Here is a 254,678-nt window from a genome sequence, read left to right on the forward strand (position 1 = left end):
TACACGATCCTCTGGGTCAGCTGCATTTCTCCTGCCAAGCTCTGGGACTAGTGGGAATCCCCAGGCCATGTCCCCAGGCCTCTAGGATCACAGGGTCCAGCTGCCTGGTACCCAGCTCTGGGCATGGGGAGCTATGGGCAGGCCTTATGGTCACAGTCTCAGGGCCACTGCACAGCCTCATTCCTGGTGCACAGCAGCCTCAGGATGGCCTGGGAGGACACACCTTCTCTCTTCTGCCTCTGTCTGTGGCCAGTGCTCAGGATGAGGGGGCAGCAGCCACCCTCAAGGGAGATGTGCTGCCGGGACGTGGGATCCATGTCACCTGCTATGTCAGCCTGTGTGACAGTCCTCCCTGCCTCTGTAGGTCCCTCAGGGCTTGGGCGTGGGGCAGGCAGGACATGGCCCTGCATGTGCCCTTGCTGGGGAGTGGCAGAGCCTGGCCAGGGGGCTCACCCGGCTTCAGTTCCCACCCCAACCGTATCACCGCCCACAGCCAGGAAGTCAGCCGCAGCTGGCCTCACGTGGCAGAGTCGATGGGGGATTACAGTCCGCCAAAGCCGACAGCTTCCTTAGCTCAGAAGGCAAAGGGCTTATTAGAACGCTGAAATTGGTTCCAAATGAGGTCAGCTGTCGTCGAAGCGCCTTGGAGGGAAGCCAGGCACCGATCCGTGGCAAGCAGGGTTCATCTCCTGAGATGGTGGCAGTGACACCGTGTGGCACCCCCAACTCACCCCCACTCTTGGAGGGCGGCACACACCTATCCTGCCCAGGCAGAGCAGCAGAGCTGGGCGAGGGCAGCTCCCCAAGAACCAGACCCCGCCCAGCACAGAGGCTGTGTCCGGCTGGCTCAGCACTGTGCGTGCCCAGCAGGTACTGGGGCGGGCGGTGTCACCTCTGACGAGGGCGTGGACAGGACAGCTGAGCACTGCTTCCTGCCCGGGGGTCAGATTGCTGCTTCTCAAGGTGCATTGGTGCCAGGAAGGGCGTGGTGTTTGGCCTCGTGGGGACCGCTCCCTCACCCCACCCCCCTTCCTGGAGGTTGCATTTCTGGCCTGCCCTTCCCCCCTCCTGACTCCAGTGGAATTTCTGTGACCTTGGCTGCCGGGTGTGTGGCCCCTCCAGCTGAGAGCACAGCCGAGCAAATCCAGGTGTAGGCAGACTCTCCTTTCTGCAGCTGCCCCTCCTGTGTGTCAGGCAGGGACAGCCACAGACCCTGCTCCCTCACCCAGCGAGGACAGAGCAGCAGGGAAACAGGGCTGTCGCCCCCATCACCTGCCAGTCGATGGGGCTCCGGTGGTTGTTACATCTGAGCTCAACCACATCCTTTCTCTCGACCTGGGAAGGCAGCTTGGGTTCCAGCCTGGCTCTGAAATGGAGAACAAGGGTGTCTTCTAAATCTTGTTAAAAATATGCGGTGTCTGCAGCACTCTGGTGTTCACTAGGGGACACACACGTCGCTTTCCTCCTTGGGGCGCCTAGCAATGCTGATCTTGCCCCAGATCCGGGTAAGGAATGGGACCTTCTGCCTTCCTGTCCCCTGGGCTCAGGACTCCCTGGGCCCCTGCTCCTGGCCTTGCTAGGCTGAGACGAGCTGGAGGAACCAGAGATCTCTGGCTGCTTGCTTCCAGAGACGGAGGCTCTGGGCCAGAAACTCTCCCTAAATGGGCTCAGTTGGGCTCACCCCGGGGCCAGGCTGCAGCCCAACAGCACCCCACCTTTGCACCAGCAGCTTCTGACCTGTTGTTGCGTGTGCAAGTGGCACCTGCCACCCTGGGAGGCTCTGTACCAGCCCGCTCTGGCCACCCCCACAGCTCCACATGACCCCAGCAAAGGATGCAGTGTCCCCTGAGGCACTGCACCAAGTTTCTATGCAGAAGGACCAAGAGCCACCTCCGACACAGCAGGCTCAGGTCATCCTCGGGCACTGCAGAGGACTTAGGGTTGGGGCCACCATACTTGCAGGTTCCTAACACTGGAGAGAGGAGAATGGGGGAGAGAGGGAGAGAGACAAGGAGGGAGCAGGAGAGATCTGTCACTCTGGCCAGGCAAGGGTAGGTTCGCAGCAGAGGCCAAGCAGGATTTGGTCGTGCCAGGGGTCACTGTCTTGAAGGGGCATAGATTCAGGAACCCCACTCTGACTGAGCGGAACCTGTGGGCACTGGGACTCAAAGGAGCAGGCCTGCACCTCCCTATCCTCTCCCTACCCTCTGTCCTCGGCCTGCAACCCCCGCCCATCTGCCTGAGCAGCCATGGCACCAGCTGGAACTGGTGGGGAAACAGAGGAGGCAAAGGCGGGAGCAGCAGGCTGCGGGGAGCGTCAAACACAGCCTGTCTGGGGACTATGCTGTATTTTTAGTTTGAAATCGATCCACACCCCCAGTACTATAGAAACCATGTAGTTGACTGGGCTAAATCCCTGGCTACCGAAAGCCACCACTGGTCACCCCAGGAAGCACCCCTGGGACTCTGGGTGACGATGGGCCCCAGCAGCCTGAGAGGTGGCCCAGGCTGCGGAAGGTGCTGCTGTCCAGATGGACCTTAGCCGGTCCACTTCGATTTCTCCTGATGATAGCCATGTGTCATTAGTGCAATTAGGGGAGGGGAGGGTAGAGAGCACTTGCCCCGGGGCTCAGGCTGGTGGGAGGGACACCAGGACAATTGAATTCCCCACCAGACTAATGCAATTACCAGGCAGACTGGCCCTGGCCCCTCCTGGGGGCCAGGGCATAAATGGCCCAGTGAGGCCATGGAGCTCAGCCCCACCATGCAAGACCCCAGTCACCAGCACCGAGGGCCCGGGCTCCCCAGTCCCAGTGTGCGTGAAGCAGCTTCCATGTACGGCACAGCAGTCGCCGTCTTCCTGGTCATCCTGGTGGCCGCGCTGCAGGGCTCGGTACCCCCTGAGAACCCCTTCCCCTACCGCATCCTTCTGGACCCCCAGGGCACCCTGGAGCTCTCCTGGAATGTCAGTTACGTCCAGCAGGCCATCCACTTCCAGCTGCTGGTGCGTGAGCTCAAGGCCGGGCTCCTATTCGGGATGTCGGACCGTGGCGAGCTGGAGAACGCCGACTTCATCATGCTCTGGACCAACGGCGACAGGGCCTACTTTGCTGTGAGTCTCCCCACCCAGGGCCCCACCTCGACCGTGGCACCCTGTCTGGCCCTGCTCCTAAGCTCTCCCTCTTCCATCCGGCCGAGGGCACTTCCCTGCCACCTCTCAGCCAGGATGCGTCCCCAGTATGGGCACCATGGGCCACGGAGGAGGAGCAGGACATAGTACCTCCTAGGGTCCTCAACCGGGTGCCCCAAATGACACGGTGCCCCCTCCATGTGAATGCAGCCACAATGATACCCCATGCCACAAGACCAGGGCCGGCATACCCAACACAGCCAGGAGGTGGCACACAGTAGCACCCAGTGTCAGGACGGTGCACTCCTCCACCTTCTGCACAGCATACATGTGCGTACACACACACACACACACACACACACACACACACACACAGCCTGACTCCAGGTAAGGACAAACCCACTGAGGTCAGGACCTTGGTTTCTTCCTCGAAAATGAACCCCTACCCGTGCCTTCGAGGGTGCAGGAGGCAGAGTCTCTTTTCAAACTGCTGTGTCCTTTGGGGTCCCCACAAGCAGCAGGGGTCACCAGAAGAGGGAGAGCCTGAGCCAGGGTCATGACTTTTCCTTCCCTAAGGCGGGGGGGGGGGGACCAGTCACCAACCCCTCTCTGCACACAAACCCCAACTCTCCCCATGACCACAGGCACACGAAGGCCAAAGATGGGCTTTCTCCTGCTCAGGCCTCAGTTTCCCCACTGAAAGTGAGGAGAATTATTTCCTCCGTCCCTGGGTCCCTTTTTTGGGATGAGGCACTGAGGCTGGGATGGTCAGATCCCTTGCTTGAGGACAGTAGGCAGGGTGGGGCAGAGCTGGGCTGTGCGGTGGCTCTGAGACCACAGCCAGATTCCTGGGCTCAGGTGTCTGGTGCTGAGGGCTTGGATCCCCGCTTGACCTGGGAGCCCCTCCCTCTCGGGGCTTTCCCAGGGCAAAGGAGGAAGCCAGGGTGACACCAACTTTCGGTATCCCTCGAGGTTAAATAGTGCACCAAGCTCCTAAGAATGCAAATGTCAGGCCTAGAGTCACTCTTCTGGCCACCTGCACTACCTGAGTCCTGGCGTTCCCCTTCCTGCTGAAGCACCCAGCCACAGTGCTGCCGCTGCCGAGATAAGCCTATTCCAGGTCAGCGCCTCCCACCCAGGCGTGCTGCCTCCCTCTGGGAGAACGGTGCACGGTCTTCTGCAAGGCTCTTTTTTCTCAAGGAAATGAAACATGTTGTAGCCTCAGATACAGGATTAAAAGCACTGCCTGAAATCTTCACAGCAGCCTGGGGCATTCCTGATCCCTGCTGGCTGGGGAGGCTCTGCCCATGGGATCTTCCTCCAGGACAGAAGCCTGCTAGAGGCACCCTGGTGTGGGGGTGGGGGGCATCCAGGTTCTGGGAACCCTCCTGGGAAAATGCAGCCAGCCTCTCACTCCCTCTGAGCCTCAGTTTACACTCTTCAGGCAAGGCTGGAGTGGGGTGAGGGGAAGGAAGGTCGGGGTGCGGCTTGCTGTCAGAGTGGACACCGGGAGGTGAGCACAGCCACCTCCAATGCTTGGCCTGGTTTCTCTCTTGCTGCCCCCACGCTCCTCCATCCCCCTCTCCCATCCTCATGGCTCCCTCACCTCTCCCCATCCTGTCTCTCCCTCCTTCTCCCTCTCCCTCCCACCGTTCCATTTCTCTTCTCCTGGAGGAAAGGTGGTGGCATTGGTGCATGACCCTAGTCCTATTGTGTTAGGGTTAGGGTCAGGCCGTTCCCTACCCATAGGGGTTCCTGGGTCTCACCCCAGGCCTGGATTCTCAGGTCCCAGCCCACCTGGAGTCTGACCACTCCTGGCTGCAGCAGATGTGAGCAGGATGGGGCTCAGCTCCCAGCAGAGACAGATGTAGAGAGTTGGGAGGACTGGGGGGGGGGGGGGCTTGCCTAGCACACACAGGTGCAGGGCTCCTTCCCAGCACTGCAAAACAGACAGACAGATGGGAGGAGGGATCCACTTCAGGGAATGAGGTACAGGCTACAGTGTGAGAGTTGCACCAGGAAAGGGCCCTGGGCACCGGCCACTTCCTGCCCCAACCTGAGCCTCTCTGCAGGATGCCTGGAGTGACCAGAAGGGGCAGATCCACCTGGACGAGCAGCAGGACTATCAGCTGCTGCAGGCACAGGACACCCCGGATGGCTTGTCCCTGGTCTTCAGGAGGCCCTTTGCCACCTGTGATCCCAAGGACTACTTCATTGAGGTAACAACCCAGCATGCTTTGCCGCCTTTCACCGAGGGCCTTCGGCTTGGCTGGTGGCCTGTGCCAGCCTTGCTTTGTGGAGGTGGATGGCCAGTGCCATCAAGAGACTTGTTACCCACAGTTCCCAAGGGCAGGGCTGCAACGCTATGGAGACTTTTCGGGCAGTTGGGGGCGGAAGTATGGGTGGAGCTGGGGCAGGGCCAGGGGTCTCTGGCTGCTCTTCCTGGGCCTGAGGGCCCTGGTGACTGAGGTGGGGTGTGGTACACCAGCCAGTGAGGCAATGCCGGGATGGGTTCCACCCAGATTGAGAGCCACACACATCAGGAAGGCTGGGTCAATGGTTTACTGGGGATTGAATTTAGGGCCTTTGCACTGAGCTCCATCTCCAGCCCTTTAAAATTTTTGTTTTACTTTTTCATGTTGAGACTGGGTCTTGCCAAGTCACTGAGCTGCTCAGGTTAGGGTGGAACTGTTGGTGACCCTCCTCCCTCAGCCTCCCAGAGAGCAGGAATGAGGTCGAGCACCACCCTGCCTGGCTCAGGGGTCAGGTTTTGGACTGGAGATGAACAAATGGGCACCAAGTCCATAAATATAAAACATTGGTGGTTTCCTAGGAGAGGAAACTGAGGCAGGGCACCAAGATCTCCTGGGTCCCCACTGGTGGGGCTGGTGGTGGATGGGACACTGCAGACAATGTGGTTAGATTCGCTGCTAGGGAGCTCCGGCCAGCTTTCCCTGGGCCCTGACTCCTCAGGCCGGGCTGGCCTGACCAGGGGACACAAACCAGCCTTTGCCAGGACCTCGGGCTGGGAAGAGGGAGCAGGCATCCTGGCTGACGGTGGTTGTCACCTGCTGACTGAACACTAGGTGTGTGGATTTAGAAAGGCCTGGGGCTCTCGGGCCCGGGGAGTCAGCCTGGGGTGCAGTCCCAGCCATCACGAGAACCCCCTTGCAGGCAGAGCCAAGAGCAGGCCACCAGGTGGCTGTGGTGGGCAGGGACACAGAGCCCCTCTGGTGACAAGGTACCCACCCTGGGGGAGCAGAGTAGCCGATGACCAACCCTGTCTGACTGCAGGATGACACTGTCCATTTGGTATACGGGATCCTGGAGCAGCCGTTCCCATCACTGGAGGCCATCAACACCTCAGGTCTGCAGACGGGGCTGCAGCGGGTGCAGCTGCTGAAGCCCGAGATCCCCGTGCCGAAGGTGCCCGCAGACACCCGCACCATGGAGATCCGGGCTCCTGATGTCCTGATCCCTGGCCAGGAGACCACATACTGGTGTTACATCTCCGAGCTGCCCCAGGGCTTCGCCCGGCACCACATCGTCATGGTGTGTGGGGTTGGGGTTGCACTGTTGTTCCCAAGGGTGCCAGTGTCCCTGACCCTGGACAGCTCCCATGGTCCTGTGGAAACAGGTGCCCGCCTGCTGCCTGAGACCCTGGCACCTTGCTCACACCCACTCCAGGGCCTCTGAGCTCTGGCTTCTTGGCCTGGACCGCAGTAGCCAGGATTGAGATCTGTGTCTGTCCCTGGCTTGGGCCACTGCTGTCTTCTGTCCATCCTATGGGGAAGCAGCTTAAGAATTTGTTGGCTGTAGAACAGAAACAGAAGCTTTCCCTGGTCACCTACTTACCTTGTGGGGGTGAAGGTGAGGCCATGAGGAACGCCATCACAGCAGTGCCCAATACTGGACACTGCACCTATTTCCTGAGGACATTGAACAGCCAGGGGCTCAGTGAGTGCCCAGCACCACACAGCAGGGAACGGTGTGGCCAGAGCTGCAGCCGCCCCGCCTCTGCCAGGTGTGGGTCCCAGTGCGTTTGCCCTGAAGTTGCCCCGCATAGGAGACACAGCTGCCTTCCTGCCCCCACCTGATCAGGAAGTGGCCCACTTCCTGTTTTTGTCCCTCCAGTGGACTCTGCCTGGTTCAGGACTGTTCATCCCTCTGCCCTCTGTGTTTCTGGAGGCCATGTCCTGACCCCTCTCCATCACAGTAGGGCAGGGAAGGCCAGCAGGGCAGGGCAGACGTCTGCTGGGCCGGGCTCCCCCCTCAGAGTGCTGTCCCTCTGCAGTATGAGCCCATCGTCACCAAGGGCAACGAGGCCCTGGTGCACCACATGGAAATCTTCCAGTGCGCCGGCGGCTTCGAGAGCTTCCCCCACTTCAGCGGGCCCTGCGACTCCAGAATGAAGCCGGAGCGCCTCAACTACTGCCGCCACGTGCTGGCTGCGTGGGCACTGGGTGCCAGGGTGCGTGTGTCCTGCCCCTTGCTGAGTGCCCAGGCGAGGATGAAGTTGTCCATCCCCATTTCCCTGATGCACGGGGCTGCCCAGTGCCTGCCTCACCTGTAGGGCGTCTGTATCCCCAAACCCAAGCGCCCCTATGCCCACATGCTTTGTGGGTACCAGTTTCATGTTCTGATGAGTCAGGGTTTGGTGCAAAGCCTGGGGGGGCTGGAGGTGGCTGGAGAAGTTGTCATGGCCTCACGGGCTCAGTCCCTCGGGGTTGCATCAGTGACAGCCCCTGTCCAGGGAAGCATGAAGGGAGGAGGGGCAAGGCTAGCAAGGCCTAGTGCCCCTCTCCACAACCTGACCCTAAGTCTAACAGGAAAGCAGATGGCAGGGTACCAGTGTGATCCACGTGCCCCACCAATGCCACCACCCCCAGCTCAGTCCCCAACAGGTGGGCGTGTTTGTCTCTACCTGCCCAGGACCCTTCCCCGAGCCTGTGTGATCTCTCTGCCCCCAACCCACAGGCATTCTACTACCCAGAGGAGGCCGGCCTTCCTTTTGGGGGCACGGGGTCCTCCCGGTTTCTCCGCCTAGAAGTCCACTACCACAACCCGCTGAAGATCCAAGGTGAGCGCAGTGGCTGGGGATGGGGAGCACCTGGTGTTGCTTGGCCTGAGTCCCTAAGGCTTCAGCCTCTTACCTCACAACCCATAGAACCACAGGCCACCTGTGTCCCTGCTCTGTGTCCCTGCTCCCTGTCCCCCTCCCGGGACAGAGCCTGCAAGCCGGCTCCTCACTCAGCCCCAGGCAATGGCCTGGCACACAGTAGGCTCAGCACTTCCTCTGGCCCCGAACTACCCACCGGAGGAAGGCAGAGGACATCCCCACATCCCACTTTTCCAACAGCAAGGCTGAAGCCCAGGGGCAGGGGACCTTGCCAGGGCAGCAGAGTGAGCAGAGATGAGTCCAGCAGGGGTGGCCGTCCCCCACGGCCTCAGTCACACAGCCTTGCAAAGGCTGAGCTGCACGGGGCCATGAGCCCAGCTGGTCCCAGGCTGCCTCTGTAGACAGCACACCATTTGTCACCCTCGAGGATACGCAGCCACCAGGGCAGCTGTGGCTCTGCTGGTGGAAGCCCCAGCGCTGTGGGCCGTGGGGAGAGTGCCCAGTATAAGAGTCCATCCCTGAGGGGCTGGGGATTTAGCTTAGCGGCATAAGCGCCTGCCTTGCAAGCAGGCAGTCGTGAGTTCGATCCCCGGTACCGATAAAAATGAAAAAGACAAAAAAAAAAAAAAAAAAAAAGGAAAAAAAAAAGAGTCCATCCCTGACCAACAGGGCAGTACTGGAATCAATTAGTGAGGTCTTCCCTGTGCAACTGAGGAGCCCTTGGTGCCCTCACACCCAGACTGTCCCCGAAGCCATCTAGAGGGTAGCAGGGTGGTGCTCTGGCCCCCATTCACAAGTCCAGGGCAAGGACCTGCTCATGGTCACCTGTTGCCACAGTGCTGAGTCCACTTCCTTCTCCAGGCTCGGTTCTGATTGTGTACTCGAGGTGGCTCACGTGGTCCAGCTGAGCTCGGGGCACCCAAGGCAAGGGGCACCGTCCACCACCTTGCTGCACGCTGTACGGCGCCCAGCCTGGGAAATGCAGGCAGTGTTCTAACCACGCCAGTGTTTGCTGTGGGTCTGTGTTAGTGCTGAGCAGGGACGGCAGGTGGGATGAGCAAGACACATGCATGCCCTCAGGGACCTTCTGGAAGCGAGTGAGACAAGGGAGGCGTGCAAGCAGGCACGTATGGGAGCAGCAAGGATGAAGTGCACATCGGTGGCATTTAGCCCGGGCTTAGGGGACAGGGAGTCCCACAAGGGAGCTGCAGAGGGACAGTCTGTGTGGAGCAAGGCTGGGCACAGAGCGGAGAGGCACAGAGACTCTGCCGGGCCTGGCTGCTACGTGGGAGGCTGCTGGAGCACCCCGAGCCTGAAGGCGAACCAGCCAGAGTCTCTTTAGGATGGGAATGCCAGCATGCACTAGCAGAAACTGAAAATATTTCCTTCTCTCTGTTGTACCAGCGTCTTCCACCATCCTCGGCCTCTCCCCACCCCCACTTTTGGAACCACACTGATTTTATTTGAGCAAGGGAGAAGCAGAAACAGGCTGACTGACAGACAGGAGGCTCAAGGAAGCTGGGGAGCCCCGTGCTCCCTGAGCCGCCATAGCCCCGAGGCCCCATACCTCCCAGGGCCCCCCTCCCACCCTGCCCCCTGCAGGACGCGGGTGCGGGCTGCACTCAGCTGATGGCACCTGACTTTCTTGCTGGCTGTGCAGCGATACTTTCTCCCCCCCGCTGGAATTATCCATGGCAGACTGGGAGAAGGCCGCGGGCGGCTGGGGCTTTAGCGGGCTGCGGGATTTATTGCTCATTTAAAACCTGAAAGCAAATGGATTTTCGAAAACTCCTTAAGCATCAGGCAGTCTGTCTCCTCCTGATGATCTGGCTGTATTTACGGATCCTTTGCCAAATATAAGAAGGCTCCTGTCACTTCACGAGTCTTCAAAGAGATGCTTCTCCTATAAATATCAAAACCCAAGATTATCTCATTATTTACCCGCATCTGAGTCCTCACCACCTGCTGCTGCTTTTTATTATTATCCTGTGATGTTATCAGCCTGGAGACATGGAAGCCATCGGAGCCTGGATGTTGGGGGGCTAGGAGGGGCAGAGCTGATGGCCCCCCAATAGCACCCCAGCCACTGCTTCCCTAGAGTCTCAGGCGGGGTCTTCTGCCCAGCCTCTGCCCTCGGTTTTCCCATCTGTAAGTAGGGACAAAGTTTCTTAATGCGGTCTGAGGTGACAGATCAGGTGATGAGCTCCTGGCTCCGAGCACAGCGAGGGCAACACTCATTCCTGGCTGATTCCATCCCAAGGACATCCAGGCCACTGCAGGGACATGGGCAGGTGGAAGCATCCCTGAGCCTCTGACCTCCTGTGGCCACAGAGCCCCATCCAGGAGGCTACCCCATCTGGGACCCACAGTCTCCACGCTGGCAGACGTGCCTGATTCTCCCGGAAGGGGCCTTGACTATGAACTGAGACGGGGACAGTGAGTTGCCTGGGCCCACCCCCGGTGACCAAGCAAGGCCTGGACCATGCAGGACCCTGTGCACGCCTGGTCAGGCTTTTCCTAGGCAGACAGAAGGGTCAGGGGTTGCCACAGGGGTACCATGGGGGCCTGCTCCTCAGGGGCTTCTCACACTGTGCTCAGCACTCTCCTGCCCCGCACTCTCCCAGGAGACAGCGGGGACAGGTTCCAGGCCCTGTCCTGAGGTATCCGAGACATACCCTGACACCCTCGTACGCCCTGAGGGCTGATTTCCTGCCAGGACCGCTGTGGATGTGGACAACAGAGCAGACATGGGTGACCTTCTGCTTCCCGGTCCAAGACTCTGGGTCTCTGGATGATCGACCCTCAGGGCCACCGAGCAGCCTCCACCCATCATTTCCACCCCATAGGCCGGCGTGACTCCTCTGGCATCCGCCTCTACTACACGGCCACGCTGCGGCGCTTCGACGCGGGCATCCTGGAGCTGGGGCTGGTGTACACGCCCATGATGGCCATCCCGCCACGGGAGCCTGCCTTCATCCTCACCGGCTACTGCACGGATAAGTGCACCGAGCTGGTGAGCAGCCTGGGGCGGCCAGGGTGGAGGTGACGGTTCAGCTGCCCTGACCCCGAGCTGAGTGCATCCGTGGGTGCCATGGAGGCTGACGTCCCCATGTCCCAAGGGGCAGTGCTCACAGGAAACAGACACTTATGTGTGACTCTGAGGAGGAGCCCGCAGTCCGGAGTGGACAGAGTACATGTGGTCCTTGTCACTGTGTTGTGCTCTCCTGGCACAGCCTAGGACAACAGGCCCCCGAGGGACCGAAGAACCATTCCAGACAGCAGATCCTTCTCTAGCCTGGGGCTGACTTTCTTTAGATAGAAAGTTTCCTAAAATTCGTCACCCACTCCTTGTGACTCAGCCACATCCCCACCCTCGCCACACTCTGCTGCTTGGAGGTGCCACACGTGACTGGCTCTCCGCCAGGCTCCCAGCCACTGTCCCTGCCCCCCTCGTGGTGACACCTCTGTGCCCTGCAGTGATTTGAGGGACAGGAGCCCTCATGACCACATCTGTGACAATCTCAGGATGGGCCTGGGCGTTCGGGTTCAGGGGCTCCTGTGCTATGCAGTGACTCGTTGGTCCCTCAGGTCAACCGCTGGCCGCAGCCATGTGGCAAGGACCTTTCCCAAATGAAGCAGGCCATGCTGCAGGCTGACCTGATGCCTGGCACACGGTGGCCCTGCCAAGCACGGCACGAGAATCCAAGTTGTCATCTCACAGACCCGGGGCTGTGGTCAGGGGCCATCCTACTCAGCTCGGTGGCCCCCTTGTGCCTTGCCCACAGGGTGCAGATGGTGGGTAACCTTGGGGCAGAGGACAGAAACGACCCCTGTGTGACAGGGCCAGGAAGGGTGAGGCAGCTCTCAGCCCTTCAGCCCTGCCTGGCCTGACGGGGAGCTGACCTGACCAGAGAGGAGACAAAGATGCCCAGACAGCAGAGGACTTGTCCCTGCTGCCAGTCCCCATGGCTCCCGGCTGGACCCTGATTGTGTCCTGCCCACCCACAGGCCCTGCCGCCCTCCGGGATCCACATCTTTGCTTCTCAGCTCCATACACACCTGACCGGGAGGAAAGTGGTCACTGTGCTGGCCCGGGACGGCCGGGAACTGGAGGTGGTGAACAGGGACAACCACTACAGTCCACACTTCCAGGTGGAGACCCTGCCCCCCCCCCGGGCCAGCCCCAGAAACTCCCCTCTGCTGTCCTGCCTGTGTCTAAAGGAGCAGGGCCTCCAACGGTACATTTGGGGTCTGGAACATCGTCTTCTTGTTCTAATCCCATCCCCTCCACCCAAAACCCACACTTGGAGTCCCTAGCTCTCCAGAGAGGCCAGGAAGTGCTGGTGGGCAGGGATGGAGGAGCAGGGTGGCTGGGAGCGGGACATCCCACTCTGTTCTTTCCCACGCAGGAGATCCGCATGCTGAAGAAGCCCGTGACTGTCTCCCGGGTGAGTGTGGGGCAGGGACGAGGTGGCCAGAGGAGGAGGAGGAGGAGGAGGGGTGGGGAGAGAAGGGGACTCAGGTGGGCAGTGTGGCCCATGTGGGACACAAGCAGGACTTCCAGGAGGTAATCGGTGGGCCTGTGTCAGACCCCAGCCTGATCAGCCAGACCACAAACCTCAAAAGCCTCAGGGAAAGACAGGATTTGGAGTGGGCACCCCTGTGTCCCAGGAGGGGAAGCCATGGCTGGGCAGGGAGGTGGACTATCATGTGGCCAGGTGTGATGTGTCCTGTCTCCGGCCCGGATCCCCTGGGAACATGGAGACTGTGGCCTCATGGGGAATGTGGCAGCACATGCTCCACGGCTCAAGCCCTTGTGAGCTGCACCCAGGAGCTCGTGAGAGGTACTGACCATCTGTCGACCTGCCCCAGGGGGACGTCCTCATCACTTCTTGCACGTACAACACGGAAGACAGAAAGCTGGTCACTGTGGTAAGTCACCAGCCCTCTCTGGTCCAGGTGTGGGGTGGAGGATTTCTGTGGCTCTCCTGAGACCTCACCCTAACTCCTCCACAGACTCAGGGCTGTCCAACCTCACTTCCCTATTAGCCAGCCACCCTAGGAGAGTAGCCTCCATGCATGGGCTCAGCGTCCCTGGCTCCAGTGTCCCCTGAGCATTCCGAGGAAAGGCAGTATCTCAGACACTGAGCTGGTCCTGCTGAAGCCCAAACATGGGCAGCGATGCCACTGATCTATGCTCAGGCCACACTGTCACCTGCTCCAGCCTGGCAGCCACTCCGGTGGACACTTATGGGCACAGTGTGCCTACCACTGGGCAGGGCTCCAAGCCCCCCAGAGGACAGAAATGCCTTCAAGAAAGCCAAGTGATGGTAAAACGTTGAAAAGCAGACCCAGGGGGCAGGGAGCCAGAGGTGGTCAGGAGAAGGTGGTGGAGGGAGCCGGGCGAGGGCCGTGGCAGGGCTGGAGGATGGCTGAGGGAGCGGTGTGCAGCCAGTAGAGGCTGGAGACGTGGCCGGGACCTGGCAGATGTGTGACCAACAGCCAGAGGGATGTGCCAGAGGCTAGCTTGGCTGGGCTGTGATGATCCAGGCTGCAGGGGCCGGGGAGGGACCATTCTCCTGGTAGCGTGGTGTCCATGCAGCCTTGAGAGACTGGCGGAGAAGGGGTCATCCTGCTGGGGTGTGGAGGGTCCCAGAACTTCTCCTTCACTGATGAAGGCACTTCCCAGTCTTCCCTCAGTGACTTGGGACACTGGGGGCACCAAACACGGGGCTGCATCTACCCCACACCCAGACGTCGTAGCTCCACCCTGCACTGGACACAGGTCTCTTGCGGACACCTGATGGGCCAGCAGCGCTACCCTGGTTATGGTTTTTGCCGGCTCTAGGGTGGAATTCTCACACCACAGCATGTACATGCTTCAAGTGCGCACCTTGGTGACTTAGTCTATTCCCAGATACTCCTGATTCCAAGGGGGTCTCATTCAGGGTCGCCCACTCACAACACCCATAGGACAGGCCAAAGCCAAGGAACATTTGCATTGTCTTCACCTCTCTGTTAGCTTTGCTCCAAGGTAGGAGCTGTCACTTGCTTTCTCCTCAGGTGAGCTCTGAGACCTCAGAGAGGGCAGACCCCTGTCCAGGGGCTCCGCAGATAAAGCACTGTTCCAGACAGTTCTGGGTACTGTGAGTGCCCGAGGACATCTTGCTACACCCTTCTGCTCTCCTGGGTCTGAGGTGGTGACTTCTCTAGATCATGGTCTTGGGGTTCAGGACAGACTGGTGGGCCTAGCATCCTTATTTTTCTAAAGAGGCTCAGTCTGTGACAACAGCAGATGGCCTGGGTGCTCCAGCTGCAGCCCAGTCCTGTCCTGCAGGCATGGCACTGGTGACCCAGGAGAAGGACTTGCAGGACCAGGAACTTGCAAGTGACAATGGGGCAGCCCCCAGGCCTCCTGTCCAGGGCAGACACTAGTCCCTGGCTTGTCAGCTCCGTGAGTGGTACACGCAGCCCTGGGCAGCAGATCACAGGCCCAGGGTCAGGGGCTTCTGCTGGTGTCAACCTGTGCCCTCCATCTTGAGGCCAGGAGTGGTCAGAGAGGGGGGAATCTTTCCACAGGCAGGGCCAGGAAGGGAAGCTTCCTCCCAGGAGAGGGGGGTGGAGGCACGGGCCACTATGGCCCTGGGGGATACGGGGCAGGGCAGAGAACTCAGGGAGCAAGGGGCACAGACGCTGGGGACAGGGACTTAGGACCAGAGGCCAGTGCAGGCCACTGCCAAGTCTAGTGGGGCTGTCGCAGGCCGGGCCGACCTGCTCACTGTGACTTTCGTGGCAGACAGTGCAGAGAAAATACCCGGGGCCATCTCCACAGAGAGCCCAGCTGAGCCCTGCACCTGCTTTTGTTCTGCCAGAGTGGTCAAGGCCTTTCTCGCCCCAGCCCCCATCACTGTCCAGACAGCTGGGGTGGGGTACTGTGCCACGCTGTCCAGTCCCGGCTCCACTGTGAGCTCCACGTCTCTGGCTCTGAGAGCTGTGACAAACGGTGCAGTGAACTCTAGGCCCTGGCCCCTCTGGAGCCCTGCTCCTCTCCACCAAGATCTGGAAGTGACCAGAAGTCCCTGTTCAGGAAGCTGCATGCACCCAGACAGGGCTGTCCTCATCCTCCTGAGACTCAGTTCTGCACCTGGAAACAGGGACAGCCACAGCCCTGACCCCAACGCAGACCTAACAGTCTCCAAAGCCTTGTCCCGAGCTGACCCGTCTCTCCTGCAGTATGGGGGGTGCAGCCCCCAGGAGGAGGGACCTTGTTCCCTGCTCCCTGCTGGCTTTGGACGGCTGCCTGGTCCTGCACCCGAGAGGATGACAGTGCCTCAGTTACGTCGCTGGGTGCCGGTGTCTAGGACGGAACCAGCACTGACAGGTGTTTCCGGCCCCCCAGGGCGGCTTTGGGATCCTGGAGGAGATGTGTGTCAACTATGCACACTACTATCCCCAGACGCAGCTGGAACTCTGCAAGAGCACTGTAGATGCCGGCTTCCTGCAGAAATATTTCCACCTGGTGAACAGGTGATGTCTGCCCACCCTCTGATTCCCAGGGATGGTGTTGGGAGGAGGGCGAATGGGAGGAATCCTGGCCAAGCTCCTGGACATGGCTGTGTCCCCGGCAGACATCACTAATCAATGCCCTAGTTCACCATCTGGCCCTGAGCAGAAGCCCAGCCCCACACAGAGGGGCCCACACATCCTCTCAGGAAGTGGCAGAGGGCACAGGGCCTGGAGGAGCAGTGCTGGTGCTCTGCTGTCCCCGACAGGCCCCTCCCTGTGTCCACACAGGTTCAACAGCGAGGAGGTGTGCACTTGCCCGCAGGCCTCCGTGCCCCAGCAGTTCGCCGCTGTGCCCTGGAACTCCTTCAGCCGCGACGTGCTGGCCGCACTCTATGGCTTTGCGCCTATCTCCGTGCACTGTAACAAGTCCTCAGCCGTCCGCTTCCAGGTGCACCCTTGTGTCCGGACATGGGGGTGCAGGGACCAGGCTAGTCTCCCTCAGCCCCAGCCCTGCTGTCACCCACTGTGCAGAAGGTGGAGGGCATCAACCAGGGGCGAAGGGTGAACCCCAAATGGTGGGCAACAGACACTCAGCCAGGATGACAGACGGGGACCCCAGTGTGCGGGGACAGATGTGTGACACTAATGCAGCCGCAGGTTGCGACAGGGCAGTCGCCTCTCTCAGGGACAACCCAACACTTAATCTGCTCCCTGACCAGAGGTGGGGGGTGAGCAGGGCACCCCAGAACTTAAAATAAAGTGCTGGGGGAAGAGAGCGTGAGAAACCTATGGTGCAGCCAGCAGGTCAGCCAATCTTCCTCCTCTCCTCCTCCTCCTCCTCCTCCTCCTCCTCCTCCTCCTCCTCCTCCTCCTCCTCCTCCTCCTCTTTGTCCTCTTCCTCTTTTTCCTCCTCATCCTCCTGCTCCTGCTCATCCTCCTCCTCTGCTCCTCCTCCTCATCCTCCTCCTCCTCTTCCTCCTCTTCCTCATCCTCCTCCTCCTCTTCCTCCTCTTCCTCCTCGTCTTCCTCCTTGTCCTCCTCCTCCTCTTCCTCCTCTTTGTCCTCTTCCTCCTTTTCCTCCTCCTGCTCCTGCTCATCCTCCTCCTCTGCTCCTCTTCCTCCTCCTCCTCCTTCTCCTCTTCCTCCTTGTCCTCCTCCTCCTCATCGTCCTTCTCCTCTTCAAGAGCCGGTAGGGCTCAAGGCTCCTATTTCTTCCCCTGCCGTGGGCTCGGGCCACGGGTCTGGGAGTTTTCTGGGCATGGAGGCTCTGCAGCCCAGCTATGGGAAGCAGCTCTTTCTGGGAGCTCTGGGGGAGCTGGTTCTCCCCAAACCAAATGCTCTGGCGCAGATGACAGCATGGAGTGGACAGCAGAGGCAGCTGGGAACCGGGCATTCCATGCCATGGTGTCAGTGCGTGGGGGCAGTCCCTGAGCATGGAGTGGAGGGTGTGTAAGGAAGAGGAAGAGGCCTGAATGGCTCCAGGGCTAAGTCACTGAGAAAGGCGGGGTCCATCTGGGTGGGACCTGAGGAGAAGCTTGGGGAGAGGAGCTCAGATCAGAAGAGGGGAGCTGAGGGCAAGAACCCAAGAGACTTTTGGGAAAAGTAGCCAGGGAGGTGCCATCCTTCCTACCTCCCAGCCTCAGTTTACCTCTTGTCCCTTTCTTGCAGGGTGAGTGGGATCTGCAGCCCCTGCCTGAGATCATCTCCACCCTGGAAGAGCCCACCCCTCGGTGCCCAGCCAGCCAGGCGCAGCGCCCTCCTGGCCCCACCGTGGTCAGCATTGGCCTCAGCAAAGGCTGAGCATGACCCTGCTCCTGCCCTCTGCTCTGTGCCGTCCTCCTGGCTCACGCACACTGAGGAACATCTGTGCAGCATGGTCTGCTCCAGCTCTCCACCCCCAGCCCCTACCCTGGGTCCCTGCATGGCTGAGCGGCTCCAGGTGACAGATGTGGCCTCTTCCACCCCTGTGGACTCTGTAAAGGACCAGGACTGAGGGGTCCTGGGACAGAGACTCCCCCCACGCCACGTGCGCCCCTTGTTTCTGGCGGTCCCCGTTGGTATGTATGGTGCCAGTGCTTCTTAAACTTCTGCAGTGCGGCTGTGTTTCCTGTGGGCGGCGTCCCTGCCCCAAGGCAGGACAGGTGTGCGGCTGGTCAGAGGCTTGCCCAAGAAACTGCTCCCACCCAGAGGGGAATCCTAACTCTCCCCACCCTGAAAACAAGCTGATCAAGAGCCAGCAGGATCCCGGGGAGATGCCAGGGTCCTGAGGCACCCTGGGAGATGTCAGGATGGGCGCCGTGGCTTTGGCAGTTGGGGAACCAGCAGGGAGTGGGCCAGGCTCGGGACTGAGGCTGCATTGTTGACCCCTGGCCACCACTCAGAGGCTGTGACAGGTGGGCTGCCAGGCGGGCTGCCTTGCTGCCTGGCCTCAGCTCTCTCGTCTGTTAGGTGGCTCACGTCAGGAGGGCTAGCCAGGGAACGCCCTGCTGAGCCTCCCTGCGGCCCCTGTGGCCCAACACCCTGCCCATGGCCAGGCACTGCCCTAAGCTGCAGGCCGCTCCAAGCGGACACCTAAGGCCGGCTCTGCTTGCTGTTGTGGATGCCGGAGGAGTGACGGATTTGGCTCCATTCAGCCAGGTCAGCAGAATGCTGCTCGTCCGGTGACAGGGCTGATTGATGGGCCCTGGGTCTCCCTCTACAGATGGCAGCTCAGTGGCCGCAGCCCCTCTAGCCAGCACTTCATTATGGCCTGGAGCACCCAGCCCCTCCGCTGCCACGCTGTAAATCATGCTCTAAGTCACAGGGCGAGACCACTTCGAAATGCCAGGCTGACACCACAGCCAGAGCCCTGGGCCATCTGTCATCCTTACAGCACCAGTGACGGGGAGCGGCCCCTCCCTGGCTGGCCAGTGACAAAGACCCTGCAGGCAGCACAGGCTCAGGGAAGGCTGTGAGGGGGACTCACTGGCCCCAGGGCAGCCAGACTTCCCAATGCCACTGTACCCCAAACTCCAAAGGGCCCTGGTGTGTGCCACATACAGATAGGAAGTACCTCACTGGGGTCTCAAGAGGACCCGGACTAGGACTCACTCCCATCCCCACAGTGCCATCTGCAGTGACACCTCAAACCCACAGTTTCCCTGCCCCACTCCCCCTCCCAGAGACCTCAGTGGCACAGTTCCCCACCCCCGCCCCTGCCAGGGTGATCAGTGCAGCCTTAGAGATGCCACCCTGCACACAGCTCCAGGCAGCCTAATGAACCTGCCAGACCCCACTGTCTTCCCTGGACAGATGAGGAAACTGAGGCCCGAGCTGGTGCCAGCATCCTCCAGAGCGAGCTATGGAGCCTGGGAGGGACCCGGCAAGATGTGGTGGCTCCAGGCTCTAGGCCCCCAACCTCTATGCCCTCAGTTATGAGGCAGGAAGCCAAGGGCGCAGGATTAACCAGCAGGACACGGGTACACTCATGGCCATCGGAGGGGCCCGCATGGCCAGCTCCCCCTATAAGCTCCAAGGGGTTCTCAGGCTCTGCCCTCCAGAAAGACTGGGGTGGTAGAAAGAGTCCAGGGTGAACCTTGCTGCATGGCCCTGAGGACTTCCCTCTCCTTGGGCCACGGTCTCCCCATGAAAGGCAGGGGTGACCTGTATGCCATTGCTTGAGGGGAAACTGAGGCAGGAGTTGAACAAGGGGGGATAGCAATCTGAGATCCTGTGCCATGGGCTGGTGGCTCTCAGAAGGCTTTCACGCTGCAGAAATGGGGGACAAGGCTTCCTAGTCCTCCCGCTGTCCTGGGTCTATGAGGCAGCCATCCTGAGGGACAGCCCAGCCCATCCATCTTCCTGAGCCCTTCCTGAGCCAGGGCAGGCATTGCTAATCGATCTCCATCACTCTGCCTGATTCCCAGCTCTCACCCAAGGGCTCCAGCTGCCCCATGCTGCCCAGCTGAGCTCCAGCCTCTACTCGGCTTACCAAGTTTTACTTTGAAGCTTCTAAGAAATTCACGGGGTTACAAAGTGAGGTCCTTGTGCCCCAAACCATACAGATGTGCTTCCGGGGAGGTTTCGGGTGAACTAGATACACACTCCAGTCAGTGGGCACTGGCCAGGCCACGGTGATCTCCGTCCTTTCCTGGTTTGGGGGGTGGCAGGCTAAGGACAGGGAAGGCCCCATGGGGGTGACAGGTATGCTCCCCCTGTGTGGCCACAGCCCTGCCTCAGGCCACTCAGTAGATTCCCTTCACCCTCTTGTTGTCAGGATCGAAGGGGGACTTCAGGTGAACCTGGGCAGCGTAAGAGACTCCCATCCTCTCCAGAGCATAGTCCCCACTCTTCACGAAGTCCAGCGAGACCTAAGGGTGGAGGGGACAAGGGTCACTCCCGTCCTCCGGTGGGCCTTGGACTCCTCTCACCTGGGGAGGCTGACCATGCCTGAGCCCAAGCCATCCCCCGACTCCATGCATGGGCACACAGTGGGAGATCAGGGTTCTCTGCCCTGCACTAGGGGGTCTCCCTACTTTCCAGAAGGTGTCAGGTGAGGGGGGCATCAGCAGGGCTCTGCAAGCCAGGTCTGGTGACTGCGGAGAAGGGGCTCCCCCAGGCTGCACCCTCCCACCCCAGGAATCCCAGATCCCAGGAAACAGGGACTGCAGGAGACCCCGGACCTAGGCCAAGACCACAGCTGTGCCGGCAGAACAGGAGGCCAGCAGCCAGTGCACAGTCCTCAGGGACAGGCAAGACGGAACAGCTCTGGACAGTGTGGCCTCCCCAGTCCACACGCTGGACCAGCCTTCCCAGCAGCCCTTGAGGGCCAAGGGTGGTGCTGTGCCCAGCTTGGCTCAGTTGAGGGTGCCACTCTCGCCATGCCATGGGACATCTGGGCCACCTGAGGGCCTGCTTCTCCTGGACGCAGCTGCGGGCGTAGCCGGGGCTCTGGCCTGGGACTTGGGAGCCTGCTCACATCCCTAGCATCTCACGATGAGGAGAGAAAGAAAAACTAACATGGCTTTCTGCACCTCAGAGCTTTAGGGGTGAGGGAGGAAGGAAGACGGTGTCCAGGCATGGGCAGGGCAGGCACAGTACCTGCTAACAAACACCCTCGTGGCCAGAATTCTGCCCCTGGCTGGCCTTTCCTCCTGAGATGGAGCAGGATTCTGTCTGGAAAGAAATCTGCACCTTCACTGCACCTCGGAACAACCTAACAACTCCCAGAGTAGGGTCCGGGTCTATAATCAGATAAATCACAGCAGCTCTGATCCCCAGCGCTTGGGTCCTGGCCGATGGTGCCAGGGTTTTGGCGTGGTGTCCTGGGCCACCTTCGAGACAAGGCACCCCCGCCAACCGGCAGGAAGGACAGGCAGGAGGCTCTGAGGGAGAAGGTGGAGCCAGTGCTCTCTCCTGGCCTGAAGGGGTGAGCCTCTCTGGGCTGGGACCCTACTTGGCTTCCCCCTCAGCACGGCCCTGTGCCCTGTGAGGAGGTCATGAGGGCTGGTCCCTATTTATAACTGAGAAAGTGGACCCAGAAAGTGGCCCCTTATCCAAGGCCACGGAGCAAGGAGAGGGCAGAGCCCCAAGGCCGATGATGTCCAGCTGTGTTCCAGCCTGGCCGCCGTGCGCAAGACCCCGCCTCCCCAGCTGCCACCCTTCCCAGGCACAGCACTGGTCAGTGTGGCCATGAGCCTCAGAGGGAAGGGCTGGAGCCGGGTCAGAGCCTTGGGGCCATGTGGAGCTGGCACAGAGGCCTCACCCAGGGCTACCCTGCCTGTTAGTCCCATGACCAGCTCTAGGTGGACTGGACTCGAGGAGGGAGGGGTGTGGCCCCAGGAAGCCTCTGGGAACCCGGGTTGCAGCCCCCAGCAAGAAGGCATGCAGTAGCTCCAGGTTACAGTGTCTAGTTTCAGGAGCCCAAGGGCATTGACCCCTGCCCAACCCCTCCTCCACCCAACAAAACTCCTGAGCGGCCAAAGTCAGGTTCCTTCAAAGAGCAAACAGAGAGAGGATTGTGCACTGGGCAGCTGAGCAGTCATCCCTGGGGGGCATAGACTGCCTCTCTCCTCCCTACCACCCAGCCCCTCAAGGCCCAGGCCATGGGGCTCACCGGCCTGCCGCTGGGGTCACAGATGTAGCCGTAAGCGATGGTCTTGTCCACAGTGAAGCCGAAGTCGGCCCTCCGCACATGGCCCACCACCTGGCCGTCCCTCCAGATGGCCTCCAGGCCGAACATGGGCACCTTTCTGGAAGAAGCAGTAGAGGGAGATGGGACCTCCACTCCAGGGCAGAGGCTTCCCGCTGTGGCCTAGGAGAGCCCCGCCAGCTCCATGGCAGGCTGCTGGTGAGCAGAAAATGCAGGACCATGGCTGCTCAAGGCCCACAGGAGCGAGCCTGCTGTGCAGAAAGCCCAAGGGAGGGGTCTAGACGTCCTTTACTGGTCCCACTTTGCTGCGGTCCAGTCACTTATCACAGTAGGACACAGTTTCTCCATGGCACGCACAGAGCATACTCAAAATAGGGGACAAAGAAACGAGCAATTAGAATCACAGAATGTGGCACCCAGGGGTGCACCCGAGGACGTCTGCACACTGTGGTCCTGAGGAGCCCACGCAGAGCCCAAAGGGCCCCGCGGATTCAGATGCCACCTGGGTCTGTGGCCCAGAGTGGGGCCACCCGGGTCCCCCCAGACAGATGGGGTATGGACCCCATCTCCTGTGGCCATGCTGGGACCAGGCAGAGTGGCACTGTGCTTTCTCAGGGTTCCCTGGTGCACCCAGAGCTTGGCACAAAGGACAGGGCTGTTCTCTGCCCCAGAGGTCCTGGTGGCAGCAGGGGCAGGAAGGGTCTGCAACAGAGCACAGAGAAGGTGCATCCCAGGCTGCCTCGGGGCAGTGACAGGTGCCAGCCCATCTCCTGGCCCACTTCTGCTTAGGAGTCTGGGAGAAGAGGCTGTGGGGGCTGGGCTGTCAGGACCTCTGGAGATGAGTGTCTCACCTCAGTGACAGCTGAAACTTCTCGGGGTCCAAGGGCTCCAGGAGCCCGAGAATTGCAGGGTCTCCCTCTGCCTCAGCCCTGTACCGGGTGTGACCCTGCCCTGCTGCTCACTGTCCCCATGTGGAAGTGGTATGGTGGCTCCTCTCACCCCATCTCAGGGCCATGAAAGAGTGGCTGGTAGTGATTGATGATTAGGCTCTGGGGGCCAGGTTGGGTCCCCCAGCCTTGGGCTCTGGCTCAGCGAGGCAGTGCCCCTTTCTCCTGGTCTCCATTTGCCGGGTGAGCCTTTCCTGCCTGCCTCCAGCTTCACAGGACCTGCCCAGCCCCAGGCATAGATCTGCCTGCACAGAAATGCAGGACCTCCAGCTCTAGTGCAGGACTGTGCCAGCTATGTGTCTCCTGGGCCTCAATCTCCCCATCTTGAGGGCTACAGTGTGCATTCTGGGGGAAGGGTCCCCTATGGTGGCCAGGATACCTACTCCTCCACAGTGAGGCACACGAGGCGGCGGCGCAGGCCCGAGGCCCGCTGCTGCTCCAGGGCCTCGCGGCCCAGGAAGGGCACGGCCGACTTGAGCTTGCACGTGAAGGCCAGGCCAGCCTCCAGGGGGCTGTCATCAGACCGCAGGTCCGCATGCCAGTGCCGATAGCCTGGGGACAGAGGGCCACAGGTCAGTGCCCAGCCAGGGGGACAGTCCCATCCCTCCCACCTCAAACCCCTCCTTCATGGCTGCACAGCCACCTGGGCTGCCGAGGGTGGGCTTGGGGAGCATCCTGGACCCCAAAATCTCCCCATGTGAGCCCCTGGAACAGGCTGGCCCTATCCTAGCCCATTAGGCTGGGGATAGTGGGGTGGACTTCAAGGAGTGCTGGGCAGCCTTAGTGGAGGGATGGGGTGTGACTAGGAACAGGCTGTGCCCTTAGCTTCCTTGAGGCCCTGGCTTCTGTCCCCAGCATGAAAACACCCCAAACCCTCAGAACGGCCCCAGTGCCAGTTCAAATCCCACCCTTGCCTTGTTCCCCATAGAGACTGGACGGACCTCACCCGAGTCCAGGTGTGTACAGGCATGGGGCCCCCATCACTATCTTGGGGGGCCTGCACAGGCCAGCTGGTATATGGCCATGGGAAGGCAGGAGCAAGTGGACAGAGCTCAGAGAATGAAAGTGCAGTGGGGAAGGAAGGAAGTGGTGACAGGCGGGACCTGGGCCTCCAGACCTGGCACCCACCTTTCTCAATGCTCAGGGAGTCGATGGCACGGTACCCAGCATTGACCAGGCCGTGCTTGGCTCCTGCGGTCATCAGGGCACGGTACACAGGCACGCAGGAGGCCCGGGGCACGTGCAGCTCCCAGCCCAGCTCCCCCACGAACGACAGCCTCAGGGCCCGGACCTGGGGAGAGGTAGGCACGGCCAGGCACACGTGAGGCCCAGGCCACAAGGGGCAGTGCCCGCCATCACCACTGCCCTTTGCCAGCCCTGGCCTGGGCCTTGTAAAGCGTGTTCCAGGGCTGCTCTGCATCTTCCCTGTGGAGGAAGGGTAGAAAGGGTTGCCACTTGGGAGTGGGGGTGCTGTGGTCACTGTCCCTGGATCATAAGGACTTAGTTTTTCTGTGGTCACACCAATGATCTGGGGCCTTGAGGCAATGGAAAGGGACTCTCTGGGAAGTTCCCCCAGAACTGAGGCTGGCAGGGCCCCAGTCCCGGACAGATTTCCAGGAGGGTCCTTTCCCTCTCTTTGGGGTGCTCTGACGCCTGGGCTGGGGCCACCTCACCCCAGCCTCACGCCCTGTCTTCACGTCGCCTCTGCCCTGTGTCTGCACCTCCTCTCCTGTCTCTTGGATTGCTTTGGTCACCGAATTTGGGGGCCAGGCTCACCCTAATTAATCTCTCCTTAGTTACATCGGAGGACCTTGCTTTCTAATATGGTCACACCACAGGCTCAGGACACAGACGGGCCTCAGGCCACAGGACAATCCACAACCTCATGGCTTCCATTTGACCTTGACTTCCCTGCTCTGTCCTCAGGAGCCCCTGGCCACAGTTAATGGACACGGGAGCATCAGAAGAGGATGAGTTGAGTCTGACACTTTAGAAGTCAGCTGTGCACTAGTGTGGCCAAGCTGGGCCAGGCATTGGGATCTGGGGACCAATGCAGTCTCTGCCTCCAGGGCTCAGGTCCCGGCAGGAGAGGACACTGCTGGGAGGGAAGGACCAGCCAGGGAGGACGGCCCTGACTGGAAGGCCAGGTCGGCAGACAGCTGAGCTTCTGCGTCCATTCCACCCCTTCACAGTCCAGCCCCTGCAGGGCTGGGGACCACTGTACATCATGTCCTCAGACTGATGCCAGGACAGAGGTGGCCAGAGGGGCCCCCAGCCCTGCCAGGAATGTCCCACACTCCCACACACCACAGAGGCCACGGCCAACACGGAGTTTGTAATACCCAGGGGGATGCGACCTTTCTGTTCACGTGGTTTGGACACAGGTCACCTGCACCCAGCAATCGACACCTGATCCTACCCCTCTGGGAGGCTCTGGACCACAGCGTCCCACGGGTAAGGCCTGACGCTCAGCTGGGGAAGCTACGAAGCACACAAATGGACACAGAGGTGCAGGGCAAGAGGCTCAGAGCTGCCCAGAGCTGCAGGCACAAGGCGGAAGGGCCCAAGGCTTTGTGTCTGTGCCCTCTGCCAGGCCCACTGGCTCCTCTCCAACCTGACACCTCAATTGCATCACTGCACGCGCCCCAGGGCTGGATTCCAAAAGCTTTTAAAGCATCATAAATTTGCTCCACACTGCCATTTTCCTGGGCCTTTCAAAAACCTCAAAACTGATGCAGAAAATGTACTGCTGACATTTCTCAGCTCGCCTGGCGCAAGGCGTAGGCCCCTGACGAAGACCGCCTTGTCACCGGGTTCTAATTTTAGCGGGGCTCAGAGCCAGCCTCACTCAGATACAGGAAGAAGACGCAAAGCATGTGCACAGCTGCCCCCAATGCTGACCCTGCTTGCACACTGGTCCTCACCTAGTCTGTGAGTGGACGGAGTGCCCAGGAGTGAGTGCTCTTCCTGACTCAGCTTCCAGGGGCTCAGAGTCCCGAGGGGCTGGGCCTGGGTCTCCCCTGTGTCCTCCCTGTGTCTCTGAACCTAGCCCAGCCCAACTGCCAGACAGCACAAGCAGAGGGAAGGCAAGGGCCAGGGAACTGTGCTGGCCTCTGGAGTTCACGGAATCACTGCTTCTCCAGAAACCGAAGCAGCAGGGTTGTAGGGGTCTCACTTCTCCTCATGAGGATACACAGGAAAGGTCAGGCTGGGATGCTGGCTCCAGAGGCTTTAGAAGTCCCATGTGGAGGCAGAACCCTTGCAAGATGGAGCCTCTAGCAATGGGGAAGGTCGACAGGAAGAGTCTTAAACTAGGTTTTGTGTGAGTCCTTCTCTCGCTCTAAAGATTACACACACATTCATGTGCATGTGCAAACACACACACACACACACACACACATGAATTCAGCAGTTTCAGGCTCCAAAGCCAATGCATAAAACACGGCTGATTCTATACAATAGCGATGAACAATCCAAAGAAAAATTAAGATAAATCCATTAACAATGTCACCAAGAAGAATAAACCTAACCCAGGGGGTGAGAGAGAGGAAGACGGCACAAATGGACTCAGGGAGTCTGTGCTCTTAGACTAGGAGACAACACCGCTCAGATCTCCTAGACTCAAACAGTCCAGGGCTCAGGCCAGTCCTTACCAATGTCCCAGTGTGTTCATTCTGCAGACAGGAGAAAAGCTCACCTAAAACTCGTGAATCCTGAAGGACCCCAAACGGTCAAATTGGCTTTTAAAGAGCACAAAGCAGGAAGAATCATCTTTCTGACCTCCGAAAGTATTGTGGGAGGACAGGGACCAAGAGAATGCACTGCTGACACAAGCCAGAGCCTGGAGCCTCAGGGTAAAGGAGATCACCCCGAAGCGAGCCTCCCTTCAGAGGACCCCGAGACCGTGTCCTGAGAGCTCCCGCTGGGGAAGGATCAGATCTGTCTCTCCATAAATGGTATCGAGAAAACCGATACCCACGTGTGGTAGAGAGAGGGGAGACCCTTACCTGACACCTCACAGAAAAGTGAACTCAGCTGGAATAAAGACTGAGTCACAGAGATGTAACTGGAAAGCTGCCAGGAGAAAATACAGTGGAGTCAGAAATGATAAGGAGAGGCCAAGGGTACAGCCCAGCAGCACAGCGCTTGTCTGGCAAGTGCAAGGTCCTGAGTTCAAATCCCACTACCCACACACACACAAAAGAAACAACAACAGTTTTTTGGCTGTGACATCAAAAGCACAGGAAGCAGAGCAAAAATATGAAGAAGGAACGGCATCAGTCACCAAGGCTTTGTGCACAGAAAGACAACAGGCAAAACTGTGGCCTGTGAGCTGCTCATCGGATAATGGGTCTATGTCCGCAGTGTACAAAAGACCCCTGCAGCTCAGCAAATGCCTGACCTGAACACTGGCCAAGGCTTTGGACGGACACTTCTCCAAAGGTGACCACTGGTGCACAGACAGCACCGAGAAGAGGCCTGGCATCATTGATGATTATTAGGAGCACACAGTGGTACGGTTGCCATGGCAACAGCAGGGATAACAGAAGGACCCATGCCCGGCAATCCCACTTCCCAGTGTGCACCCTGAAGCACCCGGGATAGTGCTCCAAGTTTGCAGAGTGCCTTCCTAGAATCACGACTGACATCAGCCTAACATCCTCCAGAGGTGATGGACAAACCCCGGGTGGCCCAGCTGCACAGCAGGACCTGGGAAATCCTGACACTATCTCCAACAGGCAGTACATGGAAGAGACACCCACACCCCAAGTCCATCACAACACAGCTCACAACGGCCAAGGTGTGCATCAGCCTCTGGACAGACTGAACGCTGTGTAGACACACATGTTGTAGAATACTATTAAGCCACAAAAAAGAACAAAACTGTCATTTTCCACAGTGTAGCTAGGTCAGGAAACCACTATGTTAAGTGAATAAGCCAGGCACAGAAAAACAAATACTGTGTGACTCACTCACAGGTAGAATCTAAAAAGAAAAAGAAGGTGAGGTCACCAGAGGGTGGGGAGAATCAGAGGGGGGGAGTGGGGGGACTGATGAGTGGGTACTAAATTCCAGTGAGGTGGGAGCAGGAGGTTTTGGGGTGACTGCTGACAGTGATGCAGAAAGCTGGGAAAGGGGATTTCAAAAGTTCCTTCGTAGGGGCTGGAGGTTTAGCTCAGCGGCATAAGCGCCTGCTTGCAAGTAGGCAGTCGTGAGTTCGACCCCTGGTACCGATAAAAAGGAAAAAAAAAAAAAAAAGTTCCGTTGTAAAGGGGTGAGTCCCAGGGAAAGGGACAGGTATGCAGAGCTGATCCGGGCAGCACACAGTGCACCCAGGTGTGACAGCAGGAATGGTGCCCGCTGATGTGACACAGGATAAAGAGAGATGGGAGAGGCGGGGGATGGGAGGAGGTGTTCCAGGCCACAGAACGGGGGCGATTCGTGGAACCAGAGATCAACATCTTCCGAGGCCAGGGCTGCGATGTGCCTGCCCCAGTGAGTGGCAGGGTGGCCCAATGCTCCCAGCCAAAGAGGAGCAAGAGATTCGCTGAGGGACCCTGTCAAGGACCCTGGAGGACCCTGAGGACCAGCTGGAGGGTCCGGCCAGGGCAGGCCTCAAGCAGGAGCTCATGATTGGGACAAGTGAGGCAGGGCCAGCAGGCTCCTTCCGCCCACTGGGGCAGACTCTGCCTCCCTGGGAATTCAAACCAAGAGTGGTGGGGAGCCCACTGCCCCCTGGAGCGTGCAGTCCTGTTACCGGCACTTGACTCTGCAGACAAGGAGGAGCCATGCAAAGCAGGCAGCCTTCGGTGGTCCCCGCTGGGCTCGTGGCTCTTCCGGTGTGTGCCAGCCCCAGGAGGCACGGGGTTGCTCTAAAGGCCACAGAGCTGCGGCCTGTGGTGCCTTCCCAGGGTCTCTGATTCCCTAACCATGGGATGCAGCTGCCAGGGGACCCTGCAGTCCCACCCACTTCCGCTTAGGTGAATGTAGGCCATTTAATGATCATGGCTCCGTGGGTGTCAGACCCTTCCTGGCCCTGCAGGTGATTCTGCAGGATGGCACTGGTCCCCAGATGTCACAGGACCCTTCCTCTGCCTGTCACCTGTTCAACTGGGGCCATGAGCATGGTGAGGTTGAGCAGGATGGCAAGTGTGGGGACTGCTCCTTCCCCTGGCACACAGCACCATCTCTGTTCCTAGCAGTACCTCCCGGAGCGGTCAGAGGTCGGCAGGCACGAGGGTTGCCAGCTGCTAGAACCCGGGCTAATGACTGGGGGCACAGAGTGGTGGCTGGTCACACAGTGTGCTTCTACATGAGGTCCCAGACTTGGGTTTAAACTGGGGACCCAGAGGTCTCACGTCTGGATGGTGGTGGTGGTGGGGTCACCGTGTATGCCCCACAGGGTACACCTGAGATCTCCACTGTGCGGTGCAGGCTGGACACCCAAGCTCGAAAGCAAAGGAAGTGGCTCTCCAGGCAGCCCCTGGGGGTGAGTGAGGACCAGCCTGAGGGCGGGGTTGCCCCATAGCATCCCCATTTCCACCCTGTGACTGCTCCCTGCGCGTGGACGTCAAGCCTTGATGGCTCAGTGAGCAGCCATGCGCTTCCCTCACTTGGACCTGTGGACTCCTCCGGCTTGAGAGCCCAGCCCTGGATGCCAGCTCCTCTGGCCTGCGCTCAGCTCCTGAATGGCGCTGGGTCCTGAGCCCCGAGAGCAGGTCCCCAGCTGGGAAGAAGTGTGCATGTGTTTGGGGCTGGGACCCTGCCATGACACGCTGAGCGTGAGGCACCCCTGAGTCGGCCAAGGGTATAAACGTGGCCTGGTGACTGAGCACATGTGCCACCCAGACACAGGCACCAGCACAACCTCCTCAGGGTGCATCAGCTCAACACCAGGTGCACCCTCCAGACCAGCAGGAATCAGGGCCAGGCAGGCAGAGACCAGACACGGCAGCCTGCTGCGGGGTGTGTGACCGGAGCCCTCCAAAACTGGCATGCGATGGGAGGAGTTTTTCTTTCACCCCTCTGGAGACTCCCATGAACCTCTGATTCTAAAAGCACCCCAAGGGGATTGCTTGGCTCACCCCCTGGTCTGGTTTGGAGGCTCACAAGGCAAGAGGTAAGGGTGGCAGCAGTTCTGGTGATGATAAGGCTGGATGGGGACGGTGATGCTCATGCTGAAGACCCTAGGGGTGATGACGGTGGTTGGCATAGTGATGGTAACGGTGGCAATGGAGGAAATGACAGTGATGCTGGCAACGGTGGTGCTGGTGATGTTGGTGATGATGGTTTGATGGTTTTGGTGGTGGTGCTGCTGCTGCTGCTGGTGCTGGTGATTTTGATAGTGATGGTGGTGATGAGGATAGCAGAGGTGACGATGGTGGTGATGGCTTTGATGGTGGTGGTGATGATTTGATGGTTTTGAGAATGGTGGTGGTGGTGATGGTGATGGTGGTGGTGATGGTGATGGTAGTGATGGTGATGGTGATGGCAATGGGGGTGGTGATGGTGGTGGTGGCGATGGTGGTGACAGTGACGGTGGTGGTTAGGATAGCAGGAACAATGCTGACAACAGTGATGATGGTAGGGATGGTGACTAGAATCCAGTTCCAAGAACAAGAATAAATAAAAACAATGCTGCTCAAACCGCCCTGCACACGTGTGAGGACCTGAGGTCTCTCCAGGAGCTGCCACCCTCCAATCTCTGTTCCCACTCTTGGGCAGGCTGGGGCTCCTCCTCAGGGGAAGGCCCTTGCCCTGCCAGCCAGAGCCTTAGAGTCCCAGGTTTCTGGCAGGGGCGGAAGACTCGGATCACCTCTGCGGACACCACCTGCACCTACAGACAACGGCAGGGCAGCAGGGTGGCACTGGAAGAGGAAGCTGGCATGGTTCCACCCAGCCCTGGTTCTTACACTTTCCTTGCAAGCATGTGTCACTGTCCCTAGCGGTGGCCGAGAGCATGTGCCCAGGCTGGGGCCACCACCATGGCCTTCTGTGGTGTCCCTGAAGCCTCTACATACACGCACGCATACCACAGAGAGCTTTAGGCAGTGGCTGCCACCCACCTGGTGGTGGTCCACTGAGTGACGCCTCCGGAGTCCCTGGCGGGCGGGTCAGATTTACCTAACATGCACGGGAAGCACCATGTGGCGCTAACTGAGTCCTGAGAGCACCGTGGCTAGGACCTCTCACCACAGGGAAGGAAATTCAATTTCCCTTTGACTTGAAATTAATTTTCAGAAGAAAGTTGCTTTATTGCTGTGCCGCAGGATGGCTTGCAGCCAGCTTCTGCTGCTTCGCGGAGAGGACCTGTCCTCAGCCAAGGGGTCCTGTCCTCGGCCGAGGAGCCGGGAACACTGTGTCTGGCCCAGGACCGGCCAAGCCGAGCTCCAGGAGACGTGGCCCGCCCCTGCCCCCGGGAATCTCGCTGGCCTCCAGGCAAATATTTGGGGAGCAAGGACAGCTGGTCTGCTGGCTGCCAAGCGGACAATCACCTCCCCCACTCCTTCCTCCTCCAGGATTCCAGGCACTGTGACACCAACACAGACCCCGGCGTCTCAGAGAAGTACTGCCGGGAACCAGCAGTGGCGGGTGGAAGCCGGGGCCACCAAGGACCAGCGACCTCTGCTGTGAGCCTGTCATAGCTGCCCTGGGGGCTGCAGATCTCGCCACCACCCAGCTCTACAGCTCAGCATTCCACGAGGCGCCGGGGCTCAGCACACATTCCTCTGCGCAGCTGGCTGGCCACGGGCCAGCTGATCACCGATAGATACTCGCCCCAGAACCCCTGCACAGCCAGGACAGCTCGTCAACACATTTCGAAGCCAGCACACAACATCATTTCGGAGAGAATGAAATTCCCCAGGATCCAGAGAGAATTCTGCGTCTGGACGGACTGATGGGATGGCCCAGAAAGGATTTCAGACATTGTCTGGACTTCGTGCCGCCGAACGGGAAACTGAGGTCTGGGGAGCTGTCCTACAAAAGGCTGACACAGGAAGGAAGCCAGGCATCCAGCTCCCCCAGCTCAGGCTCTCTGGCCAGCCTGCTTTTGCCTCCCACCCACCTTTGGGCCCCGCAAGGAGCCAGACAGTGCCCAGCTCTGTGTCCAGAGAGAGTCCTGACTCAGCCACATCAGCCCACTGCCACCAGGAATGGGGAGGGCCTGTGTTCAGGGGTTGGGCCCCATAGTAAGGCATGGCCTGGGCCACTGAGGGACAGCCTTCCTGGCCAGCTGAGGCCACCATGGACACCAAGGGACAGGACCTCATTCTGTTTGTTCATGTGCTCCTTGGGTTCCTAGGAGAAGACAGGGGGACTAGGGCTGGGTCCCCAGCTGGGCTCCGCCTTACCCACCCTCGGCCTCACGGCTGTCTCATGTGAGCGGGGCCACTGGCCTGTCCTCAGGAATAGGCCCTAAGGTCATCTGGGAGTCCCAGGCGGCCCCGCTGGGTGGGAGTCTGGCCTCTGTCACAGACGTCCCACGTGACTGAGAGGCTAAAGCGGCCTGGTATCCCCCCAGATCAGAAGGTGCCTCCCTGAGCATCGCCTGCTTAGAGGGCACCATCCTGCGCCCCCCAGAGCCTGGACAGCAGCACTGGCCCAGCCAGGACCCATCAGGGACGACAGATGGCTGACTGCAAGATCAGCGATCGGTGAGCCCTGCAAGGGTTGAGCCCTCAGACGCCCAGACGGTATCTGAATGCAGGTGAGAGGCTCAGTCCTCATGGCCCCAGAGTAACGGGCAGGGTGGTGAGGGGCAGTGGTGTCAGCAGACAGCAAAGCAGCGCAGACACACGAACTTGCTCAGGGTTTAGAAGCCTTCCCAGGGTCCTACGGTGACATATGGCAGCTACCGGGTCCCTGCCAGAAAGACCAGCCAGCCGTACCCCAGCTTCTTAAGGGAGATGGAGGAAGGCCTCAAAGCCAACATCATGCCCAAGGGCAGCTGGCCAGAATGAGGGCTCAGTGGCCCGTCCATCGCACACTTAGGGAACAGAATGAGACATATATGAGTTCTGGTTTTGAACCCAGCGCCTTTGCCCTGAGCCACTTCCACACCACCTCTGATGTTTTTATTTTGAGATAGGGTCTAGCTGAACTGCCTAGGCTGGGCTCAAACTTGGTATCTTCCTGCCTCAGCCTCCCAGAGTGCTGGGATTGCAGGCGTGTGCCACCACACCCAAATTATTTCATAGATCACCAGTGAACCAGTCCCAGGGGACACTGAGAAGCAGCCAGCACTGCTTCCTCTGCCAGTCAGCCCCACCTTGGGCTTGGTCCACACCAGCCCCAGCCTGGTTCCTGAGCCCCAGCTCCCGTGTCACCAAGCAGCCCAGCCAGACTCGGGAGGCTGCCGACCAGCACAGAGCCAGCCCAGCCAGAGAAGCAGATGAAGCCACCGGTCCCAGAGGCCTGAGCTTTGGACAGAAGGGCCACGTTCCCACCTGGTCCTCTCCCTCGCCCACCACACCACACACAGGCTGAGTTCGAGCCAAGCCTCAGGACTTCCAGTCCCTTCGCAGATCAGAACCGGCCAGACAGAACCCCGGGGCCTGGATACTGCCGCCCTCTCAGAGCCATCCTTTCTGGTCCCCACAGGAAGCAGTGAAACCAGAAGCTTGCAGGGGGGGCGCAGACTCCACGGGGGTGGGGGGCTCCCATCCTCTACTGCGCAGCTCCTCCCTGCAGCAACTGCCCAGATTATTCACTGTGAGGACCCAGACTGTCCCCGGACCCTACGGCACTGCAGGCCAGCACCTCTCCCACCAGGACCCTGGGAAGTAGAAATGCGAGCCATTGAGGTCCCTCAGGCTCCCCTCGCAGCAAGGCCCCATCTGTGTCACCGAGGATTGGTGTTTTTTGGGTTTGATAGCTGGGTGGCCTGGGCACCACTATCTACTGAGCTCGGCCAGCAGTGTCCTCTGGCCTATACTCAGGGCAGGGGTTCTGTAGCTGGGGTCAGGGCATGAGGCTCCCAGAGGCGATGGTGCCCCCCACCCCAGGGACATATGGCCTGGTCTGCACACACTGTTATTGTTGCAGCCGAGGGCACTGCCAGCACCACAGGTCAAGGGCAAGACGGTCTCACTGGAGTGACCACCAGGCTGGGGTACATAGGAGCTGAGCACAGCAGACATGGGGCCTTCAGTGATGACCAATGATCGGTCAGCTCCTGCCTCAGCCTTAGAAGCCAAATCAGGGCATTTACTTCCCAGCAAGGAAACTGAGGTTGGAATGAGAGGCACTGGGCAGAGTTGAGGTCCCTGAGGAAGCCTCTGTGCCAGAGCCAGGCCTGACCAAGTCCCTTTGGTAATGCACCCACAGTCTCCCCACAGAGACCTCTGGTGGCAGCTGCCCAGCTGTCCCCAGCCCCTCTAACCCAGGGAGGCACTGGAGGTGACAGTGCCCTGACCTAGGAGGACACACATAACAGCATTGTGGGTAGCGGGACATCTGGGCAGAGCCTGCTGTGCCTGGCACTGGGCAGAGGTCAGTGATGCTGATGGCCCACGGTCAGGGCCACTTGGTCCCCACTTCCTACAGTCCCAATTGGGACAGGAGTGGGGTTCTCAGATCCAGCTGCACACTGCTCCCACTCACACCTGGAGGCAGCAGCCTCCTATGCCTACCAGGTGCCCGGCGGCTTGCACCAGCTGGTGGCTGGAGAAGGGGAAGGCCGCGTCGCTCAGGTCTGTGTCCAGCACCTCCTGCAGGATGGCCCGGCTGGGAGAGGAACAAAGGAGGAGGTCAGCCTGCTGCTGGCACCCCTCCCTGGACCCCCCATTCCCCCCGCCTGTTCAGCACTCCTGGGGACCAGCTGGGAAGGCCTGGGGCTGCAGGGAGCAGGAGGGACATGGCCTGTCCCCATGGGGGCCATAAACAAGGTAGGCATCAAGACACCATGAGCAGCATGGACCACAAATGTATCGAGTGCAAAAGCTGCCTTCTTTCGGCTCATGCCACGCCCTAAACTCAGGTGACCTGGCTGGGACCAGTGGCCAGAGACAGGCCAGCTGTCCGTGAATCCCACAGGCTCCAGACTGTGCCTGGTCACCAGAGCTAGTCAGGAGACAAGTTGACTTTTGTGTTCAGACCAGATGGCCTGGTCCTGGTCACATCCTCAGCAGGGTGTCGTCCTACTTAGCCTACAGGGGCTCTGACAGGACAGCGCCCCAGGAGCTCTACACATGGGCAGCAGGTCTGAGAGGAGTCAAGAGCCCAAGCTACAGCCCAGCAGTGCCCAGCACCCACTTGGTACCTGCCACCTGTCTGAGGACTGGGGCCGCATCCACCGCCGCGGTCACACCCTGTGCTAAACTGTGGCCTGGGGGTGCCTGCTTGTGGCATCTGTCTTCTTGCAATGAGCTCCTCGGGGCTCCACTCCTTACCGCTGCAGCCCCCTCCCCATTTGACCTGGGCACTCAAGCTGTCTCTTCCTCCGGGCATCACCTGCCTCCCTGCATGTGGTTGGGGTACCCCCTTGCCTAGAGATACCTCATCTCCTGCCTGTGTCTCCCCGGGGTTGTACCCACTCCCCACCAAAACAGGGACCCCCCACAGCATCCCAACCCACCCAGCATGGAAAGGGCTGGGTGGGGGCAGCGCCTCGGCTGGCACAGCAGGGCAAGTTGACGCAGCCCCCTACTTCTGTGCCCTGGGGTCCCTGCAGGGCCAAGGCTGTGCTGTTCTGTTCTGGAAAGCACTGCCAACCCTGATCCCGCTGCAGAGCTGGGAGCCACCACCCACGCCCGCCAGAGGCTCGGCTCCCGCACTGCCTGCCAGGGTCCTTATGTAACACGGCACCCACGTGGCAGGCAGCCACTGTCTCTGCTGTCTGGAGCCAAGCAGCCCCATGGGGGCTTAGGGAGTAGGGGAGCAGAGCTGCCAGGGGGCCGGGGCTGGGGCTCTGACCTGGCCATGGCCTCAGTAGCACCCAGCACCCAAACTCCAGAGCCTCATCCAGTGGAGACCTCGTGCAAGACTCTGTCAGCCTCAGCCCCATCTGCTAAATGGGGACAGAGGTGTCCCTCGAAGCGAGGCCACCCAGAGCTGGCCAGGACAAGGGTCCAGTGTCTGCAGGCCTGACGGCTGGAACTGCCTTGCTCTGTATAGTGCCGGTGGGGCTTCCCGGAAGCTCAGATTAGAATTCAGCCACGCCCTCCCCAAAGCTCTGCCGGGACCCCCGCCACTCTCCACAGCCCAGGAGACACATTGAGAGCTGCCCTGCTGGCAACAGCAGCTTTCCCCTAGGAAACCTGGGCTTCTGTTGGAAAGGAGGGTGCCACAAACTGTCCTGGCAGTGACAGCTTCTGCCCACAGCTCGTAGCTCAAGGCAGCTGCCCTCCTTACCCACCCGGCTCCCCCAGGCTAAGGCAGCTGCTCCCCTCTGAAGCTGCTGTGACAACTCAGGCAGAGGCCCTGGGCACAGCAGGGTCCCCCATCACCCTGATAGGCGAGCACTGGGGCCCAGGAGAAGGAAAACCACCTGTAGTGTGGACGTACGGCAGGCCACACCGCGACCACCTCATCTGTGCCTCCCACCGAACCCTCTGCCCTCCTCGGGGTGCAGAGGACGGACAGCAGATGGCACCTGCATCTCACCTCCCTGCCTCATGGACACTTGCAGCCAGCTGCCCCCCAGAGCCACAGGAGCACCACACGGCCCTGGCTCCCAGTTCCTTGTCCTCTGGGGACCCTGGCTTCCCCTCCCCCCACCACAGTGTTAGAATTGAAGTCAAGCCGTGCCCCCCCCTCGACCCCCCTGAGGGACAGTCTCTGGACTGGTGCCTGGGAACCCACCCTCCCTCACCTGGCTGGGCCCTGGATGCTGATCAGGCCTAGGTCCTCGGAGCAGTCAATGAGCTGGCACTGGAACTGCTGGTCCTGCAGCACTGTGGTGATGTGGCACCAGTTGTGTTGGGCCACAGCCCCACCCACAGCCAGGTAGTAGCCGTCCCCTGCAAGAGCAGCGGGGAGCAGGCTCAGAATGGGACCTCAAGACGGGAGACATCAGGGCAGCCCAATCTACCTACACTGCTGCAGAAACAATGCCCACCTTGAGATCGGCCCCCAGGGACCCAGAGCCCCCCTTGTCCTCTCCAGCTCCAAGTCTGGTGTTCCCTGTCCTGGTCAGGCTACGTTCTGGCAGGGAAAGGTCTGGCGCCCCAGGACACCACCCACTACCATCCTGGCTTTCAGGGAAGGAGACTGAGGCTGAGAACTGACACACAGTAGAGTAGGGGCACCCCAGTTGTCTGGACACCTGTGGGGCTCCACTGCTGCCCACTGTGTCCTGCATCCTGGGAACTATATTGGGCTCTGTGGCCTCAGATGCTGGCAGGGATGCAAGTGGCTGGCAATAGGACAGCATGGACTCCAGCATGGCCATAGCCCAGACCCAACGGAGCAGCTGGGGCAGAGACAGGGCCCATATGGGCAACCCTGGGGCTTCAAGCTGGGGATCCTCCAGGCATAGTCACCCCAAATATTATGTCCTACTATGCTCCCTGTGGCTCCCTGCTGTCCTTGAAGACATAACCCATAGGCCTCCACCAACAGGAAGCCCTCCCTGACAACCAAAATGCACCCCCTGGTGCATGGCAGCCCTGGCCTAGACAGGGTTCTGCAACTTGATTCTCACATCTTGAACCTACATATTCTCATCTGTAAAATGGGTAGAACTTCAACACTGGGCTGCCAGGCTTCTCTGCTGTAGGGAACTTGTCTGGACTCCATCAAAGTGCTCCCTCTCTTTCTTCTGTAGCAACACAGGAGCCTTGGGGAGGACCAACCAGCCCTAGAAGGCTCCAGGAGCAGGCTTAGTCACCAGAGGATGCTGGGCACCCGCTGGGCCCATCCACCCCATGCCCCGCCTCCTCCTGAGGCTAACACTTGGTGCGCTCTGCAAACCCACCACTTCCCTGAGTTACAGATCCCATCAGGCTGCTGGACCCTCTGTATGTCAGGCACAGCAGGTTTGGGGAACGCAGAGGCCCAGTGGCTGACCATCATCCTCCTAGAGAGCATCACAGCGCCACCCCGCTGTGCCTGCAGAGCAGCCTCGAGGCAGTGGTGTGGCCGTTCCCAGAGAGGAGATGCCCAGCTCTCCTGGTGGGGTGCCCCTCAGGATGGGAGGTGGGTGGAAGGGATGAGAAGCAGACAGCTCATGAGATGCTGAGCTGCCCATCGCTGGGGCCATGAGAGCAGAAGGGAAGGACGTAGAAGGCTGCTCGGACATCGGCATGGACACTGACTGAGCTGAACATCTGAGGCCCTTCCAGGCCTGCAACTGAAAGTTACGGAAGCCAAGAAGGCAGGTGGCAGGCACTGATGGCAGGAGGCCACACTGGGGAAGGCTAAGAAGTAGCAGCGGGGACAGCTGCAGAGCCACAACTGCTGGGCTCTCTCATGGCGGCCTGCACAGAGCCTGTGCTGGCCGGAACTGGGGTCCTACTCACCCACCCTGTGCCCCTGCACCTCTTACCTTCAAAGGTGGGGGCCACCGGGCAGCCTTGGGTCCCGGGGGCCAGGCGGCTGACAGTCAGGTCACTCTCTGTGCCGCCCCTGTGGTTCAGCATGCAGGTGTACACTGTGGAGCCTGGGGACGGGGACCCGAGTCAGCACAGGCTGTCACCTGGGCCGCGACCTCTGCGGGTCTTGCTCAGGGACTCTGCTTCGACAGAGTGACCCAGAGCGGGCCAGAGACAGACAAGTCAACCATGTCCATCACCCTGAAAGGTGGGAGGTCTAGGGACACATCCCTAAAATGCCCACTGGTGAGAGGGCACCATGGGCAATGGGGCGGTGCACAGGTATGTGGGAAGTCCAGGATGGGCAGTACAGGTGGTGGAGGTGGCCAAGTGGTGGAGGACGGCTCGGGGAAGGACCCTGGACGAACACAGGGTTGTGTGGGTGCGGGGCAGGACACTGGTTACTCAGCACTGGATATGACCTTACTAGGAAGAGGTCTTATCCAAGCCATGAGATCAAACTGGTGGCATCACCAGCACTGCTGTTTCAACCTCCGGCCTCTGGGACAAGGAGGTGCTGGGTCTCTAGGTTGAAGCCACCCAGTTTGGGACTCTGAGACACAGCAGCCCCCAGGAATATACGGGTGGGCTTTTGGATTGGTAGATGGGTGAGTAACATAAAGACACAGCAAAGTCCCAGACATGGCATGGAGCACACGATGCTAAAAACCCAGTGTCACCAAGCACCTGAGATGCTTACTCTGGGAGCCCTGTGGGGTGCTGAGCCCCCTCAGTCAGGAGACCTGGCTGAGGGCCTGGCCATGGCAGAGGGTGCTGGGCAGGTGGAAGGTGGCCAGGCCCGGGCCTGTGCCCACAGGGTTTTCCGGGCTGACCAGGAGAGGGCAGCCCCTTACCCGGGGGTCGCCTGACGTCCGCGGAGAAGAGCCAGTCTGCAGCCTTTGCAGCATCGGGGCCCAGCAGGTAGAACTTCCCAAAGTAGGACATGTCAAACACGGCAGCCGCCCCTCGGCAGGCCAGACACTCCTCCTGGATCTGAAAGGTCCCAGAGGATGTGGGGACCAGGGCCTCCCAATACACCACTACGCCCACTCCCTTCCAGCCTCCTGCCCCAGTCCAGGGAGGTTCTTATTATGATTCCTATCTAGAGGCCCCCAAAACCCCATCTGCGATCTCATGCGGCTTTAGGGAAGCAGCTGCTGGATTGGGGGCTTTATAACTCACCGCTGCAGGAGGCAGGGCCTGGTTAGAGGAGGCTGGCACTGGGGGCGGGGCCTGGAAAGGGTCATCTCCTCCCTGGCTCCCCCCTTCTCCCTCTGCCTCCTGTCCCCCACGCCCTGAGCACTCTCTTCCGCCACACCCCTTGCCAATGGAGTCAGTCAACGATGGACTCAAACATGAGCCAAAACGAGTGTCAGGTATTTTGTCCCAGCAAGGAGGGAAGTGATACAGGACAGACCCAGGCTGAGCCAGCCAGCTAGGCTCCCCGAGACTGGAGTCACAGGGGTGGTAAGTTCAGAATCAGTAGCAGGAGAAAAACTGGGAAATCCTCATGTGAGCAGAAATTAAACAAGTCACCCCTAAGGAGCCCCTGGACCGCAGGGGAAGAACCTGATTTCAGAGGAATGGAAAGAATCACAGCACAGAGCTCAGGCCATAGCAGCCCGGAGCAGGTTTAGCCTCAAGTGGGCCCAGGTGATAAAAGGCTGCCACTCCGTAAACCAAGCAGAACTGACAAACCTTTAGCTAGGCCCAATCAGAGAGAAACTCCAAGTCCCAAATGGAGGGAAAGGCAGAGCGTCCCCACCTCGCTTCTGGAAAGCAGAGACAGGAAAGACCACAAACAACTGCACGCCAGCAGATTAGACAGGAGAAGGACAGAAACCCAGCAAGACAGGAGCCTCTAAACCCAGGTGCACGAGGATGGAAGATACTCAGAGAGCTGGAACAAAACGATCGAATTAGTCCTCAGAAAAACACCCACAAAGAAACGCCCCGGCCTATTGGGGCTCACTGGTGAATTTCTCCAAGCTTGCAAAGAAGTTAGCAGTACTTCAGGAACCTCCAAAAATGGGACAGGGGAAGGACAAGATGTCCTTCCAGGTCATTCTAAGAGGCCTACATTACCCTGATGGACACACAGGCCCTCAGCAAACACGGCGAACCGGCAGCAACTACGCCAACAGACCAGCGGGTGCCGCCAACCTCTGGCTATCCCGGAATTCAAGGTTGGTTTCGCTTCCAAATGGAGAAACGTGGGGGGCTAGGGATTTAGCTCAGAGGCTCAAGTGCCTGCCTGGTAAGCGAGGTCATGAGCTCAATGCCCAGTACAAAAACCCTGATGAATTGTGCATCGGAGTAAGAAAGGAAAAGACAAAAGCCCACCATCCCCCAGCAGGTGCAGCTGGACAATGTCCAGCTTCTTGAGATAAAAATCCCCAGCAGGCAGGCAGAGGGCCACCCGACCCAGCCTAGCCCACACCTCCTCCGCCCTGGCACCCTCGGCCCCTCAGATAAGAACCAGACCAGGTCTCTGCTTTCCTCACTTCTGCATGTAGGGCAATCAGGCAGGAAGAAGGAAAAGCTTCCCTAGCTGCCATCACAGACCGAGGGTGTCAGGAAGGAGACCAGGAAACGGCTCAAACAGCCGGAGGGGAATCAGCTCAAATACCTGGATCGACCAAACAGGGTAGATCGCTATCAGCAAGGATGTCACACTGATCAAAAGACCCAGTCACAGAGGGACACCCCCTGATCACCCACCGGTCTCAAATGTCCACCCTAGAGGAATCAGTAGGCACCGGAAGCAGATTGGTGGTTGCCTGGGCTGGGGTGGGGACAGGTGACTCCCAGGATGACCAAGTGACCTTTGCAGGGAGGTGCTGACTAACCACAGGGACTGGGCCTTCCTGCTGAACAGCTGGGGGCACCTGAGCTGCGCCCCCAGTCTTCCCCACTTCCCCTGGACACCTGTGGCTTACAAGCCCCTTGCCAGGTTTCTGAGGCCCAGCATGGCTGAGCTCTTCTCTCCCAGCCTCCCCTCTCTGTACCCGAGCTCAACACCCATCTGCTGAGCCACTTCATCCAGCAGTGGCCATGGCCCAGGCCATCACAGCGGGGAAGCCACAGAAGACACTCAGCCAGGCCTCGGGGACCACCCACCACTGGGCCACTCCCCCAGCCCTGGCCCGTGCTGGGGATGGCACCCTGAGGAGTGCAGGGAACCCCACCCTGGTGCGAGCTCACAGCAGTAAAATCAGCAGATGCCAGGGACCAACCCGCCCCCCACAGCTGGGTGCACTTATGCTCCCAGGCACTGGGGCTCAGTAGCTCCCATTCTCTGGCTCTTCCTTGGCCCCTTCCAGGCATTACCAGCCTTTACCTAGCACCCACCCTATGCCAGGTGCCAGGGGACCTGTGCCAGTGTGCTGGGGCTGCAGACCAAACCCCAAGACTGATGTTGCCACCTGTGGGCTGGGGACACTGCCAGCAAAGACAGCACGCGCGCTTTGTGCCGTGAGACTGGCTTGGGCACGTCTGCGGGGGCTGCGACACCCTTGTGCCAAGCTGGCGGCTCCCTCGAGCCTCCGCTTCCCGAGGGCTGGGAGCCCCACAGCTCTCAGAGCTGCGGAGCTGAGGTGCCAGACGCAGCCCGCACGGTCCCTGCAAGGCAGCAGGGATGAGACCTGGTCCCGCGCCTCCTGCTTCCGTCTCTCCTACCACCCTGCAGATCAGAGCCACAGGAACAAGTCTCCGGGACAGAGTGGGAATAGGTAGCTCCCTCCCTTCCCAAGGGGCCCCAACACAGCCAGTGCAAGATGGAAGCAAGGCCAGTGCTGGGGACACTAGGGCATTTCCAGGTGACACTGAGCCCTCAGCCACAAGCTCTGGGTGGCCCAGAGTCACCCTGCTCCAGGGCCAGGTCACCTCTCAGTGTCCCCAGGCCACCCTTGAGTGTCTCAGGTGTGGTGACTTGGGGCGCCTCTTGGGTGTGGGCACAATGTGGGGTGACCATAGTGTACCTAGGGCCAGGCAGGCACAGGGTGCCCGAGTGTGGGAGGGAGTCCTGGCCCCGGAACCGTCGCCTCCACACCAGGGGGAGGGGAGCCAGGCACAACGGTGAGGCTCCTTGAGCCCTCAGTGCCCTGATTGGCCAGCCTCACCTGCCCTCTGTGGGCCGCAGCCTCTGCATCCCCGGAGCCCCTCACTGGACTCTGCACAGCCTCAGGACCCAGAAGGGCTCAGAGTGGTGCAAACACTGGCCTGGGCCACACAGCCTTCCCCAGCCCTCTGCTGGGGAGCAGCAGTGCTCAGCCTCGGTCCCACCTGCCAGCTAGTCCTCGGTGCACTCAGAGGGGGAGGAGAGAAGGAGAGGGAAACCGAGTCAGCTGGCAAAGGGGCTGACCCTGGAGCCCAGGTCTTACCAGGTGGTGATGGGGCGGGAAGTCGAAGGTGTACTCGTCCCCCAGCAGCCGGCCGTAGGCGTAGTCCTGGTGAGGCCGCTTCCCATAGGCACCATAGTAGTCGTACTCAAGGACCTGGACATGGGCCATGGTCACCAGCTGCCCTCTTGCAACCCTCCTGCTGCCCTCCACCAGCACTGGGCTGCAGGATCGAGCAGATGCAGACCCCCTGGGCTGTGAGGGTCGAGGAAAAGTGGCCCCAGTGGGGTGGGTGAGGGGGTAGCAAGGGCCTGGGGCAATGCCAGGGCTTCCGCTGGACCCAGGGCAGTAGGACACGGCCGGAAGTGGCCAGCCGAGAAAGAGGGTAGGGTGTGGGGCACAGACGCCTCTGGATGCTGCTGCCATGGTGACCTGGAACCCAGTGCCCACCCGGGGAGCCCAGCAGGAGGTGCCCCACACTTCCAATGAGGGCAGTCCCTTCTGCAGATAGGAAATTGATCCCAAGAGAGGCACTGAGCCCAGTGTGCCCAGGAAGCTCAACCCTGGCAGCTGGAGGCCTTTCCCCAGCCAGGCCTGCCTCCCACGCAGGGAGACCCAGAGGGACAGCCAGTGTCTGGACCAGGCACACATCGTCACCAGTCTCCTGGGTCCAGCCTGGCTGGGGTCCAGGGACAAAGGGCACTCCTGGGGGGACCGAGGATGTCCTGTCCCCACCCTACCCCCTCTCCTTACCCAGGAACTCAGGGCACAGGGCTTGTGGCCAGGGCTGCCCAGGCGCTGACCCAAAGACTGTATTGACCCAGGAACCAAGTGCCCCTAAGAACAGCCAGTGATCCGGGGTTCTGAAGATGCCAACCCTGGGCTGCAGGCCTCATTTGCAAGCTTTGGTTCTGCTGCCCTGTAGCTGGCTGACTCTGTCCTGGACTCAGGTTACTCTGGTGATGGGTCGGGGCAGTGAGGGGTACAGCACATGACAATGAGCTGGGGTTAATTTGGGCAGATCTGGGTTACACAGCAGCCCTGGGCTGGCCTCAGGTACCCTGGTCTGTCCCCAGTGGGTGATGGGGAACCCTCTGGGGGTCCCCAGAGGCTGGGAAGTGGGAACCTCAGTGGGTAAACTGAGCTTGTAGAGGAATAAACCCTCCTCCCAAGCAGCCTCCTACTCACACCGGCTCGGAGTTGGAACTGCCAAAATCATCAGCAAGGCTCAGGGAGGATTCTGGGTTCTGCAGGGCCCGGAACCTTCATGCCACCCACCCTGGCCTGGGTGCTGGCCCCAGGCTGGGCAGGGCCAGACCGCATGCCCCCTGGGGCCAGGTGACTGACTGAGAGGCTCTGGGGAGTTGGAGTGTGGGGCCTAGCGCCTGTGCTGAGCTTTGGTTTCTGGTCATGGATGGGAGCTCTGACCGCTCTCGGCCAGTGGGTGGCTCACATGATGCTCCCCCAGCCTGCCCCAGGCCGGAATCCCCCTGCCGCAGGGGAGGGTGGGCGGGAGGACGTCCAGGTGTCCCCTGGCCAGCACTGATGCCAACTCACCGGAGCCGGGCCCTGGGGACTGAACCACCCTGGCCGCTCCCAGCCGTGTCGCTCTTGGAACACGCAGCCTCGTCCCAGAAGCTCCTGCAGGGGACACAAGCACCAGTCACATGCAGGCAGACACTGTGTGGGACACAGAGTGACCAGAGCGCAGAGGACACAGGTGCCTCCTCCCCCTGGGGCCTGAACCCAGCCTACTCTACTGCCCCTGCCCCAACTTGACCCTAGAGCTCCACCCTAGAGCCCACACCAAGCACCCACCAATGCCCATGGCACAGCCCTGCCCTGTAACCAGGTCAGGTCAGGACCTCCCTCCTCCAGCTGGTGCCCACCAACCCCATGAGGACACAGAGTGGGCATGGCACCACAGCCAGGAGGGCCACCTGGATTCCCCAAAGGTACCAAGAGAGAAAGAATCTGCTATTTGAGGCCCTATCTGTGGCACTGTGTTCCAGCAGCTGAGCCACTTGGGAATCCAGGTGTCGCACCCCTGTCAAGTCAAGTCCCAGTACTGCTCCATTGTCAGAAGCCACCTTCTGCTGACAGATAACACACATGCACGCTGGACAGTGCTGGAATATTACTCAGCCATGAAAAGGGTGGGGCTCTGGGAACACCAAGCTGTGGATGGAACTGAACCCACTGAGGGAGAGCAGCAGACACAGAAGGTGTCTCTCAGACCCTGACATGAAGGAGCCTGGTGAGGGAGGCCCCTGCTCCTGCTGGGATGCCAGCTGCTGCCCATGCTCATCCACCCACTCAATAGCCACTCCCTACGCCCCCCCCCCAGTGCTCAGGAATCAGGGTAACCAGGTCACCATCACCCAGTGTTCTCAGGAGAGGAGCCACAGGATGACCAGGGATGGAGATGACCGGGTAGGGACACTTGAGGCCTTGGGGGTTCAGGATTGTGCACAGGGACAGGCCTCAAGGAGGAGCATGGGGTAGCGGGTTTCACTGTATAAACAGAAGTTCACCAGAGGGCCAAGCAGCTTCTACAGTCAGAAACCTGTCTCTGTCCACTGCAAGCCTGGCTGTTTCTGTCTCGAATATGCAGCTGTGCCACCCAGACCCCAGGCCACACGGGGCCCAGCATCAGGACAGACTCCAGACTCACAGTGCCTGGTGACTCTGAGAGTCCCATCACCCCTACAGCACAGTACCTCGTGCAGGGGGCCCCTCCGCATGTTGCGCCCCGCCAGTGGCTCGTCGTGGGGGAAAACAACCGCGTAGTTCTTGGCGTAGGATTCATGACTGCGCTCTCGGATCCAGCGTGAGTGCTCGGTCAGGGAGTGGGGGAAGCGTCTACACAGACAGAGGCCCAGTCACTGCCACGCGGTGCCAGGGAGGGGAGGGACACCTGCAAAACCCTGGCCTGGAGCCTACAGCCCCCAGGCTTGGGCTTAGTCCCCTCTGGGCACCACCTGCCCAATCCCAGTCCCGAGCTCCTGGCTGCTGCAGCCCGGGCCCCAGAAAGGGACCAGCCCCTTACCTCCCCTCCTCTCAGGCCGGCACCTCCCAGCCAGGTCCCCCAAACCTGCCAGGCAGAGCCTGGAAGTTCTGGGAGGACCCCAGCTGGCCTGGACAGCAGCTTCAAGCCCAGCTAACTACCATCAGAAACAGTGACTGAGGAAGGGGCCTGTCCCTGGCAGCTGAGGACCCGGGGGTCCAGTTCCAGCTCCCTCCGGGTGCTAAACTTGGAGGCCCTGAGGTTGCACCTGCAGCCCCATCCCTCTCTCCCAGGGCCACCCCATCTATCTGCCCCCAGGGACAGCGGGGCCCAGTGCCTGCAGACTCCCGTTCTCTCCTCTCCCCACCTGCCAGGTCCCATGTGTGCCCTGAGGCCCACACCATGCCCTGCATGCCCCACAGGAGGCTCCTGTCCTGGGGACATCTGTCAGGGCCTCCAGGCTGAGTGATCCAGTCTGCACCTGACCCTACACCCGAGCGATGCACAACCCACAGGGAGGAAGAGGCCAGGAGGCCCCATGGCTGTTACTCCGTGGTCAGAGTCCTCCGGGGACCGGAAGCCAGGGGCACAGGACACACAGGCCTCCGGGTTGCTTGGATGGCAGCAACTTGGCAGTCTGTTTCCCTCCACGGCCCTGGGGGGCAGGACCACCCAGGGCAAGGGCAGAGGCAGGGACGGGCCCGCACCATCTGATAGCCTTGAGGGCAGCTGCTAGGGGCCTAGGGACAGTGAGACTCAGTGGGGTGAAGGGTTCCTGCCCCAACTGCACCTCGTGCCCACAGGGACCCGGCAGCCAAAGACCAGCCTGAGTATGGGCCAGGCACCCACAGCCACGGCTCAGGCGGCATTGGGTGAGAAACAGCCCCGCCCAGCCACCCCAACCTGATCACCTCCCCAAAAAGAGCAGCCCTGGCCCTGCAGAGGTCAGGACCTGAGGTGGGGAGCCTCAGCCAAGGTCACAGGGTTACAGGATCACAGGGTCACAGGGTGCGACCTGTGGGTCATGGCAGAACCAGCCTTGCTGGGTTTCCTGTGCCCACCCAAGGTGCTGCTCAGCCTCATCTGCGTGGTTGGCCAGGCAGGAGATCTTGGAAACCAACCCTGAGTGGAGGTGGGTCCCAGGCCCAGGCACCCCTCTGCGCACTGCCTGCCCCAGGCTTCTCCCCCTCCCTCTGCTGCCTCTTCCAGGAAGCCCCAGGGGACCGGAGGCCCCTGCCTTGTAGCACTGGCCGCCACCCAGCCCACGTGGGCCCGTCCACCTGCCTGATGTCGTAGCTGTACATGTCCTTCTCCGGACGCCCATAGACGACCCAGTGGGCCAGCTCCTGTCCACAGCCGCCGCCCAGCATCATCCCTGGAGGGGAGGGGAGCTGCAGTCCCCCACCTGATGGGCAGCCCACACCCTTCCGGACCTTGCACCCTGCTCGCCACACTCACCAGCGCTGTTGAAGCCGCAGCCCAGGAAGAAGCCCCGCAGCTCTGGCGCCTCCCCCATCAGGGGCTTGTGGTCCGGAGTGAAGGACTCTGAAAGGACAGCGAGGTCTCCTGAGGGGGCCCCACTAAGGGGCAGGGCTCTGCAGGCACCTCCACCTCGGCCCCCAGGGTCTGTGTCCAAGCTCCCATCCGTCCTGCTGCTTGTGCCTGTCCCATTCCCCTGCCCTGGCCTGTGCCTGGGGCCAGGCATGTCTCGGCCAGCTCCATCCTCCTGCCCACATGGTCTGGGCTGGCAGTACCATGCCAGGACTTGACACTCAGGCCCCCTGCTCCATGCAAGGGTGAGGGCCAAGCTTTGCACCCTTCCTTGTCCTAAGGCCTAGCACAGAACCCTGAGAGAACACAGGTGCTTGGCAGTGTTCACTGAGTAAATGAATGACCATCTTTGCAAGAGGGGACCAAGCCAGCCTCTCAGTTCTGTCTGCTGCAAGGGCTCAGAAACCAGAATTCGGTGAGGGAGTGGCTTACAGACCCTCGGCTGTTTTATACACATCGGTGCAGGGCAAAGGGATCTGGAGTCACGGAGGCCCCCACCAGTGCCTCCTGGGCCTGGGCTCTGACCCACCCCTCCCAATCCTGGCACTGTACACCCTACTGCCCAAGGTTTCCCAGCTCAGGCCTGGATGTCCTGTGCCTACTGTGGCTGCAGAAATGCTGCGTCCCCCTGCATACCACCCCCAGAACAGCGCAGTCCCCAGCTAATTAATCCCAGAGCACCCAGGGTGTTTATGCCCTGGGGACTCTTCCTGTTTCTCCCTGAGGGTCCCACGCAGGCCAGAGAGTCATGGGGACCATGAGTCCCACTGCTGCCCACCGCCTGCAGCTTGGTGGGCCTCCTTGGGGGCTGCCACCTGTAGCAAAGCCAGGCCCATCAAGAAGCAGCCAGCTGGTGGCAGTGGTATAGACACTGGTGTGCTAGGTGGACACAGAAGAATGGACACCCCATGGGCCCAGGCCCTTTGAAGGACCCTTCACCTCTCCTGGCCCTGCCATTCCCTTCTGGGGCCCTGAGCTCCTCCTGGGCACCCTCTCTCAGCATGCTCACCACAAGACTTGCTGGCACCTGTCACCCGTCACCCCAAGGTTTCTGTCACCCAGTTCACCAAGGGGAACACAGAGGGACCAAGGGGCTGGTGATCCATAGCCCAGAAATGGATGCTCACCCCCAGGCAGAAAGGGAGCACCCATGTGAGCCCCTGGGGACCTGAGGGGATGCTCGCCTCCTGGCTCCTGTGTTCCCACCTGCCAGCCCTCCCGTACTCCTAGTCCAAAGCCCTGCCCAGCACTGTATTCCTCCCTCCTCTCAGCCACCACCATGGGTCCCCATCGCAACCCTGACCAAGACTGGTGTCATGGAGTCCACCAGCAGCTGCCAGCCAGGAGACTCAGGAGCCAGAGCCCTGGGTGTCTGCGGGCCGCACCACACACCAGGGTCAGCTTGGGCCCTGCAGTTCCCAGGATCTCAGCCCCTGTACCCACCAGAGACGACACACATGTCCCAGGAGTGCCAGCCCCAGGGCAGAGACAGTGCGGCCCCCACGGTGGCCCAGCCTCTGCTCCCACCCCCTTAGGAACCTTTCCATTGCCACCCTGGTCTGTAGCTCTGCTAGCCTCTGAGACCAGAGGTCAGGTGTGAGACACGTGATGGGGGTCTTGTGGCCAGGGCAGTGCCTTGGGGAAGAAGGGACAGAGGCTAGGGACAGGGCTGGGGCTGGGCCACTGTGTAACTGCACAGGTTACAGGGATGGAGTCTCTCCTCCCCAGGTGCACATGAAGACACCAAGTTCCAGGTAGCAGAGGGTAGCATGGGCACCTTGGGTAAGACCATCACCTCTGACTCCGCCAGCCTGGGGGACACAAGGCCTCCCACTCACCGGGACCACAGACTGTGGACTTGATCCCTGTGGTCTCCAGGACAGGGACACGGTTGATGGCGCCTTCGATGTGCTGGGTGAACACGTCCCAGTCCAAGTCAAAGAGGCCAAAGGCGAACTTATCCGACACCTGCAGAGGTAGGATGGGGACATGGCATGTGTCCCAAGAAGGGCTCAAAGACCCTCAGGACAACAGCTGGAACCCTACAGGGGTAGTGGATGTGGCCTTGCTGGGTCAGGGGTCAATCAGAGGGTAGCACTGGGAGCCCCGCCCCCTCCCCATTCCCACCCCATCTAGCTCCACCAGTCATCTTGATTGCTTCAATGGCCACCAGGGGTCACCTGCTCCCACATCCACTGCTCCAGCCTGCCACCATCCCCCACAGATCTCCAGGGCCCCCAGAGCTCGCAGGAACCAGCCCTGACCACTCCACTATGGCCACCCCACTACGAGGGCCCCAGACCTCCTGATGGCCACTCTCAGTATGGTGCTCTGCTTGGTGTGCCCTGATTATTCGGGCTCCGCCCAATTTCAGTCTTCGGGAAGTCCTTACCCTCCTTCCCCGGCTGATCCTTAGAGGCCTTGCTTATCTGCCTGGTAATTGTTTGTCTTCCCATCAAATTACAGGCACCCCAGGCAGGGACTTTTACCTTAGCTGGGCTCCCCCTCCTGCAGACAGTCAGGCAGCACCAAGCCCCACTGTGTGTGCACTCTGGGAGGCCGGGGCCCTGCGTGCAGCCCAGAGGCTGGGAGGACCCAGCACTGCTGCCAGCCAGCCGAGCTCCAGCTGCTGGGCTCTGGCCCCACACCGGCTAGCCACATGCCCTCACCACCCCAGCACCCCAGGATGAGGTCTCACCTCCTCCCAGAAGATGGGATTGGTCTCGTAGCCGCCCACAGACAGGGCATCCCCTTGCAGGCGCAGGTAGACTGAGGTGTCGTGGTCTCGGACATTGGGCATGTTCTGGGGGCAGAGTGGAGGCCAAAGCGTTGGACAGGGCTCCAGGTGTCACCAGGCGGGGTGGGCCTCCCAGGCCTCCACATTGCTGGACCCCAGGAACTGGTGGACAAGGTCTCGGGCTACACACAGAGGGCGGAGGCCTCCCGCCCAGGTCTCTGCTTCCCCAAATCCCTTCAGACAGCAGCAGGCAGATGAGAAGGAAACCAGAGGCGCTGCCTGGCCCACGGGAGGAGGGACGTCAACTCCCCCACTATCCCTCAGAGCCCAGCTACCCACACCAGACGGCTGGTTCCAGCTAGGCAGTGACCTGGCAGCAAAGGAAAGGCCTAGCATCCGGTCAGGAGACAGAAGAGGCAGGGCGGCCCTGCCTGCAGGGAACAAGGTCTTCACATGGAGGCCCCAGGGTGGGCGGAAAGGTCTCTAACTTGTGCTCTGCTAAAGGACTTAGACCCTGAATCTATGAACAAGTCTGGCTACCAGGTAAGAAGACAAGCAATGCGATTTAAAAACGGGGGACAAACGAAGCTGCTGATTCTCCAAAGCCGATTTATAGGCGGGAAGAGGCTGAACACCAGCGGCCAGCTCAGAAGCACAAATCAAACTGCGACCAGAGTCCCTGGGATAAGGACAGGTGACAGCGAATGCTGGGTAGATGGGGAGACCAGGAGCCCCCACACTGCCAGTGGGGTACTGCAGCCTCACCTCTGGGGAACCTCACCACAGACCCCAGATTGTTACAGAGGCACACAAGACTCAGCCACCCCCCACCCACGTGTGTCCCCGGGGGAGGGGACTGTGTGGCACCACTCCTCACAGTGCCCCCACCTGGAAAAACCTCAGAAGGCACACGGATGGGTCACACGCTCAAGACAGGGTAAGAGAATGTCCACTGACCACCCACGGGAAGGGTGACACTGTACAGACCCTCACAACTAACACCGGAAACAGAGGCTGAGCCAGAGGCAGGAGACACCCAGCCTGGGAAAATCATGGAGACGGAGATCAGGTGGGCAGCTGCCTGCAGCCGGGGCTCAGGTGGGAAACAGGGGGGTCGTGGTGACCAGTTTGGTCACAGTGCGCACATGCAAGCCTCGGAGTCACATAAAACTGAGCAGCTGGGGAGAAAAGTGCTCCTAGAGCCAGGAAACACAGGCCGCTGGACGGCTCTGAGTTAAGAACACGTATACAGCCGTCACACTGCGAAGGCTGTCCACTGCGAGCCCAGTGAACCAGCCATTCTGAAGCTGGAGTAGGGGTGAACCAGGGCCCCAGCTCCTCGTGGGGCGTTGTCCTCCATGCTGTGCTCTCTGGAGATGATCGCCTGGCATTCAGGGACAGGCAGAGCAAACCGGTCACCTGGCCATTCTCACCCCATCTCCCAGTGGTCCTGGCCAACCTCGGGGCTGGACTAAGATGTCCCCTTGGGGGGTGGCCTGGAGGAGGGGCCAAGGCCTCAGGGATGGAGCCCTGCAGAAAACTAATGTGCCCACAGACTCCAAACACAAAACAAAGAAACCCCAGAGCACCATAGAACAGGACAGTGGGGCCACCTGGTGGCCATCGAAGCTCAGGATTCTGCCCCAGCAGGACTGGTGTCCCGGTCTCTGAGGCTGAGGGGCCAGCAAGCTCCAGCAACAGTGCTGCACCTTCTGTGCCCCCATGACCCCTCTGCAGGAGCCACCCACCCCAGCCACACTGCTGTGGCCCTGGCCCTCTGACATCCCTGCCTCCACCAGTGCTTCTAAGCCCATTGGCCATGCCAGGCCCAAGTCACCGCCTTGGGCCCAGCACCCCATCCAGCCCCTCCTCACTTCTCCGGGGCTGGAATAGGATAGCCCCTTGGGGTGGCACATCTGGGCGGTAGATCCAGCTCCCTCTCGAGCTGGGAAGGAGAAACTGAGGCTCAGAGTGGTATCGGGGGAGCAGGATTCAGAGCCCAGCTGGAGCACATTGGTTGCAGCGCCTGTGTCCACAGGAGCAGAGGGAGGGTGATGGGAAGGTGAGGCCGTTTGTGGGCACCTGCTCTGGTGCGCGGCGACCCCAGGCCCAGCCCCAGATTCGCTCAGCTCAGCAGAGTTTGCTCTGACCCAGCAGTGGGCATCAGTGTTGGGGTCCCATCCCCTCCCAGAGCCCCCAATGCACAGCTGTCGCTTGGAAGACCTCTGCTGCCACCCCAAGCTCCTGTCTCCTGCAGACTCGGAGCTCCTGCGGCCAGCGAGCCTGTCCTTGTGCCTGGTACCGAGGCACCAGGGGCCCCCAACTGGCTTTGTAAATAACCTCAACTTCCCTGCTGCTTTCCTCTGGAAACTTGGCCACCTCCTCCAGGGAGTCTGAGAAAGAGCCATGTGGTTCTCAGTCCCAGCTCAGGCTGTGGGTCAAGGGACAGACAAGGGACAGGCGCACACCTGTGAGCCCAGCACTCAGGAGGCTGAGGCAGGAGGATCACCATAAGTTCAAGGCAATTTGGGCTACATGGTGAGCTCAAAGCCAACCTGAACTTCATGGTGAGACCTTGTCTTAAAAAGAAGGGGGAGGGAGGAGCAGTGGAAGAGGAGGAGGAGGAAAGGTGAGAGTTGATGAGTGGGGGCGGGACTGGAGGAAGCGGCAAGGAAGGTGAGGTGGTGAACAGAAAGACAGACAGTGAGCCAGGCAGCAGGAAGGAGGAGTGAGAGCCACACACGGGGTGGTGGGTGGGGGGAATACAAGGATACAGGCTGGAGAGGAAAAGGAATTGGGGAGATGACAGGGAGGGGCTGGTCAGCCACAGGAGTTGAGGGGACAGGCGAGGCAGCTGGGGGAGGCCCGTGGCCCCAGCTGCCGCAGGTGTTGGAGATGCCAGATCCCTGGCAGAGGGAGGGCTCAGAGTGTGAGGGACGGGGCCTCCGGGGCAGACACTCAGGGCCACCTGGGACACACAAATATCCAGGGTTCCCAGAAACATTAATTTAATTTAATTATTTGATCTAATTGAATGTTGGCGGTGCTGGTGGTGGAACCCAGGGCCTTTACTTTTCCTCTCCACATCCCAGCCCCATTTCTTTGTTTACTTAGAACCAGGGTCTCTCTCTGTCACTGTGTTGCCCAAGCTGGATGTGAACCTGTAACCCTCCTGCATCAGCCTCCCAGAATGCTAGGGTTACAGGCGGCACCACCACACAGCCTTACAGCGTCCCCCAAAAAACTCTTAGTCACAGAATACAGCACCCCACTGGACTGGCTGCACCTCGCAGGATGGGCTCCGGGGTTGGTACCTCCAGGGTTGTTTAATTCCAGCACCCAGGGTTATAATCCCCATTTCACAGGGGAGGCGGCTGATGCCAGGCTGCGAGGGGGCCCAGAGGGATCGGATGTGCGAGAGCTGAGAGCTAAGGCCCTGCACCCCCTACTTCCAGACCCAGGCCTCCGGGGCCCCACCTACCTGGATCCCCTCGATGCGTTCTGTGACGACATACGCATGGTGCATGGCCACCAGGGGTACCTTGACTCCCGCCATCCGGCCCACTGCGCCTGCCCACACGCCTGTGGACACAGCACAGCAGCTCAGTTCTGTGGGCACCCTCGGGGCCACCACCCAAGTGACTTGGGGCCCTCTGCAGGCCTCTCTGCCCTGGTCAGGACTCAGGGCCCCAGAGGGAAGCCCCGTGGATGTGGGGCCAGGGCTGGGGATATCAAGAGTCAGCAGAAACACCACTGTCACCTGCACAGTTGACCACGCAGGGCGTCTGGATGGAGCCGTGCTCTGTTTCCACGGCTGTCACGCGCCGCACCCCAAAATCATCAGTCTGCACACGGATGCCGGTCACAGGGCACCTCTCGATGACCTGGAACAGGAAGAACTGCTTACAAGACCAGGAGCACCTCCCAGGGCACTGACCCTGGCTCTGGCCAGCTACTCTGGACCCAGGGAACTAGGGACACTACAGTGTACAGTAAGGGCAGCCCTGTGGGAACCGAAAACAAAAACCAGAGCCCCAGGGTATGGAGCCCCCATCCCTGGACTTGCAAATGGGGGTGGAGGTCGGTGTTGGTCACAAGAGGACGTCGGCTCTCTAAAGTGGAAGTGAGGCTCTGACGAGCAGAGGACGCCCGTGGTCAGTACAGCGCAGGTGTCCACTTGGCTTACAAGGGTTACAGACACCCTTCTGACACACAGACAGCTTCACAGAAAAACATTCGGGCGACCCTTCTGACACACAGACAGCTTCACAGAAAAACATTCGGGCGCAACACGATCAACCCTGGTTACTTGCGGGGCGACTGCTCTGTCTGCTTTTTTGCATCTTTGTCATTTTCAATCTTTCTACATCTCTGCTCGGGTTGGAGACATACAAAATAAAAAGCAGGAGGGAGGCTGGGAGGACCTGCTGGTGCAGCCTGGCAGGCCTTCTGGGGGAAGGGGGTCGGGATGGTCGCTAGCCCCTGCAGGTCCAGGGGAGGCTGAGTCTGCACAGGTGTGGACACGAAGCCTCAGCTGGCCCTGGCAGGCAGACAATGGCCTGCTCCTACCTCCACTCTCAGGGCTCTCAGGATAAGTGGGCTCAGAGCTGCGGCCATCAGGTACCTTGGCTCCTCGGGCTGTAGCCGCCCTGGCAAGGGCAGTGCAGGTGCCAGCAGGGTCCATGGTGCCGTCCTGTGGCACATACAGGGTCCCATAGAGGTCATCCACGTTCATCAGTGGGTACAGAGCCTTGGTCTCTGCAGGACTCAGCACATGGGACTCCACACCATAGGCCTTGCCCAGCTAGAGGGGCCAGAGGAGGCTGAGCGGTGGGAGCTGTTCTGGGAGCTCCCAGGCCACCAGCCAGATCCCCAGAGGCCTCCACATCCAGATCCCTAGACCACAAGATGGCTCCAGCCTCGGGTGGAGGTGCAGTGTGGGGACCCTGTCCCCCTAGCGCTGGCTAGCTCTGCCACTGGGGCCTGGAGTTCAATGGCCACCACATAAATCCTTTACGCAGGTGATAAAGAACTGGGCCAGTACGTGGTGCAAAGGGTTTATTACCTAAAATGCATAAAAGTCACCCCCACAGTCTTATATGTTGGGCCTGGGAACCCGGTTTCACAGGTCAAACTGGCTTCCCCAAGCAAGAGGAAACCATGCTGTACAGGAGACTAGGACAGAACATGGACACGCCCCCACCACATCTGATTGGCCCCAAGGCAGCCAATCAAGGGTCCCTAGGACTGAACTAGGGATGAGCCGAGCCAATCATTTCTCCATCTGGGAATTATGAATGAAGAGGGGCCAAAACGCTCCACCCAGGCAGCGCAGCCATCGGGGTCAGGTAGGGCAGGTTTTGAGTCCAGACCACTAAGGACTCCTTTCCTGTGACGGGCTGGGCCCCCAGGGAGCTCATCCACCCACCCACCCCAACCTCTCCTGGCATCGCCCCTCCCCGGTGCACCCACCGACATGAGCCTCTTGTACTCATCCAGGCGCTGCCGGCTGGAGGCGATGAAGAGGCCCCCGTTCTGGATCCAGCCCGTGTGCAGCCCCGTCTCCTCCTCCAGCTCGCGGCTCACCACGCGCCTCGTGTGGGCCAGCAGCTCCACCTCCACGTCGCTGGGCCGCAGCTGCCACAGCAGGCCTGGCGCAGAAGGAGGGCTCTTATCAGTCCCCGCCAGGCTGCTGACTCCCTGCTCCCGGTCAAACACCAGAGCGGTGGGGGGCGGGTGGGGTAGGCAGGAGAATTCACAGCTGGAGACCCCAGCAGTCCCCACGGTGCATCAAGTGCCAATTGTGTGCCAAGCCAGGGCTGAACCCGTCGGGATGACCCCACCCCCACCCTGACACCCGAGTGCCAGAGCAGCCTCCTAGGAGCACATGGCTAGTTCACAGATGAAACCACAGAGTTCAAGGTTGGAGAGCAGGCGAGTGGCAGGATCGGGACTCCTGCCAGGGCTGACGGGAAGGGGTCCCCACAACAGAGCTGCCTCTTGTGCAGCAGAGCCCTAGGAAGAGGGGACACGAGGACAAGGGTCTGGAGGGCCCATGAGCCCAAGTGACTCTGTGGGCTCTTGGGGCCTAGGGTGAACCCCTTGTCTGACCTCACCTTGCCAGTTTGGTTTTGGCCAAGCCAATATTTACCCACTAGGAATGCGCAAGCGTGTGCCTAGAGAGAACATTTTCCAGCACAGCCCTGGTCACAGAGCAGACATCAGCTGCTGGTGGACACACATGCTGGAGGTGCTTGACATATGCCCAGGGGGAGGTGGTAGTGTGCCCAGCAAGTGCCCCTTGCAGGGGTGGCTCTCTTGGGAAGGGGCCTCTCGAATGGGACAGAGAACAGGGGCTTCAGCCCTGGTGCTGCACTCGGGCAGTACCATCCCTCTTCCTGTCGCAGCTCTCCAGGGACTTGGGGGCCAGCCACGTCTCCACATCTGTCCATCTCCAGACTGGCCAGTGGTCTCTCCCTTCCAGCTCAGCTGCCTCTCCCAGGTTTGAGGCTGCCCCCCGACATGACCCGCCTGCATCCTGTGTGTGCCCCCATGCACCCTACCTGTGCCCATGTGCATGCCAGTCCTACCTGCCGTGTGCCACGTGGTCCCTGATGTCAGTCGCTCACGCTCCAGGAGCACAGCCCCGGTCACGCCCAGCTTGGCCAGGTGGTACAGGGTCTGGCAGCCCAAGCTGCCCCCGCCAATGACCACCACGCTAGCTGTGTTGGGCAGGGGCTGGCTAGGTCCCCGAGTTTCTGCCAAGGGCCCCACAGCCTCCTCCTTCAGGGTGCGCTGGTAGGGTACATTCTTCTCTGCCGGGGGATTCACAGTGCTGGCCAGGGCCTGCAGCCCCAGGCGCGGGGCCAGTCTCCATCGAGGGCAGGTGGCAGCCAGGTGCAGGGCTCGGCTCAGGGAGGCCATGGGGCTCCGGGCGTCAGGGAAAGTTGGGCTGGGCAGAGCTGAAGGCACACAGCGGGGGCCATGCTGTGTGCCAGGCCCTGCTGCCCATGCCCATCTCTGCCCAGGGCTCCTCCTGCTGCCTCTTGGGTATGAGTGCCTCCCTTCACTCGTTCTGGGTCCAGCAGGGTCCAGCTGGGCCAGGGGCACAGTCCCAGAGGGGTGGCGGAGAAGATGGACTGGAGCCACTGACAGAGCCCCACAGTGGGAGCCGGGAAACTCCAGGGCCATCCAGAAAGGGAGGACATCAAAGACAGGGAGGGTCCCAAGACTGAGGACACCCAGACAGGAGTACCTCACGGGTGGGCAGGGATGGTGCCTCAGTGCCCCTTTCCACTCCCAGAGGAGCTCGCCCAGAAGTCTCCAGTCACCTCCCGACCCCACAGCCACCTTGGGCTTAGGGGAAGTAGGGCCTTGTGTATCCCAGCATGAGGAGGTTACCCCCACAGTGGGAGCAGTGACCCCGGGGTGGGAGCCAAGCTCGCCCCCAGCCATCTCACCACAGAACCCAGCTGCCCTTGGGGCTGGCCCAGAACCTCAGCGGACCAGGTCTTGACCCAGGTAACTGCACAACCTTCTGTGCCATCCTGCTGAGCCTGACCTCAGCCCTGCGTCTTCTCGATCTCCTCCCTGACTGCTGAGTCCTTGTCCAGTGTCACTAGGTGGTGAGAGCCCTCGCTGACACACACAGCCACCTTCACTCAGCTTCTAAGACACCCCTTCTTTAACGACAGCTATGTCCAGGCACGACCAAGGTGCCTCGAAACGTCTTTTCTGTACCATTCTGTAGGTCTCATCTGTTTTTGTGTGTTTACAGATTCTCGGTGTCTTCTTTTTGCACAGAACACCTTGTTGATGGAACACTGTCCTTTCTGCCCATTGTACTGGACAGTACCAGTCACAGCCCAAAGGGTTATGCCAACAAAAGCAAAGTCAGCAAACCAAGTTTCCTCTGGCCGCCTCTCTGCTCTGAATATCGCAATGCACACACACGTAACACACAACCCCTCAGCTAGTGACCCTCCCTGAAGGACCTTCTGGCAGGAACCGTAACTCCGTCATTAAGCAAGAAATGTCTGCAGTTTACTAAGTCACTTCTTCTGTCACTCTCTTGCACACGCCACTGTCCTCCGTGTCACAGAGAAGAAACTGAGGCACAGAGAGGTTCCCAAAGGTGACAGAAGTCACAGGGCCACAAAGTCTGAGTGCTCTCCTGTCCCAGGCTAGACCTAGTGGGACCATAAAGACCTCGACAGCCCCTGTGCAGACTCCCAGGGTGGCTGGTGCAGTAGGGTGCTGGGGTCTGTGCCCTGAGCCTTGGGGCAGGAAGAGCTGCCGGCAGGAGCCCCGTGGCAGCTGTCTACCTTTTGCTGCCCACTGTGGGGCCCAGCATGGGATGCCCCCTCTCTATCCCTACCTTGGGTCCTCGAGGTGCTCAGCCGTCTAGGAGCTGCACGAGTGGTGTCCTGGGGCAGCGTTGGCACAAGGGCCCAGAGGGGACTCTCTCAGGCCGGGCACAGGACTCCTCCCCACACAGTGCCCGGTGCAGTGCCACTGGCCTTCATACCCGCCCGGCCAGTCCACTGTCCCCACCGCCTCCGCCCCCAGCAGCTGCTTCAACATTAACCCGATTCGCTCTAGCCGGGCCAGTGCTGGGCTGGGGGATCCTGTTGGGGGCTGGGTTAGTACCTCAGCTTTGCTGTGGGCCTGGGCACAGGGAAGTGAGGGGGTGAGTGTGGAAAGGACCTGGCCAGCTGTCTCCTGGGGAAGCCCAGGCCACCCACTCACCCCAAGTGCCTACAGCAGCCCAGCCCCCCTCCCCTGCTCCCAGGAAGCCTGGGCCCTGCCCTCCTGGGGGGCCAACCTCCTCCTGGGTGCCTGCACGGCGGGGGGGCACCGTCACCACCTTCCTTCCTGAGCTGTGGTCTAGCCCCGAACAGGCCCACACTCTCAACTCGCAGCCTGCTCACTGTCCCCGCCCCACATGTGGGTGGGACACACCGCCCGGCAGGGTGCTGGGCCAGCCAGCAGGGCAGCAGCCAAGTGGACAGCTGGGCTGGGGCCTAAGCCTGGAGCTGTCTCCGTGGTGATCTGGCAGTCCTCCTCCTCTCTGACACTCACTTCCTGTCCCCTACATGGTGGGGAGGGGTCTCGAGGCTCCTGTGGTGACCCCCAGAGTCCCTGCCTGCCCCAGGGGCCCTGAGCCCAGGCTGTGGGTGGGCCTGCTGGGGAAGCAGCAGTAGAGGCACCGCCCACCCCGGGCTGCCAGCAGCTCATCCTGACATATACAGGGCCTGATCCTCTTGCCTGGTCAGAACAGCCCTGCCCTCCCCCTCCCCCCCAAATCCTGCCCTGCAGAGTTCCCAACACAGCCTTCTGGAGAGACCAGCCCTACCACTGCACAGAGCCTGGGGCCCCAGGCTGGGATTCCTGCTTCCGTGACTGTCAGGCACACTGGTGTCCCAAGATGCCCCAGCAGGAAGCAGCCAGATCCTGGGTGGGTGAGATCCCGGCTATGACGGGGCCATGCCTGAGAACCTAGAGGTGGCCCGGCTCAAAGGCTGCCATGTATTCACATCACTCTTAGTCCCTGTGCAGAGGCCAGCCTTTTTCCACAATACCCCCACCTCAGGGTGGGCTTCCCTGGGACAGTGTGGGCCCCAGGGGAGGGAGAGACCAGTCTGTTCCATGGGTGACCCAGCTTGGCCACCTGAGAAGAGGCCAGGCCCCAAGCGGGGCAGCCCGGACTCTTGAGCCTGAATTCTCAGACAGCAGTGCTGTCCAAGCCAAGGGGCAGCGCTGTCACCTGGACTTTGGGCAAGGGGAGGAGGCTAGAGGCCGGGCATGTGATTGGGCATGGATTCAGGCCACGTGGCATCTGCTCCAGAAGGGACGAGAGGACGGGCTGCCTCCCAGGTGTGGGGGCACAGGCTCGGCCGAGATGCTAGCATAAGTCCTACTGCCACTTTACCCCACCTTCTGCTGAGACTCAGTTTACCCATCTGAGAAGTTAGCCTGCCCCCTGCCATGCCAGTTTCATAGAGGTTTTGTGGTTTTCCCTGAGGATTACTGCTTGGATTTTGTGGAGCCCGTGGGTGTTGTGGTTGACTTATTCTTGGGGGTGACAGGAGTCCCACACCCCAAATCCAAGGGAAGAGCATGCTGGACTCAGCCGTCAGCCCCACAGTGCCGTGCTGCTGCCAGCCTTCAGGGAACAGGGCTGACCCCAGGCTGTCCTCTGCTGGGCAGAAGTTCAGAGCAGTGTGGGATGGGTAGAGGGTCCTCTACTGAGCCCCACATGTAGCCCTGTGACACAGGACACGAGCAGCGCCAGTGACAGCCCAACCTGGGTGTTTGTCCTGCCCTGAGCAGCACTTCTGGGGGGCAGGCAGTGTCCTCTAGGGCAGGACGCCAGGAGCAGGTCCCAGGCAGTCACAGCACAGGCAGACCAATGGCCAGGCTGCTCTGAGACTGAGTTTCCACTGCCAGGGTTTTATTTTCCCAACAAGAACCCAGAGAGAACCCCAAGCGCCTCCCTCCTCCCTAGCACCTTGTGAAAGCTTGGGTGAGTCCGACCACTCCCCAGAGAGCGCCCACTGGGCTCCCTCTGTCCTGGGCACTGGAGGCCTCTACTGCCCCGGCATGTGGGTGCGAGAGGCTGGACAGGGTCCAGTCACAGTGGCTCCTTGCTGGACACTGCATCCCCCCAGAACTCATCTCTGCCTGATTTGTGTGTGGAAGGGAACTCCCCATGTTGAGCTGGTGCCTGTGAGAAGCTGGCACACAGAGCCTGCCGTGGGCTCCCTTTTTACCCGCACACTTAAGACAGGGCACAGTTGTCCAGCTGCCCGCACTCCTCAGCCCCAGCCTGTGCCCTGGCCCCTCTGCGTGTCCCACAGGTCTCTGGGGCCTCTGCCTTCCCAGCTGCTGACCAGACCCCTGGATATCATCCCAGCCCAGCCTCCAAGGCACCCAGGCTCTATTGATGAGGGACAGGCAGGAAACAGTGCACTTGGGTTCCAGGGATGCAATGCCCATCCGTGCTCAGGTGGGGGCAGCAGCACCCAGGGATCTGGTCATTCCCGTCAGCGTGTCAGGCAGGAAGCTGAGCCACCGCAAAAAACACCGCCCCCAGTGGTCAGACGTGAGTACTGCATGCAGGCTGATCTCTCACTGGCCTGGAAGGACAGAGAAAGCAGCAGCTCCAAGGCAGAGAGCGTGGGGACCTTGCTCCGGGGAGTGGGGTGTATGTCCCCTAGCTGCTTGTCAGATTCCAGAAGAGGGCAGTTACACACCTCCCGGAGGCTGGGAATTCACCCATGGCACCCATCATTCCACCTGGCTTTGCCTTGTGTATCATTGGTTTGTTTGGTTTTCTGAGAGAGGTCGCCCTGTGTAGTCCAGGCTGGCTTTGAACTCACTCTGTAGCCAAGACTGGTCTTAAGCCTGTGGCAGTCCTCATGCCTCAGCCTCCTGAGTGCTGGGATGACACGTGTGCACCACTCCCCGCTTGCTGTGTGCATCTTGAGGTTGGGTGCTAAGGTCCAGGATGGCACCTATGGTCTCAGCATCCCCGGTCATCATCAAATGAGCCTCTCACACCACGGGGTGCTGTCTCGCTGTCTGGTTTGGCTGATTGTCACAGTAAAAATCCCCCCTGCAGCCAAGCTGACGGGCGGCAAGACTGATGTCCCCAGCTGTGGTACCAGTACCATTGGCTCTTCCAGTCAGCCAAACAGGTTCCCGGGTAACATGGCAGTCACCGCCTCTGACCCGGCACGGCCGCTCTCCTTTCATTGTTGGTTTCCAGTATTCCCGAAGCATGATGTCTCTGCCGTGCCTCACATGTTTGTATTCGAGAAGGTGACACACAGCTGTAGCCCCTGGTGGTGACAACCGTCCACAAAGTGACAGCGTAGCACGGCCTCGATCCTGGGACCGCGTTGCTGGGTGCTGAGCCCACAGAGCCGGAAAAGGAGAACACAGGTGGCCGGCGAGGTGCTGGGGAGCAGGCTTGGGGGAGCCACCGGGTCAGGAGAAGCGGAACCCATTTCCTGCCGAGGGTGGGTGGCTCTCTGGATGCCTCCTCTCCCCCCACACGAACGGAAACCATCCAAGCTATGGCGTGGGCTGCCTGCGTGCACTGACTGAATCGCCTACAGCGGACTTCTGGAGTGGAAGCAGGGCCGAGCTGTGGAGACTCAACACGTTCCACGCACCTGCGGTCCTGACGCGCCTCGAGGAGCCCAGCCGCCTCCGCCAGGCAGAGCCCTGGTTCTGTCCATACCGAGAGCCAGCACAGAGCTGTTTCCCAGCCTCCTTGGGAGCCAGCAGTGGTCACCTGGGGGAGGCAGTGTCCTCCTCGAGGGGCTGTGTGTGCCCTCTCCCTGCTTGAATGTGGACTCAGCCTGAGGCAGAAGCTTCATCTTACCTCCAGTGCATGGGGTGAACTTGGGAGGTCACATAGGAGGCTGAGCAGTCACACTCGAGGAGAAGGCCCTGGCCCTGGCCTCATAGAAGACAGTTCTAGCCCTGGTCATACCGGGAGCACTGATGGTCCCATTACAGTTTGCGCTCTGCAGCTGCTCTCCAGAGCCCCATGAGCTCCGAGGCGGAGCTTTGGGAAGAGGTCGGGAGGGGGCTCCTAGCTGACCTACAGTGCGGAGGTGGCACGTGATTGGGGGCAGACCCTGGGGCTTGGCCTAGAAGGTTCCATCCTGCCTAGGCACCTCTCTCCTCTCCCTCCTTCCCGTCCACCATGCTGTGAGCAGCTCCCCTCCACTCCTGCCCTTCCACCACAACTTCCGGCCCTGCAGCTAGCTGATCTTGGACTGAAACCTCAAACCAAAATAACTCTCGCCTTTAAGTTGCAGGTGTTGGGTATTTTGTCCCAGGGGCAAGAAAGTGACTGAGACAGGTGGGAAACAGCAATTGCTCTTGCTGATGGGCAGAGTGGCTCTACCCAACCCTAAAAGAGCTGCTGCATTCCTGTGCGAAATGCAGGTTTGAGCACAGCAAAGAGCACAAACTCGAAGTATCGAGCCATGACCAAAGATAAGAGCCCGAGCCTAACCCACAGGCATGGTCAGTTCTCTTGGAATAAGCAGAGGCTCCCGCTGCCTGGCCTGGGGGGAGCAGCACCAGTGAGCCATTGCCCAGAGGGTGACGTCAAAACCCTGTCATTTGGGCACATTTAACACCTTTGTAATTTTCCACTTGGAAAAATTACCTTTTTAAGTGGAAAATTTGAAACTGCTTAAGGCAAACTATAACTTTTGTTCAAGGACTAAATACTTTGTTCCAACCTGAAAGGATGACAGGATCAGAAAGCAAAGTGCACCCTGCGCCTGTTCCTTACCCGGCATATGCTGTCACAGTCACCAATACCCTGCTCAAATTGACGGTGGCCACACTGTCTTCTGCAAGTTTCCATGGGAAGGACTTGTATCATTGAAAATTTTAAAATAACTTTGAAATGTTTTATCACCTTATTTATAATTTTTTGGGTTACTACTGGAAATGTGTCTTCATTTGCAAATGCAGATTTCTCTGTGTAATTTTTATTACTGTTCTCTAACTTCATGGGGGTGAGAGAAGCTAGAATAACTGTAACTCACCGAGTCCTGCCCCGTGGGCCACATCTCCAGGAAGACGTGCATTTGGCAAGGACAGTGTCTATGACAGCCCTTCTCCGTGCTGCTCTCCCCTGAAAGCCTTGCTAAGTGTTTTCTTCTTTTTATGCAGTGCTGGGGATTGAATCCAGAGCCTTCGCATGGAACTACCTCCCCAGCCCTTCTTAATCTTTCACATTTTGAGGCAGGGCTTGCACTTGAGATTCTCCTGCCTCAGCCTCGCAAAATAATGGAATTATAGGCATGCACCCCACATCCGGCCTCCCCATTGCTTTTTTTAATTTTTTATTTTTTGCAGCTATCTTGAGGTACACCCAACAGATAAAAGTTGTATTTAGAGCACACACTATGGTGCTTTGCTGCACGGACACACACTGTGAAACGCTTATGTGCAGCCAAGCTGATTACCACCCCAGCTTAGAGTTAGCTGCTTTTCCCTGGGGGTGAGAACACGGAAGAGCCACTGGCTCGGCAAATCCCGGCACATGCTGCCTCACTCAAGCTCTGGTCCCCTGCTGGACACGCATGCTCCAGGACACACCCCTAGAAGTCTGTACCCACCGACTGTCATCTCCCTTTTCCCCTTCCTCCTTCAAGCCCTGGCTACTCTCTGCTCCCCAAAGCTTGGCACTGAGTCCACGCAGACGCGAGACCACGCAGGACCTGCAGTTCTGTGTCAGGTGGGCAGCACCTGCTGTTCCCAGGCTCCTCCTGTGTCACTACACCTGTGAGGCTGTCCTGCTTTCGAAAGGCAGCCCAGTCTCCAGACATATCAGCCTCTTCATTCATTCACCCGCTGGCTGACTCCACTGTCCATGCTGTCATGAAAGATCTTGCAGAGAACCTGGGAAGGCAGATGTCTCTGACATGCCGATTCCCTTTCCTCTAGATCTGTGTATCTGGCCCTGGGATTTTTCTGGGTCCAAATGCTGTATCTTTGTCCTAGCTGGGGGGTACTCTGGGTGTCATGGATCTGGATATTCATTCCTTCTCTTCTCAGGGTCTGTGTCTAGATCCCCAATCCCCCAAATGGGTGCATGGCGAAGGCTCAAAGGAGTGAGACACTGGCATGGTCTTTAGGGCTGCAGGAGGAGTGAAATCCTCGGCAGAGCTTGTAACTCTGCAGCTGCCCGCTGACCCTGGGCAGCCTGTATTTAATCCAAACAAGCAAGGAGCTGAGTGGACAATGGAGGAAACCTGAGAAGACCTTGGGAGGGGTTCAAGGACCCCTCAGAGCACGGGCGATGCTAATTAAGGAAAACTACCCAGAAAGTCTTCAGGTAGCCTCAGCTGTGGCCTGTCTTGCCCCCTGAGGGTCTCCTTGTTCTCAGTTCAGCCATGCCCCGCAGCCACAGCCCTGCACATGTACTCAGCTTCAAGGGTTCCAACATTCTCTGAATTTGAGAATTTTATCTCTGAAGTCTCAAAAACAAAACAAACAACAGTGAGTTTCCTGTCCCTCCCTTTTTCTCTTCCATGATGTGTGCATTGGTCTGCCCAATGGTGCCCTGTACATCACACACTGTCTGGTTCATTTTAATGGCCGTCATCTCTCTGTCCTTCTTTACCCAAGGCTGTTTCCCAGTTTTATTTGCTCGTCCGGCTGGGTTCTCTCAAAGCTTCTGTGAGATGATTATTGTGAATTATCAGGCAGTTCAGAAAATCCCCACTGCACAAGGCTGCTGGGCGCGATTTTGTCCTTTTGACGGTGTCCTGCTTTCCCTTACTGTGAGGTTTTCTACCTCAGAGGCCCCCAGAGCCTGGCACACCCACCGGCTGGCTGTGGGCAGGGAGCAGGTCACAGGAAGGTGGGTGATCACTAGTGAGCCCATCGCTGTGTGGGCTGGTGGCAGTGGAGCTGATGTCGGGGCTGGGTCCTCTGTGCTCAAGGTGTCCAGGGCAGTGGGATCCCCACAGCTCCCAGGTGCTGGGGCTGAGGAACTCACTGCTCCCCTCATCCTTATAAGTCTCATATTTCACATTTGCACCATAAGGTCCAGTCACATGGTGGGAGGTAATGTCCTCCCTGGAATGCACTGTGTCCATTCTGTGTCCAGCAGCAGCTTGGCCTTCACGTTCACTTTGCCATGTCCCCCATTGGTGCCGCTCTCTTGAGCCGGGTGACACAGGGATGTCCATCCTGACCCAAGCACCTAACCATCCCCCCGGCTTTGTGGCCGTGCAGGCCCTGCCAGTCCCTGCCAGTCCCTCTGGCTGGGAGGCTCGGTTCCCCTGTAGCTCTGGCTCTCCATGCACCCGCACTGCCCACCACTGTTTGCAGGTTCGTCCTTCGTGTGCCGTTCCTGAGGACTGGTGCTGCAGCCTGGGGCTTCTGTCTCCTGTGTCCTCGGTGTGTGATTTGTGCTCTCTGACAGCATGTGTGTGTTTCCTGGTGCCTCCTCTCTGGGAGTTACCCAAGGCTGAAGTTGGAAGTGGATCCTTCCAGAGACCACTTTCATGTCCTTTCCTCTAGGACCAGGAGTTCCAGCAGCCCAGACCCCTTCCTCAGGGCTCGGCTCCAGGCTTTTTGGACCACAGGAAGTGTAAATCCTGGCCGCCACTTCAGTAAGTACCAAGTTAGAGTTGCACCCTGGGTCGATGCCCTAAGAGTTGTGGTGACAATGTGCCACAGACTGAGTGGCTCAACTAACTTCTCCCGTCATCTTGGAGGCTGGAAGTTCAAGCTCGGGTCTTTGCAGGGCTGGTTCCTCCTGAGCACGGTGAGCAGCATCTGCTCCAGGCCTGTCGCCCAGAACTTGGGGTGCTGGTGACCTCTGGTGTCCTTGGTCGGTGATGGGGGGGGGGTTCCTTGTAGATCATTGCCCTGACCTCTATCCTGTCTTTACATGGAGGTCCCACGACACGTCTGTCCTGTCACACTGGCTTAGGGTGACCCTGTGATTTAGGGTGAAGGCTCCAGCCTGTGCAGCTTTTGGCACTTCCCCAGAGTCACAACGGCCACAAAAGGTCAGTGTTTTGAATCAGCTTAGGACATGGAGGCAGCCGTGACAGTGCCACTGAAGACGCTCATGGAAGAGGACTCCAGAGCTGTTTCTGGAAGCGGCAAGGAGGCCGGGATGAGTCTGGAACACGGGGAGGACTCGGAGGAAGGGGAGTGGGGATGTGTCTTTCTCACAAAAGTAAATACGAGGCGAGCACTCTCTGTATTCCCCACCACACAGTGGACATACTCATCCTGACTCTGAGCGCAAGGCCCATCTGTGCCCCAGCTTCCAGATGGGTCCCCCTTAGACTCAGCACCTGCGTGGCCCAGGGTTTTGTCTCATGCCCTCAAGCCTGGCCCTCAAGTCCACTGGCTGTGCAGCTGCCACAAGGAGAAAGCCAGCCCACCGCTGGGCGCCTGCCTGCACTTCACTTTGGGTGTACGTTTTCACCAGTTTGCAGGTGGAATTCGAATTATTTTTTTAGGGTGTGTGTTGTTTTCCCGGGGAGGGGAGCTGACCTGGGCATGTCACCTGCTGGTCATTGCAGGCAGGTGAAGGCCCCAGTGATGTCCACATCCTACCACTGGGACCTGCGAATGTTACCTTTCCTTGCAAAAGGCTCTGCATGGGTGGCCAGGGTTGAGGACCTTGATACAGGGACTGCCCTGGATATCTGCCTGGGACGTCTCATGACCAGTCCCTGAAAGCAGAGACACTTACCCAGCCACAGCATGGCCACTTTGCTGAAAACAGAGGTGCGGGCCAGGACTGCAGGGTACAGGCTGCTTCCAGAACTGAGGAGGGACAGGAAGTCAGTCACCCTCAGCTGGTCTGTACCTCCACAGCCCTACGCTGACACGGCTGTGTGCTAGCCCAGTGTCACTTGTCACAGCAGCAGCAGGAGACGTACACACCTACACACCGTGCACGCCAAGCCAAGCCAAGCCTTTTCTCAGATCCTGTCTCCGGAGCCTCGTGGGGAGCTTTGATGAGATCCATGGGTTCCCTCTTCCACATCTTTCACCCATCTCTCCTTGTGTTTATCCACAGGAAATCCTATATTTACACTCTGTTACTTGATGTGATCATTAACAGTGGTGTCAACCTGAAGGCTAGGGGCATAGCTCAGAGGCACAGTGTCTTCCTGGCAAGAGCGAGGTAGTGAGTTTGATTCCCTGTGGAAAGAAAGAAAGAAAGAAAGAAAGAAAGAAAGAAAGAAAGAAAGAAAGAAAGAAAGAAAAAAGAAAAAAGAAAGGAGGGAGGGAGGGAGGGGGGAGGGAGGGAGAAAGAAAGAAAGACAGATGGAAGGAAGGAAGGGAGGGAGGGAGGGAGGGAGGGAAGGAAGAAAGAAAGAGAAAGAAAGAAAGAAAGAAAGAAAGAAAGAAAGAAAGAAAGAAAGAAAAAAGAAAAAGAAAGAGTGATGTCAGCTTGAATGGACTGAGAAATGCCAGGGGTGGCAAACCTATGGCACGTAAGCAGCAGCAGGTTATTCTCATCAATGAAAGCTCTAAAAGGTTCACCATCACTGACCTAAAGGATTAGGGGAGCAGTTATGGGCATGTCTGGATGACTGACACATGGGCCAAGAACTGAGGTGGGAAGATCCGCCCTGATGTGGGTGGCACCAACCAATAGGCTTGTGGCTCGGAGAGCATCAAAAGGGAAAGGAAGGCTGCCCTTCTGCTTCTTTGACGGAGCTCTGGTTGTCTTCTCCAGATGTCCCTCTCCAGTTCTTTTGGGCTTCTAGCACAGACTTTTTAGCTTTCTAATGTGGACTTACACTGGAGTCTGGCCGGGTCCTCCTGCCAGATGGCACACAGATGGCCCTTATGCGTTCTTCCACCCGCCACTCCACAAGCAGCTACTGTCATCCCACCATACACATCACACGTAACACTAAACCTGTTCCTTCAGCAAACCCTGCCCGATCCATGAGTGTCGAGTTAAATTTTCCTTGACTCTTACCTAGTACAGTTGAGGAGGCCGATGTCCTGTCCCCCTTCCTGCCTCTGTCCCTTCCCAGCTGTCCTTCCTACCTTGTGACACTGGCCATTTCCCCTGACAGCTTATGACGGCTGCATGTTCTGTAACCCAGTCATCCATCCTGATCAGGACTTGTTCGCAGAGACATAGGCTCGTGCTCATCCAGTCCTCTGTGCCTGCAGCCATGTCTTCAGGAAGTGCCCTGCAGCAAGGCCACCGTGTCCCTGCCGCCAAGCACAAGACCTTGCAGGCACCAACCCCTCCCTCGGCCCCCAGTGAAGGTTGGTGTGCAGCACCTACAGCAAGTCCTCCTCAGGACTTGCTGCGTGCTTAGATGCCCATCAGCTTTCCTCCCCCCTGAATTCGGGGCTTCACTATCCCAGGTCTGTGTGTCCTGAGGAACGGGGTGTCTTGGAAACAGAAAAACCTTGTTTTAGAGGTTTGCTGCGTTCCATGATTCTGTTTCCTGCCCTGGAAACTCCAACTATTAGTCCGAGCAGTGGGAGATCCCCAACGCCTGGCTTTAGGCAGAGGGGGCTCCTGGGCCCTCAAACCCTGCAGCTATGGCTCCCTGTGCCTGGGAAGAGTTCGAATCCCAGGCCCCAGCCCCAGAGCCTGCACCTGAGGTTCTCTCCTCTTCTGGAACGGGCTGGGTCTCCTGAGCCCATCTGTGCATTCTGTGTATCTCACACTGTGTCGTGTCTCAAACACCGCAGGCAACAGAGGAGACCTTGGCCTGTTCAGCGCTCTGCAGCTCAGCTGAGGATCAGTTAAAATGGGCTGCACACACGAAAGTAACACAAACAGAAAGTCTGGATTTTTTGCAATACTTGATAAATAAAGGCAAATTGCCAAAGTGGTCAGGCAGGAAATGTGTGATTCCCGCGGAAACTTGCACAGCGCCCAGAGAGCAGAGAGGAAGGGGGAGGGGAAGGAGGGGAAAAAAATCCAGTTTGTGTCCTGTCTCTCCAGAAGCTTCCGTCCTGCTTCCTGCGGTGTGTGACATGGCAGATGCTCATTAGCACACATGCATGATGGGACTCACTGTGAGTCCCATCACTGTGAAGACTCAGTGGAGTCCTGGTCTCCACTGAGGCCCAGGAGCTGACCCCAGCTCACCTAAGGGAGGGGCACCAGCCTTCATGGTCAGGACCTGGGTGGGCTTGACATGACTGGGGTGGTCTCAGGTGACACCCCAGAGGCACTGCTCCTCTGCTCTGCTGCCTGGAGCAACCTCGTCCAGGGGCAGAAACCACCCACTGCAGCTCTCCACCCGGCTCTGGGGTGTTCACCGCAGGCGGCCCCCTGACATCCCCCCAGCTGTCCTCTGCAAGGACACAGGCGTTAGTAGGACCAAGCATGAGCCCTAATCCAGCAGGAACAGGGACCTTGCGCAGTGCCAGGGTGAGGATACGGCAAGCAGCAGCCACTCTGAGTGAGAGAGGCTTCTAGAAAGCAGCCCAGGGCAGCACCATGACCTGACTTCCGCCTCAGATGGAGGAGGAAATGGTCATGTGTTTACCCCAGGGCCGAGGTGAGGGAGGCATGGCCACTCTGCCAGGACTGCCCAGAGGGAAGCGCTCTGCCACTTGAGGTCCTGGGCAGGTGGGCATGCAGGGTTGGAGCTGAGGCCAGGAAGCCGGGCAAGGAGGGGAATGACACAGGCAGGTGGCGCCTGGGGTCCAGTGTGCCCCCACCTCCAGAGTGGTTTCAGGTTGCAAAGCCCGAAGCAGACCCTGGTCACCTCCTTCCCAGGCCACATGAATGGCTTGCTGTCCAGGGTAGCAGGGCAGTGCTGGCTGTCAGCCACCTGAGCCAGGCCCTGGGGGGCTAGGTGAGTGCAGGCTCCCTCAACCCCAGCCTGGAACAAGTACTCACATCTGCCAAGGTTCTCTTGTCTCATCCTCCAAATGATCTGTGAGCCAGCTCTAAGGTAGATGCAGCTGCTGCCCCACCACCACCATGGTCCCTGCCATCCCCTCAGTGATGGGACCCCATGGTCTCCAGGGTGGCTGGGGCCCTGCATTTTCCCAGCCCTTGGCAGCCAGGAATGCTCTGAGCAGGCCCTGGCTACAGAGCCACAAGAGTACCTGGTTCCTCCCACAGCCTCATGGGTGTGGAGCTCCTGCAGCCATGCTGCACCATGAGGCACTGCTGAGGATAAAGGCTGCATGTCTGGGAAGGCCACTGTGTCCAGAGGCAGTTCGGACCCAGAGTGGGCTGACTGTGGGGCTCAGGGTAAGAAAGGGCCATGTACAACAGGCCAATCATTCCAGCAGAAAAGAACATAGGTTTATTTGGAGTAAAAACCGTGGTCTGAAAAAACCCATTGGCAAAATGTACAGTTTTGTGTTTCAGTTGGGGTCGCGGCAGCCGGACCCCAGATCCCTGACTCGCATGCAAGGGGCTCCTAAACGTTCACAGCTGATCTGGGCCCAGGTCCTCGGCCCTCCGGAGGGCGTCCCACCTCCTGCCGACACACCTGCATCCCGGGGTCCCACCACCCTGCTCCATACAGTGCAAAAACAAAGCCAAACTAAACACAGAGGTCAAAACAAACACAACAAAACATTCACAAAACCCAGGGCTCTGGATCGTGTTTTTCAGTGTTCTCTGCCATTGTGATGACACACGGGGATCACCATGAGCACAAACAGCCATTGCCTGATGCCTGCCATTAATATCTCCCCCGACTCACAGAGGGAGCACGGGAGACGCAGGAAATAATCACCATCTCTTTCTCTTAAAAAAACAAATGAGCTGAACAAAACACAAAGGAACAAAAACCCGCAAGAAAGCCCCGACCGGTGAACCTGCGGGGACTGCGCGCTCCCTGCCATCCTAGGCCAGCTCAAGGCACCAGGACGCTGACCCCCAAGGCCTGCGCCCCTTCTCTGAGCCCACTCTTCACTGCCCCTCACTGTTCTCCTCCTCTGCCCGGCTGCTGGGCCTGCAAACCCAGCGCCCGGGCTACGAGCCTGACTGACCTGAGGCCCCCAGGGCCTGTGCAGTTCCCAGACAGGGCAAACCCCCACCCCGGCCCTGGCCACTCCTCGACCGGGGCTGTGCAGCTGGCCAAGGACACAGGGCTCGGAGAAGCCTGGCTGGGCCCAGAAGTTTTGCCTTGGGATAGTGAGGACAAGGGAGAGGTAACAGGGTACAGCCACCCCCAAGGGAACTTATTTCTGGTTCACCATGGCCCAAGAGTGGACCGAAGTGGCCCTTGGAGGGAGACCAGGCCTGGGGCAGAACTGATTTCACGAAGGCTGGCAGAGCCCGGGAGTCCCGTGTGGGACACAGAGGGAAAGTGGGTGGGCAGTGGGGCATGGTGATGGGCCCCCTAAAGAAGGCATGTCACTGGGCAGCAGGCTCAGGAGAGGGGTCCTCAGCAAGGCCGAGAACAGTACCATGGACCAGGGTCGGGGCCAGCAGTGTCATCATCCCTTGGGCCTCTGCCAAGCACGCCCGAGGAGCCACCCTGTAGGGTCTGCAGGCCCCGTGTGGTGGGAAACGGGGATGCTGGGGGAAGTCTCAGGAGCCAGCAGGACTTGGGGGCCCCCAGGAGCTCTCTCCCTGTGCACCCCAGCACAGTGGGCTGAGCAGGACCATGGCAAACAGCCTGGCTCTGGTTCCTGCTGCTGCCCTGGGCTGGGAGCCCCGAGAGCAGCAGAGACAGGGCCGGAGTCCAGGGGTTGAGAGATGGGCCGGGTGATGTCCCAGCCCCAGAACCATCTGCTATTTAATTCCAGACACCCGAGCGCCGTCTCCTCCAGAGGGGAACTCGATGAGCCTCTGGTCTCTGCCACCAACGAGGGCCCGGTCTGCAGCATGGCTGGCACCGGCCACCTATCCACGCTGGGCAGGGATGGCCCAGCTTCCTCTATGTACAAGCAGCATGACCCACAGCAGGCCACCGGGGCAAGTGGCAGGGAAACAGTCTGAGATCGGGATTCCGGGCGCCCTTCCCACCCCTCCAGGCTTTCCATGCCAGGCGGCTTGGTGGGCGTCTTCCCTGGGAGTCACGGAGAAGCCAGGGACAGACTTCAGGGCTAGGGACACGCTCCCGAGAAAATCCTCAAACGCTGCCTGGGCCCCTGCGGTCACTGGACGCCCTCCTCTTCCACGTAGGTCGAGGGAAACCAGCCGATCTGAAAAGAGATGGCAGGCTAGATCACACATGCACTGGTGGCTGCCAGCCAGGATCAGCCAGGGATAGCCGGGGACAGCCGAGCATGTGAGACCAAGGACCCTTAGAAGCAAAGGGGCTCTGGGGCAGGGCTGAGGGCCTGGTGGGCCAAAAAAGCAACCCAGCCGGCCTTGGCCAGCTAAGAGGGCAAAGAGGGAGGGGTCACGGCCCACCGGTGGCCTGTGCACGTGGGTACGGCGGGAACCGGCCAGGCGGTGGACCGATGTCACAGACAAGCAACCACTGGGACCCCAGGGCAACCAGCCTGGGACAGGGGATGCCGAGACTGCAGCTGAGACCCAACAGGTGTGACGGTGAGAGCAGCGGGGACAGGGGACAGACAGTGACCAAGGACAGTGGGAAGGGCGGGAGGGAGGACACAGGCCACGTGAGATCTGACGCCCGGGCACACAGGGGACACAGCAGCCTTCCAGGAGCCCAGTGAGGACAGCGTGGCAGACATGGTGGAAGCTGGGGGGCCCTGGGGCGATGCCATGAAGGAGCAGCAGCATGAGGCCCCAGCACCCCAAGTCCTGCGCCCATCGGAAAGACCCTTCCAGACAAGGAGGGTGATTCCTCACAAGAGGGACGGGGGCTCCTTGGAGAAGGGAGCCATTCAGGGGAGCAGAGAAGAGCAAGTTGGAGCAAGGACGGTCAGAAGTAACTGGCACACAGACAGACTGGCCCGAGTGAAGAAACGGTGAAGACACAGTGGGCGGGGGCGGGGGTGCAGAGAGGGACGGCTTGCTGGCCCAGTCTCCAAGAGCAGCTGCGCCCGGTACCCCCAGGACCCTTGGACACCCAAGCGGGGACGCTCCAGCCTCCTCTGGGAGAGGTGTGGGGTTCACACAAAACCCGAGGTGCTCCCGGTGACCATGGGGACACCCCGTGCAGAGCTGCCGCACTGCCTCATTTAGGGTGTAAGGAGGGGAAGGTCTACACATATTCCATGCAGGTGCAGTTTTATAAAAGCGCTCTTGGGCTCTGGCTGGTGTGGCTGCAGACGAAGCTGGCGGGATTGCACAGAGGCCCGAGTCCGCACAGTGGGGCCCAAAACCACAGCGTGCATTTAGGGAAAAACGTCACAGGGAAAGGCAGTGCCGTGAGCCCCCCTCAGAGAAGCTCTCACTCCAAACACGCTCGGCGCGCCTGCCACCTTCCGCAGCAGCCCCGGGGCCTCTCTCACAAGCGTCCTTACAAGGTGTGATCGATAGTACCGCAAAGCCTACTTGCACAGTAGTGGTCAACGGAAAGGCAGGTGCTTAAAAACCTGATGGTGAGGGCCCAGGTTTAGCTCGGGTTCAAGTGCTGGATTTGTAAGCACAAGATGGTGAGTCCGATCCCCAGTACCAAAACAAAACAAAACAAAACAAAATCAATGAAAGAGGACTTCCAGAGCTGCCTCAGAAGTGGCGACGAGGAAAGCCGGGGAGAGAATCTAGGGGGAGACTCATGGCAATGTATCTTTTACTGATAAAAAACATTTTTAAAGACATTCACCAGATTTTTGATCCCCTCTGTACTGTGCTGCAAACGGCTTTCCTGCTGTGGAGATGGAGCCTGGGCCCCACACCTGCTAGGCAAATGCTCCACCAGTGAGCGCCACCCCAGCCCTCCCTTCTCTACATTGAAGCAGGGGCTGGCTTCATTGCCCGGCTGGCCTTGAACTTGGGGTATGCCCGCCTCCGTCTCTGCAGCCGCTGGGATCACGGTCGTGCACCACTTCGCCCGGCAGGCTGCTTATTAACTGCAGTAACTTCACACAAGAGGAACCCTGCAGACGTCACTACCACCAAGTGATCAAAGTTAAGGTCACAGATAAAGGGAACCACTCGCATCACACACTCCTGGCAGGACACGGTGGCCCTGCGGCAGAGTGACACTCTGTCACAGTGTCCCCAGCAGGAATCTGTGACCTCAATCTGCCACGAGTCACACAAATCTGAAGAGGCTGCAGCACATTCTACAGAACAACTGGCCCCACACTTCAGAACACATCCAAGCCACAGAGGACCTGGGCTCGTTCCAGGACCGGGTTCAGGGTCGCGGCAAGTGGAGCTGGCTTGAGCTCAGGACACACACAGGTCAGAGGCATGTATCTTCTGCAGCTCACCTCAAGTGGTAAAAATACGGAGAACTGAGGCCCAGTGCGATCCTCACAGGGGAGGAAGATGAGCACAGTGAGGAACTGCAGGTGGTCACTAAGCAGGAGGGCACCCGTCTTTGCCTCTCGGACAGACACGTGGTGGCCAGGCTATGTAGCTAACCAATTAAGGGAAGACGTGGCTCAGAAGGACAAGAACACTGCTTAACCCAGCAGTGGTCAAGAAGAAAAAAAGGGTTGTGATGAATACGTGATGAGGTGATGTGTTGACCCCACCATAGCCCCATGATTGCATTAAACATAAATGAGCAACATGTGCTTGCTAAAAGGCAGAGATGACAGGTCACACTGGCTTTTGGAAAAACCCACCTGTGAGTGAGACCCATCTTAAATGCAAGGAAACAGGAAGAGAGAAAAGCACATTATTCGAGACCCAATCCCAAGGAATGCTGGAGTCCTCTGAAAGTGAAGTTGGCTGTAAGCACTGCCAGCAGTGAAAAGGGACATTTCTCAACAACAGCAGGGTCTTATCCACAGTCATTAGCAGTCCCGAGGCCAGAGGTTCTAAATCTAATTACGCAGAAACCGCTGGGACTTGGTGAGGACACAGGTGCGTAATGGCCCCAGCTGCCTCCTGTGCCACCAACACAGGAGTACTTAGAGCACTGTAATCCAGGCCTCGAGGCCACAGCCCCCTGCTGAAGGGCATCTGGGAGGAAACCAGACCACTCCCGAGGCCTGCACGGGCTGAGGCCATGCCCAGGCGAGGCAGCTTGGCTCCTGCACCAGGCAATGGACGCTCAGCACAGCGACCGAGGCTGCCTGGCTACCACCCGTGGGTGGCTGAGGCCAGAGCCAGGCAGCACATTTCCTAATTGGTGGCACAGGGAACTTGCACACCCTGCTGGGTGACAGAGACCTAGGCTGAGACAGAGCAGGAAGAGGAGGCCAGAGCCCAGGGCCCTGATCAGATCTGACACCGTGGGACCCTGGGCCCACAAGGGTAAACATCTGGAGCCTCAGTTTCCCTCCATGAGGCCAGCCTGCAGGGTGGCTCTGAGGATGAGGCTGAGCAGGGTCAGAGGGCGCCTGGTCAGTCCCCATGGGGTCTCTGGGCAGGGCCCCAGGCACTCACCCGGCCGTTGGTCTCGCCCTTCCACCAGCCCTGGTCCCCACCGATGCGGCTGTGGATCTTCACCACGTCGCCCTCCCGAAGCGACAGCTCCCGCATGTCCCGCGCAGCGAAGTTGTACCTGGCCACTGCTGTTCCGATGACTCGGGGTGTGAACACTGCAGGGAGAGGGGCAGTGTCACGCGGCTGCGGGAGCCTAGCCGGGCCGGGGGCGTCAGGCTGAGCTGTGTTCCCCCATGTCCCACGCCCAGCCCTGCACCCAGAGAGCAAGGCTCTGGCATACCGGGACCGGGCCAGGTTGGGCCTGTGGGGCTGTGCTTTGCTCTACTCGGGCCGCTGTGGCTCTGGGCCTGCCCACCCCAGAGCCCAAACCACGCCAAAAACAGAGCCAGCTCAGCAGGGGCCTGGGAGTGCCAGGGGTATGGGTGAGCATGAGTGACACGCATGGCCACTGAGGAGGGGCTTTGGCTCTGGTGGGAGTCACCACATAGTCATGGCTGACAGAGACCCCGTCCCCCTACCAGGAGTCCCAGGGCCTCCCAGCCCCACTTGGAGGGGCCCCCACGTTCCCACCACCAGAGGCAAAGCTGATGAGCTACAAGCTGACAGCGGTGGAGGCCGGCAAGGGCAGGACGGGGCCCTGGGGGCAGCAGTACCTGACCAGAAGGGAGCAGAAGGGCCCTGGGGGGCAAAGCTGAGGCCCTGAGGACTGAGAAAAGAGAAGTTGTAGGAAGCACAGGACGCTGCAAAGAGGCGAGAGAGAGTGTGAGACAGGCATGTGGGTAGCAGGGGTGGCCAGGGACGCAGGGTGCAGGCAGGGGTGTGGGTTGCGGGCAGGGGTACAGGATGCAGACAGGGGTACAGGGAGGAGGCCAACACCCTGCGGGATGTGGCTCAAGGCCAGCATCTGCTCTGCTGCTGGCTCTGCCCAGGGACACCGTGCCCCTCGATCCCTGTGAGTTGGAGGGCAGGGGCAACAAGCCACATGCTCCCAGTTCCTGGAGGCCTTGCCCGGCCAGGGCCCAGGGGCCAGGTTCTGTAGGCCTTGCACTCTCCATCCTACAAGGGTTTAAGCACAGGGCCTCCCACACTGGGCTCTGGGCTGGAAGCCAAGATCAAGCAGGAGGGAGCTGGAGTGGGTCCCTGTCTGTCATGAGGCACGAGAGGGGGCACAGGTGGCCCTGAGGACCTGAGTCCTGCCAAGGGCGGGCAGAGCAGCAGGCAGCGGCACAGCATTACCTGGGGAGCGGCTGGGGGCCCTGGGTGCAGCGCGCTCCCGGGACTTGTAGGGGTACTTGAGCGTGGTGTCCAGCTGTTTGAAGCTCTCCTTGAGTGAGTGGCTCTGGTAGTACTCCACCAGCTCCTGCAGGGCACAGTGTCAGCACCCGGGAACCCCACTCCCTGCTCCTCCCCAGCCCAGGCTGGGAATCCATGGCTAGAACTTGGCCCTGCAACTGCAGCCCCAAATTTCCTACAAGAATAATCTTTTTTCTTTTTGATATAGGGCCTTGCTATGCAGTTCAGGCTGGCCCTGAGCTCACTTTGTAGCTCAAACTGGTCTCAAACTTGATCCTCCTGCCTCAGCCTCTGGAGTGGTGGGATTACAGGCGTAAGCCACCAAACCTGGCTTTTTTTGAGATTTTTTTTTTAGAGGAATAATCTTGAAGAACACCGAGGATGACTATCAGGGATGTTGCCCACCACACTTCCTGATATAGGACAGAAACTGGATGCCCTGTGTCCAGTGTGGGACAGGACTCACGTACACGACAGAGGCCAGGCAGCTGTTGGCCAGGGAAAGAGGATTTGGCAAGGGCAAAGATGGGCCACCCTGGAGGTCATCAGGACCCTGCAGCAAGGCCAGTGTGTTTGCTCTGGCCCACCATGCTGGCCCCTGGGTTTGGGGGGTGGCACTTCAAACACTTCCTGTTTGTCTCTCCTTCTGGAGTCATAGAACAGAGGGAGGCACTGTCCTAGCCTGGGGATCTCGGTGCACGCCACTTAGGATGTGGGAGAAAAACAGCTAATTGATTCCAAAGTCACTCACAGGGGACCAGCAGGGGAAGGGCGGCCTGGGGCTGGGTGACACAGTGACCCAAGGTCCTTTCCTGCTGTGCACAGGGCCACCCGCCCAACACAGGCTCCAGGGCTCATAAGTCCTAGCCTCAGGGTATGATCTAGCCCTGAGGTCCCACTGCCCATGCTGGGAGGGATCTCCCTGCCTGGGAGAAGTGGGCTGGCCAGGCCCAGGGTCGGGGAAGAGAGGGACAGGCAGACAGATGGACAGACGCACCGAGAGACTCTCGAACTTCTTGGCCTCCGTGATGTGAACCCAGCTGTCCTTCTCCACCACCTTGATGTGTTTCACCTCATCATTGAACCTGGGCATTGAACCAGGACCAGTGGTCACCGCGCGAGGGTCACGCGCCCCCGGGTGGCCCCACCACTTCCTCTCTGTGCTCTGCCTCCAGTCCTGCTGCACACCTGCCACAGCCACCCGGGGCTTGTCCCCCCCAGGCCACTTCCTTGAAGCCCTGCAGCTGGGGGCAGCCTAGGGCTGGGCACAGAGGAGACAGGAGGGCTGGGTGTCCACAGGAGACCCCTCCCCGCTGGCTTCTGTCACCTGCAACTCTTACAGCACAAGCTGAGCCGCCTTGGGCACCAGGTGGCTAGGTCCCGTGGTGCTCAGCAGACCAGAGAGGCCCAGTCCTGGACACAGGCTGCCACAAGGGGCTTTGACCCACTGAGGTCACGGCAGACCCTCAGTACCCATCACTGGCTTGTGGCATGTCAGTGCCCTGGCTTGAGACGTGGCCCAGGAACAAGGAGGGTCCCCCGAAGCCCCAGGGCTGGCACTCACTTGATGCTGATGGCAAAGCGCTCAGCCTCCGCGGGCCTCTCCCGGACGAGGTAGGTGCCGCTGGCGTGGCCCTTGAGCAGGTTGTCCGTCTGCTGCCGCTCCATGTTGCCTGCAAACCTAGGCCGGGGATGGGCTCTGTGACGCAATGCTGGGAGGTGGCAGTGAACATTCACCCACGACACTACACTTTTTGCCAGGCATGGTGGCGCACACCTGTCATCCTAGCACTCCGGATGCTGAGGCAGGAGGATCCCTGAGAGTTCAAGCCTGCACTACAGAGTGAGACCCTATCTCAATCCTCCCAAAAATATAAAAATTAAAAGCCTGAACCAGACAACAAGACCACGTGTCAAAAAAATACAATAAGGCGGGGAGATTTAGCTCAGCAGCATAAGCACCTGCCTTGCAAGCAGGCAGTCATAAGTTTGATACCTGGTACCAATAAAAAAAAAAATAAAAAAAATACAACAAAAAAAAGTAGCAGTCAGTTGACTTCTTCTGGTGTCTAGGAGCCATGGTGGAGACAGCAGCCAACTCAAAACGGACTGCTGGACAGTGCATGCCCTGTGCTCCTGGGTCAGGACCTGACAGCTCTGTGCCACCAAAGCAGAAACTAAATTTCCATTTGCTTCTCCATCAAGGAGGTCATTGCCGGCCAACTGCAGGGCCCCGGGAACCCCAGGGCCACTGCATGAACCTGGAGCCATCGAATGCCACACCCATGGCCCACAACCCACTCACCAAGGATAGGCCGTGTAGTCGGTCTCCCGTGACGGCGGCCGGCTGATGGGTGGCTGCGGACAGAACACAGGGTGTCAGCGTCCCCAGGGTCCCTGAGGGTAGGTGGAGGGAATGTCAACCACAGGAGCCCAGAAGACTTCGGGCCCAAAACGGGGATGTGTGGGACTGCTAGGGTAACAGCCAGGCTCCCCTCTGCTGCTTGGGGGGCTTCAGCAAATGACTCATATGAAGGCACAGGTGCAGAGCACTTAACCCCCAGGGTGGGGAGTCTTAGGCGGTGGTGGTGGGCAGTGGGCACAAGCTGCCCGGCAGACACAGCCCCCACTCCCCAGGGCTGGAACCCACAACCCGGGCCTCCCTGCCCGCTTCACAGCCCATGCACACGCACAGGGGACCCTGGGCACCCTGTAAGTTGGTGACCCCTGTCTCTCCTCCCAGGGGCCCCTGGTCTGTCCAAGGAGGCCGCACACTGACACTTCCTCTTCCAACACAGAGGCAGCCAGCCAGCCGCAGGCTCCCCTGCCCCAGGGAGAAGCTCGGCAGCCTCTGGGGTGACTCGGCTTCCTTAGGGTGCAGGCCGCTGCCCTTCACAATCAGCAAGGCCTGGCTCTGTTGCCTCCAGTGTCCAGCACCACCCTCTTTGGCCTTTCTTCCCAATAGTGTGAGTCCAGCTTGCACTCCCAATGTGGGGCCTTCTACCTCTCCGGCACAGGGCAGGGGGAGCCACAGAGACACAGCAGCCCAGCATACCAACCCCACGGAGAGGCCCCGGACCTTGTCATGGCAGCCAATGAGCAAGGACACCCTGGGTGAGCCAGGTGCGCACAGAAGGCCCTGGGCTTGGCCACCATGCTGTGGACACACCTTGGGAAGGGACTCACCCTTCCGTCCACCGGGCAGGGCTTCACTGAGGAGCTGGGAAAGTACCCGGACTTCCTGGTCTGCAGCAGCCGCCCCTGAGGAAGACACCCAGGCCATTTCAGGGACTCAGCTATGAAAACCCCGTCCCGATGTAAGCAGCACCTACCCCCGCCTCGGCCGGTCCTTCATGGACAAGAGGGAGCGAGGGCTGTCCCCATTTCACAGGGAGGACACAGGCCCAGCAGAGTAGCCACCAGGGACAGATGGGTCACAGCTGGGAGGGGGTGGGAGGCCGGGAGACACACAGGACGGAGACAGCACATAAGACCCCTCCAGCACCATCTCCCCCTCCAGCCACATGGCTGCCAGTCTGTTTTCAGGTGTACACGAGGATGATCAGAGGATAGGACCACCGCCAGTGCCATGGCTGCCCACGGTGAGTGGCCCAGGGGGGGTGGGGCTGACGGCGCCACTTCTATGGCCCGGGGAGCAAAGTGGTGACTTTCTGGCTCAGGACCATGGACCACAACACAAGGATGTATCAAGATGGGGACAGGGTGCAGGGCCTGGCTCCCCATGGTGATGGCCCCAGGGTGCTAGCCTGAGAAGGGGGCAGAGTGGGCAGAGGCAGGGATGGCATCAGAGGAGGGGCCACTGAGGCAGAAGGGGTGAGGGCCCTGGACACTGCCTGCTGGACGTCCCCCAGGGATGCAAGGGCAGCAGGGGGCACCCACCTCCCACCACTGCGACTCAGGGTCACCCCGCAGCAGCTCGATCACGTCGCCCGTCTGGAAGGAGAGCACGGGTTTGCTGGGCGGGGCAGGGTTGCCATGGTAATTCTGCACAGCCACCATCTTGGGACCTGCGGGCACGGGGGGGGGGGGGGAGGCATGGCTCAATGGGGACCCGGAGCCAGTCTGCCTGGCTGGCCCAGCTGGGCCTCCAGTCTCCCCCAGTTCCAGGAGCACCTTGGGGCAGGTCCACCCCAACACACAGACATGGTTGGTGTCGCACCACATCCTCCACACGGTGCCTATACCTTCCTGACAAACACCCTAAGTAGATTTGTGGGGATGGATGGCACAGGGTTCGCTCGGTTATCCCACACTGTCCCAGAGTGCTTCACCCTCTCAGGCACAGGTGAGCAGGGGCAAGCGGCCTGGGGACTCGACCAAGGGCACTAGGCTAGAGAGAGATGGCTGGGCACCAAGTGGGGTGCCAACTGAGCCCCCACAGAATGTGAGGCTGCTCCCGAGGGAGCTGCCCATCCCCACTCCGAGCTGCAAAGGAGCTGGGTCAGGCTGCGTGGTGGGAGCTCCACACTGGTGGTTTCCAAGCAGTGCCCCAGTGGCAGCAGCGCTGCCTGGACTTTTTCCTCCCTGGGTGACAGCTGGACAGCTGCCCAGCATGGACTGCACTGAGGCTTGTGCAGGTTTCAAGACCTTGGCCACAGCGGGAGCAGACAAGGACCTGGGCAACGCTCCAGGGCACTGACACGCCACTCCTGGGGCCGCTGGGCAAGTGTAGTGCCTCTCCGTGGAAAAGGCACTGACCCTCTGCAGCTGCTGTCAGAACCTCAGCTGCCCCCAGGAGGCAAGAGGGCAGGGGTAGCACAGCCACCAGCACACCAACAGACACAGCATGCACGGCCCAGCACTCACCTGGTCCTGCTCCAGGGGGGTCCTGCGGGAGGGACAGAAGACAGCAATAAGGGAAGACCCCCAGCAACCTCTGCCCCCACAGAGGTCCTGTGGAAGGGTCCCCATCCCCATCCCCGGTGGAAGAGTTAAGGCAGGGACAAGGGAGGGCAGGAACCTGTGCTAGACATTATGACCCTCCTCTACTTCCCATGCTCCTTCTCCAGGAAGCCCGCCCTGACCACCCCAGGCCCAGAATTCATGGTCTTCATCTGGTTCACGCCCAGCTAAGGAGGGCATCACTGTGCCTTGAGGCCTGGAATGCACCTCTACAATGCCAACTCATTTGTCTGTTGCCTACAGCTTGTGGAAGACTCCGTGCCCCGCTGTGACTGCATCCCTGTGTCAGCTAAAGAGGGCTCCGTACTGCAGAGGGGATTTGGAGGTGGGGAGGCCGGGCAGGTCACAGCACTGTCCCTGCAGCAGGGGCTGGGACAGGACCACAGCTCTCGGGGCACCCCGAGGGCTGTGCATGGGGCCCCATTTCTACTGACATCCACGGAGGGAAATGAAGGCCCCTTGTGACCAATGGGCTGGAGGCACGCGTGGCTCAGGGGGATGTGCGGGACTCACCAGGTCTGCGGGAGAGCCTGCAAAGGAAGGGGACAGGGGTCAGGTGGGAGCCACATGTTTCAGACACGTGGACGGAGTGTGGCCAGGAACACCTCTGAGTGGCTCTGACAGATTCAAGCTCTGGCTCTGGGGGGCTCGTGGGGCCTCAGGTGGCGTGTCAGACCCGAGAGGGCACCGGGGCCTCCAGCCCAGGCCAATTCTGTTTCAAGGCGGCAGCTGCCTGATGGCAGTGCCTGGTGCTGGCCCTGGGCACAGATAAGGAGATAAGGGTGGCCATACAGGGACCCACAGGGGCACGGGCTGCTTTTCCCCTTTACGCATCTTTCCACATCCTAACTCTCCACAGGAAAGGGGCATCAGATCATCAGGAGGAGAAAAAGGTAACACAGAGAGATCATCCTCTAAGGAAAGCAAACTTAAAATAGGCGAAAACACTGCCTCAGGTATTCCTAGGTAAGGTCATGGTCATCTCTCTTTTCTTCTTTCTCTCGTTTCTTCTCCTTTTCCCTCCTCAGGGTTTTTGACAATCAGTTACATTCCTTTTGGAGTCAGGATGTTTTACAATGGTGAAACTGCAGGGAGGCATCACCCGGCACACGACACGCGTGACCACAAGAGGGCAGTGTTGATGGCAAAGGAAGAGCCTGACCCACCAGGCGTGGGCCCAGAATGGGGCATAGGGGCTGGGTGACCAGTCCACTTGGATCAGTCCACCCAGCTCAGGGCCCAACCCGCACTCTAGGTAAAGGTCAGAGCAATTTCTCATCCAAGCTCATGACTAAAATGTCTTTTGGCAGGGTCTCAGGACCAAGCTTGCCTGACCACTGTCTCCCAGCGGCCCAATGAGACAGGAGGCCTAGGGACAGCGACTGGGACCCAACATACTCCCCATGGACAGCAGCTCACAGTCGCTGGGGGTCTCAAGCCTACTTCTGGAGCAGAGGACAGAGGTGATGGGGACATTTCCTGATTCACTGTGCGGTTACGGTGACAAGCACATGTCCGGCAGCGGAGCAGTGACCCGTGGCCATGCCAAGTGCAAGAGCCTGCTTCCCACATGGGCTAGCCTGCCCAGCTGCGTCCCACCACAGGGGACATGGCCAGCTAGCCTCCTTGGGTGGCTGCTTCCCAGCCCTCAGGGGAGGCATGGAACAGGGGCCCTCCCTGGACACAGGAAATGAGGCCTAGCCCTCAGCAGTGCCCTGAACTTGCCGGGCTATCCCTAGGACCACACTGCCACTGCCCAGGGTCTGCATCTTCAGACTGACACCTCGGGGCTGGGTGGCTCAGGGGACACCGCGGGACACAGAGGTGACGGGCTGTGCAATGGGTACTCACTGATCTTACAGGGCGGCATCACCTCCAGGCACTCCTTGTGGGCCCCGACGCCACACCTGGTGCACAGGTAGCCCTGGTAGAAGGTACCCCTGCGGGAGGCTGGAGATGAGGCTGAGCTGCACCCAATCCTCGCACCTCAGCCTGTCAGAGCCATGGTCCCCCACCCCCACCCTACACTCACTGGCCACCCGCCCAAGTGGAACCCAGGGTCTCCAGTGCCCCTCCTATCCTTCAACCTTCCCGGCCCTCCACACTGTCCTGAACACCCTGTACAACCCTCTCTGGGTGCACCTGAGGCGCCAGGGCCCAGGCCAGTCTGACTCCCATGGGTGCTCCCAGTCCCTTGGGGCCTCCACCAGGCCCCACGGCAGAAGACGAGTTGCCCCAGGTGCTGCGGGAGGCCCACCGGAGAAACATCCTGCAGGCCTTGCAGCTGGTGGTCTTGTCGAATGTGTACATCTGGAAGCTGTGGTGGTTGGCATTGGCTTTGTCCGGCCTAATGTTGGACCTGGCGGGAGATAGCAGGCGCTGCACGTGTGTGACACGGGAGCTACCCCGGGGCTGGCTGTGCAGGGTTGGGGGCCCAGACTCCTCTCCTGGCTCTGCCCAACCCTGGGCAGGCTGTGGGAAGGACAGGGCCGGGGTGGTATCTTGGGGTGCAAGAGAGCTGCAGGGGCAGGTGGGGCTCTAATGCACCCCACAGGACTCAGGATGAGCACTGCCTGTCTCTGTCAAACCCTGCAAATACGTGTCACTGCCCCAGTTCAGGCCACCAGCTGTCCCCTGCCCAGTGTGTCCATGAGGGGCACCACCCACCCAACCGTCCCTGGGTCACAAGTGCAAAGTGGGGATGGGGCAGGGACCACCTGACCGCGTGGCCAAGCCTGCCTGCGATGGCAGGGGCAGTGGACACCCTCAAGGCTCGGCACCCCCCAGGGTGAGGGGTCTCATCTCAGCTGCAGCACCACTCTCGCCAGGAGCATCTCCAAGAAAACCCAGGGCCTCCGCCACTCTGGCACCTGCTTGGGGCCACTCACATGGCCATCTCGAACTGCTCCATCCACCGCCGCTTCATGTCCTCCGTCTTGCAGAAGAACTGGAAGCCCTGCTTCCCTTGCAGGTGGATCAGATAGAAGCCGTAGGACCACTGCGGGGACAGGACAAGCCCGCGCTGGCACCTGTGCATGTGTGCCTGGGCGTGTACACGTTCTCGTGTGTGTGCAATGTGCTTGTGCAGCACAGGGTGTGGCCAAGTATCCACCCGTGTGTGTTCACGGCGTGGGACTGTAAGCGTGCCAGGGTACCTCGAGTGTGAGCACAGCATGCACTGGGTGCCGCTGCAGGAGTGTGCGCATATGGACACGTGTGTTCCGGCTTGTGTCTGTGTGTGCTTGTCCTGACCTCCATGCACATATGGCATCCTCACGTGTGTACACGTGTGCACTCATGTTCTGACTGGTGTCTGCGCACACTCACACTCATATATGTGCACACATGGGTTCTGACCTGTGCATGAGTGCACACATGCTCACATGTCCATGCATGTGTGTGCTGACCAGTGTGACGGCACAGTGCTCACATGCATATGCACATGTGTGACAGGGCTCTCACACGTGCGTCATACCAGGCCTGTGTTGCAAGGACGCTCTGCTGAGTGTGCACGTGTATGTGCATGTGAAGTGGGGTGCATGCTGGGGGACCCGCCCTCTAGCAGGACCCTGGGGTCCCCATGCCCATGAGTGACCCCCATCAAGGGCCGCAGCTCAGCCAGGGTCAGGGAGCCATACTTGGGGGAACCTGACTCAACTCCCGCGTCCTTGGTCCCATGCTAAAATCGCCCTTCTCTGATGTACAACAAAACAAAACAAAAGTTTTGAAAACCCCACTGGGTTTTTAAACCGTGCTAAGCACCCCTCCAGCGGCCCACACCTGCCCCAAGGCTCCTGGGAAGCTCCAAGGGGCTGGTGGCCAGCACTTGGGACACACAAGCCACGTGTGTTAGGGAAGACGAGCAGGAAGGAGGGAAAGAACTGGAGGAGCAAATGGATGACAGAGACAGAGACTGCAGCGGCCCCGCAGGCAGCCAGGAACTGCCTGCCACGGGCAGGGGTCCTGTCACACTCTGTAATGCACACATCTCTGTCACGAACATGTCACCTTCATGGCGAGGAGAGAGACCCAGGCCCACCATGCCCAGACCCAGCTCGGTGCAGAGGACCCGCACCCAGCAGTGAGCCAGGGAGGCGTGGGGCAGGCGTGGGGTGCTTACCATTTTCCCATGAGACTAGGAAGCGTGAGCAGCAGGAAGGAAAGGGGGAGACAGTCACCGAGGGGCACAGCGGCCTGGGGAGGCAGGACTCGGCCCTGCCATGTGCCCAGCTTGTGTTAACCAGGGAAAGGGCCCCGACTTCAGCTGGGCTAAGCCCTGAACTTGGGAAGTAGCCTCAGGTCACCACCTCCAGGGCCCCAGTTGCTCGGCTGGGACACCAGGCCTGGGCAGCACTGTGCATATTGGGTGTGCACCCCACCATGAGCTTGGTGCCTGCCCATCTGGTGCAGGGCCACACTCAGTAGGTGCTGTGGGCCCCATCTCCCCAGAGCACCAGGGCTCAGCACCCATCACAGCAGCCTCCGCCTCAGCCCCGTCACACTAGGCTCCTCCCTCCCACCAAGGCCCGGCCTGCTCGGGACAACAGGAGTGCAGGCAAGGGGAAGCTCCTTGCGGCAAAGGGAGAGGTCATCAAGACACACCAAGGCTGATAGCCAGCCTCTGCCCGGCCTGGCCCTGGGGAGCCAGGGTCTCGGTGTGCCCGCCCATGCTGCTGGGCCCCTCTGCAGCAATCCACGTTAGAGTCTTTCCGCCAGGCCCCAGCCTCAGAAACCCAGCGCTGCGCCCGGGGAGCCCATGTGCCCCACAGCGTGCTCACCTTCTTGATGTCCTTGTTGTGCATGGGGTCATCGGTCATCTTGTGGAACAGCAGCTCGATGACCTCCTTCAGCTCGTAGCTGTAGCCCTTCCTCTTGCACACGATGACTACCTTGTCAAACAGGAACAGGTACCTGGGCGGGGAGTGTGCCCAGCCATCAGCACCCAGCCACTGCCTCTAGGGGTACACCCTGCCCTCCCTGGCTCACCCCACAGATGGGGCTGGCTTACTTCTCTGTCCCCCCTGGACTCTGGGAAGCATCCAAGGGCAGAACCTGAGTCTGCTGTGATCCTGGCCCCTGGCACACGGCAGGTGTAGCCACAGGATGCCAGGCCTGTGTGGATCGCGCCAGTGCCATGCCCCTAGCTTTCTGCCCACCTGTTCCTGGTGGTCCTTTGGCAGAAGCCCAACTGGGCAGGGCCTGTGTGGGAGGCAGCCCGCGGTCCAGGCTGCTGTCTGCCCCAGCTCACCAACACTCAGAAGGAAAGAAGGAAGCCACTAAACTTAGGCAGCGTGGAGCCTGATTTGGCCACTGAGAGGCCGGGAGCCTTGGGACAGGATGTGCCCCCCACCCCAGGCACTGCCCCCGCTCACCTGTCCTGCTTGGTGTGGTTGACGATGGACCGGACTTTGAGCTCACCATCGATCTTTGGCCTCCCAAATTCCTCCAGCTTCACTTGCTGGCAAAGAGCAGGAAAGCCATTAGCAGCAAGGCAGGGGCCAGATGCCCCAGGCGGGGGACACAGGGGAGCCAGGCACAGACTGGTGACAGACACCGGGATGGCTCCCAGCCACGCTGAGGATGAGCAAAGCAGACAGCAGGCAGGGACGAGATCTGAAGGCCGCTGTCCCCACCCTGGCTGGCCCTACATGGGCACAAAGGAGGTTCTGGTCACGCTTACAGGCCCTGCCATGTGGAGCCCCAGGTGAAACCTGATAGAAGCCACACACCAGGCCCCAAAAAAGCAGTGAGGAAAGGGGCGGCCATGGGCAGGGAACAGGGAGGGCTCGAGGTCAAAGCCCTGCCTGGGAGCTCCAGGTTCATCTCAGTGGCTGGCTGGACATGTCCACTGCTGCTTTGATCCAGAAATGCCTCTTACATCTACGCTGCCGGGATGAGGAAGGCGAAATGGCCAGAATGAGTGGCCCAGCCCGGCCCGGCCCGAGTTCCCTGAGGTCCCACAGCAGCGAGGGCAGTGGCTGTGACACCATAGCGGGCACCTGCTCAGGATGCCAGGCCTCGGCCCAGGCCCTCAGGTGAAGAAAATCAGGCCGAGCCAGGGCAGAAGGAGGCCAGGTCTGGGGGAAGCCAGTGCCATCGGGAGGTCATTCTGTTCCCATTTCACAAGCAGGCAGGTGGCACAGGTGAAAGCTTCAGTGTCCTCCTCGTGTCATGAGCGGATGGCCAGTCGCTGTGTTGAGGTCACTGTGTTGAAGCCTCGGTGCCTGGGCTCCCGCCGACACCTGGGCAGCTTTGTGTCTTCTGAGCAGACAGAAACACGAGGAAGGGCCATGCAGTCCAGCCACGGCTTTCTGCTCCTTTATGTGACACAGCAGGACAAGAACTCCACGCCGCTGGCCGCAGTGGGTGAGGAACAGGCACAGGGTGCACGCTGGCCCCACGTCCGAGTGTCCACTGCCTGTGCGCCAGCAGTGAAAATCCCCAAGGAGTGGAAGTGTCCATGGCAAAATGAGGGTTCTCAATCAGGCAATCTGCCACTTGAGGGGCAGCTGTCCGTGAGGAGACACTGCAGTGGCTTTCAGGGGAGATGGCAGGGTGCTGTGCCCGCCCCACTAACTGATGACACCCAGGGCACAAGCTGAGGTTGTGCTCCCCAGGGAGACAGTCATCTCCTGTCCCCAGACCTCGCCGGAGCAGCCCCAGGACAGGTCCTGGGCAATGTCTGCCCTACATGCCAGGACCCCAGGGCACAGGAGCACCTAACCAAGCCCCATCCACCATCCCTGTGGTAACAGCTGGGGCCACACTCACCAGGTTCTCTATGGAACTCTGGAACTCGCTGATCTTCTTCAGCGTCTCCTTGTCCCGTTTCACTTCGTTAATGTACATCGCCAAGTCCTGGAGACCAGCACCAGGGGTCAGGGCCAGGCCATACCCTGCCGTGGCAACTGACTCTCGAGATGAGCAGAACCGGGGAGGTGGGCAACTGTCCCACAGAGCCAAGGCTGCAAATCCCAACCTGCAGGCTCCTGGCCAGGATCCTTCTTCAAAGCTAGGTCGGAGATCACATTTCCACCCCATGCAACCAGGCCACCCTACCTGCTCCCACCTTAGCGGGGAGCCTGGACAGAGTGGGCAGTCAGCGTCAGCCGGGAGCCTGCAGGGCCAGCTGCAACTTCCCTAGAGGTCACCAGGGGGCAGTGCCCGCCACGATCCCAAAAGTTAGCAAGCGATCTGGACCCTGTGGCCAGCAGAGAAAGTATGCGGACCCTGCCCTGCCCAGAAGGGCTGGTCCTACCCCCCTTCTGCCCACCATTTCTTGCTCTGAGGCCTGGATGTCCACACCCACAGGACTGAGCTTAAGGGGCTTGGAGGTCACTGTTTTCCTTGTCCCTCGTGCCTCCTGCTTTGAAGACTAGAAGTTTGACCCCGAGACAAGAACCCAGCATGAGGGGCAGGACCCGGGACTGGGCCGGAAGCCCCATGAGACAGGGCCCCCCACACCATGAGATGCCCGGGCTTCTGCCCGAGCCATGTTGCAGATGCAGAGAGCGAGGGCCCCTCCATCTCCAGCAAAGCCAAGCTCACAAACACCAGGACACACACCGGCTGCATGAGCCACGTGCTGTGGCGTGGGAATGCTGGGAACCCAGGCACTGAGGGACAAGTACCCCACACTCCAGCTGAGACTGGGGCCAGCACCCAACCTGCAGCGTCCTCCACCGTGGTCACCCACCCCGCCCTGGCCCCACCCTGGTCTGTCCCAGAGCGCTGCCTCCCAGAGGCTGCTCTCCCAGAACACAGGCATAGGTGCAAAGTGCCACACTGGCCTGGGAACGCTATGCCTCAGTTTACCCACCCACCTGCATGGCTTCCAGTGCTTCTTTGAGTTGCTGCCGCTCTGGCCGGTCAGTAGAATGGCTCAGGAGCTCCTGAGGGGGACAGGGAGTCCCAGTTACCCTCAGCCCCCACCAAGCTCAGCTGTATCACAGCAAAGTCCTGGGGACAAAGCCACCCTTGCCTACAGCCTGTAGACAGTGACCCTCTCCCTGGGGTACCCCATACTGATGAGGTGCTCACTAGTGCTGGGGATGGTGGGAGGGTCACTGTGGCAGGAACATCAAAAGCAACAGGCTGGGCTAAGGTCACTGGTTGATTCATGAAAGCACTTGAAGACTCATCCCTCCCCCAGTCTTTCCTCTTTCCATTGTCTTTGTGGGTCCCAGGGAGCTCACCAAGCTCCTGACCAGCTGACACAGCACTGTCTCCTCCCCTTTTCCTAACCTCACTCCTGGTTTAATCCCCCTTCCTAGCCATGTGACCGCACCCACCCTTAAGGCATGCCAGCAGCTGTGAGGCTCTGTGTGTGTTGCGCCCTGATGGGCTGCAGCTGGCACGCATGGAGTGTGGAACAGGCACAGCGGCTCACCTTGAGCAGCAGGTGGTACTTCAGCACACGCTGCATGGGCACCACCAGCAGGTCCTGCAGCTTGAACTTGCCATCCTGGACCTTTAGCGTGCACTCCTGGGGGACACAGCCCACATAAGAGATGCTGGGGCCCGACCTGGCCTGCTGCATGCCACATGTACAAGGGTGAGGGCATCACCGCATGCGGCAGGGCACATCGAGGCTCACACCCTGGGGACTGTGACACTCTGGGGCTCCAGTCGGAGCACAGGGCCCTGCCCACCCTCCCACAGCTGCCCTGGCCACAGGACGCTGAGGACACTCCTGTCCATGCCCAATAGTGACACGAGCAGTAGCAGCCACCAGACACGGGGACCTGGAGTGTGGGGACAACAGGCTGAGAACGGAAGCCCCCCCCCCCAGGCCGCCACTTCCAGCAATGGACTCCTGTGGTCAGCAGCAGCAGGGTCAAGGCTCATACCCTGGCTGAGTCACACTGTACCCAAGGTTCAGGCACCTTCCAGCCAGGGGCATCGTGCTCTGTCCCCACAGACCTGATCCCCAGCACACTCGGGAAGGGCCGCAGCGGCCTCACCTCCACTTTCTGCCGGAAGTCCTCGCGGCTGGCTAGCAGCTGGTGCAGCGTGCTCTGGGCATGCTCCATACGGCTGCAGTATTCCCCGTAGATCAGCAGCCTGCGGGCAGGGGCATGTGTGGGCAGGTGGGCGGGGACCCGTGCCTGCACAGGCCTAGCAGTGACAATGTTCGCAGCAAAGACCAGCAGGGAGGGTACCAACAGGTGTGCAGAGACACGTGCACACGTGCACACACACACACACACACACACACACACGCACGCACGCACGCACGCACTCACCCAAGTACCAGGTGCATGCCGAGGTGACCCGCTTCCTTCAAAGGGGCTGCATGAACACCAGGCACCATTCCTAGCTGCCCCAGATCTGCTCTCCCCTCCTGGCCAGGAGCAGGATGGCCAAATCCTGGGTACAAGACAGTGCCCACTCCTCTCCCGTAGCTCGACCTGGGTCAGGGCCCCAGCTCTACTTTAGGTTCCCAGCCGCTGTACTACCTCAGATGGGGTCACATGGGAGAAGAGCAGGCATCGCCACTCAGACTGGCAGCCTCAGGTCTGTCGCCAGTGCAGTGGCAGCTGGGTTCTTCTCCAGGGGAGGTCCCTGCAGGGCTCTGGGGTTCCCCAGCAGGGACGTGGCATAAGCGCCCTCCTCTTGAGAACATGGAAGAGGCCAGGACTCTACCCAGGATATGACACACTGCCACCTGCTGCCCTTGTGTCCTTCCCGTGCCCTCAGCTGGGTCCTCACCCTGTTCCTGAGGGCTGACTTTTATAAGAAGCCACACACCAGCATCCCCTGGGGCTGGGGCAACCACATGCAACCTTGACTTTCAGTCCTCGTGCCCTGAAGACACAAAAGCCCCTGTAGGAGACCCACTCTGGGTGACAGTGCTGGTGACCACGAGGACAACAGTGGCCAGTGCTGGTCAGCTGACAGCTTACGACCCTGTGACCCACTCCTGGGGCAGGGACACTGGGGTCTCCATGTGCTGCCCAAGAACCACCAGCTGATGGTGACACCCAGCCACAGAAGTGGCACAGATGGAAGGCCACCCCTGGCCCTGGGCAATGTCTGCCATCAGAGACGCCTCGTCCCCTGGGGCACTCTGCAAGACTCCAAAGACGTTGGTCACACTTCCATGGACTGAGCTCCTGCTGCGGCTGAGCTCTCAGGTAAGTGGTCTGCCCTGTAGAACTCTGGGCAGATCTCCTGTCCCAGGCCTTAGGTGGTCAGGACCAAAACTCAGCCCTGGAGTCAACAGGGAGGAACACATTTCCCACCTGGGATGGGTCACTTCAGAGCAGGCTCAGGCCCCACGTCATATTCCCCAAAGCTCACTGGGTCCCCTTTCTGGGCCCATGCCTGCAGGCCGACAAAGCTGGCTGAGCTATGGCTCCATCCTTAGGGTTCCCTGAGGTTCCTGCACCACCCTGCAGGGACTCCTGGCCGAGGCTGGGTCCCACTGTAGCTCCGGGATGGCTGAGCAGCTCCAGCTGCAGTGAGGCTGAGGATAGCTGAGGACAGACACTGTGGGCAGTGCCCATGTGGCCCTGCCCCCATGGCTGCAAAACCCCAGGTCTCCCTGCCCACTACCATGGGCCCTGGATGAGACTCAAACCCTCCATTCCCCTTAAGTGAGTCTGCTCCTGAATTAAGAATTTTAATGTAAAACTGATTACAATCCCCACCTCTGGAGGCACAGGGAAAAAGTGTCATTTTCTCTTCCTAAAAAACTGAACACAGCCACTAAGGCCCCCAGCAAGGGCAGAAAGAAGCCTCCCAAAAGGATGGTCAACAGGCCAGTAGCCAGCCTGGAAAATAGGCCAGACAAGAGGCCAGCCATGCGGTCACCAGGTCTCACATGGACAGAGATACCACAGGCCACCCATGTCCTATGCCACTCGAGCTGACCAGCTGCTCCTCACACCTGTGCTCAAGTCCTCAGGCTATCAGGCCCTGCCTTGGCCCATGACCCCAGGGTTAGGGAAGTGGACCTCACCCCATCCAAGTCCCCACAGTGCTGTCTGGCCTGGGGCTGCTGCTGCCTGCTGTTCCTGGGGCCCTCGATGCAGGGCTGCAGGCTGCGTGGGTGCCCAGGATGCCCTGGCAGGCATCCACAGACTCGGGCTTGGCTGCCTTGTTAGAAGCGAGAAGCCTGATGACAGCCCTGCGCCTCCCCTCTGAGGGGTCTGTCGGGGCAGGCAGGGTACTACAGCCCCCCGGAAAACACCATGGTCATGCCAGCAGCTCTGTGGCCTCCCAGGGGCACACAGGCCCAAGGCCTCAGCAGACGAGGGGCACAGAATGGTGAGCTAAAACCACACAATGCCAGCCACCAAGATTGGGGAGCAAGAGAGGCAGAGAGAGGGTCTCTGGGTCCAGAGAGTCCCCTCCTCTTATGCTTTAGATCTAACACAGCCCCTGAAGCCATGTTTGAAAGGTGACTGCATCATGGGGCATCATAGTTGACTACTGCTAGGAAGCAGGGGGCCTGGTGGGAAGAGGCGGGGTCTGGTGGGAAGAGGTGGGACCTGGGCTCCCCTTCACACTGCTTCCTATGTGTCATGAGGTTAGCAGCTCTCCCTCACCCAGCCCCTTCCACATCTGTCCACAGTGCAAGGACTGAAACATCTAAACGGGAGCCAAACTCCCGAATACCCTCCTGCGACGGCCAGCACTCACTCACCTCTCCTTGAATTCCAGGAAGACCTTGGCCAGGGTGCTGCCCCCAGCCATCATGGACACGTCGATGGCCCGCAGGAAGCTGTGGTGCACCTTGATGAGGTCCTGGGTGGAGAAGAGCAGTCAGCATGTCCCCAGGCACCCACCACTGCCCTCCGGACGCCCCAGGAGGCTTGACAAGGGGCTGGGGGCTGGGCTGCACCCTAACCCGGGACACCATGGCCCCAGGCCAGGCTCCAGTGCCAGTAGGGCAGGGAAGGGAGGACACCTGGTTCCTGGGCCCTCATGGCTGCTCTTGGAGCCAAGGGATCTGGGCAGCTGGTTCAAGGGCCCTACAGAGTCAGGGTAGAGGGCAGCCTGGGGTGCCAGGTTTGCCCACATTGCAGCAGACGATCACTGGGGGCAGCCCTGAAGTCCTCGATTCCTGCCCTGGCTTCCTTCCTGTCTATGATCATCTGTCCTGGCCATCAGCAGGTTGGGCATGGAGAGCAGGAAGCACCAGGCCCAGGCGAGGCGAGGCTGAGGCCGAGAGCCTGGATGCCCTCAGGCTGACAGGAAGCTGGCTGGGGCCAGAGCTGCTGCCTAACCTGAGCCAAGGTGGCAGGGTCAGACACTGCCCAAGAGTGAGGGACTTGTTGCCTCCACTGCCCCAGAGTCTCACTCCATTCCATGGAACTCAAGTGGCCACTGTAAGGCTGGGGCCATCGGTGCCTCCTTGGCAGCTGGGCAGAGAGTTTCAGAGACCCCTTTTGCAGAGCCCATAAACCTCTTCCTGCTACCGCCTGAAGTCGGTTTCCCCACAGAGCGGCGCTGCTGTCCCCAGACCTGTCAGCCGTGGGACTGCCTGGGACACCGGGGATGGCAGCTGGGCAGGGTGCCATGAGCAGGGGCCAGGGTTGGAACACTCACCTCCAGGTTGATAAAGATGCTTGCCATGTCTGCCGGGCTCAGCACCAGTCGCAGGGGGCCCATGTAGTTCTGGAAGACAGAAGCCCTTGCTGCCCACTTGCCACCGCCAAGCCACAGTCACGGTGCCCACTATGCTTGGGCAGGGCCTGCTGGACACAGGGGCTGAGCCACGGTCCCAATCTTCACTCCTGTGGTCAAGCAGAGCTCTGGGGAGGCCCAGATGGGGTCGGCTGGGGGCAAGAGCTCTGGACTGGACGCTGCCTGTGCCCCAGCCAGACGTCCCTGTCATGGCCACAGCAGACTCCATGCTCCACACAGCCACCCTCAGCAGGTGCCCTGTAGTTAGAAAGGGCCTTGCCCTTTGTACTCCACAAGCATCAAAGGCCCAGTGGTGGGGCAGGGGACCAGGACGCCCAGGGGAGCTCAGGGTCTGCACCCACGTCCCATGACCTGATCACGACCCAGTGCAGGGTGCCCTGGCCGTCCACAGCATGGCCACCATTATTGGGGGACACAGAGTGGGTGTAGCCTGGGCGCAGAGTGGGAACAGCCCCAGAAAGGGTGCAGACAGATGCTCAGCACAGTGCCTGGCCCAGGGCATGCTGGGGGCAGAAGCCACAGCAACCACCAGGACTCAAGACAAGAGGAGAGACAGCGCGGATGGGTGGGGCTGCAGCGGGAAGAAAGGTGAGGTGGCCTCCTGGTGTGGTCACGCCGCTACTGGAGAGACCGAGGGGCTGCTAAGTCCTGCTCCCTAAGGTGGCTGCCCTGACTCCTAGCCTGATGTTCACGCACCCTGGACACCAGACGCCTCCCCGTGGCCCAGCCGAGAGCCGCCCCACCTTCTCGATGTCTTCCAGGGTCCGGTAGTACTTTGCCTCGGTCTCCTGAATCTCCAGCAGGCAGCAGCTCCTCTTGTCGTCCTCGGTCATGCCCATTTTCTAGGGAGGACGTGAGACCTCAGCCCGGGCCACCCTGCCCAGCCACCATGTGCATGTCAGGACTTCGAAGCCCCCACTTCATGCCCCATACAATAGGGTGCCTGCTGGGGGGCTGTGAGGTCCTAGTGGAGGACACAGGGGACCTAGTCCTTCCCCATGGTTTTACAGTTGAGGAAAAGGAATGAGGAGGGACAGAGATGAGACACCAATCAAAGTACAGAGGTTCCTAGAGTTCCAATCTCCTGCTCCTCTGATGTTGACCCTGGAGGCCCCAGCACACACGGGCAGGGTCCACCAGTCCCACCCAGCAGGCAGTGCTGGCCACCGTGGGGGCCCTCCAGAGGCCACACCACAGGCAGGGGACATGGCCAGGGATAAGCAGCTCTCCCCAGCACTCTCTTTAGGGTCTTGCAGGCTGAGCAAGACACAGCCACCCGTAAGGTGCTGGTCAAGCGGCATGATGCTGTGTGCCCAGCCTTTGCCCAGTGCCACCTGCAGCCAAGCCTATGCCACCCTCCAGGAGCCACCCTGAAGGCCCCTTGTGCAGCAGCCCAGCTCCAAAGCAACGTGCAAGAGAGCTTTGACCTGCAGCTTCATGGGGACTGCGGAGGCCCGTGACCCCTGCCACCCCACAAGCCTGACAGTGGCCCCAGGGAACGCAGACCCTTGTTCTCTCCAAGGGACCTGGAAGGCGGAGAAGTTGGTATTTCAGGCCTCTCCTGGCCCCTTACCTGCCACTCACCTGCATGTATCTGATCTGAGAGCGTGGGGATGAAGAGAGCGAGAGTCAGCACGGCCACTGTGCCCCCCAGCTCAGCTCGGGAAGCCAGCACCTGAGTCCCCCCACCCAGCCGCCAGGACAGGCCTGTCTAGGCCTCTCGGGACAGGGCGGGGACCATGTCCTCCTTAGAGAAGCTGCCACCAGGGGACCCTGCACGAGATTTCTTGGGAGGTGCAGCTGGGACAGGCCTCGGGGAGGGGAAGCCCCCGAGGGAGTGGACGGGAAAGGTCAGGAGTGTTGGATGCTGGCAAGGCCAGGAGCAGGGGTGAGCTGGTTCCTACCCTGGCAGACTGTACAAATGACCCATGTCCTTTCCTGTGCGTCAGGACCAGGGACAGCAGAAGCCCCCCAGGAGTCTCCCCACCATGGTCTGGCTGGGGGTGGGAGTCTCAGGGAAACATGCATATCCTGGGGTAGGGACACCCCGAATTCCACTGAGGTTACTACCCCTGTATGCTCATGTCACCCATAGGACACCCAGCTTGCAAGGGCTCAGGAGGAAAGTGGCCCTAGGGGGCCAGTGCTCAACGAGGGACCAGGGCTATCCCCAAGGGTACAGCCCTGCCAAAGGCTTGGTGGGGTTTTGCAGGCCCTTTCTGGACAGCGAGGGTCACGGAGGTCTTCCAGGACCCCACGAGACCACCAGGAGGACTGAGGAGCAGAGACAGCTGCAGGGCTCTCCAGCCTCTCCAAAGAGCCTGACAAGGTGTTGGGGGTGGAGCTTCAGTATCTTTCAGACAAAATGAGACCCCCATTGTCAAGGGGAGACCATGGTGCTGAGAGGCCCCTGCAGGCCCTCCTCTCCCCTCCCCTCCCCTCCCTGTGGGGTCTCCCCGCCTTCCCATTTCTCTACCACCCGCTGGTGCTGCCCCAGCCATGCTATCTGCTTCTCCAGAAACCTCCCGTGTCTTCAGGGAACGCAAAGGGTCACAGCCTCCACTATTGGCAAGGAGCCTGGCGGCCCAAGGGGACTGTGTACCCCACAGCCTGCCTGCAGGACCCCACCTTCCCCAATCAGCTGTTGCCAATAAACCCGCACCAAGCAAACTGGCATCCAAGAGATTAGACAATGCCTGTGTGGAAATAAAAAATCCTCAGGGCATGAAGACACAGCTGGCTGACAGCTCATGCCAGGCTCTTGGCACGCCACACAAAGGGCAGAAGAGCCGTGTGGCACTGGGCCCGAGCAGAGCCACTGCTTTGGGCAGGACTGGAACCCCAAACCTTTAAAGGAAAGCTTCTGGAGGTTATCAGGGAGCACGAGGGGAGACAGGGACGCTCTGTGGGGGGCCCGTGGGGGCAGTGTTTGATGAAACAGGGTGGGCCAGGCGGGGTGCAGGTGGGCGCAGTCTCACCATGGGCTGCTGCACCTCCACCTTGATGATGTCCTCGTAGATGTCGTCCCCTTCGTCCTCGCAGGGGACGCAGTCGTAGATATCCTCGCCCAGGTCATGTTCGCTGCAGGGAGAGGAGGGTAAGCGGAGGAGCTGGTGGCCCGGGCCAGCCCGGCAGTCTCGCCACCTCGGCCTCAGGCTCCCCATCCCCAGGGGTATTCTGGAGGCCACCAGCCCTGGTCACCTGCTGAGGCAAACGCTGGTGACACAGCAGGAGGCCAGGGCCTGGCCAGGAAGACCCCTGCTTCCCAGAATCTGCATTCCTGCCTCTAGCCAGAGCTCTGAGCTCTGCACTCAGGGTCTGCCAAGCCCTGAGGCCTACGGTGAGGGAAGGGGACAAGGCCACACATGGAGGTCTTCTGCACCAGGTGGCCTGGCAGCAGAGAGGACAGGGACCCAGGGCCCAGGCTGTGCCTTCCCAAGTGGCCAGAGGGAGATCCCGCCTGCGCTATGACACACAAGAGTACTCAGCACGCATGGTGAGGGTACAAGTGCCCCTGGCTCCCCACTGCCTGCAGCACTGAGGCCACGGGCACCTCCCACCTTAGGCCTTGTGGGACCCTGCCCAGTGCATTACCAATTCCCCCTGCCCTGGGCATCAGGTGCTCGGCGTGCAGCCTTGGACCACTTTGCCAGGTCTGAGAGTGATGGCTGGAAGCCACCTGCCCTGAGACCATGCAGCCTCCGTCTGGGGCACCTACACCTGGCCCAAGGCACTGCTCTGCTGGTGATGGCCCAACTCAGCACCACTGTGCCGCCAGCTAAGGACACTGCACCCGGAGGATCAGAGCCAGGCAGCGTGGGGGCTCAGGCTGGCCCTGCTGCCCTCAGCAAAGTGAGCCTGGTCTCAGCCTGGCTCAGCACGGGGCCGGGCCAGTCTCCTCTGGGAGGCATGGCCAGGAGCAGCCCTGCTCTCTGAGACCTGCTGCCAGGACCAAAGAGGAATGGAGCAGGGCAGACACGCACAGCAGGGACCCCCAAACGGCACCATAGCCTCTTGTCAGTTTGGGTCAGATCACCAAAGGTCGAACTTGGAGGAGGAGCCCAGAGCTATGAGGGACAACCACAGGGCATCACCTGCCCACTCCAGGTGTGAGGCCTGGGACCCGGCCAGGGGTCAGACCAGCAGGGGATGCGAAGAGCTGCCTACCCACCACCGCCTAGCCCTCCTGTGCCTGCGCCTGCCTCAGATGCAACACCATCCCCATTAGCCTGGGCAATATCAGCTCACAGCACCCACAGACTGGGGTGCGGTCCCCCAGCACCCACACAGGACAGGGTGGTGTTGGTGAGCTCTACCCCCAGGACACTGATGATGACCTCAGTCAGCCTCCTGTCCATAGATGCATGGCCCCCCATTCTGCCTGCCAAGCTGTGGGGACCCAGTCTCTTCAGCGGTGCCTGCTCCCAAACCCTGCACAGAATTCTGACCCTGTGGAACCAAGATGAGAGGTGGAAGCACCACTTGCACTGTTGATGGGTGCAGCTTAGCTTCAGCCGGGCAGGAGAAAGTGGCCGGGACGAGGGCTTTGCCTGCTAAATGTCCCACGAGCCGATGAACGCTAATGGGGCCTGAGGGCTGAATCTGTGGAGACATCCAGATTCCAGGGCATGCTCTGCCCGGCTGGGGTTCTCCCCAACAGAGAACTAGGGGCAGTCGCAACAGCAAGCTGACCAAACTGGGCCTGGATACAATGAGCCAGCTACACACTTTGGGTGCCCGGGCACACTGAGCACTCATCTCTGAAGAGTACAGAGGAGCACAGGGACGCCCTTGACCTCGGATAAGAACGGGACTCTGAAGAGGTCAGGCAGCTCCCAGGCCGACAATTCACGCATGAGCTCAGGCCAGGGAAGGAGCTGGGCTGAGCAGGGTGCCCAGCAGCCAGGCCGATCCTCCCCTGGGCTGGCTCTGTGTCCAGGATACACCGCAGTCCTGGGTGCCCATGAACACCAGCTTGCTCACGGTGCTAGAGCGGGTTTCCACAGCACTTTCTCCAGGGGTTACAAAGACAGACGCACAACTTGGCTCATGCGGCCTACAGTTTTCCCGGCAGCCTCCTCTTCCTGTCACCTCACCTCCACCAGGGGGCACCGTGGCCTGGTGGACACCATCCCTGTGTATACATGCGTGTGGGGACAAACACACTCACCTCCTTTGGAGATCGCCCCCCCTGGAGTGGAACTGCTAACTGCCCAGCGCTTTCCCCAAGGGCCACAGCACTGCCTCCCTGCCCCCTGCGTCCATGGCTCCGGGGGCTCTGTGTCCTCTCTGGTGCCCGTCACTGGCAGTCCTTTTCACTTCAGCAGTGGTGGGGACCCGGCAGAGCCCTGCTGTGGTTCTAGTTTTGGTTTTCCTGATGACCAGTGATGCTGATTTTCCCACCTACTCACTGTGCAGTTTCCCTCACAAATTCTCTAAGACTTCTGGCTATCTCTAAGAGTCAGCATTGGTTTCTTTTTCATTGAATTTTAGGAATTCTTTTGCAGAAGGTGGACCGAGTGCTTGGTCACGTAGGGCTTGGTTACCCTCCCCCTGCTGTCTTCATGTGTCCTGGTTTGTAATTTCATTTATAATTTCATGATGCCTGGTTTATCAATATTTCCTCTCATGTTGCCCTAAAATTCTATCTACAAAATCCTGTTTTACTTAAAAATCTTTGCTGAAGTCAAAAAGGACTTTTCTCTTGCATTTTCTTCCAAGAGCTCTACACTTTCAGAGTCTATGTTTGGACCTCTGGTTCACCTCAAATTAACTATGCATATGGAGTGAGGTAGGGGTTCACTTTTCCCAAAGCTCCATCCAAGCATTCCAGGATAACTGCTCAAAAACTTTCTTTTTCCCACTACACTACTAGGATACCTTGGATAAAATCCAACTGGCCACACATGAGTCCACTTTGGAGCCCTCCACAGTGTCCTGTTCCACCAATCCACTTCTATCAATCCTTGTGTGAATACCACTGTTCTGCTTTAGTTTATAACAGCCGTGAGATCAGGTGGTGTAAGTCCCCCAGCCATATTCTATTCAAGACTGCTTACACTATTTTAAGGCCCCTTGCATTTTCACATAATCTTTAGATAATCATTTTATCAATTTCTCAAAAACACAAAGGTAGGGGCTGGGGATTTAGCTCAGTGGCATAAGCACCTGCCTTGTAAGCAGGCGGTCATGAGTTCGATCCCCAGTACCAATAAAAATGAAAAAAAGACAAACACACACACACACACACACACACACACACACACACACACACACACAAAGTGTGCTGAGCTCAGGGCAGGAAGTGTATTTTTGATTTGCAGAGAATGGACTTCTAATGTCCCCTCCAATCCATGAACATAGTATACCTCACACTTATTTAGGTCCCGAGTCTCTCTAGGTAATATTTTGCAGTTTTATCCTGAAGGTTTTAGGAACTGCTGGCCCTTTTCACAGTGTTTTCCCCTCCTTCCTCCTTTGCTCTTCCTCTGGAACACAAAACATTTTAGACTACTTGATCCTGATTGGTAGGCATGTGACTCCATCCTGATTCTTATTTGTTTGTGCTATGGTATATGAAGGCTGAGCTCAGGCCCTTCCCACTGAGCTACATCCCGAGCCCTTTTTTTATTTTGAGACAGGGTTTTGCTGACTAAATTGAGCAGGCTGGTTCTGAATTTGTGATCCTCCTGCCTCAGCCTCCCTGAAAGCTGGGATTAGAGGTGTGTATCGCCATGCCCCACAGAGGCTTTTTTTGTTTTCTCTGGTTTGCTTTTATTATTTGGAGTGTGTAACTCTCACAGAGCCATCGTCAGGCTGAATGACTCCTTCTGCCATCTGTGGATCTCCACTGAGCCGATCTCATGACTGCTCATTTCAGAAAGCATGCGTTTCACCCTTAGAATTTCCTCAAATGATTTTTAAATAATGTGTATTTATCTGCTATGTCTCCCCATCTGTTCATCTGTCCTATTTTCTTCCAAGTCCTTGGCCATATTTATAAATCTGCTGTGATGGTTAATTTTCTGTGTCAACCAGCTGGGCCAAGGGATGTCCAGATAACTGGCAAACACTATTCGGGGGTGGGGGGCTGCAAGTGTTTCTGAAGTGGAATGCAGACAGGGCTGAGGGAGCCCGTGCTCCCCGGAGTGGGTGGGTCGTGTTCAGCCCACCGGAAGTGGCAGGGAGAGGGCAGATGTTTTCTGTCCCTCTCTCCAGAGCTAGGACGGTCATTTTCTCCTGCCTGAGACACTAGAACTCCTTGTTCTTGGGTCACTGTGTTCCAGGACATCCACCAGCACCCTGACCCTATTCTGCCAGACCTCAGGTCTCTGGCCTTGGACTGGATGGCAGTGACAGCCCAGCCCCCGGGTTCTCAGGCCCGAGGACTCAGGCTGACACTGACTTGCCTGAGGCTTCCATAGCCTGGAACTCCCGGGCTTCCCCAGAACATAAGCTGGTTCCTGAACAGATTCTTCTTCCCTGTCTATGCGTGGTCTACTGAACCTGTCTCCCTGGAGAACCCTGACCACGCCCGCTGCTAACTGCCACATCTGGGTCATTTTAAGGACAGCATCAGAGGACTGTTTCTTCCTAAACGTGGTTCATTTGCTCCTGTTTCTCTGCAAGTTAGATGGTTTTTTAAAAATTGGTCACTGGAGCTGAAATGGCTGCTGTAATATCTCGATGGAAACCTCTGCTGGGCGGGTGAGCTGAATAGGCAGCCAAGGGCAGGGGGGATCTCATGTGCAGACTGGGGCTCCTGCACCCCAGCTTCTCCACCCTAAGCTTCAAGCAGTTCCCCCCAATCTGAGTTTGGACCAAAGGCTTGGTCCCCAGCTGGTGGTGTAAAGGTCACATGGTGGGGTCCAGGGGAATGAAGCTGGATTCCTGGGAGACCCCTCTGAAAGGGATTTCAGGGTCCTAGCCCTTTCTCCTCTACTCCTTTCCTAGTTGTCTTAAGGAAGCCAGCTGGCCATATGCTCCTGCCTCAACAACCTGTGCCACCATGGCCACAAAGGACCAGGGACCATGGACTGAACCTCGGACACCACAAGCTGACATAAATCTTTCCTGGTTTTAAATGGACTGACTCAAGTATTCTGATGCAGTAACGGGAAACTGGCTAACACGCCCATGAAACCTGTGCTTTCTACACAGTGGAGCAGGACCTGTTCACAGGAAAGACCACGGAAGCCAGCATCCCATCTACACATGAGCATCCCTCCCTGAGAGACTCGCTCTGGTTTTGCCCAGCATGAACAACTCTCCAGTGCCTCCAAACATTTTTCTAAGTGATTCTCAAGTTTTGTCATCTCTTACCGCAGAGGAGTCAGCCTGGCCTCGCTACTGTGTTGCTACCACGGGTCTGACCTTAGGTACTATCTCTCTAGTGCCTGAACAGGTCCATTCTGCCAAGGTAAACTGAGGCACAGAGAGATACAGTCACCACAGTGCCGAAGCCTCCTTCCTCCCGCAGGGAGTCCCATGTGAACAGATCCACAGGTAGAGGGCACTGATACACTCATCCCACAGGCCTGAGGCTCAGGCACCTGGCCCTCATCTTCCCTGGCCTGGAGCTCAGAGTGTGGGTGCTGGCTGCTAGGAGCACCGTACAGCAGATTCTACCTGAGGCCGCAGGTGCCACTCCTCCAGCTGCAGTGCCACTGCCCACACCTGCAGGGAGCCGGCAGGCACTTCCTCTTCCTGACTATGACATCCCTTGTTTGCCACCTCTCTGACTCTCCCCACGAGCCAGGCGAACACGCAGTCACCGTCTCTGCTGTGGCCACCTCTGCCCAGAACGCTCCCCTGACCGCTGTTTAATCCAGGCCAGTGAAGGCAGAGAGCCTCTCCCTGTTACCACAAGTCATAAAACCACATCATAGTGCATTGCAAATTACAGGACGGGGGAAAGGAACAGCCAAAAAGTGCTTTTAAAATTTAAAAAACTGTGGAAGCAAAATGAAACGTATTCATTAAAAAGAACAAACATTCACAGGATAAACTCAGCAATTAAAAAACAAGGCTGAAGGACCTGACTGAACCCATCTATGTTTATTCTAAGGCAAATCCTGCCCCAGCATCCTACTGGGTCCTCGGGCACAATGATGTCCAAGGTCCTGCACCCTCACGGCTCGGATGGGAAGCTGGTCGGTCAGCAGATGCCAGGTCCTCTGTCCACACAGCTCTCAGGGGACGGACACGGCCAGCAGCAATGCTGCTTCATGGTGTTTGCCAGAGTGCAGTGAGGGGCTCTGGCTCCTCAGTGCCTTCCCGATGGTCAGCACTGGTGGGGTCACTCGCTGAGACCCTGCTTCTCCCCGTGAAGGCGTCACCTCCTAGCAGGAGGCTCCTAACAGGGATGTCGCCCTTCACAATGTCTGGCCAACCTGGGATGATGAAAACAAGCTACATCATGATCATCTGGGCTCCCCCGTGCAGGAGGACGTTGGCCTCCCTTTTCTCATGAGACACAGCTTAACAAGAGCCCAGCTGAGAGCGGAAGCCCACACGGCCCTGTGTGAGATCCCACACAGCACCTGGGATCCCCATCCACCCTGCCCCAGCCCTGCCCCAAGCAGGCCAAGTGCCAACAGGCCTCTGGATACCCCCAGGACCTTTTCAAAGCTCTCTGCTTGGCCTTCCGGTGTTCTGACCACACTCGATCCTCTCCAAATCCATCCTTCAAGGTACACAAATGTCCCCACCACTAGACACCAGCGTGGAGGGTCTCTGTCACCTCCAGCACTTGATGCTCACACTCGTGGCTGGCAAGCAGAGGCAGCTGGGTGAACCAGGCTCTCAGCCCTAACGGCTTCCAGCTCAGCAACTCTGCATGGGCAACTTAAGCCTCAGTTTCCCCAGCTGCAAAGGAGAATGAGATTTGCAAGGATCTACTGTCCCTGAGGGACCAGCACAGACTTGGCACGTGGTCAGTTAGCAGTGGCCATGGCCCCCCAACCTGGAGGTAGACGCAGTCCATGGGATGGTATTACCACAGGGCCTGCCCAAAGAAGCAACACTGAGCAGGGCGTGGGAACGCACACCTGTAATCCCAGGACTTGGGAGGCTGAAGCAGGAGGGTCGCCACGAGATCGAGGCCAGCCTGGGCTACACAGTGAGTACAAGCTAGCCTGGCCTAGGGCCAGAGAGACTCTATACCAAAAGGCAAGGGGAAAAAAAAGAAAAAGAAGCAACACTAAAAGTGATTTTTGGAGACCAAGAAGACCAGTGAGTTGGGAGCCCTGCAGGCGGTGGCCTCACTGACTGAGGCTAAAGCCCAAGAAGGCTCTCTCTCCTCACCATCATCTTCGAGCTTCGTCCTCTCCAGACTCTGGCCAAAGCAGCGCCCCAGCCCCTACCAGCCATCCTGAGGGGCAGCTGCTCGGACAGGCCATGCTCCTGCCCAGAAAAACCAAGCCAGCAACAGGGGGCAACCTCTGCCTCTGGCTGGGTGCACGCCCGGGTGTTTATGGGGGACATAAAACATCGCCACTGTCAGGCTGGGACGCATTGCGGTGCTGTGCCCTGCCTCCTGCACTGGTTACCAGGCAACCGGAGCAGACACTTCCTGGCCTTGGACCACACCAGGCTGTGCTCATCTCATGGGCTGCCAGACTGGGGGTAGGGGAAGGCCATGTGGCTGCATATGGGACAGACAGACAGACAGACAGACATCCCTGTCCCCAGCAGTGCTGGCCACAGACTGCGAGTGGGAGCCACTGTCCCCACAGGTGGGGGCAGGCCGGGGGGGGGGGGTCACAGCTCAACACCCCGTGTTGTAAAACCAAGCTGGGCCAGGCCTGCCTGGGAGTGGACTCCCCAGGGTGCCGGCTCTGAGCGGACGCTCTCTTCTAGAAATTACTGTGGCTACTGAAGAACCTCCCCCACCTAAAATCCCACAGGACCAAAGGGGAACCACACTGGGCCAGGTCACAAGGGCTCAGGGCCCACGATGGCCCCTAGTTTCACTTCCTCCTGCGCCACCTGAAGCCTGTCCTGTGGCCCCCAGCAGCCACTGCCCTCTCTGAGCCTTGCTTTGTGCAGGGCTATAAGGGCTGCGGGCAGGGAGTGGCCCGGGCCTGGTGTGGGGTATGTGGCAGTGCACAGCACAGGCAGCCACCTCACAGGCCCCGAAGCACAGGGACTGTGACTTCTCCCACACTGCATCCCCCAGCACCTCATCCTCCTCACACAGGCCAGGCCTGGGTCAAGTGACCCCTCTGTGTCCTCTCGGCTCTCAGGGGCCACCCATCTGGGCAGCCAGGAACCAAGGCAGGAAGTCAATAGGAACTTGGAGACAGAGGTCATCCTGAGGTCCAGGGAAGGCTCCCTTCCAGCAGCCTTCCAGGGTTAGGGAAGCTGCTCGGACGAGAGGACAGGTCATCTGGGTTTTGCGGAATGAATAGGAGTTCAGCAGTCCATACAGAAACTGTGTGCAGGATGAGGCACAGGTCCTTGGCTCAGCCGTGTCCCTGGTGTCCCCAAGTCAGGTCTGTACTGCATGCAGAGAAGGCAGTGTGGAAAAGGCTGGGTCTCCAGAGAACAGGACCCAGTGACCGATTTTGCAGGGTCCGGTGCATACAGAATGGGACCCTCTCCTTTTGGTCACAGCCCTGCTGGTCACTACCCCCGCTGGAAGACAGCAGATGACCATGCATGCAGACAGCATAAAATGGAAAGGGGTTTGATGTGGAAAGCACCTGTTTCCTAGGCAGCACAGAGCCGGGCACAATGGGCCTGCCACTCAGGACAGGGCCAGGACATAGGCTTTCGAGGCCACAGAGGCCCTGACTCACAGGGCAGCCCAGGCCCGCCATGGTCGGGCGGCATCCCCAGGCTGACAGGCTGTCCTGGGGACAGAGGGCCACGCAGCTGCCACCTGGCCAGAGGGAGCCGGGAGCACTGGACAGCTTGCTTCCTGTACAGTGTGGAAGGAGAAGAACGCAGGCTGTGCTCACTGGTGGGCTGCAGGCCCGGACCCCAGCCCAGAAGAGTCAAGCGGAGCTACACTCGATGCTGGCAGTGTGGACCCCACATGGCCAGTCCTCCCAAGAGTAGGCAGAACTCACAACGCTGCGGGCCAAGGGAACATGCAAGTCTGCGGTCCCCGCGCACCATCCCTCAGGGTCTGTCACCACTGGAAGCAGCAGCTCCTCAGGGTGGACATGCCCCAAACATGGCCTTTCTCTCCCTGTCCTGCAGACCAGGGCCACCAGAGGGAAACTGAACCCAAGAGAGCTCCAGAGGTGGCCAAGCACAAACCTGCTCTCAACGCAGTGGCAAAGCCCAGGACTGGCTCTCACCTTGGACCCCTGCACATAAGACCCCACAGCAGCACCTCCCCTCCCAAGCTCCTTAAAGAAACGGTCTCAACCATACTGCAGGACCCCAGGCTCTCTGCAGAAGCTACAGGTGAACTGTAGTCCCCAAAGTGCCACAGTCATATCAGTGTGACCCTGAAAACCACTTCAGCCCCAGGGACCGTGAAGCCAGGCAGGCGTCCACGTGACTACCTAGGCCTGCAACCTCAAAGGCCCTGAGCACAGATGGAGAAACTGAGACCCTCAGGGGACTGAGGCAAGAGACAGGCAATGAACGAGGCAAAGCGGGGCTCCACCTGGGATCCCAGTGAACCAGCCACAGTAGAACCAAGAAGCAGCTGACCTTGTCCACACGGTGGCCATTGCTCGGAGCCATGGCCCAGGGACTAGGCCACCCTTGTGCTGGAGGAAAACTTGTCAGTCAAAGATGTCTAGCACATCTGGGTCACTGCAGACAGAGCCCAGATGTGTCTGGAGCCACCATCTCCTCAAAGCTGCCCAGTGGATCAGAGGCCACTATGGGCATCGAGGCCCACATGGCCACCTGCTGTGACACTGTCCCTGCTCTCCAGCACAACCCTGCCAGCTCCAGCTGACGCTCTCCTGAGAAGCTGGCCCTGTTTTGCTCCTGCGTGACCAGCCCACGCGTGTTCGCGAGCCCTCTGTGCATGGCTCATCTCAGTCTGAAGGCTCTGACCCCAGTGAAAATAAAACTGAGAGCCGGGTGAACGGGGACAATACCCTGCATGAGGGGGTCACAGCTCCCACGAGGGCTCCACTCACCCCAGGACATTCTGAACCCGAGACCCAACTGCCCAGCTCCTGCCCAGTGAGTGGAGAGGGGCCGTGGAGAACTCAGCCGCCCGCCAGGCAGGGAGCCCAGGGCACAGGCAAGAGTATTAAAGAGCTCAGCTTTAAAGCACGCGCTTCCCCACCGAGCAGCCGCAGGGCAGCATTTTGGGTCCATCAGGTCAAATAAAATACGTTCTTACAACTGATGTCTCCTGTGTCTTTTAACTTTTCCACACTGGCGACCAGAAAGCCCCAGGCACACACGTAGCTGCCTTTGATTTCTGCTGCATGGCCTAGCACAGATATGCACAGCATAGGACGCAGGCAGGTTCCCCCGCGCCACTACCCCACGCCAACCTCCACCTCCCCATGGTCCCCTGGGGTGGGTGCTGGCCTCACACGACCCACAGGAGGAAACTGAGGCACAGCGAAGCAGAACTTGTGCAAGACGGTGAGAGCAGGAGACATAGGGCTGAGGCTCACACCATCTGGAGGGCATCCTGGGTGGAGACGCCCCTGGCTCTGGGGGTGACAGGCACCCACATTCACCTTCACCCCACCAACCCGGGGAGCCTGGGCTCCCCTTCACTAACATCCCCAGGCCCAACACATGGTGCCTAGCAACACCAGGTGACAACAGATGAATTAGTGATCGAATGAGTGACAGTGCTCACAGGCCCACTTCCACACAGGACAGCCTCCGGCCAGGCGCCCTCCCGGGGAGACACAGCCTCTCGGGACCATGCCTGGCATCAGGAAGGCTGTGGGCCTGGGGTCCAGGCAGCTGGGAGGGTCCAGTGGACGCGCTAGGTGACTGTCGCTGCAGGTCATTTCACCGGCTTCTGCCTGGAACACTCAGAGCCTCGTTCCCTCCCGGGCAGAGCGCAGGTAAGTAGCGGCAGGGCTGTTTATGTAACAGCTAAATATCTGGTCCGCAGGGACCGGATGCTAGGAAACCTTGCTCTTCAGTGAAAGGAAAAGGAGAAAAGCATGAAAAATTTATTGAACTTGAGCCGCTGGGACCAAGCCGCAAGTTAAAGATCCAAATTCATTTCCCTTCCCCATAAGTGATGATTTTTGTCTGTGGCAACTACAGGCGTCAGGACTGCCTGGACTGTTTTCCTCGTTCTTCTATTTTCCTTCCTGGGGAGACGGTGCTGGGGACTGAACCCGAGGATTCTTGCTATCACGGAGCTACATCCCCAGCACTCCCTCCTCTGTAGTTTTTTATTTAAAACAGGTGTCGCCACTGCCACTGAGTTGTTAAGTTGCCCAGGCTGGGTTTGAACTTAAAAATCCTCCTGCTTCAGCCTCCGGGAGAACTAGAATTACCGTCAAGTGCCACACGCCCAGCTGCGGCTAACTCTTAACAGCACAAAGTAACACTGCCAGGTGAAGTCAGTGCTTCCTGTGTGGAGGTCCCGTCTTGTTTTACAGCAGGAGAACTGTCACCCCCAGGCAGAGCAGAGAAAGGGGAGACAGGGAGCAGGGCTGGGGCCTGACCCCAACCCCATGCATAGGATCTGATGGGTCCCTCCACCCTGATGGGGACCCAGCCACCCTGGTGATGGTCTGGGAGTGTGCCACGTTGGCACTGGGAGGCCCCACTGAGATGGTATCTCCACAGCCCCCAGCCCCACCCACAGCACCCCATCCTGTGGCCCTCAGGCCATGCCACTGACTCAGCTCGGACGCTGAGCAGAAGCTACACAGTTCAGAGCTCCGGGCTCCGGAGGCACCACTCTGCGAGCTGCAGAGAACTGAGCTCAAATGGTAGCTCTGCCACTTACTAGCTGTGTGACCCGGGCCAAAGCATCCCCATCCCTGGCTATTTAACTGTGAAGGAAGGACAGGTGACCGCAGGGACAGGCATCCAGGAGAGATGAATTACCAGCAGCGACAGCATGGCTCCCCTAGCTGTGGCCCTGCTGCAGTGTTTGGGACCTCATCAAGGTGATCCCAACACGGCCAGGGGCTGACATGGGTGCACAGCTTGATGGGTTGCTGGTAGTGGTGGCTGGGGTGGGGCGCATGAGGCTTCCCAGGCCTGGCCATCTAAATGTGGTGGAGGAGAGGGATAGAAAGGGAGGAAAGGGGTCCTGACCCTGAGCTCCACCAGCAATGCGGATGCAGAAGGCAGGGGTGCAGCCTCCAGGACCACCCTGCTCTAAGCCACTAGCCTGGGTCACCATCCCTCCCACTTCCTCCCCAGGCCCCCGCCTTCTCTGAGCCTGCATCCCAGGTGCCCCTGTGTGTTGGGGTGCACCCTTTCTAGAACCACCTAGGGTACTCCCGGTGTGCGAGCTTGGCTGTGGTCACAGTGGCACCTGGGCAGGGACTCTTAGATGCCAGCTTTGAGGGCTTGTTCCCCGGCGGACATGCTGTCTCATCACAGATGCCCCAGGGCTCCAGGTACCGATACCTCCACAGTGCACCCCAGGCCTAGGAACCCAGCTCCCGAGGACCAGCTGGGCTGAGGAATCCCAAACAGAGGCCTGGGCTGGGCCACAGCTGCAGGCGTACACTGAACCATGCAGGGCTTAGTGCTTCTGGTCCTGCATTCATGGTTTGCCTGGCCACATCCAGAGACCCCAAGTCCCTGCCAGGGCCTCAAACCCTATGTGTGCTCAGGAAACCCAGGCCATTCACAGCGTGCAGCTTCTCACACCACGTTGTCAGGGATAAAGGGAAGGAAGCAGTGAGGTGCTGCCAGCGGGCATGCGCCATCTTGCTCGGAACAAAGAAACTCGCCAGGAGGAGCCGGCGTGGCACTGGGCACGGAGCCAAGACCACCAGGGCCACCTGCACCTCTCAGCTTTGGTCGCTGCTCTGCAGAACAGGGTGCCGCCTCCCCCAGTCCACTGTCCCTGCTCAGGCAAGCAGCCACATCTCTTCCCTGGCAGAGGCCATGTGACACCACTCGGGTCACAGCCAGCCTCACGGAACCAGGCCAGGGGTTCTGTCCACCCCTGTAGGGAAATGGCCAGGCGAGGGCTGGGGGTAGTACAGCAAGGAAATCCTCCCAGGGAGCAGACAGAAGACCAGGTGGGCCACCACACCGCACCCTCACCCCCACCACAACCCCGATCCTCAGGGCCAAGCCCAGGAGGAGCTGTGGCTCTGTCAGCACCTGGGCAACTTCCACAAGCCAGTGGCACTGAGACTGGGGCTCTGGCTCCCCAAGGCCACTCCGGACCGGGGCCAAGACCCCACAGGAGATACCCCAAGTCCCAATGACCAGCCCAGCCTTGAATGGGGTGCTGTGTTTTCCCTGACGCGGGGACACCGGGTGCTTCCCCGCCATCTCCCCACTGCCATCCTCCCTGCCGTCCTCCCCACCGTCCTCCCCACCATCCTCCCCGTGCCTTACTCAGCCAGCTCCTCCAGGCTGCGGTACACATCGTCGTCATTCTCTGCCGTCTCCTCGGAGGGAAAAGGCCTGGGGAGAGAAGGGGACAATGAGGACACAGGTGTCCACAGGGGCTGGAGGGGCCTATCTGCCTCTACACTGGGCATCAGCTAGTTCCTCACGTCTGGTGGGGGCAACCGGGGTGCACACATACACCTGGCACCTTGTGAGCTCAGGCTGAACCCTCAAGAGGCCACTTCCTGGCTGAGCGGCCTTGGTGAGTCCCTAACCCTCTCTGAACTGGCTGGCCACATAGCCAGGCCATGCCAGCGAAGCTTGGCACAGCGTAGGGCCCATGAGGGTGCAGCGCAGCACTCATCTTGTCCCTATGGACTCAGAAGACAGATGGGTCCCAGAAACATCCAAAGAGACAAGGGGTCCAGGACTGGGAGGGCAGAAGCATTGTCCCTGGGTCACCACACGGCCGCTCCTCCGGGCACCACCCTTCTGGGGGGGTCCTGAAAGTGGGATGTGGACAGCTTGAGATGAAGGTGGCAATGCCAGTCACCCAGGAGGGGAGGACACAGGCAGGGAGGCTGGGGGCGCCCAGCACCATGATGCCTGCCAACACCACAGATCTACCTCCCTCTGTATATCTGGAGTAAGGTCCACACTCACTTTCTGTATGGGAACACACACTTGGGAAGGGTGCACATGTCAGCAAGGGACCTGCACGGAGAGGGAAGTGGCAGCCAGGACAGCACTACAGCCAGATGTCCCTCCTTCCCCTCCTGGGAAGGAATGTGCTTCCTAAACCCCAGGATCCTGAGCCCCCTCTTCCCACTTCTGGGGGACAGGGTGGCCTGGGTGAGCTATTTTAGAGTCGTATCTTTGTGGGACCCTCCTATGCATACGAAATGGATTGCTTCACACTTGGTAACCTGCCTTATGTCAACACAAGCCCAGCCACACAACCTAAGGGCAGAGGAGAGCAAGGGTTCCACCCACAGGTTCCGCCAGTAGCCTCCGCAGACAGTGGGGAGCCCAGCTTGGCTTCCTATCTCACTCAGGTCACACCACTCCAGGAGCCAAAGGCCAGGAGGGGTCACAGATCAAAGGCTTCACTCAAAAGCAGTAAGGACATGAAAGTCCTTTTTAATTAACTGAGCACCCAGCAGCCTCAGGCCACAAGTTCCTAGGAAACCTGCTCCTCAGGATCTGGGATCCAGGAAGTGAGCTGGAGCTTCCTCCTCCCAGGCCCACCTGCCCACCCTAGGTCTGGCTGACGTTTGCGCACACAGTGATTCAGCAGAGATTGCAGCCAGGTGCCAACAGCCTCCCAGGGAGGCTAAACAGAAAGGCCTGGTCCCACAGGGGTCTACGGCAGACCTGTGAGACCCTGGGCCTAGGTCTAGGGTTGCCACTGGCCCGTGTCCTCCACCTCGTGGCTCTGTGATGGCAGCCTGGACCCAAAGCAGCAGCATGGTCCTGCCCAGCAGGCTCCATCCCCTCTACCCCCCTTCCCCCCGCTTCTCCTGTCACCAGGACTGTGGCACCCAATAGAGGTGGTCTCAGGTCACTATGATGCCCTGGCCACCTGCATCAGCCTCTTGCTCACTCAGCTGCATTCTCAGCCAGGAAATCCCAGAGGCACTCATATCACCCGGCTACAGAGCAGAGCTCAAACTGACACAAATTTCCCCATGGGATGATAGGGTACAGCACTGTTACGGTTTATTTCTAGATGGCCTCCCAAGCCTCATGCAATCATGGAGGCAGCTAAGTCTAACATTTGTGATTGGTTTGTTGTCTAGCGCTGGGATTGGTGGTGTGAGTATTGCACCAACCCAGGGGCGGAGCTGGCATGCAATATAAGGGAAGGAAGGAGGCATGTTTTTCTCTCTTTTGCCCTTTTTCTCTTATCGCTTATAGCTGCCTTGAATGGCTGCCACTCAGCCACAGCACCCTGCCTCAGAAGGACCAAAACCTCCAAAAAACTGTAAGCTAAATAAACCTTGCCATCCATAATACCTGGGCATCAGGTATTTCATCTCAACAACACAGAACAAGTAACCTAGACAAGCACCGAGGAGCAGGGTCCTGTTCCTTCCGTTGCTTCTAATCGCTAAAGGGACCAAAACCCAAGCAAGTGACCACAGAGAGCACTGGAAAGCTGGGCCTGACCCTGCCAGGGCAGCTCCCCACGGTTCCTGTCCCACACCTGCCACTTCACTCAGGTTCAGCATCATCCTCAGCCCCCAGGCCAGGCAGGCCTACACGGTCCAAACTGCTTTGTTTCTATTTAAATGTACTTTTAGGCCAGGTATGCTGGCACACAACTGTAATCCCAGCACTCGAAAGGTTGAGGCAGGAGGATAGATGAGAGTTTGAGGCCAGGCTGGACTACAGAGTTCAAGGCCAGCTTGAACTGCATAGCAAGACCCTGTCTCAACATAGCAAAATCAACTCCCAGTGCCCAGTGAGGGCCTGCCAGCCTGTTCCCCATGAGCATTTCAGTACCTTGTGTCCTAGTGCACACAGAGTTGGTGCTCACAAAAGTAGGACATAATAGTACTTTTGAGCTTTTTCTTTTGAATGATTGTATAGCTTTGTCTTACTTCCTTTAACTATGTCTCTTTCAGCGCCTTGCTTTGGTCCCTGTGTCATCTTCACCTGCCCACCCCAGGGGACTTCAAGTTAGAAGCTGAAGTCCGAGGAATTGCACTGCCACCCATAAAATCTTATTCTGCCACCATTATTTGGGGCCTCAGAGCCCCTAGACAATGGAGCTGCAAATCCAATTACCTTCTGCCATAGCCAAACAAAGACAGACCACACAGCCAGGGTGGGGAGAGCAGGCAGGGAGCTAGCCTGAAGGGGTGGGGGCCTCTAAGATGGGGTAGGCAGGCTGCCCCAGCCCCTGCCCCCTTCGCACCGCACCCTCCCTCAGCCTCCCACAGCCACTCCATCTCCAGCCTTGCCAGTGCTTTGTGCTTGGCTCAGTCCCCTGCCCTGCTCCACACCTAAGTCCTAATGTCCTAATGTCCTCCAGCGTACAAGCAAACCCCACTTCACAAAGGAAGACCTGATTGCTCTCAAACCAGCTCCATCCCTACCTATCAGGGTAGAATGGGAAAGATGGGTGTGTGGGTGGATGGATGGATGGATGGATGGATAGATGGGTGGATGGATGGGTGGATGAACAGGTGGGTAGATGGATGGATGGATGGATGGATGGATGGATGGATGGATGGATGGATGTGTAAATGGATGGGTGAATGAGTAGATGGATGAGTCAGTGGCTGGGTAGATAAATGAGTGGAAGAGTAGATGAATGGGTGGGTGGGTAGGCAAATGGGTAGATGGATACATTGGTGGGTGGAGGGATGGACAGATGGATGAGTGGGTGGGTAGATGTATGGATGGGTGGGTGGGTGAATGGATGAGTGAACAGATGGATAGATGGATGGATAGATGGATGGATGGATGGATGGATGGAAGGATATTCAAGGAGACAGGCAGCTTTAACAATGGTTAGATTTCTGAGTGGCTGGAAATAGAAGCATGGATGGGTAGACAGACAAATAGATGGATGTGAGACATTCCCTCCTGCTCTACCCTCACCTAAAATTACAGCAAAGTGCAGCCTTGAACTGGAGAAGTCTTCAAAGTGAGTGTATGAGGAATCACATGGGAGGATCCAGTCTAGTTCCTCACCTCACTGAACACGTGGGACACATCTGTGCAGACAGCCTCTGAGCAGAACCCTGGGGCCAGGTCCTAGCTCCAGCTCACAGTCCAGGAGGGGCCGCAGCAAGCAGTGACTGTGGTCACTTGGCCACGAGACCAGCTCCCTGCCCTCCGTCTCCAGACACCAGCTGACCCTGAGGTCACATGTTGCCCCAGTGTCCCCTTCCTGCATCACAGGACACCAGGCGTCGGTCTGTGGCATTAACCCGCTCACTAAGAGACGAAGGTCACACTGGGTCCACAGGCAGCTTGCTCCCCAGGACAGCAGGTCTCACCTTCCTGAGCACTCATTTCCTGTGCCAGGCAGCCAGGAAGCCACTCCCCCCCCCCAGCACCAGCCAGGGTGAAGCGGGTACTTGTGCAGGAAGCCAACAAGCCTGGTGCTAAGAAATCCCCAGCATCACAGGCCCATCCACTCCCACCCCAAGACTCCTCCGTGCCCTGTCCTCCTTTGAGTCCCCTCTCTAAATAAGCCCTACTCCACAAAGACAACTTTAGCACCCAGCTTCAGGGCCAGGACAATGGGTCTCAGTACCAAGACCAGAGGAGGAACCCAGGACTGGAACTGAGGAAAAAGATGGCAGGACAGGAGTTACTGAAGGGTGCTTGAGCCGCGCCCCAAAGGAGGAACGGAGGAAGTGTGATCAACTTTGTCCTCCTCCCCCGCCTCTGTCCTCGGGTGTAAATGGGACATTTGCTCGAGCTAGTCACCAGGCTGCAGGCTGCAGGCTCAATGCATGCTGGGCTCTGGAATCCATGCAAGACTTTGTGGTCCCCATGCTCAGGACTTTAGGGACAATTTGCCTGAGCTGTGGCCCTACCAGTTCCCGCATACAGGTGCGTCCACAGCTGCATGTAGAAGACACCAGGGTCTGGAAGGAGCAGCGACCCAGATGCGGCAGGGCTCCTGGCAGACCCTGGGCCAACCTTGACCTCAGCAGAATGCAGGACGCTGGCAGATTTGGTCTCTAAGTCAAACCTGGTGTCATCAAAGAAGACACACACACACAGCTCCTTCCTCCAGGCAGTTACGGGCCAGCTCCAGGGAAGTCTCAGCACTGACCCTCCCAGGCCCTGGTGACAGCTGCAGGACCATGCATGGGGCATGACAGGAAACACACTCTACACATGACATCGAGGATGGGACACTGTGGTGACCTGAGCACCTGATGCTTCTCCGCCCACCCGTGAGCAGCACTGAACTAGGACTCACCAACCCACTGACCCCATCTGGCAGCAGCTCTCTCTGTATTACTGAACCTACTGGTGCCCCTTGTGCAGGGCTTGTGTCCCTGGGGCACATGGAGCACCCTCTCACCTTTGAAAAAGCAAATCCCAACTCCAGTCAGGCATGCGGCCAAGGGATACTGCCGGGGGCCTGGCCCCTCATCACCCCAAACTCAGCACCGCCTGACTCGTCACTTAGGAGAGGGACAGCAGCAAACAGCTAGGCCTCTGCAGAAATGGACTGGGCTTGAACCTGGCTCTGCCGCCCACAGCCTCAGTTTCCCCAAGCCCACCATGTGGGCACAGAGGACAATTCTTTAGACAGAGATAAGGGACCTACATGAGTCCCAGTGTGGTTGCCCCCTCTCCCTGGAGCACCACCTTGGCACCTCTGCAACTGCTGGGGTCAGCCGAGCCAGTTCCTCCCTTGCCACACACCCGCAAGCCATGGTCTCACCCTGCGTGGGGACAAGTGGCACTGCAGATCCATAGGGAAACTTGCTAAAAGCAGTTTCTGCCCTTGCAGGTAGACTCTGCAGCCAGGGTAATTAGCAGGACGAAGGGAGAGAAAAGACCTGACAAGCCAGGTGACACAATTACCTAAGAACTTAGTGAGGAAGCCAGAAATGAAAGCCCTGCACAGCCACTGCCCTCACCCACCTGACAGAATGCGAGGGTGATAAGAACGGGGACATGAAGACTCTGATTTAATGTATGAGACACCATACACACACACATGTCCCACTGTGACATCTCCACAGTACTCCACAGAGACACACACATCCACCCACAGGATCCCTCTAGTTAATCATTAAGAAGCTGTCCTGCTACGTAGCCCCGCCCTCAGCATGGGCCCAGGAGGAATCATGCATGGCCACATCACAGTCAGGCCACGCCTCCCGCCCCAAGTCACATCCAGTTCAGCAGGCTCAGTCAGAGATGCTGAGGACTGTCCCCTCTGGTGACAACAACACAGGGCCAAGAGGCGTGGGGAAGAAGCAGCAGGAGGGTGGTGGAGCAGCCTGGCCTGGGGGGAAAGGGGAGCAGCCTAGACAACAGGCTCATGGGGCAGAATCCCAGCCTGTGACACCTGTGCCCGTGCTGGGGACCCAAGCCTCCACTCGGCAAACATCGCCTCCTCGGGGATCCAAGGAGAGGGAGCTAGGGGTGACATGACCCTCACTGTAATTTAGGGGCTGGAGGTGAGAGTCTGGCAGAGGGGACAGAAAGGCTTGGTGTGGTGAGGAGAGAAGGGCAGAGACCTCAGTGCTAGTCGGATGTGGCCAGGGTCTGCCAGGGCCAGACTGCCGTGACCGCTGGGTTGGTCCAGCTGAGCCCAGTAGGATCTTCACGAAAGTCAGGGCAGAGGCAGGAGGGTCTCCTTGCACCCCATACTAGGGGTCAGGAAGATGGGACACAAAGGCAAAGCCCTGCCATCACCCTGCAGCATCAGTCACACCCGCAGTAAGCAGGAAGGGCAGCTCAAAGCAACCACAGACCCCAGGACACCCTAGGGCTGAGATGGCAAACCCTGAGGGTCCTCAAGTCCCATGAGGCAGCTTTTGCCCTTTTCCCAGAGTCTGTAGTACAGAAGAGAACATGCCAGCTTCAGAGGCTGCAGAGCGGTCCATCCCAACCCCCGCCCTGCTGGATGGGGGCACCCCACCATCCCCGCTGAGGGCAGAGGAATGGGACTCTCCAAAGGGGGAAGAACCCGTGGGCCCACAGGGCATCCACAGCAGCAAGGCTTCCATTTTCCGGCACACAGTGCCATCCTGGCCTCTTACCAGGGACACCTGCCCAACTACAGGAGGACACAGTGTCAGGTGTGTGGCACAGGCTGTAGTGGCTGTGCCCTGGCCAGAGTCTGGAGGGGCAAGAGAGGATTTGGGGAGCCTCAAATCCACCACTGCGTGGCTCTTTGGAAATAGAGTAAGGCACCAACACATCCAGCAGCGGGCCAGCCTTCACAGCCGCAGGAGAGCTGGCCATGGGGAGGCCCGACTTGGGGAGCCAGGGCAGGACTCTGTGCCACCAGCACCCTGCAGGACCCTCTCAGAGTATCTAAGGACCTGGCATGCGGCAACTGGAGGCTCTCGTCCCCTCCCCCAGCTTCCTGCTGACTTCTGCTGGGAAGTGAAAGGTCAGCCTGGTGGCCTCCGCCTGGCAGGCTGCCAGGAGCCTGGGCTCTTTCCCTTAGGGGATCTTCTGGGACAGGGTGGCAGAGCCAGGGCCCAGCCCCTCTAATCATGGCAGACATCACCAATCGATCAGTGCTCTCTCGGCCAGACAGGACAGTCACTGCTCCACCAAGCCCAGGGACACCAACCCTTGGCAGGAGAAACAGGAAAGGCAGTAAGGGGACAGAGGTCAGCTTCTGATTTCCATGGCAACCACTCAGGGGTGGGGCAAGGCCCCACCTTCCCAGGAAGTATGCTCACACTATCAGCCAAAGATGAGACATTGGGGGCCCAGACACACACAGGGCTAGGGAAGCACAGGGCGGCCTCATCCCTAAGTTGGGGGAGGGCAGCCTGTGCCACCAGCTCGGGCACTCAGGAAGGGAGGAATCTACAAACTGGCAGAAAAACCAGCTTCCTCCAGCCACCAACTCGTAAGGACGAAGGCCCAGAGCCAGCCACAGCAGGAGCAGCTGCCTAGCACAAGGGCTGGCACTCCCATGCCTGCCTCAGCCTCCCCACCTGCAACCCCAAAGGGAAACCAGAGCTGTCCTGCCTTAGGGTCCGCCAGGGGGCCCAAGGCCAGTGATTTCTGCCCCCAGAAATAGCCATGCACGGAGAAGGGACATGAAAGGAGACAGCCAGCAGGGGACATGCGGTCTTCATCACACAGAACCTGCACACAGGGGAAGCCGAGCCTTGGGCTGCAAAGAATGTGGGGGACTAGAAGAGTAGGGGCTGCTACCAACCCTGCTGGGGGCCAGGTGCCCCAAGCACATGCAGTGCCAGGACAGCACATCCGTCTATGTGCCCAGACCCAGCACAGAGCACAACGGGCCTTTTCTTCCCAGGCTTGGCCAAGGAGCCGCTCATGGCACACAGCTGCCCAGATAAATTTTGGGTGGTGACGTGTGCTGGAGAGGCTGCCTTGTTCCACTCTGCCGGCTGCAGAGTAAGAACATCATCTCTCCCCAGGGAAAGGACAAGGCCAGGCATGGGGATGGTCCTGCTGTCCCCCATGCTGCATGGACAGGACAGCTGGGGAATGAGGAGACCACTGTCTGCAGACACTTACCTGCTTGTCCCCGCTAATCCCTGACCCCATCCCAGACACCACTGCTCCGGTGCCAGGCCAGGTCAAGGGCACAGGGCCAGGCTCACAGGCTTGGGCTCACAGGGCCAGGATGGATTGGTCTTGAGGAAGCACTGGGATAGCACCCTAGGAGCTGGGGACACATGCACCAAGGACACCTTCTGGGCCCTTCCCAGGGCCCACCCACGTCTCTATAGTGCACGCTCCCCAGGGTGGCCTCTGGGGACTGCAAGCCAGAGACCTAAAACCACAGGAGTGCTTGCCCTCCTGGTTCCAGAAGCCTCAAGTCTGAAATCCAGGCTGCTCCCTCCGGGATTTCTGGCGGAAGGGTCCTTCCTGCCTCTCCCAGCTTCAAGCAGCCCCAGGCATTCCTGGACATCCTCCTCTGTGGCCATCTTCACATGGCTTCCCCTCTGTGAGTCTCTTGGTGGACTGGAGACCCACCAGCGATCAGGATGATCTGAGAGATGCTAGACAGTATCCACAAAGGCCCTCTGTCCCAGTTCAGTTCCTTCTGGGGCCACCACTCAGCCCACCACACCCATGCTCCCCCAGCTCACCAGGGCTTAGACCCAGGGCCTCAGGCTCCTAGACAGAACTGGTGTGGCTGCCCTCAGCTGGGTCGTGCTCCCGGGTACAGGCTGTGTGGCCGTCCAGAGTCACAGTAGCAGCCAACCCAAGCTCCTGACCACAGCCAACAGCCAGGTTCCTACCCTGGGCCTCTGGGCTCTGCTGCAGCCCAAAGTCCAGCTGCTGTGCCTTGCGGCCAGGGTCCATCTCCCCTCATGATCAGGAACATGCCCAGGATGGCCCAGCACCCAGCCACCCACAGACAGAAGAATGAAGGGAAGAATGGGGGACAAGCCGACAGATGGCAGCTACTGACTCCTCAAGCCCACTGCCACTTCCACAAAGTGGCCCCCTCTGGCCCTCAGGCTCTCCCTCTGTGAAAGGAGGAAGGTAGCATCTCTCCTCGCTGAATGCTGGGCACCCCAGAGCTGGGCAAGGCCTCTGGTGTGTACATGGGCCAGCTGCTCTGAGTCCCCGGGGACCCTCCCAGATAAGATGCCTCACGGCAATGCTGGTAGCATCTGGGACTCATGCCCAAGCCCCTGCTTCCTGTCTCACTGCCCAGGGCTCAGCCTGGAGAACGCGCACACGTGTGGAGCTTCTAAACAACAGCACTGTCCCCTCACCTGGACAAAAGCAACACCTGGGTGGGCAGAAGGCTGGACGGATGATGGATGATGGACAAAACGATGGAAGGTGGATGCAGGATGGACAGAAGTGTGAAAGGAAAATGGATGGATGGTGCATGGATGGATGAAAGGAAAACAGATGGAAGGAAGAATGGATGGAAGATGAGTAAATGGAAGGATGAGGAAATGGAGGACGGGCAGATGGACGAATGGATGGACAGGTGAATGGATGAACAGAAGGTGGGTGGATGTGAAATGAAGTTGGGAGTTTAGGAAGGAGGGAGGGAGGGAAGGAGGAGAGAAGGAAGGAAGGAAGGAAGGAAGGAAGGAAGGAAGGAAGGAAGGAAGGAAGGAAGGAAGGAAGGAAAGAAGGCTGGCAAGGAGGAAGGAAAGGAGGGAAGGAAGGAGTATAAATGGACAGTGATGGATGGAGGCTGAACAGCCAGGCAGGGAGCTGTATGAGGGAGAGTGACAGAAGGAAAGGCATGTTCTCAGAAGCCCACCCTGGCGGCCTTGAACCTGTCCCAGCTGTCTCCTCCTCTCCTGCACCCCTCTAACCTGTAGCAGCTCCCTGGGACACCTGCAAGGCCGGAGGCGGTGGGGGCAGCCAAGCACACACGTCCTCATCACCTGCACGCCAACCCAACCTGTGCCCGGCACCTCCCCACTAGGGCAGCTCTGTGTCCCGGACACACCGGTCACTTCACATGCGTTCAGGGCTGCTCATGCCCTGAGTGGACCCCACGACCAAGACGTCTCTCCAGGGAGACACTGGGTGACTTTCTGCTGACTCGAGCCTTCCTGAAATGAGCTGGTGCTGCAGTGAGGGTGCAGAAGGACTTCCTCAGTGTCCCCGCAGGGAACTGGCACCGGGGTGCCCCACCATCAGGGGCACGAAGACCAAGCCTCAATGGGGGGAAAGGAAGATGACATCAGGATGGGACCAGCTCCCTGCACAAGCTGTTTCTATCTTTTCTCCTGAAACCCACAAGGGCATCCGGCCTTCCCAAGGGGACCCCAGACTCAGCACATCCAGTTGCCAGGGCTGCAGCGGAAGGACAGAAGATTGGGTTCTCCACAGAAAGCAGCAAAATGAAACACAGGGCGTTTCCATTCCAGTCATTCTACTGTACTTGGATTTGGATCAGAGAGGCTCTAACAGCCCCTGACTTGGCTCCACACTGAAGGAGGGCGTTGCAGCTCCTGGGGACCTGGAGACAGTGAGTCCACATCAACCTCAACCCAACCCCAACCCTGCCCAGCTCCTGTGGGGGCAGGACCAGCCATCACCCACGGGTGGAACTAGGCCAGAGGCCCATCCACATAGCGACCGTCTCTCAGCCTTAGAAGAGGCGGGCACGCAGCCTGAAAACGCACGCAGCATGGGCCACCCACCAGTGCCGAGGGCCCGGGACAGGAAGGACGGAGTGGCTGCCTCCTTGGGATGGGCTCTCTGGCAAGGTCTGGGCACGCCTAGAACTAGACAGGGGCAGTGGTTACACAGCACTGCCAAGGTACCAAGTGCCCCTGAATCACACATTTCAACATGACTGTTTTCTGCATAGCCCAAATTTTATCTGAAATTTTTTAAAATTAGAGAGCAGGAGAGGGCGTGGGGCGGGGGGAGCTAGGACTGGGCTGGGGAGGGGTGGAACTTGGGCTCTACCCAGGAGTACCTAGGCAGGAGGGAAGAGCCAAGCCCACCGAGTCTACCCAGGTCATCCCAAGTTGTGTGACTGGACCCCCAAGACCTGGAGGCACAAGTCCAACATGGGTTTCAGGGGCACATCGAGCTTCGCCTGCCTCTCCCAGCTGCCAACTCTCCTGCCCTCCTTGGCCACGGCCACACACCCTGACCTCTGTGTCCTTCACACATCATCTTTGCCTGACCCTAGCCCTCCGGACTCCACTCGGAGTCACAAGTGTAATTACAGCTGCCAACGTCTCTTCCACCTCACCTGCAGAGTTCAGAGTGAGGAGGTTGAGGTTGACATATCTTTTGGGGTCACCACACAGTTCCCCCCTCTATAGCCCACTGCCAAGTGCACAAGATCACAGCAACCTGCAGTTGGGCTTCGCAGCCTGCAGAGGAGGCACCAAGGACAGCCCTGCCTAAGCAGCCCTGGCAGGTGGACACATCCTTCACGGCCTTAGCCCCAGGGCTGGGGACACACTGTAGAGCCACGAGGACCTCCAGCCAGGACACCCTCAATCTGCAGGGGTGCTCTGGCCACAACAAGGGCTCCACCACACACCTGGGATGCCTCGTTTCCCCCTACCCCACCCTACATCTGATCCTGCAGCCAGCACCAGAGGAGACCCAGATGAAGTCTGCAACTCATCTGCGCATGGAAGCACAATCGGGCTTCAACAGCAGATCAGCTCATCAGCACCACACGTTTGGAGGGCGGGGAATGCTCAGTTCCTCAAAAGAGGCCCTAGGCTGCCTTCCAGCCCTAAGAAGCCAGGCAGGCCTCCGGGCTGTGGGCTGGGTGTGTGGGTTTTCCAAAAGGGAAGGCACTTGGCTAAAGGGAACCTTGGGTTAATTAGTAAGTCATTAACTTCTTTCAGGGCTGAGGATGGAACCCAGGGGCGCTCTACCACTGAGCTATGTCCCAGCCCTTTCATCGATCTGACTTGGAAATGAGGTTATGTGAAGTTGCCAAGGGAGATGCTAACTTGTACTTCTCCTGCCTCTGCCTCTCTGAGCACCAGGATTCAGAAATGCGTTGTGACAAGAACCCCAGCTGGTGTCTCCTGAGAGCTGCAGGTGAAAACCCCAGAGTGCCCCAATCCTGGTGGAAATCTCAGCTCATGAGGAGCAAGAGGGAACCTTCAGACCCAGGGTGCCTGGCTGGACTGCCAGGAGGCCCCCCATCCATTGAGCTCACAGCAGGGTGTGTGTGTGAACTGTCAGAGACCGCCCCCACTCCCGCACCCGGCTGCAGACCTCAGGAAAGGTCCAGAGAGACTGGGGTTTGGGCTGGGAGAAGAGGGGAGACAGAGGTCAGGATGAGCAGGTAGGGCGGGAAGAACAAGCATGGCGAAGGAAGCCATGGTCTGTCCCATTTGTTCCCAGCTCCTGGGGCCCTCGCACAGCTCCAGAAAGGACGCCAAACCCGAAGGCCTTGGCTGACGGCACTCCTGGGGCTGTGGCCACACTATGGTCGCACTCTGCATAGGGATTGGTGGGTCCCTGAGGGTCGGGTTGAAGAACGGCTGTGGGTACAACTCAAAGGTGAGCTGGGCCTTCCAGCTTGTGATCCTCCGAAGCCACCTGGCCTCCCCCTATGGTCACTTGGGAAGCCCCCACCAGACTCCACCCTGTGTGGCTTCTGGTAACAAACTGCAACTGTGATCCAGGGCGTCACAGAGCGAAGCTTGGTCTCTGGAGCCCCGCACACTATCAGGGAAACAAACTGCTGAGCCACTTTCAGGCCCGCGCTGAACTAAGGGGTCCAGGTGACTGTCATCTGAAGCCCAGAGGCTGTGTCCCTCCCTGGTTCGGAGAGGGCACGCAGGACAGGGCCACAGCTCACCAAGATGCAGGGCGCAGACCTGGGACTCGCTATCCACTGTCTGCACTGCACATCACCCATCCAAAGGACAGCAGTGACCTTCCATCCACACCATGGCCTTGGGCCAGGGCAGTGGCTGCCGCCTGCCCAGCCACAGCGGGTGGCTCAGGAAGCACCTGTGCAGAGAAGGGCTGGGCTGTAGGGAAGGCGTCCGCCCACCCACCCGAGTCCTGCAGGGCCTCCCTACTATACAGACAGCAGGACACACCCAGGGCCAGTTTTCTCCGTGTTCTTTGCCACCCTCAAAGCCACCCCTGCATCCCGCACTGGTCTTCCTCCAGGAGAGGGTGGTCCACCCAAAGCACCAGGCCTGGACCTCACTGGCTTACAACTGCCCACCGCAGACCAGGACTCCAGGCCACTCTCTCTTCTGGGTGGAGGACTGGAGACTGAACCCATTACCTCTGCACTGAACAACATCCGCAGGCCCCCAACTCACCATTTTAAATCTTAAGGCAGGGTCTCTCTAAGTCACCCAGCTAGGCTTGAACTTGTAATCGTCATGCTTCAGCTTCCCAGAATCTTGGAATGACAGGTATGTGCCACCAGGCCCAGCTTCTTCAGGAATTTTGTGTCTCCTGAGAATCTGGGACCACAGACATCCTAGGGCTCCCACAGGGGCTCGTGCTGAGCAATTATCCTATCTGGGATACCATGCTCCCCAAATTCCCTGGCACCTGGTCCTGGGACTCTGCCTACAGGCATGACCAGTGTCCCTGAAGAGGATATCGCAGTAGACATTGTGCTCACAATGTGGTATCCAGGCAGGAGGAGCCTTTCAGTCACCCCAGCTGTCCCATGTTCTCAGGGACCCCAAGACACCCAGAGAAGGGCAGCACCTGGGCTGAGCCTGTCCCTGTGGAGCCTGCCTCTCTGGTCCACAGGTCAGAGTCAGAATCTGCACTGACCAGTTCTCATCAGGGGCCAGGGGCCGGGCCACCCTCCCCTAAGCTCCATGATGTACAGAGACTAGAGACCAAGCCTTGAGGCTCGTGGGCTTCCCTGAGGTGAACTCTGTGAGCAAAGAGAACTGAGTAGGGCGATGTAACCCTGAAGGCCCAGGTCCTCCCAGCGCCAGCCTGTGGACCCCAGCAGCTGCTGCACCCACACCTGCACCCTGTGTCTGCGGCACAGCAAGCAGGTGTGGCTAGACGGGCAATGGTCTGTGAAAGGACTAATTTGCCAATCTTATTACCTAAATTGAAGGAGATTTCACAGCCGTCAGTAATGTGCTACAAGATTTCCCTGGTGCACACTGCGAACCCCTTCCTCTGCACCCCCTCCAGCCACCGCCACCAGGTAACCTAACGGCACGTGGAAAATTCACCATCCGGACTGGGCGGAAAGCTCCAGGACCAGTGAGGTTGGGGACCATGGGGTCGCCTGGGTGAAGCATGCTCTGGTGAACTCACCTGATTCCTTTGTTCTGTGCGATGCTGTGCAGGGACAGCCGGGACACCGCAGAGATGACCTGTGGGGACAGAGACAGCGCCTGTGATTTCCCGAGCCACCAGGAAGTCATCCCAAAGCTGCGATCGAGCAGTCACAATGAGTAGGAGGATGGTTACCCAAGCACAACCTGCCCTGTAGGAAATGGTGTGGCGCTCTGCAGGTGACACCCCTGTCTACAGTCACCATGCCAAATGCATCCCGCCAGCAGAGAACTGCTCCTCACCACCACCCCCTGGTTACCAGAAAAGGGGCCACTTGCCCCGGGCTGATAGCGAGTCTTCACAAGTTCCATGGTTGTTCTGGACTTCACCGCCAGTAGCTGCTCCTGTTTAGAGCAGGTGGCGACCCTCTCAGAGATGGGGTCATGGAAGAGGCCAGAGGGCTCCACGAGTGCCCAGAGCCTCAGCACAGCAGGGACATGATGCAGAGGAAACACCCACATGTGGTACATGCGTCTCTTTGAGCCCCAACCCCCTGACACCCAGACAGCTGTCCCCCCACAGGCACCACAAAGGGCCCTGGTACGGACATTGTAGGGTCTCCCCAGGATGACAGACTCATCCAGACAAGCCCCTCCTTCCTGTCCCCTGGGCCGGCCACCACCACACACACAAGGCCCCACATTCCAGTTATCCCACAGAACTTGAAAAGAACAGGTAAGGAGCAGGCTTGGTAGAAGGACAGAAATGAAGATGGGGAAACTGAGGCAGGGGAGAGGAAGCAGCTGACCCGGGAGCACAGAGTATCACACACAGGAGACAGAACTGGCCACTCACGGTGCAGCAGGCAGAAGGAAGGTGGTACCAGCCACACCCAGCCTGGCCCAGGAAGCAGTCTGGACCCAGGACCTGCAGCGTGGTGGGAAGTTACCTGGGAGTGTGTGTCTGGGTGTGTGTTTGTGCGTGTGTGCCTCCATGCACGCATGCATGCTGCATGTTCTTGCGTGTGTGCTGCATGTATGTGTGCATGCAAGTGTGTGTGGTGAGGGATAGGCAATAAGAAAACAGCCCCTGAAACTATGTGCTCACTCACAGGTGCTCCCCAGTGCCGGCTGCCCTGGGGCACTGCACCCAGCCAGTATCTGGGGCGTAGCAAGCCAGCAAGTTCCCTGCAAGCCACCCTGCCATGAACCCTTGGCAGGCGGAAGACCCAGGCTGGGCACTGGTACACAGCCGCTACAGGACGCAGTCCTCAGGCCTCAGACCCCTCCCAGGCTGTTCTGCTCCCAGCAGCGACTTCCAAACAGGGAGGAAAACACGGCACACAGAAGGGCCCCTCTCGCCGGGTGAGCACCAACCCCATCAGCTCTGTGTTGGGACCAGGGCTCACAGAAGTTACGAGCCTGCGCAGCAACATGGCTTCCTGTGTCCCCAGACGAGACTCAAAGGGCCATTATGCAGCCAGCCAGCCGCAGCTCCCAGCCACATGTGCTCCAAGGCGCCTTTCACAAATAGGGAGCCACTGGACCTTTGGTGTTATTTTTGGCTTTTAAGAGCTCTGAACATTTAGAAGGAATAAAAATTAAAGCAGTACTGCTGGATGTCCTTGGTTCCAGGCTGGAAACGTGAGACCTAAACAGATACCCAGCACAGAGCATACAGGCCACCTCTCCCCATGCTTCCCATAGCAGACATCACTAATCAACTGCCACACTCCTCCCTATGAGCTGCCTGTGGGTATGGGATCCCTGATGGGGTCCTGGGTTGGCACCAGCCACTGTCGGCACCTGTCCAGGAGATACAGCCTCTGTGCTGACCTACAGCCAAGGCAAAGGCCTTGTTCCCATGGAACCCAAGACTGCTGCAGCAGATACACGTGAATCCCCATGCCCCCACGCCTGTGGCCTTGGGAACGGATGGGCTCCTCAGTCACACTGACCAGGCAGCACCCGCGCCTCAAGTGTGCAGCACCCACTCCAAGGTGGCAGCTGTCACTGGTGGTTTGTGCACAGCTCGGCGGCTGAGGATGGCTGATGACACAGGCTGAGCCATGCTCAGTGAGCTTGACCCAGCAGCCAGTCTGGCTAGCTGAGCCCGAGCTGCCCATCCCTGTCTCCTTGGCTGGGAGCTCCCTTTCCTGTCTATGCAGATGAAACCACTCAGGGGCCACCCCGGGACCCCACTGCAGTGATGCAGAGCCCAGATCATGGATTAGACAGAAGGGAAGGGGCAGCCCCCCAACAGCTGCCATCCTGTACCCCTGCTGCAGCAGAAGGAGAGCAGGGACTCCACAAAGCCCCACTCCCAGCACAGAGCACTGGACGTCCCCAGGGCACCCTTCTTGGTAACAATCAAAAGCCACCTCACTCAGGGTCCCTGTGGACGCCTCCAAGAGCATAAATATCAGAGACTGACATTTTCCCAACTTTTATTTCTGCTTCCCAGCTGCTTCCCAGATAGCTGATGGATGAAGATGCACTCCTCTTCCCTCCTTCCCCCCAGATCCTAGCTCCGTCCTGGGGCTCAGCTGAAGGTTCTGGGAAAGGAGGCTGTGTCCCAAGAGGACCTGTTAGAGAGCCCCTGCCTACTCCACCAGCTCCCCGCAGCTGGGCTCACTGTGCCAACCACCAATACCCACTGCAGGTCTCACACACACCCAAGCCTGGTGGATACCACAGGAAGAAGGGGACAGGATGGCTCTGTTCCCACCCAGCCACCAACACTCTGACCCCGAGACCAAAGCAGTCCACAAGCCCTGGCACCTTGACACCTGCACAACAGGAGCTGTGTGGGCAGGGACCCCAACACTGTCCCCAGAGCCCCAGAATCTGTGTGTACTGACAAGTCCCCCACAGCTGGGAAAGTGAGTCAGGCAGGTAACACCGTAAACCGAATGCCAGTAAGCAGTGGGTCTGGAACATTCGTGGTCACCAGGAAAGGGGCACGAAATGCTGAGGGCTTCAGAGCCAGAGAGGCATGAGAGCAGTCCTGAAGGCCTCCGTGGAAAAGAAACGCCAGGGGTTAAGGTCCAGGGCAGAGCTGTCTCCACCATGGGCCCCCAAGCCCAGGCTTCCTGACCCCAACTTCTGGGGTCTACCATCTCTCCTGTCAAGCAATGGACTAACAAGACTCTGGGCAGGGGGACCCCCTCGGGCCAGGCTCTGAGAGCCAGGCCCACTGCTGGGGAAAAGCTGGGAGGGCAGTGGGGGCCCACACGTGCCTGAGGGCAAGCTGACCCAGCAACTCTTCCACCCTGGAAGTGACAGAGCTGTCACTCCCTCCTCCCAGGCCCCACCTGTCCCGCTGTCACAGGCTGAGCTGCACACCCATGACAGGAGCAGGCCCCTGTCAGAAGGGGTTTGCCTCGGTCACTCAGCCTGATATAACAGCAGGCAGCAGGGCCTCCCCACTGGAGGGCATCCCCTCCAGCGACGCTGCAGGGCCTGGGGTTCAGATGCGAGCCCACTGCTGTACTTAAGCTCTCCCTGATCACCCGCTGGGCAGCAGAGCCCAGGGCCATGGGGACTGCTGCAGCTGGGACCCCAGCTGCAATTCCACACAGAGGTGCAAAGGCTGACCTCATCAGTCCCGCCACTCCAGGCAGTGAATCCCACCGAAGAGGCTTATGACACCATCCCTGGGGCCACGTATTCCCAGCAGTGGAGACGCTCAGAGCAGACCACGGGGAGCCTTGGTTCCATGGGGCACAGAGTCCCTACCGACAGCAGAGGCTCCACCCACAAAGGTGCAGGCCCAGCCAACCCCAAAAGCGCTCCCTGCAGGTTTCCAAATGTGTGACTGCCTGGCAGCAGCTTGATGCCCAGCACAGGATGCAAAGGAAATAAAACAAACACACCCACAAGGGAATCAGCCCCAGGTAAAGGCAGGCTCCAGAGGGAGCGCCTGCTACAAAACACATTCATAAATATCTCAAGCGGAGAAAACCTGCTGTAAAACATGCACAGTAGACATGAAATGTTTAAAATGCACGCTCCTAGAAGAGTCTGGCAGGCAATGCACGATGGCTGGCAACCGTCATCCACGGCCAGGTAGATCTTCACCCTCCTTGGCTGAGCCTGCAGGAGCCAACCTGTAGGTGCCCACACCCTCAAGGGCCAACCCATCACGGATTCGCCTGTCAACATAGCATGGCACTCAAACCAAGGGACCCTGACTCCCTGCCTTCAGATAGAAACACAAGACCAGCCATGCTCTCCATGCCCTGGCCATCAAAGCCCCAGAGCACTCCATGGCAGGCTTCCCACTCCCAGGGAAGCAGCCAGGAAGCCAACGGGGACGTTCAAGCTTGAGAGACTGAGGTCTGTGCTCTAAGGGAGACAGGACAGATGCACTTGAAATGCAGCGGTCTATGAAGCCTCGCCTCCAGCTTTGTGTTCCAAGTACCTCACATAAGGGAGCTACTTGGCAAATGTTGGTATGGGCAGGGAGATGGACAGAGACCATGAGAGAAAGGGACAATAGGTAGATGGATGGCTGGATGGGTGCACAGATGAATGGATAAGTGGATAGGTGGGTGGCTGGGTGTGTGGTGAACGGATGATGGATTGTTGGAAGATGGATGGATTAGTGAAGGATGCATGGATGGATGGATGGATAAACAGGTGGATGGGTAGTGGACTGACGGATGGATGGGTGGGTGGATGGATGGATGAGTCGGTGTGTAAATGAAGGAATGCATGGGATGAGAAAAGAGCTTCCAAAGAGAACCTGGCTCCCAATGCCAACTTCTCAATTACCAGAACGTAAGCTTCTAGACCCTCACTGTATGCTAAGCACCAGGATTAGTGTGACGTAAACAAGTCCTGTACATAATCTCCACTTATCAAACAAAGACAGGGGACTTGAGTCAATGATGTCCTTGTTGCAGATCGCCAGCAGGAAGCGACTAACAGAAGGACGAACTGCAGGGCCCAGCCCCAGGCTTCTATCACTGCACGGCAGCTCACAGGAGCTTGATACCAGCCTCAAACCCTCTCCTTCCAGGCTGAGCTGGACCTGATTTTCCAGCCTCTCCTCCGCTCCTGAGGCTCACGCAACAGCAGAAAAGGACACAAAGGGCATCACCTGTGAGTCTGGCTTGTGACACTTCTCTGTCCCTAGCATGACCTTGAATCCCCATGTTACATGGCAAGGCCACCACCAGCCCACAGGTGCGCACGGTGAGAAGCCCCGCCCACTCACCCTCTACCCCTCTGAGTGCTCAGCCACCTCCTGTGGAAGCTGCTACAGCCTGGTCATAAGCTGGACAGCCTATGTGTCACAGCCACCAGGCCTGTCCCACTCACACCGTGCCTGCGTCTTCGGAATGTGACCCTCAGCACAGGGCTCCTCCTTTCAAGCCTCAGTTGACTGCTCCAGGCAGCAGTGACATTGGATGACAATGAAATCCTGCCACCCTGATGGATCAGCCTGCCTTCTAAAGCCAACCAGAGCCTGACCCAGCGGAGGTGCCTGCTCACTGAGCCGGGGTGGCAGGGAACATGAGCAACGCCTGGCACATGCACCACTGGCCAACCCGGCCGCTCACAGGGCTGTGTGATCAGAGGCCTGCTGGCCCCGCTCCTGGCTGTCACTGTGGATCAATGGGCAAGAGCCGTACAATCCTGGCCCCAGCCCAGACCTCCTTATCAGCTGCTACCACGCATCTGGAACGCACACGTGGCCATGAGCCAAACAGTGCAACTGTGAAATGCATTTAAATGCACTGCCCGGAAACTCACCTATCTGCCCCGGAATCAGCAGCTGACAAGGCTGCATGCTTGGGAACAAATCACTATAAATTGCATTCCCAGCTCAGCCCAGCTACCCTTCTGCTTTTCCTTTTCACATCGAAAGCAAGGTCAGGGAAAACTGGTGCTGGTGCCTACAGAATGACAAACACCCAGCAGGCGTGATTAATTATGAAACACGCACAATCACAGCTTCCACACCGGGCATGAGCAGGCAAACAGCCGCCTCCCTGCCACTCCGTTCTGTCCTGGCACTGCAGTGCCCAGGGCAGAGTCTCTTCCAGGGAAGTAGCAGGGTGCAGGAAAATGGGGTGGACAGGGCCCAGGGCAGCGGAGCAACAAAATGAAAAACATCACTCACTTGAACTGGATGCTGGCAGCAACCTTGCAGGGGAGGCATAGGAGGAGGGGCGGCCATCCACAGAGGATCAGCGGGGGACAGGAGCACCCTGGCTGTGGACACCTGAAGAGGCAGCTCCTCCCCTGCTGCACTTGCACCTCGCCTGTCTGAAACTTCCTCACTCTTGGTGAGTCCAGACCAGACCCCCAGAGGGTGTGAAACACCAGCAGAGATGAAAACTCGGGATCTGCGCCTTGTCTATGCTGTCTACTGGATGGATGGATAGATGGACAGATGGATGATAGGTGGATGGACAGACAGACAGGTGAATGAATAGATGGACGGGTGGATGGGTGGACAGAAGGATAGCCAGATGGATGGGTGGATAGATGGCAGGAAAGATGGATATGTGGGTGGATAGATAGATGGGTAGGTGGACACAGATGAAAGGATGGGACACAGACAGATGGGTTGGTAGATGGACAGATGTATGGGTGGATGGATGGATAGATGGATGGATAGATGGATGGATGGATGGATGGATGGATGGATGGACAGATGGATGGATGGTTGGGCAGACAGATAAAAGGATGAATGGTAGATAGAAGAACACACAGATGGGTGAGCCGGCAGGTGGATCAAAAGATGAGCAGGAGGATGGATGGACAGATGGACAGACCAATGGATGGGTGGATGGATGGATGGATGGTCAGACGGATAAACAGATGTGTCAGTGGGTGAGTGGGTATGGATAGATAAGTCAGCAGATGGATGGATGGACAGGTGGATGGATGAATGGATGGATGGAGGGACGCTAACTCAGAAGGATCCCTCTCTCTGACCCCTCCTGATGAAGGAAGGTGACAAGGAGGAGAGATGGACTTCCGACAACAACCTCACACCCTGAGCCTGAGTCCCCATCACGCCCTAAAGGTCTCTGCACGTGTGTGCATACATCCTTCTGTACACACGGTCACCTGCCAGAGCAGCACAGCTGCCTATTTTGTGGCACTCAGAGAAACACAGCAACTTGGCTGAGGTCTCACAGCTGGAGAGGGGGAGCATAGGCCTGAGCAGAGTCCAGTTGTGACCCTATGGGAGCCCAACATTTCAGGCAGCATTCTAGCATGCAGTGGGAGTGTACCCTACCTTCCCCACTTGGGCAGCACAGCTGGGCCCCTGTGTTGGGGCTCCCCACTCCCTGTTCCTCTCAGTGTCTACCCAACCACCATTGTCCCACTGGGAAGAGCATTGGGACTCCAGGCCGAAAGACTCCCCTAGCTGAAATCTCACCCAGGACTTGAGGACATGGTACCAAGAGCTGACCAGATGCCCCAGGGTGTCACCATTCGCAGTCCCCAGTGCTGAGGCCTGGCTGCCGTGACACTGAGCCCATAGGGAGAGAAGGCATGAGCAGGGCTGGCCCTGGAAAAATTCACAAGCCCCTTGCTTAACTTCCTGTCTTGGGCTCTGGCACAGGCCATCTTCCTGTGTCCAGCCATGCTGCATGGGAGCTCAGTCCTCCCACCCTGCACCTGGAGCTATGTGAAAGGACAGGGCCCAGGAAGCAAACCCAGGACCCAGTCCAGGAACAGGAAGTCGGATGGGAAACGCTGCGGACAATCCCTCTGTCCATCTTGGGAACCAAAGGAGGATTCACTGGGTGGGAGAAACTGGGCCCAGCTGGGGTGGTGGACAGCAGCACGGAGAAGAGGCACGTCCCTCTCTGGGTGACCTTTGGGGGCCCAGCAAGACAGCGGCTTGAGGTTCATGGAGGGAGACAGATGAAAAAGGGTCAGACAGCAAGCAGTACACGCACAACCACTGGAGCGTCTACTCTGTGCAAGGCATGTGACAGGAAATACTTAACTTGAGTTCCTGAGTAAAATGGTACAAAAGCATAAATCCAAAGAAAACCCAGTAGGACCTGGGTTCAAGTCCCACACCTGCCACTGACTGCCTAAGCTACTTCCCCTCTCTGGGCTCCATCGTCTGTCTATGGAGTAAGGGATGACATAGCCCCAGGAACAGCAAGTCACACACAGCTCACTCTCACACTGCCCTGCTCCCTGCTGTGCTCAAGCAGGCATCACTAGTCAATTTGTGCTGTTCGTTGTGAAAGCTAGGAGCCACCTCTTCAGCACTCCTCACTCAGGGCTCCTCCCAAGGCCCTAGCAACTCCTGGCCTGGCCAGCTTTGCAATGCCCAACCCAGAACACAGTATACATGCCCCAAGCCACAGTGTGGAGAAAGCCCCACAGGGCAGCAAAACATGGCCATTCCGGAGCAGGAAGCTGCAAGAATCAGACTTCAAACCCCTAGGTTCAGACCTCTATGGCTGTTGGTCCAAATCCCCCCACCAACAGCCTGAAGCTAATGTCAGTTTGAAGTGTAAGAGTTCACAGGGGCCGCCCTGCCATTTCCCAGCAGAACAATCCAGAACGGGGGATTTCTGTCTGATCTGACTCAGGGGCATGAAAAACAAGGCCAGGCCTCCTGCCTGCCAAAGCTTATTTCTTTGAAACACCCACCAGACAATTCTGCGGTTTCTCCCACTTCCCAGGAGCCCCAGTATCCTGGGCCCACGGCTTCGAGGCACACAGGACATGCTCCTCAAGCGCCCTGCCCAGAGAGGCTGCTACCTACCTGGACCTGAGGCCAGGCAGGAACAACCACAGCCTCCAGGCATCAAAGCCCAGTGGCCAAGGGGCCCCGGAGCTGGCTGGCAGCTGGCCCGCATGCTCACCGTCTGCGAATGTGCTCACTCACCCGGAGACGGGCCTGGGCCCAGTATGGGCCACCCCCGCCCCTGCCCTGCCCTGCCCCTGACCCAGGAAGGAGAGGCAGGGATGGGTGGGACAGGAGGAGTCTGGGCTGCACACTGGAGGCATCTGTGATCCCAGAGCCAGGCCGACCACAGCTGGCTATGATGCCCACAGGAAGCTCCCGGTGGACTGAAGGTGCAACCCTCACCTGGCACCCAAGCTCGAGCTCTGCACAGTCCTGTCCCCTCTAGAGACCCTACCTCCAGCCACACACTACCCAAAGAGCCACTCTCTGCGAGCCCAGGGCTGGGAAGCAGGTGTCCACGCAAGCCACAGCCCCATTTGCTCCCCGCCCGGCCCTGGCACTCACAGCTTGCCCACCACAATCCTGTGTGTAGGGTCTGTACTATCAGTCCCTTTCTCAGTTGAGGAAACTGAGCCCTGAGAGTGGCCTCTCCTACCAAGGAGAACACTACAGCCTCAGGGTGGAGCCCCGGCCGGTCTCGCCAGAAACCCTGATGAGACACCTTTTGCCACCTTGCCCAGCCGCAGGGCCCATGGTTCCCAAAGGGCAGCCCTGCCCATGCCTGGCATGAGGGGCATGTGGCCAGGACCTGCTGCTGTGGCTGTCGACGGGAACCTGCACTGGGCTGGAGAAGCCCTCCTGGAACTTGCCTGTGGCCTTGCTTGGCAATCAGGCTGCTGCAGGAGCAAGGAAGGAGGATGAGCTCACCCTGGGGTGAGGAGGCCCTCAGCCCGCTCTCACCGGTGTCCCCCTAGTAAAAGGACAAGCAGAGCCCCAAATGTAACCCGAAGCCTGGAAGGACCGGCTTCTTGGAGTGTCCTATCTGACCCCAAGGTGGGGACAGGGCACCTAGGTGGAGCTCCAACCACTGCCCTGCAGCTGATCACGGATCACAGGCCAGCGAGGGTGTGAAAGCAGCATAGTCAGGGACGGTGTGTGCACATGGGGGCCACAAGCACACCTGGGTGTGTCCGATGACTCTGGGTGTGTGCGTGTGTTCAGATGAGAGGGTGGGTGTGTACCCGGTGAGTGTGTGTTTGGTTGGGAATTTCTGAGTTGAAGGCTATGTGCTTTTTGATTTTTTAAGTACGCTTCTGACGGAAGCATCCCATGCTCCAGAATGTTCCTTTGTCTGTGTACAGCCCACTGTCCTTCCCCACAGAGCCCCAATCTCAGCTGAGGTGGGCGGCATGGGGGTCCACAGGGGGCGCACACAGGTGGGCGAGCAGCCCTCAGGACACCAGCCTAACCCTGTCATGCCCAGCAGGGGACACCACATAATTCTCAATCCATCTGCTCGCCCCCAAAGTTCCAGAATCTGCCCCTCAGCTCCACTGGCAATAGCCGTGGCAGCAGTCCCATCTGGAAGGTCTGGGTCCTAGGGGAGGTTCCCCTCGGGGCAAGGCCAGAAGACACCCACTCACGATCTTTTCTGCACCAGCCACTTCCTTGGCAGCAGTATCTCTCAATTCTTCCAAACCCCTGAGCCCAGTCTGCTCAGCGTGGTGCAGCCCCCGTGGCTATCTGTGCAGCCAAGTGCTATGGGAACGGGGACACCTCAGCAGGGACACCTCAACCACTGCTCACCCCCTTGTCCCTGAGTCTCAGGATCTGGATGCTCGGGCAACTGTATCACACAAATGAGCAGTTCCAGTCCCATGAAGCACACTTCTCACAAGTTGGACCCAAAGCAATCCTGATCTGAGGCCCCCGAGCAGCTGCTTCCTGGGGACAGGCCACTCACTGCCAGCATGAGCATACCACCTCATGGGGTCTCTTGAGGCATGAGTCATGGGCCTGGGCAGCCCTCCTCCCAGACCCCGCACCCCCGCTGCCTCCCTCCTTCAAGGACTACAGTACACCTCCATGAGCTGACCCTTTGCCAGGGCTCTGTGGGCGACCACCTGGAGCCCCAGGCGGAGGTACATACTGCAGGTGTCTCTCTGACACAGACCAGGCACACACCTGTCATGATCCATCACACATGCGCACCCCCTCTTCTCCATGACAGAAAAGGGCCCTGGATGCTTTATCCAGTCTCCTCCAAGCTGGCCCCACTGTGCTATCAGCATTCAGGTATTGAACCAAAATTCTCAGGGCCAGTGGCCCACCACTGAGGAACTGAGTCAGGGTGTCTGATCCCCTCTGTACTCACAAATCAGGGATACCAGGAAGGCCTGAAACACAGTCAGCACCCTAAGGGCTGGGCACAGCCTAGGAGCCAGCACAAACCCAGGGACAGGCTAGAGAGGACTCGTGACAAGGAACCACCCATCTGGGCCCCAGATCTTGGGCAGCTTGAAACCCTCCTGCAGGCAGGAACAGGGCTGGCCATGCTCGGGTCCTGATTGGAAGGAAGCAGGAATCTTGGCACCAGCATAGGACAGGGCTGGGTCTCTTGGAATGTCCTGCCTGCCACCACCCAGAGCACTTGGACAGAGACCATGAGGACGCCTTCCTGAAGGAGGGTGGGCAGGAAGGGCCACTATAACCTGATGAAGCAGCAGCAGAAGCAGGATCAGAGCCCACCCAGGGTTACCACCCAGAAGGTCTCAGCCGAGTCTGTCTGGTGTCCCCTGCTCTGTGCTGGCCCTGGGTGGGTGTGTGGTCTGCATCCAGGGGCAAACCCCAAATCTGCTGGGATGGTGGAACAAGGCAGGCCCAGTAAAGTGGAAAGAGATGCTCAGCACTCCCCCTCCAGGATCCGGCACCTACAATGTCGTCCCCAGCCAGCACATTACTGCAGACCAGCCCTGGGGTGGCCAGCTAGGGGACAGAGCTCAGTCACGACGGCATCCCTGAGCTCCCCAGACACAATGCCACCCAGATCAAAACCTCAGTACCCGGACAGGGGCCACATAGTGTATATGCCTTTTCCAAAATGCAGAGAAAAGCCTGGGCCACATCCCGTGCCTAGCACAATGAGGGCAGGTATTTCCCAGGTCCCACCAAGGGCCAGCTCCCAAGCAGGGCATGGCCAGTCCAAAGGACTCAGAGTCAGCTCTCCTCCTCCGGCTCCTCCTTCTTGGCAGCAGGGTGATATCCTGCAGGGCCTCAGTTTCGGCCGGAAGTCATGCCCTCCCCTTGTTAGGGTGGCTGGGAGGCCATCTGCCAGTCCACTCTGCAGGAAGGACTCTTTCCCCTCCAGGATGCCCCAGGGATTCCGGATATGAGCTAATTGCCTCACAGCGTAGAATCACAGTCTAAGACAGGGTGGGGACCCCCACAGGTCCTCTGCATGGAAACAAAGGCTAGCAGCAGCTGCTTCGAGCACAACCACTGACGTTTGCTGAGGGCAGAGGCCCAGCAGAGGTCAGGCTCCCAAGACAAGCACACCCGAGATCCAGGTCCCCACTCTGTTGCTCTATCTCAGCGTCTGCCCCAGCCCCACCAGGACATTCATACCCAACACAAACCTGCTGCCCCTGCCCTTCCCAGCAGGTGCCACAGGATCCTGGACACCCAAAGAGACCCTCCAGGGTGGCCAGGGACATCACAGGGGGAGGACCCTGCAGCCAGTGCTACAGACGGGCTGGCTGTGCTCAAGATTCTGGTCTTTAGTTTCCATCACACCCCATCAGCACATGGGTTGGGACGCACCCCACAAACAGGAAGGGGGCTGTGGCCATGGGAACTGGGATGACCCAGGTCACAGGCATGCCAGGGTGGAGGCAGGGGACAGAGCAGGTTCCCAGGTATCTCTGCTTCTACTTCACCCAGCATTAGCAACTCCCAGGCCCACAGTTCCCACTCACCACGTCAGGCCTAAGGACAAGAAGGCTGGGTCAGGCTGGCCCCTCACACCATCCCAAGGAAAAAGAGGAAGATTCCGCTGCAGCTCCCATGCATACTAGAAGCCAGAGCTGCACAGCCTCCTCGGACACCCCCGCCACTGAGGGCACATCCAGCCCCAGCAAGCCCAGGACACAGCCCACAAGGCCCCACAGGGAACAGGTCACAAGGCACCAATGGGAAAGCTCCGCCCTCACAGAGAGGCACCCAGGCCTCCCACCCAGGCCTGAGGAACGATTCCCTGCACCAGGTACACGGGCGACTCCTTACCCCCATCACCAACCTCTAAGAATCCAGGCCTCACCCTAGAACCCTCATCACACCCCAGGCACCCCAGGCCCCAAGGATACCAGTCCCTTGCCTGGGGCCCCAGAGAACAGGCCATGCCATGACCTGGCACACATCCTGGCCCCCCAGGCGGCCCCGCAGCTGCCAGCTGGGGAGGCGGCACAAAGGTGAGGGGAGAAGGCAGGAGCCTTTCCAGGACACAGTGACAGTGAGCAAGAGGTGCAGTGTGAGGCTGGAGTTGCTATGAGACCTGCGATGGTGGGGAGCTCGGGGGTTCATGTAAAGACCTAAGGACCCAGGACAAGAGCCAGGGCTGCACAACCTCACCGAGGGTGCTGCGAGCACTGCGGCTTCTGAGTACCAAGGACAGGTGGAGTGGCCTGAGCTGCTCTGCAGTGTGCGTGGAGTCCTCTGCTGAGAGACAGGAATGAAACTGACAATGGAAACTTCCATCCACCAGAGAGTGGAAACCAAGGGACAGGCAGGTGTGGTTCAGGCACGGACAGGAACCGCGCATTGGCACGTCCATAGGAGTGACCCCAGAAGGCACACCAAGTGACGCAAGCCAGAGGCCAGAGACCACACTGCCCACTGCCACCTACAGGAAATGTCCAGGGTGGGTGGATCCAGAGACAGTGACAGGGCCAGAGCTGGGCAGACAGAGAATGGAGTGGGGGCCCTGGGGTACAGGTTTTGTTCTTGGGGAGACAGAAAGGTCGTGAAGTAAGCAACAGAAACACAGCCTGGTGGACAAAGTGAACACTTTGTGTGTGCTGGAAGGGGCTCAGCCCGGCCCCTCCGTGGGAAGCAGGGAGATGCTTGGATCATGCTGCTGAGAAAGCAGCAGCCCGTGGTCAGCAGCCACACTGACCTCCACACTGACCATCCCAAGGAAAAAGAGGAAGATTCCGCTGCAGCTCCCATGCATACTAGAAGCCAGAGCTGCACAGCCTCCTCGGACACCCCCGCCACTGAGGGCACATCCAGCCCCAGCAAGCCCAGGACACAGCCCACAAGGCCCCACAGGGAACAGGTCACAAGGCACCAATGGGAAAGCTCCGCCCTCACAGAGAGGCACCCAGGCCTCCCACCCAGGCCTGAGGAACAATTCCCTGCACCAGGTACACGGGCGACTGGGAGCTGGGAGAATTCTGAATGGGGCGCTGCCACCCCTATAGGGTCACATGCAACACACTGTTGTCACCAAAGCCTCAGCACCTGGTCCCTGTGATGGGTGCAGGAGGGCTGGCGGCGCCCGTTCACAAGGGCCTGGGCTGTTGAAGGTGCCCCAAAGGGGACCGCACCTCTGCCTGCAGGTACAACCGTGGCTTCGGGATGTCACTGGAGACCCCAGACGCAGTACAGCAGCCAGCACTGGTCCTGGGGATGAGGCACCTCTGCCGCAGGGCAATTCCAGCTCCCCAGAGCCCGAGGAGAAGCTGCGGCCCCCAGCTCTGCTGTATCCAAGGCCAGCATCCCAGGAATGGGTGGTGCGTCCCGAGGGGCAGCCACAGTACGGTTCTGGCTGCAGGAGAAGGCACAGTGGTGCAGCTTCTCCGAGAGGAAATGGGCAGGGTGTGGGGCTCAACTGTGACCCTTGCACTAGGACACCTCAGCCTCAGAAGGGAGACTGGATCTGTTTGGAGGGGGTCCAGCTCATGGGGGCTGGGGTGGTCCAACACGAGCAGTATCCTCACAGGGACACCCAGAGGGAAGAGGATGTGGAGACAGTGAGGACAGTGCCCACCAGCCAAGGACAGAACCTGGCTGGCACCGCCCTGGGCTCTGGGCTGAACCGAACTTGGATTTCCACCATGTAGAAAGTATCTCCCCATCCTGTCTGCAGTCTTTTCTCCTAGCAGACACCCTATGCAGGTGGCAGAGGGACACACAGGTACATTGCAGGCCAGCGGCCTGGGTCCCTGTTGCAGAAGCAGCCACCTGTGATCCATCAGCAACAAGCCTGCAGGGACAGAGTAAAACACAAGGCTCCAAGCAGGTGTCTTCCCACCCTCTAAGCTTTGGGCCCCTTCCTCTGCCCAGCTTGGGGGATCCTGGCTCAGGCCCCATGCCCAACCCACAGCCAGACCCACCTTGTCCCAGGCACCCAGCCAGCCCATAGGAATCAGGTGCTGAAAGGACCAGGCAGGAGATTCGACTGCCACGTGATCTGTCCCAGCATGTGCCCACCAAGAGGATGGGCCTCACATCTCAGCCTCCAGGTGCTTGGGACCAAACATGGCACAGTGGGCACACAAGGAGAGGCTCACAGCAGCCGCTCGAAGACACTAGTTTCAGAAAGAAAAGTGAAGAAATTTAGCTGGATCTACACGCTCTCCCTGGACATCTGCCTCCTCGGGATGGATGACCCTAAAAACAAAGGGGGACCTGCCGACCCCCGCCCCAGGTGACAGGAAGAACCAGAAGGACACACGTCACATATTGGGAATACGAGAAACTGTTTTTAAAGTAACCTGCTGTTTTATGACACGTTTTTTCAGTAGATTAACAAATCACTCAGTTAGATAAACCAGGGCTCATTTATCTATCCCTGAAAGCTCATAAAACCGTGCTGGCCAGGAAGCTGAAAGAGCTCTTACCCAGAAAGGCTTCACCCAGCTGGCCCAGCTAGAGCTGGAGCCCGGTCTGCACCCCAACTTACAGTGGCCGAGCAGGGTCTCTAGTGGGGCTCCACTCATCCAGGGCAACCCCATGACAAACCCACAGGCAAAGGCTTTTTCCAAATGCCCCAAGTAAGAGTTTAAAAATCAGAGAATACGCCCCCTCCCCACCCCACCGCCAGCCTCTCCACTGCTCACCACGCTCACATGCCAGCAGAAGCGCAATCACTGCTGGCTTCCAGACTCACAGCCTCAAGAGTCCTGTGAAATTCAAACCAAGAAGCCTACGAAAGGAATCACACCGGATGCCCCAGGGAATCCTGAGAACAACCCTATGACGAGCACACACAGAGAGCACCCAGGGACCCCACCTCGCCACATCACTACCCAGCCAGATACCCAGCAGATGCCCGGGCTGTGTCCATGAGCTCCCAGGCTCTAGAGCCACAAGCCACCGCAGTTCCTGGTTCAGACGAGTGGCCCAGCCCAGCTCTGTCACAGTGACACAGGATGGGCTGTAGACATTCTCTCACCTGCCCTCCTCAGTCCTCAGTCCCTGCTGGTCACTAAGAGCAGGCACTGCAAATACACCCTCACCTCAGGATACGCTGGCGGGTCCAAGCTGCCACCCCCATGTCTCTGTGTCTCCCAGGAATACCATTCCTCCTAAGAAGACCCAGTTGTGGTCTCCTCCAGGCCAACCCTGACCCTGACCTCACGCCTGCCTCCTGTACGGAGGCCCAGAACACCTCACCCCAGAGGGACTGGGAGAAGCCTCCAGCACTGGGCACAACAGGTCTCCCTATCTTCTACTACCACCAAGAGCACAGATGCCAGGAGCCTCTCAGGGCCAATGCAGGGCAGAGGGACCAGAGCTGATTTACAGACTGGGGGTGCTGGCACTTCTCAGATCCCCAACACTATCCTTGCAAATTCATGCCTGCTTTCCACACAGTAGAAAGACAGCCTCAGCCTCTGTAATAAGCGCCCCCTCCCCAAGGTGTCCGGGAACTGCTGGCTGAGGACAGAGAACACAGCCCAGATGAGGTATAAGCCTCACAGAACCAGGAGGGTAGAGGTAAAGGGGGCACATTGCCTCTTCTCTCCAGCATAGATGTCCCTACAGCCACCAGGGCTCCCTGGGGAGCCCTACAGCTCTGCTCCTACCTGGGGGACCAGGCATTTCCAAAAGAGCAGGGATTGAGTACATCTTTTCCTTTTCACATCCGCCACCAGGAAGCCCAGAGACCAGGTGTGGCAAGGCACAGAGCCCTGAAGGGCCCTTGCCCACCACTCAGGTCTGGGTCTGCTGTCCCTGGTTCTTCACTGATTCCTCCTTTCATGGGTCACATAGGCACTGATGTATCATGTTTTATACCAGCACTTCCAGCCGTGGTCCTGTATCGTCCAGCTTACATGGCCTCCCCAAAGACAGCTCCCCCGAAAACACGAGCCAGGGTGGGGGAGCTGTGGCAGACAACACCTCCCCCAGCCGGAGCCCAGGCTCCCAGCTCCATCCTCTCACTGGCAAATCCAGGAACCCAATAGCCCAGGAGGCCGGGAGATCAGCACAGCAGCCCTCAGGGCCCAGCAGGGAGGCTGGGTATTCCACAAGGCCATGGCTCCAGCTCTCGGATGCTTGGCCCCCAGAGGCCAGCCAGGACCCCAGCCTGGAATAAAAATCCTGTGTGGGGTAAGTCTGAGCCCTGGGGCCTGTGGGGTTCAAAACTCAGTCCCACCACCTGCACCCTGAGACGATCTTTGTACTCATTACCGTGACCTCTCAAATCCCTAGGAAGCTTCCAGTCTTCTGACCACACTCCTGCTCCAACTTGGGGAACCTACTCCCGGTGCCCAAGGACAGTCCACGATGGACAGCCTCACTGTGGCCAGAGTCTCCCTACCCCAGGGCGCACCCGGCTGTGTCTCAGACTACAGCAGCCTTGCCAGCTTACAGGTGGACACGGCCCTAGTTCCTACACAGCTCCCCGGAACCACCGCAGACTGTGCAGCCAACCCTTCCCCAGGGTCGGGCTCCCCACCCCTCCTCTGTGGCTCCTGAAAGCAGGATTCATGCTCTCAAAACTTCAGTATTTGGAACTTGGGGGGACTGTGATTTCGAGGATTATAGATTTTAGGGACTTTGACCTCTCAAGATTTCAACATCTGGGACAGTCTCTGGAGGGCGATGGGGACAGGTTCCCCGTGAACCAACAGTCAGGAGAGCGAACACGTAGCCACCCCCAAAGGTTGGCACCTTACCATAGGCAGTGTCCCTCCTCGGAACCTGAGGCCCATCCAGGCCACGAGGCACTGAGGCTGGGGTGCTGAGCATCTGGAGAGCTTCCCCTTGCCTGCCCCGGCTGCCTCTGCCCTCCATCACCCACACAAGAAGGGCAAAGGCCTCAATGCAGGTCCCCAAGTTGGGGTTCCCCAAGTCGGAGTGGGAGGCTGCTGTGGGCAAAGCCCAGTGGCCGGCACTGGCAACACACAAAATGTTCTCCACACCGACCCAAGGGTGGCCCAGAGCCCAATGGGTGGAGATCACCCAGGCCAAGGGGAAAAGTGAGAGCCAAAGACAGGGTGTCTAGCAGCACCTGCCAGTGACCCTGGACCTTCAACAGCCTCTGACACATAGGAGGGGGTGATGACCAGGACGCAGGGGAACCAGAACCATGAGACATTGGGCCACTGGCATCTGAGGATCATCAGGGAGTGGGCAGCATCTCATGCTGGAAAGATGAGGGCTAGACACCAGGACTATGTCTAAGTGCCCGAGGGCATGCCACACACATGCACAGGACACGTCCAGGGGCCGTGTTCCCAGAGCCATGGCACCTTCCGATCTGTATCTGAACATCCTAGAACCTATCGTCCCCGTATTCATCATCCTGGGGCCACATGCAGGTGGGGACACAGGCAGCACTACGGAACCGTGACTACAGTCCTGTTTTCTAACCCAGGTCCACGTTAACCATGGAGGGCAAATCACACATGTGTAAAGCAACCCTGATTTCCAAGGTGAGTCACAGAGCAGCTGCTCCTGGGGACAGGGGGAGTGTGTCCCCCTGCAGGGAGAGTCCTGGGGGACAGGCAGTGTGTCCTGAGCTCAGTGCTCAGCCACTGGGGACACAGCAGCCTGTGGGCCGGGCCACACCCAATCGTCCTGCTGAATTCCCTGCTCCTGGGAGTTAAGGTGGGAACTGGCCTGCAGGTGACCGGGTGCCCAGGGGCTGTTCTGAACTATCTGGGGAGGCGCTGTCCCCTGAAGGCCATGCCTGGCCCATGTCCCGAGTCATGGACACCGACCCCATTCTCTTGGAGGAGGATCCCTGCCTTTCTCTCCCAGCCCCCACACCCATCCCTGTGATGGGTGATGGTGTCTGAGGACTTGGTGACTTCGACTGTCATTGAGGCCAGGAGGACCCCACCCCTTACCAGTGACACACGGCAGTCACATGGCTGACGTCACAGCGCAAGTGAAGAGGGGAAATCGAGAGGAAGATGAAGGGGTCAAGAACCTGCGCCTCCTGGCTGGCAGCACACACAGGGAGACCTGTGGTCACAACCACCGATGACGGCAGTGACCAATGCCCAGGTCAAGACCCACAGTGCCCTCGTGGCTGCCCCCCCCCCCCCGGCATTCACGTAGCAGGCCTGCCAGGAGGGGTCTGTGAACCTTCAGCTCCACCAGGGTGCAGAAAGCTTCAGCTCTGTGCAGGGAGCCATCAGGTGCTCAGCAGGGCCCGATCTGTGCCCAGGCCTCTGAGGACCTTGGGGTGCAGCAGAGTCAGGCACATGGCTGGACCCCAGGCAGAGAGGCCGGCGAGGTGCTGAGCTGCCCATAGCACCAGGAAACCTGCTCCCCTTCTGGAAGAGGGGAGTTCCAGGGCCTAGCAGAAGTGGGTGTTCCTGCCCTATGGCAAGGCCACCACTCTCCCGTGGCTGTGGGGTCCTGTGGCTGAGCACCTAGCTCAGAACCAAGACCTGCATTGGCTCTCTGGGGCCCCTGTAGCCTCTCTGGTGATCGGCAGGAAATCCAGAACCCAAGCCATCCCTGGCCTGCCACACAGGGACAGGCAGGAGACCCCAGAAACTGCCATCTTGAGCAGATAACTTGCTTGTGGCACTGCACTAGGCCATGCAGGGTGCACAGGCACCCCAGACACAGTCTCCTGGGAGCCCCAGGCAGGGTCCCACAGGGAAAGCTGAACAGGCAAGACACATGCACAGCACATGCCCTCATATACACCCTCACACATACCCTCACACACACACACATATATACACCTACATACATAACATACACGTGCATGCACACGCTCTCTCACAGCACTCACGTGCATAGTACCCTCACACTTGCAAACAGACTCTTTTCCTTCCCAAAGCCTGGAAGGAAGGGCCCCGCCCTGGGACGGGGGTGTGCACAAGCTGCCCGTGACCCACTCTGAAAAGAGGGCACAGAGGAGCAGGGTGGGTCACAGCAGGTGCCTTGGGCCACGCACTCTTGCTGACACTGAGGGACAGCGATTCCTAGAGAGCTGCTCTCCTCTGGATAAAGCCCTCTTTATGAAGGGAGAGGCAGTGGGCGCTAGTGAAGGCCTGGGCCGTCCCAGCCCCACAGCCAAGAACAGCCACCTCTGCTTCCCAGTTGTGCAGGGGCTGCCCTCTGTCCCCAGAGTCTGGTGCTGGGCACAGGGTGGGCAGGCAGGCTGCTCAGGTTGGGGCTTTGATGGTGGGGGAGGGAAGGAGGAGAGAGAAGAGCAGGTGCAGCTCAGGTTCCAGGCTCCTCGTGGATGTAGGCCCAGCAGGCATCAGTGAGCCCTATCTTCAGCCCACAGTGGGGTCCCCCGGCCAGCACTCCCTGGTGGCTCCTGTGTGCAGACCCTGGGAGAACTTGGGCCGAGGAGTAGAAGGGAGACACTGACCCCAAAGCCTGGCTGTGAGACCTCAGAACCTGGACGTTTTCTTTTACCACATGTGAGGGGCACAAGGACGCCCATCCAAGAAGCCAGGCACATCGGAAGAGCTCCATGACGGTAACAAGGACGGCGAGGTTCCCCCACCCAGCGGCCCAGAGCCAGCCCTGCCGCTCCCGCCAGGCCCTGCTCACCCCACCCCATGTCGCCCCTCTCCCCACAGGGAAACAATAAAGCTCCTAGCGTCACCCACCTCAACAAGATCAGGCCCCTGCCAAAGGACTGAGTCTAACCGTGGGGAGTCAAGGGCAGTACTTTTTATCACCTGCCGGATAGCGGGGAAACCACCCTAAAAAACAACATTCTTTTTCTCTTTTGGCTAAAAGGGCTCTTTTAATATTTACAAAAGACAGACCTAGCATTTTTAACACATTGCAGGTGCACGATCTCAGCAGCCCAAAGATAAAGTGTGCGTCCCGGTAAAAATGGCAGCCGCGGTCGCCGTGTCTGAACCCGCTCCAGTGCTGGGACAGCGACGTGAGCTCGATTCCAGGCCACCTTCCACAGTGTATCCTAATCGTTTTCATGAAAACCTTGAGCTCAGGCAGCGAGGCTGACTAGCACAGCCAAGCTCAGCTCAGAGTTTCGTAAACACCAAGGTGGAACTCAAATCCAGGCACCTCGAGCCCTTAAGCTCAGGCCCACAGCGCCCCAGAGCCAGGGCTGCTGGTCCAGGTCTCTGTCACCCTCTCCCGCCTGATGCTTGGCAGCCCTGGCCCCGCCCATGGCCCTCCTGGCCCCACCATTGGCTCTTGCTCTCCTGGCCCCGCCCAATGGCCCTCCTAGCCCCACCATTAGCTCTCTGCTCTCTTGGCCCCGCCCATGGCCATTCTGGCCCTGTCTGTGGCCCTTCTGATCCCGCCCTTAAGATTTGTATGTGACTTCAGCCACCACCTGCTCTGGGAGGCCTGTGGTGATCTCTACATAGCCCATATGCTTTGCTGCTGAGTTAGGTGGCTCTGAAACCTTCCACAGGGCTCCCAGAGACACCCCACACAGTTGACACCAACAGGACACGAGGGACCCAAGCCTCACCACCACCTGGGTCTATAGTCAGGTCCCAAGGGACACAGGCGCCTTAGTCACTGCTCAGCCCTGCCCTGGAGTAGCCAGCCCTGCTGGGAGCAGGGCACCTGAGACTCAGCACCCAGGGTCTGGGTGTGGCCCATGGCCAAGGCAGCTGGTCAAATTCCCTGCCTTTCTAAGCTGCAGAGCAGGGTGACCACTCCGGAGGGATGCGGCCAACGCACTGGATTCTTCCCAAACAGTTCTGTGTCTCAAGTGTGCACAGTCATTTTTGCCACCAGATAAATATTCCAGTCTCAGATCAGTGAGGAATTGAGGCCCTGAGCAGCACAGGGCATCAGAACCAAGTGGCTGTGGTCTGTCCCAGGCAACAAGGAGAACCTCACCCTTAGACCCCACACCGGAGGCGTCCTCCTGTCATACACCGCATCATTCAGCAGTTCTACTGCCCCCCCCTCACCCGCCCACCTCGGAAGGTACCTCAACCCCCAGCCAGGGCAGTATCAGGAGCCCAGAGAAGATATGCTTCTCAGCCTCGGCCCTCAAGGGACCACTGTGCCCCCCCCCACAGCAGCCCACCCAGCAGGCCACCCCGCCAGGCCTCAATGCCCCTATGATGCCCGATAGGGACTGGGAGGAACCTCTGTGCACTTCCCAGCTGCCTCCCATTACAGGCCGAGGCAACTTCGGGGGCTTCATAAGGGAGGTGCCCTGAGCCACACAACTGCCCAGTCGGTGAAAGAAAGACCTCAGCCACCAAGGTCCATGCCCACACCTGGAGCAGAGGCCCTGACATCAGTGGGGACCCCTTCTCCCAGTTGCCCCAGCCAGCTCTCTAGCCAGGACTGCAGCACAGAGGAGGTAAGCTTGGCCAGGGTGGAGTCTGGCACCCTGAGCTCCTTCTGCTGCTGCCCTAGCCCCAACCCCACCCAGTGCCAGCCGAGCCACACAGGACCAGTGACAGCCACACCTTTCCTGGGGGGAGGGCCCAGAGCCCCAAGCACCATAATATACCCTGAAGTGAAGCTCACAGCTGCTGCCCGCCCCTCCAGGCAACCCCGTGGGTCCTCCCTCCACTCCTGTGCTGCCACCAGGTGAGGATCAGAAACTCTCTCTGAGATGCAGCTTGTAATTAGGTTCTAGTTAATTAAAAAACATTAAGCTAATCACTTAACACCGACACTGGTATATCGTTAGGAATCTTGGAAAGCATGGGACCCCAGTAGAAGGGGGGCAGTCAGGAGGGTCCCCAGAGGAAAGGCTGGGCAGCCCCCAACCAGGCGCACAGGGCCGAGAGCACAGGGCACAGGGCTGGCCCCCTCTGCAGCTGGCTACGGAAGGGGCTCCCAGAAGGTTTGATGAATGAATGAACAACTGAATGAATAAACAGCTTCTCAGACCACAGAAGCTCTTGGAGGAACACCACCAGCCTTGCTCCCCTCGCACAGCCTGGCCTACAGGGCTCGGTGCACTTAGCCATCAGGGCCCGCATCCCTCCCATCACTGAGATCGGCGAGAGGCCTCACCCATGCCACCTTCACAGGCCTCCAGTGCCCAGGCCTGCACAGCCTTGCCAGGCCAGCCTGCTACCCCCCACCACCAGCGAAGGGCAGCAGCACCACATCACGGGGGTGGGGGGTACAACTGTGGCCCTACCTTCCGGGTTCCGGCTTTGCTGAGCTAGGATGGTCGCTGCCCCAGCCAAGGACTCCAGGCTTCCAACACCGCTCAGGCTCCTGTGCCCATGTGCCTGGACTGGATGTGGCCCTGACCTCTCACTGAGGTCTCTCTCAGGCGAAGTCGGCCTAGTGCTGCCCAGCCCAGCAGCCCCTTGAACTACAGGACAACCTCCAGGAGGCCACACTGGGAGAGGAAAGACTGAATGTCAGAGCCGGCCCACCCTGTCCCAGGGCCACCAGGAGAAGACTGGGGCCAGGGTAAGCTGCGCATATGCAGATCCCCTCACCCCTAGCCTCGCAGAGCCCCCGCTTCCAGCCCCTCACTCTCCAGGAAGTGGGGACTGTATGGCGTCACTAATGCCACTCTGATCACTGAGGGCAACAGCCCCTGCCATCCCTCCTCTGAGGGCCAAGTCACGAGCCAAATGCTATCTGCACGTGGAGGTCCAGTGCTTTCCCACACGGTGGCGAGAGGCAAGACTGTGTAACAGGGCAAGACGGACGTTTCAGGCCACAGAAGGAGGCTGGACCCTGCCTTACACCATGGACAAACTTAACCCCAAATAAGTCGATGACCTAACTGTAAGAACTAAACCTACAAAACTCTTGGGAGGAAATATAAAGGAAAAGCTTTGGGTCGTTAGCCTTGGTGATGAGTTTTTAGACAGGACATCAGAAGCAGAAAGAAGCACCCTGGAGCGGAAGGATAAATGCCTGCGAAGCCCGAGCCTTACCAGGTTAGCACCCCCAATACCCAGGGCACAACCCCTCACAGCCCAGCGTCCAGGCAGCCCGACCACGAGCAGAGGGGCCATGCCCTGAGGGGCATCAGAAAGGGAATCTTCAGTCCCTTCCTGTCCTGCCTTTCCACACCTCAGGGCCAGGGCCTGCGGTCACTTTCACCTTCTTAAGAAGGCTGCTTTGAAAACAAACTGAGGGAAAGACTAGAGTAGGTTTTCCTCCAAAGACAATATACAGATAGAGAAGAGGACAAGAGGTCACTAATTATTAGAGAAGTGCAAACCAAAGCCAGGCGGAGCTACCACTTCACACCTAGGACAGCCCTGGCGGGGAGGGGAGGAAGGGATGGAGGGAGAGAGGGAAGGAGGGCGCAGGTGTGGCCTCGTGTGGAAGCTGGGGTCCTGCGCACTGCTGGGGGGACCTGAGGACATGGAAGACAGCCTGCCTGCTCCTGAGAAAAGCACCAGCCTCCACGAGATCCCGCACCCCGCCTACTGCAAGGACACCAGGCCTGGAGCAGAAAAGAGGCTCACAGCTGTTTTGTTCCCAAGAGTGGGGGGCGGGGGGAACACCCACCAAACAGAGGCCTCCCAGAATGGTCACGGCACCACTGCCCACTGTGGCCAGAAGAAGAAGGAGCCCAGGGTCCAGCAGAAGAGGATGGAGAAGCTGACTGAGGCTCCTGCGTGCAAGGCAACATGGTTCCTCGGGGAACAGGAGGCTGCAGGGTCCTGACACACACCACAGCACAGGTGGAGCCTGGAGAAAGAAACCAACGACAGAGGCAGACACCAAGGCGGGGTGCCGGTGCCATGGGACACCATTCGTAGGAAAGGTGCAGGTCAGGCAAAGCCAGGAAACAGAACACAGATCTGCGAATCCCGGGGCTGGGGAGCAGGGAGAGTGATGAAGAGTCTGAGAAGAGACAGCAGGGACGGTGGCCAACACAGCGTGTCGCCATCACTCTAAGGCAGCTAAAATGGTGAATTCACATGGTACCCATTTGCCCCAACTTTCTGGAAACAGGATGGACTAAGGCAAATAACCCAGCCACACATTCCTGACAGCCAGCAGAGGAGGCACAGCCAGGTGCCCCTCTTTCCCCCAAGTTCACACAGCTGAGCTCCCCAGAGGCTCAGGCGGCCTCCCTGCAACTCCGGGCTCGTACCTGGACCCAGGCTGGTCAGTCTCCCCTAAGAAAGCTCTTCCCGGATGTCTAGAAATGATACTCTGTAACACACAATCATTTACATCTCAGGGTTTTATTTTTTTTTTCCTTTTCCCCTTCTTAGTCTTATTCAGCTTTTTTGATGCCAGCATCAAACTGTCAGGCTTCACCAGACTCAATTAAGGCCTTGGGGCACTAGGGAGAAACAATTAGCCAATTAAATCTTAATTAACTGTGGACAAAAACCAAAAAAAAAAAAAACCACACATCAGTTGCCCGAGGACTGGTTAGTAAATCCAAGCTCCCCAGCACTGGAGTAGGGACCCATAGGCTCGAGAGAGACACTGAAGATACAGTGACAACAGTGTGGCCTCACAGGTACAGCCACAGGAAGGCCACCCTTGACCACTGCCACTCCAGAGGTTTAACTTCCTCTTCCTAGATGAGGAAACTGAGACCCAGGCCCAGTGCACAGTGGCCAAGGTGGGCAGAGGACAAAGAAGTCCTGCAGGCAATGACCCCACTGCAGAGGGACCAGGAAACACAGTCCCTGCCCTCACCCTAATGGTGCTGACTCCCCAAATCTCGCTGTCTCAAAGAGTCGGCTTAAGCATGTGCACAGCAGGCAGCCAGGTGCCCTCCCAGCATGCCAGCCATGGGGGCTGCGTCCTACCATGGGACTGCACCAGGACCCATCCACCCTGAGACTTCCAGAAGGGCCCCCCAGTGTCATGCACTCCCCTCCAGCCACAAAGCAAGAGGCCAGAGAGTCCAGGGGCACAGCAGCTGCACTGGAAATCAGATGCTCACACCAGACCCAGGCAGACATGACTCATCAATGGCTGAGCCTCAGAAACCTCAACCAAGCCTGTCACTCTCAATCACTCAGGACTGATTGATGTTTGGCTTCTCCCTTTGCAGATGTGAACACCAGAGCCCAGGGAAAAGATGAGAGGTCACCCAAGGTCATGTGGTACAGCAGGGACCCAGCCCAGAGGCTCCTGTCCAGACCCCACTTAGCAGAGAAAGAACACACTTCCACCAACGGTGCTGGGATATCTGGACACCCCATGCCTGGTGGCCCACGGAGTATGGTGCACTGTCATGAAATGCTGTCCCCGGGTCACAGCCGCACACCCACACCCCACACTGATCACTGCACCCTGCCTTTCTTCCCTCAGCAGCCCCACCCCAGCCAGCTCCCTCGTCCTTCTTGTGCACCCACCTCTCCGGATTCCAGTCCTCTGACTTCTCAGAAGCTGACAGTCCCAACCCAAGCTGCCCCACAGTCAGCCCAGCACCACACTCCCTGCCTCCCACTCCCATACAGAGGGTGCAGGCTCAGCTCCTCCTGAGGACCCCCCTCAAATTTGAACCCGGGACTGGGAGTCATGGCCAGCTGTGAGGAATCCTGATGCAAAGATGCAGAGGCCTGGGCCATGCACTGGGGCCACCTCCCAGGAAACACAGGGCTTAGGCACACAGCTCCCAGCCCTGCAGGGACCCTCCCCCACCACACACCAAGCACATCACTCTTTCCCTTCAGCCAGCCTTCAGCGACAGGAAAGAAGCCCCAGGCCCATCCCCAGCATGAGGGGTTGGCCTATGGTGCTAGGAGCAAAGGGATGGCCCCATGGGCATGGGTGCACGCACATAATGTGTTTCCCTGCACACAGCAGCGTGCCCGGCTGTCAGGCTCTTCTGAAAGAGGAACCGTTCCCAAGCAGGGACTCAGACACCCTTGCCGGCTGCCCCTCTGCGGGGCTTCACAGCGCCTGAGGCAGCTCCCGCTCCACAGTGCTGCGTTTTAATAAGTAATTAGCACCGCACGGATGCGGCTAAGAGCACAGAGCGCCTGCAGACAGCACTCAGCAGGGCGTGCAAATGAACTTGGCGCAGCTCAACCTCTGAGAGCCTGCGGGAGCCGGGCGGGCAGGAAGGGCCCAGGGCAGAGTCCACTGTTCAGCCAGTGTCCTGCACAAGTATCAGGATGAAGCGAACATGCACGCTGACTCTGGGCTGGGGAAAAGGGTGTCAGATGAATACCACTGCACCCTTCTAGACAGGCAGCTGGGGCTGTGTCGGGCTGTGCAGAAGAAGCCAAACTAAGGACTCAGTGCACAGCAGACAGGGAGGCATTGCCCTGCTGGGTCCGGCAGCTCCACACTCTTTGCCTCCCATGTGGCGTTTCTCCAGTCACACACTCCACCCTTGTGGACAGCAGGAGGGGGTAGGGCTCAGAGGCTGGTGAGGTTGGCACTCTATCCCCACGTCAAGGGCCCCAATGCTGCCCCCAGCACGACCCAAGAGCTGCTCCCCACGGAAGGCATCCCGCTGGCCTCTGAGCTCCTGTGCTGATCTGAGCTGCCTCTCTGACCTCTCCAGCTGTCCCACAGGGGCCACTTTCAGTCCTCTTTCATTTATGCCAGCTGCAGCTCACAGCCTGCTTCTGGCCTGCTCAAGCCTTCTATGTCCCCATAGGCCCACAGCCCCCAGCAGCAGGGCACTGCACTCCCCTGACCCTCCAAGCCCTCAAGTCTTGAGGACAGTGGCGGTGGGTGCTGGTGGAGGATGGGCACAGGAAAGGATTACAGCAAGCCCAGGGGTACAGGCAAGGAGTCTCCTAGCCAGGCTGGAGCCTGCTATTGGGTACTGGGACTGTAGAAAGAGCCTGGATGGATTATCAGTGCCAGCCCAGGCTCAGGAGCAGGAGAAGCATCTCCCAGGGAAGGAGGTGAGGTTCCACAGGTAGCAGGATAGGGGTCCCACAAATCCAGGTCAGATGCACAGCCAGCTTTCCTGGACCTGTCCCCATCACAGCCCCCGCCCTGCTAAACCAAGTCCCAGGCAGTGAGCAGCCTCCGCTGGGGGAGTACATGGTTCAAACTCAGGCTTCAGCCCATCAGGACATACCCTGAGCAAAATGCCAGGCCAAACGCCACATGGAAGACAAAGAAGCATGGCGCTGCTGGACCCAGCAGGGTGATGCCTCCCTGCCTGGCCATGGCCTCCTGAGGAAGCTGCAACGGCAGCTGGAGCCCACAGCGGGAGGGGGCTGTGTGCACCTGCACTCCTGCGCCAACAATCCTTAAAGAAATGCTTCAGGACCTGGCCACCTCCCAGCCCTGGAATCAGTGTGGTTTCTAGCCCGGCTCTCCAAATGCCCTGCAGACCGAAGTCCCACGGGACTAGGAGTGCCCTGCTCCCGCAGACAGCCAACAAGTAGACAGCAACATGACCTCTGCTGTGGGCAGGACACAAACAGGACTGACCCAGGCTTGGCTGGTACCTCGGCACACCAGCAGGACACGCCTTCTCTCTCGGCCTCTAATTCCTCCTGTACTTCTTGAGGTCCCCCAGGGGAAATGGCCACAGGACTTGGCAATGGCAACACTTGGCGATGGACAGCTGGTGAGCAAGTACTTCCATGCCCAAGGGAAGGGCAGAGGGGCTGGGGGACATGGGATGGAATGAGGACCTGAGGACAAGGGCCAGGTGACATTCCTTATCAGCAAGTGGCCTGTGGCTGCAGCCCTGGTCCTTGAAGAGGGCCAACTGAATGCTTTGGAAGGGCAAGCTTGGCCCAGAGAAATGTTTCTGGGAAGGATAAACCTATTTGTGCATGGCAGGCAGTGCCATGCCTTAGCTTACAGTAGACACAGCCTCACAGCAGGTGAGGTGGCTCGGCCTCAGGAAGACTCTGGGGACAGCCACTAGGCCACCCAGACCTCTGGCAGCCAGAACCACCCTGTGCTTCCAGAAGGGTGGCTCCAGGGGCTGCCTGGGCTCCCCTCCTTTCAGCCCTCCTCTTCCTGGCCCAGCTACTGTCCACAGGTCTGGTCACTTTTATACCCAGCTAACCACAACAGGGTCTCCACCCCTCCTTGCTCCCTGCTCCCCACTCCAGCCCCACACAGAGGTCTGTCATGGTGCCACCTGTCTGCTGTGGCCTCCTCTCCACAGGGCATGGACATAGCTGTCTATACCGCACAGCCTAGAGAAGGGGCTTCGGGAAACCACCAGCCAGCAGGCAACAGGGCTGGGTGGTGTCACTAACACTTCAGGAACTGGCACTGCCTAGGGTGGGGCCGAGGATATGGGAACCCTTGACCTTGTGTAAGAGGCTGCTTGTCCACTGTGAGCCTCAACTTACTGTTCTGCAAAATGGAACAGTCACAGGCACTGCTGTGGCATGGAAAGATTGCTTGAGCCAGCTACAGCAGGCGTCCACTTCACCATAAGGAGGTGGGGGCTGCCATACCTAATTAGTGCCTGCAGGGTCAGAGACTGAGATCTCAGAGAAAGGTCATAGAAATCCCACAGCCCTACCACAATCCTCCCTGAGCTGCACAATCCTCCCTGAGCTGAATTCCATGCCAGGGCAGACAGATCCCTGAAGAATCAGCCAGGCGGCCACCCACAGGATAAACCGACAGGGCAAACTGCCCAGAAAAAGGACACAGAGAATACAAGAGCGGACTCTGGGTGCCGCAGGGACATGGCAGGACCAAGGAAACCGCATGAGCTTGGCCTGGTCTTGCTGCGGGGCGCTTGGAGGGCGGCATAGAGCAGAAAACTTCCCGGACGGACTCATCAGGGCCGAAACCTAATATTCTCAATGCAACCCTCAGGAAAACGCCCGGGAAGCTGGCCAAGGTGGAAACCCTCGGAACCAGCCTTCTGGATCCTTGGACCCTGCTGAGCCTGGAGGCAAGTGACTAAGACGGGGGGAAAACACTCATAAAACCAACAAGGAAGGTGGGCCTGCTTCCTCAGAGCAATGCCAGGCCAAGGACGCTGTGGCCCTGGCTCTGTCTCCATGGGAATGGATGCTAACCAGACACAGACGGGGTGTGTGTGTGTGTGTGTGTGTGTGTGTGTGTGCAGGCTCCTACTCGGCTGGGTGTAACTCACAGGAAGCCAGGCTCTCTCCTGCCTACTTGCCCAGGACAGCAGCTTCCCAAGGCTCTTGCCATCAACGCTCTGCAGGGGTCAGCACAGAGGCCATGGGCCAGGAGCTGAGAGACCCATCCAATGAGGGGACCCCAGGGTCAGGAGTCAGGGAGGAAGTGGGCCCACAGGTCAGGGAGGCTCACCTCACCCACCCTCAGCCCCACAGGATGATGAGGGTCAGACAGCAGAGAGACAGGATCGCCCACGAACAGCGTGGCTGGCTAGCTGCCCCCTATCATACACCCATCTGCCACACACAGGTCCTGGTGAAGGCCGGGTGAGGGCCAGATGAGGGCTGGGGTCAGCTGTCCGAGAGACACAATACCTGACACCCACAACTCTAAGGAAGAAAGGCTTATAAAGGTTTATTTAGCTTACAGTTCACAGAGGTGTCAGTCCACAGCCGACTGGCTCCAAGGCAGGGTGACATGGCACAGGAGCATGGCAGAGGAGAAAGAGTCCCTGGTGTAGCAGCAAAGCAGAGAGGGATCAAGGAAAGAAGGAAGGAAAGAGACAGACTCTTCTAGGCCACACCCCAGTAACGACCTCCTCCAACCAGGCCTCTCCTCCTAATATCACATTTAGCTGCAAATTCCTCCAGGAACTAATCTCCTGATGAGCATCACACCCCCATGATTTGATCATCTCCCAAAAGGCTGCCTATGACTGCAGAAGGCTTTAGGAAGACATCTATACAAAAGCTGTAACACTCCAACCCTGCCTCCCAAAAGGCTCACGCACATCCCTTGGACACATCTAGTCCAATTTCAGCAGTTGCCAAAGTCCGAACAGTTTCAGCACTGCTGAAAAGTCCAAGTCCAAAGTCTCCTCTGAGACTCTGGGCAAACTCTTAGCTGTGAGCACCTGTAAAAATCAAAAGAAGCTTAAACACTTCCAACACACGATGGCACAAAATAAACATTCCCATTCCAAAAGGTAGAGATAAGATAGACAGAAATGGGACCAAAGCAAAACCAAAACCCAGGGCAAGCAGTAAGTCCTGCAGTTCCTTGTCCTGCACTCAGGGCCACATGTGCCAAGATGTGAACTCCAATGAGTATAGGCTACTCAGCCCCACGGCAGTGCTGGTGATTAAAGCCCTCATGGCCTCCCTCTGGGGCCTGGTCTGCTCCCTCCTTGAAGTATTCTTTGGACAATCCACATTTTTGGCATCCCTAACCTTGCCTGGCTCTAAGCTGCCTGGCTCTTAGGCCTTCTGAAACCTGAGTAGAAGCCCCCCTGACCCCACAACTTCTGCATTCTGCATGCACCTAAAACCAACACCAGGTGGGTGGCACCAAAGTCTGCCTACGGCTCAAGCCAACTTGAGTCATAGCTGGTGAGTCATAGTCATACATCTTGCTGGTGGCTACAGAGGCCTCACAGTGCCTCTATGGCTGAGCACTGTGGACTGAATCTGGGGGAATCAATTCCCTAGGCTGCTGCTCCCCTCTAGCATGATGCCCTGGGGCTTTCTTCTCAAATCAGACTCTCCCCGTTGCAATTTTAAACCTGCACAAAGTGAGGCCTCGCTGGTTCCTGAGATGCCCTCGAGCTACTTTTTCTATGATCCTGTTCTAAAGTAGTTGGCTTCTTTTTAATGCTAGCATTTTTAGCAACTCAGCTCTTCTCTGCTCTTTACCTGAGCTTCCTTTCTGGTCAAACTTTTTAAGTCATTCCACTGGGTCATTTGCCTTTTTGTGGGGAGGGGGTGCTTTTGATGCTTAATACAGAGCCTGGTAAAAGCCCCCTGGAGTACCCAAGCCACAGCCTGAATGTTTGGTTGCTTTGAAATTTCCTCCAGCAGATTAGCCTGCTGCTCTTAATCTTAGTCCCTTGTAAGTCTTAGGACATGAGCAAAATATAGACAAATTTTCTGCTGAAGCATAATACACACAACCTGGAATCTCACTGCCAATGGAGCCCTTATTCCCAACTGAAACCTCCTGAGCCTGATCTTTTCCATCTGCTTTTAAATCAGCATTCTGGTCTTCTGAGCTCTCACAAGAATCTCCCATCGGGCTCAGCTTTAAGCATTCTAGCACTGCTTCTCCAGCTGGCATCTCCAAGCCTTCCCCAACTCTTCCCACAAGCCAGTTCCACAGGCTCCTGAGCCACATGGTCAGGCAGCACAACACCACTCCCAGCACTAAACTCTGCCTTAGTTACTTCAGGCTGAGACACAACAGCCAACACTCACAACTCTAAAGAGCAAAAGATCATTTAGGCTCACAACCTTGTAGAGGTTTCAGCCCACAGTTGACTGGCTCAAAGGCAGGGCAGCCTGGCGAGAGGAGCACAGCAGAGGAGAAAGAGGTCATAGCATGGAGACAGGAAGCAGGGAGAGATCAGGGAAAGAGGAAGAAAAACAAACCCCTCCTTATAAACTCATTCACGGCTGCTTCATCCAATCGCCTTTTAAAAGCCCCATCTCAGAGCTTCCTATGCTCTGAGAGACATCGGGATATAAACGCTAACATCGTCGCCAACCTCAGAGTGGGAACTCGAGAGTCCACACGTCCTCACTGCTCTAAGTGCTCAGTGCATCTTCCTCTACATGTTATCTCCTGTTCAGTGGGACATCACTATGCTTAACCAATGGATGGATGGAGAGATGGAGGGGAGAAGGGAGGAAGGGATGAAGGAGGGAGAGACGGATGCTAGGTGGAAAGAGTAAGCAAAGGACGGAGGGATAGAGATTGGTGATGGAGAGAGGAAAGAATGCAGAGATGGAGATCAGATGATAGATATATTAAAAATAAAACAGAAACACTAAATCTATTGGAAGACAAATTGGGTAAAAACCTTGAAGACATAGGAGTAGGTAGAGAATTCATGAATAGGATTCAAACCACACGGGAAATACTTCCCAGAGTCGATAACTGGGATCACCTCTTATTAAAAAGTTTCTGCACATCAAAAGAAATCTCCAGCATAGTGAAAAGAAAACCCACAAACTGGGAAAAAATCTTAGTGAACTGCCACTCAGACAAAGGACTTCTGTCTAAAACATATAAAGAATTTTAAAAAATCAGACCCCCAAAATTCAAAGACCCAATCCAAAAGTGGGCATCTGAGATGAATAAACAATTCTCAGATGAAGAAATACAAACGGCAAATAAATATATGAAAAAATGTTCACCATCATTAGTCATTAGAGAAATGCAAATTAAAACCACACTGAGATTTCATTTCCTGAAAGAACGGCCAAGATCAAGAAAACCACCAACAACAAATGCTGGAGAGGCTGTGGGGAAAAAGGAACTCTCCTGCACTGTAGGTGGGAGTATAGACTAGTGCAACCATTGTAGAGGTCAGTCTGGAGATTTCTCAGAAAACTGGGACTGAAAGCCCCATTTGACCCAGCTATACCACTTCTAGGCATATTCCCAGAAGAACTGAAAGCATTATACCACAGTGATATATGTGCACCCATATTTATAGCAGCACAATTTGTAATAGCCAGATCTTGGAGACAACCTAAGTGTCCATGAACTGAGGAATGGATAAAAAAGTTGTGGTATTTTTATACAATGGAGTACTACTCAGCTATAAAGAATGATCACATTGAGACATTTATAAATAAATGGACGCAGCTTGAGACCATACTCATAAGTGAAATAAATCAAACTCACATGTGTAAATACCGAATAGTTTCCCTACTGTAAGAAATGATAGGGGGCTGGAGGTTTAGCTCAGCGGCATAAGCACCTGACTTGCAAGCACGCAGTCGTGAGTTCAATCCCCGGTACCGATAAAAAGGAAAAAGACAAAAAAAAAAAAAAAGAAAGAAATGATAAGAATACATAAAAGTATGTGGTAATTATGATTCCCAATCATATTGGTTTGAAGCCATATAATGTTTTCACTCATTAATTGCAATGGTTTTAACCTGGGTTGTTTGATTTTAGTATCTGTGATAGTACAAATAGCTATTTTGAAGAAAACAACACGTCATAAAAGCTAGTGCTGATTTAATATCATCTTGTTTTGAAGTCCCATCAAGCTGTGGTACATCTGTTTCCACTGGCTTTAACATGTTGTATCCTACTATATTTCACTATATACGATAGTATAAACAAAATTTTTTATAGGCAGAGAGATAATATAGAAACCGTTGTTCGTTTTCCATTAGCTGGATCTAAATACCCTGTAATTCTTTCATTCTCTTGAATGGCTTCACACTGTCTGATATGATATGCTTGATGCTATAGCATACGAAGTAACACTCAAATAATTCAAGGAAAGAGGCACTATGGCAACTACTATTATGTTAGATTATCTGGTGGTGAAACACAATGATGCTTAAATTGTTCAGTTCTGACCTGCGTTGTTCTGTTACAATGTCCTCTTTTATCTCAATCTCCCCCCTTTTTTTAAGTTAATCTATTTTCTCTCATTTTTTTAAATTAAGGGAGAACTGAATTAAAAAATAGCGGGACATATTATAGTAACTTTTTTGTTTTCCTATTAACCTGATTTGAACCCCAGTATTGCCATCCCCATCTTGTTCTGTCTGATTATTCTAGATTCTATTTTGTTTAATAGTATCAAGTTTGAGGGTATAGGCAACCACTTTGAAGGCAATAAGATATACTATGACGCCCATTATGGTTTGACTATTACCTTTTTTTGAAGTCCTGTAATGTCTCCAGTGTAGGTTTTATTGGTCTTGTTCTGTACTGTTTTGATCAATTCTATTATACCTGATGATATAGGCAACTCAATTTAAAAACAGCAAGAGGCACAATGGTAACCACTTTTGAGCACCTGGTATTCTATTTTTGCATCATGTATTATGCCCACCCTTCAGTTCTGACTCTGTTTTGCTTAGTCACATTTGGTTTTATTCTCTTCACAAAAAGTAATAAGAACTGTGGGAGTAATAAAACCCAAAAAGTGTAATTGTTATTGTAAAAAAGAGAGGAAAGGAAGGTGGACTAAGGAATATAACTGCAGGTATGTTTGAGTGTGTAGGATGGAAAACCATATTCCTGAGCTTTTGTTGGATCACTGAACAGAACTGTCTCTAATATCACTGTATGAATGTCCACTTTATATGCTTTAATTTTATAATTTGGACAACTGTTTCTAGGAAGAGAATATGTAACCTATTAACTAGTGATTTCTTACTGTATATTTTTTTTCTTGAAATTCTGTATTATTTGTACCCTTTTACTGCTTTGTTTTTTTATGTCCTTTCTTTTTTCTCTTTAAATAAAAAAAAGCAAGAAAGAAAAAGGGATACAGGGATGGATGATAAATGTATGGACCAATGAATGGAGTGACTAAATGTCTTGGTTACTTTTCTCTGGTTGTTGAGACAAAATACCTGACATCCAAAATGAAAGAAGGAAAGGTTATTTAGCTTACAGTGTTTTTGGAGATATCAGTCCATACTCAGCTGGCTCCAAGGCACAGTGGCGTCGCCTAGGGGCAGCCTTTCATGGAGGCTGCCACAGATATCAGAAGCAACCAGAGCAAAAGGGCAAAAAGGGAGGAGCAGGCCTCTTTCCCTCCCTTAACTGTATGCAAGCTGACAGCCTCAGGGCCAGTGTAGCACATGCATTGAATCACTTACAAACTCTAGATTCAGCCACCTCCTCCATCACTGCATGCGGTATTGGGGGACATCCAGATGTAAACCATAACACTGGATGAATGAGTGAGGGAGTGAAGAAGGAATGAATGAATGAATGCCTTCTATCTACCAAGGGACAACTCGATCACATGAGAAACTTCCGAAGCGGAGAGGCCACTGAAGTCAGAACTTGGACAACACCCAAGATGCACCAAGCCTTCAAAGCAACAGGGGAAGCAGGGCACTTCCTAAACCTGCCTGAGATGGATGGCATGGCCACTCTGTATGGGTCCTTCCCCCATCTGAATCCAACGAAGGCCCATGGGAGACAGCTAGACAGATAAGAAGAGTAAAAAGAAACTCATCCTTCTGCCCCCAGACTGTGACCCAGAACCCACACGGGCTCCCACGGCAGTGAGAGAGCCAGGCCTGGAGACTGACCCTCTCTGCCCACTGCCTCTCCTACCGCCAGGTGACAGCTGCACTATAATCCTAGAGCTTCGCCTCCCAGAGAAGAAAAATGTCATTTCCTCTTGGCTGGGACACTTGTCATGGCCTAGGGGTGGGCAGGAGCAGAGAGGAGGGCACAGTAATGGCCACAGTTACATGGTCCGATGTGACACATCTCAAGTAGGCATAGGTGTCCCTCCTGGGCACACCTGGAGTGGGCCCTGCTGTCCCTACTGGACCAAGTTACAGATGGCAAAAATATCCACAATAGGGGCTGGGGATTTAGCTCAGCGGCATAAACGCTTGCCTTGCAAGCAGGCAGTCGTGAGGTCGATCCCTGGTACCGATAAAAACAAAGAAGACAAAAAAAAAAAAGACAAAAAAAAAAAAAAAATATCCACAATAGGGGCTGGGTCAAAACATACCTGTCCCAAGAAAATGCCATCAAGAGTCACCAGGAAAGACTGCAGTTGGACTCCACACAGCAGCCCCTCTTGGGGAGGATCCCCAGTGCCCCGGTGTCTCTGGCTCCAGGTGTCGCTCTGCACAGTGCTAACCACAGGTTTACTTCTGGAATACCACACAGAAACTGAGGCAGGTGGCCACAAAGTCTGGGCAGGGGAGCAGGTCTGAGGGACGCAGACTTTCTCTCTGCTACCAGGGCACCAGTGCTGCGCAGTCCTGGATGATGCAGCCACCAGCCACCACATCCACAGGCCACGGCCACCCAGCCAAAGGGAGGTCACAAGCACAGCCACATCCCTCTCCCAGGCTGCAGCAGGAGCCAGGAACTCCACAGACCCACACAGGCACATCACCACTGCCATTATAAGTGGGCCCTAGGTAAACAGAATCACCCAGCAAGGCCACTGCCTGATGATGGCAGAGCTGGGACATCATGAGGCCCACAGGCTTAGCTCCTGGCTCGGCCTACACCGGGCAAGCGCTCCATCTTTACAGATGAGAGTGCAGAAGAAGCAGTGACAGGGAGCATGCTGCCACCTTTGGTGATAATCCATGTTTGCTCCCCGACACAGACGGCAGCCACCCCATGGGGTCCCATGGCGCCCAGGCCAAGTGCAGAGGGCATCCCACGTACCCACCACCTCGGGCAGCTCTGCACACTCAGCAACATGGAGTCACAGTCCCAGGTCACCTCACCAGGATCTGATGGAGCCAGGATGAGAAGATGACCTCAGGGCTGGGCAGGGAAGGCAGCCCTGCAAGGCCAACTGAGGTTAAGCCTTGCTGCTCTCCGAGGCCCAGGGTCTCAGGCAATGCAGGAGGCTGGACCCTGAACCCCTCACATCTGCCTGAGCAGTCACCTCCGGTCCCAGCAACCCATACTGTGAGATGGTCCACTCCCAGCTCCCTACAGGCAGATGCCAGGGTGCAACAGAGCCCGGCCACAGACCAGCCCGAGGAGATTTGGGCAGACCAGGGTGAGGCAAGACGAATGGAGCCCCCGGCACAGCGCCTGAGCCACCACAGCGCCTCCGCAGGACCACAGGCAGCGACAAGGGCGTCCCTTTGAGAACGCCCGGCCACACAGTTGGCTGGCCATCTGATGAGGGTTTAATTCAAATTTATGCACGTCTTACATCATTGCATTCCGATGCAGCAAATTAAGAGCAAAATGAAATTACACAGTGAGTCCTCTGGACTTTAACTGTGGGCCAGCACTGGGCTTGGCCGGCTGCCTCTCCATGCAGCCCTCTTCATGCCAGCCGCGTACATGAACACGTGTAAGAGCGAGTATGTGTCTGAGTGTGAACAGGGTATGTGTGCATGGGTGTGGGGATACTCGTGAGTGCAACTGTGAATGAGTGCCTCATGCAAGAGCGATATGTGGACACACGTGCCCACAGGTGTGGTGCACAAGAGGTACATATCCATAGGGTACAAATGTGTGTGTGCAGACAGCTATATGTGAATGTGAATGTGTAAGTTACAATTATGTGTACACACATGCACACACATGCAGTTCTGGCCTTGTCCCTCCTGGGCCTGAGGGCAGAGCCTGCTCTGCTCTTTGCCCAAGTAAAGGTCAGTAGCAGTTTCAAACAGTCAGGGCAGAGACACTGCCAGGTGCCACCTGAGCCTCACCCAGATTCCAGGCCAGCTGACAGACACCCCGGGCAGAGGGAGGCAAGCATGACCTGAGTCAAAGTTCCTGCACACGCCTCTGCCCTGCAGCCCAGGATGGACCTTCAAAGGTCATGGGAGAGACAGACGGAAACTTCCCAGAGCGAGGTGGTCACAGACAGACATGGCTCTCGCAGGAGTCCCCAGACCTCCTGTCTACAGAATCGGGGACTGAGGGGAGTCCCCGCCGCGCCCAGGTGGCTGCTCACGGGAAGCCCTCATCACGCAGGCCCAGCAACAACATGGGACCACAGAGACGGCTTCTCCTGGACCTGATTCCTCTGCGACTGCAACTGCAATATAAAATCCCTTCTGCGGTTTATAAATCACGCTCTCCAAGTCCCCGGCACCATCCTCAGATAAACCCAGGCGAGGCTGTCAGGCCTCTCCAGGACAACATGCACCATGCTTCCCAGACGCAGCGAGTACTGTAGCCTACTCTTGACCTGCTTTCGTTTGCCAGGGCCCAACTCACTCTGCTGAGCTAGTTTCTCTCCCACTCTTCACTCTTAGTTTCTTGAATAAACATTGCCATAGCTTTTAAAAATCAATCAACCAACCAATGCATCCATCAATCAGGCGATGAGCGTCCACTATCTCCCATCAGCAGGCAAAAAGCTACTCCCCAACAGGGGCTGAGCAAGGAGAGCCCAAAAGCAGGAGGGACAGCGCTGGCCAGTCACAGAGCAGCGGTATCCGGGTGCTGAACCCAGAGATTGACCGGAGAAACATAGACCTGCTGCACTTCCCCACACCAAGTAACATCGTGTCACTACACCGAGGCTGGCAGGAAGCCACTCATCAGTCCCAGCCCCAGGGCCTCTGCCCTTGCCCAGCTCTGGTCCCTTCATCTGTGGGGGCCCCCACATCCTGCTTTCCCTCCTCTCACAGGGTCCGAGACACCTGACGCCAGCCACCTGCATGGGACAGGCAGGGACCATTCTGCTGCCCCAGTCTAATGGACAGCCACACCCCCATGCCTCCCGAGTGGAGCCCAGCCTGGCCCACAGCTGCCCGGCACAAGGTGTGGCTTGGCGGCGCCCAGCCCCTTCCTGTACCTGTGGCCCAGCCACGCCCAGCCACTTCATCTACACACCGAGCACACCGAGCGGGAGATGGGACCACTCACCTTCCCGAAGTCACGGACATCGAAGAGGTCGAAGGGGTCGAACAGCTCGCTGTTCCTCAGGCCAAACTTATCGTGGCAGACTTTGAGGAAGGTACGGATGTTCTTCAGACACAGGAACTAGAGAGAGGCAAGGAGGAGGCAGTGAATGCACTGGTAGGCCTGGGGCGTCTTGGGCACAGACAGAGAGCCCAGAGGGCAGCTGAGACCTGGCCCTAGTCGGGGTGCTGGGCTGGGATAGCACAGAGGTCACCTCCTGCGTTGTGCCCCTGGGAGTCAGTGGAGGGACCCTGACCCCCGCCAGGGCGCTTGAGAAGCAACCGGCGGCTCCCTGGCTCCTCCCAGCTGTTCACAATTGTCCACCTGGAACTCTTCCCCATCCGTGTCCAGCAGAAGCCAACGCTGAACATCACAGCAGGGACAGCAGAGCACACAGCATGTGACTTGCCGCAGCTCAAAGCCCCTAATTGCTGCAAGGCCACAGAGCCAGCGGCCAGGAGCCACCCCACAGGAAGCCCTGCAGCCCCATGTTCAGCAGTGCTGGCCACAAAGGAGGGAGCAGAAGCACAAGGCCAGAGCCTCCCCATCCCATCTGGGTCACCTCTTCCTCCAGCATCCCACAGCAAGGCGGTGAAGGGAACCAGTCCAGGCCTTGTGCAAAGGCAGCTGGTAAGACGATCCTGGGTTCAAATCCTACCAGTGCAAGCACAGCACAGGAGGGCAGCCCAGCTCCTGTGGCCCGGTTTCCTGGTGTCCCTGTCTCCCTGGGCTCACTGTGTACCCTGATAGCACAGAGAGGGCACTTGGCACCTGGCAGCCATCAGCCCCCACTCCAGCTCAGCATACGGATGTGTGCAAGGCAGGAAGCCTGGCAGAGACGGGCCAAAGTCACTCATTAAACCCACAAGGGCCAAACCACAAAACCTGGAGAGATCCACAGAGCACCAGTCCCTGCCACCCACCTAAAAGGGACAAAGGGGAAGTCGGCAAAGGACAGCAAGCATTGGATCAGAGGAGTCAACCCAGGCATATGCTCAGGTTGGTGTAAACCAAGCGCCAGAGAACACCACACGATCACTGCCCCCATCACAGGAGAACTGCCCCCCATGCGTACTTCTGCCCCCCACCATGCAGGCCTCTGTGGCCCCAAGACATGCACCACTGCCCCCCAGCAGGCAGGGTCCCAGGTGCCCAGCCTCAGGCCACACACCGCCTGGCCTGGCCAGGCTGGGCCCTGTGCACAGATAACCCACTTCCTCTACACCAGTCACTCTCTTCCCTATGTGTCTGTCTGTCTCTCTCTCTCTCTCTCTCTCTGTACACTGTGCTATCCCCAAGCACCTGAGCCCCTATCTCCTAAGGACGAGGCCGCCTTCTCCCAGCCACACACGCAGCATCAAGACCAGGACAGGGGCCCGGGGATTTAGCTCAGCGGCATAAGTGCCTGCCTAGTAAGCCCAAGGTGGTGAGTTTGAGCCCCAGTACAAAACCCAAAAAAAAAAAGACCAGGACAGGGACACACAGGCCATACAGCCATCTCCCGGCCGCACTTATATGTCTTCACTCCCCGCAAAGGACAACCCCAGTGTCCTTTACAGTAACAACAAAACCCAGCCCAGGGCCACACACCTGGGATTGGAGCTGTCACATCTGCTTAGTCACCAGACGCCCTGAACAAGGTCCTCCAACAGAACTGCCTGGATCTGCTGTCCAAGAAGGCGGCCACCACACGCGGACCCACAGGCGCTCGAAACATGGCTAGTCCAACAGGAACCCTGAGGTTCTCATTTTATTAATTACACATTAAACTAAAATCCACATGTGTCTAGAACCTGCTGTTTGGACAACGTGAACCCCAAAGGCCCTGAGGGACACAGACCCCCCATAAGGGAGGGTCCACCCACCAGAAGTCCCCAGGGTTGTCCTGAAGTTTCTCAGCCCACTGGTGCAGGAAGCATGAATTCCCTCTCTCTCCCTCTCTGTCTCTCTCTGTCTCTCTGTCTCTCTCTCTCTGTCTCTCTGTCTCCGTCTCTGTCTCTCTCTCTCCTCCTTCCCTTTTTTTTTATTAGTACACGTGTGTGGTATACAAAGCTTACCTTCCCCGTGTGGAGTCTAGTGCGTGTACACACACATTCCGATTCCTTCTTTCATGCCCTGCCCTCCGCTCCACCTTTCCCTCCGACCTGTACCCCCTTTCCCTTTGGAGGACCTGTGTTCCTACTGCCCATTACCTGTCTTTTATTTTGCTTTTTATTTCTACTTTGGGTTTCTGGTGCTAGAGAAGCCACAGTTCAAACTCGCATGAGTTGTGGGTTCTGTGTGCTTTCCTACCATAAAAGGCTAAGATGAAAGATGCAGAGGAAAGCCACAGAGCCTGGGGACACAGGCTACTTGATGGCTACAGAGCAGGGACCGGAGTGACGTCGCCCTGGCGGGGAATGGGAAGCTGGCGCACAGCCACTGGGGCCTGGGAGAGCCTCGACCCGCTGGCCCCAGGAACCCTGAGAAAAACAGCCGGACGGCTCTTCTGCCCCAGAGTTCGGGCCCCCACAGTTGAGACGGCGGCTCAGGGCATGGATACGGCCCACCCTGGGCACCTGCGGAGGCCTGGCCCTCAGTGCCCCACTCGTGCTCTGCGTGCCCTGCTCTGGGGTGCACACTGCAGCTTCAGCCTGGCTCCAGTACTTTTTGCAAACAGCTGTCTCTAATTTCCACAAAGCGTTTATTTTAATGCATCCTCAGCTGACCATTTTAGAGTTAATTACACGGGTTCTGACCATAATCACAGTCGGCACGGCCAGGCTTTCTTTCAGGGCTCAAATGAGCCAGCATCCCTTACCCTTGCCCGTTGGCCCAACCTCTCTGCCTGGCCTGGCCTGAGCCTACTCCACCCTCAGCCATGCCAACCAACCTGAGTTGCAGGAATCCTGCCTGGTGTTGCTCAGTGCCCCCCCCCACCCAGGCACCCAGACCAGGCCTGAAAGACGTCGGGCATCTGAGTGACAAACTGCGGTGAAGGGGCTGGTCAATGCCTCTCTACTCCTCACCCCTCCATGCAGAGAGGGTATCCACAGCCTGGCCCCCTCACAGGGTGTCCCGAGGCCCCTCACTTATGTTTATTCATCCAATTGACACGGGAAACTGAGGCAGCACACGTTAGGGACCTCAGCACCCAACCAGAAGGCGACAAGTCCAGGAACCAATTGCTTCAAGATGGGGAGGGGCAGGGATACAGTGGGCAGTGCGGAGGGCTGTACCCTTGTCGGCACCCATGATTCCTCAGGGGCCAGCCTACCTCTCTCCTTCACTGCACCATCGGGGAAACCAGTGGGGAGGGAGGATGGAACTTGCCCACATTCCAATTTCTGGTCCCTTCCTGTCCAAGATGGGGTTCCTTTCCCCCCACACAGCCCCAGGGCCCAGAGGAACAGTTGGCCGGGGCCTGGCTGCTCCCAACAGCAGGGACAGAAAGGCTCTAGAAAGGGACTCGAAAGGCCAGGATTTAGCTCAGGGGCATAAGCATCTGCCTTGCAAGCACGTGGTCCTGAGTTCAATTCCCGATACCAATTTAAAAAAAAAAAAAAGGGACTCTAAGGTCTGGAGCAAAGGAAGATGGGGCCTGTGGCAGACCCAAATCTAGTGATGAAGGGTGATGGTCTGGGCTGCTCAGCGAGGGTGACAGCCACCCTGCCCAGGCCTCTCAGCTGCCGTCAGCCCCTAGGATCTGATCAGGCTGAACCAGACTAGTGCCAGACACCAGGTCCATGCCAGGCTCAGCCAGATGCCCAGCCCAGACCACTGCCCTGTGCCACCTGTCATTCAGCTTCAGAGGAACCTGGGGGCAGTGGAGTACAAGAAGTGGCCAATGTCCGCCATGGCCACTGCTACACATGCCTATAAAATCCCACGGTGGGGACCTGCTCTCTGCCCTGCACAGGAACAGCAGGCTGGGGAGGACGACCTGAGAGAGAAGGGCCCTGAAGCTGCACAGACCCTCCTGCCACCCTCACAGGGTCCAGGCACTGCTGGACGGGGCACAGGACAGGCCTGCCTCACCCTCTGGGGCTCAGTCTCTCTGGGATGCTGACAGCCTCAGGGCAGAGATGGGGGTGCATCGGGGGAATCTGAGGCCTGGGAGGCACCTTCCTTCCTGGCTTCACCGGGGAACTGAATGTGAACACAGGAAGACCAGGCAGGTGGGCACTGACCACATGTGGGCAGGATGCCCATGCACCCACCCCCATTGCCACATTTTTTGGTGCTGCCTCTGACCCTGGAAGGATGCAGGGGTCCCACTCTGCCCCACGGTTTGATATGCTACAGTCAGGTCAGAGCAGCCAGACACCCAGGTCACTAAGCAGTGGGCACAAGGGACATCCTGTCCTATAAGGACTGGAGGCCCGTGTTTCCTAAGCTGGTGCTGCGACGTCCCTGCAGCCAGCTCCCTGCTCAGGTGGCCAAGACAGAGCAGCAGGTGCCCTTTGCTGCAGGACCTGGGCATCTCGTCCCTTCAGTGAGGGCCTGGCCAGTCCCTTCCCACACTGACCCTGAGCACCGCACACTGACTCATGACCGTCACAAAGGCCCCGCTGCACTTGGGGTTTTCCAGGACTCTGGGGCTAGGCCTTCCTCACAGCCACCCCGAGTCCTTACACAAGGGGTTCTCAGAATACAGATGAGGGGGACAAGGTTGCCAGAGGTCTCCTGACTGCCTGAGTCCACCAGCAAGATGTGTGTGGCAGAGCTAGGGCAGGTCTGGTCTGCTCTGCCCTCCAAGGCCAGGTCGCTGACCCTTATACTGCCCTCTATGAGTCTGAGCAGAGGAGAACAGAATTTTGTCAAGAAAAAAGAGTCGGGGGCTGGGGATTTAGCTCAGCGGCAAAAGCGCCTGCCTTGCAAGCAGGCAGTCATGAGTTCGATCCCTGGTACCGATAAAAAGGAAAAAGACCCCCCCCCAAAAAAAAAGAAAAGAAAAAAAGAGTCAGGTGTGATGATGCACGCCCGTGACCCTAGTACTTGGGAGGCTGAGGCAGAGAATTTGTTGGAGGTTCAAGGACAGTTTGGGCTATACAGTGAGTTTCATGCCAGCCTGAACTACAGAGTGAGCCCGTCTCTCAACAAAACAAAACAAAACAAAACAAAACGGCTCTTTAGGAAAATTAAACAGAAGTCCAGCCTGAGTCCCCTGCCCAGAAACCAGGACCCACCGCATTCATGAGCTTTGCTTCCACCATCGATCCATCCCCAAAAAAGGCTCTAACTTTGACCCTCAGGGTGCAGATGCAGAAAGAGGTGCAAGAAGGGCATGTCCTGCAGCCACAGTCCAGGCCCAGCCCCCTCACTGTATCAGGCTGCTGTGTCAGGAGGCCACTTGCTGCTCCCCTGGGAGGGACGCCCTTGCCAGGCTCAGAGGCCCCTCCCCCGACCGTTGCCTACTCTGTGACACTCCCACCAACCTGCAAAGGCTCCTCACAGAGGTCCAGCTGGCAATGCCCAATCACCCCACTCATCTCATGTTCCAGCTCCATCCTCATGGTGAGCACAGCTAGCACTGACAGTCCAGTGGCCACAGGCCATGCCCAAACCTACTGGACAATCCCTGTGCCTCCGTGGGTCTCCTTTGTCCATCTGTAAAATGGGCAGGAAGAACTCTGCCCTCTCCACCAGGTGGGACCCCTTCCCGGGAGACAAGAAGGGACTCTTGAGGCTGTGACACTGCAGCCAGCCAGGCACCTGGTGACGGCCCCCGAGTGTCCACTCACAGCCACTCCACCAGGGCAATGGGGAAAAGAGACCCTGACGCCAACCCAGGAGGGCCAGCACAGCAGCTCCTGGGCTCCGAGAGGAGAAAGCCGCTCTCCTGACCTCACTACCTCTGGAGGCTGGCACCCCCACATCCTGCCGTCACGCCCCCCCAGCCAGGCTCCGGAGTGCCAGGGACCCAGGGGGCTGGGACTTCACCCCACGCTTCTGGCAGGAGTGGTACGGAGCCGAATCATGCTGATCGGAACTCCAACTGGCAGCAGAGGATGTCTTTGATCAATAAAAAATGGGAAAGTGAATTAATGTCCTTTTATTTATGCCACACTCGTTCCAACAACCATTTAAAACAGCGCTGTTACCGTTTAGTAGGTGTGGCCCGTCAGAACAGATCCAACTCGGGGCACACAGGGTGGACCCTTTGCAGCGTGGATCCTGGGCCCACTTGATCCCTCTGGGTCCAAAACACCCCACACAAGAGAGCAGCACCCAGAAATGGATGAACAGACATCCATGAAGCAGCCCAAGTTGGCCCTGGAGTCCACCAACATCCTGTCTCCCCAGCAGCAGGGGCCCCCGAGTCATGCAGCAGGGGCCCAGGCAGTGACCCTCATTCCCAGACCTGTCTCTGCCAAAAGCACACAGACAGTGGGACCAGCCGCAACCCCACCTTAGGGCCCCACTGGCCAGTCAAACTCGGAGGAGGAAACAGAGGCTCCCAGGGCCCCGAATCAGCCCAGATCTGTCCAGGTCCACGGCCCCCATGGTCACCCACACATGCTGCTGGGCAGCCCAGGCTGTCCCTGGGGTCATGGTGAAGGCACCAGGCTGAGCCCACACACAGAGCCCACAGAGACCCGAAAAGAATCTGACCCAGCCCCCACCGCCCTCTGCTGCAGGCAGAGAATGATCTGGGCAGAGCTGTACCCGATTATGTCCGGACGATTTAACAGCAACACATCCTCCGTGCGGGTCCCTTTCCTCACAGCACATGCAGCAGGGACAACGTGCCAGCGCGCATGTAATGGGACCAGCCACCCCTGTACTGTACATGGCTGGGAAGCATGGCTTCCTGTGTGCCCACCAGAGACTTCCAGTGGTCGGGCAGGCAGCATCCCTACCACCTGGCTGGCCCAGTGTGGTGGTAGGAAGGGCCAGGTCAACAGTGTGCGCCTCTCCTGACACTGCACAGGCTACAAGGTCACCTTCCAGGGTGTCACGATCCAGCACATCCCTGTGCCATGGCTCCTAAGCACTGTAGCACCCTTTCTGAGGGTGGAGGACCAGCCTGACGCCACCCTACTTACTGTACTGAGGGAGGACCCAGGTCAACCTAGGGTGCGGTCTAGTCCTAGGGGGAGTCCAGTCCAGAGCCCAGGCAGAAAGAGGAGGAAGGAACCATGCCATCAGGATGCCTGCAGGTGCCCTGTTTGTCCAATCCCCACTCTCCTGGCAGGATGAGGGAATATATATTCCAGGACCCATGGGTGCAAGGATCCATGGGTGCAAGGACCCAGGATCCACGCTACAATATATTCCAGGGAATATAGAACCCACCCTGGAAAGATGACCCTCCAGACACGACTAACAAGATGGATTCAGGGGCTGGGGATTTAGCTCAGTGGCATAAGCGCCTGCCTTGCAAGCAGGCAGTCGTGAGTTTGATCCCTGGTACCGATAAAAAGGAAAAAGACAAAAAAAAAACAAGATGGATTCAAAATACATGGCCTGGCTGGGACCCTTTTTGCCCCACCCCCCATGCCAGGCACCCTCACCCACTGCGACCTTTGCCACCTTCTGTCACCGAGGTGGCCAGAGCTCTGGATGCTACAGACTCCACACGCGCCTTTAGCTCTGTATGCAGCTTCCCAATCTCCTCTCTCTCAACAGCGCTCAGCCTGCCTCCCTGCCCCCACCTTCCACACGGCTCTGTCACTGGGCCACCTGCTCACCCTGCTCCAGATGGTGCTGTGAAAGGAGAGGGGACTTCCCAGGCTCAGCTGGCTGTCTGGGGGCAGGGCCTTGGCGACAGGGGTTTGGCAGGTCTGATTCCAGAGCCAAGACCCTAAACTCTAGCCCACACCCCAGACCCCAGGGTCGCCCCAAAAAAGCCACCAGGGTGGCCCCCAAAAAACCTCCTGGGCAGGAGTGCCTGTGACCACAGCAGGTCCCCACAGAGCCTGGATATGCCCAGCTGAGAGGTCCAGCTCCCCATCAAAGGGAGGCACAGCGCCAGACCCGTGCCAAGCCGCGAGGAGATAGCTCTCTGTCCTCACTTCCCAGCTTTTCCTCTCCAATCCTCAGGGATGGACCCCTCAAAAAAGCCCCCGAGGTGGACATAAGGGGCAAGTGGGCAGCGGGAGACATCAACGGCTCTCAGCTTGCACCCATGGGTCCATAGCCAACAGACACGAGCAGGGACCTAGTCTATAGCAGGCCTGCCTCGGACTCTGAGAACACGCCCAAAGGGATGGCTCTGAATCTGCCCCCTGTCCCCAAAAGCCACCCTGAGGGAACCCCTCAGCAGCGGCTCATGGCTTACTTAAGCCTGAGGGAGGAAGAAAGGCCCAGTGTATCCGCACTTCAAGGTCAGGGCCAAGACAAAGGTTTTTGCAAAACTAGCAGGAAATTGTTTTTCTAGTCTCTCTGGAACCATCTTCCCTGCGCTGCTTCTGAACGCTGGCGGGTTATTAGCTCTGCGCCCCTTCCGCCCCTCCCCTGTGGCAGTCAAGCCATAATGCAGGACCCACAAGCCACCCGTGAAATCACTCTTTGTCCCAGTCACCTCATCTTCTCCATCTCTCTGCCCCCTCTGGCAAGTGGCCTCAAGGTCACAGCGGGTCCTCCAAGCATTTCCTCCCCTGGGCAGCCTGGATGACCCAGTTCTGCACAGAGCCAGGCACAGCACCTCAGCCCGGAGGTGCCTCGTGCCCACTGAAATCCCTTAGAAGCCCACAAGCGCCAGATTGGCACTCTCCAGTCTAAGGAGTGCAGCGTGTTTTGTTTTTGCTTTGTTTTTGTCTTTCGTCTTTTTTAGACAGGGTTCCACGATTCAGTTCAGGCTGGCCTTGAACTCACTTTGTACCCCAAGCTCACCTTCAACTCACAGTGATTCTCCTGCTTCAGCCTCCCAAGTGCTGGGATGACAGGTATGTGCCACCACATGGTGCCCAAGGCTCGTTACTAGCCTTTCCTGCTGCACTGAAAATACAGGAGAAATGTAATTGCCCCAGGGAGCCGCAGGCAGGAGGGCAAACTCCTGCCCTCTGCCCCATCTGGAGACTCACATGGGGGCAGTACTGGGGACATGTCACTGAGCCAGGGCCCTCTGCTCCCTCCAAACCCAAAGTCAAAGCCACTGCTAGGAACTAGAGAGCCCATTCCAAGCTCCTGGGGACACTCCCCAAACCCTCCATCCCCGTGAAGTGGCCCCCGCTGGACCCCTGGGAACCAGAGCCATCACCAGCCTCCTCTGCACCCCAGGAGTCTGTGTGGGCCAGGTCCCTGCTCAGCTCGGACACCTGGGCCTGCTCAGAGCCTCAGTTTCCTCCTGGCAGTCAGTGGTAACAATTCCCACCCCTGCCATTCTCTGGAATGTCCCCAAAGGCCTGTGTACTAAGGACTCCTCACAGCAAAGCACAATAGGGAGGCGGGACCTTTAAAAGGTGGGGTCTAGCCAGGGATTTAGCTCAGCAAATGCTTGCTTGACTACAAATTCAAGGTCCCTGGTACCAAAAAAAAAGGCGGGGTCTAGCAGGAGGAAGTGGGCACGCCCCACAAGGGGACAGTGACCCCAGGACATGCTCTTTGGTCTTTTCCTGGGCCAAGCGAGCACAGGAGGCTTGTGTCACTGCACATGGGGAGGGGTGGTGACAAACTACGGGAATCCCCAGGTATAGGCAGAGCCCAGATAAGGGAGTCCAGGCCGCGGCACTGCCCTATCCTGGCTCCCATGGCAGAATGGGATCCTGGGTGGGACCGGGACCCCTCCCCACGACCTCATCATGACGCCCAAAGGTTATCGTACCCAGTGCCATGCCTCTGCCAGACACACATGTAACACAAAGCCAGTGGATTCAATGGTGACGCCAAGAGACTTGTCCTGACCCAGAAGTTTGCCAGTGACATCAGAAGCAGGGTCTTTGCAGATGCAACTAAATGATCTCAAGGTCACCCCAGAGTACACAGTGGCCCTGAATCCCAAGAGAAGTGTCCTTGGTGGAGAAGGAATGGGTGGCTCACATCTGTCATCCCAGCACTGAGGCAGAAGGGTCACAAGTTCAAGCTCAGCCTGGGCAGCTTAACAAGATCCTGATCCAAAATAAAATTTTAAAAAGGGGCTGGGGATATAGCTCATGGCACAGGTGAATTCCCAGCACCCCAGTCAATCAATCAATCGATCAATCAATCAATCAACTGATCAATCGGTGAGGGCTGGGGATGTAGCTCAGCACTGCCTGGGTTTAATTCCCAGTGCCAAAGAGCAAGAGGGGATGGAGAGGCCACGTGAAGATGGAGGCAGAGACCAGAGTAATTTGGCTAGACGTCAAGAAGACCGAAGCCAGCCTGGGGATATAGTTTAGTGGCACGAGTACCTGCCTGGCACATGCAAGGTCCTGAGTTCAATTCCTGGTACCAAAAAAAGAAAAGAAGAACACCCAAAGCCACCAGGATCAAGGGCAAAGGGCCTCACCCTGGAGCGTGTGGAGGGAGCACGGCCCTCACGCCCTGACTGTGGGTCTCTGGGGCCTCATCTGTGAACGCTGGTGACCCAGCCTCTCGTGCCAGCCCCACACTCCACCCCACATAGGCATGCTCACAACCAGCTCAGAAGTAGCCAAGGGTGATGAGGAGACACTGAGGCAAATGTCCTGCAGAATCCCCAGCCTCCATCTGGGCCCTCTGCCACTTACGATACCTGAAGGCTCCCACAGTCCCCTGGCGGGGTCCCTGGAGCTGCGATGGCCACACTGGGATGCAGTGTGGGGCTGGCATGGGTTTCTGGCTCCAGGCCCCATCCAGGGCTCTTCAGGGAGCAGAGTCCCCAGGGGACGGACTAAGTCAGGAAGCCTGTGAGGACCACAGCCCCTGGGGACACACAGTGTCCAGTACCAGTCACATCTCTGAACTTCGTGGCTCAGGGTGGGTGGGGGACCCAACCCGACGTCCCACTGAACAACGGTTCCAGCTGCCCTCACCACACTGTCCTTGGAAGTGCCTGAGGCTGGTTAGGCCACCTGACCCCCAGGAAGGCAGCCAGTGGCTCAGTGCCCCAGAGCCACGCTGTGGGGCTCAGTGGGGCACCTCTGCTCAGCTGTCATTCCCCTGCCCAATTTCCATGCAGGTCAGGAGCTAGTGGGGCAGAGGCCACAGGACAGACCCTACACCGGCGCCTGGAGACCTTGGACAAGGTCCTGCCCTCTCAGAGCCTGTTTCCCCACCCCAGGGCCCTGAAGTTCTGGGGCTGGGGAGGACAGGAGGGCTTCCTCCCAGGGAGGGGTGACCTGTGCTTTGTAATCCAGACCCTAGATGGTTCCAGGTCTGCTCACCACCACGCCTTGGCCCTCGCCGAAGGACCTCAGACTTCCAGGTGCCTGATTCTTTGTGCAGCAGTGGCAAAGCCAGTCCCAGGATGCGGGGCAGCAGTTGTGGGAACTCTGCCTTTCCACTGCCCAGTAGCTTCTCATAGCACATCTTCTGGCATTTCCTAAATGCCAAGTCCACTTCGGGCTGGGTGTGGGCAGAGTGGATCCCTGATCAAGCATGGAAACAGCCTCAGCCTCAGCCCTGGCCTGAGATCCGCTTTTTAACTGGGAAGCTGGAAATTCCAGTTACACCAGCGAGGGCAGCAGGGGCACCAGGAGGGCTGGGTCAGGAGGGTCCCCAGCTGCTGAGGGCACGGGAAGGGCACACTGCCCGCCTGCCACCTCACCTGCCTGGCTCCCGAAGGCCGCCTGTGGGGCCTCTGCTTTCTCTCCTGCCCTACAGGGACAGCCAGGTAGGGAAGCCAAGGCCTGGTTACTCGAGTGGTTTCTCTTCAGGAAGGGGCTGGAGGTGCACCCGTGGGACAAGCTGTCTTTTTTTTTTTTTTTTTTTTTTTGTCTTTTTCATTTTTATCAGTACTGGGGATCGAACTCACGACCGCCTGCTTGCAAGGCAGGTGCTTATGCCGCTGAGCTAAATCCCCAGCCTCTGGACAAGCTGTCTCTTGCTCCCAGTGCAGAAGCCAGCACTCCAGATGAATGGGAGTGGAAGCTTCGGAACCAAAGAGCTCCCTACAACGCAGCCCAGCCCAGCATCACCCTCCTGCCCTCACAGAGAAGGACAGCAAAGGTCTCTAGACCTCACCCCTCCAGGCCCCACCCAGGCACAGGGTGTCAGCAGTTTCACTTCTGCAGAGGTGCGGGCTCCTCACAGAGGGTCAGAGGGTGTTCCCATGCAGCAGCTCTGGGCAGGGGAGGAAGAAGAAGGGGAGGGGAGGAAGGAGGAGGAGGACAGGGCTAGGGCGGGGCAGTTGGCCCAGGAGTGGGCCCTGCAGGCAGAGGGAGCATGGGAGGAACTGGGGACCCTGGGACACAAACTTCTGGACTGCAGTGGAGGCCTATGCTGCGCCCTTTGGCTTCCCAGCAGAAGATGTAACTGTCACCACCCAGGGGCCTTCGGCTCCACCAAGCAAGAATGGCTGAGCCAGGAGGCCTTGGGGCCAGCTCCGCCACCTCATCCATCATGCACCCTTAACTCCTCCATTCAACTCGGCCAGCCCTACTCTGCGAGGCGGGTACCAGGCAGCAGGAACCATGTCACACCCCTGGAGTAGAAGGGAGAAAGGGATAGGAGGGGAGGAGGAGTGGGAGGGGAGAGGAGGGGGATGGGTGGGAGAGGGGGAAGAGAAGGGAAGAGAGGAGGATATAGGGAGGGGGAGGGAAGGGTGGCCCCAGGTGTTATTTTCGGAGGGCAGCAGCCTGGGGAAGTGAAAGGGCAGCCGAGCGAGGGGGGGGGGGGTAAGCCTGAGGCTGCCAGGCTCTGGAGGGGTCCTTCGAATCCCCAAGTGGCCCCCCCAATCCAGCTCCTTGGCGGCCCCCCCAGGCTCCTTGGCGGGAATTGGACCATGATTACAATTCAGACTGGGAGACATAGGTTCCCCCATTAAGGGCATTAGGAGCCCCACAGGGTCTGCAGCGTCTAGTGGGATGACATTCTGTTCCAGCCACAGGTCAGGGGGCACAGGAATTCAGGGCAGAGCCCCCCTCAAGAGGCAGGGAGAAAGCAGTGCAGCCAGAGACACAGGACCTACAGCCACAGAAGCTCCCCAGCCGGGCTGGGGGAGGGGGACGCAAAGCTCCACAGTGTACTCCTGAGCCCCAAAAGAACAACGCCCACATCCTGACTCCTGGAACCTCAGGTCAGGACCTTCCTTGGAAGGGACCTCACGGATGGACCAGAGGCCCGACTAGAGAGGAGGTCATGGGCCAGGGCCGGGCCTAAGGGACAGCAGAGAGGACACAGAAAAGGCCACCTGAGGACACAGGAAGAGGCCAGAGCAGGAGACAGGGGCTCTCAGGGAAGGAGGGGGCGGCCAGCACACACCTGCAGAAGGACAGAGCCCTGCAGCCCTGCCTCTTTACACCACCAGGTTTGTTTCATTTGCTGCAGCTGCCACAGGACTGGGGCAGAATGTCATCACCCCAACTGCCCCTCCCCACAGACCCCACGTGCCTGCGAGCTCCCTGACATGGAGACCCTGGTATCGCCCAGTCTGAACTCATAATCCCGGCTCGTGTTCCCACCAAGGAGCCTGGGGGCCCCTTCGGGATCCGAAGAAGCCACCAGAGCCTGGCACTACAGTCTCACCTCCAGTGCCACCCAGGACCTCTGACCACCCACCACTGCAAACATGGGTCCTCAAAGCCTCCCCAGAACAGCAGCTCGGAGCAGGAAATCAGGCCCTCATCTGCCAGAGGAAACCAGGAGTGGACAGGCAGACTCCTCTGCACCAGGCTGGAGGAAGTGCCGGGAGCAGGGCGCGGCTCCTTCCTGCCAGGCCAGCCAGCCTGCGGGGTGCTACCCAGCCAATACAGCCCTCAGAAGCCCAGAGGAGAGGCGCCCCTCCCTGGGCTCATCAGCAGAGATCATCACCACACCTACTGCATGCTGGCCGTGCCAGGGAGCCAGGCCGGTCAGGACAGGCAGACAGAATGCAGGAAAGGCACAGGAGCTGGACCCAAGCAGGCACCTTCTGGGCACTGTAGGCTCAAGGGCAGAAGGCAGGGCCAGCTGGGGTCATGGCCCTGCTGCCCTCCCATGGACACATGCGTGCAACAGGTCCAGTGAACCCACTGACCTGAGACACCTGACCAGGGTCACAGCCACATGCCGTCCCTCCACCTTCTCAATATGCTCTGCAAAGAGTGCTGACTGCTGGTTGCAGATGCCCAGAGATGGACCAGAGCCACCCCTGCCTCCTTACTGAGTGTCCCTAGAGTAAGTCACCTCAGCCGCTGATCTTGATGAATCTGTAAAGAGGCGGTCCCCTCTCTCAGACCACATCCCAGGGGCCCAAGCCAGGAGCTGGGGCCACCATGGGGGACAGCCAGGGTCCCTCAGAGCCCACACTCCGTCCCAGCAGCCTCTGGAATCTGAGATTCCAGATAACAGGGTGCACACCAATCCCTCCCCTTCCTTCTCTGGGGTCTGTTCAGCCACCATCGCACCCCCCACTGGATACAGGGCCCAATGGTTGGCCAAGGACAGAGCTGGCCACAAGGTCACAGCAAGAGCTGGGTGGCCAGGAGGAGGCATCCACACAGGCTGGCTGAGCACCAGGAGAGGAGGAACCTGGACCACTGGTTCCTCCCCCCAGACCCAGATTCAGAAAACCCTACCCGTGAGTCCCACCCTGACTCCCTGCCTCACAAGGGTCCCCACCAGAACCTCAGCCCTGTCCCCCACCTTGATTCTGGGGACACCCCTGCTGAGTGGTCCTCAGCCACCACTGTCCCACTGGATGACCTAATGGAGCCACCACTCACCGAAGCACCAGGCCCCCATAAGCCTCAGAAACAGCTGGGAGCAGGGCCTCACTCAGGCAGAGGGGCCAAGAAGGGACCCCAGGGGCAGACGGAGCTAGGGGAGCAGGCTGGCCCTCCGCCCTCCTCTGAACCCACGGACAGTGGGCAGGGGGTTAGGGCACTCAGAGGGCAAAGCCTATGCAGCCTGTCCTCAGGAGCCAGGCTGTGGGACTTCGGGATCTTTAAAACTGCTCGTGCCAGCAGCCACCCAACGCCAGGGTGGGAAACATCCTGTTCCATCCTAGCCCCAAGGTTTGTTCATCTGATGGGAGGCAGGCACAACTCAGGCACAAAGAGAACCTGCCTGTGAGACTGCCTGATGACACAGCTCCAGACACACCTGGTCTCAGACACATCTATATTCACCAGCTTTCCTGTTGCTAGGACACAATATCTGACACAACTCACAGGAGGAGAGGGATTTAATTAGGCTCATGGTTTCGGGGGTTCAGTCCATGGCTGCAGCATGGCAAAAGGGTTTAGTTCAGATCGACCAGTGCCAGAGACAGAGCCAGGGACCAGACACAGACAGCCAAGGCCACGCCTCTACAACCCACCCAGACACACCCAGAAGTATGCTCCATCAAACCTGCGTGGACCCCAAAGCCTGTCATAGTTGATCCTCCACCCTGTCACCATGTCTGAGCAGGGAAAACACACTGTGGTAGAATCGGTGAAATCAGGTACACAGGAAGATGTGTGGGCTTGGTGTGGAGTGGGGAAGGGTTGGCCCGCACATATTAAGTACGGCACAGGGCCAGGGATGCAGCTCTGCGGTACAAGCGCCTGGCTGACAAGTGCAAGGTCCTTAGTTCAATTTCTGGTACCAAAAATAAGTAGATAAAAATGGCATAGCCCCTGATCTACAAATAAAACAGAGGACACGACAGTAACTGCCAAGAGCTGTCCTTCAGGTGGAAGAGGACTCATAAGCTTAAAAGTTCACGAAGGTATATACAGAAAAATATGCATACGCGATACCGGTAAAAAGGAAAAAAAAAAGTGTAAAAAAAATATGCATATGTATGCACACACGTGTAACCTGGTGTGCCTGTTTTGATGATGAATTCTATAAAAGTACATTTTACATGACCACAAGAAAACCCAAACCCACAAGAAGGATGAGGTTCAAAGACTCAGGTAGGCATTAAAGAAGTATGCAGGGTCAGGCCCAGTCGGGGTTCACTCCTGGGGTAGGACCAGGGTAGGACAGTGGCCCGTGCTGGGCCGTGAGGATAGCAGCTGCTCAGCTGAGTTCAAGACTCAGTCCGGTCCCCAAGCCTCAGCCAACGCTGGTAGCTGAGAAACTGATGCGGTTAGTACAGGAGTCTCAGCACCACTGTGAGGTCCTTTCCTGATTAAAGCTTTACCGGATCAATAGCAAGAAAGGAGTCCTCAAAAATCAACCCAAGCCTCTGCTGCCTGCTGTCACAGCAGAGAAGGCAACGAATGCCAGGAGGGAGAACCAGGAAGCCGGTTGGCACCTCTCACGGACACCTCCCTCCGGACCTTGCTCTGCAAGGCTGCTGACTTTGGTCACCCCAGGCGGGGATCCATGTCACAGCCTCCAGGACCATGCACCATCTGCCCCCACACAGCAAACCTGTGCACCAATCATGGTCCATGCCACGCCAACCATGCTCAAACTCTAAGGTCAGAGCTAAATAGGCTGTCACCACAGAGCCCATCCCCTGCGCCAGGGCCCCGTCACCCTCGTCCAGCCTATCAGGAGCCAAACACTGTCCTGCCCTCCTGCCCATCTCTGTCCACTTCCTCTGCCCATCATCGTGACCCCCAGAGCACACCCGTCTCCTCCCAGCCTCCCGGCCTCCCCTCTCATCCACCCAGCAGAGCAAGCACAGTGTGTTCTCACCACACCCAAGGCTCCTGGTGCCACACGGTGCAGCTACCCACACACTGTTTTGCCTCCCACCTCCCTCAAAACCAAAACCCCAGGTCCTGTCACCTTCCACAGATATGCAGAGGGGCCCGCATCCTGGCCTCAGCACCCACTGCCCCATCTGCTGGGCTCCCTCCAAGCCTGCACGCCTTCCCCCTCCTCAAAGTACACAGAGTCCTGAAAGGACAGACCAGGGCTCACACGCTGGTTCCTGCCCACCTGCACCCAGGAGAGGTGGCCAGTGCTGGCCATGACACCCCACACAGTCAGCTGCAAAGATGAAAACCGTGTCTGCCAAGCTGCAAAGTGCAGGTCACAGACTGAGCCATCTTCAAAGCAGAGGACAGGACTTGGCCACCAGGGCTGCGGCCACAAGGCCCAAGGCTCTCCGGCCCCTCGTGCAGGGCAGCCAGGAGAGAAGAACCCTGTCCACAAGCACATGTAGCCATGGTCACGGTGGCTGAACCCCGCAACTGAGAAACCTCCCTCTCTCTGAAAGGGAATGCCCAACTGTGGCCATATGGTCCCTTTGACACAGGCAGAGCTGTGGGTGCGGGGCAGCCTTGCACCTCCCAACCCACCCTGCTCTGGCCAGCCAGGGTCCACCCTCTGGGTACAGAACCCCCACATCATCCTCCCAGAGACTGCAGTGCAGCCTGTTCTCCCTGGGCCTCCACAGCTAACAGATGTTTCGTTTAAGCAGCTAAATTACCACAAAATACACCCAAAGAGACGACAGGCCGATTCTTCCCGAGGTTTATTTGCATGAGGAGGGAGTGGTGCGAAGACCAACATTCTATCTTCCCTTTTGTGAAAAAAAATTTTTATTACACACACGAGTTCAGAAAAAAGACAGCCGTTTCCAGCACATGAATTATGGATGGCAGTGTTTAGACGGGTGCAAATTCTGGCATTCCGGGAGCCGACTGGCGCCTTGTGGGACAGGACACAAAGACAGGGGCCAGCCCACCTTCTCCCAGGGGTGGCTCTGCACAGTGGGGCTCGGCTGCTCAAAGGGGCTGCCTCAATGCAGGGGCCCTGAGCCCAGCCCAGTCTAATGACTGACATCAGTGGCCAGTACAACCCTGCGACAGGTGATATCCCTGGGCACAAGGACTCCAGTGGGGGCCAGGCACTCCTGGCTGCACCCCTCCGACATAAACAACTGTCCCACAGGACCTGCTGCCTGCTTGTCCACCCTCTGGGTAGCAGCCCTGTGCCAGCCCGTGTGTCCCAAGCCGAAGAGAACAGAGCCACAGGACGGCTGAGGCCCAGAGCCACTCCTGCACGGGAGGCGATATGGCTGTGATGTGCAGGCCACCTTCTGGGCACAACCACACCTGCACGTGTGAACCCAACACACAGGCCAGATGCAGCCCAGGACCCAGCCACAGTCACAGTCCCAGCTGTCAGCACGAACACCATGCCAGGCCACCTGGGCCCTGACTCTGGGGGGAGGTGGTGAGGCTTGTTCCCAAGTTCAAATCCCTGTCCTACAACAGGGGCCTGAGAAGGGGACAGAGCTCTGCAGGAAAATGGGGCCCTGAGCCCATGAGGGATCGCAAGCCCGCAGTCCACCAGAGGGCAAGGCGGCTCCCCTCCCCACCCCACCAGTTTCCACCCTCAGGCACAGTGTGAAGGGACCAGGCCCTGCCTCCAGACCCTGGAGTTCCCCGTGACTCCTCCAGGCTCCTAACGCCCCCACACCCTCAGCCCGGAAACCATCTGAGGCTGCACAGACCAGCCAGACCATCTCACACAGTGAGGACACGCACACACACGCACATGTGCACGGGAACGCTGTCATCTGTGCACATGAAGCGCTAGACGCCTCCAAGACAGCGTCAATGTCCCGTCCTTGACCCACGCACCTCCCTACCTCTGTACACACAGAGCCAGACAGAGGCATGGGAGAGCCTCGCCGAAGTGACACCTTTGTCACAGCCAAGGCTCCTGGGACCCAGACCCAGAGCAGGTGACCCCAGAGCCCAGTGCCACCAGGCCAGTCTTCCTTCATTCTGTAATGAGGGGGCTGGGGATTTAGCTCAGCGGCATAAGCGCCTGCCTTGCAAGCAGGCAGTCATGAGTTGGATCCCTGGTACCGATAAAAAGGAAAACGACAAAAAAAAAGAATAAACCATTCTGTAATGAGGCAGCCCGGGTCGGGGGCTCCATTGCTGCCACCCCTCAGAAAATGCCAAGTCAAAGAGGAAGCGGTGGAGCGGGGGCGTCTGGGAAGCCAATCCCAGGGAAATAAGGGACCCGCAGAGACTCCAGGTAGCTCAGCCATGCACAAGTAAAACCCCCCCATCTGTGTGTAGACAGCACATGGAGGACACACAAACGGGGGCCAAGTCCCTCGGTGCCGAAAAGTACAAAACCTCACGACGCATCCTGAGGAACCTGATCGTGCCTGGCCCAGCACCCAGCATTACCACACCATTACCAGTTGTACCCCAATACTGCTATACACCAGACACCAGCATCCACTCAGGAAACTCAGAGAAGAAACCCGCTGAAGTCCAAGGCAGGAAAGGAGAAGCAGGGACCCCAGCCTCCCCCATCCCCAATCCCAAGCAATCCCAGGCTGGGGTCCCATGTGGGAAGGCTGCCTAGATGCCAAAGCCTCCCACATGTCAGGGGCAGGAAGGAAGCCCAGGGCAGAGGTGCCCCGCACACAACAGGTCCCTTCTCCCCATTCCAGCACAGGGCCAGGTCCCAGGACAGGGCGGGTGGAGCTCTCATGGCCCTGCCAGAGGGACACAGGACACCAAAGACCAAGACACATGGCCCAGAGTCCCCCTGGGCCAACTGCAAAGAAGGAGAAGCTGGGCAGAGAGGGCAGCAAGACAACAAGGAAGACCAGGGGCCGGCCAGGGCCCCCAGGCCGCTGGGAAGGCAGGATCTGGGGAGCTCCCCCCATGCTGTGCACCTGTCCTACAAGGCTCAATTAAAAAGCCACTTCCTTCTCACAGTGCCTTGATCATTCACAGGTCCCAGAGCCTCTTCCAAGGCACAGGGACCTCACCCTGGCCGTGCTACGGCTGCACTTAGGGCCCCCCCAAGTCTTCAGTGAGCTTGCACGTCAGAGTGAGTGTGGGAAGGGAGGATTCCCAGCTCCACTCAAGAGGAGCACAGGGGGTGCACCCACCACAGAGCCCTTCCCCTGGGGCATGCCCCCTCAAAAGGACCTGTCTAGGAGAGGATGCAAGGCACAGAGACACCACAGGGCCGCAGAGAAGAGGCAAGGCAGAGGCAAAGCCTGCTGAGTCTCCTGGCATTGCCCAATGCACAAGGCTAGGTCCTGGACCGACTGTGGGTCCCCAGACGTCTGCTGGGGTACACTCTGCCCAAGTGGGCAGGAGGGCAGATGTGGCATGGCCCTCAGGAGTCGGCAGAGGATGCTGACAAGCAAGGAGACAGCAAGGGCACAGGGGAGCTTGGAGCCTGGCGGGAGAGCAGGAATCCAGGATACCATACACATGGAGAGGCAGCTCTGCGGGGACCGCAATGGTACAGCCCCCAGCCTTGCCCTTGTCCTCCCGCCCACCTCCCCTGGCAAAAAGTCAGCCACAGCAGGCTCCTGCCTCGGGGACCCAGTGCCCAATGGCAGGTGCTGCACCAACAGGGTGGGGGGCAGAGGGGGCAGGGTGGGCTAGCCAGCCACCAGGTCCCTCCTCTGGCAGGGAATCGTCCCCACTCCGCTCACCTGCGCACAATGCGACCAAGGCTTTGCTGGCTGAGGGACAAGAAGGCGACCTTTGGAGCTCGCAGGGGAAGGGACCAGCCCTGATGGGGAGAGCCCCCCAGCCCCACCCAGCCCCCTGGGAGCTTTGTCCAACCACTCGCTGTCCCTCCCCATATCCAGTGACCAGAACGCAGCCTCCCAAGACTGAAGGTAGGGGACTTCGCCAGCCCGGGGCCTCAGGCCAAAGCAGAGGTGCCCAGAGCCAACCCCGGCCCCCCACCACTGACACAGGCTCCTTCACCACCACCCCCCAGCTCATTCCCTGCTGGTCCCGCCTGGTCCTGGCATGGTCACCACCTCCATCTCCTCCTCTCCTCCGGGAGTCGCCTGAAGCCTCAGGGCTGTCACTGGCCTGACCCCCTGCAACAGCAAAGCCTACGGCCCCATGTCCTGCCGGTCCAGCCCAGGAGCCGATGCTGAGAAGCAGCTGAGCCAGCATCCAAGGCCCCTTCATTGGGCATCCCCACCAGTGCAGCTCTGGTCCCCCAGGACCCTGGCGTGACACCTCAAGTCCCTGCTGCCATCTCAGACTGAAGCATGGCCAGGACCTTGTTGCTTCCCTCCTGCAGACAGGGAGGGGAAAGACAAGGACAGGGACACAGCCCCCCTTGTGTGGGGCAGGGGCGAGGTGCAGGGGAGCAGCTGCTGCTGGGAGCCCGGTTCCAGAGGCCACAGGAGGAAAGCTAGGGCCACCCTGGGACACAGGTGCAGGGCCTGAGACACAGCCACGCCTTTTCACCCCAATCTTCCTGACAGCCTCAGGGCAGCCATGTCATCTCAGGCAAGGAGACCAAGCCCAGGGGACCCTGCCAACTGAGGGCAGCCAGGTGGTAGCGTGGCCCCGCCAAGCCAAGCCATGCAAGCAGCAACCCGTGGCAGCTAATCCCTCTGATGGCCTAGCTGTGGCCAAGGAGGAGTCCCAGGCACAGGGCTGGGGAAGAGTGAGGTCATCAAAGTGTCTCTCAGCTTGAGGACAAAGCTTTGCTTTCCTCTCTCTCACACTTCCTGTTTGCCCAGCCACCCCATGGCTCTGGAGATAAACACAGACAATGGCACAGAACCCTGGGGAAGAGACCAGGGCTGGTGAGGAAGGGCCAGAGGGCTGCAGGAGCCAGGCAAAAAGAAAGGGAAAGGGTGTGGGGACAAAGGCCAGGGGCAGGCATTGAGAAGCCCCAGAGGCAGGTACAGGATGGATGCTGGAGCCCCAGGTCGGGGAGACCCAGAAGGATATCCCACACAAGCAGGTAGAGGTGACCAGATGGGGTCAGAGCCACATGTGGTACATAGCTGAACACAGTTGGCCCGGGGGACCAGGCTGGCTAGGGGACACTGTGAGGTGAGGGGACACCCTGGAACAGCCCACAGGCCCCGCCTCGGAGTTTCACAGAGCCTGCTGCTTGGGTCTCTATGGCCTTGAACATCCCGCAAGTCAAAACAGTGTTTACAGTTTTAAATGATTAGGGAGTAAAGAAATAACACTGTGTGACACGTGGGAACACAGTGAAACTGGGACTCTCCCCACACACGCATCTCCCAGCATAACAGTCAGGCCGGCCTGCAGAGAGCTGAGGACGTCCCTCCACGCCAAGGGCCATCAGAAGACACCACAAGGCTGTCTGGGCCACAAAGTCGAGTCTCCTCCCCAGCCAGCTCTGCACAAGGATAGGTCAGGGAGAGGACCAGGCTCCAGGCCGTGGAGGAGGGAGGCCAGTGTAAGGACACAGTTCATCACAGCCCCACCACTCAGACTTGACCAGCCAGCACTGCCCCTGCCCAGCCTAAGCTGGAGACGGGGCAGATGGCCAGGACAAACGCTATCCTCAAAGTGGGGTGTCCCACTGCTGGTGGCCCATGGCCCAGCCCACGATCGGGTAGCCCCTGGAAGATAAGCATCCCTTCCCAGCGAGGTTCTGCACCCAGTGCACCCCAGCCCCAGCCCCAGCTCTGTGAGGCCCAAAGCATGATGGTCAAAACCCAGCAGCAGTGCACAACAGCCTGGGGTCCATCCCGGCCCAGACCTCGGCTGGGCTCCCTGGGCAGATGACTGCAGTGTGGCCAATGCAGCCACATGGGTGCCAGGCTGCCCCCGAGGCCTGGACAGACTTCACACACAGGGACCAGGACCTCAGGAACCCCCACTTACAACCGGGGCCTACCTCTCCCAGGCAGCTCCTACCGCAGCCACTCTGCCAGGGCGAAATGTGGATGCTGGGAAATCGGGTTACTCAGCCCCATTTTTATTACTGTCCCCAAAGAAGCCTCTTCAGACAGGCATCCTAACCACCTTCCCCTTGTGACATGGCAACACTGCAGCCGTGTGCGTGTACATCTGGTACTGGACATGTTACGCCCGTGCTCTTCCCGTAAAAAGACTGAGATCTCTGCACCCCAAAAGAGCTAATTTTCACTGCACACAGTGGCACACACCTGTAATCCCAGCACTGGGGAGGCTGAGGCAGGAGGATTAACTCCAGTTCAAGATCAGCCTGAGCAAAGTGAGTTCAAGACCAGCCTGCACTACACAGCGAGAACCTGTCTCAAAAAAAAAATCTGGTTTGCATCTCCTGAGGGTCTAGACCGTACTGGTTTAAATACGCTGTTAAGATCAGTATTATACAGTCTTACTTTTTTAATACAAACACTAGAATTTTTTCTTTCTTGGCAGCACACAAGGCCCTCACACACGCCAGGCAAATGTTCTACCCTGAGCTACAGCCCTGACCCTTTTAGTTTGTTTTTTAATTTCACAAAAGGATCTCAGTTGCTCAGTGATCCTCAAACTTGTGATCCTCCTGCCTCAGCCTCCCAAGTAGCTGAGATTACAGGTCCGAGTCCTCATCCCCATATTTGGCTCCAGAATTTCTAAGGTTAGATACAGGCACGTTATGTCTCTGTTTGGCAGCATCAATATGAATGAGAAACAAGCATATACATGGTATATGTGGACACATGTGTCACAGACACACCCATGTGTGCACACTCGGACACACATATACTCACTGCCTGGTGTGCCACTGAGAGGGGAACAAGCCAGGAGCCCTGAGCACCCCTTGTCCAACCTCAAATGCCCCTCCAACTGCCAAGCCAGCAGCTTGGTAGAGACAGCTGGTTTCCGAGCTGGGACACAGACAAACAGACAGAGAGCCTGGTCAGAGGTCAGCAAGGGCCGGGCAGGCACTGGATGGGCCAGGGCAGCCAGGGCAGTTCCCACGGGCCAGCCCGGAGGCAACTGTACCCGAGATAAGTGGGGACAGTGACAGATCACACCCGTGGAATAAAACAGGAAACATGGTCTCAACTGGGAGGGGAAAGAAAGTAAAAGAGGAAGGAGGGAGGGAAAAGGCAGAGACAGAGGAGGGAAGGGAAAGGGAGAGGCAGGGAGACAGCGGGCTAACGTCCTCTCAAAGCACCTGGAAGATGTTCTAAAGATGAAGTCTGGCTAAATCCATCTTCCAGCAACACAACAAACCTAACCCTTGGGCCACCAGCTGAGGTTCCAAGAAAAGGACGCAGCATGGCGCCCTCCCTGCAGGTGACAGCCCGAATCTAACCACAGGGAAGCATCGGGGTCTCTCCACAATCCCAAAGCGGGGACACACACACACACACACACACTACAACAGAGTCCATGACCTTCCACAGTGTCAAGGTCACAGAAATCAAGAAAGGCAGAGATAGACTGGCAGCAAACAAGGGAGAAGCAGGATGACAGGAAACTGGCAGGTCACCCATGGCTGTCAACACTGGATTCTGATGGCCAAGCCATAGTCACAGAGACAGACCCTCACCTGCAGGGAGCACGTGACACATTTAGGCGCAGCACGAGGAACTGCCAACTTACCTGCAAATGGCTCAAGAGAAAGTTGTCTGTGTGAGAACCTTGCCAGAAGCCCAAGGTGTTTGCAAATTAAAGAAAAAAAAATCTATCCCCAAAAGAAAAGGTTCCTCACTGCCCTGGGAATCGGCCTTTCTTGGTCTCCTCTGCACCCCAGAACCCCTTCGTGAACTTAGGCCAGGAGGAGCCTCCCACTTACACTTGGTCACCCTCTGTACCCAAAGGCTGCCTGCGATCACCCTCTGGGTGGCACTGGTGGGGGCTCAGGAGTTGGTCCTGGAAGTTAGGAACAGAGGACAGAAGAGTACCCCCATAGCAGGGCCAGGCTCTGCAGGACCCCGGCGACCACAGAGGACATAGCATCCTCCTTCCTGCTGGCTCCAGACAACACAGTTCCTGAGCTCAGCTGAGCACATGGTAGGTGTGTATGAGGGGACAAGGCAGGCAAATGCAAAGCTGGCATGTCCAGAGCCCAGAAGGAGGCCTGAGAGAGAAATCTGGGGAGGCTTCCTGGAGGAGGGACCCTAAGCCATCTCCCCAGGAAGAACCAGGCTGGAAGCGGGGAGATCTTTCCATTAGGACACTGCACATGACAGCCAGGGGTGGAAAAGGGACACATAAGGGGACACTGGAGGGTCAGCCAAAGGGCAGGCTATGAGCCCAGTCCACTGTTTGTCCTGTGGGCAGAGGACACCACGGTGATGTGGGCATGACCAAGCTGGCCATGCCCCAAAGTGGCCAGCACAGGGCAAACACAAGGGCTGGCTGCTGGCACAGGCACCCTGGATGCACTGGGCCTTTCTTAGGATCAGCAGATTGTGGCCAGCCCTAATTAGTTTAATTAAGCCCAAGGTGGCTTCCAGGCACTCTGAATAAAAGAAAGAGCATCCTGCTGGCTCAGGAGGGCACAACAAAGCGGGCTCTCAGTGCCCGGCCCCTGGTCCCAGATCTGCACGCAGCAGCTGCTCAGATCGGCACATCGCTCTCAGTTCCTTGAGGCTGATCAGCCAGCTGAGATCAACTCAGCCGGGGAACTCCGAGCCCTCAGGAAACAGGAAGTCACTGTGGGAAGCCAAGTGGCCTTCCAGCAGGTAACACATCACGGGCCTTGGGGCTGCACCAGTGGGTCCCTGTGCACCAGCAAGGCAGGGAGAAAGGGGCAGCCAGGTGTGTCCCCAAGAGGACCCCTGCAGAGCACCCCAGGTGCCCCTCCTGCCCCAGCTTCCCCAGGAAACAGACAGGAACCACAAATGACAGAAAGCCAGCAGAGCGAGATGCAGCTCAGGAAGGCGCCTGGCACTGGGATTTATTTCAGCATCCCAGGAGGCCCCTCTGTTAGCTTTGCCACTTAACTACGGGTTGAGCTAGGGTAAGTCACTCAAACTACGCTCTACCTGCACCATCTGCAAACCGGAGTGGCACTCCCTCCTGTGAGACCGTGCAGCATCCAGGAAGCACAGGTGAGAGGGCAGCTGTGTTTTCCTTGTGTGACCCATCCACAGTGGACAGAGACAACATCTGACACCTTCCCTCCCCCTAAAGAAATGTGGGTTTGTCACACGGCCCAGGGCAGCCAGCCAGAGAGGCGTGAGCTCCCTCAGCCAGCTCCGCGCAGCCACCTGTGGCCCAGGAAGTTGTCTGTAGTTGTGAGTGTGCAGATGGAGCCATCTGACCCACCCTGGTCACCTGCTGCTGTCTGATCCGGCGAAGGACATACAGAGATCTATGTGACCAACTCTGCCCTCAATGCAAGACAAGAGGACAGAGGATGAGGTCAGGCAGCAACCACAAGGGTGGCACATGCCAGCATCCAGCCAATATCCAAGGACACTGGGTGCCTTCCCTAAGCAAACACACAGCTACCAAAACTGTCACAGCCACACATGGAAAACTGAGGCCCTGAAGGTTTTGCCTCCCAGATGGGAGCTGACAGACAGCATCCAACTAATGACAGCAAGTAGCCCCATGGCCACACTCCTGAGTCTCTCTAGCCCCCCTTAACACCCCTCCACTAGGGCCAGGCTGGGGCTCGAGGGGACAGTGTTGGTGCTGATTCCTGCCACCTCAGATGTCTCTGGCTGGAACTTCTAGCACAGGAAAGAGCTGAGCCTCCTGCCACTGCCAGGGTCCCCTCCTCCTTCTCCTCCCTCTCCTCCTCCCAGCACACAATCTCAGCTTGGGAGGGGCCCCCGTCTGGCCTCCAGGCCAGGCTGAGCTCCTCCCAACCTCCACCCACTCCACCTCTGCCTGCCCCAGCCTCCTCAGGGTCAGTGCCCAGCTGTGCTGCGGGCAGCTGCTCTAGCTCCTGCCACACTGGGGCAAGTCTCCCCAGCTGTAAGGACGGTCAGAGGAGCCAACACAGTGCCACCAAGGCACTCGACCCCATGCTGTCACCGAGCCTCTGCCTAGAGGCTCTCAGCAGGGAATCAGAGTCCTGAACTACCATCCCTGCACGGCGGTGCCTTTCCCCTCCCCCGCCGGGCTCCCCTTTGTCGTCCACCCCGAAGCAGATCCCTACCCGCCCAGGAAGGCAGACACCAAGAAGGGCAAAGGCCAGCGCCGCCAGAGCTGCAGGATCCAGGGTGACTCACTTCATTCCCGAAGTCTACCAGAATGGCCGCTGTCCACTCGGGCTCGCTATGGGTGCCGGGGCAGGGGCCACCCACCCCGGGGGCAGGGTACGCCTCGTCATACGGGCTGGGCTGAGGCTGCGGCTGATCCCCCTTTGCCTCCCAGGACCCCTTCAAAGCGTGCTAGGCAGGAGCCCACAAGCCCCAATTCCGCCCAACTCTCTCACCCAAGTTCCGTTTAAGGGGCCAGAAAAGCAGCTGCGGCCATCGGAGCGGACATTTTCCTCCCTGGCCCTGCGGCCACCGCGTGCCTCTGCCGCGACAAAGGCCACACTTAAGGAAACGTTGGGGTCTCCCCACAGGGTCGGCTTGCCCCCAGCCCTGGCCAGGAGGGGGCGAGGCCAAGACGGGGGTTGCACCCCGCTCCCTCCAGCACCCCAATCCCGAGGACCCCGCCCCGCCAGGCCCCTTCCGCGCGCCGCGATGTGTTCGCTGTGTGCGCGCCGCTCGGTCCCCGCCGGCCCGGTCCACCAGACAGGGAGCCCAGGGCCACTGGTTCAGAGAGCTCCCGGAGGCGCGAAGGACACCGGCGGGGCCACACGCTCGGGACCAGAAGGGGGCGCAGTGCCGGGCGCACCCCAGGCCGAAGTCTGTCCACGTCCAGAGGCGCAGACCAGGGAACCGGCGCGCTACGGGCCGAAGGACTTTGCCCAACTTCGCGCCTCTGGCGTCGCCGCTCGAAGAGCCGGCCGAGGCCGGGCACTCCATCTCCCGCGCGCCGGCCACCCGCGAGTTCCCAGCCGGCCCCCGGTCTCTGGCCCGTGCGCCGACCCTCACCTGGGACATCTGCGGCCGGAAGTTGATGTCCTTGAGGTCGATAGAGCCAGGGGACAGGTTATGCAGCAGCTGGCACAGCAGGACTCCGTCGCGCAGCGCCTGCGCCAGGTCGAAGACCACAGCCGAGGGCCACACGACCCGGTGGTTGGGCGGCAGGACCTTGCAGTCGATGAGCCAGCGGCCACACTGCCGCCACTGCTCCATGGCGCGCGGGTGGCGGCTCAGCGCGGCGCTCCGGCCCGAGTGCGGTGGCCGCGGGGCATCCCGCCCGCGCGGGGCTCGGCCGGGGCGGGGCGGGGCTTCGCGCGCGCCCGGGTCCCCGCTGCGCCGCCGCGCGTCCCTCCTCCTCCTCCTCCTCCTCCTCCTCCTCCTTCTCCTCCTACTCCTCCTTCCCTGTTGCTGCTGCTGGTGCTGCTCCGCTCCGCGCCCGCCGGCCAGCGGCTCCCGCCCACGTGCGGCCGCCGGGTCGCCCTTCAGGCGCGCGAGTCCACGCGGGCCCCGGGCCAGGCTCCGCGCCGCCCGCCGTCACCGCGCTCCCTGGCCTGCCCGGCTGTGCTCGGCATTCTGCGCTCCGGGGCCCCGCGGCCACACCCGCCCCGCCCCGCCAAGACAAAGGCCACGGGTCGCCTCGCTCCTCCGCTTTGTTCCGCGGCCCGCAGCTCCGCTTAGCTCTGAGACTCTGCGGCTCCCGGGCGCCGGGGTGGGGGAGAGCGAGAATGGGGGGCGCGGCCACAGCTGGGCGGGGAGAGGGCGGGGCCCCTGATCCCTGGCCCCGCCTCGCAACCCAGGCCCCGCCCTCACTTCCTGCCCCACTCCGCCCGCCAAAGTTAGCGGGGCGGAGTTGCGGCGCGGGTCGGCAGGCTGGCGGGCGGGGACCCTGGCCTCTCGCCCCGGAGCGCGGAGATTCGGGGTGCCCTTCGTCTCAGTGGTCAGTCGTTGTCCCTGGACAACTCCCCCACGACGTATCGTCAGACCTCAGGAGAGGCCCTTGTTGCTCGGGGTGTCCTCCAGTGGCCCTTCCGGAAGGACAAACCGGGAGAGCGAACGCGGCCGGGCCCATCCGACTGCCTGACGGGGTAACTCGAGCCCGGCGACATGTGGCTCTGGTCTCTCCAGAACCCGCTTCCCGTCCTCTACGCTACCCAGGGCAAGCAGGACTCCTCCAGGCCGGATTCCTGACTACGGTGGGCAAAGCTAGGTCAGACGCGGAATTTGTCATCTGGGTGACAGGGAGCGGGACAGAGACGCCACTCCTCTAGGAGAACAGCGAGGACTGTCCTGGGGCAGCGCGCCACCCTGGGAGGGGATGCACCAGACAAACGGCAGCTCTTGTGACTGGCACCACATGATCCAGTGGGGCGGGGGACTGGGGACCAGGTAGGTCCCAGCCCTTCTACTAGGGGGGCTCCTTGGGAGAGTGACCACTGGGCCTCTTTGCACGGTGAGCATACTGGGAGGACGCCCCAACCTCTACCCCAGGCTGCCTGGGCGGGCCTCTGGCTGGCTGGTAGCCTTTGCTCGCTTGTAAGAAGAGAGGGGTCCCCCGCGCGCTGTCCTTGCCACAACCCGCTTTGTGCACCGAGGCAGAAGGAGGGAGCCAGTCCAGGACTTGGGTAGCGAAGGGGCCACATGGGACAAGTGGTCATCTTTGCTAACGAGCAGGGAAGGGCGTGCCTTGGGGAGACAGTTGAGAGGACCCTCTATTATTAGGATGTAGGAGAAGATGAGGGTGTAGGCACCCTGCCCCTTGCCCCCTAGCATCTTCCTGTGAATTCGAGGGCCCAAGAGTGAGCCCAGCTAAGCCTTAAGCGGGCTCCTGGGACAGCACCCATCCCCCGCCCCAGACTCCAGTGGCCTGGCCTGGTCCTGCCTGACAGCCCCCCAGCGTGTGTCTCCCCAGGGCGCCCCGGGCCGCGCTGCCCTTGGCCTCCCACAACCGCCTGAGAGGTCGCAGGTGCCGCCGCGGACGCTCCTCTGCCGCCCCCTGGTGGACCTCAGGGAAGAGAGGCCCAGGCTGGAAGGGCTGCGCTGGGGTCCCGAGATAAAACAGAAAAAATAAGAATAGAAAGGAGGCGAGGAAAACCGAGATTTTAAATTTGTACTTGACATGGAACTTATCCAAGCCTTTTTCCCTTTGGGGAAATTCTCAAAAAAAAAAAAAAAAAAAGGTCCTCCGTGGAAGATGCCATCAGCCTGAGAATGGGGCTCTGGGGCTGTGCTTTTCACCTGTGACACTTTCTCCCCCAGGCCTCCCTGCAAGAAAGCCCCAGTATCTGTGCCCCATGAGGCGAATGGTTTGTTTTCCAGACCAGTGACCTGACAGCAGGACACATCCTAGATCACCCACCTTGGGGACACTGCACCCCAGGAATTCACACAGCTCGGATCACAAATCTCTGTGTCCCTGTGTGTCCCTGTCCCTGTGTGTGTGTGTGTGTGTGTGTGTGTCTCTGCTGTCTATCTCTCTCCCTCTCTGTCTCTCTTTGTGTCTCTCTGCTATCTCTATCTCTGTCTCTGTTGTCTGTCTCTCTCTCTGACCCTATCTCTGTCTGTCTCCATCTGTGTCTCTGTCTCTGCTCTCTCTCTCTCTCTCTCTCTCTCTCTCTCTCTCTCTCTGGATCACTGTCTGTGTCTGTCTCTGCTGTCTGTTTGTCTCTCTCTGTCTCTGCTGTCTGTTTGTCTCTCTGTGTCTGTCTCTACTAACTCTCTCCTGTCTCTGTCTCTCTGTCTCCGTTCTGTCTCTCTCTGTGTCTGTCTCTCTGTCTCTCTGTGTCTCTGTCTGTCTCTCTGTGTCTGTCTCTCTGTCTCTGTTATCTTTCTCCCTCTGTCTCTGTTTCTCTGAGTCTCAGTCTGTCTCTCTCTGCTGTCAGTCTCAGCTTGTCTCTGTCTCTGTATCTCTCTCCCGTTTGTCTCTGTCTCTCTCTGTCTGTCTCTCTGTGTCTCTGTCTGTCTCTGTGTGTCTGTCTCTATTATCTCTCTCCCTCTATCTCTGTCTCTCTGTCTCTGTCTATCTCTTTGTCTGTCTCTCTGTGTCTCTGTCTCTCTGTGTCTCTGTCTCTGTTACCTCTCTCCCTCTGTCTCTGTCTCTCTCTCTCTCTGGGTCTCCATGTGTCCCTCTCTTTCTGGCCCGCACTCTGTGGTTTTGAGCACATACTTTAAATTTCTGCCTGCTGAATCCCTTCACGTCTCTTAATTTGTTTTCTGCAGTGCAGGAGCCAGAGAACCTGCAGCTTGATTCTGTGGTTAGGCTGCGTTTAGGGCCCTTCCAGCAACCTGTCCCAGAGTCCAGGTGGCCTGGAGAGTGGCTCAGTCAGGAGTCCAGGCCATCACAAGGCCTCCCTGGTCCCCAGCTCCCGATTTGGACCTTGGGGATAGTCCCTCGAGCTGTGGGCCCACAGAGTCCTGGGAGGCTCCTCGGTGACACAGATGTGACCCAATGAAGAGTCAGGGCAGAGACTCTGTTCTGAGCATGGGCTTGGCTGTGACATGCGGATGGGGCAGGAGAGGGGGGGCTCAGCACCCACCTACCTGCCACATCCCTGGGCTCAGCAGGTGCAGTGTGGCAGGAGGCTGAGTGCCCAGGAGCAGCAGGGACCAGGCAGCACTGGAGCCACAGAGGAGTTAATGTCGCCCCATCCTCAGTGTCACCAGCACCCACAGGGGCATCAGAGCCTGTTTCACACTCCCGGTCTAACCCACCTGCAGCTCCACCTGCCCATCCCCACAGGCTCTGCTCTGCCCACAGGCCAGCCCTGCCCACAGGCCGACCCTGCCCACCAAAGATTGGCCTGTTCAAGGTCACAGCCTACAGAGGCAGGATTTGCACCCAGGGCGTCTTCTGCAATGCGTCCAGCTGAGCGACTTGCTCAAGGTGAGGTGATGGCAGGGTCGCAAGGGCAGCTGACAGGGGAAATCCAATGGATGGCAGCCCAGCTCTGCCCTCCCAGCATTGGCAGACAGCAGGGAGGACATAGTCCCCCTTTGTGTGCCGTGGGCTTAGGGGCTCTTGAGGCACACCCAGACCCCCATACTGTCACCCTACCCGGCCCCCGGAGAACCACGCAGCTGCACCAGGTGATGTCCTAGCCCTGTCTCCCCAACCACACCCAAGGCTCGCTGCTGGGCTCAGGGCCCCGCATCCACAGCCAGGGTCCCAGGGATGACCAAAACTGGGGCTGTCCCTCTACTCATGCATCCAGCCATCCTTTCTTCCTGCACCGTGGACCCTCCCCTCTCCCCCTCCATTCAGTCCTCCATCATCCCTCAAGCTCCCTCCAGCCATCCAGGCTCCGCCCACAACCTCCCTCCCTCCCTCCCTCCCTCCACCTGTTCTGCATCCACCCACCCATCCCTTCATCTAGAAAGTACTTCCTGAGCCCTGCCTTCATTCATGAGGACGGGCTGGCTGCTTCTACCCTTCCTGATGTGACTAGATGAAGGAATTATTCCCACATCCAAACCCAGGCGCACACGCATTTTGCAAATTCCATTTGGAGCTACATCATGCAAATTCAGCTGTCACAATTTCCTGGGAAATTATAGGTGTAGAAAAGACCATCTGGCCCACTGAGGAGTCAGAGTGTGCAGACTGGCTTGTTGGGTGTGGGGTCTTCACATTTCATCTAGAAAGGCAAAACAGACTTTTTACTTCAAGTTGCCTCAAACCTTCCCAGGCCATGGTCTATGGGAGAGACCCTAAACTGTGGTCTCTGCAGCCTTATGGGGTGTGGCCACACACAGACACCTTCTTGTGAATGGGGACAGCAGGGAGGTGCTGGAGCCTCCCCCAAGGGTGTCATGGAGTCATGGTGGCCCTGGGCTGGGATTAAGACTGAGTGGGAGGATGGACAATGGTGTCTGCAGAGGCTTCTCACAGCACAGTAAGCCCGATCCGTGCAGGAGAGGGGAACTCCAGCCCGACTGCTTAGCTGGACCCCGGTGCCTCTGATCACATTCCCAGATGGTGCCAACTGTCCAGCACTGGCTGCTGAGAAAGGGGAGCAGCACCCCAAGGGGTAGAGAGCAGCCCAGGGCGCAGGGGGAGTCTGGCTGTGAGTCTGAGCCACCCTGATAAATGTCCAATTCCAGCCTTCAGTGTGGGCCAGGTGTTGTGCCAATCCCACCTGCTAGGTCGCAATGCCAGTGCTCCAAACCCTGGGGCATTTCTGTCACCTCAAAAGAGACCCCAACTCCTTCCACTGTCATCACCAACCCCACCTGCTCTGGCCCTGGTGGCTGCTAATGTGTCTTCTGCCTCCATGAATGCGCCCATCCTGGACCCATCACACACAGAACTTACCTGACCTTTCGTGCCCAGCACGCACAGCACAAGGCCAAGGTCCACTCCCATCTCTAGCTGCTTCAAGCATGTCATCCTCCTCGTGGCTCGCTGATATTCACTGTGTGCAGCATCAACTTCAGCAGCCTACGTCTACGTCTTATCCCAGTGCATCTGGAGAATTCTCACTCCAGTGCGTCATCCATGTAAAAATCTGTTAAAGACACCCTTTACTCCTTCACAGAGCTTTTATACCTCAGCACATTCCAGTTTCTGCCGAAAGCATTTGATCTGTATTTAGGCTTCATAAAACTCTCAGTCTTATGCCCAGGTTGTTTACCAAAATATTTACAAGTTTACCCAAAATGCTATTGAACCTCACTTTTTAAATATGCTGAGCTGAGCAGAGGGTCTGCTGGGGGCCTGGTCCCCTAAGGAACTGTGAACATTTCCTATAATCCAGCTCTGTCATTACTCCCCAGGGGGCACCTCCTACCTCCTCAGTGCCCTCTGCACCTTGCTTAGAGACCTGTGATGTCCACTGGCTGTGAGGTGGTAACCTTCCTGTCCTCCCCACATCCAGAAGAGCAACCAGTATGAGTTCAGACCTTCACTCAGCATCCACTTGATCCATGCACTCATCCGCTCCATCCATCCGTCCATCCACACAACCACTCACCCAATCCACCTACCCATCCATCCATCTATACACCCACCCACTCCATCTATCTATCCACACACCCACCCAACCAATCATCTATCCATCCATCCATCCACACACTCAGACACCCGTGCATTCACACACTTACCCAATCTACTCATCCATCCATTGGTTCCATCCATCCAGAAAATGCTTCCAAAACACCGGCCCTGCACCAGGCCTCAGAAGATACAGGGCAGCACAGAACCAGCTCAGGACTGTCAGAGTCACAGAGGGCATCTCACATGTGTAGGGACAGCAGAGGCTCAGCTCTGGCCTCCTGCCTGTGCCTCTTGGGGGTTCTCAGGGGTCCTGGAGAGCTCAGCCCCCATTTCCTGCCCCTCCACAACACAGGAAGGTGCAGGGACCCCTGCTGAGTGTCGCCGACTGAGTGGTCTCCAAGGTTTATTGAGCGTGGCTAGCTCCAAAGGAGGGCCCTTTGGGGCCATCCCAGGGGTCCTGGCTCTGTCTAGTGGAAGAAGTCAAAGAGCCAAACCTGAGGGCTGGGGATTTAGCTCAGCGGCATAAGCGCCTGCCTTGCAAGCAGGCAGTCGTGAGTTCGATCCCTGGTACCGAAAAAGACAAAAAAAAAAAAAGAACCAAGCCTGGAAAGACAAATCCCAGGCGCCCCTACAGCAGAGGCCGCAGGGTGGCCTCCTGAGACCTGAAACCTGCAGGAGGGACCCCGAGGTGTGACTTGTCTGGGGCTGACTCCAGAGGTCTCAGTGTGTCATGTGGGTGAGGGAAGGACCACGTGCCCCAACCAGAAAGCTCTGAGATGGGCACTACCCAGTGCTTCCGGAGTCAAGTCCCAAGCTAGTCAGGAGTGGTCCTGGCCCAGGCTTTCCTGGCAAACACCATCACACTGAGCCTGTTTTGATTTTCAAGCGGCAGTGCCCCTGCTGTGGGGCTTCATGTTCTCAAATTCCTGCACCCCACTGAGTGGTATAAAGATCCCCACCCAGGGAGCCTAGGGCCCCTGCCCCACACTACAGGTCTGAGGCTCCCCAGCCACCTCTACCGCTGCTCAACCTCCCAGGTGGGAGAGGGGACTTGTTTTGCCTTTTGTCCCATTTCCTGAATGACTTTTTTTTTTTTAATTTTTTTTTTTATCGGTACCAGGGATCGAACTCACAACTGCCTGCTTGCAAGGCAGGCACTTATGCCGCTGAGCTAAATCCCCAGCCCCTTTCCCCCTGCTTCTTATACCACCTAGAGCCATACCTCCGCCCTGTGAGTCAGTCCTTTTTTATCTGGAAAGTTCCCTGCTCCTCAGCTTTGCACCCAGACAACCATAAAACCATGAGCGAAATGAACATTTTCTCCTTCAAGCTGTAATATCAGGTGTCTTAGCACAGCAGTGGGAAGGTGACTCCCGTAACACTATCAACACTACACTTAATGATCTGTATTAAGCCACACACGGGCTTAACTGGTGGCTCAGGCCCTAACCCATCACCACCCCGATCACCAAGTCGGCACAAGGTGTAAATGCCCTTCTTTATTCTCTGATTCTGTGCCTCCATTAGCAGGACACAGGTCAGTTTCTGTGAGCTTTAACTTGCAGAAAACATGGTACACAGTTGTCTAAGAATTATAGAAACTAGGCTAGGGATACAGCTCAGTTGCACAAGTGCCTGCCTGGCAAGAGCAAGGTCCTGAGTTCGATTCCTTGTACCAAAAAAAAAAAAAAAAAAATTACAGGGACAAGCCTTATGAGGGGATTGTTAACTGTTGGAGTCTGTACCTAGATTCCCAACCCCCTAAATTGGTGCACATCGAAGGCTCAACGAAACAAGACATGCAGCATGGTCTTTAGGGCCACCGGAGTAAAATCCTCCGCAGAGCTTGTAACTCTGCAGCCGGCCACTGACACTGGGAAGCCCATATTTAATCCAAACATGCAAGGAGTTGAGTGAACAATGGAGGAAACCTGAGCTGGATCTCGGGAGGGGTTCAAGGACCCCTCAGAGCAACAGACGATGGTAATTAAGGAAAACTACCCAGAAAGTCTCCATGTGGCCTCAGCTGTGGCCTGTCTTGCCCCCTGAGGGTCTCCTTGTTCTCAGTTCAGCCCTGCCCCGCAGCCACAGCCCTGCACGGCAGCCACAGCCCTGCACATGTACTCAGCTTCAAGGGCTCCAACAGTTAACTACAATGTGTCAAGTCCATTCAAGTAAAACCCGCCTGCCTGGCACAGTGGTGGCCCTAGGCCATGTGCTGCCACCAGCTGCCTGTTATCACTGAAGCCCTAAAGGTCATCACTGGCCTGGCCCTCTAGTAAAGCTCTGGGCGTGGCTGGAGGACTGACACACAAGCCACAAATCCAGGAGGGAAGACTGTACAGGAGGTGGGTGGCACCAACAGCCTGGACGGAGTAAAAAGGGAAAGGACATCTCTTCTCTGTGTTCTTCAGAGAATGTCCGGCTTACACTCTAGCCAGTTCCTGCAGGCTTCCAGCAGACTCCAGCTCTCCAACACAGCCTGGCACCAGACTCCGCAGTGAGCTCCAACCTTCCACCTCCAACCGGGTAACCAGCTCTCGGGAGGACAGGAGACTTCGTTCTTCCTCCTGATTCCACCTGTGGTCACTGCAAGCCTATCTCATAATCCACCCAGTATTTTGTGTTAAATTGTTTCTTTTAGTGCACCATAACTGATACAAAGACACATGCCCTGGGTGACAAAGACCTTTCCTGGGACACCCACTGCCTGCCCACTGCTCCCTGTACCCCACATACCGTCCCTCCCTACAAGAGTGCTTTTGCGTGAGCTGAGTGTGGTGGCCCACGCCTGTAACCCCAGCACTCGGGGGTTTAAGAGGTTCTACACCGAGTCTTCTTCTTAGTGTCGGTGATGTGTGTCCTCTTTTTTTCTTAACCAGAGGTTTGCTGCTTTTATTAGCTTCTTCAGTGAGCCAGCTCTCAGGTTTGCTGATTTACATTCCATGTTTGCTTTCCACTTCAGTTAATTTCCTCCTTAGTCTTTCTTCCATCCACTTTCTCTGGATAAATTTTTGCTGTTATTTTTTCCGACATCTTGAGGCAGATGCCTAACTGTTTAATTTTTAAATACCCTCTTCTTTCATGTACGCACTGAAGGTTTTAAATTTTCCCCAGGGCATGATTTTAACTGCATCTGACAAGTTTTAATATACATTTTCATAATCATTCAATTAAAATATGTACCAGCCTTGCTGGGGATATAGCTCAGCAGCATAGGTGCCTGCCTAGCAAGTATAAGGTCCTGAGTTCCATCTCTGGTACAAAAAATATATATAGATATAGATAATCAGCCAAGACTGTGTGATTGTGGTCCCAGTTACTTAGAGGCTGAAGCAGGAGGTTTGCTTGAATCCAGCAGTTCACCACCATACCAGGCAACACAGCAAGGCTGGCTTCCGGTTTCAGCTGTTGTAAATGATCTGCAGTTCTCGGGAACAATACGGTGAGTTTTAGTCCTTTGGGTAGCTGTCCTGCAGAGACATCATAGGTCACAGGTTGTGCTAATTTGAATATTCTGAGGAAGCTGTACTTCTACAGTGTCTGTGAGGCTTTGCATCCCCAGCAAAAGTTCGCAAGTCCTCCCCTGCTCCATACCTTCACCGACATCTGTGTGTGCCTGGCTGGTTAGAGCCACCCCAGCAGGGGTGAAGACTCTCACTGGGTGTCACAAAAATACTGGTGCTCAGCTTAACACCAGCTGAATTATACCACCAACACGGTGCTGAGCATGGATGGCCCACCCCAGGAAGGGTGCCAACATAAAAAGAGATGTGGGGAGGATGAGGGTGGTGTTATGGGTTCTCCTAAGTGTTGTCTGGAGCCATTGGTTCTCCAAGAGGGGCTTGTCATTTGGGCTTCCCTGAATGAATTTGGCCATTGTCATCAGAGGAGATGGGACCTTGTTAGTGAGAGTGACTATGGTTCACTTTGGGGGAGTGCTGGTCCTTAGATCGAGCATCACTTCCTGGCTCTGGAGGGGAAGATGTGTACTGTTTAATCTCCACGACAAACTCATCATGCTGGCTTTCTGGCATGTACTTGACTGTCGTCATCATTGGAGGAGCTCAGGACCTCACTGTCGCTGAGGATGGCCGTGGTACTTTTCAGCGCAATCCTGGTCCTTGTTTTGAGCATCACTTCTTGGCTCCAGTGTAGAACCCTCAGCCTGCTAGCACAGCTCCTTTACCCCACTGCACACTTTCTAGCTTCCACCAATGACCTTTGGGCCTTCCCAGCTCGGATCCATGGGATAGACTTGCATGAGTCATTGTTGTGGGCTCTAGACCTCCAGAAGGACTCGTGGGAGGCACCGTTACGGGCTCCAGGTCTTCAGCTGGAAATACGCAGGACATTGCTGTCAATCCAGGCCCTCGGGTGGATTTTCTAGATCTTTAGTGCTATGGACAGATTTCTTGCACTTTCTTATATTTAACTCTGGGTACCCATCATAAATTAGTACTATAAATTCGGTGTCCTGTGTGTAATTATTCTCCTTGCAAGCCCTGACTACAATACCAGTGGTTGGGTTTCTGCTTGTGAGGGGGCAGAACCCAGGGCCTGAGAGCACCACCCGGTCACCAAACTGCAGCACCTCACCACACTGCAGCTTCCATTTCCAAGTCTCTGGATTAGGAAGCACCTTTCCGAATAGCCCTTGGCCGTCCTCACATCGCCTTCTAGAAACTGTGTCCTCTGCTTTTTTCTTTTTAGTCTTTTTCTTTCTTTCTTTCTTTCTTTTTTTTTTTTTTTTTTTTTGTCTTTTTCCTTTTTATCAGTACCAGGGATCGAACTCACGACTGCCTGCTTGCAAGGCAGGCGCTTATGTTGCTGAGCTAAATCCCCAGCCCCTCTCTGCTTATTTTTGAAGGGAGTTATCCATTGTTTCCACTACTGAGCTGCATGAGTCTGACACACATTTTAGCCTTAATTAATGGCCTTATTAGATACACAGTTTACAAATCTTTCCTGCGGCTACATAGGTTCCCGTTACATATTATTGGCTGTTTTCCTTTCAGTGCCGAAACTTTCATCCCCTCCTTGTCCCCTTGTTTATTTTTACTTTTGTTGCCTGTATAGTTAGGGTCCAATCCAAAAGAAAAAGTTGCCCATTGAAATAGTTTACACTTGTTTTCTCCTAGGAGTTGTACGGTTCCAGGTGATATGTTTACATCTTTATTATGAGTTGATTTTTGAGCAAAATATAGAAGCAAGGTGAAATGGGATTTTTGCCCGTGTGTTCCTAGAGCCAAAGATCAGTTGATGACATATATGATGGTCTCTCTCACCCACCTCTTTTTTGACACAGTGTCTCACTATACAGTTGAGGTGAGCCTTGAGCTCTCCATGTAGCCAGGTGGCCTCCACTCCTGGCAAACCTCCTGCCTCAGCCTTTTGAGTGCTAGTGCTGGAATGACAGGCGTGTGCACCCACACCCAGCTAAACCCATCTATTCTGCTGGTTCCCAAGCCTGGTCACAAGTCAGCAGCATATTCTTTTGTTATTTTTTTGTACCAGGAAACAAACTCAGGACCTTGAGCTTGCCAGGGAGGGCTTATTTTGTTTTGTTTTTTTTTGTCTTTTTCATTTTTATCGGTACCAGGGATCGAACTCACGACGGCCTGCTTGCAAGGCAGGCACTTATGCCACTGAGCTAAATCCCCAGTCCCGCCAGGGAGGGCTTATACGGCAGAGCTATATATCCAGCTAGCAGCAGTGGCGGCAGCAGCAGCGTATTCTTTAGGATTTTTTTTTTAAACCGGTACTGGGGATCAAACTCCCGACCGCCTATTTTCAAGGCAGGTGCTTATATTGCTGAGCTAAATCCCCAGCCCCTAGCAGCGTATTCTTTTACTACAGCTTTGTAATAGAGTTTGAAATCAGGAAGTATGATGCCTTTAGCTCTGTTCTTCTTAAGATTGTTCTAACCACTCTTTTTTAATGCCTATGGTTCCATAAGAACATTAGGGCTTTTCCTATCTCTCTTTTTTTTTTTTTTGTCTTTTTTCCTTTTTATCGGTACCAGGGATCAAAATCACGACTGCCTGCTTGCCATATGCCGCTGAGCTAAATCCCCAGCCCCTGCTTTTCCTATTTCTGTGGAAAGCATATTTCTTAATGATCAAACCCGTGAGTTGTCTCCTTGTTTATTTATTTGCTGGGCTGAAAACGGAACTCAGAATCTCCCGTGTGCTAGGCAAATGCTGCCCCACTGGGCCACACTCTCACCCGTTACTATTTCACAGACTGCTGCTCGTGTGGTTGTGTGTATGTAAGAATTAAATGGCCTGAAACATGAAGCTTACAGTCCAGTGTGTGGTCAGTTTTGGTAAACCTCTTGGTTCCTTGTAAACAACGTGCATTCTACAGCCAGGCATGAAGGGTCACGCTTGTAATCCCAACACTCAGGAGGCAAGAGAATCGCCTTGATTCTCTTGGGCTCCACAGTGAGTTCAAGGCCAGCCTGACTTACATAGTGGAACCATGTCTCAAAAGCAAAACAACAGGGGCTGGGGATTTAGCTCAGCGGCATAAGCGCCTGCCTTGCAAGTGTGTGGTCGTGAGTTCGATCCCTGGTACCAATAAAAAAGAAAAAGACCAAAAAAAAAAAAAAAAAAAGCAAAACAACATGCCAGGGATTTAGCTCAGCAACATAAGTGTCTGCCTTGTAAGCACTTGGTCATGAGTTCAATCCCTGGTACCAAAAAAAAAAGCAAAACACCAAGGACTGAAGCAACCCCTTCCCCCATGGTGATTGTGGCAGCCTGCAGCGGCCCACTACAGTACCCGTACCATGCCAGGACCTGGAGCACCAGCGCCAGGAAACCAAGCAACCTCCTCACCCATGAGTGGCTGTGAGTGGCAGGCTCCGCTGGGCCAAGACGGGAGCCTCCTACGTTTACTGGGACCCAAGTCATGCTGGAACCTGGAGTGCTGGGAAACCAACCAATCCCTTCCCTCTTCCCTGCTTTGTTTTGTTGAACTTCAATATACATGAAAGTATGGACAACTATTTTGAAGAGAACAAGAGACTCTACACAGCTATTAAGGACTTCCTTATTGCCTGGTTTTGAAGACCTAAAACACCATCCTCATTCTGTTCGGATCAGTTTTATACTATGTTGTTTTGTATGAATTCTCTGTATGTGAAGACATGGGCAACTATTTGGAAGAAAACAAGAGACAATATGATAGACAGTAAAGATCTCAGGTCGTCTAGCTTTGAAATTTATATCTCTTACATTGCTTTCTTAGGTCCTATTTTGTTCTGTTGTTTAATTTTACCCCCTTTAAAATAAATAAATAAATAAATAAATAAACCCAAGGAACTGGAATTTAGCTCAGTGGCATAAGCACCTGCCTGGCAAACTAGGTCATGAGTTGATTCCCGATACCCAAAGGAAAAAAAAAAAAAAAAAAAGCCAGGCTTGATGGCACATGCCTGTAATCCCAGTACTTGGAAGGATGAGGCAGGAGAATTATTGCAAGTCAGACAGCAGCCTGGGTTACAAAGTGAGTTCCAGGCCAGTTTGAACTGCTTAGGGAGACCCTGTCCTAAAAACAAAAACCAAAACCAATGTGCAGAGATACAGCTCAGTAGTGCAATGCCTGCTTGGCAAGTGCAAGGTCCTGAGTTCAATTCCTAGTACCTACAAAATAAAAATAATGTATAGTAAAAAAAATTTTTAAAGCCACTGTGGATTCTAGACACGTAACATATGTGTACTCACAATGCTCATGTACACACCTCATGCTCAAGAACACTGCCTGCCTGCCCCTTCTATCTCACCACCTGATGCCCTGTACCCCCTGGGGCCCCTGCCCTGAAGAAGGCTGTCACCTGACTCTGCTCCTTGCCCTTTGACCTGAGTGTGAAACAAAATGAACCCTTTTTTTTTTTGGTATGCAGATCTAACTCACGACCTTGCACTTTCCAGGTAGGCGCTTATCCCACTGAGCTACATCCCCGCCTCACCTATTTTTCTACTAAAAAAAAAAAGGCCGAACCACCCAGGGGTATGGGTTCAGGGCTCAGCGGGTTCTGTGAGGTCAGTGTTGTGAACTGGCACTGCGAAAAACCATAAAAATGAAGCCGAGAGGGAAAGGACAGCGGCGGGGACACTGGGCTGTCCAGAACGTCACAGCAGGCGGCCCTGGGCGGGGGCGCTGCTCACCCGCTTCCAAGACCACTAGTGCCCCGACCTGGGTGAGCCGAAATCAGTCGCATCCGGTCTTTTCGCCGCGAGGGTACGCGCAGCGGCAGGAAAACGCGGAACACAGCGCCCCGCCCAGCCCCGCCCCAACACCCCCCCCCCCACCCGCTAAGGCGCACGCGCAGCAGGCCGGGCCGGCCTGGCATAGCCCCTTAGTGCCATCGATGGTTCGAACTTCCTCGCCCCTTGGTCCGACCTCGGTGCTCGGCTCGTTATGCCTTGAGCGCTGTCATGGAAACGAGGCCCCGCGGCCTCCTGGCCCCGCCCCGGCAGCCCCTGCGCCCCATCGGCGTCCATCGGCGTCCATCGTCACGGGTCCCAGGGCGGTCAGTCTGGGTCCAAGACGAGGGAGTCCACGGAGGCCATGGCATCCTACGGGGCGCGCGTGGACTGAGGGGCGCTCAGCGGAACCGTGCACGGGCCGCGGCCATCGGCGAAGGACCTGAGTAGCAGGACTGGCTCGGGCGGGGTCCTGGGCGCCGCCCGACTTCAACGCACTGCTGGTCGCTTAGTGCTAGGGAGCAACCCTTCCTCCCGCCGGCGCGGCGCTCCACCCTGCGTGACTCTCCTGTGAATCCAGCCTCGGGGCCCCGCAGCTGGTCCCCGGTCATCAGTAGTTGCAAAGAGGCCTGCGATCACGCACACGTCCCGGGAGCCAGCGCGATGATTCCCTGAATGTGAGTAGCCAGGTCTGACTTGGAGACACTGAGGTCCGTGCTGCGGGGCTCGCGCTGTGGTCTGCACCTGACACACCCTCACTTCTGTGCAGCATCATTTGAGGAAGAATCTCCCAAAAAGGACTTGGGCAAACTCTGGGTCCCGCAGTTGCTGCAGCTTCCTAAGTCAGCGGGGACGGGTCAGTGGGCAGCCAGCCCTAGCAGCGTCATTTTTGCGTGGCTATACAATGCCTTTTCCCAAAGGACATTGGACACTCTTGATGATTGGTGGCCCACACTGTGGTGTCAGAATCGCAGTGAAAACCTGACCGATCCCGCAGGAGTAGCTCCCAGACCCTGTCAATGCCACATAGTTGTCCTTGGCTGAGCTCGGGCTTGTGCAGCACTTTGAACAGTTCTGAGGTGGCTTCAGGATGCTCAGCTCAGCTATGTCTCAACTCAGCACACCCTCCTGAGCATGTTGGCTTCTCCTTAAGCCATAAGTCCTCAGGCTGCTGCCGAAGAGCCATCCACACAACACGGTAGAGAGCAGCTGGAGCTCTTCCTATGTGAGAGCAGCCAGATAGGCAGGAGCTGGGCCTGGGGCATGAGCGGCGGAGTCCCACTGGCAGAGAAAGCACTGTCTGAAAGCTACGCCCGCCTCCGCTACCGTGACACTTCCTTGCTCATCTGGCAGCAGCAGCAGCAGAAGTTGGAATCCTTACCACCTGGGACCTACCTGAGCAGGAGCCGAAGCATGTGGTACTCACAGTATGGAAACCAGGCTATCTTAGTCCGAGATAGAAATAAGCTTGAGGTCTGCCGGGACACCGGTCAGTCCAAGATTTGCATAATTATGTGATTAAACCCGTGCCCAGGTACCAAGCCTTGAGGAAATGGTGCTTATACCTCTCAGTTGTCACATTGCTTTCTAATTTTTAGTGGGAGTCCATGAAGACACCAAGAAGCCCATGCACTGGTACGCAGCAACTCCTGCCTGGAGTATCCCCAAAAGCTGGTGTGGCTCAACATCCAATTCCAGGGTCTTGCCCAGCAAGGTCCATGCTCCCAGTGAGTCAAGCAAGAGGAGCTACAGGGCACATAGCCCACCCTGAGTGCTGGAGGTTGTCAGCTTCTGCCTGGTGAAGGGTGGGTGGGATCTAGAGTAGCCAGAGGACTGTCATACATGTTCTCAGATCCTTCTGCTCACACCCAGTGGCAACCCAAGCAGCCTTGGTGGCTGCAGTGGTGGCACCTTAGTGGATGTGCTACCTTATGGCTTCTTTACTGGCCCCCAGGCACTGGGGCAAGCATATCCTGCCCACCTTCCAGAACCCACAAAGTCTAAGCTCTGAATTGCCCACAGTGATTTCAAGCTGAGTCATATGGCTGCAAAGCAGGTTCCTTGTTGGCCAGCAGAGCAGCTCACTCTCCAACCCTGGCCTGCAGCTGCCCACTGTTGGGGGTTTTAACCTATTCTAGCCTCGATGCATATAGGCAGCCAATGCCCACCTGTGTGGCCCTTTTTTCCTGGGCCATTCTGAAAGGCTTTGCCTTTGCTGTAGTTAAAATCCACCAGCAGCGCACATGTGGAGTTTTGTCGAAGCTGGTTTTGCTTTTCTAAATAAATATCTTTTAGGACTCCTTCCCTTTCTCTGCGCTCATTTATCCTGTTCAGCTTAGACCTGGCTTCCATGTTCTTAGTAAAATCTGAGTGCCAGAAGCCCCCAGACATAAATACTGCAAGACAAATACATAAAGCAAGGGGCTGGGGATTTAGCTCAGCGGCATAAGCGCCTGCCTTGCAAGCAGGCAGTCGTGAGTTCGATCCCTGGTACCGATAAAAAATGAAAAAGACAAAAAAAAAAAAAAAAAAAAACCAAATACATAAAGCAGAGCCCCCCTTGCAGGGGAGCAGCACTGTTGGCAACGTGTGTGTGTGTGCTGGTGCTCTTCCTGGCACTGTGTCTGGGAGACAACTGCAGTGGCTCCCCTTGAATGCAGATCAATTGCTGCAGCTTTGATTATTTGGAGACATTTTACTATACTGGTACGCAGAGAGCTGGCTATGGTGGTGTTTTTTGTTTTGTTTTGTTTTGCAGTACCAGGGATCGAACTCACGACGTTTATGGCGTTTATTTAATTGGCTCTAAGCATTGTAAATAAGGCTAGCCAAGGTGCTGATATATACTCTCTAAAGCCAACAGACAGTCTGGTTTCCTCGGTTTCCTCATATTGTGTTCCCTGTACAGGATATGAGTACAGTGGGACGTAGCTCCGGAAATGTCAATGGGGAAGGAGCCTCAAGGTAAAGAGGCTGTGACTTGTCACACAAGAGTTTGCATATCGGGGGCTGGGGATTTAGCTCAGCGGCATAAGCTCCTGCCTTGCAAGCAGGCAGTCGTGAGTTCGATCCCTGGTACCGATAAAAATGAAAAAGACAAAAAAAAAAAAAAAAAACCAAAGAGACAGCCTCCCAATACAATTCAGTTGCTACCTTAGATTATGTAAATTGATCCTTATGCCTATCTTTATCTGCAATTTACATAGGTGGCATTCTTACAGGCCAGCCAGCTCAAGTTGCATAATTCTACCATTCTCACTGTCACTCATCCCCGAGCCATCCCTCTTCTTCACAAGATGATAAATTCTGGGAGAAGCCTAGAATCAGAGCCTTTGTCCACATGTCCTCATGAGGATTGGACTTAGAACCCGTTGACTACCCTTAATTTGGAATATGTCTTGGTGTTTTTACTCTTGACGTGGGTTGGATTGGTGGTGGTAGATTAAAATTAACTTGCTGAGATTCCAATGATGTCTCATTGTGATTACAAATATAACCTTTTAGACTGTGAGAAAAACTAAGAAGATTACAATACTTGGGTGACCATACACAGCATTTGGGTTTACAACAGTGTGTATTCACAGTCCCAGCAGCATCTTCCCTGGCAGCTCCCTGGGAGCCCCCAGAGATGGTACCCAGCTTGTCATCTGCACAAATGGCTTGTCCTCAACATGGCTGTGTTCCCTGTGTGGGGCTCTCTTTACACCTGTGGATGTTCCTCTCTAGACAGCTCAGGATCCAGCCGGAGCCTGCTGAGCTGCAGCCCCCACTGGAGCCAGGTCCCTTTGGCCAGCCCCACGGTGCCCCAAGCTGTAGCTCCCGTCCCGTACAGGAGCATCCTGTACAGGAGTGTGAGACTTGCTGGACCAAGGCATCATAGTGATGCAGGTTATTCTGGGGTTACTGGCTGTTTTTTTTTATATCAGTACCGGGGATCGAACTCATGACCAAACACTTGCAAAGCAGGCACTTATGCTGCTGAGCTAAATCGCCGGCCCAAGCTTACTGGGTGTTTTTGTCAGTATCCAGTTTCTAAGCTTGGCTTGGGAAGAAAGCAGTCTTGACAGACCTGCTTATGGCACCAGGCCCAAAGCAGTCAGGGCCGGGTCAGCACAGCACCACCATCTGCACATGGAGATGGGGTCAGAGGCTACGTGTGGCCCAGGCTGTACGCTCCCTCCCCAAGCCAGATCCTGCACAGAAAGGCTGGCGCTAAGCTGCTTAGCACACAGATGTCTTCTGCCCGGGGCAGAGGCCAGTGATGTGCTGGAAGCAGGCTGGTAGACAGGCCCTCAGCCCCTGCCAGGATCCATTTTGAACCTCCTCCCCAGGAATCCCTGGCCCAGGCTGGGCACCCACAGCAGGGGCTGTTTCGCAAAAGGCCTTCAGATGCCTGCCCACTCTGTTCCTTTTGCACTGAGCCTTGGTGTCCAGAGCCTGTTCCAAGTGTGTTTCGCCTTGGCAGGAAGTGCGCTCCCAGCCCACATTTCAGATTCTCCATGGGCCCAGTGGGTGGGGGGGGGGCAGTGCCAGGTGCCTGCATCACAGGAAATCATCCCAGCATAAGGTAAGGCAGGAGGCACAGGATGGCACCTGCTTCCCCATGAAGAAGGGACCAAGGGCAGAAGAAAAAGGAGCAGGCACTTGCACCAGGCTGCAGGATACCCTGAGCCCAGCTCTTTCTGACCCTAGGCAGTAGGTGGCCACTTGCCACACTACACACTCCAACATCCCAAGAGTGGGGCCACTGTGGAAATCACAGGCACACGTGAATTTTTCTCCTTTTTATTATGAAAACAAAACAAATGCCCCGGGAGAAGGGTCCGTGATTACCAGAAACATCAAAGATTACTTTCTACCATTTTTATTCTGTGGTGTTGAGGCCAGCATTGCAATAAACGAGCTAAAACTACTTACATTGGACTCATTTTCAGTAACTGACATTTACAGGAATATACTAGAAACGGCACTAAAAAGTGTTAAGAAAAATTACGGTAAACTTGCATGCACATCATACAGAAAAGTAACATTTTAAATATAAAAAAGAAAAACCTCCTGGAAGTGTTATGCCAGTATCAGGGGACAGAGAAAAAACTCGATGTGACAACTCTTGACATGGGCATTTTTCCTTCCCAATGACTTAAAAGGCATGACAGCTGCAAAAGAACACAACCAAAACAAACACAAAGGAAAACGTGTCTTACAGTTGTTAGCAAGCTGACGCTGCCCTGCGGGAGGGCTCTGGGCCTCCCCAACACCCACAGCCTGCTCTCAACGCCCCCTCCCGGAGGGTCCCAGGTCCTTCCCGGGGTGATGGCCACCGCCACTGTTCCTCCCCAGAGCGCCTCCACTAGCAAGGTCGGACTTCCTGTGGCACTCCGGCCCAGGAGAGGCGACGGACAGCCGTCACTGTGAACCAACTGACGTCCAGGGTGTGGGGGAGTCCGTGACCCCCCAAACCAACCTAGAGACAGTTTTGAAGTCTGGACAGAAAGCCTTAGAGTTACAGCACCAATGAACCACAGCTGCTCAGCAGGACCACAGCGCTGGGTGACCTCCTCTGCAGAGAGGGCCAGCTGCCTCTCAGGCTGTGGACACCACACTACCCCAGGCACCCTGGCTCAGGCTGAGCAGGCGCCTCTGGGACATGTGTCCACTCAAGATCCCCAACAAAGACCTGCCAATTTTGTTGTGTGTTAATTCCTTAAAGTCACAGTTTAAATATTCTATTAAAGATCTGTTTAGAAAATACCTTTGAAAAACAAGGGTAACTTTAAAAAATGGAACTTTAAAATCCATTTATATTTTTATTATAAACAAAACTGACTTAAAACTTTTAACAAATGGCTGAAAACTCACTGAGTGTCAGAACCGCCAGTGACTAGGAACATCGGCCAGCCCCACCCTGTGTCCTCAGCAGAATCCGAACCCACGGCCTGGGTGGAAACATGCACCCTGATGGGAGGCTGCTGGGCTGGGCCTGTCTCCACCTGTAAGTGCAGACGCGACCACAGCTCGGCAGACAGACAGCTGCCTAGGCCAACGGCCACCAAGCACTGTGGATGCCAGCCCTGCATCTTGGGAACTTGGAGGGGCTAAAAGGCCGGGCCACCTCGTGACCTCCAGAGCTCCACACCTGGACTACACACAGGCCAGGACGCAGGGCTCCAAACTCGGCCAGGCAGAGCCTGTGCTCCACAGCCCACGGTGTGGCAGCCCTGGAAGACAGCAAGCCCAAACAGAACTTCTGTAAAACTCTCGTATATTATTATTATTTTTTTACAATACAAAGTTAAAAACAAAAGGTTGAAACTTGGATTTCCTGTACGCTCCTCTTCTCTCGGGCTGTGGGGAAGGGGGTTCCCTACGTTGGTTTTCTTTGAAACGGTCCTCAAAAGACCCAGCGTGGGCACCAGAAAACTGAACCAACGACATCAAAGATCAGGATGCGCTGGAGCTGGAAAGTGTCTATATATGTCTCCAAAGTTTATACCAAAATAAAAACAAAAGAAACACGTAAAAATCTGAAACAACCCAACAGCCAAACCAGAGCCCCCGAGCCCAGGAAGCACGAGTGTGGGCGCCCGGGCGGGGAGCAGACGGGTCCCCTGGCCCAGGCCGCCACCGCTGCAGTTAATGCACTTCTTTTACGGTTCTGTGTTTTCTTTGCTTTTTTTTCTTTTTTCTTTTTTTTTAAAAACTTGACCGATGATGTTAATAAATAAAGTATTTATATATACATGAAACTGGGGACGATGGTTCCAGGGTGTGCGGCAGCAGCGGCGGTGGCAGCCGGGCAGCGCGAGTGAGGTGTGGACACACTGGGTGAACCTCTGTAGAAAATCGCTGAACTTACAAAAAGTCTCCGTTTGTGGATTTTTGTCTTTTTTTAAGCTGAGGTAAGAATTTCAGTGTTTGGAAGCCCGCAGCCGGCGGCTCAGCGCTGCACTCCCACCAGGGTACCTGCGCACCCTGCCCAGCCCGGCCAGCACAGCCCCTCCTTGCCCAGCTCGGGCTGGGCTCACACCGGTGGGCAGGGACCCCATTGGGTCACTGGGCAGCACGGCTGCAGGTCCTGGAACCGCCCCTGTGGCTCCTCTGGTGTGGGCTGGACTTGGCTCCAAGGCAGGGAGCGCCAGCCATGGCCCGCGGGGCTCAGCCTCGGCCCCACCGGCACACTGAAGGAAAGGAAACCTGCACACCATGGAACGAAAGGAGTATATTGACCACAGGAGGGGACACACGGGGCCTCAGCGTGTGACGTCCGTCTGTCCTGCTCCACCTGTACCCCGGGTCACTCGGAGTCGCTGCTGTCAGAGCTGGAGCCGCTGGAACTGCTGCTCCCAGACTCTGAGGAGCTGCTGCTGCTGAGCCGCGAGGGCCCCCCGGAGGGTGCCGAACCGGTCTTCTCTGCGGAGAGAGGCACAGGCAGTCAATGCTCTTCCTGCTGGCTGGGCCATGTGGTGCCAGTATATGTGCCCTGGACCTGACTGGGCAGCTTGGTGCATGCCACTTTCACAAGGTCACCGAGGTGGGCTAAGCAACTCCCCTCCCAGCACAGTGCTGTCTACTTGGCTAGCATGGTAGGCACGCTTATCTTCCCAACCTTCTGGGAGGCTGAGGCAGGAGAACCACCTCATGCACAGGCCCAGCTTGGGCAACTTAGCAAGAGACCTTGTCTCAAAATGCAAATTAAAAAGAGGAGAAGTGTAAGTTAGGACTGCATGAAGCTAGGGCACCCAGACCAGGGCACACATACAGCCCTGGTCATGCAGCCCCACCTAGGCTCTGTGGTGCCCAAGACTAGGACCTGCTCTGGAGGTGGCCAGGGACATGACGGTGCTCCTCCTCAGAGAGCCAAGATATGGATCCAGCTCCACTCACTGGATGTGAGCCCCTGTGTACCAGGCAGGGGCAGGGGTGTGGGCTGGGGGGCGTGGGGTGGGCATGCATGCCTGGGACTCAGCCCTGGCTCACAGACAGAGAAATGGGGCTTCCGGCACCTCAAGGCCTGGACTCAGGAGACCCTGCACCCTCTGCCTCGGGCCACTGCCCCACAGACGTGGCGTGGAGCCTGGGTACCTTTCTTGGGGGGCTTCTTGCTGTTCAGCTGCCCGCTCACATCCTGCAGCCGCTTCTCCAGCTCCTTCTTCTTTTCCTGAGCTAGCTCCTCCTTTGACTTGGCTGCCTGCTTCTTTCCACTTGCTGCTGTAGGGGACATGGGAGTGGGGCTGTCTAGGTGGCCAGGGCCCAGCCCAGCAGGGAGGCAAGCACACCCTACCCAGCCTGTCTGGCCAGGGCAGCAAAGCTGGTGCCAGGCTCCCAACCAGGGCCATGCAGATCCATGGCAACCTGTGCTCTGAGACCCACTGTTCCCCTCCTAGGTATCCTCCAACCACGCTGAAGCCATTGCCAGAGTGACCCACACACACCCACATTTACAGCAGCTCGGCTCCTAACACTAAATCCTGGACATGGCCTTTGTGCCCACCATGGCTGAGTAAGGAAAGCATGGGGTTCACACGATGGGGTGCTGTTCTGCCACAAAGGGGGACAAAGCTGAGTCCTCTGTACGAAAAGGAACCTTGGGACCTGGAGATGCTACATGACATAAATCAGACGCATAAGCTTAGACTTCACACGTCTTCCTTTGGATAAGAAATAGAGAAGAAAACAAAAGCCAGATGACAGTAGCTAGGGAGGCAGGTCTTTCTCGCATGGGAGGGAATCGAGGCTAAGGGATGGGGGTGACATAGGAGCCGAGATGCATTCGATGTGTGCACCAACCCTCAAGGGAGTGTGCATACCATGCCCTGCACACAGACCCCCACCCCCACCCCAGCGCTGCCTGGGGGAGCAGCAGGAGTCTGGGCTGCAGCATCCAAGATGCTCGGGGACCACACGGGTCTTGGGGCCTGGCTGCCCCGGAAGGAGGAAAGGACCAGCTCTTATCAAGTAAAGCCACTGGCTCCCAGGGCACTGAGCAGGTACGAGGGTCTGTCCTGTGACAGCTGTGGACACTTAACCCCAGTCAAGGGGACTCCCTCAGGGGCACAGTACCAGGGCCCAACAGAGAGACCGCCACTGCCCAAGCCCCAGCACAGCCTTGGGCCGCTGGGGCCTGGAGGCGCAGACTCACAGAAGGGCTTGCGCTGCTTCTTCTGCAGACACGACTTGACGTAGCGTTCCAGCTCCCGCAGCGTGGTAGGCTTCAGGGTCTCGAAGTCGATCTCGATCTCGTCGGGGTTAGAGTCCCGCAGCGATGGCTCCCGGGACTGGATGATGTGCACCACACGGCCCAGCTTCTCCCCCGGCAGCCGGTTGATGTCCAGGCTGAGCTGCCGCTTCTCGTCATAGCTCATGGGCAGGCCCTCCTCCTCCTCCTCCGAGTCATAGGAGGCCGATGCCTGCTTGCTGCCCTTCTTCAGCTGTCTGTGGCAGGAGACAGAGATGAGAGCAAGGAGGAACAAAGTGGGACACACAGAAAACACTGTGAGGACAGACAGAGCTGTGAGTACACCAGAGCTGCCACTAAATCTGAATAGCTTACGCTTACCATCCACAGAGACAGCCATGCCGGGAAGAACCAAGGCATCACTCCTAGGCCACCTGCAGCCCCCTCTGCACACGGTGACGGAGTGGGGGAAAGCGACAGGAGAAGGCGCAATTGACCGCAGGGGAGGGCAGTGTCAGGAGAGCATGGAAAGGAGGGGATGGGGACAACGGCGAGACAACGGCAAAGCCTAATGGGGGACATCACAGAGTTCAGCTGCGGGACACATGGAGCAAAAGCTGCCAGCTAAAGAGAAGCCAGGAAAACCCTCCCGACCCTCGCAGGCTCCAAGAGCATGCTCAGCCGCTAAGAAAGCAGGGGCCCGAGAGTGGACAGAGATGCACAGCAGCACCTCCAGCCAACTTAAGCCCACTGATGTGAGGCGGAGACGCTTCAGACAGCTTGCAAGACTGTGGGACAGCACCCTGTGCTTTCTGCTGCACTCTGAGCACTGCCAGAGACCGAAGCCAGGGCACTGCAGCCTTTCCTGCTCTCCTCTGAGACCCAGCCTCTGCCTCTGTGAACTGTCCAGGGGGGACTTGAAGTTGTAGTTCTCCTGCCTCAGCCACCCTCAGCGCTGGGATTACAGCCGAGCCTGCCCCTGCATACCCACCCAAGTGCAAGTGGGATTCACTGAGGTCACCTTTTAGGCCATGAAATAAGCACTAACAAAGGTAAAGGTTATGGGCTGGGGATTTAGCTCAGAGGCATAAGTGCCTGCCTGGCAAGCATGAGGTCATGAGTTTGATCCCCAGTACCTCAAAAAAAAAAAAAAGGTAAAGATTATGAGAATCCTACAAGCACAGTCTCTGACCCTAATAGAATCAAACTAGAAATTGATAAGCAGAACCCAGCTGGAAAAACCCCAAACACTTGGAAATCTGACAACAATTTCAAACAACCCCTTGGTCAAAGGGGAAGAAGTCCGCAGACAGTCATGGGTTACAGAACAATTCGGACCAGCGGCGTGCGAGGAAGTGCAATAGCACTCGGGGTCGAGGCAGACAAAGGTGGCCTGGTGGTCCCCACGCCTCCACCTCAGGAAGCTCCAAGGGGCAGACCACGGCGGGAGGCACACACAGGAAACACAAAGGACCAAATGCCTCGTCCTCCTCTGAAAACTCCATGCCATACTAACTCCCCATCCAGATTTACCAACGCAGAAACGCAACTTCTCCACAGCAGGACAGAAAGGGGGCGTCACGGTGACCTGCAGACCTACATCTCCATGATTCGGGGTCACACTGCAAGATACTCAGCCCCAAACTCACCATGGAGAGACGGAGGGCCTGGAATCTACCAAGACAGCAACCTGGGCCCTTAGAACAACTGAATTCACGGCTACAGACCTCTCCACACTCTGACTCCAGCCCAGACGGTTCTGCTGGCGAATTCCACCACGCACTTCAGGACGCCAGTTCCCTAAATCCGCCCAGAACACAAAGGCAGACAGCACTGCTCAGCTGTGTGGGTCACTCCAATACTGCGCTTGCCGTACCCTAGGCCAGTTATCCCGTGACCCAACTGGACACACTGGTTTAAGGAAAGCGACCTGCATCTCCCACCACAGGGAGAAGAGGGCAAGAAGTGACAGAGGAAAGGACACCTGGCCACCAACACTTCACTTAAAATGACACATTTCTTCCATGCCCACGTCTGGCACCATGGCCATCTCTTCTGCCAATGTGGCAACAATGGCCACCGAGAGGCATATTCTTTCGTCTCTGCCTCCCATGGCACCATTCCATCCACCACAGCTCCCTTCCCTTGCTCAGAGGACACTGCCACCACCTGGCCACCATCAAGAACACAGCTGACCCTGCAGGTGCTGCCCACCTGCCCCCCCCCCCTTGCACCAGGAATACCACAGCTGCCTCTGTTCTGAAAGGAAAGGGTCTGTGGCTTCTGGGCCATACACCCAGACTCTGCCCCTGCTGCCACCCCACCCCTGGCCAGGACAGAATCCTCCCGACTGCCAACGGCCTGCCACCCCACACTCATCCCGGCAGGCCACAGCCAGGCAGAAACTGAGCCAGAGCCATGAGGCTCAGGGCCAAGGAAGGCCAGAGCTGCCCACTCCCCAGGAAGACGCCAGCTCACAGAGGGACGTACTCGAATCAGCTCCACCCGAGGTTGCCCCGGAGGCTCACCTGCCGGCCGCTGTGGTGCTGCTGGCTTTCTTGGCTGGGCCCTTCTTCTGCTGGGCCTGCTTGGTGGCTGGGGCAGCCTTGGCCTTCTTGTCCTCCTCAGACTTGACCTTGTGTTTCTCCTTGTCCTTCTCCTTGTCCTTCTTCTTCTTCTCTTTTTCCTTCTTCTCTTTCTTCTTCTTTGGTTTGTTCACTGGGGCCTGAGAGAGGGCGGCCAGCTGCTCGTGCACGGCCTTCAGCTGCAAGAGAGCGGGCAACTGAGCAGGCTGCCAAGCCCAGGCCCAGGGCACTGCCCTGCTGGTGCTGCCCCCCATGACTCAGCCCCTTCACCTTCCTAGTCTGCCTCCCCGAGCCTTGGTGCCCTGCTCCCAGGTGATGGGCTCAGCACAGGGCTCCAGCACAGAGGCACTGTGACAGAAGCCACTGTCTTTGGTGCAAGTCACCACTCTTCAAACAGGAAGGAGCCTGAGACCTAAGGGCCTGTACCAGAGAGATGCAGACCATGGCCAGGAGCTACATACCAAGGCTGCAGGACCAAAGTGGGCTCCCCCTTCCCAGTGCCTAAGTGCCACCTGCAGAGATACCCACAAACCCAGCAGGCAGGTGAGCTGACAGCGTGGCCCTGGCCCAGGCTCTCTAGGAGATACACGTACAGGACCTTGCCAGTCTGGCCGCTCTATCCTGGCCCAGCCCCTCCCCCCACCCCCATGCCAGCTTCCCAATCTGATCCCCACTGCTCCGCTTGTCGCCTCCTGACTTGGGGGCTCTGCTCCATCCCCTCCATACCCAGGCCCCAGCCCTGCACAGGGAAAGTGAGCTGGGTCTCTGGACTTAGCATCAGCTCTATGATGCAGGTGGAGTGAGGCACTTCCGCACAGCACGAGTGCTACCACCAGAAGCCCTGACAGACACACAGCAGAGTCCGCAGAGGTAGCCACGGGATCTGGGCGCCAGCCCTCACCTGCTCCTGCAGCTCGGCCAGCCTCGTGGCCCGCTCCTCCTCTGAGTCCGAGCTGCCTGAGTCCGACGAGCTCTCCTCACTGCTGCGGCTGCTCTCGGTGCCCTTGCTCACCACTGGGGCTGCAGGTGCAGGCAGCGTGGGTGCCTCTACGGGCTCATCGGGCATCTTGGCAAACCTCATCTCAAACACGTCCTGGGAAAGCACAGGGGCCCTGAGGACTGGACGCCCATGGGGCAGGCCCTGGGCGTGGCGAGTTCTCCTGAGGGGCCCTTCAGCTGTACGAGAGGCTATGCACAGGGCCAGGCCCAGAGTCCGGGCCAGCTGGTCTGGGCACTGCCTGATTAAATAGGAGGCTATCTGTGGGAGATGTGGGCATTCCTGTCCAGGTGCCAGGCCGCTCTGAGTGACAGCAGTGTGCCACCAACAGAGACCCTGGACGAGAGGCTCTGAAGGCCTCATCCCATCCCTAGAGCCCAGCACAAGGTGTCACACCCCGTACAGTGACCTAAAGCCACTGAGGGCCAGTCTCGTCCTGTGAATTGAGCACCAGGGTACAGCTTGGCAGCAGAGTGCTCTCCTACCACCCACGAAGCCCAGAGTTCCGCCCTCTATGGCTGTGGAAAGCCCCTCTCCATGGATCCCACTCTCTGGGGCTGCCCGGATTCACAGCAGACACGTGCACGGCCACAAGACCACAAGGGGTGACACCAGCCTCTAACCATACCACACCACTCCACCAGGCTGGAGGCCACTTTCCAGAGCCTGCTCTAGGGCCAGTCTCCGACACACTGGTCTTGGAGCAAAGACCATCTGGAGGTGCTGACCTCAGAGCTCTGCCCTAGGAAACTACTTGGGGAGGCAGCCTAGAGCCCAATTCATAAAGCTAATGGCAAGGCTGGCTATGGTGACGCACCCTGGTAATCCCATCAGTCCAGGAGGCTGCGGCAGGAGGATTCTGAATTCAAGCCCAGCCTGGGCCACTGGTAAGTTAGCAAAATCCTGTTATTAAAAAATAAAGGGCTGGGCTAGGGATTTAGCTCAGTGGCATAAGCACCAGCCTTGCAAGCATGCAGTCGTGAGTTTGATCACCGGTACCAAATTAATTGAGTTGGGGACACAGCTCAGTATGAGGGCCCTAGGTTCGAAGCCTGTGCGAAGCCTCGGACCAAGCACAGACAGAGCATCTTAGGCCTTCCTCTGCCAGCGCCTGGGAAGGACCCCCCAAGGGTCACATTCAGAAAGGAAGAAATAATGCCAGCAGGGCCTCATTTCTGTCCTGCATACTTCAGGATGATGACACGGGCCATGTCGCAGGACCCACAGAACAAGGCTGAGCAAGAAACCCAGGCACAAGGGAAAAAAAAAAAAGAACCCCACGTGCTAACAATCCTTCACCAATGGGGCACAGAACCACGTTGCCGGGCTGCTACTTCACGACTGGGGATTGAACCTGAGGTTCCTGCACTGAACTATGTTTCTAAAACTTCCACCCCTTCCACTTACAGGTTTATTTACTGTTCAAGACAGAGCCTTGCTCAAACCTCCCTGACCTACATCTTCCAGGAAATCTCTGCCCAAGTGCCCTTGCTACGTGACTTCCTTCCCCATCGACCCCTTGAGTCAGTGTTACCCCAGCAACTATAGCCTTGCTGTGAGCTCATTGGTCCACCCAGTTCTGTCCCCCAGTGTGACTTCCAGTGGAGCCGCATCACCTAAGCAACTGTCCTCATCTTGTAGCTGACCTGACTATAGTCCTGTCCCACCATGAACCTGCTTCACCTTAAGACTTCGCTCAGTGAAGCGCCGGAAAAGCAGGGTTGGTGGGAAACCCATTTTCCTCTTCTTTCTCTCCCAGACAGAAGTTTTCATTTTTGCTAAGCCACTAGGTTGTCCAGGCCCAGCTTGAACTTGTGATCCTCCTGCCTCAGCCTCCACAGCGTTGGGATTCCAGGGGTTGGCCCCTATGCCCACTGAAACCCATCATTTTTACTTTTTCCTCCAAAAGGAAAGTCTTTTGGTCACATATCCTCCCAAGTGTAAGCCAACCCCTGCCTCCAGATTTCAGGAGGCAGACAGAGACACCTGTGTGCAGCGCCTCAGCAGCGGAGTGCAGTTGCACGCACACACCTCTGTGAGGACATCGTGAGGTCCTGGCTCTAACAGCCAGACCAAGACACTCCCTGCCTTGCCCAGCAGGGCCTGGACTTCCCACATTTCCTCCAACACAGCTTCCTGCTGCTGTCAGGAGAGCAAAGGCTGAGCCGAGCTGTCATCGGATGTATCGCCTCTCAACCAGTCACCAGCCCTGCCTGTGCCACTTCCCATGTCATCTGCAGCCCCGGAGCAAGCACACCTGGGCACCAGCTCTCCACCACCACTCCGAGACAGCAGGCTGCTAAGTGAGGCCCGTGTGCCACCTGCCTGGGTGCCCACCCCATATCCAGGGCTACTGTGCCTCCAGCACCAACCCCAGCTTCTAACGGCTCCCATGCCCAGCCTCCGTTACCTGGAGCTTCCTGGCCATGGCCACCACTTCGTGGTCGGGAGGATTGTACTTATAACAGTTCGAGAACATTAACCGGATGTCAGCAGCGAAGCCCTGTGCATCTGGGTACTCACGGCTGTCCATCTTCCTCTGCAACACAAGGACAGGCTGTGAGTGGGCAGGCCCGGCGAACACAGCACCTCCAGGAGGTCTGCAAGCACAGACAAGACTCAGGATCCTCAGGACACCCACCACCAGCCTGAACACCCTGGCTCAGCTCTCTGGGGCCTAGGCTTGGGGAGCCTAAAAGGAGGGAACAGAGGTAACTGGAGACCTTGAAAAAGAATAGGGGACCCAGGCACAGAGCCTCCATGGGAAGAAAAGGCACTTGGCAAATAGCACAGTTCCCCTGATGGCCACCACACAATCCCTCGTGGGACTTCTGTCTGCCTCGGTGGTGATGGGGAAGCAAAGTGCAGACTCCTGGAGAGACGTCGCTCTCCACCCTCCACAGCCCAGTGCTGCTCCGCTTACAGATGAAACCCCACTTCCTACCATTAAGGAGCACAGCTCCGTGCACAGAAGCAGCGCACACCCCAGGCCTGCTCCGGCTCCACACCCTGGCGGGGCACGTGATCCAGTGACCTGGCCACCACAGGGAGCTGTTGCAGTGTCCCAGGACCACAGAGGACAAGGCCTGGGTGTACTGGGCAGTAGTCACTCAGCAGCCACAGAGATGGGCTTTGGGATGTGCTGGGGGCGGGAGTGGGAGCAGGGCACAGAGCTAAGAAGAAACTGAGATTTTGGGCACAGGGAGGCGAGGTGTTTATAAGCACTGAGCCCTGGCCTCATGATTGTTTCAAGTAGAAACTAGTAGTCAGGAATCCTAGAGGGAGGTAGACAAGGTGGGTGTAGGATTTGGTCGGTCCAGATCCCAACTCTGACTCCAGAACACTCCCCTGGCAACCCTGGGGCCCCTGGAACACGCACCCCTGTGCAAAGGGCTGGCTGGAAAGAAGCTGGGGAGCACAGTGGCACCTGGAGGCTTGTTAGCATCAGAGGAAGTCTTACTTCCAGTTTTGGCCTGTGCCAGGACAAAAGCCACCTCCTCTAGCTTGACCTTCAGCGTCTACGCCATCTCAAGGGTGTCTTTCCCTTCTCACATGCCAGCTTTCACAGATGAAGGCTGTTCATGCTGCTCTCCACTAAGGGCTGTCCCTAAAAGGGCACGGCAACCAGGCGTGGTGGCTTCTACTCCGGACAATGGCTACTTTGGAGGTTCTAACAGGAGGAACAAGAGTTTGAAGTCAGCCTGGTCAACTCAGAGAGGCCCTGTCCCAAAATATAGTTTTACAAACACCGGGTGTGATGCAGTGGTAGAGCAAAAAACCTAGCATGAGCAAGGCCCTGGGTTCTCTCCTCGGTGCAGCCACTAAACACAGCAGTAGTCCTGCTGGGGCCTCAAAGCCCAAACAAAGCACGTCACAATCACAGGATGGATCTGCCGCTCTGACCCAGGACATCAGCATAGGCTAAATCAGTGCGGTCCAACCACCCAATACCACCCCAGAAGCCGACTGCATAGGAGATGCAGACACAGAGGCTGTGGGGCTGCAAGGTGGCTGCAGGCTGCTGCCAGCCTCAGGCTCCCTGTTTAGAGGCAGCCCTGCTGGCCAGTGCATGGCTACCTGAACAGGCAGCCAGCACAACCACTGACAACCACCACCAAGGGACAGCAAGCTTGCAGGAAGAGCTGCCGAAGGTTAGCATCACCACCACTAGCCTTAGTCTGGCCACTCCACGGACAGACGCCACTGCTGCGGCCTTGGGAGGCCTGCCATGAGACCCCGACAGCCAGTGTGAGGGACGTGACCCATGCCAGCCCCAAGAGCAGACCATAGCCCAGGCTGCTGCCTGATCACACAGAACAGGGGAGAAGAAGGAAATAAACAGAATAGTCACCTTGGGCTCAATGACAGCAAACAACCCCAAAGCTTCAGACAATGGGACCATGGAGTTGCCCCGCTGCTGTACAAAGGTCAGACCCAAGCTGTGCTCCCCCAGGGGCTCATCCCCGGCCCCACACGTACTTTGACAGTGCTGAGGTCCATGGGGTGCTTGATGATATCATGGTAGTCGTGCAGCTCCAGCGCCTCAGCATCCACAGGCTTGTAGAAGGGCCAGGCATAGGCGGCATGCTTCTTGGACAGCATCTCCCTGAGGATGCTGTCGCAGTGCCGCAGGTGCTCCGAGAGCTTGCCCTTCTTGCCCGCATGCTGCGGCACTTCACCATCCTCCAGGTCCTTCTTGGGGGGCTTGATGGGACGGCCCCCGCTCTCCCGCCGGGCCACCACCTTGGCCTGCTTGGGATCCAACAGCGGTGGGGGTGACTCGCTCCGGCTGGCAGTGATGGCGGAGGTGGTGGGCGTCGTGGTGTCTGCTTTCCGCTTCACACCCTTCTTCTGTAACAGCAAAGCAAGCATTGAGCATGGGGAAGGAGGACCAGGGACCAGGCCGTGCAGCAGCCATGCGTCTGGCCCACAGGCTGGGCACTGTGCTCAGAGACCACATGCACGGTCTAACCTCATCCTCCAGTGGTCCCCACAGTGGAGGATCCCGAGGCTCTGAGGGGCTGGGTCACTGGCCCCAGGTCACACAGCTGGCAGCGCTGAGGCTGGGACTCCGAAGCCCACCCTCACCAAGCCCAGGGCCTCTCTCCAGCGGGCCAAGAACCAGCTGGTGGGGTGGGGTGGCTGTGCACCAGGCCTGGTAGGGACCTTGGGAGCTGCATGAATCCACCAGTCCTCAAAAACCTCCGGGGCAGAGTGGGGAAGACCTGCCTCTGAAGACCAGCAAGAAAGAGGCAGGGGAGGCCCCACCAGGCCCAACACTAGACAAGTGAGACAAAGGAGGTGAGGAGTACTCCAGGCTGGACACGCAGGGTGGCCCAACCAGGAGACAAGAAGCGGCCACAGCAGGTTTGAGGCTCAAGGACCTGGTTGGGGGGGAGGATTGGGTGTGACAGCCTCTCCACTCTGTGCTGTAGACCTGGTTAGACGAGGCACTGCCCAGCTGTCCGTGGTGCCCTGGGACAGACAGAGCAGGAGCAGCTCCCAGGGCCTTGCCCGTGTTCGGCAGTCCTCTCCTAAGTTCCCAGATCAGGCCGACAGCACCTGGGAGTTAACATCTAGAGGCCCATCACAGACATTGCCCTGGCCAAGCTGCTACCCTGAGGCTGGCAGGGGCACAAGCTGGCCACCCAGACACTTCCCAGAACCCATGGGAGGCCAAGCACCAAGCACGTGCCACAGAGGGCCCAGGGAGGGAGGGGCAGACTCATCCGGCCGTGGCAAACGGGACATGCTCCAAAACCGCCCCGTGCTGCGGGAGGGGCTGGCCAGGTGCCACCCGAGGTGCAGGCAGTGAAGGCCATGGGAGGGGGAGCAATGGGGGTGGCATTTTTACCTTGGGCGAGCCATCTAACCCTGGGCGCCCGCTTCCTCATCTGTTAGAGGGGGACTACTGTCTGCCCCAGAGGGTGGCTGTGGGGATCAAATTGGAGAAGATAATACGCATGAGTGTCCCTCCAAAGGCACGTGGGAGACTCCAGGGGCTCTGCTGGCCCCACGCTCGCAGGGTACCCACTCCACAGCAGGCCCACAGGAGGCTCGGGGGGGAGGGGCAGGGAGGGACCACAAGCCCTGACCACAGCCACCACTCCTTTCTCCCCAGGGTCCTCACCAGCCCTCCATGCTGCCGCATGCCTTCCCCACCCTGACTGACGAGCTGTAAAAGTCACAGCCACTAGGCCACAGAAGCTGGGGCTCGAGTCCAGCCCAGCCCTTACCAGCTGTGTGACCTCCAGCCAGCCCCGAGCCTCAGTCTCCTCATCTGCACAGAGAGCCTCTCCAAACATCAGCAGCACCCCTGGCACCCCAATTCTGTCCAATTCAGGAACCTTGTGGGGCATGGACCTCCCAACCTCGCCAGACGGCCCCCCAGCCTTGGGGATGCTCACCTTGACAACAGGTGGCGTGGGAGGGACCACAGGGACGATGGGAGTCGTGGGAGGTGGTGGTGCAGCAGCCGGAGGGACAGGGACCGATGTGATATTGGCGGTGATGGTTGGTACAGGGGTGGCAGCAATGACGGGTGTCTGGGAGACTGTGGGGGGCACATTCTGGAAGGGGGCCGCTGGGGACACCGAGGACACAGCTGCCACTTGCTGCGTACCTTCAGGATAGACAGAGAGCTCAGCTGGCAGCCTGGCCTCCACCTCAGGAAGCATCTAGGACCCCTCTTCCCCAACCAGCCTCGCCCCTTCCCAAGTCCCTGCCCTAGGCAGAAATGGTCCAGAGATCAGGGCTAAACGCTCCCTGCCCCAAGGAGAGGCCAACTCTGGCCAGAGACCAGAGGCTGGGAGAGGAGCCCAGGAGGAGCTCAGGGCCAGATCTAGGCATGGCACAGGGAGAGGGGGGCCCCGATTCCACCAGTGTCAGCTGAGCACCTGGCTTCCTAACCACATGGCCTGTCCCTGCCGCCACTGCCCAGGCAGCCACCCTGCTGGCCACATCTCCAATCCACGTTCCCACTGCAGGCTGGACTCAGGGTGCACCCTCAGTAGGGACACAGTCAACCAGGGAGCAGGGCAGACCTGGGACTCCCAGGTCACTGAAAGCACATCAAAAGCAAGATTTGGAAGAGGACAGGAATGTGAGCCAGAGACAAGGTCACCATCCTGACCCAGGCCAGCTCCTTGCAAACACGGTCTGCAGCCCACATGCAGCCCAGATCTATCACCTGACACCTGGGACATATACCCTGCAGGGCCAGGGCCCCTGTCCCCAGCCACCCTGCCCACCACACCAGCCCTTTACCTGCACTCTGAGTCCCCGCAGCCGGTTTCCGGCCTTTGCCCTTCGGAGCAGGGGGTAACAACTCTACTTCCTCCTGGGGCATCTGGGCCACTTTCTGCAGAAAAATTTTCTCTAAGGCTTGGGCCATTAGCACTATGTCATCTGTGGGCTGAAGACAGAGAGCCCGGGTCACTCGTTGAGAAGGGAGCCAAATGCTGGCAAAAGACACTTGTGTTTCAGCTCAAGGAAGTTTTTATTGAGAACTTCTTAGGAGACTGAATGGGGTAAGACAAATACATTTCAACGTGGAAAATCCTGGGAAAAGACAGCTGAGCATGAATGACAGAAACCAGGGTATGCAGCTTGGATGCACAACATGTGTAAGGTCCTGGATCCACCCAGGGGGAGAAACCCACCTGCCACACCATCGCACAGAGAGAAGGAGGTTCTCTTAGCTCAACACACCCGTCATTTTTATTTTATTTAGGTCACATCACCATTAAAAAAAACACCAAAGCTGTGCATGGTGGCACACTTGTAATACTGGCACCCAGGAGGCTGAGGCAGAAGGGTCACTATGAGTCAGAGGTCAGCCTGGGCTACACAGTGAGTTTCAGGCCAGCCTGGCACACATAGCAGGACTCTGTTCAAAAACTAGGCTCACACTGACTTCCTGCTCTGCTCTCTCGCTGCTGGACACCTCTGCAGGCAGGGACTTTGTGTGGCTGCACCACTGGCTCGGCCACCTCCTGCTGGCAGGCTGGGCTCTCACCTCTGTACTGGTTCCTCAGGTGGCCGCGAGTAAAGACACCTTACAGCCCGTGGGCCACATTTAAGGGCCCTGCAGGCCAGGAGCAGGGAAGGGCTAGGCGCCAGGACACGGTTCATCCTGACCCGCTGGGCACTAGCCGGCCGCCCAGGGGCCCCTGCGCATGCTTCACGTCTTCTTACCTTGTTATAAATATAACAGTTTGTAAACATGGTGTTGAAGTCCTGCATACATTCACTCGCACTCCAGTAATAAGTATTTTCTAGTCTCTTCTTAATAGTCCCCATATCCATCGGGTTTTTTATTATTTTATGATAATCCTAGGAAAGAGACATTCACAGGCATCACCAGCAGACTCTCACCATCACTCTGCTTCCCCCGCACAGCCATGGGACGCAGGCAGGTGCAGGGGCCTGGAGCCAGCACGTACCCCAACTGCTCTACAGCTCTAAACCCACAAGGAGCCAAGAGCCACCCTGGACTGGCCCTGGGCACCTTCTCCTCCTGTTTCTCTACTTGGGTCCAGGTCAAAACCAGGTATAGCTGTGGGCACCACTGCCCGGAAAGTAGGTTTAGTGCACTCCGCACCTAACTGCAAGGGTATGGTGACCCAGCCGGATGGCCTCTATCACTACAGTGAAGACCTGGGCCCTGCACCTGGCCTGCCTGGCTTCTCACAACCTCCCCAATAGACTGGGGCTTCTCCCATTGCCCACTCCTGGGGCAGCCACTCGCTCTCCTGTGCCCAGCAGGCCTGTGCCCTCACCCAGGGGCACTGATTGTTCCCACTCACGGGTAGGTTCAGCTTGATGGCATCCACGGGCTGGTAGAAGGGCCAGGCGAACTGGTGCCTCCACAGCGTCTTTACCACCACGTTCTGCATGTACTGCAGCTGGTTGGTCTTGCGGCCGGGCTTGCCGGGGTTGGACACTTCGGGCGGGGGTGGGTTCACAGGGCCTGGGGGCGCGGGGAGGCCCGCGGGGGCGGCTGCCGTGGTGGTGGACATCCTCCAGCAGCTGCTCACTGGCTGTCACTGCCACAGCACGCAGAGACCCCAGAGTCTGCTGTGCTCTCCGAGGAGGCTCGGGCTCCCATTTCTGGGCCCGTTCAGGCACCACCTGCAGGGAGAGGGGCCGAAAGCGGCTGTCAGCTTGGAGCCCACTGTCACCTCCACAGGGACACTGCCCAGTCCCACGAGGCCACCGGCTGCCCCACCCATGAGACATGTAGCTGCCACCGGTCAGAGCAATTCACCAACCACTGGTGCCCAACAGAGATGAACTGGACAGTGGGGCAACCTGGGCCCAGCCCACCTGTGCCCAGGTGTAGGGCTTAGAGTAAGGACCTGGCTCACCACCCAGTGTCCTCCGCTTGTGAAGGGCCAATGTGTTCTTGTCACACTCTCTGCTATCCCCAGCCAAAGAGGACGACGACACAGATCCGAAAGACAGGAAGAACCGCACCACCCCAGCATTCGCAGACCCTCACCCTGCACCGGGCAGCACTCGAGGTTCTACGGTATCCAGGAGAACAGCTGGCATTTGTGACCCGCGGGCCCTGGCCAATCAGGACGGCCACAGAGGGCAACATGAGCCTTGTGCCACCTTGCCCATGGGCTACATCCTGGGCTGGCTTTCAGACACACTGGTGACCAGAGCCTGGCCAGGAACACCGGCCACACAAGCTGAGCAGGCTGCAGCAGCACTAGGCAGTGGAGCCTGCACACCACTCCCGGCACTCAGCCAGACCCCTAGCCCTCCAGGGAGGCCGCTGGCCAGGACCCTGAACAACGTGAGCCTGCTCCCACTGGCACAGGCAGGGACAGACCTCATGCTGCCCACAGGGCCTCCTGGGGCCAGGACTTACGATTTACCCAAGACTCAAACCAACATTTAGGTTCCCCCTGTGCTATGGATGATTGGGGCTGCAACCCAAGGGACTGGCTGCTATCCGATGCTGGACCCAACCACCTTTAAGACTGGTGCATGCCAACCAGCAGGGCTGGAACGCAGCATCTGAGCCAGCTGACATCCCGCTGGGCCCCTACACTCCGCGGGGGGGGGTGGGGGGGTGGGTGTTGACAGCACAGATATCAGCAATGCTGCACACCTAGCCTATGCCCCACGGAAAGCTGGGTGCTGTGCCCCTACACCCACTCCTGGCAGGCCTGCAGCCTCCCATGCTGTTATTGGCTGCATCTCCCCGCCACCCACTCCTCAGGAGGCGCTGCTGACACAAGGCAGCGCTCAGGACCCTCCAGCTTGTGCCAGAAGCCACAGCCTGCGTCCTTACCTCCAGACCAAAGCCCACCCGGGTCACTCTTGGGACCTTCTCCAGCACCACTGTGCCAGGGCAGCAGGCAGTTCCTGCCTCAGCGCCACCGTCTCTCTGGGGGACCCTGAGACATTCAGACTGAGCAGCAGCAGGGTGCCCATCTCCGTAATGCTGGACAACCCCAGGGCTCCACCTGCCTCCTCCTCATTCATGACCAGGCAATGGCCTGGGACCCTACTGGCACCCAAGCAGAGCAGATGCCAGGGTGGCCTGTACCCTGACCTGTGCCTCTATCTCCCACTGGGCTCTGGGGTGACTGTGGCTGGAACCTGGAGCCCAGGGGTGACCAGCATATGAGGTCCTAGGGCCAGTCGTTGCACAGCTCAAGGATCAGGACACAACCAGAGACTGGCCTGGAGAATAAGCAGCTCCAGGAAGGCGGGATGCAGGCAGGTGCTCCGCCATTCCCCAGCCCTGGAACCCACAGACCAGAAGAGAAGTGCCCAGGGCCTCCATCCAGCACTTAGCAGGGCCGGGCCAGGGCACCAGGCAAGACAGTTTGTCCTGCTCCCCCACTGACTAGGCCACATCCCCACGAGATGCAATGGGGCACCAGGAAGAACAATGTGACCCCCAGGCAGAACAGAGGTGACACAAATGGCTTTCACTAAGCAACATTCAAAGGACTGCACCCCAAGCTGAGCTGGCAGCAGCTGGAGGGCCCTCCCAGTGACAGAGTCGCAGCCAGGCACCCCCCTGATCACCAGTATAGCGGGACCGTCATTCCCAGCATGCCTGGCTCCCACTCCGGGTGAGGCCAGTGCAACAAATCAGGGAGCATTGAGACGCCCAGTCCCTGAGGACAGGCTCCGGTCAGCAGCTCACGCCCAGGGTGCAGCCCCTTCCATTCCACTTATAGGGGACCAGAGATGTCACAGCATGGGGAGGGAAGCAGAACCCTGTGCCTTCCCATCCTGGGGCCTCTGCATGACAGACAACCCCAGGACAAAGGACCCAGGAAGCTGATGGGCATGGACACAGGTACCATCACAGGCCAGACTATGGAGCCCTTGTGGAGTCTCATTTGTAAAAGACACAGACAGCTAGGCCTGGCAGTGCACACCTATAATCCCAGCTACTCTGGAGGCTGAGGCAGGAGGGTTAAGGCTCTGAGGCCAGTGAAGCATCTCACTTGAGAGTTTGTCTCAAAATTTAAAAGGCCCAGGCTGCAGCTCAGGAGTAGAGATCCCCTGCATTCAACCTTCAGCACTACAAAAAAAGGGAGGAAAATAAGCAAAGGAAGATGCTGGCGGTCTCAGCACTCAGCGGCACGGCTGGCACACAGCAAGCGGCTCCCATGCCGCCCAGGGACAGGACAGATCAGAGTCACAGGGCCACTACTCCTTTCCTGCAGTGTGGCTGCGGGGCAAAGGACACACCGGCCAGCAGCTGAGTGACAGTGGCCTGGGAGGGAAAAAGGACGGGTCTCCAGCTCACAAGGGGGAGGGCTCAGTCACCCTAGGGGCATGTGTGACTCACAGACATTTGCCCCAAGCGAGCACAGCCTTCTCCTCCTCCTGGCTCGGGAAACATGGTGCTCACTGGCAGGCACAGAGGACGCGGCCCCTCACCTTCACATGCTCGTCACTGGCCCCTCCTGGGCTTCCAGTGGCCACTGTCAACCTCTCAGATTTCAGGCTAAGCAGGGCCCAGCGAATTCCAAGGGAGGTGGGCGCGTTCCTCCTCCATCCCAAGTAAAGCCAGGTCCCTCAGGGAAACTAAGCCCTGCACCAGGCGCTTGGGCAGCTGGGCCCTCTTCAAGGATCAGGAGGAACTTTCACCTCTGGGGTGGCCCCACACCCACACATGGCCTTGAGTCAGTCTCCTAGAACACATGCAGGGGGTGAATGAAGGGCACTGACCCCCGAGTGGAGGACGCGCACCCCTGAGCAGACTGAGCATCTGTCTGTTTTCCGGAATTGGAACCCATGCAAACGCTTTGCCAATGATGGGCTCACAGCAGGAAGTCCTGGGGTGTCGTTGGAGTCCTTCAGAGGCTGTGCAGGAGCTTGCTGCCAATGAGGGGAGAAGCTGTGGGCAAGAGGGGCCAGTGCCCTCACGGTGGTCCACAGCCAATGCCCCTGGCACATGGGAAAGGGGACACCGCTCGCACACCCAGCAACTGCGAGACTGGGGTGAGTGCCACCCCTCCCCAAGTCCAGGAGGGCAGGATGGACCTGGGAGGAGTGGATGGGATGGGGCTGCAAGTCTAGACCCACAGAGTTCAGGCTTGCAAGCCTAGGTCTCCAGCACACCCTGCCCACCTCCAGGGGCTGGGTGTCTTCCTGCTCCTCCTGGGGTACAGGGGAAATGAGTAAAATCCAGGCAATGACACCGCAAGCCCCCACCTCTGCTGGCCTCCCTCCTCCGCACAGCCACCCACCCAGACAGCTCTTACTAAGGTAATCCCAGCTTCACCCTGCCCACTCACCAGGGAGGCCAGAGGCCAGGTACAACACTGTCATTGCCCTGAACTTCTGCTCTGACTGGGCTCAGAGAGGCAGGGAGGGAGCCGCCTCCGAGCAGGAAACTAAGGCTCTGAGACCCTCCCTGCCCCCAGCCTCCTTCGGCAGACAGCCAACCCAGGAGCCTGCGCCACGGACGCTGCCCACCAGGCCCAGCAGAGGCGAGGGATAAGTGAAAGTCACCACCTTCAACCGAAGCTCCGAAAGCACCCAGGGCGGAAGTTGTATAAACCACAAGAGTCCTAGAGCTCAGGGAAAGCCCAGGCTGGCACCTGCATAGCCTCCAACTGTGCTGACAGCGATGTGACTGCCCCAGATACCCCCAACCCAGCAGGGGCCCACAGGAGAGGCAGAGCACAGGTGCAGACCTGGGTCCCTGATGGGGCCTTGAGCAGACCACCTGGCCACTCCTCCTCAGGTCTGGGCCTCGGCTCTGCTGCTTTCCTCTTCCTCAGAGTGCGGAGGACAAGCAGACACCCAGCCCCCAAGGCTTGGCAGGCCCCAAGGGATATATCAACAAATAGAGCCAAAGCTGCACTAGGGGCCGGGACAGCCAAGGGAGGGGGCAAGTACCCGTGACTGTCACTGTAGGAAACATCCAGAAGGAGAGACAGGAGCCTGACCACCCATCAAGCCATGGGGCCCAGCCCTTCCTGCCAGGACCCTGATGGCAGTACCACTGCCAGGGTCCTCCATGCCAGGCCCTGGGTCAGCCTGGGCAGGGAGCAACTGCCCACTGATAGAGGCATTTCTGGCCTGGCCTGACCCCTGAGCAGGAAGCCCATTCCTGAGGGCCTAGACAAAGAGGACCCCCACTTCCAGGAGAACCCAAGCTAGGAAGATGGTCAGGGAAGGCTGGCCAACTCCATAGGGACCCACAAGCACTGGGGAACAAGGGGGGTGCCAGGCGCACTAGGAAGCAGGTGACAATATAGACCAGCAGCACGAGGACAGACAGCAGGACCAGCAGAAGAGGAAAAAAGGCCAGGTCCCTGTCTCAGGTCAGACCCAGGGGCAGCCATGACCCCAGCCTGTCCTGCTCAAGTCCAACATTATCACAGCCACCAAACACCTGCAACAAGGTGGTCTCCTGTGGTGGCAGAGGTGGGGCTCACTCTCCCCACACACCTGGGGTCACTGGAGCCCGAGGACTCACACGCTACATGTCCTTGTATCCCAGAATCTCTCCCTGAGGTACTGGGTCCAATGGGTGCCCCTTATTTTGGGTCTGTGCCCTTCAGGTCCCAGTACCACTGGGAGGCCCCAGATGGGCTCTGCCTTCTAGATCAGGAGGGGCTCTGTGGAAAGGGAACAAGCATGAGGCCACCCAGCCAGGAGGCACCACAGCCAGGCCTGGATGGGGATGTCCTCCCTCCCTCCCTCCCTCCCTCCCAGCACCAGATCCACACCCTCCCTGGAGAATTCCTGCTACCATGCCAGGACCCACAGGGAGCACAGGGGGCGGCCACCCTAAGCCAGACCCCAGGCCTGGAAACCAGATCCACAAGGACAGGCGGCCACTGATGGACAGAGCCAACTGCTTCCTTCTGTCCATGAAGAACAGGGTCCAGGGCCCCAAGGCGGGGCAGACAGGCTCATGGCCAGGGGCTCCCAGCCCTACAGCCAGGGCACCCCAAGTTTGCCCTAGCCTAGGCCACACCCAGCCCCAGCAGCTGCCCAGCCCTGCTAGGCAGGGGCACTGGCTCCAGCAGGTGGACTCCTCCCATGCAGGACCATGCTACTGTCCCCGCAGGCGTGACCTCTGATGAGCAGCAGCTGCTGCCCCCTCAATACCCTCTCAGCGGTACCCCTCACCAGAGTGAGGTACCCAGACGGCAGTTCTAGATTCTACCATGACAAAAAAATGGACACAAAAAAAGATCCTTTACAAATGAGGCCAGACATGGGAGCACTCACCTATAATCCCCACACTTGGGGATGCTGAGGCAGGAAGATCACCAGTTCAAATCCCACCAGAGCAACTCAGCAAAACCTTGCATCTAAATAGGCTGGGAGGCCAGGCATGGCAGCACATGCCTATAATTCCAGGTTGAGGCAAGAGGATTGCTGTGAGTTCAAGGCTAGCCTGATCTGCATAGTGAAACCCTGCCTCAGAAAGACAAAAAAATAGATGGGGATGTAGCTTACTGTGAAGGCCCTGGGTATCAATCTCCCAAAAAGGACACTTCCCGCCAGGTTCCTGTGGGGCATGAGAGACCCCTGCACACTCAATGGAAAAATCCTTGATCCTAACCAAAGCTGTTGCTCTGGAGCTCCGGGGCTGATAGCACCTTGGGGCTGCTCCGGAGGCCATAGCCGCATCCAGCCCTCCACAGTCACCTCAGAGGGACAGGGACAAGGAGACGCTTAGCTGGGAGAGGGAACAGGCTGCTGACCCCACGGTGGGGGCAGCGAACTTTTGCTGTGAGCACCAGGGAGCACTGGGGAACACAGCGGATGACAGGGTCCACCATGCATCCTGGGGTGCTGGGCACAGGAGGACTATGCTCCCCATGAGCATCTGACAAGAACCCCAGTCAAGGGCCTGCTTTACAGTGGGTAAACTGAGGCTAGGAAGGGTTTCCACCTCCCCCTGAGCCCCTGGGCCCTGGGAAGTTCCATGACATCCACCTGCACCCATCACTGCCGTCATGAACATGCTCCTGTGTCCCGGGACCCAGCACATCAACCGGGACCAAGACGAAGCTGCTACCGCACACCAGCCACATATCCCAAGCTGTGTCCACCAGGGCCTGACTGCCACCTCCTCACCAGGAGCTGGGCATCCCTGAGGAGCCAGTGCCATCACCCCGTTTAATAGTTGCAAAGGTAGGCTGAGACAGGAACATCATAAGCCGTGGGGCTGCAGAAGGCAGGAGCCCAGGGCTACCACCTCGTTCTGGCCAGCTGCCAAAGGCTGGCAGGCCCATTTTGTTCTCACTGTCGCCCCAAGGCAGGCCCAGGGCTCAGCCAGCACCAGCTAGGGCAGAACTAAAAACTGAGAACACAACCCACAGCCCACAGAGCTCTGGTGCCCATACCTGCCCTGGAACAGCAGCAAGCAATGGGAGTCAGGCCATCAGGCCACACTGCCCAGGCACATGGCCCTCCACACCACTTAGGACCCCACTCCTTGTCTGGAACCAGGCACCATGAGCACGTGATGGCACACAAGTTGGCACTACAAGCAGAATGCAGTCACCCCCAAGACCCATAGGGACAGACTCCGAGCCCCAGCTCCTGATCTTAGTTCAGTAGTAACATGGATGTCCCCTCTGCCCCAGATTCCAGGCCACACCGAATGAAGTCCTCGTCAGATCATGCAAGGCATCTGGATGTCACTTGTGGAAACACCAAGACACTGGTTACTCTGTCACACTGAGGCACAGCTGACCAGAATATCTCCATGTCACTGTACCCCTGTGACGACCACCAAGCAGCAGCAGTCCCCACACCACCCTGCCAGCTCCTGATGGACTTAGCAGGAGGCTAGGGCCTGGGACCGGAAGGGGCCTTCTCCAGACACACATGAGGCTCCAGGTCATCATGGCCTGGCTGCAGGTACATACAGACGACAGCTCTGAGCTCTGGAATAATACAGCCAAGAGTTCTGGCTGCACACTGCATGTGAAAGCACACGTGCACACACACATACACGCACATGCACGCATGGGCAGGTCCAGCCCCTCACAGCTGCGTTACCACTCTCCTCCTCTTGGGAGGAGCCCTTCAGCAGCTGGGGCATGGGGCACCCTGATCCTGGGCTTCCCAGCTGTCACCAAAATGAGGATGCTAAGAAAGCACCACCTTCCAGACACACTCAGCCTTGGGTTCAGCCACTCATGGCAGTAACCATGACCAATACACACACACACTGGCCTGAGGTAATGCCCCAGCAGTTGCCCTGTCTGCACCAGCTAGGGGTTGGAATGTCAGAAGGGTGGGAGAGCCCCAGGACACCCAAGGGGTCAGGACCCTGTAAGTTTCAAGACTCTGGCTGGAATAGAAAGGTTAAGGAATAGAAAAGTTGCACTTTCAATGTTACCTTTTCAGGCAAAGAACAGACTCAACTAGTTCCTGGCTTCTGGGTGCAAGCACAATGGATCTCCAAGGGCCTCAATGACCAGCCCAGAGTAGGGACACACACAATGACCTCACTACAAAGGCAACTGCTTTCAAATCCAGAGGCCTGAAGAGCACCTTCGGGCAGGTCCCCTGGGTAAGGATGGAAGCAACTCTGGACACGCCCTTGGGTCTGGAGGAGTTGGAGGAACATGGCCCTTGCCCACCAAGAGCCAGACCCACCACAAGGGCATCGGGCAGGTGGATGTGGCCAGGCTTCAGCAGCCCCTTGGGGCACACTGTGGCTTGCTACCCCCCAGGGAAGGCTGTGCCACGGTAAACCAGGAAGTGGCTGAGGCAACCAGGAGGCCAGGGGCCCAGTGAGGCTCACGGCCAGCCAGGCGCTCCCTCCAGCTGCCTGCAGCAGCAGCAGCAGGCCAAGCTTTCCCTTCCCACACTCTCCCACTTTCACTTTCTGCGGCCTGCCCACTGGCCTCAGCTTAAGTCTCCAGGAGAAAGGAGGATTTACAAATCCCGTTCTCTACTCCAACCTCACTTCCCAGGCCGGTGCTGTTGCTGTGGAAGGAAGGCAATCACTCTACTTTCTAAAAACACAACAAAAACCAGAGTAGTGTGTACTGTCCACCCCAGGAAGCTTTTCCCTTCCCTCCTCCTCCCTGGGCCCCATCTCAAACACCACTAGAATGGTCTGGGAAAAGCCTGAGGTTACCAGAAAGGTCAGAAAGAAACGCTCCCCCTCCCCAGAGCCCTGAGCCTTATCTCCCTTGATCTGTGGCCACCAGCACACATCCAGGCCTGACACCGGAGAGCAAACTCAAACCTTTATTTGCAAATGAGAGGCTGCCGCAGGGCAAAAAGGACACCACCACCACCACCCCCTACCAGGAAAGGTTCCTAATCCCAGAAATCGGTCCCGGCAGGGGCTGCAGGCCTCTTCCTAAACCCTGCAGACAGGCCCAAAGAAACGAGACCCCCAAAACACCGCCAAGCAACAATGCGCACTCCAGGACCTCCTCAGGGGCACCCCTGGAAAAATCTTCACCTTGAAAGAAAAAGTAGGGAGGGAGGCTTCGAAACAGCAGGAGAAAAAGAAAACTACATCGTTCTCGTCTTCACCAAAAGAGTCTGTGATTCACTCACTTGTCCCAGCCGGGTGCACCCCCACCCCATAACTTCTGCAGACAATAACCCAAGTTTATTTAATGTTGGAGAGCACCAACTGCGCTCTCCGCAGCAAGCGCTCTGCCAAAATTCAGGACCGCACTTACCCGCGATAGGGACCTGGCCCAATCGCGGGAACTCCCGGCAGACCACGGGACCCGCCCCCATGGGGCGCTCGGGGCACCCCACTCCTCCAGAGCCCAGGTTGCCCAAGGCCTCCACCGCGGGCCTACGGTGTGAACACGGTGAGTGGAGACGTCCCGAAGTCTCCAGCTTTATTCACTGGGACTTATCTCATCCCCGGGCCACGAACGAGGTTTGGGGCGCGCGTCTCTGCCCCGACGGGATGCACCACGTCGTCACGAAGGTGCCCACCCCGAGGGTAAGGAGGGCAGCGCCCCTGCCCCACCCGCCTCACTCGACCTCGCGGGATCAGGCGCTCTTCGGGCTGACTTCGATCGGGAACAGGGCTGCTCCTCCGACCCGAACCGGCCCAGCCTGGCCCGGCCCGGCCCGGCCACCGGGATCCAGTAACTCGCAGGGGCGCCAAGTCGTTTTCAAGGGCCCAAAACTCCGGGAGCCGCCGCCCCGGACTACGCAGCCGTCTTCGATCCCCGCCCCAGCCTGGGCAGCGTGGGCACAGCGGCGCGGGATCGCACGACCCGGACTCCCAGCGCCTCCGCCAGCCGCGTCCTCCGGGTCCCCTCGGAAGATGGCGGGCAGAGGAAAGGGGAAAAAAGCCCTTCCGCGAGGGAGGGCGCGCGGGCCGTGCCAAGTCCGGGCTGCGCGCCTCGGCCGCGGCGACGCCCCCGAGCCCGAGACCCAGGCGGCGCGGGCGCGGGGCGCGGAGCCCGGGGCCGCCGCGCTTTGTTGCATCGTGGCCGCGCACAAAGGCGGCGGCGGCAGCGGTGGAACGGGCGCCCCGCTCCCCGGTCCCCCCGGCAGCCCGCGCGGGGTGCTGTGGCCGCGCTCCAGACCGGGCCCGCCGCCGATGCCCGCCCCCGCCTGGCGCACAAGGAAGCGAGAGAAAGGCGTACTTGGCCTCGGCGGCTGCGGCGCCGTCCCCTCCCGGCCCGCGCGGCCGGCTCCTCTCTGGCCCGCCGGCCCCGGCAGCATAATAGACGCGCGAGCGAGCAGGGCTCATGCGCCGCGCAGTGCCTGGCGGGAGTCGTAGTCCGCGCCCGGGGCCGCGCCAGGGCCGCCCAGGGGACGCCTAGGCGCGCGGACTACACGTCCCGGCCCCGCGCGCGCCCGCCCCGCCCTGCCCCGCGCGCCCCCGCCCGACCTGGCCGCGAGCGGGCCTGGCCCGGGGGGCGCGCGGGGGCGGAGCTCGGCGCCAGCTCAAGGGGCCCGATGGCGACTCGGAGACCCGGCGGCCACCCTTGCCGCACAGCGGGGACGTGCGCCCCGGGCCAGTTTCCGGGCGGTCCCCGGAGGCGGGGAAAGGGCGCGGATCGCCGAGCCCTCGGAAGCCGCCCTCAAACCCGGGCCGCGCGCGCACCTCCGGGACCCCGTGTTTGTAAACAAACCGCGCGCCTGATGAGGCTTGCGGGGACGCGCGGCGGGGGCGGGGCCTCGGGGAGGGGCCGCACTCGGTCCCGCCCCCGCCCCAGCCTTGGCGCGGGCGCTGGGGAACACGTTCATCCGCGGGCTGCCAGTGGTTTTCACGTCCTCGAGCCTCGGTTTCCCCATCTGCCGATGAGAGGATGGAAATAAGTCCCTAGCCCAACGTTCCAGGACTGGGCTACCGTGGTGAAAAGAGGAAAAGAGGAGCCCTGTCCCCCCTTTCCTGTGTTGTGGCTCTGGAATGCCCTGTAAGTGGACAAGGTTCGGATCTTGTTCTGATTATTGGAGTGTGCACATAGACACTTAAAATACAATTTAGGAAAAGCCTACCATGTAACATTACACATAAAGTGTCAGAAATGTCGAGCCCCTTGCCGAGCATGGTGGCTCACACCTGTAATCCCAGTACTCAGGAGGCTGAGGTGGGAGGATGTTTATGAGTTCGAGACCAGCCTGGGCTACAAAGTGAGCTCAAGGCCAACCTGAACTGCATAGAGAGACCCAGTCTCAAAAAAGAAAAAAAAAAAAAAAAAATGTCGAGCCCCAAAGAAGCGGTAAAATTTTATCGATCGCCAGTCTCTTCTTTAGAATTGTTTTTCTTTTTTTTCCCCTGCAGACATCAGGAAGGTCCTGTTTTTAGCACATCATACAGCAGATTGTCAGTGTAGTTCGAATAGCCATAAGGAACTTCCCCTTGGAAATGCACTGTGTAGCTTTCCCTTCCAATTTCTGCCTTTTCATCTGGATCAAGTTGTCATCACCGAGGCCTCCAGCCCAAGAGTGGGCGGCCACCGGAAGACATCCTCTCCAGGGAGCACTGGACCTCCCTCCTACACAGTGGGAAAAGCTGCCCTGCTGCGGGCCCACTGGGACACCCAGACTCCAAATCACACCTGGGTTCTCCATCTCAGAGCCGGATTGGGGAAGTGAGGAGTGCCTTGTGAGCACTCCGTCATTTTGGAGGTTTGGAGAGTCTTGTAGCAGGGGTGTAGCAGACCTGGGGCTCAGAATGGTCTCCAGCTGGTATGGGTCCTTGTTTTTGGTGATAAGAGGAAAGGAAACAACCAAAGTGCATGTTTGCAGGAGAAAGCTTTCATTGGGAGTGAGGGACTTCAGCCTGAGGCCCTCAACAAAGGAGAGAAACAGGAGAGGATCCAGCTGGGGCAGCCAGAGGGGCTGGAAGGGGGAAGAAGGGGTCTGAACGGACCCCGTAAGTCACTTTTTATCCAGCTGTGACTCCAGGTGGACAGATGTTGCAGACATGCCAAAAATGAAAGCAAGTTAGTAACCTAGTGCGACCCTATCTCAGAACAGTCAGGCTGGGAATACAGTTCAGCCCATGCTGGTTTCCAACCCCAGCACCAGACACACAAACACATGTACGTGAGTTTTTCCTCCCTGCCCCTGAAGCTGCCCTTTTCTTTTCTGTGCCAGGGGGAACCTACAAACTCCCAGTGCCTGGGTTCATTTCATTGACCACCAGTGCCATGAGCAGCTTCGTCCTTCACTGCCAGTACAAAGTATTCTGTGCCAGATTTCCAGGGGAGGAAACAGAGGCCCCTGGACTCAGCCAGGCCCCAGAGCCAACCTGCAAGGGAGTTGAGACCCTGAGATCCCGCCCTCATGGAAGTTTCCCAGAAGGTTAGAACCTCCCGCGGCACTCCTCCCTCTCTCTGCCAGGCTGGGGCTGGGAGGGTTAGGGGACCAGGGTCCCTGATGCCACTCCCTGAGGAAGGACAGGTCACCATTCCTAACAACTTGGGTGCAACTTCCCACTGGTTGCAGCCTCCTGGACCCTGGCCACCAAGATAGGCCACTTCTCCACGCTTCTGGCAAGGCCAAAACAACTTGCTTCTGCACCCAACCTGGACGCAGGAGTGCGTGGCCAGCCACCCTGACCACAACCAGCCACAGTGCCCTGCTCCCACCGATGGGTCAGCCACTGACCCACAGTGATCCCCAGAAAGAGGACCAGAATCCAGGGTTCCCTGGGACCCACTGTGCCTTCCCTCACCTTCCCACCACTTAGGCCTGGTCAGACGGCTCAGTACTTCCCATGGTCAGTGGAGCCCCTGGGAGGCACATCAAGGGGAGAGTGCTGACCACCCCATGGGCCAGTGTGGCCAGCCCTCTGGAGCTGGGAGGGACTGGGGTGGCCCTGACTCCCCCTCCATGTCCATCAGCCTCTCCCACCACCTGGCTCTGGGTCTCAGAGTTCCTTCCCTGTTGAAGTTGAGGCCCTGAGAGCTGCTAAGCACGGGAAGCCATGTGCTTCCTCCACGATCAAAGGTGAAACCCAGGCCCTGGTTCTCCAGCTGTGACCATGGCAGGAGGCAATCTCGCCCGGCCTAAATCCTGGCTGTCTGCTTCCAATGGGACAGAGCCCCAACAACAGGCTCTCAAACTAGGGCTCAAGAGCTGAAAAATCAGGCATGGTAGTGAGCCCTGTGATCCCAGCACTCAGGAGACCACAGCAGGAGGATCAACATGAGTTCAGGACCACCCTGGACCATATAGTGAGTACAAGACCACCTTGGGGTGACATACTGAGATCTCAAAACACAAGAAAGAGCTGGAAAAAAGATGAATCTCCATTCTACCCTGACCTCCCTCCCTGATCTACCTCCGGGGCTCACAGTAGCCAGCCTGTCTCCTGCTCACCCCGGGAGACCCTAGCAGCCACACTCCAGCCAGCAGCTGGCCCAAGGCCTGCGGGGGGCGGGGGGCGGGGGGCAGCAAAAGGTAAGGGCAGAGCCCTGAGCAGCAGTTGCAGTGCGCCACTTTGATTAGACATCAGTTCTCTGAAAATTCGGTTAGCAAGAGTCTTCCCCAGGAACCTGATACACTCACAGCACTACTTTCTAAAAAATAATCCTTTCGGGGTGAGGGTACAGTTTAGTGGGAAGGGGCTTGCAGGGCAGGCGGGAGGCCTGGCATCCAGGGGGCAGCACTGTAAGCCAAGCTGTGACAGTTTAGCAATGAATAACAAGTTTCTGTCTCCAATCAAAGCCTGAGGGAAGGAGAAAAGGCAGGGGAGACCAGAGATTTCTAGCCCTGTAATAATTTACCACTACTGAGTACACTTTCACGGGATATTTTGTTTTGTTTTGATTTGTTTTTGAGACAGTGTCTCCTTATGGCTACCCTCAATCTTCCAGCAATCCTCCTGCTTCAGCCTTTAGAATGTGAAGATTATGGGCCTGTGCCACTACATCTGGCTTATTTCACAGAATCTTTGAGGGGGCTCTGAGGTAGGCATCACTGTGCCCCCTGTGTAGCTGGCATAGTGAGGGGATGTTGCCAACCTGAGCCCTGGTTTGAGCCCATCTCATCTGGGGAACGCACCCCACTGGCCTGGGCCTCAGAAGGGGTGAGCCCTTTCCCAAACAAATGCCCAGGCATTGCCCTAGTAAATTTCTTTTAAGCAAAGCATAGCCTGGCATGGTAGACCATGCTTGTAACCCCAGTACTGGGGAGGCTGAGGCAGTAGATGGCTATACATTCAAGGCCAGCCTGGGCTACAAAGTGAGAGCCTGTCTCAAAAAAACAAAAACAAATCTTACAGAGGTCCTAGGCACAGCTGGAGCAGGGTGAACAAGGACAATTTGCCCCCAAGACATGGGATGCTGTCAAGCAACAAGACGGGTGATCACCGGGTATGTTTCACATGCCTGTAATCCCAGCACTTGGGAGGCTGAGGCAGGAGGATTGCTGTGAATTCAAGACCAGCCTGAGCTGCAAAGTGAGTTCAAGGCCAGCCTGAACTGCATAGCAAGACCCTGTCTCAAAAAGACAAAAAAATTAACAGGAGACAAGTGGTCACCCAGCCTCAGTCTCCACATCTGGAAACCAAAATGGTAAAGGCTGTCCTGTGAGACGCTGTGGGGGTGGAGGTGGAAGGGACAGAGTACAAGTTTATGTGCGCGCCCACTAGTCTGTGCCCAGGCCTGAAAGGACTCAATTTGCCATGGGAGTGGGGTGGAGCTTCAGTCCCTGTGCAGGTAGCGAGGGACACCAGACAGACTGAAAGCCGTCTGTCTGCACACTGCACAGTGACGCTGGGGTGTGCACTGCTGCTGAGGAAAACCAAGCGCTGGGCTGGTGTGGTCAGGGCAGCTGTGGGTCATCTTTATTAATTAATTCGTTTGTTTACTTTCTTCTGTCTCTTTTCTCTCTCTCTTTTGTGTGTGTGTGATTTTTGTTGTTGTTGTTGTTTAAGACAAGGCCTCACTTTGTAACCCAGGCTGGCCTGGAGTTTGAGGCAACCTTCCTGCCTCAGCCTCCCAAGTGCTGGGATGACAGCTGTGTGATTTTTATTTTTTGGCAGTATTGGGGGTTGAACCCAAGGTCTCTACCACTGAGTTGTACTGGGTCCTTTATTTTTCTTCTTCTCTTCCTCCTCTTCCTCCTTCTCCTTCTCCTCCTCTTCCTCCTCCTCCTCCTCTTGTTTTTGGTATTGGGAATCAAACTCGGGAATCAACTTGCACTTGCCAGGCAGGCGCTGTGCCGCTGAGTTTTATCCCGGCCCTATTTCCCCCCATTTGCCCCTATTTTTCTTCTTGATCATTAGTACTTTCCGCTTTCTTCTGTAGCTAAAAGGTGTTGCTAGGTAACAGAAATCGAGTTTTGTTTTAATGAGTCCTCGGGATCTGGCATGGGAAGCTCTGATCCCTCGGTCTCCTGGGATGCCTGCCCGGACTCTGTACAGGTCCCCTGTCACACCGGGCCCTGCCCTGTCCCCTGCCTGAGGCTTCTGCCACAGAGTAATGTCCCCAATAAAAGTGTTAACAACAGTTGAAGACATAAAACAAATAGCTGGGAGTTTTGGGATTTTGGTTTTTCTAAGACAAATTCCAGCTATGTAGGGGCTGGTGATTTAGCTCAGCGGCATAAGCACCTGCCTTGCAAGCAGGCCATCGTGAGTTCGATCCACAGTACCGATAAAAATGAAAAAAAAGACAAAAAAAAATTCTAGCTATGTAGCCCAGGCTGGCCTTGAGCTTGTGATGATCCTCCTGTCTCAGTTTCCCAAGGACTGGGATAACAGGTGTGTGCCTCCATGCTTGGCAGAATAGCTATCAATTTTTTGGTTTTGTTTTGTTTTCGTTTTTTTGAGGCGGGGTCTCACTATGCAGTTCAGTCCAGCCTTGAGCTCACTTTGTAGTGCAGGCTGGCCTCAAACTCATGACAGTAGCTACTGATTTAATGTTCATTTTATAGTCTGCCTAGTCCTTTTTTTTTTTTTAATTGGTACCGGGGATCGAACTCACAATCACGTGCTTGCAAGGCAGGCGCTTATGTCACTGAGCTAAATCCCCAGCCCCCCTAGTCTTTTTGAACACCAGTTGTTTCCTGGCATGGTGGCACATGCCTAGAGTCCCAGCACTTGGGAGCCTGAGGCAAGAGGATTGCCATGAGCTCCAGGAGAGCCCGAATGGGCTACTTAATTTAAGGGTGGCCTGGACTATACAGCAGGACCCTGTCTCAAAAGACAAAAAACAAAACAAAGTTGTGTATACACTAAAAATAAACTCACTGAGCAGGAAATCAAGACGATAATTCCATTAGCAATAGATTAGAGAAGAAAAGGAACCCCAGGGCACACCCAATCAGGAAGGTGAAAGCCCCCCCCCACACACACACACACAGTGATGGTCACAGATCCCCAAAGAGACGGAAGAGGACTCTAGGGAAGGGAGGGCTCCCTTGTTCATGGGTCAGCAGGATTCCTGTTTTGCTGGGTTAATTTTTGGCTGTACTGGGGATTAAACCCAGGGCCTTTGCCCTGAGCTACATCCCAGCCCTTGTCTTTTATTTCGAGACAGGGTCCCACTAAGTTGCTGATTTGCCCAGGCTTGGATATTTGATCCTCCTGCCTCAGCCTACCAGCAGGCTGGAATTTCAGTTGTGTACCACAATGCTGGGCAGAATTAAAATTATTAAAATAACTATATTACAAAAGCTATATACAAATTCAATGCAATCCCCACTGAAATATCAATAACATTCTTGACAAATCTAAAAAAGAATTCCTAAAATTCATATAGAAACACAAAAGATCCAGAGTGGCCAAGCAGCCCTAAGCAAAAAGAGCAAGGCTGAGACATCACCATACCTGATTTTAAATTATACTGCAGCACATCTGTGATCCCAGCATTTGGGAGGCTGAGGCAGGAGGATTATCGTGAGTTCAAGGTCAGCCTGAACCACATAGCAAGATCTTCTTTCAGAAAAACCCACAAATTACAGATGACCAAGAGTTATATGAAAAACGTTCAACAGCATTGACCTTTAGGGAAATGCAGAAGTGATTTTGATGTCCTGTCTCGCCCCATTCAGAATGGCTACAACCAAGAATTCAAAACACAGATGCGGCAAGGATGGAGAGGAGGCCTCTGTACCAACGCTGAGAACATAAAGCAGCCCAGTTGCCATGGGAATCAGTATGGTGGGGCAGCAAAAGACTAAAATTAGAGCAATCTCTCGGCTTGCAATAGGATCAGCTGCACGCCAAGGTTTGTTGGAGAACTGGCCTCACATCCACCAGGAGAAGGGGGATTAGATGTATGGTGGAGTATTATATAGAGGTGAAGAGGAGTGAAATTACATCTCAGGAAAGTGAACTGAAGATAAGGAGATGAAGACAAGTGTGACATGTTTTTCCCAATCTGTGGGGTCTAGAAAAGATGGCACAAAGTAGAAGGTAGGTTATTACTCAACAAGAGGAAGGACTAAGGAGGGGAGGGGTGGAAGGACAGTGATGGGGGCGTGAAAATACTAATAATTACATCCCTAAGAGATCCTGATATCTGCAGAGGTGTACTGAGGTGACAGGATGTCCCCACTCTGTGATGTGAGACAGCAGGATCAAAATAAACCCATACTCCTCTTAACTTCCACTGCTGGGGACTGAACTCAGATCCTTTCCACTGAGTAGCAGCCCCAGATCCTTTTTAAGTTTTGAGTATTTTGTGTATGTGAAGGTTTTTTGGTTTTGCTTTTGTTTTTTGAACTCGGGACCTTGCACTTGCCAGGCAGGTGCTTATGCCTCTGAGCTAAACCCCCTGCAGGTTTTGTTTTTTTGAGACACAGTTTTATTAAGTAGTTAAGGTGGCAGGATGGGGCTGAGTTTGTGATATTCCTGCTGCATTCTCCTCAAGTGCTGAATGAAGCTAGTCATGCATGGGCTGCATTGGCCGCCCCAGCAAGGATGCTGACTAAAAAAAAATTAGATCAGGGTCTGGGGGTTTAGTTCAGTGGCATAAGCACCTGCCTTGCAAGCAAGCAGTTGTGAGTTCAATCCCCAATACTGCTAAGGAAAAAGACAGAAAAAAAAATTAGATCAGTAAAAGTAGTTTTAGTCCAAAAATATTCTTTAAATTAGTTAAAGCTGGGCCTTGTAACACACATCTGTTGCCACAGCACTCTGGGAGGCTGAAGCAGGAGGATCACAAATTTGAAGCTGAGCTGGGCATGGTGGCATGCATCTGCAATCCTAGCACTCTGGAGGCTGAGGCAGAAGAATCCTTGCAAATTTGATGCCAGCCTGAATTGCATAGTGAAATCCCGCCTCAAAAAGACAAACAAACAAACACATAAGTTTGAGGCTGGCCTGGACAACTTAATGAGATCCTGTCTCGACTTTTTTTTTAACTATAGAAAAGAGCCACCAGCCAGGCATGGGTGTGCACTCCTGTAATCCTAGCACTCAGGAGGCTGAGGCAGGAGGATCGTGCAATCCTCAAACAAACAAATAGGTCAAGCAAGGCAAATTGTCTTGTTTTTGTTTGTTTGTTTTTGGGGTACTGGGAATTGAACTCATGACCTTGCACTTGCCAGGCAGGTGCTTATGTCACTGAGCTAAATCCCCAGCCCTGTTTGTTTTTTGAGACAAGGTCTCACTATGCAGTGTAGCATAGCCTTGGGTTTACTTTGTAGCCCAGGCTGGTCTCGAATTTGAAAATGATTCTCCTGCCTCAGCCTCCGGTGTGCTGGGATTACAGGAATGCACCACCAGCCTAGCTAGTAAGGCACACTGTTCCATGCCTGTGATCCCAGCTACTTTGAAGACTGACACAGGAGGACAGCCAACCTGAGCAGTTTAGGCAGAACTTATCTCAAAGTTTTATTACATTTATTTTTATTTGTGGTTGTTTGGTCTTCTGTGATGTGAGAGAGAAAAGAGAGAAAGGAGAAAGAAAGATAGGCTGGGGAGCTCATGGTCATGAGTTCGATCCCCGGTACTGATTAAAAAAAAAAAAGTAGAAGGGAAGAAAAAGGCCTTTATTGAGGGTACAGGAAGGCTGCCAAAGACAGAGGCACCCTCTTGGAAGCTTGAGGGTAGGGTAGAATCGCAGGTTTTAGTTGAATCTGACAAGGAGTGGGCTAAAGAGGCAGGAGGAATGACGTTTTCACAGCTGATTGGGGGAGCCTTTGCACATGTGCAAAAAGCAGACATTTTAACTTGCAGATTCTGTTCTTTTTAAATTTCTTTCTTAAACTAAGGGGAAAAAATCAAAAAAACTAGCAGGATATATTATAGTAACTTTTTTGATTTCCTATTAACTTGAAGTCCTGTAATACCCCATTATCTTGTTTTGACTGATTATGTGTAAGAAATGTAATTCTGCTCTGTATGAAAGTATCAAGTATCGGGGGCTGGGGATTTAGCTCAGCAGCATAAGCGCCTGCCTTGAAAACAGGCAGTCAGGAGTTCGATCCCTGGTACCGATAAAAAGGAAAAAAGACAAAAAAAAAGAGAAAGTATCAAGTATCAGAGCATAGGCAACTACTTTGAAGACAATAAAATTCACTATGATGCCCATTCTGGTTTGACTGTTATCCTCTTTTGAGGTTCTGTAAGATTAACAATGTTTAGGTTTTACTGGTCTTGTTCTCTACTGTTTTGTTCAACTTTATAATACCTAATGAGATAGACAATTCTTCTTAAGGAAGCAAGAGGCATTATGGTAACCATTGTTGATAACCTTGTACTCTGTTTTTACATCATGTGCTATGTCTATCCTTGGTTTTGACTGACAGCTTTGTTTTATCATGCTTGATTTTATTTTCTTACAAAAAAAAGTAATAAGATCTAAGAGAGCAATAAAACCCAAAATGTGTAAATTTTGTTGTAATAAAGAGAGGGAAAAAAAGTGCCCTAAAGGATACAAAAAAAAAAAAAAAAAAAAAAAAAAAAAAAAAAAAACCTTGCAGGTTCTGGAGGAGAGGGTTGCCGCTGTCCTGCACCAAGGGGAGCCCACACGTGGGGAAAAAACCTGTCAGTGGTACTGGGACTTGAACTCAGGACATTCACAATGAGCCACATCCCCAAGCTTTTTGATTTTTTAAATTTTGAGACACAGCCTTGCTAACTTGCCCAGCCTTGCTTGGCTTGAACTGGTTTTGTTTGGTTTTGTTTGAGTCAGTTCTCACTATGAAATCCAGGCTGGTCTAGAATTCACTACGAAGCTCAAGGGGGCCTCGGACTCAGAGCAATCCTTCTGCCTCAGCCTCCTGAGTCCTGTGATAACAGGCCTGAGCCACTTTACCTGGCTCCAAAAGAAAATTTTAAAAAGAGTTGGAAGTAGCTTGTGGTGGGGCGCATGCCTAGGGTCATGGCTTGGGTCTACCTGTTCAACCAAGGCTTATCTACTCTAAAGTAGGGCTTTGAGGAGACGGTGGGATCGAGGACAGTGGTGACAAACCTGTGGGTCACATGCTGCAGCCCACTGTTGGTTACCATTGAAAGCTCTGAAAGGTTCACCATCATTGACACAGGGTGTGCTTATCAGTCAGGGTTCACTAGAGAGACAGATGTAACACAAGATCTACAGCTGTGTAGGAACTACAAGATCCGCTCACAGTGCTCAGCCCCAGAGGCGGATGAGGGAGCCCGCAGAGGGCGTTTGCATGCTGGAGGCTGAAGGGTGCAGCCCGAGGGCTGGAGCTCATGCAGTGTCCCGTGTAGGTCCGAGTCAGGAGGCCGATGGGTCTGCGATGGGACACGGAGGAATCTGTGATGGAAGGTGGAGTCCCAGGCAGAAGCTGAACAGTCTGTGCCAGAAGCCGGGAGACGATGTCCAAGAACTAGCGGTCAGCCTCCCCACCCCACATCTGCCTTTCACTGTAAGAGGGCTGCTCCCCTGTGGCGGGCGCAGCACCCACACCATCTGTGCCCTCCTGTTGCACAGGAGGAGGATGTTACAAACAGGGACCTAGCCCCATGCTGAGTCACTTAGTTAAGCTCCCAGACTTCCCGAGTTGACACAGCGCAGAAGGGAGTGGTACTATATTAGCCCTCTTAGCCAGGCATGGTTGGATAATCCCTGTGATCCCAGTATCTGAAAGGCTGAGTGACGGTCACTGTGCATTCAAGGCCTCCCTGGGAACAAAGTAAATTACAGGCCAGCCTGAGCTGCGTAGAGACCCTGTCTCAAAAAGATAAAGTAGGGGCTGGGGGTTTAGCTCAGTGGCATAAGCACCTGCCTTGAAAGCAGGCAGTCGTGAGTTTGATCCCCGGTACCGATAAAAAGGAAAAAGACAAAAAGACAAAAAAAAAAAAAAAAAAAAAAAAAAGATAAAATAAATAAATAAAAATTTTAAAAAATCTAAAATAAAATGTTTCCTAGTTCCATTTTATGAAATTAAGAAGCTTTCATCTTTTTTTCTTTCTTTCTCTTTTTTATTTTTACTTATTCATTTATTTTTGTCTTTTGGAGACAGGGTCTTGCTATGGGGTTTCAGGCTGGCCTTAAGCTCACTTTGTAGCCTAGGCTGGTCTCAAACTTACAACAAACCTCCTGCTTCAGCCTCCTGAGTGCTGAGATTGCAGTCATGCGCCACCATGCCTGGCCTCTCTTTTTTATTATTATGTTTTTTCTTTTTTTTTTTTTTTTAGGCAGAGTCTCACTGCGTATTCCAGGCTGGCCTTAACCATGTAGCCTAGCCTGGCCTCCAACTCCAGGTGATCCTCCTGCCTCAGTCTCCCAGCTCCTGGGATTCAGGTGTGTGCCACCAAACTCGACTTTTGTGACTGTTATAGATTTTTTAAATTTAATTTAATTTAATTTAATTTTTTGTGGTACTGGGGATTGAACTCACAATCTCGAGTTTGCCAAGCATGCACTTATACTGCTGAGCTAAATCCCTGGCATGACTGTGATAGATTGATACATCTTTCCTCTCCATTTCTCTCTTTCCACTTTGGTTTTCACTGTGCTCATTAATATCTTACTGGTCTCAAGCCCTGTTCATATGTTCTTCATTCTTTTTGTTTCTGCTCCTCGGATTAGATCATCTTAATTGATTTATCTTTTTTTTTTTTTTTTTTTTTTTGTACTAGGAATTGAACTCGGGACCTTGCACTTGCCAGGCAGGTGCTTATACCTCTGAGCTCCGTCCTTGGCCCTCAGCTGATTTATCTTTAGGGCTGCTGGCTCTTCTGGTAGGCACCAATCCTATAAGCCCAATAAACCTCACAGAACCACACCACCGCTGAGTCTCCATTCTTTTTCCTATTTAGTCTCCACTCTGTATTATTAGACCAGCAGCAGAATCCATGTTCTTCTCAAGAGCACACGGAACATTTTCCAGGACTAATCATGCGTGAAGCCCCAGGGGAAGTCTCCCTAACTTTCAAGGATGAGGCCCTTGGCCAGGGATGGAGCTCAGTGGCTCAGCACCTGCCTGGCAAGCACAGAGTCATGAGTACGTGTCCCAGTACCAAAATAAATAAATAAAAGATGAAGGTCATACACTGTCCCTCCTCTGACCAGAATAGGACGTAGTGAAAGCTGCGAACAGAGACAAAGTTGGAAGCTTCGAAAGTGTTTGTGAGGCAGGAGATTAGGACCTGACAAACTGGCTAGCCAGTGGCGTGACCTGTCGATGACAAAGTCCCAGGACAGTGAGCCAAGAGGTTCCCAAAGCCCTGCTCTTAGAGCCAATCGCAAAATGCTAACTTCAGTTCTCCTCACAAGAACTTAAGCAGGTTTCTAGAGGCGGGTGTGGTGGCTCATGCCTGTAATCCCAACACTCAGGACGCTGAGGCAGGAGGATCGTTTTGAGTTCGAGACCAGCGTGGGCTACAAAGTGACCTCAAGGCCAGTCTGAACTGCACAGCGAGACCCTGTCTCAAAAAGACAAAAAAAAAAGAACTTAAGCAGGTTTCTGATAGGACGGCCTAGGCCTGGGGTCGTCCCAAGGGACAGGAGAGGCTGAGGGTGGCCACCTCTTGCTCATGGCCTCTGTGCTGTCTCTGACGGTGGCCTATTCCCACCCTGAACAGTGCTCTTCTTTTCCTACCTAGAAAACCTAGAAGAAACCTAGAAAACACTTGCACCCGAAACACAGCTGCCTTTGAAATCAGACAGCCTATCATTCAACCAACAGCCCAAAGAAGTCACAGGGAAACAGGAAAACCTGGAGGAAATCAAGCGGGAATGGACCTACACCAGATACACAGAGTACCCAGAAGGGCTGTCAGTGCCTACACCGACAGAGTGGACACACCAGGCCTGAAGCTTGGCACCGGGGAGGCTGAAGCAGGGGATCAAAAGTTCAAGCCCAAGGGGGCTGGGGATTTAGCTCAGCGGCATAAGTGCCTGCCTTGTAAAGCAGGCAGTCGTGAGTTCGATCCCCAGTACCGATAAAAAGGAAAAAGACAAAAAAAAAAAAAAAAAAGTTCAAGGCTAGCCTGGACTGCACAGTGAGTCTGAAGCTAGCTGGGGCTCCCTAGTGAGACCCTGTCTCAATACCCAGGAAAATAAAGGACAGAGCAAAGCCCAACCAATCACTCAGCCTTCTACCCCAAAGAACTGAAAGAAAGGGCAAGTAAACTAAACGGCCAGGAGGAAGGAAAAAAAGATTAGGAGATAAATACAATAAAGAGTAGACGAAAATGGAATCAGCGAAATTAAAACTGTCAAGCATTTATTCAGACTGACCAAGGAAAAGTAATTTTAAAAAGTGAGAACCGGTACTAGTAAAATCAGGAATGAAAGTGAGGGTTACCCCTGAGCCACCGGAACTGAGAGACTTACAGGAGAACACCCTGGGTGAGACCCCAGCAAACTAGATCCATGACAGGAAGTAAACACATTTCTAGGAACACACAAACTACCAGAAGGACTCCAGGAAAAATACCAAGTCTGAATAAATGTGTGATGAACAAGGAGAGGGAACCAGTAACCAAAAACAAACGAACAGAGATTTCCAGCAAAGTGAGGTCCAAGCCCAGATGGCTTCACTGGGGAATTTTACCAGATGTTTAAACAAGAATTTATCACAATCCTTTCCAATCATTCCCCAAATAGAGAGAGGAACACTTCCTGATCATCTCACAAGGCTACTGTCACCCTCAGACAAGTCAGACAAGCAGGTGAGTAGAGATGAGAACCACAGCCAGTCATGGTGGCCCAGGCCAGTCACCCCAGGTCTCCGGGGGCTGAGACAGGAGGATGGCCATGAGTTCGAGGCCAACCTGGGCCACCCAGTGAATTTAAAGCAATCATGAACTAGGGGGTGGAGATTTAGCTCAGTTGCATAAGCGCCTGCCTTGGAAGCAGGCAGTTGTGAGTTTGATCCCCGGTACCGATAAAAAGGAAAAAGGCCAAATATATATATATAAAGCAATCATGAACTGCATGTAACACAGTAAGATTTGTCTTTAAAAAATTCAATAATTTTTTTTTCTTTTGAAACAAAACTCAAGAGGTCTCTAAATTAGGGCTGGGGATTTAGCTCAGCAGCATAAGCGCCTGCCTTGCAAGCAGGCAGTCGTGAGTTTGATCCCCGGTACCGATAAGAAGGAAAAAGACCAAAAAAAAAAAAAAAAAAGGTCTCTAAATTGTTCAAGCTGGTTTTAAATTTGCAATCCTCCAACCTCAGCCTCCCAGAGTCCTGGGATAACTCCCATGCACCACTATGCCCACCTACATAGCAGAATCTTGCTATGTAGCTCACGCCTTCAGCTTGTTATGTAGCTTAGACTGGTCTCAAACTCATAGTAATCCTGCTGCTTCAGCCTCCGGAGGACTGGGATAACAGGTGTGCACTGCCATGCACAGGTACTGTTGTGTGTGTGTGTGTGTGTGTGTTGGATACAGGAATTGAACTCACACTTGCCAGGCCCTCAATTGGGTTATTTTATTTATTTAGTCTTTTCGAGGCAGGGTCTCACTATGCAGTTTAGGCTGACCTTGATCTCACTTTGTACTTAGGATGGTTTTGAACTCACAATAATCCTCCTGCTTCAGCCTCCCAGGTACTGGGGTTATAGGCATGCACCACCATACCCAGTTTCCACTGACTTATTTTATTTGTTTGTTCGTTTGTTTGTTTTTTCCCAATGGGTTATTTATTTATTCTACCCCTGGGTTACTTCAAAGCTCTCCACATTACTACTCTAAGTCTAGCTCTGACAGCTGGCAGTGCCTTTACCTACTGGGATAGGACAGCAGAGCTGATGTGGCTGTGCCTCTCCGAGGTACATCCTTGCATTGGGGCTGGAGGGTTAGGGTGGTGAGCTGAGGGTTCCCCAGGATGGAGGAATGAGACGGAGTGAGTGTGTGTGAGCACAGAGTGCAGGTGCAGAGGGGGCTTAGGGAAGGTGGGGGAGCGACCGTCACCACAGACTCCTCCCTGCTGCCACTTGCATGCTGTCCCCTGAAATCACGGCGCCAGGCTGGTGGCCCAGGGTCCAGTGCCCCTGTGTTCCTTCTGTGCCCCCGTGCACCTTTCCCAGAGGGCATGGGAGGGGCGGGATGCGCTGGCCCTGGCGGACATCACAAGTGTCAGGCTCCGTATCCTCACGGCCAGGCTCCCTACCTCAGGCCGTAGCACGAAATGGCACACACAGAAGCAGGAGGTGACAGAGACTACAGGAGTGCAGGGCACCTAGGCAAGGGCTGTGTCAGAGGGTAGAAGCTCTGGGGTTGGGGAGGACAGACCACCACCACCACTGCCGCCATCATCACTGCCATTGCCACCACCACCACCATGGCTAGCATCACTGCCACCACTGCCACCACCATCATCACTGCCACCAGTGCCATCACCACCACCCCGGGATGTGTAGCTGTGGCCACATGGTGGAACCTGCAGCCTTCCCAGGGCGTAGGGATATCCACAGCGGTGCCTGCCATGGCAAAGAATGGAGAGTGGGGGTGCCACCTGTACTATCCAGTCCCTGCAAGGTTCAAAAGTCCTACAAGAAGCTCTCCAGGCCCAACAAGGTCATGGCCCCGTCTAAAATTA

The 254,678-nt window shown here is 57.5% G+C and overlaps 5 protein-coding genes and 1 long non-coding RNA gene across 18 annotated transcripts; 3 read left to right on the forward strand and 3 right to left on the reverse strand.

Annotated features, from left to right (window-relative positions):
* The first annotated feature begins 1,130 nt into the window (after positions 1 to 1,130).
* Positions 1,131 to 17,852, forward strand: Dbh (dopamine beta-hydroxylase). 2 transcript variants are annotated; one of them, XM_003473001.4, is made up of 13 exons: positions 1,131 to 1,505; positions 2,942 to 3,112; positions 5,203 to 5,349; positions 6,425 to 6,682; positions 7,425 to 7,601; positions 8,108 to 8,210; positions 11,096 to 11,262; positions 12,258 to 12,401; positions 12,659 to 12,697; positions 13,122 to 13,181; positions 15,649 to 15,776; positions 16,044 to 16,203; positions 17,424 to 17,852. In XM_003473001.4, exons 1-13 carry the CDS (start codon positions 1,482 to 1,484, stop codon positions 17,553 to 17,555), a joined length of 1,710 nt encoding a protein of 569 aa, XP_003473049.2. In that variant the 5' UTR covers positions 1,131 to 1,481; the 3' UTR covers positions 17,556 to 17,852. The 2 variants fall into 2 exon arrangements, with proteins under 2 accessions (XP_003473049.2, XP_063100216.1); XM_063244146.1 differs by lacking the exon at positions 1,131 to 1,505 and having other exon boundaries at positions 2,625 to 3,112.
* Positions 17,853 to 19,716: 1,864 nt separating this feature from the next.
* On the reverse strand, positions 19,717 to 58,948 carry Sardh (sarcosine dehydrogenase). 3 transcript variants are annotated; one of them, XM_003473142.5, is made up of 22 exons: positions 58,825 to 58,929; positions 58,378 to 58,426; positions 56,591 to 56,962; positions 55,473 to 55,651; positions 54,625 to 54,804; positions 53,761 to 53,884; positions 53,482 to 53,582; positions 49,962 to 50,066; positions 49,102 to 49,231; positions 47,171 to 47,257; positions 46,997 to 47,087; positions 45,426 to 45,567; positions 44,263 to 44,346; positions 42,748 to 42,861; positions 39,220 to 39,358; positions 38,320 to 38,433; positions 36,646 to 36,793; positions 34,466 to 34,559; positions 23,961 to 24,123; positions 23,216 to 23,384; positions 21,850 to 21,985; positions 19,717 to 20,104 (listed from the first exon to the last, which is right to left on the reverse strand). In XM_003473142.5, exons 3-22 carry the CDS (start codon positions 56,922 to 56,924, stop codon positions 19,979 to 19,981), a joined length of 2,760 nt encoding a protein of 919 aa, XP_003473190.1. In that variant the 5' UTR covers positions 56,925 to 56,962; positions 58,378 to 58,426; positions 58,825 to 58,929; the 3' UTR covers positions 19,717 to 19,978. The 3 variants fall into 3 exon arrangements, with proteins under 3 accessions (XP_003473190.1, XP_013011429.1, XP_063100275.1); XM_013155975.3 differs by lacking the exon at positions 58,378 to 58,426 and having other exon boundaries at positions 58,825 to 58,948; XM_063244205.1 differs by lacking the exon at positions 58,825 to 58,929 and having other exon boundaries at positions 58,378 to 58,816.
* Positions 58,949 to 70,790: 11,842 nt separating this feature from the next.
* On the reverse strand, positions 70,791 to 198,261 carry Vav2 (vav guanine nucleotide exchange factor 2). Of its 7 annotated transcripts, none has more exons than XR_002792034.2 (29): positions 192,848 to 193,556; positions 165,133 to 165,249; positions 125,722 to 125,780; positions 111,304 to 111,372; positions 97,794 to 97,896; positions 95,559 to 95,657; positions 94,717 to 94,785; positions 93,812 to 93,912; positions 91,125 to 91,224; positions 90,551 to 90,646; positions 89,985 to 90,053; positions 88,933 to 89,019; positions 87,534 to 87,619; positions 86,940 to 87,072; positions 86,282 to 86,296; positions 85,050 to 85,159; positions 84,419 to 84,520; positions 84,013 to 84,101; positions 82,675 to 82,691; positions 82,066 to 82,087; positions 81,139 to 81,266; positions 80,425 to 80,499; positions 79,544 to 79,596; positions 78,803 to 78,919; positions 78,236 to 78,323; positions 77,182 to 77,305; positions 76,599 to 76,651; positions 75,946 to 76,100; positions 70,791 to 72,668 (listed from the first exon to the last, which is right to left on the reverse strand). XR_002792034.2 is itself a non-coding variant. In XM_063244209.1 (29 exons), the coding sequence occupies exons 1-29, from the start codon at positions 198,219 to 198,221 to the stop codon at positions 72,621 to 72,623; spliced, it is 2,493 nt and encodes an 830-aa protein (XP_063100279.1). In that variant the 5' UTR covers positions 198,222 to 198,261; the 3' UTR covers positions 70,791 to 72,620. The 7 variants fall into 7 exon arrangements, 6 of the variants coding, with proteins under 6 accessions (XP_063100279.1, XP_063100276.1, XP_063100277.1 ...); XM_063244209.1 differs by lacking the exon at positions 192,848 to 193,556 and adding an exon at positions 198,147 to 198,261 and having other exon boundaries at positions 76,599 to 76,685; XM_063244206.1 differs by having other exon boundaries at positions 76,599 to 76,685; positions 192,848 to 193,555.
* LOC134474995 (uncharacterized) lies at positions 165,660 to 166,832 on the forward strand. The gene is made up of 3 exons (XR_010045976.1): positions 165,660 to 165,798; positions 166,038 to 166,167; positions 166,705 to 166,832. It is a non-coding gene; the product is annotated as an uncharacterized LOC134474995 (long non-coding RNA).
* An 8,946-nt stretch (positions 198,262 to 207,207) lies between the features above and the next one.
* Positions 207,208 to 210,508, forward strand: Brd3os (BRD3 opposite strand). Its single transcript, XM_063244214.1, has one exon. The coding sequence runs from the start codon at positions 208,304 to 208,306 to the stop codon at positions 208,556 to 208,558; it is 255 nt and encodes an 84-aa protein (XP_063100284.1). The 5' UTR covers positions 207,208 to 208,303; the 3' UTR covers positions 208,559 to 210,508.
* Positions 210,509 to 211,809: 1,301 nt separating this feature from the next.
* On the reverse strand, positions 211,810 to 239,048 carry Brd3 (bromodomain containing 3). 4 transcript variants are annotated; one of them, XM_063244213.1, is made up of 12 exons: positions 238,892 to 239,048; positions 228,605 to 228,929; positions 227,994 to 228,131; positions 227,064 to 227,157; positions 226,205 to 226,419; positions 224,277 to 224,648; positions 222,208 to 222,336; positions 219,702 to 219,893; positions 218,744 to 218,979; positions 216,180 to 216,472; positions 215,123 to 215,248; positions 211,810 to 214,450 (listed from the first exon to the last, which is right to left on the reverse strand). In XM_063244213.1, the coding sequence occupies exons 2-12, from the start codon at positions 228,815 to 228,817 to the stop codon at positions 214,335 to 214,337; spliced, it is 2,124 nt and encodes a 707-aa protein (XP_063100283.1). In that variant the 5' UTR covers positions 228,818 to 228,929; positions 238,892 to 239,048; the 3' UTR covers positions 211,810 to 214,334. The 4 variants fall into 4 exon arrangements, with proteins under 4 accessions (XP_063100283.1, XP_063100282.1, XP_063100281.1 ...); XM_063244212.1 differs by having other exon boundaries at positions 215,123 to 215,245; positions 227,064 to 227,211; XM_063244211.1 differs by having other exon boundaries at positions 227,064 to 227,211.
* Between the last annotated feature and the right edge of the window lie 15,630 nt (positions 239,049 to 254,678).

This window comes from Cavia porcellus, unplaced genomic scaffold (assembly GCF_034190915.1).
Source record: "Cavia porcellus strain 051 isolate PalLab524CR breed Dunkin Hartley unplaced genomic scaffold, mCavPor4.1 scaffold_49, whole genome shotgun sequence".
Taxonomy (NCBI): Eukaryota; Metazoa; Chordata; class Mammalia; order Rodentia; family Caviidae; genus Cavia; species Cavia porcellus.

What these genes read in the sequence shown, in the direction of transcription:
- Dbh (XM_063244146.1), top strand. Translation starts at nt 2,747, where the DNA reads ATGGAGCTCAGCCCCACCATGCAAGACCCCAGTCACCAGCACCGAGGG. An exon ending in CGTGGGCACTGGGTGCCAGG is followed by an intron (nt 7,602 to 8,107) that starts GTGCGTGTGTCC and finishes CCCAACCCACAG; the next exon opens with GCATTCTACTACCCAGAGGA. An exon ending in CAACCCGCTGAAGATCCAAG is followed by an intron (nt 8,211 to 11,095) that starts GTGAGCGCAGTG and finishes TCCACCCCATAG; the next exon opens with GCCGGCGTGACTCCTCTGGC.
- Sardh (XM_013155975.3), bottom strand. Translation starts at nt 56,924, where the DNA reads ATGGCCTCCCTGAGCCGAGCCCTGCACCTGGCTGCCACCTGCCCTCGA. An exon ending in AGTACAAGAGGCTCATGTCG is followed by an intron (nt 54,805 to 55,472) that starts GTGGGTGCACCG and finishes TGGCCCCTCTAG; the next exon opens with CTGGGCAAGGCCTATGGTGT. An exon ending in TCCCGCCCCATCACCACCTG is followed by an intron (nt 39,359 to 42,747) that starts GTAAGACCTGGG and finishes GGGACCTTTCAG; the next exon opens with ATCCAGGAGGAGTGTCTGGC.
- Vav2 (XM_063244206.1), bottom strand. Translation starts at nt 193,051, where the DNA reads ATGGAGCAGTGGCGGCAGTGTGGCCGCTGGCTCATCGACTGCAAGGTC. An exon ending in CGCTTTGCCATCAGCATCAA is followed by an intron (nt 78,324 to 78,802) that starts GTGAGTGCCAGC and finishes TTCAATGCCCAG; the next exon opens with GTTCAATGATGAGGTGAAAC. An exon ending in TTCTGCTCCCTTCTGGTCAG is followed by an intron (nt 76,101 to 76,598) that starts GTACTGCTGCCC and finishes CTCTCCCTGCAG; the next exon opens with TGTTCACACCCCGAGTCATC.
- Brd3os (XM_063244214.1), top strand. Translation starts at nt 208,304, where the DNA reads ATGAGCGGCGGAGTCCCACTGGCAGAGAAAGCACTGTCTGAAAGCTAC.
- Brd3 (XM_063244211.1), bottom strand. Translation starts at nt 228,817, where the DNA reads ATGTCCACCACCACGGCAGCCGCCCCCGCGGGCCTCCCCGCGCCCCCA. An exon ending in ACTGTTATATTTATAACAAG is followed by an intron (nt 227,212 to 227,993) that starts GTAAGAAGACGT and finishes CTCTGTCTTCAG; the next exon opens with CCCACAGATGACATAGTGCT. An exon ending in TGGACCTCAGCACTGTCAAA is followed by an intron (nt 222,337 to 224,276) that starts GTACGTGTGGGG and finishes CTTGTGTTGCAG; the next exon opens with AGGAAGATGGACAGCCGTGA.